This window comes from Ceratotherium simum, chromosome 11 (genome assembly GCF_057802395.1).
Source record: "Ceratotherium simum simum isolate JZ-2026a chromosome 11, ASM5780239v1, whole genome shotgun sequence".
In the NCBI taxonomy this organism is placed as follows: domain Eukaryota; kingdom Metazoa; phylum Chordata; class Mammalia; order Perissodactyla; family Rhinocerotidae; genus Ceratotherium; species Ceratotherium simum.
In genome coordinates this window covers 67,765,962-68,048,869 of record NC_141910.1, presented here as the reverse complement: position 1 = coordinate 68,048,869, position 282,908 = coordinate 67,765,962, and the positions used below count along the sequence as shown (strand labels likewise).

Sequence of the window (282,908 nt, the reverse complement as noted above, 5' to 3'; positions counted from 1 at the left end):
CCTAAGAGTGTTTACAGCTGCTGGAGCTTTCCCAAGTGAATCATTTCTTTCCTGGATCTTAACATTCCTTTCTCTTCATTCATTTCTGGCATTTTGTCCCTTGCAGGGCAAATGTCTACGGTAATCTGAAAAACCAAGTACAAAGTAAAATGATTGTCCTAAATTCGTGTCTCCACCCTCACTCCAAGGGAGGTTTTCAACTTCCTCTTCAGGCTATTTGAGGTCCAGTAAGCAGTAAATGAATTCCTAGTTCTTCAATCATTCTCTGAATTTTCTCTAAGGAATTTTTGCTTAGTTTGCAATTTTTAAAACAATGTTGATGTAGGGGACATCGCCCTAACAGCAGACACAAATTACGTGGGAAACTGCACCAAAGGCCCTCTCTGTCATTTAGTTAACTTGCAGGTTTACAAAGGGCTGCGAATTCTCATTTAATCCTCCCATTTTATTAATAATCCTGCAGGTTAGGTACGGCTACCAGTCTCATTTTACCAACAAGGGCACCGAATCTTTAAGTCAGGTGACACGTCCAAGTGACACAGCAACTGCACCGCGGGACTCAGCAGCCAGTGACCCTAACCGTTGGGCAGCACGGTCGTTGCCGACCACCCCACAAATTTGCCTGATCTCAGGGACCTTGCACCCCCACCCAGGTACACGTATCTAAACGGTCGCAAAAAAGCGTTTCCCTCGCAGCCAGGGGCGTTTTACAGGTATTTGCACCAACCTCATTTGCAAACCATTTGCCGGACCCGCGAAACGGGTTCAGAGAAGAGACGTTTTCGGGGAGGTGGGGCTGTGGGGGATGGGAGAAATCCTCTCCCGCTCGCCGGCGGGCTCCAATTGCGTTGCCTCATTCAATCTCAAACGGTTGCCGGACAAACGCCCGACACGGCCACCGAGACGTGAGGGGGCTGCAGCCTTTGTCTGGTGGGGCTCGCAGGGGCCCGGGCAGTGGTGCTCCCGGCTCGGCCCGGCCTGCTGCCCCCTGAGGTCCGAGGGGGGTGCCGGGAGGGTCCCGAGGATGCCCGGAAGGCGGGCGAAAAGTGCTCCCGCGCAGTGGCGCTGAGAATGAATGACCGGCGGCCGGGCGCATCCAATGGGAAGGCGGCGCCGGGCCACGCCCACCAGGCCACGCCCACCGCTCGCGCACCTCCGGGGTGCTTTAAAAGCCTGGCGCGGCGGTGCGGGGGCTCCCAGGATCCGTGCGCCACCTCACCTGCCCGTTTCTCGTCGCCGCCGCCGCCATGCTTTCTGTCCGCCACCCGCTCGCCACCATCGTGGACCCGCAGCAGCAGCAGCTCCAGCTCTCGCCCCTGAAGGGGCTCAGCCTGGCGGACAAGGAGAACACGGTGAGCACCCGTGGGCCTGGGAGGGCGGCGGGCGTCTGCGGGACGTGGGCATGCCCCTCACTGCACGTCTCCTTGCAGCCCCCGGCCCTCAGCGGGGCCCGCGTGCTGGCCAGCAAGACCGCGAGGAGGATCTTCCAGGACCCCGCCGAGCCGGTGAGTAGGGGGCTGGGTGCAGAGAGGGGCAGAGTGGGGGCTGAGGGCGCCCTGCGCGAGGGGCGCTGCAGGCAGGGGGCGCCAGGGGATTAGGCTCTTGGCGCCAAAGCCTCATTGTCTCCTCCGCTGTTTCAAACCCTAGCCCCTCCCCGGCCCGCGCTCCTTTCCCGCCAAAGTGTCCCTTCCTTATCATTTCCTACCTTACACATCTGTATATATCCTACTGCTTCTCTGTTACGTTCCTGTTATGTTATATATAGAATACATGTATGACAGATGACACTTAAAAACATTGAACCACATGAGATTGCCGATAATTGAACGTACTTGGCCTAAAAAAATGGCAATTTCATATGGTTCGCCCTATGCCTACCATTTTCATTCCTTTCTCCTCCGACAGAAAACTAAGGTACCTGCCCCCAGCGTGGAGGATGAACCACTGCTGAGAGAAAACCCCCGCCGCTTTGTGATCTTTCCTATCGAATACCATGATATCTGGCAGATGTATAAGAAAGCTGAGGCTTCCTTTTGGACAGCTGAGGAGGTAATCAGATTCAGGAACTAGGAGACTTAAAAAAAAGTTTAAGCCTTGTCCCTACCTCGAGAGGAAGACCTCTGCAGTAGTGGTTATAACTTGTTTGAAATATACTTTACTTTCCTCTTTCTTGTTCCTCTTGGGGATGGTTACCCCCTGAGGGTGTTAGATGTTCTCATTGGCAGAGAGAACTCTGTATGTGAGGGATATATTCATCAACTGGTGCTAAACTTGAAAGAAAGTTTAAGAATTATGTTATGTGTGAGGTCCTCATGCTTGAATCCCTTGTGAACTTCTGAACTTCAGGTGGATCTTTCCAAGGACATTCAGCACTGGGAAGCCCTGAAGCCTGAGGAGAGATATTTTATATCACATGTTCTGGCTTTCTTTGCAGCGAGTGATGGCATAGTAAATGAAAACTTGGTGAGTTTCCCAAAAAACATCTTCTTTTTTCACTTCAAGATTTAAGAGAGAACTAACTCTCCTTCCTCATCTTTTAAATTTTAGCATACTGAATGTATATATATTGGAGAGGCAGTATTTCTATTACATGGCATTTCCTGTTTTATACTATACTTTGCAGTTCCTTCTTATGGTATTTTTTCCCTGACTAGAGAAGCTCAAAGACAATGTTAAGTGGTGGTAAGAGGTTTGCTCCTGTGGCTGTCACATTGCTCTCCTTTTCGTGGCTTTACTGTTTTAAGGATTTGGTTGCATGTGTCTTATTGTGAGGGGATCCTTCTTGCAATGAATTGGGCAAGAATGAATCAATAACCAAGTGTTCACAGAAACCCTATAAAATAGGAGTTATCTATTTTCTGATCTGTATATTAGCATATGACATAAAATGTCCAGCTTTACCACAGAGTAGTGAGGAATTACATAAAGAAACAAACCTTAAAATGGTACAAAAGGAATGTGATACAACCAGCATCCATTGGCTAAGTTGCTGTCGGTAGTTTTTCCTCAAGCTGAACTTTTCTGTATTTTGCCATTAGGTGGAACGTTTTAGCCAAGAAGTTCAGGTTACAGAGGCCCGCTGTTTCTATGGCTTCCAAATTGCCATGGAAAACATACACTCTGAAATGTATAGTCTCCTCATTGACACTTACATTAAAGATTCCAAAGAAAGGTGAGTATTTGGGTGGTATGCCAACATGTTTAGGACTCATTAGTTGTTACTTTATTTCAAGTTTTTGAATTCATATAGGGATAGAAAAATGACTCAAATGACAAGTCAAAGAAATTCCTAGTACCCGTGGTCATGTCTGCTGAGGAAGAGGCCTAACTTCACTTTATTAGCCAATCACTTAAAAACAAAGTTATGAGGTTGCTCCATCTAATCTATATTGTTGATCTAATAATGTTCTTCTGAAAAAACATCCTAGAAGCTTTGTATGATGAACTAAAACCTAGGTGTGACAGTTTTTACTCCTGTGGCAAATCTGTTAACCTACAATGTGAGACGGAGCAGGGCGGAGGATGCAAAGTAGACGTCACTTGCTTCTTAGGGAGCTTGTAATACAGTACAGAAAATAAGACCTAGAAGTATTCCAAGTGAGAGGAGTTATAGAGTAATGCAGAGGCAGCAATGACCCGTGAGATTAATTTAGAATAGTTTGACTGAAATGATAGTTTATATTAGGGGATAGTAGAGGAGAAATAAAGGTGGCTTAGGGCCTGTTTTACATTTGGAAGATTGACTAAAGAGGCGGAGGAAATTAGAAATGGGCTGTTTGAGTAGTCTAGATACTAAGGTCAGCTTCAGGACAGGGGTCTTGTGTGCAACAGGTGGTGAGGCTGAGGGAGATGAGTAGTTTAGGCTATTGCAGATTACTTGGAAGAATGTGAAGAGGAAAAGTGAGTGGCGACTTGAAAGGCTGGAGCGAGGAAATTCTTTGGGGGTAAAAAGATTTGAACATGTTTGCAGACGGAAATGGGAAAAGAAGGTAAACGTGGGCATGACTGGGGTAAATTACCAGAAAGGGTAGGATCAGGAAGGTCTGGTGGTTAAGATTCAAAAGCGAGGGAGAGGCAGACCCAGGTCTCATAGAGGAGGATATTGACATGGAAAGAGAATGAAAGGAGCCCAATGGTCTGATGACCTTCGCTTCAGAAAAGGTCACCTGGGAAGGAATGTCTGGGAAATCAGTAGACTGCCAAGGAATAGGTTGGAGGCGGAGGAGGGTAATAAGGAAGACCCAGTTAAGTGTAGGGCCAGTTGATTTGCTTTCCTGACCTAGGATTAAAGTGTAGCATAGAATTAGGGTAGGAAGCAATCTGAGGTTGGTTAGTTTATTGGCTTTAATTATTTTATTATATACATATGGCATTTGGGGCCCAAATGATTGGCCCGATGATGACAGTCTGGGTGGTGGTGGTGGGGGCTGTTTATTGAGGGAGATAATGGTCAGCATAGCTTAAGCAGTCCCAGCAGTTAAGATTTTATGGTTCTTCAGATTTAAAGATAGGGCCTGTGAAACTTCGTCATCACCTGGGCTTCAGATAATTAAGCTAAAAATGCTCTTGGTGTAATGGACTAAGGGTTTTAGTATTAGCCAATCTTGGGCTCAATATGAACTAAAGAATACCTAAATTTGTATTGATATACACCAAATGAATGTTGAGATTTCAAAAACACTGGAGGAAAAAGCAAACCACTAAAAAGAAAACATCTCAGTTTGAGTCTCAATTTGGCGTCGATCCCAGTGCTCTTATCTAGAAGCTTGTGATGGGAGGTCTGTGCTGAAATCGAGGATGCTCTGTGTGCCTACCAGGGAGTTTCTCTTCAACGCCATTGAGACGATGCCTTGTGTAAAGAAGAAGGCAGACTGGGCCTTGCGTTGGATTGGGGACAAAGAGGCTACCTATGGTAAGGACGCCGTGGGCTTACTTACACCTGAGCTTCACTTTCTAAGTGATGCTACTGGTTTGCTGGTCCTTCCTATGAAGGCGAACAGTTCCTCACTAGAAATATCTTGGTGTTACCTCTTAAATAGGAGAGCGAGTTGTAGCCTTTGCTGCAGTGGAAGGAATCTTCTTTTCTGGCTCTTTTGCATCGATATTCTGGCTCAAGAAACGAGGACTGATGCCCGGCCTCACGTTTTCCAATGAGCTGATCAGCAGAGATGAGGTGAGTCTAATTTAAACAACAGGCTGATCCGCGCCCCAAACACCTACAACAGTGTTCACTAAAGGGACCCCAAGATGCCAGATTGCCTCCTATCCACACTGAACATGTGAATTCAACCATGTACATACTTGACAGAGGAGGAAATACTTTGACTAATTTACTGAAATTATTTTACTTGTATTCTCAATATATTATAATACAGTTACACATACGTATTTCCCTATAGGGATGTTTTATTTTTTTGCCTGGTATTCTATGTGATCCTCCTGTACTTCAAAGTTAGTTGGTAAGCATCCTAAGGAAATGAGAATCCGTTCTGGTCCAGTGTGTGTCTTTGAACACACTTGGATTAAACTGTGCAACGGAAGGTGAAGGTACACAGATATTTTTTTTTTTTTTTAATATTTTATTTATTTACTTATTTTCCCCCCAAAGCCCCAGTAGATAGTTGTATGTCATAGCCGCACATCCTTCTAGTTGCTGTATGTGGGACTCGGCCTCAGCATGGCCAGAGAAGCGGTGCCTCGGTGCGCGCCCAGGATCCGAACCCGGGCTGCCAGCAGCGGAGCGCGCGCACTTAACCGCTAAGCCACGGGGCTGGCCTACACAGATATTTTAGTTTAAACCACATCAGGGTTACTTGGGGTTTAATGCACTAAAACTTGCCAACTCGATTCCCTTGAAATTGTATTACTGATTTCCTGAGCATTAAGTTGTAAATCTAAAAACTAACCAGCCTAGTCACTGAGTTTTGCCTTTCCTGCTGGGAGTAGTGGCAAAATTAGAGCTCATGTCTGTAGAAAGAATGAATGCTTTGCGCACAAGTTCGGCCCCATCCTTTGCCACCACAAAGAGCAGCGAGTACCACACCTGGCCTGCGGTCGTCTCCTAGGTGGCAGCATTGAGAGCCTTGGGTGGGGCTGAGCCAACTCAGTTTCAGAGGCAGAGTAGACAGTAGTTGAAGTCATCTTCCCTTTGACGGTTTGAGTTCCTTTAAGATGGCCAAGCAAGATGTATAAGGAGAATGCAGAAAAGGCTAAAGCAGTTTTCTATTCCATGTTAATGACAGAGGTCTTCTGGCTTTATAGTGATCTTAAACTTTTTCTTCTAGGGTTTACACTGTGACTTTGCCTGCCTGATGTTCAAACACTTGGTCCACAAACCTTTGGAGCAGAGAGTAAAAGAAATAATTGTCAATGCTGTTAGGATAGAACAGGTGGGTCATGTGTAAGGGATTGTGCTTGCTGGGAGGCGTCTTTGCGCTTTCATTTTATTGAGAAGCTGTGTTTTGGGCCCTAGGAGTTCCTCACGGAGGCTTTGCCAGTGAAGCTCATTGGGATGAATTGCACTTTAATGAAGCAGTACATTGAATTTGTGGCAGACAGACTCATGCTGGAGCTGGGTTTTAACAAGGTACAGTATTGTTGATAGCCTTCTGGTTCTTTTGAAACTGGTGTTCTGTATTTATGTTTTGCTGTGAACCTTTTCAGGTTTTCAGAGTAGAAAATCCATTTGACTTTATGGAGAATATTTCACTGGAAGGGAAGACTAACTTCTTTGAGAAGAGAGTAGGCGAGTATCAGAGGATGGGAGTGATGTCGAGCCCGACAGAGAATTCTTTTACCTTGGATGCTGACTTCTAAATGAACTGAAGATGTGTTCTTATTCTGCTGATTTTTTTTTTTTCCCTTCTCATCCAAAGAAAAAAATCAGCTATTTGAAGTGTATCAACCAGCTACACCATGAATTATCCATAATGTTCATTAATGGCCTCTTTAAAACTGTGTAGCTACCTCAAAATCAGTTGTTTATTAAGAATGCTAGTGTGTTACCTAGAGCAAGAGCATAGACGGAGCTCGGGTTCTTAGGAAAGGTCTTGTCTGTGTTTGGCTTTGGCAAGCAGGCTAGCTGCGCATGGCTTCGTGGCTCCTAACAGCTCTTGGCCTCAGAGTGGGAACTCAAGTGATTGTGATCTGGTGGGATTAAGCCTTCAGTTACTTATGACAGGCCATTGGAAGACGTCAGCCTCATTGCTTCAAAGCAGATTTTAAAGTTTACTGATTTGTATATAAAACTGGCACTTTACACGCAAATAAGCATAGTTTGTACTGTTGAGGTAAAGGCCTGATTTAACCTAACTTTGTTGGTTTCACCAAATGCAAACATATTCTATTGACCACTAATGAGAGCCAATTCAAAATTTATTAGGTGACCAAAATAAGTTCACCTGTGTAAACTAAGCATGTTATTTCTATTGTTTATTTTCTTTAATGAATTGAAGTGCTTTTTAATCAACTTTAAAGTCAGTCCTGTGCATACCTGGGTATTAGCCAGTTGGTGCCACATACAAGAGGACAAGTTGTGTATTGTATTCTGTAGCCCAGGTTGAGTACCATGGGATACGAGATAAAGGGAAAAGGAGCTTCCACTTTCAATCGTTAGGAATTGTGTGAGCTGGGCTGACTGCTGGTAACCTGGGGGTGTGTAAGGGGCAGTATCATTTTATTTCTCAAACTGTATTTTTCCTAACTTCCAGTTAGTATGAAAGATCCTTGAAAAGTCTTCATACCTGGGACCTAAGATAGTATTGTAAATTGATTTTCAAATCATCCTTGAACAAAATGACCCAGCTAAGATCTTGCTCCTAGGACTGAAATGGGCTCTCCCAAAAGTTGTGTTCATTCCGATTTTGTTTCATTTGTGTGTGAGTAGGTACTGTTGACTTAATCCATTTATATTTACTACCTGTCTTTTTAATTAGAGAATGTTTTTTTTTACTATATATGTCCTTTTAGATATATCTGTAGTTCATACTTTGAAATAATTGCCCAGTATTATCTTGCAGTTCATAATTGAGTAGATATTGTTCAGTGCAATTACTTTTAGCATTTGCCTAAATCTGAGCATCAGCTGGTGGATTAGAAAACTAGTGTTGCGTGAGCTAATAATACATGTTCCATTCAAATATTAATTTCAGAAGGAAGTATAAACTAATAAGATATACTTAATAGGGCAGTTTGAATCAATATGCCTTTGTGTTCCAGTACGCCCCAAAAAAGCCAAGGTGTTACATGGAAGATGACGCATGATATACATCCATCTTTTGGCCACGTTTGTTAACACGTGTTGTGTGTTGGCTGATCACTGGCCTGTTTTATTGTCAGTTTTCTTCATCATTTATTGTATAAATGGTCAAATAGTCCATTTAAAAATTTCTGTAATATGTGCCCCTTTTCTATCTTTTAAGTTATTGTTACCTAAAGTTAATCCAGATTGTGTGCTCCTTACACTTGTGCAACAAAAATGAATAAACACTTTGCCTTGCTTTGTGAGGTGCAGGTGGAAGTTGGAAGCAGATTTTAGGATTCGACTTCCCATTAGTTGTGTAATGTGAGAATTCGCTTCTGCCAACTAGGATTCAGTTTCTGGAATCTGTTTAAGGGGAAACAGATTTTGTCTAAAGCATTTCAAAGTCTCTTAAAATTGAATACTGCACAAGTGTTAAATGACTAAAATAGAACTGTTCTTATGTCAGTTCCTTGATAAAATTAGCATTTCAATTCAGGAGGGAAAACCAGGGACTATGTCATGAGTGGGACTTTGCTAGTGCCTGTTCTGGCACAAGGTATATAGGAAAGAGGTACACTGGAAAGGTGAGGCCCAAAAGCATCCACTGCTACACTGCACGTGGGCAGTGTGAAGCCAGGATCCAGTGAGTTTACCTTCCTGATACCTTGGGGGAGCCACTTCTCTGGGCCTTGGTTTTCCCGTCTGTAAAGGAATGGGGGTGGGAACAGATGGGGCTGAAGCTTCCCAGTGGGGTTTTGCTTTGTTCTCCCATCAGATTGACCTATGTGGACTTCTATGTAGGCTGGGATCGGTCCCCCTGCCTCTAAATGCCCTTTCCTGACTCAGTCCCACTCACCTTCATAAAACTTTTTAGAAATCATGACACCTGTCCATTCCCAAATTATTGTGTGTCACACCAGTTTTGGTATGCGGTTATCCCTCTAACCAACAGCAGCTACCTTGCAGGCACTGTTCTCGGCGTTTGAGGTGTCGCAGAGGAAGAAACCGATGCATAAGTAAATCCGAGGTTTAGGTGGTGAGGCAGTTGGGGAGCCAGAACACGGAAGGAGCAGCAGAGAATTCTCAGTGGGTGGGAGCATTGGGAGAGCCGTGGAAAAGGTGGCATTGTTTCTCTGGAGTGGAGGTGCAGATTGGGGGCCGGTCTTACTGATGGTGCTGCTCCTGCCCTCTGCTTTGTTCGCAAGATTGCCACCGTGTTTCTCCCATGAGGGAGGATGCTCACTTAGAAGACACAGGTTTTATCCATCTCCCAATCTTAGCACAGCCTCCAGCGATCAGGCCTTTAATGAGTGGCTGGTGAAGGAGGAAATTAATTTCAGCTGAGTGTTTTGGGGTGGGTAATGTGTTGGGTAAAGGTGTGTTCGGGAGGAACCGGAGAGCTTTGCCTTTACATCCAAAGGCACTCAATGAATGTCATTTGATTTGTGATGTCAGGTTGGTGGCACCGTTGGGGATGTTCAGGGCAGCTGTGCTCTAAGCATCAGCTATTAGGACAGCCTCCCGGTGGGCAGCCCACAATTAGGTTTTCACTTGCTTTTCACCTATGCCAGCTGCTCACACTTTTTCTAGAACACACATCCCATGCTTCACTGGGAGGACCTGCTTCAGAGTTACTGTGATCAGACCAGAGTCAGCATTGCCTCTGGTATTTGATAGACTCATGGGCCTCATCCTAGACCTACTGAATCAATCCTAGGATGAAACCAGGGAGCCTGCAATTTTTTTTTTTTTTTTTTTTAAAGATTTATTTATTTATTTTCCCCCCAAAGCCCCAATAGATAGTTGTATGTCATAGTTGCACAGCCTTCTAGTTGCCGTATGTGGGATGCAGCCTCAGCGTGGCCGGAGAAGCGGTGCGCCGGTGTGCGCCCGGGATCCGAAGCCGGGCCGCCAGCATCAGAGAGCACGCACTTAACCGCTAAGCCACAGGGCCGGCCCTGCAATTTTAACAAGTTCACCTTGGGAGATTCTCAGGTGTTTGAGATCTGGATGGGATGAACCGTTAAACCCAGTGGTTTTCAAGTCTGGGTGTACATTATCATGGCCCATGGGCTTTTAAGAAATACCACTTCTGGGAAAGGTGGCCCTGCTTAGTTTTAACTGGATGTGCTTTCTGATTTCCAGAGGCACTGAACCCCCACACTTAGACCTAAGAGGCACATTTCATTGCATGTGAACACTGGGGGCCAAGCCTGGCTGCCGATAGCAGACCTGTGAGGGCCTTCCTCTGCCGGCCAGGCACTGCCGGGGCCTGTGATCCTATCTGAGGGCTGTCTTAGAAAGCTGGAACTAGGTGGGTATGTATGTGTTAATGCCATCTGGCCAGAGAGCTGACTGGCTTTCCTTTCGTGTTCCTGAGGATCAATAGCCCTGCCAATGTTGGTCTGGAGATCCTGACATAGCAAGATAGTCCCAGCCCCTCAGTGAGTGGCTGCAGCTTTGAGGCAACAGGATCGCATGGCTTGGCCCATTCAAACCAGAGAAGACTTTGATAGGACCCCCGCTCCATTGTGTAGAGGGGGCTACCCTCCTGCTGTACTCTGGGCACTCAAGAAAGAACATGATGAGTGGTGTCTCTATCATTCCCTAGAGGGGATTCCTCACATCAGGGCGTTTTGTGAGAATGGCTGAACCCGTTGTTGTATATGAGGTTCAGTAACCATGTCACCTTACCTTGGCTTTAAAGACTAGAGTGGCTCCAGCAAGATGGTGGACTAAGGTACCCTAAAAACTCTGCTGCTTCAAACAAATGCCAATGATGACTAATAAAAGTTAAATGAGTGATGAATTCCTAAGAAAGGGAAATTCCCAGATACTGGGGAAAAAGTGACCACGGACGCCTGTGCTTGTAGCAGCCCCCGGGAGTGGTTATTAGTCCTTTGGAAAAGTCCAAGGGTGAGGGACAAAACTCCCTTGGATTTGGAGGGAGGGGTTGACCTGCATCAGGGAAGGAGCTAGAACCAAGGCCTCCACATAAAGCCAGGACCCCCAGTGAAATGGGGGCCAAGAAATCCCACCAGCCCAGGGAGAGGATATGGGTGTTAATCTTTCTGGACTCAAAATCAAAACCCTAGGCCTGCACCTCTCAGATTGGTGCTCTAGAACTCATGGAAGATACATAACCCCAACCCGGCTGCATGTGATTCCCACAGGTGGAGCTCACAGTCATAGAAAACACGAGGAAACATGATTGTAGGAACAGTGGGTGTAAAAATCCCAAGAACTTCAGGTTAATAAAGCCATAGATAATATAACGTGGTCAGAGGAAAAAATGAATCAAAACCCTGTGGGAGGTGGTCCTGAACACGCTGATGTGGAGGCGTCAGGGCCCTCCTAGTTTGGGGCGGGCTGAGAGTTTAAAGGCTGGCTGAGGAGGCCTCTCTGCACCCCTCTGAATCGGGCAGAGACAGAGGGAGGGGAGCTGCTGTCCCTCTTGGCTTTGGCAGGATGGAATCCCCCTCAGGAGTGGGTGGGCCTTGGAAAGGTTCGCTTTTCCCCCAGAGGCCGCTGACTGTTTCCTGTTGCCCACAATCAGTCAAAAGTCCCCTGACCACAGCCCTGGGGTTCCAGACCACGCAACAACGGCCCGGTTCCTGCCAGCCAGAGCCAGGCCTAGGACTTGAGCGTTTGGTTTGGGGATGGGGGTGGCCCTGTTTTTCCCCTGGCCTTGGAGTTTAGGGAACAGAGGGTCTGGGGCTGCTGCAGCCACCTTGCAGCCGTGAAGGCAGGCCTGTTGAGAGTGGTGGCCACACATGGGAATGGAAAGCTGATCTACAGAGAAATGGGGTCCTCATGACTTTATTCATTTCTGGATCCAGCCATGCCTGAATTCCACACCCTAGACTTTTCACTTAAGTAAGCCAATAAATTCCCAGTAGAATCAGGGTGATGTTCCTGCCAGAGGCAACAGAGTTATACCTGAACAGAATCTACAGCTCTGAGTCCATTTGATCCACCATCACGGCGGTGGGCGGCGGCGGGGGGGGGGGGGGGGGTCAGGGATGATTAGTCCCGTTTTACAGATGTAGCCAAGAGGCTCGGGAAGGTCGGTACCTTGCTGAGGACCACACGTAGATAAACCAGGGCCCACCAGGACAAGAACACAGGTGTCCTGGCCACATGGCCACACTCCTGTCCCTTTACTACATACCTGCCTCCCAGGCCTCCATGCTGGTCCTGGGGAAACTGCTTCTGGAACTGCTCCTGCTGCCCAGTGAGCCTTGTCCAGGAGATTGTGTCCTCGCTCCCCTCATCCTGCTTTCCCTGTGTGGCTAGTGTGGTGGGGAGCCTGTGCTCTGCCTTGTCCCTGTCACCGTGGCCATGTGGCCTTGTCTGGGCAGGAGCCTCCCAGTTGTCTGTAAGTCAGAGAATGTCGTCACCAGCCCAGGGGTTGACCCCGAGACCCACCCCCGCCTTGCTTCTGCCTAGGACTCCCAAATAAAGTCGCAGGCCTGGGACGGGCCGTGTAGGGCACTCATAACTAATTGGAATCCCAGGCTTAGTATCGGGGGAGTGGGGAGTAACTGATCCTGGAGGTGGAAAACAGGAAGGTTCCAGCTGTTTCCAGAAAGCACCTGGAGAGCAGTACCTGCATGTGTGAGGTCTTGTGCTGGCCTCTCAGCCTCCCCTCCACATGGTGGGGGCGGGCAGCCTCTCCTCAGGGCCCCAGGCCACGCTCTGCCAGGCCCGAGCTGAGAAGCGATGAGCTTTGGGAGGCCTGCGTGTGAATAGGTGCCACGGGTGGTCCAGCCTCGGGCTAATCCCACTCCCAGGTGCTGAGCGGCATTTCCACACCACAGTGAGCCTGAGCCCGTTTGTTTCTGTCGGTGCAGGGACAGCTGCAAAAAGGCTGGCTTTAGAAATTGTCATGGTGAGAATTCAGTGACTATAGTGCCTGGCGTATTTTTTTATTATTATTATTTTTTATTTTTTTTGTGAGGAAGATCAGCCCTGAGCTAATATCTGCCAATCCTCCTCTTTCTTTTTTGCTGAGGGAGACTGGCCCTGAGCTAACATCCGTGCCCATCTTCCTCCACTTTATGTGGGACGCCGCCACAGCACGGCCTGACGAGCAGTGCGCTGGTGCGTGCCTGGGATCTGAACCTGGGCCGCCAGCAGCGGAGCGTGCGCACTTAACCGCTACGCCACTGGGCCGGCCCTGGCTGGTGTAGTTTTTAAACCACTTTATTGAGATAATAATTTACAGACCATCAGACAATTCAGACATTAAAGTGCAAAAGTCACTGGGTTTTAGTGTATTCACCGAGTCGTGTAACCATCACCACAGTCAACTTCAGAACATTTTCCTCTACTCGGTACCCATCAGTACCCCCCACCCCTGGCCCCTGGCAACCACTGGTCAGGAATTCTGTCTCTATAGGTTTGATTTGGCACATTTCTGAGACGCTCAGTAAGTAGACGTTAGTAATGGAAAAGGCCCTGGATTTTATTTCCAAGAGATCATTTAGAATGTTAGAGGCAGCAAAGAGGTGATGGGTCTGCCACGAAGAGAGAGATTTGATTTACATTTCAGAAAGCTTTTTCCCCTTAGCATATTATAAAAATATTTTGCATAAAAAAAGATTTGTGACATTGCCTGGAAGGGGACTTTGTCCACTGAATTAGAGAGCCTGTGAGCCGGCTGGTAGACATTCATTCCTTCACTCCCTGCATCATCAAACATTAACCAAGCCCTCCTCCCTCTGCCTGGCCCTTTGCTGCGGAGAAGGGCATACAGAAGGCTGGGGGTCAGAAAACCAGGCCCTGGGGCCAAATCTGGTCCACCGCCTGTTTCTGCAGACTCAAAGCTAAGAATGTTTAAGAATATATCAAAAGAATAATATTTCGTGACACATGAAAATTATATGAAATCTACATTTCAGTACCCGCAGATAGTTTCCTTGGCACACAGCCACACTCAGTTTGTATATTGTCTGTGGCTTTCATGCTACATGGCAGAGTCAAATCATTGCAACAGAGGCCGTGTTTTATGTAGAGCTAAAATATTTTCTATTTGGCCCTTTCCAGAAAGCTTTTGATGACCTCTGAGTGAGGCATGACCTTGCTCCTGAGGGGTCCACGGTCGAGTCAGGGAACGGGAAAGTGGTAGATGGTCAGTAACGGTGGGCTGGAGCCAACAGGAACCTGCTCAAGAGCAGACTACTGAATCTTCAGGAATTGTGTGAGTATATTAGTTTGCTAGGGCTGCCATCACACAAACTACTACAGACTGAGTGACTTACACAACAGACGTTTATTTCTCACAGTCCTGGAGGCTGGAAGTCCAAGATCAAGGTGTGGGCAGGGCTGGTTTCTCCTGAGGCCTCTCTCCTTGGTTTGCAGGCGGCCGTCTTCCCCCTGTCCTCACATGGTCGCCCCTCGGTCTGTGTGTCTATCCTGATCTCCTCTTCTTATTAGGCCACCAGTCCGATTGGATCAGGGCCCACCCGTATGACCTCATTTTACCTAGATCACCTCTTTAAAGACCCTGTTTCCAAATATAGTCACATTTTGAGGTATTGGGGGTTGGGACTTCAACGTACAGAAGTCTCGATTCAACTCATAACACTGAGCTAGTTAGATAAAGCCATTATTAAAATTAAATTACATAAACTTACAATTAAATTATATCAAAGAGAAATATAAATATTCAAAAGCCTGTCTTACCACGTGTTACTATTATCCGTGTTCCTGAGGCTCTTTGTGGCTGTTGTGTGTGTATGGTGGAAATAACTAAATAACAGAGTGTTACTGAGTGTCTCTCTCCAGTCCCATGATCAGTACGGTCACTTTGGTCGCTTAGAATCAGCTTTGGTGGGAGCATATGCACCATGGAAATTAATAAATGCTACAATTCAGGGTTCCCTCTGGGGGAGCCAGTTGTCAGACATTTACCAGCACACCCCTGATGCAGGGCCCTGAGCACTGAGACAGGCCAGCCTGGGCACCGTGGGGCACCGAGGAGGACGCCAGGCCTTGGGGAATCGGGAAAGGTTGCACAGACCAGGGCAGGCCAAGTGGAACCTTGGAGCGTGAGTAGGGGTTGTCCAGGCGTGGGGGTGGAAGGGGTGACATGGGTTTGCAAGGCCCTGGGGCAGGAGAGGGCACCCTGCGTCTGGGGATGGGGGGGTGATGGCAAGGTTGGCGCATGAGCCACCTGCTGGGAGAGGAAGAGAGGAGCTGGGAAGGGAGGTCGGGCAGGACCTGGAGCACCAGGCTGAGGAGATTCCACTTGATCTGGCGGTCATGGGGAGTCACGGAGGGCCTTGGAGCCAGAGGTGGAGGGGCCGGGTGGGGAGGGAAGCAGTGGCTGTCAGTGGGGTTGTGGTTGTGCCAGGCGCTGTGACTTGCTTTCTCTGTCCTCTGCAGGTGGAAGGTTCCCCGTGAATGCTCATTGAATGGCTGAAGCATCCCGTTCATTCTGAAATCTGTAAGAGGGGACTCAGCCCGCATCTCCAGTTAGAGTTGGAACTGGAGATAGTCAATATCAAGCAGAAGGAGAATGGTTAAATAAATTATGGAGTGTCTATACCACGGAATACTAACCAGTCATTATAAATGGTAAATATGAAGGGTATGTAGCAACATGGAAAGCTGCTTACGGAATAATGGTAGATGAAAAGAGCAGAACATAAAATTAGAGGTATACTGTCGTTACAATGCTATCAAAATATGTGTCCCTGTGGATAGAGACGGGAGGTATCCCAAATGGAGAAATGAACGCAGTTGTCTCGGGCGTGGGAGTGAAAGCAGTTTTTCTTTCTGCTCTGTTTTTCTGTTTTACTTTCCTGTAATAAATACTGGAGAGCAGCTGCAGCAGCTCAGGGCGGTACCTCCCCAGCAGGCGGCCGTCCGGGCCCAGGAGGAGAAGGCAGAGGGAGCCGCCCCGTGTCTGGAGGGCCGGCCCAGCCCTGGAGTTGGGGCCGGAAGCGCCCGGAGTGTGGAGGCGGCCAGGCTGGGCTGCAGCACGGGCACGTCCCGGCCACTCGCAGGGCCCAGTCAGTGATTCACGTGTGCGCCCTCTCCTCTGCAGTTCCTCTGGATGCTGCTCACGAGGCTCGGGGTCTTGCTGGGAACTGGGAGCCGGTCACTTCCGTCCCAGAGGGCTGGCCAGGGGACAGTTCTTCAGGGCGCTGAAGCCAGCTGTGTCCCGCCCGTGTGACCCTGCAGAGCTCCGTGCAGTGCTCCGGGCTCTGGGGTTAAGTCCGCAGGTGGCAGAGCCGAGACTTGGTCCAGGGGTGTTGGGCCCTCTGTCCCTCCCACCCCCACTGTGTCCCCCTCGGAGCTTCAGAGAGTTAGTGTCACCCAGCCACGCCCAATTACACGCGTCTTGGGCTATGCTAGGATGATGTCCCCATATTAACGTGACCTCCCCAGGGAGACTGTAGACTCCTTGTGGGCGGGACCCATCTTCCCCTCCTTTGGCATCCCTGGTGGCTGCAGCAGAGGCCTCAGCACACAGCGGATAGAGGATAAATACCCGTGACTGACAGAATGGAGGGAGCCTGGTGTCAGACACCTGGTCTTGGAGTCAAGGGAGCACGAGGTTAAAGGTCATCTGTTCCAAGGTCACACACAGGAGGGTGTGATTGGTGACACGTAGGAGGGAGTAGGGAGCAGGGAAGAGCCCCGACCTGTTCTTGTTGGAAAGGAAAGAGCAGGGCTGGGGGTGCTGTTCCAGGGCCAGAAGCAGGGAGCACAGGCGAGGTGGACATAGCGGTTGAGAGTGGGGGCGAGGTGTAGCGCTGGGAGGCCGTTAACTCGCACGTGTTTACTGAGAGCCCTGCTGTGTGTCTGCTCTGCTCAGGTGCTGGGAGACGGGGAAGCAAAGAGCAGATGAAGCCCAGGGCCCATGGAGACTGCGCACTGGTGGGGAGACAGAAAACCACCCAGCTAACTGGTGTGCGGTGAGTTGGGGGGTGACAGTGCAATGAAGGAAACGAAGGCAGGAGGAGGGGCGGGGCGATGGCGTGTGCTCTTTCACAAGGGTGGTCAAGGAAGGACTCTGGGGAGAGGAGGGAACTGGAGGAGGAAGTGGGGGACAGACAACGTAGCAGACAGAAGTGTGTTTCAGGCAGCGACAGGGCCTGTGCAAATGCCCTGAGGCAGGGATGTCTTTGTCCTTTGTGTGGTCAGAGCAGACTGAGGGGTGGGGGCCGGGGTTGGATCATTGTGTGTGTGTGTGTGTGTGTGTGTGTGTGTGTAGGGTCTCGTGGGGGCTTGTAGGCCCAGGTAAATAGTTTGGCTTTTGTTCCAGGTGAGATGAGAAGCATGGGAAGTGTTGGATCGGCCTCATGTTTGCAAAGGAGCACTCTTGTTTCTGTCTGTCAGGTGTCAGTCGGGATGTGCTGGTGGAAGCAGACTTGCTCAGAGGCTGTGGCGACTGTCCAGGTAAGAGGTGATGGCCACTTGCACGGCTCGGGGAGGGGCAGTGGTGGAGGCGGCAAGCAGGGCCACCGTCTGCCTGGATTTAAAAGGCAGCTGAGGGGATTAGCTCAGGGGTTGTGCGTGTGTGTGAGAGGGGCGTCAAGGAGGCTCCTAGGGTTCTGGCTGCGCCTCTGGAAGGACGAGCTCCAGTGAGTGAGACGAGGAAGCGTGCCAGGTTGGGGCACCGGGAGGGAGACACGAGAGGCCTGTCCTAGCTCTGCATCCAGCACATGAGGATGTGGGCCTGGAGTCCCGGGAAGAGGCCTGAGCTGGAGACTTCGTGTGGGGTCTTTGATCAGGAGGTGGTATTTGAAGTCAGGGCTGGGTGAATCCCGGGGGTGAGTACAGACAGGAGAGGAGAGGCCAAGGGGAGGGGCGGCATGGGGTCAGGAGTCATTCCCTGCAGCCAGCACTGCCTGAATACCAGGCAGGGTGGGGTGAGGGGTTGGCCCCTTGGAGGCGTCCAGACCCCAGCTCTGGGTTCCTTTATCCTTCCTGTGTTGTGTCTTTGGAAAGTGACATCCTTTCCATGGGGTCAGCCTGCCTCTCTCCTGCTCCGCCCAGCCAGCCCTCTTGAAAAGAGGCCTCTGCAGTTACTGCCACCTGCTCACGTCCCCTCACGCTCAGTTCCTGCTGTCTGGCTTCCTCCCCGACCTTGCCGCTGATGCCGTGTCCCCGAGACACCAGGACCTTTGCTTTCTTTTCCCCCAAATTTATATAGTGCTCACCATACACTTTTTTAAGTACTTTGCTTATACTAACTCCTTCACTCCTCACAATGTCCCTTTACAGGTGAGGAACCGGAGGCACAGAGAGGTTAAGTGATATTCCCAAGGTCACACAGCCAATGTGTAACGGGAGGAACCTGGGCAGCCTGCTTCCAGAGTCTCTCTGAACCTTTACATCTGTTGTGCTGTCCCCTTGTGGCCAGTGGCTCCGCTTTAGTTCTCACCACGTCAGCTTGGCTCCATGAGCCCACACCTGTCGCTCTGGCGCCTCCTTCTCAGTCTGCTTTGCCCTTTGCCATCCTCCCCCACCCCCACCCCCGCACCCCGCTCCTCTCTCTGCTTGTGCATGGTTTTTTCCTAGAGCCTCTTCACATCTGTCTGTGGAATCGCAACTCTCCTCAATGCAGGTTTTGAGGTCGAGACCTAACATTCACACCTCCACTTGGGTGACCCACCAGCACGGCCCCAAACTGAGCCCCAGGTGCGCACGTTGTCTGCTGTTTCCTCACTCTGCGAATGGCCCCCCCACCTCTGGGTGCCGGGTCAGAAACCTAGGCCGGGCCTCTGCCATTCCGCATGTGGCCAGGAGGGGGAGCCTCGCGCCCTCCCTTCTCCCTCACCCGCACCTGCCCGCGCGTCCTGCTGATCCGCTCCCGCGCGTACTCCGAGGCCGCCATTGCCCCATCCCAGCGGGAATCACAGCCATCTCACCCGGGTTATGGCGGCACTCGTGGTCAGGCTGCCCTTTCCCGCTTTGCCCTCCTCCAGTCCATTATCCACAGAGCATCCAGAATGATCGTGTAGAAAGCAAATCCGACGATGCCACTGTGTGGCTACAGCCCTCGGGGCCCGCGCGCCCCCAAGGTGAGGCCAACCCCTCCTCCTGCAGGAGCCCAGGTACCAACCCTGCCTGACCGGCACCGAGCTTCAGGGCTTCCAACACACGGCCTCTGCTTCCCCGCCTCTGCCTGGGCCGCACCTCTGTCCAGCTTCTGCACTTGCAGGGCTCAGCCTCGGGGCTCCTTTCCCCAGACACCTCCTCAGACCCCACGAGGCTGGAATCGGGGGCCCCTCTGCTCTTGTGGCCTCCAGCAGTACCAGCTCAGAGCGTTCATCATACAGAATCGTACCTGCCTGTCACTTTTCTGACCCCACCCCTGGGTTGTGAGTCCCCTGAGGGTGGGGACAGGGTCTGCTGCCCCCACTGTATCTTCAGCCAGCTCTGGCAAGGGGCATGGCACTCTGGATTCTCTCAATAAACGTTTATTGAATGAATGAGTGAGTGAGTGAATGAATGAGCCAGTGAGTGACTGACCTGGGGGAGGCTGCTGTCTATGATACAGTGGCAGGAGAGTCACCCTAGTGGGGACTAAGCGAGGTGCTGATCGTGGGGCCCAGGCCCCTGAGAGGGTGGTCAGTATCTGGGGCTCACTTCCTCTCCCCACTTTCTTCCGTCTCCTCTCCCCTGTCCCCTGCTGGCTAACCTGGGAGTGGCTGTGGATGCTAACTGAATGTTATGCCCGTCCTGAGGCCCTGCTCATCCACAGGGCCGTCTGGAGACCGTCCTGTAATCAGGAGCCTCAGGCCTTCGGGACTCGGAGGCTGAGCCAAAGTCAGAATCCTCAGGGCATGCTGGCTCCTCCTTCCGCAAGTGTGCCCAAGCTCCAGGCCGGGCTGTGCCCCCTTCTGAGGACTCAGAACAGAGGTGGCGGCCGGTGCCCGAGGTGTCTCCTTGGGTTCTTCTGAGGTCAGAGACCAGGCCTCACATCTACTTGCCAATGCACGATTTATTTCTTTTTCAATTTTCTTTGGAACCTGTGCTTGTCCAGATGTTCACATGATGTGGTGGGAAACGAGTTGTTTTTGTTTTTGGTGAGGAAGATGAGCCCTAAGCTCACATCTGTTGCCAGTCCTCCTCCTTTTGCTGAGGAAGATTGTCCTTGGGCTAACGTCTGTGCCAGTCTTCCTCTATTTTGTATGTGGGGTGCCTGCCACAGCACGGCTTGATGAGCGGTGCCTCAGTCCGCACCTGGGATTCGAACCTGCCAACCCCGGGCCGCCGAAGCAGAGCATGCGAACTTAACCACTACGCCACTGGGCTGGCCCTGGGAAATGAGTTTTATGAAGCTGTTGGCAGAGTACCATTTGGCATCCCTGTTGTTCTGGAGATTTCTAGGGCCTTAGGGCTGTGGCTCCAGCCGCAGACAGCTGCCTGCCTTCTCGCAGCGTTCTGCTTTTGAGCCCGGCAGCTTCCATGACCCCAAACATGCGAGTGACCTTATGATTCCGGCCCTTCAGTGATCCCCGACAAACTGTTCCTGCGTGGGGGTGGAATTCCTATTTTTAATAGCCAAGTTGTTGAGAAATTGTAGGGCTTCTACTTCCTTTTGAACGGAAGACTTCCAGAAGTATTTATATCTTTGCTTCTATAGATCCAGGAAGACATCTTAGCCCAGAGGAGGTCAGCAGTGGAGTGGGATCGCCTAGGAGACAGCGCCAGTGACATCATCACTGCGCACGCAGGTGTGCTCAAGTGCTGTGGGTACACTGACCGCCGAGGGGGCTCTGCCGGCCCCTCTAGTCAGGGGAGAAGGGGGAGACGAGGGTGGACAGGGGCCAGGTCTTGAGGGGCTTTCAATGCCATGCTGAGGGATCTGAACTCTATCCCCAAACCCTCACTGAGTTTTAGCTGAAAGTGATGTGATCATTTGTGCATTTCAGAAATGTCGGAGAGTGGGGGATCAGAGCGGCATGCTTTCAGTGTTTCATTCATTCTACAGAGACCTAGTGTACACCCTCACAGCCAGAGTGCCACGAAGCAGCAGTCACTCTTAGCATGTGCCATGTGTTCCACTGTTTTCTATTCTAATTCTGTTTCATTTTGTTTTTCTAAAAATGCTGTTTGCAACCCTTTCAATTGATTTTCTGTCTCCCTGAATGTTTTTGATCTGCAGTTTGAACAGCCCTGGATTGGTGAGGGAGACAGGAGACGAGAGCCTGGGCGGAGGCTGCTGTCACTATCCAGCCAGGAAGCGGCGGGGGCACGGGGCGCCGGGCCCTGGGGCAGACAGCGTGAAGTTTCCATCATGCGGGTGTTGGCCCCCAGGGCTGTGCTCAGCACCTCGAATCCGCGGCTCAGCATATTCTTCTCAGGAGACGTGGGGCAGCTCCCGAAGCAACGGGAGGGGGCCTGTTATTGTGTTGTGTTGGGGATCCAGAAGCTGTGGTTTCATAACTCAGACACGCTGCGTGGTGTCTGAAAGTCATTTCATTAAATGTTGCATGGAATCAAAATAGAAATTATATCTTTGGGACAAAGCCCACTGAGCCAGGAGCCAGGCATTCTGAATTGGAACTAGAATAGTCTCATGGAAGCTGGAGCTGTGGATCCAAGGCAGCCCTGTCTACACGGCCAGCTTCTCCCTCTCTGCTCACATCTGAATCCCCAGATGTGGCAGGTGGGCCTGGAGCCCAGTCCACTTGCAGGAATCAGAGGCAGCCGAGGAGGGGATGGTGACAACAGCCTCCCTTTGTCGCCCTCCTAGGTACTTGCACCGAGTCGAATAGTTAACATATTATCGCTGATCTTCACCCACCTTCTGGGAGGGACTTCTTGTATTGGAGGACACTGAGCTCAGGGAGGTCAAGGTGTTGGGCTGAGATCACACAGCTGGTGAGAGGCAGAAATGGGGTTTGAATTCCAGACTGGCCTCTACACCCATCTTCCTTTCTGCATTCTGGGCTGCCTCTCCCCCATTGTCCTGGTTTTTGCAACTAGGTGACCAAAGTCGAGAGACGCATACCACTTAAATCCCGGTGTCTGGGGAGGAGCATGGCCTCGGGGCACATTTAAAGCTCCCAGGCAATCCTATTGTGCAGCCAGGGCTGGGAACCACTGCTTTAGAAGGTTGGGAAGCGGTGTGAGTGGCCTTTGTGTCTGCCCTCCACTCCAGCCTTCCCTGGGTGGTCCATTCATTCAGCCAGTGCTTGAGAAGGCTCTCTTCTGGAGGCCTGGTAGCCCAGACCCTGCAGCCCTGTGAGCTCATCCCCCCCAACCCCTGCCCCCAGGTGTGTGCTCAACGCCCCCACCCCTGCCCCCAGGTGTATGCTCACTCCCCATCTCTGCCCCCAGGTGTATGCTCACTCCCCACCTCTGCCCCCAGGTGTGTGCTCAACTCCCCCACCCCTGCCCCCAGGTGTGTGCTCAACTTCCCCACCCCTGCCCCCAGGTATGTACTCACTCCCCACCCCTGCCCCTAGGTGTGTGCTCAACCCACCCCTGCCCCCAGGTGCCTGAGAGTTCTAGATGCTTCTCATCCTCCTGTGGCCAGTCTTTTTAATTTCAGCCATCCTAGTGGGTGTCAAGTATATCCCTCTGGGGCTCTAATTTGCATTTCACTAATGAGCATCTTCGCTTGTGCTTGTTTCCATACATAGATCTTTGGTTAGTTGTCTGTTCAAATCCTTTGTCTTATTAGGTTATAAGGGTTCTTCATATAGTCTAGATACAAGTGCTGTGTTAGACGTATGGTTTGTAAATGTTTTCTCCAGTCTGGGCCTTCCCTTTTCATTTTCTGAACAGTGTCTTGAAAATCAAAGGTTTTTAATTTTGATGAAGTCCAATTTACTCGGTTTTTTTCTTTTATAGTTTGTGTTTTTGTGTGTCCTGTTTAAAAAATTCTTTCCAACTCGTAGATCATGAGGATTTTCTCCTGTGTTTTCTTTTAAAAGCTTTGTAGTTTTAGCTCTTACATTTACGCTTATGATTCACTTTTTAGTTGATTTTTGTGTATGGTGTAAGGTAAGCGTTGTGGTTTATTTTTTTGCAGACGGCTTTGAGGTGGTTTCAGAAAGAAGTAGGATGTGCCAGCTCCTCTGCTGTGTTCAAGCTACAAGGCCCCACTGCACTGGGGTTTCTTTAATTGGCAAGTTTACATTCTCCAATGGGGTGGAGTCTTGTGAAAATGGTAAGATAAATTACAGAGAAGTAAATGAACTACATATTTTACATATCTGAGTGTCATGTGTTAAATTGCATCCTGGCCGCGTGAGACTTCCTGCGCTGAGTTTCTTCTCTCTGTGTCCTTGTTCCGCAGACGAAGGTCCTCAGGTCCTCCATCCCTCCAGCCAGTCAGCTACGAGGCCACCCAGAGGAGTGGAGTGGACGGGCTAGAATCAGAGCAAGCTGGGTGTGTCCCCACTCAGGCCCTTACTGCCAGGCCTCAGTTTCCTTACTGTAAGGGCCTGGCCTGGGTGATGCCAGCCCTCTTTCCAGTCCGCTCAGTGCACAGATTTCCTCCAGGACACTGCAAAGCATTCTCCCAGAGCTAGAATCCCCCAACTGGGGAAGTGATGCTGAGCCAGGGTTACATGACCCCCATTGTGTCCCCAGGGAGGTGTAATTGTGCCGTCAAATTCTCCCAACAATGTTGGCTCTGCTTTAAGGATAAGGAGGCTGTAGCCCAGAGAGGTTGTTCAACTTGTCCAAGGTCACACAGGCAATCTTCCAAATCAGGTCATCTGACTTGAAAGCCCCCACCCCACTCTGCTCTCCAAGGACTTGGTTCCTCTGGCTGGGGTCTGCTTGGGTCTATGAGAAGGCACCCCAAGGAGCCTGTCTAGACTTTGGAAATGTAACCACTCTCAAAGCTAAATTTGAAGTCAGTTCGTAATGGAGCAGAGACATGCACAGTCTTCTTAGAGGAAGAACAGCTCACAAGCCTGTGAGACCTAAAGGGAGCTGAGTGAATGCTGTGAGCAAAGAGGCAGGCTCAGTGGCAGGGTCCTCAGTGGGGGGGGCCCAGCTGTGTTTCCTCTGGGATGAAGCTCATCTGAGCCATCTGGAGAGGTGGGGACAGCCCCCCAGGGTCGGTGTGCCTCCTGGGGAAGTGCCCACTGCAGGAGAGAGCCACGGTGCAAGGGCAGGGCCAGTTCATTCATCCATTCTTCGGTAACCATGGAGCTTCTGCTGTGGGAGAGCCTCCTTTGGATTCTGGAATGCAACGATAAACAACATGTTGAAGGGAGGGGAGTTTCTGACTCAGACTTTGCCTCTACTGGGGTTTTCCCCAAAGCCCAGGGTGAGGGGCTGTGGTAGAAGTACAGCTCTGGGAGGTGGAGCCTGAGCTTCAGCAGAGAGGAGGGCCATGACCGCCCATACCATTGCAGTGAGCCGCGGAGGAGAGCCACGCAGAGGCCAGGCGAGGGCACTGTGCCAGGTGCCTCCCCACACCCGGGCCCTGTGATGGAGAGGGGTCGGGGGTGGCAGACGAAGGAAGACTGCATCTCTGGGAGAAAGTAGTCCAGTCTTCGTCGCAGCTCAGTTGCTCATTGTCAGTGAAAAACGTGGCTAATGTGAGTCTTCCCAGCAAGCTAGTCTGTGCTCTGGCTCTGGCACAGCAGTGAGGCTTCTGAGTTGGGTCAGCGAAGGGGTGAATGCTGCCTCAGGAGGCTCTTGGAGGACAATGGCCAGTTTCAGACACCAGCAGCATAGCTGGTCGTGTTTAATTCAAGCACAAAGATCGTGAAGCCCAGTGATGACAAGCCAGATGAATTCTAGTCACCCCATCATTTCACCAGCCTGTGCAGCCTGGGCTAGGGCTGGGGTCGTGGTGTGATATCTAGGCTGTCCCTCCTGGGTACCAGTGAAGTGCTGCCGGGCGCAGGCTGTTGCCCTGAGCTCTGCAAGGGACAGAGATGGATCCCACCCAGGTCTGGACCTTGAGGCCCTCAGGGTCTGGAGGCGGCTGAGAGGGCTGGAGAACTGACTCCCTGTGTGGGAGGGCAGGGTGGGGTGGGGTAGGGGGTGTTGGCCCTGCCCTGGACTCACCTGTCTGCACCTGCTGTTTCTGGTTTTTCTCACTGCAGAGGGTGGTCACTGCAGGCTGGATTTCCATCAATTCCATAAATTTGGTAATCAGTCTGTTCTGAAATGTGGTTCTGGGTTACATTGTTTTTGGAAGTTTTGACCGAATGCACAAGGAGCTAGATTAAGTTAAAACAAAAGTGCAATTGCTGAGTTAATGACTGTGACAGTACAAATAATTCACAACCAAATTAATGCAATATTAGGTCTCATCATTATACTGATAATCTTCACACAGCAATACAAGAACAATTGTTTAGGAGGAATGATTCATTACATGGGAGAGCAGAGTTTGGGGAAGGTTTCAGAACTTGCTTCTGTGATCTGAGAAGGGAGAGAGAGGAGCTAAGATTTCTGAAGTGCCTACAATGTGCCAGGATGCAGGGACAACAAGGAGACAGGCTCTGCTCCTGGGGAGCACCAGTTCACCTGGTGGGGACAGCCTCAAGTGACTGTCAAGTGAAGTGGCCTTGAGGGGAAGAGGACCATAGGGAAGGCGTCCCGGAGGTGGTGGCACTGAGCTGAGCCTGGAAAGATGAGTAGGATTCATTGGGTCTTGTCCGCTCTGCTTGCCTTGCTTTTCTCTGCAGCCGGCTACAATCTGGCTTTTGTCCCCTTTCCACTCCTGAAATGCTCTTATCACGTGACCTTCATGTTGCCAGATCCACAGGTGGGTCCTCAGTTCTCATCTTCCCTGACTCCTGGAAGCTTCCATGGCCTCTGGGGTTCCCACCGGCTTCGCCAGCCCCCCTTCTCTGTCTCCTCTGCTGGGTGCCCCCACAACCTGCGAAGGGGCGGGCCCCGGGGCTCAGCCCTCCCTCTCCCCCGACTCGCCAGCTCCCGCTGATGACCCGGACACCCCCAGTCCATTCCCGACCCTCCCCACTGCCGCACCCAGCTATCTCACTGTCTGCACGATGCCTCCCTGGGATGTCTAATAGACATTTTTTAAAACCAGCTTTTGTAATACAGAAAAATGCACACATCGTAAGAGCATAGCTGGTTGCTTGTCCATAAAGTGAGTGCACTTGGGGTGTCAGCGCCCAGATCAGGAAAGAGGAGGTTACGGCACAAGGATGCCCCCCTCCAGGGCCTCTGGGCCTCACCATGCAGTGTGGCCATGTCCCAACTCTGTCACCTGAGAGGGTCTCACCTGGTGCGGTACTGCATATAAACGGAATCGTGGGGACTCTGCTCTCGGATCCGCATCACATTTGTGGGACTCGTCCATGTTGCCGTGTAGCTGCGGTCCATCCTTGTTGCTGGAGAGGGCCTTCCGTTGTACGAATATAGCACAGTTTATTCCTTCTGCTCCTGATTGACGTTCGTGTTGTGTCCATTTTTAGAGTTATGAATAATCCTGGTAGAGGGGGCTAAGGGCTCAGTTTTACTTCTTTTCTGCAAACGACCCTGTCCTGCAGGGATGAGCTTGACGCGGCGAGGGGAGGTTGAAGGTGACATACGTGTTTTTTGTTTTTTTGGGGGGTGAGGAAGATTAGCTCTGGGCTAATATCCGTTGCCAATCCTCCTCTTTTTGCTGAGGAAGATTGGCCCTGGGCTAACATCTGCGCCCATCTTCCTCTACTTTTTATGTTGGATGCCTGCCACAGCATGGCTTGATAAGCCGTGTGTAAGTCCACGCCCGGGATCCAAACCCATGAAGGCCAGGCTGCTGAAGCGGAGCGCTCGAACTTAACCGCTATGCCACAGGGCCAGCCCCAACACACGTGTTTTAACGGGGACCTGCAAGGCCTTGGCCTAATAGAGAGCCTACTGTTTGACTTTCAGGCACCAGAGGTGGCCTTTTTATTTCAAATAAGAGTGCATGAATTAATGAAGGAATTCATAATAAATGAACGAAAGGAGTGACAAGTGAATGAATGAATGCATTCTGAAAAGAACATTATTGCATGTCACTTTGTGTCCAATACTGCGCTGGTCATTTTCATAAACGTTCCTATATTTAATCTGTGCCACAGGGGCCGGCCCGGTAGCATAGCCATTAAGTACGCGCGCTCCACTTTTGCGGACCGGTGTTCACAGGTTGGGATCCTGGGCACGCACCAATGCACCGCTTGCCAAGCCGTGCTGCAGTGGCGTTCCATATAAAGTAGAAGAAGATCGGCATGGATGTTAGCCCAGGGCCAATCTTCCTCAGCAAAAAGAGGAGGATTGGCATTGGATGTTAGCTCAGGGCTAATCTTCCTCAAAAAAAAAAAAAAAGAAAATCCGTGCCACAGTCTTTTGAGATGGGGATGATTACCTTGACTTTATGGATGAAAAAAACTCAAGGCTCAGAGGATCCAGGTCATTTAACTTCTCTGGGCTCAGTTTCCCCATCTGTAAATGGCAACAGTAGGTCTCAGCGGGTTGTTGGGAGAATAAGTGAGAGACCAAGTCATCTTTATGGTTCGAGGGCACGTGGCTTGTAAGTGGCGAAGCCAGGATTTGAACCCATGAACCTTAGGTCATCCCACTGCACAGTGTCCCCTACTCCACACTGCCTGCCTTCAGGGGATATGGGAGAGTGAAAGAGTCTCGGTGTCTTTCCTAGTACCTCCTCTCTCCAGCAGCGGGGTGTGAAGGGCTGTCCCCGAGCCACCTCTGTTCTCTCCTGCCTGTAGTCTGGGCAGTGATTACACAGATGGGTTTAGACTCAGCCCTGGGATCTGGCGCCCTCCCTCCTCTACCCTTCCTCATCCAGAGGATGAGATTAGCGTACAATTGCATGGTCTCTGCTCACTAATTTCATTTTCTGTGTCTGGAGTAATAGGTCCTCTTGAACTCATTATGCGAATTTAAATTCAAATAATAACCAGCTTAGCGTGTGACTCTGGAGTTGAGGCTGAGGCTCTGGCCTGAGCAAGGCCTGGCTGCTCCCAGCAGAGGGAATGGCTCCGTGGTTCCGAGGAGTGGCCTCTGCCTCCAGGAGCTCAGGGTCAGTCAGCCGGTCGGTTAGCTGAGACCAAGCTGAGGACACACTGACCCAACCCGGCAGGCCCAGGAGAGCCCCTCTCTGCACCTTCAGCTCCAGAGAACCAACTAGTAATTAAAACAGTGAGCCATAAAGCATGGTGCCCCTGGGGGCCTGGTGGGGGCCTTAGCCCTTTGGATGGGACAGTCTGTTGGCTTCTTCCATGAATTAGTCCTTTATATCATACTCTTGGGCCAAGAGATGGGTGTCAGTTTCGAATGGGGACTAAATCTGGCCTTACTTTTTACTTATATCTGGTCCTGAGAGGTGAGGTGGGGATGGGTGACATTTTCAAAGGGAACAGGAACCACTTCCCTAGTGAGTGGAGACATCCTTACTTCAAGCTTGAGTGGGTGAAGACCTGTGAACAGCAGTCACTATGTGCTCTGGGGGCCAAGACAACAAGCAAAGCTCCCTGGGCGTCTCTTAGGCTCCCAAGGGATCCCAGGAGGCCACTTCCACATTCACTCCTCATTGACCCCTGCCCTTCACTGAATTCCTTGTTTCTTCCAGGGACCATTCCCCTTGGCTGGCAGTGTTTGCCTAGGGTCTACTCCTGTACCTAATTCTCAGGAGGCTGAGGCCTACCCTCCTTGAGTCTTTCCTTCCACTCAGTTCCACAAACAGCCCTGGGCCGGCCTCTGTGCTGGTGATACTGAGATCAAACTCAGGATCTTTCCATGAGGACCTCGCCGAGAGGCAGGTCTCGGAGTGATGTTTTCCAAAGCAGGATTGTAATGGTGCAACCAGAAAAAACAGCTCCAGGAGGAACGAGGTTTAGGAATCACTGGACTGAAACAGTTCAACAGGCTTCCTTCCTGCAGGACTACTCAGAGCCTTTACAGCTGCCAGGAGGTGTAGAATGGGGCATTTCTCAAACACATGCCGGCGTGACCTTCACTGCACATGTGCCACGTGGCAGCCTGGACCAGACCCTTCCTTGGCCCTGTGAGGTGAGCAGCATCATCTCCATTTTACAGATGAGGGACAGAGGCGCCAAGATGTGAGGGACTTGCCTGGGTGCACAGAGCCCGGAGAGAATGTGCCGAATTACAGCCGGAACCCTCACTTGGGCTGGTCTCTCTCAAGCTTCGAGGCCCTGCAAAGTTGTTGGTGAGTGGAGTGGCCTGGGCCTGCCCCATCAGTCGTGTGAGCTCTCTGAGTGCATCGGGATGCTGTCTCGTTAGGGTTGCAGATGCAGCGTTTCGGGGGGTGGGGGATACTGATATCAGCCGTGACCTCTGGCCCAGGAGTCAGGGGATGTATGGTGAGCCTCAGCTCTGCCATTTATTGGCTGTGTGAGTTGGACTGCTTCCTTCGGGGCCTTGGTTTCTCCAGGTGGAGATAAAGGGCCCCTCTCTGTCCCCAGGAAAGCTACTGGCAACAATTTCCTTAGCCTGTCAACAATTTGATGTGTGCACCTGTTTAGTGGGGAAAAACAGTTTTCTTGATTTGGCTGGAAGCCCCTACTTTTTTCTGGCCAGCATGACTGTGCATCTTAAACTAGCTGTATGATCAGCACGAGGCCAAAGTACCTGCAGGAAGACTTGAGTTGGAGTTGGGGCTCTGCCTAACTTGCTGCGTGACCTTGTGCAGGGCATCTCGCCTCTCTGGCCTTGGGCGCTCTGCTCTGTCTTTACAATGTGGCAATTGGACTTGCTGCTCTCAAAGGGTCCACCACTCCAGCATTTCAAGACTGGGATTCTCTGGGCAGTGACTAATGTCCTGTGGTTGCAGCTGGCCAGGCCTGACCAGGGAGGGGACTGCAGGATGTCGCCACCAGCAGCATGTCCCAGGAGGCAGGTGCTCTTGGCTGGCTGCTCCTGAGAACAGCTGCCAATGGGGTGAGAGATGGGGTCTTGGCGGGGGTGGGCCAGCGGACCCGCTCTCCTGCAAGCAGGGCCCTGGGGTCCAGTGCTCATCAGCTAAGCAGGTAATTGTGTGTGCGCTTTGTTCCTGCACAAAGGAGCTCTCAGAGAACTTCCGAGAGGCTCCGCTTCCTCACTGATTTGATTTTTTCAGAACTGGAGTGTGAAAGCCAGGCTGAACCTGCCTAATTGTGCCTGCGAAGGCTATTCAGAGAGACCGTTCTTAGAAGGAAATCAGGACAATTAGCTCTTGGCTGCGGGTAGAGGGGGAAGCGAGCTAATCATGGTAAATGTCAGCCTGTTCCCCCGGGAACCAAAGGGCACAGAGTTGGGAGAAGAAATGGGAAAAAAGAGCGGCCTCTGCTGGGCCTGCCTCTCCAGGGCTGGGTTGGCAGCCACTAGCCAGGAGCCAAGCCAGGACACAGAGAGCTTGGGAGTGCTCACCTCAGGCTGCTGGGGTTGGCTGCGTGACCTTGGACAAGTCACCTAGCCCTGGGGCCTCAGTTTCCCTGCGTCTGCATAAGGACCACTGTACAAAGTGAGCAGATGGAGCCCATTCTTCACGAGAACGACAGGTGGGAGCTGTGGGTCCAGAGCAGATGTCGACGAAGGGCCTGGGGAGAGCGCTCCTGTGGCCAAGTGCAAACCGTGGTCCTCCGGCCACTTCTGTCGGCATCCCCCTTGCTCCCCCCCACCCCGTTTCCTGCTTGGAGCCAAGGAAAATTTCTAATTCTAATGTAATCACCTCGTGGGCTTCCGAGTCAGAGAGGTGGCAGTTCAAATCCCAGCTTGGCCTCTTCTTAGCTCCATGACGTTAGGGACGTTCCTCAGCGTCTCTGAGTCACAGTTTCCTGACTAAATATGTGATAGTGCTGAGTGGTCCGACACCCAGTGGGTGGTAAATGCTTGTCATCATTGCTGCCACATCAGGAAAGTAAGGTCCATATAAGTTCCTTCCCCCGTAACCAAAGCTTGTGTGTGTGTGTGTGGGTGGGTGGGTGGGTGGGTGTGTGGCTACTTGGACAGAAGTGTTTCTAAATGGAGAATGTGGTTTTTTTTACATTTTTTGACTGGAGCCCAGGGGGCACATTCCATTTTTTTTTCTTTTAAGGAAGCGCAGCAGGGTGTTACAACAGTCTCATCTGAGTCTGCATCTGGGCTCTACCCCTCACCAGGTGTGTGTGTGATGATCACTTCCATCTCTGCTTTCCTTATTTCTCAGTAGAGATCGTGATCACACCCACTTCATAGGTGTGTTATGGGGATTAAACTCATTAATACACTCAGAATGGGGACTGGCACTTAGTAAGTGCTCAATTAATTTTAGCATCATCATCATCATCATCATCATCATCATCATCCTTATTCGATGGCTCATGGTCACACTGTAAAGTCCACATGTGCCAGCAGGTGATGTGGGGATAAATCCATTCCCACGTGGCTGAAATGACATAATCAGGGCTCAGGTTCAGCCAAGCATTCACCGGCGGGGCCAGCAGGCTGGCATCCACTTGGTTTGGCCAAGGTTTGGACCATGGGCGTTGTTAAATATTTTGGATACTATCCCTGGAGAGAAGAGACAGAACTCTCAGGGCTACTTCCAGATGCAGGGACTTGGGAGACAGTCATGGGGATGGGTGTGGCCAGAGCTTCCGGCCCTAGAGATGACCAGTTCTGCTGGGGGAGCCCAGGGCTCTGCAGGGCCCCTCCTCTTTGAAGCTGGCCCCCGCAGCCACTCCCCTGGTCCCTGTCTGTCCCCCTGGGATGTGAAGCTGCTAAGCCAGCCTCAGATTTTTCAGCCAGGCACACAGGGACAGGCTGCTTTGGGCTGCCACGGCCACAAGAGGAAGCTTCCTCATTTTTTTCCTTATCCTTTGGCTGCTCCTCGAGTAAGAGGCTTTGCATTCTGCCTGCTCCGAGGCAGACCACTTTACTCCTCACTTATCTTCATCTCCGCACTTTGGAGGACGTTTTGGAGATCCGTCATCCACGTTTCCCGGTGAGCACCTTCACCGAATCCTGTGGGATGAAATTTCCGGCTGGGAGCAGGGCTGAGACCAAACGTGGGACCTCCCAATTAGTGGGCCTGTAGTGACTGTCCCAGGACTGTGCTCCGTGTGGGAAGGAGGGTGTGTGAAGCTAACTGGGGATGCAACACTCAGGACCAGCCCCTCATTCTGGGTACAAGGGAGGTAAATATTGTCATGCCTAAATGAAACAACGGTTTTAAACCAGCTCTGTAAACTGCACCGTGCCACCAGGTGCTCCTGGTTGTCATGACCAGTGTCTTCTCCTGGGCGGCAGGGTGGGGAAGGAGCAGAAAACACGACACATGATGAACGGTGAAGATATCAGGGAGAATTCTCCCCCAAAGAGACCAGCAAAGATGCATGCGACTTATTCCAGTGAGGGCGTGGTTGGAGGGCTGACGGCTCGCTGTGTGCTGTGTGCCGTGTGTGTTATGAGTCCATGCAGTTTCTCATTCCCATTTTGCTGGGCAAGGGGCCAGGGTGGGGCGCAGATTTGGGCTCCGTGTATAGAAGCCCTTTCCAGTAGTCAGCGGGAGCACGGCAGCTGGCGGCAGTTTGCCGGGTGGTCACGGCGGGTCTGGAGGTCCATCCACACGGGGTTCAGCTAAGCGTGGTGGGGGCTTCGTGGAGCAGATGGAGCCCTGCTCTGTGGAGTTCTCTCCAATCCCAGCCTCCCCCCACTGCCCTTCCTGCTGCCTACCTGCCAGGAACACACAATTTTATCTTAATGCCTTTTCAATAAAGCCTTAAAGACGACAAGCCCCATTTCTGAGCTGAGCAGAACAGTTATTTTACACTTCATCTAATTGATTAAAATTACTCCTCTAAATTAACCGGGCCTTGCAAAGCCCAGGGGGCAGTGAGACCTGGAGCCCGGGGCAGCCTGCCGAGGAGAGCTGCTGCAGGAGCTGGGCAGCAGGGGCCGGTCAGAGCCCCGCGGTGGGGGCGGTGGCCCTTCTCCTCAGCCCCGCTCTCTTCCTTCCCTTGGCCTGATTGCCCCCACCCCAGCCTCCTGACGACCTGCAACCTGTGCCAGCCAACTGGCTCCTAACAGGCTCTGTGCCCTCCCTGGATGCCAGGTGTAGCTAAACGGGGCCTCCCTCTTGGGGTCGGGGTGAGTCAGGGACACGACATCTGCTCATCGCTCACAGTGTGGCAAGTGGGTGTGGTATTTGGTTTCCAGAGTCTCCTTTAATCCTTTAAACTCCCCCAGGAGGTAGATAGTTGTGATTCCATTTTACAGCTGAAGAAACTTAGGCCCGCCAGGAGGCGCTGGGGACCAAGGCTCACCCTGTTGACTGTGGAGCCCCATCCTGTTCACTGACCCGCTCCTGCTGTGCAGAGGCCCTGGGGCTGGGAGGGCTGCCTTGCCCTTGTGTGCTTTCCACTGAACCCTGATGTAGTGTGTGCCACGGCCCCCCCGGCAATGTTCCAAGCGCCCCCCAGTGTGAACTTGGTTAGGAGGGCGCCGGTTTGCACACAGTCTCTCTCAGAGAAGCCTTTATGTCCTGTGAGGGCTGGGGGCATGGGAGAGGGCGACTCACCCTGTAGGGAAGGGGTGTGTCTGCACCAGGACTGCCCCTCACCATGCTGGGGCTGATGTCGGCATGGCGGCAAATTCCTCAAGAATAGGAAGGAGAGCTTAGGCCTTCCCGGGCTGGATTCTGTAAAATTCTGTGTGATGCACACGTATTGACACCATCAAAGAGGCCTGTCTCAGCCTCTTTCAAGAAGGGGCTCAGATGCCACCTCCTCTGGGAATTCCCCGGCTCCCGGCCTTGTATTGGCCTCTCCAGGATCCTCTCCCCTGCTTCGGACTTTGTTATGGGGAGGTCCCTCCCTGCACCCATCTCCACCTGGTTTCCTGGGTCTGGCACAGCGCCTGCCCCATAGTAAGCGCTCAGTAAATTATTGTTAGATAAAAGAATGGACAGATTAAGGAATGAATGAGCAAGTGAGGGAGAAATGAATGACTGGACGCACGTGGACCCTTCAGATGGTGTTGGGGAGAGCCTTCTCTGGGCACGCCCCCGCTCCTGGACTTTACTCCTCAGCTGAGACACCTTCTGGCCCTGCCGGCCGCAGGGGGCTGACAAACCCTTCCTCCCTACCCAGGCCCAGAGGTAAATGCCAGTGGTGCCCTTGAGCAGACCTGACACAGCTGGTGGCGAGATGGGGAAGGGCAGGGTCTGGAATTCCCCAGAAGACGGAGCACCCTCCTGGTCAGAGGGCAGTGGGCATGTGTCTATGTGGTTCTGTGTTTGGGGAGCAGTGGACGGGGTGCATCAGGGCACGAAGGCAGTGGTCCTGCCTTGCTAGTGTTCTACACCCATGGGCTGTGCATAGCCCGGGTGGGTGCTGACAGAAGACATAGCAACGGCGAAGGTCCTCTTCCCTTGGCTTTCCTGCCTCCTGGCTCTGCCCCCCTCTGCTGTTCCCCCTGGGCCAGGGGGAGGTGGAGGCAACACAGAAGCCAAGAGCCTGGGCAGGAGGCCCGGGGAGCGCAATAGGGTGGGCTGGTTCTTATGGGGGAAGTGGCTGCAGCCAAACTCCTCCCCGATGCAACTGAGTCCTGATTTCCAGACCACAGTGGGTCAGACCAGGTTGTGGGTTACAAGGGATGGGGAATGGCTGTGCTGGCCAGGACAAGAGAAGGCAGGTTGGCAGGCTATCGGGTGGGGCTGGACAGAGGTGGGAGAGGTGGGGTCAGGGCCAATGACCCTAGCCCCGGAGGCAGTGTACTCAGACCTCAGTTTCACAACTCGAGTTCTTCGTGGCAAGTGTTTATGGCCTGCCATTGCCATTTTCCAAATTGAGGACAATCGTGGCTGTTCCGATTTCTCTTCCCACACATGGCCACAGTGGACTGCTGCCTCTGCGCATTTAATAAGCTCTTTGGCCACAGGTCTGCATGCCCAGAGGAATTGTCTCCTCCAGGGCTTCTTGGAGACAGCTCTCAAAGCAACACAGCAAACTGTTGAGAGGAGAAATTTTTCCTCTATGGATTTGGGTTCAGTGGTTGAGACCGTGAATTTAACAGACACTAGACAGATTAACAGGAGCAAAGGTAAAGTACATTTATATGCATATGAAGCACACAAAGGAAATGGCTCCATAACTAGAGATAGGGGTTTACACACTTAACAGGGGACAGGGGAGGGGCAGAAGGAACAGATGGGTTTCTTTAGGAGGAAGAATAGGCTTTTAGGGGAAGAAAACCAGAGATAAGACAGTGGTGATGTTTGTTTATGCGGATGGTCCCCTCTTATTCCTGGTGGGAAATCTCCCGGGCAGAGGTCATGGCACTTTCCCTCCCGGGAGTAGCTGCCTTTAGCCCGATAAAGGAAGCTCCCAAAGGGCTTCTTTCGGTACCTGTTGAATCTCAAATGTCTTTAGTTTAAAATAATCTTCATACCAACTCTGGGGGTCTGAAAGGGTCCCCACACCACTCTCCCCTGCCTCCCTCGCCCCCCTTCAAACAGCTATAAAGGTTGTTGAGGGGGTGGCCCGGTGGCGTACCGGTGAAGTGCACGCACTCCACTTCGGCGGCCCGGGGTTCACAGGTTCAGATCCTAGGCAGGGACCGATGCACCGCTTGTCAGGCCATGCTGTGCCGGCGTCCCATATAAAGTAGAGGAAGATGGGCACAGATGTTAGCCCAGGGCCAATCTTCCTCAGCAAAAAGAGGAGGATTGGCATCAGATGTTAGCTCAGGGCTAATCTCCCTCACAAAAAAAAAAGGGTTGTTGACCTCTGAGCTGGCCCGGGGGTTCCACCTTCCAGCCCTTGTGCTGTTTATTCATTCCTTCCTTCTCTTCTCTCCTTCTTTGTTCCCATTCATCGTCCAGTCATTCTTCCTTCCTTCTACCCACCCACCCACCTGATCACCCACTTACTCTTCCATCCTACAATCCAACCTTTCCCCAGGAGCCAACACGTGCAACTTCACATGGGCTCCTCAGGCAAGAGCTCCCGATACTCGGCAGGCAGCAGGCGCTCAACACAGACCCCTATTTTATTCATTAGTCAGCAATCAGCAGTCAGCCTTCTAGGCCCCAGTCACTTGCTTCTCTTTATAAATTCTGGAGTTGAAGCACCCCTTTTAGGTATAGTTATAGGTATGCAACAAGAGGAAAGACGTGTTGGATTAACTACTGGGTCCAGAATTGCTCCTAAGAAGGTGACTGTTTTGTTCCAAAACGTGCCCTCGTGTGTGCTATGGAGGCCTACATGCCCCTGGACCAACTTGACAGAGAAGACGAAAAGTGCTCTGCAAGAGACGAGTTCTGGTTTTTGCAGCAGAGACAGTACAAGATGAAAAGCCCTGTGTGATGGGAGGTGGGCCGGGCTGGGGGCAGGTGGGGTGCCGGCCAAGGCACTCCCAGCAGAGGGCATTCTGAGACTGGCGGGCCTGCTGCTACTTGTAAGCTTGCTGGCATAGCCCCCGTGCCAACTCTCCTTTCATAGTCCCCTCGACGTCCACTGGCTCCTGAAGGCTCTGTGTGAATGGACTTGAAGTTCAAACTCTCTGAGCTTGAAGGACAGCTGAGTTTCACACCTGGATTCCTGAGAGGTGGCCGCAGGAGCCTGTAGGCTGAGGCCCCCCAGGAGGATGTGGCCCCTGGAATCTGAAGAAGTCTAGGAGAGGCTTTGAACTCAGGAGAAGAGGGAGATGAGAGTCAGTTTTTCCTAGCTCTCGAGTCCCAAGAGGGCTTGGCTAACACCCAGTTTACAGAGATTGAGTGGGCCCTACCTGCTGATTGCAATTCAAATGCTAGTGCCCAAGTGAGCAAGGCCAGGGCAGTGGCCCAGCCTTGCCCCGCAGGCTCCTGCCCAGCTCTCTCCTGCTCTGACACAGGGAGCTCGGCCCTGGCTCCTGCCACGGAGGCCAGCCCAGGACAGTGCCCCGAAAGCCAGGCTCAGGCAGACTTTCCGGAGGGAAGGGCTGGGGCTGCCTTTCTCTGCAGGCTTCCCAGCTCTAAGGAGCACCCAGGAAACCCCCAGACTCCTCAGCTTTGAGCTCCTGTGCCCACCAGGACCCCTTGTCAGTCTTTCCACCTTCCAGAATGACCTATTTGCAATTTTCCCAATTAACTGTCACATTTCCTCCTTGGTTGGAACCTGGAATTTGTTTTTTGAGGCTGAGCAGGTGGCTGGAGACACAGAACATAAATATATCGTGATGTGGGAATTGGCTTGCTTATCATGGAAACAAATGTCCTTGCTCCCGAGAAGGGGTCTCTTGGCCAGATTGTTGAATAATGCCTTGGCTGCCTTTGATCTCCACAGGTGGGGGAGCCAGACAGCCCCCCGCCCAGCCCGTGGGCACTGGAACCGGAGCGGGGTTTCGGCGTGAGTCACTGATGCTGGAAGGGGGAGCTGGATGGGCTGTGTTGTCAGTCTTGTTTTCCTGTCTGGTGTGTGCGTGCGTGCGTGTGTGTGTGTGTGTGTGTGTGTGACAGAGATAGGGAGAGGGAGAGAGAGAGAATGATGCCAAGCAGAGGTCTGGCTCGCTGATTAGCTCTGCTACCCTTTGCAGCTGCTGTCAGCTTGGACCTGTAATGGGGACAGACACAGGCCCCGGCTGCGAGGTGGGTCGTTTAAGGCCTGGGTCTCTCTCTGTCCCCTCCCTGCTCCTTCCCTCCAAACTGCCTTCCTGCTGGGAGAAATCGTGAGGCTCCCATCTGCCTCTGATCGGCAGAGAGAGGGAGACTCTGCTCCCTCCCAGCCACAACCTCTTGAAAGCACAGGAGATGAACGCCTGATTAGAAATCAGATGCCAGAAGGAAGGTTGTTCTAAAAAACCAGCGTGAGAGGCCAGGAGAGGTGGCATCTGTTAGAGTCCCCCTAGGCAGGGGCCAGCCCCTTAGGGCTGCAGGCGGCGTTGAGATCTGGGGGCCAGGCCACATCAGGAGAAAAGAGTTCATCTGGAGCACCCTCCGCCCTGAGCAGACGCAGTGGAACCTCTGAGGACAGGCTGTGGGGCCTGCGCAGACCCCAGGCAGTGACTCTGCGGCGGGGCCTGCCATGGACTTCCAACCCCTGCGGCTGCTTGTTTGCAGCTTGACCCAGCTCCCTCACAGGCAACCTCAGTCCTATGTCCCTCCAGGGCTGGTGAAGGGATTAAATGAGAGGATAGGGAATAGAGCTGGGCGGGGGGGGGGGGGGGGAGGAGGAGAAAATAACCCTCTGATAATGATCTTCACTCAGTAATGGGGAAGGTGCACCAAAGAGGGAAAAGGGGAGAGCCGCTAGGGCAACTCTGCCCTGAGAAGCCGTGATCTGTCTGCCTCTCCTGACTGCTGTCGGGCCCCCGGAGTCTTGCCTCCAGTCCGGCCCCTGGCCTCTCTTGCAGCCTTTTGGGGTTCCTGCAATTGCTCATAAATGGTGCTGCTGGTGAAATAAGCAGGGGCTGGCAGGGGGTTCTGTGCGGCAGACCCCAAGACTCTAAATGTGACCTGCAAAGTCGAAAGGGCCTGAGCGAAGGAACAACTCGGGAAGTCACAGAGCAGCTGTCCTGGGCGTTGGGACAGGACCAGGGACCCTCCATGTCCCTCGATGACATTCTCCTTGCACGGGGGATGGAGCAGGTCAGCCGGTCAGCTGTGCAGAGACAGGAACAGTCACAGACACTTTCCCAGGGCCAACATCACTCAAATAGCTTTTTGTTAAGAAATATTGAGTGTCAGCTGTGTGTCAGGCGCTGTCTGGACATGGGGTCTCGGTGGCAAATGAAACAGACAGGACCTGGTCCGGTGGAGTTAGTATGAAAGGCGAGCACAGGGAGCTGGCTGTGAGGGCGCCTGCAGCCCGGCCGGCCGGGATCTGGGAGGACTCGGGAGAAAGGTCCGCGATTTGGGAAGGAAACCTGGTGGAGAGCACAGGGGGCGCTGCTCCTGGCCAAGGTGCTCCCCCATTGGCCAAGGTCCAAAGGTACGAGGCAGCACGGCTCCTTTGAGGGATTTTAGCATGAATTTAGCTAAATATATTTTAGCATGAATATACCAAGAGAGAGGGGACATGGCGAGTCCACCGGGCACAGGTTTGGGAGTCAGACAAACCTGGGTTGGATCTTGACCCAACCACTCACTGGCCATGTGACCCTGGGCAAGTTACAGTTCCCCTAAACAGGGGTGCCGATCCCTCCCTCACACCGTTCTGGGGAGGGCCGAAGAGATGACGGAGGTGAGGGCAGCACTGCGCTGGCACGTGTGGCCCTCGTCCCTTCTGCTTCCCTCTTGCTTCCACCTCTCCAGCTGGAGGAGCCAGGGCAGGCGGCACGGACGAGGCTGAGCGAGGCTCTCCTTTCTCTACTTGTCAGAGATTTATGGGAATCCAGCTCGACTCAGAGCTTGGGGAAGACACAGTGAATGCCCTTTTGTTTTTAGTTCAATTTTGTGAGCAGAATGCTCCTGGGGCCGATAGATTTTTCCAGTAATGAAATTGTAAAAAGAATTGAGTTATGTCTCTCCAGCTTTAAAGGACAGTCCATGCCCTTCCCCAGTGCTCCCTGTGTCGCCAGCAGACACCTGCTTCCTGGGCTTGGGTCAGGCCCCTTCCCCTTTTTCTTCTGACACAGCCTCTAGACTGTGATCCCATGAAGGGGAGGGACTCGGGGTGTCTGCTTCGTTATTGCACTCAGCACTGGAGAAACAAATTGTGAAATAAAATGTGGGGACCCTTGTTCAAAATCTATTAAGAATTTCAACATGGCGACAGCAGAGTGTGAAACCAGGCATGGGCCCTGGCGACGGGCTACAGTAGTGCCTGGCAGGTAAGAGGCACTCAGGAAATACCTGTTGAGTGAAAGACTGCATCTCCTTACCGTTCTCCCTTGTCCACTCTTCTCGTCCCCCCATTCTGCTTTCTCTCTCCTCCTCGTGGTGCTCACTAGCGTGCACTCTGGCTGCCTGTGTTCAAATCCTGGTCTGCTACTTACTAGTGTTAAGCCCTGAGTCAAGTGACTGAAACGCTCTGTGCTCAGTTTCTTCATCTGCAAAACAGGAGAGCAGTAGACCTTCCCTCCAGGGGCAGGAGGGGGGCTCCCTGGACAGCATGGGTTACAGTGGCATCTAGAGGTCCTGGCTGATTCATACCCTTTTTCCTCTCTCTTCTCTCTCTCCTTCTGTCTCCTTCCTTTATTTCTTTCTCCTTTTCTCCATCCCCGTCCCCTTTCTCCCCCACCACTGCCCCCACCCCCAACGTGCACCATAGTGGCTAATGCAGAGCTGTTCTCACTGCTGAAAACCTAACACCTGGGTCAGCAAGTCACCTGGAAGCAGGCTGGGCCCTTTGGTCTGGTGCAAGGGGAGGCCCAGCTCCAGTCTCCACTCTGAAGCCCCCACCTGTCCCTCCTCCCTCGGGCAGAGGCCTCACCCAGGGCAGACCCCTCACTGGATGGGAGCAGCCCTCCCCTCCACCCCTGGGCCCAGGCCTCTGGGGTGCTTTGGAGCCACACCCAGAATTGGCTCTCATGCCTCAGGTAGAGAAAGAGGGCCAGGAGGGAGATGCTGGAGGCCCTCCCTGAGCGCCCCACTGTGGGAGGATGGAGGTGATGGAGGCCCCCCTGAGCGCCCCACTGTGGGAGGAGGGAGGTGATGGAGGCCCCCCTGAGCACCCCACTGTGGGAGGAGGGAGATGTGTGAGGACACAGAGAGAAGGTGGCCGACTGTCTGCAAGCCAGGAAGAGAGCTCTCACCAGAAACCAAACCCTATCAGAACCGTGATCTTGGACTTCCAGCCCCCAGAACTGTGAGAAATAAATGTCTGCTGTTTAAGCCACCCCGTCCGTGGTGTTTTGCTATGGCCATTGGGGCGGGCTAAGACTGTGGCACTTGGGGAAAGCGATGTTCGGGGATCCCCTCATGGGTCCTGCCTCAGCACTAACGTCAGCAGAGGGGCGTCGCGTGTCCACAGGCAGCCTCCCCGAAGACTCAGCCTTCCTTGAGCTCCTTGGCAGGTGGGGACCAAGGCTCGTCTAGCTCTGTGTCCCCAACCAAAGCATGTCCCACAAAGGCCTGGGGATGAAGGGAGGAAGAAACCCTTCCCAAAGAGTCACCCCTTCCAGAAGACCCCAATGACAGAGACTGCTGAATGCTTTCCTAAAAAAAATTACTGCTCTATAAACTTTCTCTTATGCAATGCATCCTCACTTTAGAGAAAATTTGAAAATAGAGACATAGAAACAAGAGGAAAATATGCCCATAACCCAAATATAAACAGAGAGCCCTGCTAACATGCTGTTGTGCTACCTTCTGTTCTTTAATTGAGGCATAAGTGCTTTTTCTCTTATTTAAAAATGTTTGTCGCGATACACACACAAAGCAGAGTGCACAAATCTTAAGTGTGTGGTTAGAATAAGTTTCACAAATATACTCCCCCGTGTACCCCACCTGGATCACAACATAGAACATCGCAGCACCCGAGGCTCCCGCAGGCCCCTTCCAGGCCATCAGACCTCTCACTCCGGGAACCACCATTCTGACCCATCACCATGGAGTTGCTTGCCTGCGCTTAAATTTCATGTAAATGAAGCTACAGTCTGTGGCCTTTGTGTCTGGCTTCTTTTGCTCATCATCATGTCAGGGAGATTCATCAGCGTGTGTAGCGAGCGCACTGGACTGTGCTTTTAATCGCCACGTTAAGGACTTCATTGGATGAACACAACACCGTCTATTAGTTCTGCCATTGAGGGATATTGGGATTGTTCCCGACTATTGGCTTTTATGAATAAAGCTGCTATCCACCTTGCACACATTTCTGTCCTCGCATGCCCCCATTTCTCTTGGGAATATATTTAGCAGTGGGAGTGCTGGGTCAAGGGGTAGGCCACTATTCAGCGTTAGTAGAGGGGTGTAAATTTTGGGGTCTTAAAAGAGCACTGATCGTAATGCACACTAACTTTTGTGGTCGGCCCTTTTCATTCAGCATTATATCATAACTATTTCTTAAGTGAAATCTTTTATTTTGAGATCCTTGGAGATTCACCTGCAGTTGTAAGAAATAAGCCAGAGAGATCCAGTGCACCCTTCACCCAGTTTTCCCCAACGGTAACATCTTGAAAATGTTGATCTAACGCGACAATCAGGATCTCGACATCCTTACAACCCACTCATCTCCCTCAGATGTCCCCGGTGTCATTTGTACTCTTTTCTGCGTGTTCTATGCACTTTTAGTGTAGGTTTGTGGATCCACCACCCCCGTCAAGACCCTGGACAGTTCCCGCATCTCCGGGATCCCTCCAGCTGTTCTGTAACCACACCCGCCTCCCTCCCACAATGCCCCGCCCCCAACCTCTGGCAACCACTAGTCTGTTCTCCATCTCCATACTTTTGTCATCACAAGAAGGTCATGTAAATATCCTCAAACAGTACGGAAGCTTTTGGGCTTGGCTTTTTGCACTCAGCATGGTTCTCTACGAATCCAGGTTGTTTCTCTGGTCAAGAGCTTGTTTCTTTATTGCTGGCAGGTGTCCCACGGCAGGGGTGGGCCAGTGTGTTTACAGTCACCCTTAAAGGACGTCTGGCCGACTCTAGTTTTTGCTGCAAATAAAGCTGCTGTGAACACTTGTGTACAGATGTTAGTGTGAACGTAAGTTCACACTAGAATACATTGCTGGGTCAGATGGATTGCCTCACAGCTATGTTTAGAGAAGCCCAAGGTCATGGGTTACACTGCCGATAACATATTCTGTGACCCTGAAGACTTTAGTATGACCCCTGCAGAGACCCCTCCATTTGGAGGATTAGAGCCTCCCTCTGTCTAGCCCAGGTCTACACACATTTCTTCAGGGGAGGGAGGCGCTTCACTCCGATCAGCCTCCCTCTGAAAAGGTCCCCACCGATAACCCTCCTGTGGCGTGGTGGAGCCCCAGGCAGAGGATACATTGGGTTGATTCCCTTTTCTCCCCAGGGGCAGGACCCGGGAGGTTCACAGGCTAACACCCCCAGCTCCAGAGGCATCCAGTTCTCTTTACCTGGGAAAATGTCGAGTGTGTGTCGCCCGTCGTGCAGACCGAGGCCTCAGAGACAGCGCACGGAGCCCACGAGAATGCCTGTCTTCTGGGAGAAGCTGACTCGGTCTGTGGAAAACTTGCTCACTTGTTCCCAGCAGAAAATAACATCTCCATTAGCCTGGAGATAATGGTAATTAAATCATTCTCTTAACTATAGAGACAGGCTGGGTAAGACCATTGGGTTTTCAATATCTTGGACAGAAATCGGTAACCAAATGGTTAAAAAAAAAAATTCCAAGTCATTCATTATTTACTCTTGCTGCATAATGCACGAAGCCCATGAGCCAGGCCCATTTGTATTTTCAACGTTGGCCTCAAATGTCAGCCCACTGCTTCCTGCTGCCATCCTTGGAAGGGGCTTGGCACTCCTGGTGGGCCCGTCCTCCCCTCAAGCTGTGTTTTATGGGGAAGGGACAGACCTTAGGCCCCAGACCCCCTGCGTCCTGCTCACTCTGCTCCCAGCCTGGATTATCCTCCCTCTTCTACTAAATCCACCTCATACTCCAAGGCTTGGCCTGGAAATTGCTCCTCCCTGACTCTTCCCAGGACAGGAAGTGGTCCTCCCTCCCCCAAGCCCCGTAGCACTTTGGGGCTCTGCTAGAACATTCACAACCACCGCTGCCACCACGGCAATAACTATTATGATTTCTTGAATTTCTACTGCCTGCCAGACACTTAGCACACATTATGACATTGAACCCTCATAATAGCTGATGAGGCAGATATGATATTTCTGAGTTTTAGGATGAAGGAGCAGGCTTAGTGAGGTTGATTAACTCACCCAAAGACACACAGCTAGTAAGAGGTGGAGATGCTGTTCCCTGCAGGAAATTAGTATCTTCATCTCTTTTCTTCCTGATCATTTGAACCAGAAGTTTGTTTGTTTATTCAGTCTTTTCAAGAAACCAACTTTAGGTTTTGTTGATTCTGTTTGTCTCTTAGTTCATTAATTTGTGTACTTATTTTTCTTCTAATTGTGTTCTTATTTTTATTCCTTCCTTCTACTTTATTTCGATTTATTTGCTGTTCCTTTGCAACTTCTTCAGATGGTTCTGAGTTTGTTACTTTTCAATCCTTCTTTCTTTCTGCATTTAAGGCTAGGAATTTCCCTCTAAGCACTGCTGTGTTTGCATCACACACATTTTGCTCTGTAGGAGTTTATTATTCCATTCAAAATATTTTCTAATTTTCCTTGTGATCTCAAACTGGGATTGTTCTCATGTTTGACAGACTTCACAGCTTGCTTTTTATTGTATAGATATTTGGCATTGAGCAATTCATCATCATGGCCATCCCTCCCTCAGGACCAATGGTCCAGGTTTTCCCCGGTCCCACAGCAGGGTGGCTCCCAGCCGCCTGGCCCCATCCCTGTAGGTTCAGCCAAGCTAGGGGCCAGACACGTTAGGTGGGCTCAGGTTACACGTCTCTGTGCCACCTGTAACTGCTTTTCCACTCAGAGGTCACGACCACAGCTCAGTGAGGACAGTGTTACTGCCGGCATAGAATGGAGTCTGTTCTAATTTACCAGAAAAATAAGCAATTCATAACTTTGGTGCTTTAGCCATCATTGGTCATACATTTTGACCAGAGGCCACTTAATTTGAGAAGATCAAGCAGCCCGCCGCCTGTGCATTCCCGTTTTCCAGGGGGAACAGGAAGGGGTGCTAACGAGGTAGAGGGGAACGGAATGAATTACCTGGTCTTTACTTTACAACAAGATACGCTTTATATCCCACTCAGACTCAGGCTCTTTCAAAAGGGGGAGGTCTGTGTTTTGAGTGTGGTGGGCAGAGATGGAGGTGGTACTAGCTACTCACCACCTTATCATTCCATGTCTGGGCCCAAGGATCAGGTCCTGGCAGGCGCCCTGGGGAGGTATGGGGCTGATGTGGCCTCTGACTGTGGCCTCTGGAAGCTGGAGGTGTGGAGGCAGTATCGATGGTCTCCTTGCCCCTGCCCCTCCTGGTTAAGTCACTTTTCTTGTTCCTCACGCTGAGCAGGGCTTTGATTCTCGTTGGCTGATTGACTCAAAGAAGCAGGATTCTTCATGTTGGCTCTGCTGACTTTTCTGGCTAAGAGAGACCAAGTTTAGTAACATCAGGAATGCAAACGTTCGTGCGACCAGGTCTCGCTGATTGGCACAGGCCTGGTGTTTTGCTATTTTAATCACAGGGCTTTCAGTTCATAAACAGCCTTTGCTTCCCTCATCTCCCAAAGCTGAATAAGCACAGCTAAGCTTAAACTTCCCTCCCTTCTAATATTCCTCTTTGCTAATAATAAACTAGGTTTGTGTAAGGACACTCTCTGATGTTTGCACAACGACGAAATCTCCCAACGATGCATTTCTCAGAATGTAAGCCCGTCATGAAGCAATGCACGACTGTATATTAAAAAAGAAAACATTCATTAAAAAATTCTGGAACAGATTATACTATATACTTAAAAAAAGCTTTTTTATAATGGGAAATTTCAAACATATACAAACAGAGAGAATAATATAAGGAGCCTCCCAAACCATGTGCTGTGTCAACAGAATCAATGCGTGACTAGTCGTGTCTCATCTTTGTCCCCATCCATTCTCTCCTCTCCCAAATCTGGATTATTTTGAAGTAATTCTAGCTATATGATTTCATCTGTAAATATGATTGACTATATTCTTGAGTATACTGAATACATTCTTGAAAATACCCTTGAATATATTCTTGAGAGTGAGGAATTCTCACAAATACACATTTTTACGTCCCTGAGTCTCCCCTTCCTTGCCTTTCTCTCTCTGTCCTTTTGTCTCCTTTCCCTAATCCCTCAACCTCCCTTGTCTGTCCTCCCCAGTCTTCCCTAACCTCCAGAGCTCCACCCTGACCCTCAGTCTCACCTTCTGGGGGACGGGCAGCTCAGCGTGTGCTGAGTGGACTATCCCCTCTACCCTCTCTCTCAGACTCAGTTTCCTCCAGCTGAAGCAGTAGGGAGCTGGACAGAGACAAGTGCAACATACCCTGAATGTTGTTATGAAGTGAAGTGGAGAAGAATTAGCCTAAACTTGGCAGAAATCTTCAAAATATTTTTAAAAATCCCATCTGTTATGAATCACTGTAAAGTCGGAAGTTGTCAGAATTGGTGACGTGTTGGCTGAATTGGCCTTTTAATGTATTGACCAGAGCTGTGTGATCTTGAACAGGTCACTTCGCCTCCCAGAGCCTCAGTTTCCTTTTCTGTAAAGTGGGGAGGTCGGACCATAACAGTGGTTTTCAAACTGTTTATGGAAGCAGAGTCTTTTTTCCCCAACCAAAGCCTTGGCGAACCCCACTGTGTACAATAAAGTGAGGCCACGGTCCACGAGAGGCCAGGCTCCACGGGAGGGAGAGGCACAGAGATCAGGTCGCCTGGCCTCAACCCCCCAATCCCTCTGTGCCTCAGTTGCACATCTGCCAAATGGGTCTGAGTTTTCCTGGGGTCAGACACATCTGAGGGGCTTAGCCCGGGGCCTGGCACATAGTCAGTGCTCAGCAAATCTCCGTCATCAAGATTATTTCTTGCGCCCTGTCTGGGGCAGGATAGGGGTAGGGGAGTGGCCGGGCTTTGGACACTACCCCCTCCTCATCTTGGGCCAGTCCCCGCCCTCCACAGGGCTCGGGGACACCAGTCTTCTGTGCTCCGTGTTCTCAGGTCCCAGTGAGCTGTGCTCTGAACCACCCACGTCAGGCGGGGTTAGGACAAGGACCAGGATCTCTGGTGCCCACGACTCTGCCCTGTGCTCCCAGACCCCCCAAGAAGGACTCAGAGGAGGTAAATGTGGTGCTGGGTGGCAGGGTGCCCACACAGCCAGCCTCTGGGGGGGTCTTTGCCCAGCCTGGTGGTGTCCCCCAACCTTGCACGGCATGTCCCTCTTGACTCCCACTCCCTGGAGGCTCCCAGACCAGGCGTGACCCAGGGGCTCAGATCATCAATCCTCTTCACTTTTTCACTGCTGTCGAGTGCTGCCTCCTCCTTTCCCAGCAGAAAGGTCCAGGAGAATGATCAGCTCTGAAGTTAATTATAATTACGGATAACTGCAGCCCGGGTTGTCATAGAAACCCGCGGCACACGGCTCTGTCTGTGGGACTGCAGCTTCTCCACCTGGCAGCCGCCGCCGGGGACTCGCACCTTCCTTCCTACCTAGCCTGCGTTTCGACAATCCTCAGGGAGAGTTTGGGAGGAGAGGATAAAACGCAACTGTAGATTCCTCTCATCCCGGCCATTTGAAATAGCAGGAAGCCCAGAACCCAGGCGATCAGACAGACAGGCTTCCTCTGCGGCTCCCCCTGTGTCTGCTCTCTGGTTTTTGGCAGCTGTGCCTGGGGAGATACAGTACTCTGAGGCCTGGGGCTGTCCCTGTGGGTCCCAGGTCACAGGGATGGAGGGTCACACAGAGAACGGGAAAGGCGGGGCCTTTGGTCCCATGCGTATCCGTGTGATCCCAGGCAAATCACTTCACCTCTCTGAGCTGGGTTCCTGTCCGTAAAATGGAGATGGTAATGCCTACCTCCTCAGTTTGTCCTGAAGGTTAAATGGGCTGATGCACGGGCCAGCCACATCACAGGGGCTTGACAAATGTCAGCCCTCTTCCCTCCTCATTGCTATCCTGGCTCCACAATGGCATTTGGGGATAGAAGAGGAGGAGGGGGGCCCTCTGCTCCCTGCTCTGACTTTGAACTTGGGACTCACACTCCCTGATGCAGTGATTCTCAAAAGGGGTCCCCAGAGCAGCAGCATTTCAGCACCTAGGAACTCGCTAGAAATGAAAATTCTCAGGCTCCACCCCAGACCCACTGAGTCAGGAACTCCCAGGTGGGCCCAGCAATCTGTTCTGAGGTGTCCACCGGGGATCCTGATGTCCCTCAGTGTGAGGACCGCTGCTGTGATGGTTTATGGATGCCCTCTCTGCCTCTTTTCCTGAGGAACAGCCTCCCCTTGCCTGCTCTCTCTTCCCATCCCACTTTGGGTTGTCGGGGGCATGACAGGCTGGGCCAGGGCCACCTGGTGGTCCTGCCTGGAGTCTGATGCTCCCTTGGTGACTCTGCTTGGGCTGCTGTATGGAACACACCACAGACACTCATCTCATCTCTCATCAACACACTCCAGAACATCTCCAGTTCTGGAGGCTGGAGTCCCAGACCACGGTGCTGGCAGGTTCAGTTTCTAGGGAGAGCTGCCTGCCTGGCTTGCAGACAGCAGCCTTCCCACTGTGTGCTCACGTGGTCTTTTCTCTTCCTCTTCTTCTACGGACTCTAGTCTTTCAGATTTGGGGCCCACCTTATGACCTCGTTTGACCTTAATCACCTCCTTAAGGGCCCCGTCTCCAAATACAGTCACACTGGGGGTTAGGGCTTCAACGTGTAAATTTTAGGGGGAACACAAACGTTCAGTCCACAACCCCGGCCTCCCCAGGCCCTGTCAGCTAGTGGCACCCTCCTGCTGAGGCGCCAAGGGGCTGCTGGTCTCACGGCCTGGGACCTTGGGGCAGGCCGTGGGTGTAGGGAGGGTGTTGTGGATCCTCTGCTGCCACCCTAAATCCCTGAGGAGAGAGGCGGGGGCTGGACCAGAAGATGGCAGGTGGGCTCCCAGGAGTGTAGCTGCCTGCCCCGGCAAGAAGGTCTCCCTAGAGGTGCCTCCGCCTAGAACCTTCTGTTTGAGGAGTCAGAAGGCAAAAGGTCCCAGTCCTGGCTGCGTTAGGAGGCTCTGTCCTAACATGGACACACTAGTCCCTGTGGACACCTGACGCCTGTTGAGCATGTACCGTCTGGGAGCTGTGCTGAGCGCGCTTCATGTCTCAGAGCTTCGGGGGACCACGGTTAACAACCCATCCCCCAGATGGGGAAACGGCGGCAGACCAGGGCCAGGCGGTGACCGAGGTGGCGGGGCTGGGACTCAAACCGGGGCACCGACTTGCTCCTCACTCCCCAGCCGCGCGTCCCCGCAGCCGGAAGGAGGGGAGCTGCTGGCGGGGTGTCCCCTGAGCCGGGTGCAGGTGGCTGGCCCCCCCATCCTGTGGCAGCGCCCCACTCTCGGGGGCGGCCAGACTGACGGCTGAAAAGGTCAGGCGGAAAAGCAGTCTGAGAGGGAAGAGGAGGTCGAGGAGCCGTCTTGGAGGAGAGAGGAATGACTCATCGCAATCAAACCAGAGCAAATGGGAGGCTGGGAGCTGAAGGCGACAATGACATGCAGGGCAAGAAGGGACAACAGCGCCCGCTCTGGATTTATGGTGTTCCAGGACTGGAGCGTCAGCTCCACCCTTGGCTGGGGACCGATGACCCCGGCTGGGGCCCGATGACCCCGGCTGGGGCAGGAGCCTGCAAGCAGATCCCTGGTGGCTGGTGACAGCCATCCTCGGGGGCTCAGGCCCAGGGGCTGGTGAGAGTCTCCAGCACAGCCCTGGAGGCAGCAGGGTGCGAAGAGCAGTTCCAGGCTGTGTGACCCTGGGCAGGGCACTTAACCTGTCAGCTTTCATTTTCTTATTTGTGTCAAGGGAATGCAGGTACCGACTTCACAAGGCGAGGTTTAAATGAGATGATGTGTTTAAAACATCTGGCTCAAGGCTTGGTAACACCAGACGGGCTGCCTGAAGGCAGGGCAGGTCTGATGCATCTCCACGCCCCCAGCCCTTGCCCAGAGCCTGGCACCTGGTGGGCACTCAGGAGGCATCTGTTCCCTTTCCTGTAGAGGGGCTTCAGTGGGAGCAGTGTCTCCACATCCTCACACAGAGCCTCAGCAGGGACAGCTTATGACGCTGGAGGGGTGAGGGGCCGGGTGAGCCAGGATGGTAACGGCAAGAAACAGTTGCGGGCAGAGTATTGTGACAGGGCTATGACGGCACCACTCACTCGAGGGGTCGCCCTGGTGCTTCCCCCAAACTCTCTGAGCCCAAGTGTCCTCATGTAAAACAGGACTGATACTTTGCAGGGCTGCTGTGAAGCTTATGTGAACTCATGCACGTGAGAGGGGCTTGGCACTAGCCCTGTATGTAGTTAGCCCCAGAAGTAGGACCAGTTGTCAGGGAAGGCAGGGGGAAGGACCAGGGCAGGTGAGGGGCAGAGGCTGGCTTTTCTCTCCCCCCTTGGGGGGCTCGTGGAGTTCTGTTGGTTGAGATCACAGGAAACCTGTGGCCGTGGAGGGCTGTGGGGTCAGAAGGACAAAAGGCCCTGGTTCTTCTGGAACTCTACCTCGATGTGGAGATCTAAGCTCCAAACATTCTCCTGGCTCTGGTCTTTTGTGAATGATGGTGCCAGAGGGATTCAGTGGATTCACAGTGATAGCTGAAGGCCAGTGGCAGAGGGAACTGCATTTTTGAGGAAATGTGGGGTGGTAGAAAGAGCCTGGGCTCAGGCCAGGAGACCTGGATTCTGCCCTTGCTCTGCCTTGACTCGGTGCAACATAATGATGGTGATGGTGATGGTGATGGTGATGGTGATGGTGATGGTGATGGTGATGAGGATGGTGATGGTGGTCACAGTGATGGTGGTGATGGCGATGGTGGTGATGTTGGTGATAATGACGATGATACAAATCTCCATGTACACTTCTCCTTCTCTGTAGGTCTCTCAGCTGCTTTTGCCAGAGCAACACTGTGGCCACCCACTCGTGACCATGAGGTCTGTTTCTAACTATAGAGGGAAAGTAATTCTGACATTTCCTCATGAAAAACAAACCACTGGGTTTCCCTGGTACACAAAGCCATTGTGAGAAGAGCACTTTGCTTCACAGGATTCTGGCATTGCCCTCTGAGCTCCTTCCCAGCTATGCTTGAGGGCAAAGAAGGCAGAGGCCCTTCTTCTGGAAGAGCTTAGGTGACCAGCCAGAGGTCTCAGGTGGTGGACGCACTAAGGCCTCGTTCTTCTTTAGCCAGCACCCCCCACCCTGTCCGTTCTCTGCTCTTCTCTACCCTGTCTGGGTCCCAGGGGCTGGCCTGTATGGACTTGTCAACAACTCACCTGTCCCCCAACACCCATTGGGTTTGGCCAGTGGGTCACTCTGGCTGGAGATGCAAGTGCAGGAGAGAGGCTGGAATGTTCCTTGTGCTCCTCCCTGCCTCAGAGCTGCCATGAGGCAGAGGCTTCTCCCTCCCTTTGGCCTGGGGGTGGTATCAGCTTCCCACGGGGCTGGACGCCGGGTGCCTCAACATCCTTCCTTGTTTCCTCCATTCTGCACTCCTCTCACCGCATGCTCTTCAAAATGCTGGCTGAGTGGACTCTGGGAGGACGCCGTTGGAGCCGTGTGGGCACCGCACTGAGACCATCCTTCCAGCAAACGCCACTGAGGGCCTCCTGGGCACTTGTGGGACCTTGTGAGTCGTGGACACAACAGGGCTTCTGATGTCTTCTTCTCCACACCCCACGTTCAGGTTACACAAGTCACAGGCCCTAACTGGGCAGTTCTGCCGGGGGCAACAACAGACCTGGGACTTCAGGATTTCTCATCAAAGTAGGCAACAGTCAGAAAGCAACCCCTTCCCACCCCCATCCCTGCCCCTCAAGGGACGGGGCTGGGTTTTATAAGAGCGAGCATGAGATTGCAACAACGAAACCAGAGTTATCAAAGAGATCAGGAAGAAAGACACGCGGGGACTTAGCAGGGAAGTGGGCACTAGTTTTGATGTCCCCAGACATTTACAACATGGCTGGTCCTGGGCTGGAGCGTGAAACCAAGAAGCATTTCACAAATTAAGATAAATCCTGTGAACCCTCAGCCCATTTCAATGCTTAATGCAAAACATAAACACATTAAAGTCATTTCAGAATCTGGAGGAGTTTGAATAATTCAGTCCCATCATCATTTACTCCAAATGCTTCATTTCATTTTATGAGTCATCTTTGAAAGGAAAAGAAGAGAGATGTGTGGTGGCAAATAACTCAGGATTGTAACCAAGAGGCTGGAAAAGCTACAAAGAGGAGGCTGCCAGCTCCCTGGATGGATGCGACCCCGGGCCAGTTTTGGACTCGGTCCTGGAGAAAGTCTGCCCGGGCAGCGTGCAGAGAGGTCTCGGAGGGAAGAGTGCACCTGAGTCCAACAGCTGAGATCTTGGGGCAAAGTCCTTGTCCCACCTGGGCCTCAGCTTGTTCATCTGTGCAACAGAAACAACGATTCCTGCTCCGGGTTGCTGTGAGGCTGGAACGGCACGGTGCGTGGATGAGGGCGGACACTGGCACACGCAGAGCAGCTGGTATCAGTGACGTCCAAGACGGCCACGTCCTCCTGCAGCTCCGGGAGCAAGCAGCGCGCGTCTGGGTGCTGCTTCATTGCTTTATAGTTTCTGATGCACGTGTCCATTGCCCCGACCAACCGCGGGCCCTGTGGGTGAGGACCCTGGCTTTATCCTGGGACCAGCATGGGCTCTGGCCCCAGTTAATACTTGTGGCCTGAACGCTTTCTCTCTTCTGATAATCTCCACCTGGAGCAGGGTCAGCAGGGGCTCCTGCTCAGGGGCTGGGCTGGTGTCCAGACTCTGGTCCTCATCCCCCCCAGGTCCTCATCCATCACCCTTCAGTTGCAAGTCACAGGTCACATCCATCATGCCTCCTCACTTTCCTCCCTGCCTCCCTGGTGTGGTGGGAAAAACCCTGGGTTTGGAGTCAGAAAAAAACCTGAGTTCAAGTTCTGGTTCTACCCTATGTGTGACTTTGGGCCAGTTCTTTATTTAACCTCTCGGCCTCTCAGTTTTCATCGGTGGAATGGGGATAACATGGTTCCTTGCACGATTGTCTGTGGGGAGGATTAGAGCTGATGTCTGAGGATGCGGCCCACCAGAAATCCTCACAGGGTGATGGTGATCCTGGTCATGGTTTCAGTCTGCAATCTCTTTCTAATCCTTCAGCCTCCGAAGGCTTGCCAAGGCCTGAGGTGGGACAGGCACTTGTGGCAATGGTGGGGACCACAGAGAAGAATGAGACCTGGTTTGAGCTTCCAGGGAGCTTGCCAAGTGTGGCAGGCATGTGCTGAAATAGCTTCAATATACAAGGGGGAGGAAGAGAGGAGGTGTAGGTGAGGGTCGAGGAAGTCTTCACCAAGGAGGGAGCGACACAGGGGGTCCCAGAAGGACGGGTGGGGTTTGGAGACAGAAGGTTGGCTATGAGGGGAGGAAGACAGCGAGCAGGGCTTCAAGGGGGACAGTGCAGGAGAAGCCCTGGGGAATGCCGGGTCCTGGCGATGACGGTGCCAGAAGCACAGGAGGCACGGCAGAGGCGAGTTGGGGAGATAACTTGACCCAGTCGAGTGGTCAAGGGCAGCAGAGACCCCTTAGGTAAGACCTGGAGGGGGAGCACCTTCAGCTGGGTGAACGGGGGTGGGAGGGAGGAGCATTCCAGGAGGAAGGAATGATATTTACCCCAAGATGGAGGATGGGAGGTGAGGGAGAAGCCGGGGCGTGTAGAGGCTTGGGTGGACCAGTACGGTGGACACATCAGCCACTCCCCAACAGCCATCTACCTTTCTCCCTGACTTGGTCCAGCAGCAATGTGCTCGGGTCCAGGGGATGAACTGTGATTGGTTTAAGGCCGTCATGGCAATCCTGTGCCAGGTGATTGGTTTAGAGATAAGTACGTGACCTGGTCTCACTCATGAGATATGAGGGAAAATCTGCTAAGGAGGTTCTGGGAAAGGATTTTCTTCCTTGATCAAAACAGAGAATCCTATAAGGAAAATCTCTTTGCTCCCACCCTCCCTTCCCGTTTTGACACAATCATGCTAGAAAATGATGCCTGGAGCTGCTGCAGCCATCTTACAACCATGAGGACAAGGCAGAGTTGTCAACCTGGTGACCTGAGGCTGTTGAGTGACTCAACCAGCCCTAGAACTGCAGACCTGTTATGTGCTGTTTTTAAATGGCTTTATCATCTAAGCAATTGGTTAGATATGCTGCTTCTCTTAGGCAAACATATTCCTAATTGATCCATCATGTTAAGGATTTTGATATTATCCTAGGAGCAATTGGAAAGTATTAAATGGTTTGAACACTTGAAGAGGTCCATGACATGATTATATTTGTGCTTTCTCAATATCACTCAGAAAATAAATCAATGTAATTTATCATATCAACAGACTAATAGAAGAAAACCATATGATCATCTCAATAGATGCAGAAGAAATATTTGGCAAAATTTAATACTAATTCATGATAAATACTCTCAGCAAATTAGGAATAGAAGGGAGCTTCCACCATCTGATAAAGAGCAGCTGCAGAACCCCCACAGCTAACATGATATTAGTGATGAAGGACTGACTGCTTCCCTCTAAGATCCAGAGCAAGCCCAGGATGTTTGCTCTCATCACTCCTGTTCAACATCAAACTGGAGGTCCTAGCTAATGCAATAAAGCAAGAAAAAAAGTCATCCAGACTGGAAAGGACAAAATAAAACTGTTTCTATCCATAGATGACATGATTGTCTATGTAAAAAATCCCAAGTAAACTACAAAGAAAAAACCCTGTTAGAACTAATGAGTTTAGCAAAGTTGCAGGATAGAAAGTCAGTGTACAAAAATCAAATTCTATATATTTCAGGTGATGGATACATGAATCTAGACATGTGATAAAATGACATAGAACTATACATACATGTTGCACCCATCAATGTCGGTTTTCTAGTTTTGATATTAGTTATTGCATAACTACAGTTATACAAAATGCAATTATTGGGGAAAACTGGGTGAAGGGTACATGGGACCTCTCTGTACTATCTTTGCAAATTTTTATGAATCTATAGTTATTTCAAAGTAAAAATATTTTAAATCGATTATATTTCTATGTAGCAGCAATGAATGATTAAAAATTGGTCAAAGCGCCATTTACAATAGCTTCCCAGAACATGAAATACTTAGGTATGAATCTAACAAAATTATGTTGGAAACTACAAAATACCCGTGAATGAGATTAAAGAAGACCCACATAAAGGGAGAATCGTACTGTGTTCATGAATTGGAAAACACAGACTTTTTAAGGTATCAATTCTCTCCAAAGTGATGTATAGATTCAACACAATCCCAGTCAATATTGCTGTAGCCAGAGCCTGGAGGACAGATTAGAAAGGGGCCGGAGAGAATGCGAGGAGTCCAGGAGAAGCCCGGCTGAGAGCTGAAGGGAAATGTGGAGCAGAATGGCTGTGATGGAGGTGGAGGTGGAGAGGAAAGGATGGACCTGAGAGACACTGGAGGGTCAGCAGGACCTGGCGGTGGGCTGGCCACGCAGAGCGAAGGGGAGGGAGCTGCCCAGGATGACGCACGCCTTGGTTCCTGCTTCCTCGATTGCATCACCAGAAGTGTCTTTCAGGAGATTGGGTCAGCAGGCATGGGACAGGTCAGAGGGCATCATCAGTGGCCACAGCTGTGTGCAGCCTGCACTGGTGACCAGTGGCTGGTGTGGACAGGGACAGGCTCAGGAAGGGGTGAGACAGAAAGAGCTGTGCTCTCAGAGGTGCTGGGGGCCCTGCTTCCCCCTCCTCCTTGGAATGTAACCTCTGGAGGTTAACTTCTTAGAATTTTAAGTTCTGTTCAATCTTCAAAATTCTCTTCCAAAACACAATTTCCTGGTAGGGGCAATACACTGAGGCTTTTCCTCTAACACCACACTGCCTTGGGCAAGACCCTGCCGCATCTGGACCCATGTCCTCATCTGACGCACAACCATAGGCCCCTGGACAGACCTGCGGGGAGACAGAAGGCTAGGGAAGGAAAGGCAGCCAAGCGGGGGCCTGGGGTGGGCCTCAGGCCCCACCCATGGCAAGCCCATGGCACTGGTAGTGAGATGGGGTCTCCAGAGCAGTCCCCTCCTTCTTTCCATGGTTCTCCTGGCTCCTTGGAAGAGCTGGGTTTATTCCCAGGAAGCAGCCATGTTAGTGATTGGCACAGACCGGCAGGAGCCCCAGGGCCCCACTGTGTGGCAGTTTCTGTGTCAACTGGGGACCGGGAGAGAGGGGCCTGGAGCTATTCCTGGGGATAGAAATTCAGGAACTTTGACCAGAGTAAGACTGCCAGCGCAGTGCACCCTGACACTGTACCCTGGCTGCCTGAGTGGAGCGTGAAGAATTCAGAACCAGCCAGATCCCACCCAGCAGAGCCCTCACCGTGCAGGGCCTTGTGTGGGTCCTGGAGTCCAAGGATGAACAGACCACAGCCCTGGCCTGAGGGCAAACGAGTGACCACAATGACCACACAGGGGGCTGGGCTGGTCCACCACAGGCAGATGCCGGGTCAGAGCCATGGGGCCGGGCGGACCAATGGCTGACGCCGGACAGGGAGTGAAAGATGCCAGGAGCAGGGAGGGCAGAGCGGGGCCGGGGCCTGAACGGGATCTGAGGCCAGGGTCCCACCAAGACCACGGATGACAGAGAGTAGACCTCCCCGCAGCTGGGGTCCCCTCCGTGACCACACTCCCCAGACCACGCCCCCCAGCACTCTCTAAAGCACTGATGCCAACACCATCAGCGTTTTGGCTGTCTGAGAAGAGGCTCTGGGATCCAGGAGACGCTTGGCATTATAGATGTGACTTCATCTCAAACGTAAAGGTTGAAAGGACTGGGAGCTGTTGGGCCAGCTGCTCAGCTGCAGGGGACCCAGCTCAGCTTGCCCCCGAAATGCAGAGAGGAGCGAGCGCTCCACTCGGGACATCTGCCGTCCACTCTGGCCCCACTCCAGGTCAGCTCTACCCGCACTCTGGACGCCATGTCTCTCCTCCAGGCCTCTGAGGTCCACATTCATGTAACCCAGCTCTGGACTCGTTCAGTGTCTGAGCCTCAACTCTCCCTTTTTCAAATGGGTTCAATACCCCTGCGTCATGATGTGACGTGGGTCGGGGAGGTCACGGCAGGAGATGCTCTGTGAGGGCTGACACGTGGTGCTTAGTTGCTACGACCATCTCTAGCTGGAAGGCGTGGGTCTGGGGCTGGAAGGGCTCCACTAACCAGCTCCCCCCACTTCTTCCTCCTGCCTTGCCTCTCCTGTGTTCTCCATTGTGTCATTCTCCTCCTGCCCAGACAATTTAGGGGGACACAGTGACTCCTGGGAACAGGGCTGCCCAAACCACCCTGGGAAGACACCTTGCAGCTGTGCTGGGCAGAAGGAGGGCCGAGCGACTCCAGTGAGGGAGGGGGATGGGGCAGAGCCTGGGGAGCACACGGGCACAGGTGAGGGGCCAAGGACACAGCCACCACCCCGAAGGAAGGGCCATCACAATAATCTAGCGTTTAATGGGGTCTTACTGAGCAGCCGGCCCAGCAGCTCCTGGTCCTTTCAACCTTTATGTCTGAGATGAAGTCACATCTATAGCACTAAAATTCGAGTTTTCACTCCCACGCAGGAATGAAGTGTCGGCTGCGCCTTCCCCGCTCCCCACTGTTCCACTCATCCTGTCCAGTCTGAGGGTCCCTGAGCATGGCAGAGGCTACAGAACCTTGGCCACACTCACTCGGAGGCCAGGGTTGTGGAGGGAGGAACGCTCGGAGGAGACCTGCGGCGGCTGCTGGTGGAGGTGCCACTCTGAAGGCTCCCCTGAGTCCTCCTGGCCTCCTGCCCTGTCCCATGTGTGGAAGCCGCCTACGGAGCAGGGTCCAGGCTCTCTCTCTGCCCCGCCCCATGCGCTCTAGCACATCTGCTCTGTCGTGGGGGTGGACCCGACAACCACAGGCCCCAGAGAAGGATGAAGCCCTCCTCCCTCCCAGGGTCCATTTCCTATCTCAGGACCTGCCTCTTTCCCATATGTGTCCCATATACTCCCACATGGGGGTACACAGACTCCAGGGAGAGCCCCCACCCACAGGGGTGCATCTGCAGCAGGACAATTGCCTCTGAATGTCATGGTCCAGGGTCGAGGCGCTTCTCAATTTCTGGTCCTCCTGTCTTAATTACCATCTTGTCCACAGTCAGTCCTGTGCGGTTACTTCCGCGTTCTGATCCAGAGAGAAACCTGGGTCAGCCCAGTGAGCTTTGCTCACGTGTTGCTGGGTCTGAGGAGGTGTGTAGTTGGTACCCTCTTAAAAGGAGCCTAAGCCTAGACGGTGGAGACGCAGCGACAAAGCTAGGTCTCACCATCTTTCTGGCCCATTTTCTGGGGCTGCAATCTCCCTTCCCTACCGTGCAAACAACACAGATTTTCCACCTCGTCTTGTTCTAAGCTTTCCTTTGGCTCTTGCTGCAAGTGCTGGAAAGAACACGGTGACCCTTCAGGGCTGCAGCTTGTCCAAAAGGCAGGCGAGGGAGAAGTAATTACCTCAGCAGTGACAGGTGTGCCGCCCTGTCTTTGCCCCAGGAAATATCACCCATCCATCAGGAAGGGCCCGACACCCGCCCACACCTGGCTGGGGAGGCAGAACACACCAGAGAGCAGGCTGGCTCCCGGGAGAAGCCATCTCGTGTGTGTTTGCTAGGGCATTTGCTCCCTCATTCAACACACATTCACTTATTACATAATCCGAGGGGCAGTGTGGCTTAGAGCGGGGTCTGGGGCCAGCCTGGCTGCTCTCATCTCCTGATGGCCACCCACTGGCTGTCAAGCAAGTTGCTTAACCTCCCCATGCCTCAGTTTCCCCAACTGTAAAATGGGGGATAAGTAACGGTATCTACTCACAGATCCTTTGTGAGGAATGGATGAATTAATACCTATGAGGGTCTGTCAAACATGGAGTCCTACTCAGCCTTGGTCAAGGGCATGGAGTATGTGGTCAGACCAATCAGGCAGGTTCTCCAGGAACACAAAGACTCAAAGAAGTGGATGCTCCTCCTCCCCAGGTATTGGTGTCTCCATCTGGACCCCTGAGGCAGTGCCTGGAGCACTCTGCTCCTGTTCTAAGGCCGTCCACTCTTCTGTAATTCTGAGTACCCCTTAGTCTTCCAATGTAGTCCTCGTTGCCCCTAAAATTAGCCAGAGTGGCTTTCTGTTGCTTGCGTCCCAAGAACTCTAGCTGATAGAACCCCCTGTGGTGGAGACAAGCCAGAGGCAGACGTCTTTCATCTGGGGTTTGTTCTCCTCATCTAGCCCAGCCCCTAGGGGAGACTGACCAGGGATGGTTGTGGGAGCCCAAGAGGGGCACTCATCTAGCCTGTGGGATCAGAGAAGACTTCCTGGAGGAGGTGATGCCTGGGCCGAGTGTTAAAGGATAAACAGGCATCAGCCCGGTGAAGAGAACAGTGAAGGAGATGCCAGGTAGAGGGAACACAGAAGAAATTAGGGCAGAATAAAATGAAATGATGGGTGGGCAGCTGTCGCTCTGCCCACCGGCAGGGTAACGAGCTAAGGCTCTGACAGAACACACTATAACCGCCTGCGGGGCTCCTCGCCAGCCCTGCTCAGCACCATTCCCAGCCCCGTCTGGGTGCCTGAATTTGCTCTCAGAGGAGCCACCGAGGCCATTAGGGATAGGATGCTAATGGATCGGCGCCCCATTGATTCTGCCTGGCTTTTGTGAACACGCCTGCAATAACTAATTTGTTTAATTACCCATTGCCGCACTGGTTCCCAGTTGTTCTATACAGATATTCAGTCTGTGGCTGGAAGCCAGACCGCAGGGTCCTCTTTCCTTCTCCAGGGCAGGCAGCACTGGAAATGGTGGCCACGGCCCCTCCTGATGAGCTCAGAGATGTCCCCAGGTTCCACTAACATTCACAGGCATTGGAGAGACCAACCAGGCGCAGACCTTGGGATGGCCCTGTGGGGTACTAGAGGAGACAAAGGCACGGTCCCTGGGGGAGGAGGCACAGCTAGAGGGGAGTGAGGAGGGAACATGCAGTAGGGGGCTGAGGCCTGAGCTGTGAGGAGGGGGCTCAGAACTGATGACTATGGAACAGTCAAAGCCAGAGGGAAGTAAGCATGAAATGGGGTTTATGATATCTCCAATCGCTGCCCTCAGTGTGTTCTGTTTAACCTTCCTTTCCTGGCTCTGAACAGCATTTTGGGCAAACCCAGAGTTTTCTCCCCACTTTCAGATACTGACGTCCAGCTCACTCTCCGAAGTTTGAGGCTTCAATCTCGCGTGGACTTGAGTGATTGTCTTTTCCTCTCCCTCCTGTGCCCACTGACTTGGTCTGGGGAGGTGAAGGTGAGGGGAGGGGTCTTCACGTTTTGCTAACCTACTGCAACCAGCCCCCCAGCACCCTAGGTCCGCCTCTGATTGTTCCCCACGCTGCAATTGGGTAATCTCTTTGCAAGACATAACTGATACTGTCTCCTCTCTGTTTAGAACACGAAATGGCCATTATTCTGTGGATAAAAACAAAACTTTTTAACAAGTAAGAGAAGATCCACGTAGTCCAGTGCCTGCTCGCGTCTCAGATTCACCTCTGCCTTCCTCTCCCGCCCTTGGCCCCTTTAGGCTCTCTGGGTCCCTCACATGTGCCATTTCTCTTGCCCGCACAAGCTGTTACTGGTGTGTTTCCACTACACAGAGAGCCCAACCCTTCCTTCTTTGCCTAGTTAATGACACTCATCCTTCAGATCTCAGTTGAATTGGCACTTCCTCCAGGAAGTTTACCTTGATCTCCCTGATGAGGTCAGCTCTCCCCCACTAAATGCGTTCATAGTACCACGGTATGACACTTGTCACAGGAGCAATTTCACATTTATTTGTGTAATTAGTTATGGTCTGGCTCCCCCACTGGACTTTAAGCTCCAATAGGTAAAAGCCTTTCCTTTCTTAGCCTGCCAATAGACCTCCAGGACTAGCACAACAGTGGAAACATTCATCAAATAATTGTTGAATCTATGCATTAGTGCACGGTGCCTTCCACCCTGGAAGTCCCCTTATGTGAAGCTCTAGAATATGCAGATTCACTTTTTTTTTACATCCATGAGAATGTTGGTTCTTGTATAAATGAATTGTGAGTCAGCGCTATAGGAAATAACTGGAAAAAGAGAGAATTGAGAATTGGGGGAAAAAATACGGAGAAAAATGTAGCAGAGCTAGAGTCATGGCTTTTTGCAGCAAAGCTTGGGGGAGATGAGGAGGTCAGGGGAGAGCCAGTGAGTGAGCGGATGGCAGGTGTTCGGGCTTTGAGGTTGTGGGAGCAGCGCTGAGACCACCAGCCCCTTTTATTTTTTTATTATTTTTAATTTTTTTTTGTGAGGAATATCAGCCCTGAACTAACATCCGTGCTAATCCTCCGCTTTTTGCTGAGGAAAACCAGCTCTGAGCTAACATCTATTGCCAATCCTCCTCCTTTTTTTTTTCCCCCAAAGCCCCAGTAGATAGTTGTGTGTCATAGCTGCACATCCTTCTAGTTGCTGTGTGTGGGACGCGGCCTCAGCATGGCCAGAGAAGCGGTGTGTCGGTTCGCGCCCGGGATGAGAACCTGGGCCACCAGTAGCGGAGCGCGAGCACCCAACCGCTAAGCCACGGGGCCGGCCCCACCAGCCCCTTATATTAACCAAGTAGGTTAAATGAAGATCAGCGGGGCCTCGCCCATTTTGAAAATGTACATTTCTCGATGTTGCTGGGACTGTAGTGAGACCCAGGAGGCAGGAATATAAAATTCTGAGTCATAAAATCATTAAGGCATTGAACATTTGGGTAGATGAATAGACACAGAAAAGATGCTTCCTGTACACATGTTACTTGGAACACCGCCTAATTCTCTGCAGGTATCTCACCAAACCTCTTGGGGAGAGGGATTCTGAAATGGATAGTCATTGTGCGGGACTCGTCTTTCTTACTTTAAGATGTACAAAGGGTTAGTGGTTCACTCTTTGTTTCATGAGCTGCTTTAATATTTAATTTTAGTGAACAAAAACACTTTTATAAGGGTTTTCATTTGTTCACTTGCATCCTTAACCTCCCCTGAGCTGCAGAGCTGTATATCCAATCCCTGCTGGATGTCTGTGTGCCAGTGCCCCACAGGCCCCTCAAACTCAACCTACCCCGGCCAACTGCTCCTCCTGCTGCATCCGCATCTCAAGATCTAGCCACCCAGTGCCAACCCAGAAACCTGGCCATCATTCTTGATGCCTCTGCACCCCGCCGCCACCCAACAGATGTCCCAATCCCGTGCAGTGGAACTCCCTAACGCCTCTCCAGCTGGAGACCTCCTCTCCCACCCACTGTATTCTGCCAGATCGGACCTGTCTCATCTCCTGCCTGGTTGCCAACCTGGTCTCCCCAACTCCAGTCTTGTCCCTCCAGTCCATCATCCACTGGGAGGAGGGCAGGGGATCAGAGACACAGGGAAGTCAGAGTGAGAGGTTAGTCTGGCAAGCCCTGGGGCAGCTTGGTCACCTTGACTGAGAGCAGGCCTGCTCTGAGCTGGCTTTATCCTTCAGTCCATGCCTGGGTGAACCTGCTCTGTTTCGTGGTATGGGGAAACCACAATGTTTATTCATTCAACAAATATTTATCGAGTTATATGAGCCAGGCCCTATTTTGGGCTCTGGGGACATAGAGACAAATGACTTAAATCCCAAGGAACCATGCTGACGGAGGGTGTCCATCACAACATTGGTGGTGGCCACCTGGTGCCCATCGCAGGGGTAGATGCCTAGGCGACACCTGGCAGATGCACACGGGGCTGGATATCCATCTGTCGCTCTCGGCCTTTATTCTCTTCTGCGCAGCCAGGCTGGACACCTGTCAACTGCATGTCCCGGGCTCCCTCGCCAGCTGGGTTCCACCTAGAGTCGGCCAACAGGAGGCCCGGCACCAGATTAGAAGGTGGTGTACTAGTTAGCTAGGGCTGCCATAACAAGGTACCACAGACTGGCTGGCTCAAATGATAGACATTTATTGTCTCACAGCTCTGGAGGCTGGAAGTCCGGGCAGAGCTGGTTCCTTCTGAGGATCATGAGAAGCTATTCTAGGCCTCTCCCTGAGGATCTGGTGGATTGCTGGCATCCTTGGCGGTCCTCGGCTTGTGGAGGCATCACCCGGATCTCTGCTCCATCTTCACACGGCGCTCTCCCTGTGTGTGTGCCCGTGTCCAAGTTTCTGCTCTTTATAAGGACTCAGTCATGTTGGATTAGGGCCCACCCTGCTCCAGTATGACCTCACCTTAACTAATCACGTCTGCAATGACCCCATCTCCAAATGATGTCACCTTCTCAGGCACTGGGGGTTAGGATTTCAACATACTAATTTTGAGGGGACACAATTCAACCATACAAGGGGCAAAGGTGGAAGCCCTTCTGCTCCTGGCAGCGACTCTAGGGCAGCAGCGGCCCTGGGTCAGCAGCATCAGCCGAGCTCGGGCTCGTGGCCCCAGGCCAGGATGCCGACAGCTTCCTTATCTCTGCATAGCACCCCCTGCCCCCTTTGCACCTCCAGCCTGGAAGTGACAGTGGCATCTTGATCTCTAGGTCACACCCCCTCCTCTTTGTTCCCTCCCACACTTTTGTCACAAGCTCCTTGCATTACATTCCTCTTGGTTGAGATATTTAGAGGGGTTTCCATTTCCTGACTGGCCAGTGACTGACACACATGTTATGCAGCCATCAGAAGTTACAGACGCAAAAGACATTCACAAAGCAACATGAATAACTCTAGACAGCAGCCCTGAGGAGGGGTGTGTGTGTGTGCGCGTGTGTGTGTGTAAAAATGGACAAGTTGATTCTAAAATTTGTGTGGAAATGCAATAGAAATGCAGGAAAATAGGATGACTGTGAGGAGGGAACACAGGACTGGAGGGTTTACACTACCCGATTCTAGGATGTATGATCACGCTGCTGCAATTAAGACGGAGCAGTAATTGCCAAGGATAGACAAAGAGATCACTGGAGCAGAGCAGAGAATCCAGAAAGAAACCCGCATGTATAGTGTCATGTGATTTTTAGCAAAGGTGAAAGTCTAGTGTGGTGGGGGAAAGGATGATCTTTTCAATAAAAAGTGTAGGGTTAATTGGATATCAATACGGAAAAAAAGTGAATTTTGATCGCTGCTTCATGCCATTCACAAATGCCAATTCCAGAGGGATTGTAGGTATAAATTTTCAAAGCAAAACAATAAAATTTCTAGAAAGAAACATATGAGAATATCTTCATGACCTTGGGGGAGGCAAATATTTCTTAAGCCAGACACAAAAAGCGCTAACCATAAAAGCGGGGCTGGCCTGGTAGCATAGTGGTTAAGTTCACATACTCTGCTTTGGTGACCCAGGGTTAACAGGTTCGGATCCTGGGCACAGACCTATGCACCACTCATCAAGCCATGCTGTGGTGGTGTTCCACATACAAAATAGAGGAAGATGGGCACAGATGTTAGCTCAGGGCCAGTTTTCCTCAGCAAAAAGAATAATATTGGCAACAGATTTTAACTCAGGGCCAATCTTCCTCACCAAAAAAAAAAAAAAAAAGCATTAACCATAAAAGAAACAGTGATAAACCGGACTACATTAAAATTATGTCTGTTCAACAAAAGACATCAAGAGAGTGAAAAGGAAAACCACAGAGTGGGAGAAGAAATTCGCGACATGTACATTTGATCTAAGACTTGAAATCAGAACATATGAAGAACTCCTTCAAATCAATAAGACAATCCAACAGAAAGATTTGCACAGACTCTTGACAAAAGAGCATATCCATATGGCTAATAAACTGAGGAGAGTACTCAACTAGCCACTGGGAAATATAAATGAAAGCCACAATGAGGTACCACTACACACCCACAAGAACAGCTAAAGTTAAAAAGTTGACAATTCCAAGTGCATGAAGGATGTGGAACAACTGCCGCTCTCCTGCTGGTGGGAGTTTCTGGCAGTGTGACTGACGCTATGACAAGCACCCCTGTGACACAGCAAGACTACTCCTGGGCACACACTCAACAAAAATGCATATCTCAGTTTACCAAAACTCACGTGCAGGGATGTTCACAGCAGCAGTGTTCATGATAGCCCAGAACTGGAAGTGATCCAAACGTTCACCAACAGAGCGGATTAGTGCATCGTGGTGTATTCATATCACGGAAAATTCCACAGCAGTGAGAACGAGCCAACTACAGCCACAGTGTGGACGATTCCATCCGCGTTCAACAACGGGCAACACTGATCTGTCGAATTAGAAATGAGGATAGTGTATACCCTTGGACACGAGGACACGAGGGAGCTTGTACAGGTTCCCACAACATTTTGTTTCTTGATCTGTCAAGCAGTTCTCAAGTGTGCTCACTTTGTGAAAGTTCATGGAGCTGAACTAAATTTTCTACTTTTCGAACAAAAACATTACACTCTGCAGTTTGTGCTCTGTTAAAGTCTTTTACATTTTATACACAAAATAAAACTCCAAGTGATTGCATGAGTGACAGAATTGAAGTGACTCTCAAATGCATTTCTTTGAAAATCGTCCTGGTCCACCTCACACCAGGAGCCTCACCACACATGTGGCCCCCCAGCCAGCACATCCGAGCTCTGTCCCACCCCCTCCTGCACGGCCCTGTCTGGGCAGGGAATGCCCATGCCCTGGGTACCCAGGGGTGGTCCGGAAGGGGGTGGGGGGCTCAGGCTCTGAATGGGTAGTCCCCTCATCCCCGCTCAGCTGGAGGAGGCCCAGAGCAGGAGGGTCCCTGGCTGCCGGGGTCTAGGGGCAGGAGTGAGGGCCACCAAGGCTGGTGGCCTGGGATTGCCCCCTGGAAACAGCACAGGCACCAATTCCTGTTTCCTAGAGGGCGGGGCCCCCAAAGGAGGGCGTACAAGAGGGAGGCATCACTCCCTTAAGGAATTCTGGCTGTGAGTTTGGTATTGTAGGGGAAGGGCTGTGCGTTTAAATGCAGCTGTGCTGGCCAGGCACGTCCTGGCTCCTCCAGTCTTAGAAGCTGGTGACACCCTTAGCCAGCGCAGCCAAAGGGATCCTTCTGGTCCAGTCCAGGCCTTCTGCACTGGTCTCCACGGCCCTTTGCCTCTCATCATATGGTCCATTCCAGGACACTCACCTTATCTTCGGGTTCTTATCACTTGTCACAGAAGGTTCTTAGTCCTTGCTGACCTGTGTGGTCCAACCCAGAGTGCCTGGGACAGGGCTGGGTTCCCGTGAGCCCTCTTTGCTGCGGGGCCCAGGAAATGCAATTCCTCGTGGCAGGAAGATGCACTTCCCACTTGGGATCCGAGCGGAAAGAGACCCCTCACTGTGCGGGAACAGGCCAGGGCCCTGCCGGTGAACTTGGATATTATCCCCTAGAGACACCACAAGTCTGGGAGAGAAGGAGCCACATAGGGGATGGGAGGAGAGAAGACGACAGAGACCGACTGGCCAACGGGCAGACCATTCCACACAGTCGTCTGAGCCAGAGAACAATTTTGTGCTGGACAATCAATGTTGCATGCAATCTAAAACTCTGTTAAATCTCTAAGAAATCATCTATTTCTGTGTGACCTGGGAGAAGATTCTTACTTTCTTTAAGCTTCAATTTCCTCATCTGTTAGAGGCGCTAAGGCCTTGCTGCCTCCCTCTAGTGTAACTGGAAAAGTCCTCTGAAAATAAAACAAACCAGCCCACACCAAGACACACGACTTTTCTTATCTATATACGAGCACTTCCAAGTGTGTTCTGTGAATGGGATTGTCTCTTGATATTGATAGATCTTAATAATTTTAAAAAAAGATTCCTTGGTTAATCAGGTTTATGAAACACTAGGTTAAACAAAGTTAAGCAGGTTTCCTCATTGCAGGACTTCTCAGGACCTTTAAAATGTTAATGTGCATTGTAAATTGCCATGAGAGGGTTATTCTATGTGGCATATCTCAAGCATATTTATCCAGAGAGGGATGTGTGTGTGTGTGCATATGTGTGCACATGTGTGGGTGTTACATCTCGTGGGATTAGTTCAGAGAAATCCTGTGGCGAATTCCAACAGAAAGCGAAGAATGCTGTTCTTAGGTGAATATCAGTATTTCCTTCCCAATGCAGATTTCACAGAGCAAACTGAATGTAGCAAGATCCATTGGTTAGGAACATGCACTGGGCTACTCTGACAGGTCCTGCATCTGCTGCGGGGTGGTGGGGGGACTGCTGTGGCTGCAAAGCCTCCAGACACAGGGCTGACTTGAGAATTCTTTCGCTCAAAGGACTTGGGGCGGGGGAGGGTGCTTCTTTGCTTCGATGGCTTCGAGCAAAATTGCAACATGGAGGCCAAAGTGACAGAGGCTGCTCAGCGTGTGGCTTGAAAAGTGCAAATGAGAAACAGGTCTGCTTTGGTGAGTTTTTTGGTTTGTTTTGGATAAGTTTCATACTTTTTCTAGAATGCAACTTAAAAATGCTTTTATAGAAAACATTTTAATTATTTAAATTCCTGCAGGGAAAAGAGTGTGTTATTGCAAATCTGAAACACTTGAGCTCTTAACTCCTTACTTCCCAGAGAAACAGCTGTTTTCCTAACAGGCATTTAGATGATGAGAGGTTTCTTGAGCATACCTTGTATGACACCTTGTATCGCAGCAAGCAGACGGGGACGGCCACCTCCTGGGGCTGTCTGGGAAACACAAGTTTTCATTTAGTGTCGAGGTGGGTCCCTGTGCTCTCTCTCGGCACCATTCTGTCTGCTTCTTTCATCCGAAGGAGTGAAGCCTTTCATCTAATTTTGTCACCAATACTAAATGGCCTTTCTATATTTTGACACACTGAATCACCACGTCCGAATTTATTCCATTATTTATGATGGCTCATGTTTGGGATGGTGAATCATGGCATTTTTTCAAGCCCCTGCCTCCCAGGAGGGGCCCTCCCTCCTCTCCTGCTCACCACTCTTTGAAGCTGGACCCCTGGGCGTGGGATTGCACTGGGAGGTGGGACTGCCCACCAGGAGCTCTGCAAGGGGTGGAAATGCAGATAAAAGGGAAGTTCTGGAATCTCACAGGCCTTCGAGCAGGCAAGTCTCTACTCGGAAGACAAATGGCTGAATGGCAACATGATTCTACAGGAGAACAGAGCATCCCTCTGCTCGGGTCTCCATGGCAGCTGGGACGAAGAGAAAATAAGCCTGCTCTGCTTCGAGCCCCGTGATGCCAAGAGAACCAGGTGTGCCAGAGAGCAGAGACCAGCTAGCTTCTCCTCCCACCATGCGTCTGGCTTGTGACCACCCAGTTCCCATCCAGAGCCCAGAGCCGAGAGGCGATTCTCCTGGGAAGATGTGACCTTCACACAACTCAACGCCAGTCTCCTCAACTTCCGTCCCCGCTGCGCTGGGGCAGCTTCCCGGGGATCCTGGACTTCCTTATGCTTCTGCAGGCTCAGTCTGGTCTGGTGACCCGGCCTGGGGGTGGTGTGCCCAGTAGTCTCTGGACCTCTCTGAGCCTTGGCTGGACACTGACTGGGTTTGAGGAAAGCTCATCACATACTGGGCCCTGACCAGCCTGTGAGCTGCCCCTCACTGTCCCGCCTCTCCGGTGACTTGTAAGTGGCTGCTTTACTTTTACTGCCTTCCACGTCCTCCCCCAGGAAGCCTCCCGGGATCGCTAGGCTGCGGCAGGGCCCTGCCTGTCCCCTCTGCTCCCCTGTCCCGTCAGACACTGAATTATCCTTTACTGTCGCCATCAGTCCGGGTCAGCCTCCCCTGTTAGCCTGGGAGCTCGCCGAGTGGGGACCATATGTTACTTTCACACATCGTGTGCCTCAGAGCATCTAATAAGTCAGTTCAGCGTCTTCCAGGCCTGAAGCCAGGCGTGCAAGTCAGTGCAATTCTTCCAGATCAGGCTTCCCACCCCAGGGAGTGCCCATCCTGCGAGGCTTGCCCAGGGCCGCCTGCCACTCCACACCATCTCCAGCCAGACTGAAGGGACAGGGCCTGGCAGTGCAGAAGAAGGCCATCCTGATGGAAAGGGTGGCCCTGGCTGTCTGACCTGGAGCCAGCAGCACCTGCCGTGCCGGCCCTTCTGTGCAGGAGTCCGGGTTCCTGCCTGCCGAGGACCAGGCAGCTTCTCCTCCAGCGAGCGCCTCTCTGAGGGCCCTGCCTTGCAGCGATTTGCAGGACTGTCACGATGAGGGGCACAGGCGCTGGGCACGGCCGTGGACACTCGGCCCTGGACCTGACCCCAAGTGCCCCTCAGATCACGGTGCCCACCGCGCCAGATGGCCCTCCTGGGTGTGCGGCCTCTCACTCCCAGGAGCTCCTATTTAGGTCTGAGCTTTGCTGAGCACTGACTGCCTCCTCTGGAAGTGTGAGGGGCGCAGGGGCATCTCCCAGAGCCACCCACCGTTTAGGACCCCTTAGGCTACCATTTGTTTAGGTCTTCAAATGGGTCATCTTGTGTAATCCTTTCAAAAATGCAGCACAATGGGTGATGTATTCCTGTTTCCAGAGGAGGAAACTGAGGCACAGAGAAGCTTGGGGCCCAGCATCCCAGATGTAGCGAGTGCAGGACTTGGATTCAGTCCCATATACTCTGTCTCCTGATCGAGTGCACGTGTCAGACTCCAGCAGAAGCTTTGTGTGGATTCTCTCTGATGAGACCTCGCAAAACGCTAGGAGAGAGGTACTATTACTGTCTCTGTCTCACAGGTGAGGAAATTGAATCTCAGAGAGGTCAAGTAACTCATTCAAGGTCACACAGCGAGGAAGTAGCAGGGGTAGGACTCCATCTCGGTCTGCCTGGCTGGAACTCTGACCACTCTCCCTGCTGCCTCCTGCTAGGCGAGCAGCCGAGAGGCATCATCCTCAGGATGCCAGCCTTTAGGTGGGCCTCGCCTCTGTCCTTGGGCGGCCTTGGCACCACATGATGAGCTGCATTTTCCTTCAGAAGGAAACCCTGTCCTCCTCAGGAAGGGGCCAACGCTCTTCTTGGTAAATCTTGAGCACAGCTTCCCCCTCCCCACAGCAGGGCCGAGGCCAGGCTGCGTCAGGTCAGGCGTGGGCCTCAACAGAGAAGCATGATTAGGCCTCTGAGCCGTTGGTGCTGATTTTCTATTAAGCCGTTGTTGACATCAGGGTGAGGCGGCCAAGCTCAGGATAATTACTGGTTTTGCAGATCAGCAGAGTGCGAAGGAGATTCTGCTGTTGGTAAACAGTTTGGCCATTTGAAGAGCAAATTGTGGCTTACAGGAGCCAGGAGAATGCCAGGCTATTCCCCTGGAGACAGTGGGGAAGTAAGTGGTTGTCTGGAGTTGGGGGGGCACTGGCGGGAAAGAGGTGGTGGCGGCAGACAGAGGTGGACTCAGCGTGGACAGACCCTCACCGCCACAACATCCAGCCCTGTGGCGGGCGCCCTGCTGGGTGTGGAGGGGTCTTGTCCCTGGGATTTTGTTCTAACAGGAGACAGGCATGTGAGCAGGTCCTTAAAACACAGCAGCACAACCACAATGAGATACCACCTCACACCGTGTAGGGCGGCTATTGTCAAAAAACGGAAAATAGCAAGTATTGGCCAGGATATGGAGAAACTGGAACCCTTGTGCTGGTGGGAAGGTAAACTGGTATAGATGCTGTGGAAAACAGGATGGCGGGTCCTCAAAAAGTTAAAAGTAGAGTTCCCATATGACCCAGCAATTCCGCTTCTGGGTACATACCCCACAGAATCGAAAGCTGGGACTTGAAGAGATATTTGTACAGCCCTGTTCATAGCAGCATCTTCACAATAGCCAAAAGATGGGAGTAACCCAAGGTTCCATCGATGACTGTATGGATAGACAAAATGTGGTCTATTTATACAGTGGAATATTATTCAGCCATAAAAAGGATGGAAATTCTGACATATGCAACAACATGGATGAACCTTGAGGACATTGTGCTAAGTGAAATAAGCCAGTCACAAAAAGACATATACTATACGATTCCACTTAGATGAGGTACCTAGAGGTCAGATTCATAGAGACAGAAAGTAGACTGGTGGTTGTCAGGGTCAGGGTGAGGGGCGAATGGGGAGTTGTTGTTTAATGGGTGCAGAGTTTCAGTTTGGGAACATGAAAAAGTTCTGGAAATGGATGGTGGTGATGGTTGCACAACAACGTGAATGCACTTAATGCCAAAGAACTGTGCACTTAAAAGTGATTAAAATGGTCATTTTTATGTTGGATATATTTTACCACAATAAAACAAAACACAGCAGTGCTTGGGTGGGGGTCCTGGAGCACAGAACCTGCTGGGGAAGCACAGCAACTAGGCAGCAGCCAGTCCCCCCCGGGGGGGAAGAAGCGGACAACAGGGTACTGGTGACAAATATCTGTGGTGAGGGCTGGTTAGTTCATTCATAATCCAGCAGGCATGACCACACCTCACCAAGCACCTGCTGTCTGTGGGACCCCGGGGCACAGCCCCCTGAGGGCACCCCCAGACCCTGGAGACGGTGGCACAGGCAGGGATGGAGGGCTCAGGGAGGGAGGGGCCGGCGGGCCCTGCCTGCCTTCAGGGCTCCCTGCAGGGGATTTGTGCCCTTCCCATCAGGCCCCCATCAGTAGCGCAAGTAATTTCTGGTTTGGCTGGAAGAACGCGCTCAATCAGCCCGCGTCTGTCGCGTCTGTCGTTTCCAGTAATGACTGTGTTCTGCTCGCGCTGCGGGTGCCCTGGGCACTTACTTTCCTGACCTCCGGAACCGCTGTGGCGGCTGCGTGAGCGCCTGCTCCAGGGCTGCGGCTCAGGCCTCTCTTCCTCCTGCGGGAATTTAGCTGTCAGTGCTGGGCGAATGGGACCTGGGACGGGCTGTCTCCTGAGTCATCTGCTCACTCTGTGAGGACGGAGGCTGGTTGTCACCTGTGGCCTCCCTCTGAGGAGAGGCCGTTAATCAGACTGATGACGATGAAGATGGTGATGATCCTTTCGAGGTGCACAGCTCTTTACAGTTTATGCCGCACATTCCCAATCGATATCTCATTTCGTCTTCACAGCCACCCTGGGGGTTCAAAGATTATCCTTATTTTCCAGGTGAGGCTCAAGAGAGGGTCAAGAAATGTGTCATCCAATTGGTCACCAGTACAGACGACCCTCCAACCCAGATGTGACTGATTCCAGCACAGAGCTCACCCCCCCACAGTGGGGCTTTGTGGCTCTATGATGTGCCTTTTGTCCTCCATAATATGGTGTGACAAAGCTGTCCCTGCCCACCTCACAGGCATGAGGAGAGGTGGAAATATGGTGGACGGGACAGGAGGGTGCAAACTGTGAAGGGCTGTGAGTGTCAGAGAAAGGGCAGGTGGGCGTGGTTAGGGCTTGCCTCTTGGACACACTCCACCTCTGCCTCAGGCCAAACTCGGATGCCATGAGGTACCCTCACATGGCAACATGGGCTGAGGACCCAGGATTACATCAGTGACGGGTCCATTTGCATTAGCTATAAAGGGATGGAGACGAGTGACTCCTTCTGAGTTACAATCAGGCAAGTTTCAAGCAGAAGCCGGTGTCCCCACGGGGGGCGAGCGGAGTTAATGATGGGGACACTGATTGAGATTCCGGGGGAAGAGGCCGGATGAAGCGTGTTAACAAGTGCCCGCTGGGGGCCGGCCCGGTGGTGCAGCAGTTAAATGCGCGCGCTCCGCTGCAGCGGCCCGGGGTTCACCGGTTTGGATCCCGGGCGTGCACCAACGCACTGCTTGTCAAGCCATTCTGTGGTGGCATCCCATATAAAGTAGAGGAAGATGGGCGTGGATGTTAGCCCAGGGCCAGTCTTCCTCAGCAAAAAGAGGAGGACTGGCAGATGTTAGCTCAGGGCTAATCTTCCTCACACACACGAAAAAAGAAATGCCCGCTGGCTGAGGGTTGATTACCGTGGGGCCTGGCCTGCGCCATCCGCCAGGGCAGGGGGTCAGCAGAGCTGAGGACTTCATTTGCACAGGCCATAGTGACCGGGAGTCGTTTCCCAAGTTCCTTTGGCTTCCAGGAATTCGGTTGAGTGTGACTAAGCTGTTGTACTTGACTCAGGCCCGAGAGGAATCCAGGGTCGGGGTGAGCAGTGAAGGAGGGTTGCTGAAGGCTCCTGAATCAAGGGCCCAGAGGATGGGCTCTTCCTAGCTTGACCATACCAGAGCCCCCTCCCTATTTTGGGGACCAGTCCTTCCCCCACTCGCAGTCCTGATGATAAAGTGGACCCCAAGTCCTCTTGCCCTGAGGTGTTCCAGAGGTGGGCATGGAACCAGGCCTGACCAATCAGAGCCCCCGTTCCCCGGGTCAGGATGAGAGGGACCCAAGCCAGAGAGATGTCTCCTGGGCTGGGGCTAGTGGGGACAAGTCATGTCTCTGCCCTGGGTTGTTGGGGTGGTGAGTGAAAGGCTGGAGGTGCTGGTGGGTGCCTTTGTCATCATAAAGAATGAGCCCCCCATCCAGCTGTGTCTGAATCTGTCGCCCCCTGGACTTAGCGCCATGAACGAATAAATTCCCTTTTCTGCTTTAACTGGATGGAGCTGGGTTCCTGTTGTTAGCAACTGAAAGTGTTCCAACTAAAAATACACTAGGTATTTTAACTTCTTTAAACCTTGCTCTAAATTATGTATTGCTCTTTTAAATATAATCATTAGTGGCTGGTAATAATTTATCTTCAGGTCTTTTAATAAAATGTTGTTTCATAGAAAACCCTAATTGAGTGAAGAAACATTTAATAAGGCAGCCTTCCTCCTACTCGCCCCGGGGAGGCGGCTGTGGAGAAGAAGGCTTCGGCCAGCCCCCAGTAGCCATCGCAGCTCTAATGCCCGCCCCGTGGGGAAATAAACCGCCTTTGGGGTGGCCGATCTTGCAGGCCGGTGATGGCGAATGAAGTATCCGGAATGATGGAAGGTTTCGAGGCTTCTTGGGGTGGACGGCCCCAATCGGGGAGGAGGGAAAAGAATGCCTACAGCTCCGTGTCTCCAGCATCCCATGGGTCAGGGGCTGTGCTGGGCCCCTTAGAGTTGTCGGGTCCTTTTGTGCTCAAAAGCTAGGCTGCAGGTAGGTGTCATTGTCTCCGACTTGTAGAGAACTGAACGCTCAGATCCTGCTGATATCTTCAGCTAGTCATTGGCAAAGTAGGGACTCAAGCCCCGTCTCTCTGCCCCCTTTCATGTCCCGCTGTGGGTTAAAGGGACATCTGAGGCAGTGGGAGAGGGACTGCTGTCCTCAGCCTACAGATGGGCAAACTGAGGACTCGAGGGTTAGGTGCCTTTGAATTGGGAGAAGATGTGTCCCAGCTGCAGAGCTGGGGAGCCAGGAGCACAAGCATGCTTTTGGAGGTGGGAGGTTGCTCATTAAGCAGAGGTCCAAGCACCTAGGCTGCCAGGTGGGGTCACCGCCTCCCAGGAGCGGCCAGGCAGAAAGGACCACATTCAAGGCTAGTTTGCACCCCAAGCAAACGCACCAAGGGGCACAGGGCACTTGCCAGGAAGACAGAGGTTGCCTCCCCGGCAAAGTGGGGCTGAGATGAACTCTCTCTACAGCTTTGCACTCAAAGAGCGGTCTCAGTGTCACTGGGCGCTGTGAGAAACACAGCATCTCGGGCCCCACCCTGGACCTGCTGAACCAGAGTCTGCATTTTAACCAGTTCTACACATTTGAGAGGCCACAGCCTAGAGACCTGGTGAGGATCAGTGAGGGCCCCGGCGTACACTGTATCATCAACTTTGGATGTCCTCGTAACGGGAGGGGCAATTAGTAGTGACCTTTGAAGGAACCCTCTGAGGTAGTTGTGGGCAGGGCATGCTCTCTTCAGTTTATAGATGAGCAAACTGAGGCTCAGAGAGGTTAAGTGACACGCCCGAGGTCCTACTGCCAGGAGGTGGTGACACAGAGGCTTTGGCTCCCAGGCCCAGGCTCTTCACACTGTCCCCTCAGTGGGAAGTGGGGCTCAGTACTACCATGATGAGCTATGGCTGCACCCGGGTCCTCTGCAGAGGAGGCTATGCCCACCGGCTCACACACTGGAGGCAGACCCAATCAGCAATCCCACCACCCAGATGAGAAGATGGGTCAGGGAGCTCCATGAGCTGGCCAGCTGGTAGGTGACCGAGTGAGATGCAGACCCAGCTGGGCCTGAGAGGGGCTGCGCTGGGCTTTGAAAATGGATTGGACCAGACACAGCTTCTCAGGCCTCCGGGCATTGGCTAGCAGCATCCTGGGGTGAAGGCAGCCAGGTTGAAGGGAAACCCCGGAGGCTGGCAGGCGAAGGAGGAAGCCATGGTTCAGGCGCCCTCAGCTCTGTCCTTCCTCCTCCTGTCTTCCCCCTTCTCCTCTTCTCCTTTCTCCTCACCTCTCCCCTTCCTTCTATGAACACTTTCTTTGTATCCCTGTGTGCCCAGCTCTGCGCAGGGTACTCTGGGCACAGCGATGACGTCTGCTCTCGGATCCCTCGGGATGCTGTGGAGGGACAGATGGTTGGGTAACCGTCGCAGGTTCTAGGCTGGGGGACAAAGAGGGGTTGTGGTCCAGGGGGAGCTCTGACTCCAGACTAGGTGAGGAGTGGGCACATCGGAGCAGGCCACCCAAGTCACATGACAAGTTGGACCTCGGCTCTGTCCGACCCACCAAAGAGGGAGAACACTCAGAACGATGGGACAAATGTGTCTAAAATCCAGATTATGGTGTGAATTAAACAATAGTTTTCCTTAGCCTTAAATGTGCAAAGTGGACACCCCCTAAGCAGTGAGGCCTTCAACGTGCCAGAGGATGTGGCCAGCACTCACCCAAACAGGACCCACTCAGTTCTCATGACTCAGGGTAGGTGTTACCGCCCCCTAACAAATGAGGAAATTGGACCCAGAGAGGTTAAGTAACTTGGGCAAGATTAACAGTGTTCAACGATGGACTCCAGGCCTGTCTGACCCCAAAGCTCAGTGTGAACCCCCGCCCCTCCCTCGTGTCCCTATCCCCTTCCCCCGGGCCCTCAGGCAGCGTTGGGGTGCCAGCAGTCCTCTCACAGTGACTGCCCTTGATCAAAGGAGCAGGAGTGAAGGAGGACGCTGGAATCTTCCATCATCGCCTCCCGCGATGCCCTGGGGGCCTGTCCAATTTGATTTCATTGAGTCCTATTCTCTTCCTCTCTCAATGCCACATTAAGAAAGATTTTTAAAAGTCCATTTTGCTGTTCTTGAACTGTGAGTGTTTGAACACAGCACGGTCTGGGAGGGCCCGTTTTCCTGAAGACGCATCTAGCCCTGGGCCCCAGGAACCGGGCCGCCTCTCCTGCTCCCCTCGCCTCCCCCTGCGGTGGCCGGTTGTTGCTTTGTTCCAAGGCCCTTGTCCCCAGCCCTGCTCCTGCCGTCTTGCTGGGAAGCCCCGGGCTGTGGCTGCAGTCCCCCTGCATCTGGAGGCCCCTCCCAACACCCTGGCTGACGTGGGTCCTGTTTTTTTGCTCCCGGTGGGTGTCCCCTGCTCCGAGGCCTCCCTGAACCACCGCTCCACCCTGTGCGAGGACAGCCAGGATTGGCAGTGCCACGACCCGACCAGGTTTGCCTGAACTTGTGTCACCCCCAAGCCATCCCCAACGTGTGAAGTTCAGGGGGTGGCTGGAGGCCTGGGCGGGCTGCTCCCAAGCCTGACCCCATGGCCTCATCTGTGCCTCTGGAATGTACGGCTGGGTGACATTAGGTAAGGCCCTGAACTTTGCAAGCCTCTGAAACACCATTTCAGCAGACACCCAGAAGCTTCTGAAATATTAAAATCTTGTTAGCTCCCTGAGCTTCTCCAGGGCCCTGGAGTCCCGTGACTTCCTTCTGGTTTCACAAGTCGATTTCGGACCATGGCTGTTCACCTCCCTTTGCAGGGTGAGACTGGGCTGCGAGCGGGTGCCCTCCTCATCTCCATCACCTGCCCTCAGCCCCTGACTACTGTCCCATCCCTGCTGCCCAGTGAGGACTCGCCAGTTCCTCTCCCGAGCATCCCTCGCTGCTCACTCGGCCCCAGCACCCTGACCAGCAATTCTGGAGCAGCAGTGATGCCCACATGGGCTGCAGCTCTGATCCCCCCAGACCTGCATCAGTGGGATCAGCCCTGGTAGGCTTCGCCCACCAGGGGTCTCTTTTGCCCAAAACCCTCTGACTGCAGATTTCTGCCTGCATTCCACAGTCTTTCAAACAGGGTGTTCCCGTCATCCCGGTCTCACAGCTATGTGAGAAATCACCCCAAAACATAGTGGCCTAAAACACCACCAAATCCTTTATCTCTTGTGGTTTCTGCGGGGTCAGGAATTTGGGAAGGGTCCAGCTGAAAAGTTCTAACCGGGGATCTCATGTGGCTACAGTCTGACGTGCCTAGAGCCAGAGCAGCAGGGGCTGACCAGGCTTTCCTCTCTTTTCTTGAGGTCTCTGGGCCTCTCCATGTAGTCTCTCCTCATAGGCTAGCTTGGGCTTCCTTACAACATGGTACCCTCACAACAGTCCAACTACTTATATGGTGGCTGAGGGCTTCAAGAGTAGATATTCCAATGAGAAAAGTGAAGCCAGTGAAGAAGGTGATGGAGGGATTTGGGATAAGATCGGCATACTCTGTGTAAGGCAAGCTTGGGCAGAAGATGACCCTCCTGGACAGGCCACTTAGGCTCCGACCTCTCAGTGCCCTCCTAGGACTGCCATCACTGGCTCCTCTGTGGGGAAACAATGGTGTGTGTCTTGTCCTGGCCCTATGTATCTCTCTCTCCTGACTTCCTACTCTGCAACACTCTCTAAGCTCTCTTACCATGGGGTTGGTTTTCTTTTTTTAAATAAACTTTTTGTTGAAGTATAAAATATTTACAGAAAAGTACACAAATCCTAAGTGCAGGAGTAACCACTAGCCTAGCTTCTAATGCATTAGCTTAGTTTTGCCTGTTTTTTAAACTTAAACGGAATCGCACAGTGTGTGTTCTTTCTGTGTATGTCTCTCCTGTCTGGCTCCTTTCACCAACATCATGTTTGTGGGATTCCTCCGTATTGTTGTGCGTGGCTGCAGTTCACTCATTCTCAATTCTGTATGGTATTCCGCTGCATGACTGTACTACTGCTTACTTATCCATGCTACTGTTCCATTGTTGACGGGCAATTGGGTCATCTTAGTTTTTGGCTAATACAAATAGTGCTGCTAAGAACATTCCAGTACATACCTTTGGTACACAAATATACACATTTCTGTTGGGCACAAACACAGGAGCTTGCTGGGGCATAAAGTAGGCATGTATTTTAGAAGGCTCTCGCTAGACCCCTAAAGATGAATCCTGTGGTCCTGGGGCTGTGGTGGAAGCCCCAGCAGTTGTGAGAGAGCAGGCAGAGCAGCCTGCTGGGCCACAGCCCAAGACCACCCCTTACCTTGACCCTGAGAAGCTTCGGAGAAACACCAGCTATGTGGCTCCGGGGCTGCCTGCTGTCCCAGGGCGCTGGGCACTCACAGCTCAGGTGGATGAACCGATTCTCTGAGGTGACAGAGGAGTGGAGATTTTGTTTGGAGATTAACAGCTCAGAGTTGTCGTGATGAAAACAGAACCTGCAGGAGAGCAGGCCCAAGACGCCAGAGGCCAACCCCGTGACCTTTCAGTGAGGGGCGGAGTCCTTCCTTCCTGGGCTCAACCCAACCTTGTCTGCACACAGAATCACCTGTGGAGCCTCAAACATCCTGATGGCAGGTTCCCACCCCCAGAGATTGGGATTTGATTAGTCTGGCATGTGGCCTGGACTTGGAATGTTTAAAAGATCCCCAGCTTATCAGTTAGGGTCGATGGAGGAGCAGAACCACACACGCATGTAGTAAGCATGCATGCATGTAGGTAGGGGAGTAGTGTGTGTGTGTGTAGTAGACATGCAGTGTGTGTGCGTGTGGGGGTGCAGGTAGTTGTAGTATGTATGCATGTTGTATGTGGTGTGCGTGTATGCAGTGTGCACATGTATGTGTATGTATATTAAGAGATTTGTTGTAGGGATTTGACTTTACGTTAAGCAGTCTCTGTAAGGCTGTTATCTTCACGGCCGATGCTGGAGCTTCAAGCCCCCAGGAGAGGCAGGTGAGAGGGAAGTTGGGTGTCAGGGAGGGAGGGCAAGAATAAGCTGGAACCCTCGAGCAGGAGCTGGAGCCCATGAGGACGGACTGAAACGCATGTCACTCCTTGTTGCCTCTTACCTTGAGGTGTGGGTGTCCCCTAGAAGCTGGGCCCTTGTCACAGGGTAGAGCATACACACTTGTTTTCTTAATTTCCTTTTTGGATTGTTCATTGTTAGTGTATAGAAACAACTGTTTTTATGTGTTGATTTTGTATCCTGTTATTCTGCTGAATTTGTTTATTAGTTCTAGCAGTTTTTTTGTGAAATCTTTAGAGTTTTCTACATATAAGATCATATCCAGGCCAACCCGGTGGTGTAGCGGTTGAGTTCACACTTTCCGCTTCAGCGGCCCGGGGTTCGCTGGTGTGGATCCTGGGCACAGACCTACTCACCACTCATCGAGCCATGCTGGGGCGGGGTCCCACATAGAGGAACTAGAAGGACCTACAGCTAGGATATACAACTCTGTACCAGGGCTTTGTGGAGGAAACAAAAAAAAGAGGAAGATTGGCAACAGATGTTACCTCAGGGCCAATCTTCCTCACAAAAAAAAACAGATCACATCATCTGCAAACAGAGATAATTTTACTTCTTCCTTTCCAATTTGGATGCCTTTCACTTCTTTTTCTTGCCTAATTTCTCTGGATAGAACTTCCAGTACCATGTTGAATGGAAGTGGTGAAAGCAGGCATCCTTGCCTTGTTCTTTCGATCTTTCACCGTTGCCTATGATGTTTGCTGTGGTTTTCCATGTGTGGCTTTTATTACGTTGAGGTAGTTTCCTTCTCTTCCTAGTTTATTGAGTGTTTTTATCATGAAAGTGCGTTGAATTTTGTCAAATGCTTTTCCTGCTTCGATTGAGATGGTCATATGGGGTTTTCTTCCTTCATTCTGTTAATGTGATGTATCACGTGGATTGGTTTTTGTATGTTGAACTGGCCTTGCCTTCCAAGAATAAACCCCACTTGGTAATGGTGTATAATCCTTTTAATATGCTGCTTAATTTGATTTTCTAGTTTTTTTTTTTTTTTAGGATTTTTGCATCAATATTCGTAAGGGATATTGATCTGCAATTTTCTTTTCTTGTAGTATCTTTTTCTGGCTTTGGTATCAGGGCAATCCTGGCCTCATAGAATGAGTTAGGAAGTGTTCTCTTCAATTTTTTGGAAAAGTGAGAAGGATTGGTGTTAAGTTTTCTCTAAATGTTTGGTAGAATTCATCAGTGAAACCATCAGGTCCAAGGCTTTTCTTTGTTGGGAGATTTTTGATTTTTGATTCAGTCTCATTACTAGTTATAGGTCTGTCCAGATTTTCTATTTCTTCGTGATTCAGTCTTGGTAGGTTTTGCGTTTCTAGGAATTTGTCCATTTTGTCTAGGTTATCCTATTTGTTGGTGTACAATTGTTCTTAGTATTCTCTTATAATGCTTTTTATTTCTGTAGAGTCAGTAGTAAGGCCCCTGCTTTTGTTATGATTTTAGTAATCTGAATCTTCTCTCTCTTTTTTCAGTCAGTCTAGCTAAAGGTTTGTCAATTTTGTTGATATTTTCAAAGAACCAACTTTTGATTTCATTGATTCTATTATTTTTTCTATTCTCTATTTCACTTATCTCTGCTCTGGTCTTTATTATTTCTTCCTTCTGCCAGCTTTAAGTTTAGTTTGTTCTTCTTTTTCTAGTTCCTTAAGTTGTAACGTTAGGTTGTTGGTTTGTGATCTTTCTTCTTTTTTAACGTAAGCATTTATAGCTATAAATTTCCCTCTTAACACTGCTTTTGCTGTATTTTCTAATTACCCTGTGATTTCTTCTTTGTCATATTGGTTGTTTAAGAGTTTGTTATTTAATTCCCACAAATTTGTGAATTTTCCAGTTTTCCTTCTGTTATTGATTCCTAACTTCATCCTATTGTGGTCAAAGAAGATATTTTGTATGATATTTATCTTTTAAAATCTATTGAGATTTAATTTGTTACCTAATGTGTGGTCTATCCTGGAGAATGTCACATGGGTGCTTGAGAAGAATGTGTATTCTGTCGTTGTTGGGCAGAGCCTCCAGAAGGAACCAGTCCTGCTGACTCATTTCAGACTTCTGCCTTCCAGAACTCTAAGAGAATAAATTTATGTTGTTTTAAGCCACTAAATTTGCTGTAATTTGTCACAGCGGCCTCTGGAAACTGATACAATGTCCGTGGCACCAAGGACCTCTTCAATCTGGAGGAGCCAGAGCCTGGAGGAGGCCCTATGTTCTTGAACTCCTATTCCAGACTGTGAGGAGTTCTCCATGTGACCTTGGATAAGCTGCTCCCTCTTCTCTGCTCCTCAGTCATCCCGTCTGTAAATGAGGGAGTCGAACCACATTCATCATTCCCAGGTTCTGGAAATTCCCAGACCAGAACATCCCCTCTCCCAGCCAGACAGGACCCACAGAGAGTTGCCAATTTCCCATTATACCAAGGGAGGACATTAAAAAAAAAATCAGCAAACACCATCCATTCTCCCACCGTTTCATAACGAGGGGACGTGGTTATGCATCTCAGCACAAAGGCCGGTCCTTCACACTGGACACACACTGCTGTAGGGAAAACCTCACCCCACAAACACTCTTCTCATTTTGTTGCAGGCCACCACAAACTCCTCTTTCACAGGACGGGAGCAGCTTCCTGACGGCATCACCCAGCCACAACCAGCCCCTGACTGGTCTTCTTCTGCCACCAGGACAGAGACGTCTACCTTTATGTCCCCTCACCCTCAGGTTCAGTCATGCCCTCCCAACTGAAATCCAGTCAAGGCCACCAATTTTAACAGAAGGAAGCCACCAAGAACTGTTACCCCGACTACGAGGAGGAAAGGGAGCTGAAGACACAGGGCCTGTGTGCTGGAAATTTGCTCCCTCGACCTCTGCTGGCCCGAGAGTCTGCAGGCATTGCCGGTATCTTCCAGAATGTAGCTGTTTGGTCTCCCGAGACTCTTTCCTTAGACTTGACTTCTTGCCTGGCCTCCTGCTCTCAGAGTCACTACCTGGCCCGTCCCTGGCTGTGCTAAGCCTTCCTTCTGCTTCTCAGCTGAGCACTTTTTGCACCTGCACTAAATGACCCCTGACTGTGGTTTGTCCTCTCATCCTCCATTGTCAGGAAAGCTTTTATTTTCTGTCTCCCTTTCCAAAAGTCATTTTTGTGACTTTTAGTTTTCATAGCCTGGAAGCTTCCTTTTTGTGTTATGTGCCAACCAGAAGAGGTCATCCTACCAGTGCCCTCTGGGTGATGAGATTGTGTGGTGAGACCCAGTATGAAAATGGAGGAAACGTGTGAGCTGGTTGCTCCAATGTGGCAGCCTGGTGGGAGTGTTTGGCTGGTGAAATTGGAGCGCACTAAACACTGGTGTCTGGCCCCGTTTATGGTGATGAGGCTCCGTCACTCTGGGCCTTCCTAATTTAGCTCGGTGGGTTTTGGCCCTGGCTCACATTGGAGTCCCCTGGGGACTTTTAAATGGATTGGCTGGGCCCCACCACAAACCAAAGAAATCAATGTCTCCAGCACTGGGGCCCGAGCAAAGGTATTTTTAATTCCCTGGTGATTTTAACGTGCAGTCAACGTTGAGGAGAAGATTGGAACTTCCTCTTCAGAGATGCTCATTCCCGGTAGACTATATGGATAGGCCGACCCGACTCAGCCCCGCTGCTGGCTGCCCAGAGCAGGTCTGGGGTCTGTCTAGGGAGCAGGAAGAGGCTGCTCCTTAAATGAAGAAAGTGTCTTTGTGCCACAGACCAGCCTCTGATTCCAAGCCCGGATATTTACCCAAGACTTAACTGGCTCTTTATCTCCCTGTCAATAGAAAGCACCATGGAAACTCTGCCATCAGTAGGGTGGCTCGGCACACCTTTCCTGGGGAACACAAACACACTTGTTTGTTGACCTGTCTGGTGACCTTGGGCGAGTCCTGCCCCTCCCTGGGCCTCCACCCTTGGGTGTGAATCAGGGCTCAGGCTGGGAGATGGGAAGACCCCTCCAAATTTACCCCTGCAGACTGCTCAGGCTGGAATCACACTGTCTTTTTTCTTCTCAACAGATGCACTCAGAAAGGGGAAGAGATCTCTGGGATCCCAGACAGTGAGAAGCAGGGCTAGGCCTGCAGCCAGGCCTCCTCTGGACACCATGCTGCTCCGATGTGTGGGTCCAGCGACCCTGTCTCAGACGGGCTCTGCAAGGAAGCCCCACGGCTGTGACTGCAGACACTGAGGGGAAGGATGGACAGGAAGGAAGGGTGGGGGACTTTGGGGGGCTGGAGGATTGGGGAGAGCAATCCAGAAGCCCACTGTTTAGGATGTTTTCACTCCTTTCTTTGGCAGAGCCGCAAAGGTTTTAGTGGGGCCAGCTCCATCTTCCTCTTTAAAATGGCCTGATTGAGGCAGGAGACCTTGCTGGGGAAACTGAGCCCCAACCACCAGCAGGCAATCATTCCCCCCAGTTTGCTCCCACACTAATATCAAGGCCAACTCTCATTCCTGCTTCCTACTTCCAGAACCATCCAAAGCTATATGACCGAGGTTATCGCTGGATCCAGCTAGGGCACATCTAGGTGCTTACGGCATGCCCACCTGAGCTCCGTGCAGCACCGACTGGCCAGCCCAGCCACAGCCTCACCCCCAGACGTCTCTCAGCCCTCACTGTCTGGCCCTTCCCCTTCAGTTACATTCCATTTTGAATCGTTCTCCCGGTGTGTAGGGTTTTCCCTATGGGACTGTTAGCCCCACAGGAAGAAAGGCCACTCAGTGTCCTCCCAGTCACCCACTCAGGCAGCGTGGAGAAGGGGCGTGAGTGGGACGTGGGCTCAGACAGACTTGAGTCCAAATCCTGATTCAGTCCCTCACCAGCCACGTGAGCCTCCCTTATTCGTTTCAGAGCAGCTGACACCCCGATGCAGGAGACACTGCACGCTGTGCCCCAGATCCCTTTCCTCGTCTTACCGGGTACACTTCCCGGCCTCCTTGCAGTTCGGTGTGGCCACGTGAGTTCTAGCCAATGGAACGTGAGTGGACGTGATGCGTGCAATTCCTGTGTCAAGGATCTTGAGAAGTAGGTATGCCCCTCCAAGCTCTGTCCTCCTTCTGCCAGCTGAACGCAGATGACGTCAAGGTCCTCGTGGCAGGTGGAGCCCCGAGATGGAAGGAACCGGGGTCTCTGAACGTTCACAGCGAGCGGGTGTGAGTGAGAAGTGAGCCTCTGTTGTTGTCAAGCCTTATACATTTGGATCTATCTGCTATAGCAGCGGGACCGGAGAGCAAGTATGGGGAGGTGGTCACAGCCTGAGCCGTACAGGCAGCTGTTACAGCAGCTGGAGCTATCCTGAGTCGTACACCGCCTCGCAGCCTTGCTAGGAAGATGGAAGAAAGTACGTGAAAGGGCTGAGCACAGTGCCTGGAGAACAGCAAGTGGGGGTACTGACTACATGTAGCTTATTTCTTTCCTAATTAGTATTAATTGTTCCCAAGCACATGGATAGACATGGCCCCAGACCTTTCTTATGACTCTGGATGGATGCCTTAGCTTACTTTATAATTATATTATTAACTAATGTGAATTGTAATATACATACTTATAATTATTTTATAATAACTATAAGCTTAGGTTTTGTTAGGAACCCAGTCTTTAAGGTGCCACTATTGGACACTTTGTGCTCTCAAAGCTGTATCAGTCACAGAACTTTGGATTGCAAGTGACAGAAAATCACTTTAAACTGACAAGCAAAATAAATAGTTGAACAACAAGTAAATACAACAATAGTAATTTATAGGCTCACGATGTGCATGCAGGTATGGCTGTATCCAGGCACTCAGATGATGCCTCAGAGCTCTCTCCCTACCTCTCAGCTCACCTTCCTTCTGTTGCAGGTTACTCTGCAAAAAGTTTCTCACATGAGGCTGGCAAGAAGGTCCTGAGCAGTCCACAACCACACCCTCCCAATTTAGCTCCCAGCTGGAAAGAAAACCTCTGTCTGGGCCAGCCCTGGTGGCCTTGTGGTTAGGTTCACTACGCTCTGCTTCAGCAGCCTGAGTTTGGTTCCCAGGCATGGACCTACACCACTCCTCTGTCAGTGGCCGTGCTGTGATGGCAGCTCATATACAAAAAAAGAAAGATTGGCAACAGACGTTAGCTCAGGGCAAATCTTCCTAAGCAATAAAATAAAAAAAAAACAAAGAAAGAAAACCTCTGTTTCCCGAAGATTGCAGTTTAGGGGTGGATATTTAAATTTTGAGTATCACACTTTTGGCTGCAGAGACTGAGTCTCTGACATTACTGTCATGAGGCAGTGTTACTGAAGTCTCCAGGCCCCTTCCTAAAATCCCAGACCAGAAGCATCCTCTTATTCCTGTCCCTCAGGCTGGCCAGAGAGGAAACCAGGTCACAAGGGAGGAAGCTGAACGAAGTGGGAAAGTTGTTGGCCAGAGCAGGGATGCTGGAGGAGGTCATGGGAGCTGTCTTCAGTCTCTGGAGAAACAGCCCATTTCTGTGTGCCATGCGGTTCTAGAAGGGAGCAGCAGGACCGGACACAAGGAAGGTGTTTTTTGCTCAAACCGAGGAAGCACTGTTTGCAAGTCAGGACACCGGGTGCTGGAAGGGCTGCCCCGGCGTGATGAGGGCTGGCAGAGCTGTGACAGTGAGCAGCTGGGAGAGACACTGCGGCGGGATCAGGAACCTCGGGGTGGAGTCCGATCATGGCTCTGCTGTTGACCTCCCGAGCCCAGAGGTTTCATCTGCCCGGAGTGGGAAATAACACCTTCCTCTCGGGGAGATGGAATGCGGGTAACTGGAACGGTGCTGGGCAAACAGTAACGCGCTAAATAAATGTGACGGTGCTCAGCCCAGGAGGCTGCAGGGGCAAAGGGCAACAGAAGCTTCAGGGTCAAGGTGTGAGTGGGGGGAGGGGAAGTACACACTAGGGGTGGGATCAAGGCCCACGAGGCCAAGAAGGGGCCTGCTCATGGGGTGCCAGTGGCTGGAGCTCTGCGGAGGCCTCGGATGAGTGTCTTTAGGTTCCTACAAAACGCCACGGCTGGCTTCCTGCCCTTTAGGAGCTCGCAATGTCGTGGAGTGGGGGACGGAGACTGAACAGCGGACATAATAAACGAGGAAGCTGTGTTGCTGAACGAAGGTGACCGGCGCTATGGGAAAAAGTGGGACAGAGAAAGGAGATTATGAGTGTGCGCATAGGGGGCTTGCAGTGTGAAACACTCACGGGCCTCAAGGAGAAGCTGGGGTTTCTGCAAGAACATGAGGATGTGGAAGGGAGAATCAAAATGGAAGCTTCTAACTGGAGCTGGTACCGCCGCCCTGGCAGCGTGGCAGCCCCTGCTCCCAGCTGTGGGCCCCCGCTCTAATGCAGCTGAGCTCAGGAGCCGCTTGGAAGAGCGGAGACGGGGGTGGGAGTGGGGGCTCTTACTACATGAGGGTCAAGCCCGAAGCTGTGTCAGGAGGAGAGACGTCTTTCCCGTGATAGATCCGGCCGAGCCACACCCTCGCAGGCAGGAGCCGGGTCACCCCAGGTCACCCCGGCAGGGGTGGATTCTCGGACCCCGCCAGCAGGGCCTGCAGACTTCATTTTATCGAAGGTCCAGGAAATACAGATCCGTGTAGGCGTCCCTCCAGCTGCATCCGGTCAGCTGGGCTCCAGGCCAGACCCTGTCTGCTTTCCTGGGAACGTCCTAGAGGGAGGCTGTGGGCTGGAGAGGCAGGCAGAAGAGGGTTCCAATCTCCACTTGACCCTGGAGCCGAGGATTCAACTTTAGGGGCCTTCAATCCCTTCTCTGAAAATGGGGAACGTGATACCCCCTCTTAGGGTCAAATGGAACCATAACTAGGGCATTTAGCCAGTGCCCGGCTTGTGGGAATTCTCAGTAATTCCCAGCGTCTGGGGACGCGGGTTGCAGGGAGCAGGGCTTGAGGTGGCTCTGGAGGTCTAGATTCCAGCTCCGTCACTGCAGGCGAGCCCTGTAATCTCTCTGGGCCTGAGTTTCCTCCTCTGCGATGGGGAGGTGCCATCCCAGTTCCACCCAGCAGGGCTGTTGGGAATGTCCGGGGAGATGAAGATGGGACGGGGTTTCTCAGGGAAACAAGAGGCATTACTGAGTGTCCCTCTTCTGGGCCGCCAGTTGGAATTTTCCAAGGGGCTCCTCACTAGCTCACTGTCCTTAGAAATGCCCTCCCCTTTCATCCCAGGACAGCTCCTGACAGGGTAGGTCACCTTCCTATCCTTCCCATCCGGGTGCACCTGGTCACGAGGACTTGGCAGTGACTTGTGACTTCCGATTAGTGCTGTAATGTTTACAAGTAGAGCCACATCTGTTCTCTCATCTTGCCCTCAGATGCCCCATGAGTTATGTCTTACTGTACCATTTCACACACGAGAGCATTGAGGTCCAGAGAGACCAGGTACCGTGCTCAGGGGTACACAGCCCCCTGAGCCAGTGCCAGACCAGGTCTTCTAGAACAGGGCAGGCATACCCAGCATCTCGGACGTTCTGCTGTATGTCTGTCATTCAGGACAACAATTAAGAGCACCCTCTTTTGTTGTCAAAAGCTCCCTGTTTGGATGCTAAATTACTTGGTCTAAAACGAAGGTCATGATGGTTTCTCCTATATCTCAGCTGATTTGAAGGTATTCAGCCAAAATGGGGATCACAGTCTACTCTGTAGAATTGGGGGGTGGAAAGGGGAAGAGGGGCCTGTTCCCAGATAGTCAACCACCCCCTGCCCTCTGCTTCAGGCAGATTGTTCTATTCTGGCCTTTTCCAGCACTGATGGGCACTTCCCTTCCCGCCATCCTCCCCTCTGCTCCTCCCTCTTCTCCTCCATTCTCCCCAAGGCTCCCAGAAGCTCTGGCCACCTGCTTCCCACAGCTACCCGGGAGTCCACAGGCAGGCACCTCAGTAGACGCCCCCCACTGGGCATTCTCCAAGGACAGCTCTGTCTAAACATATCAGTATGGGGGCGGCCCCGGTGGTGCAAGCAGTTGAGTGCGCATGCTCTGCTTCGGTGGCCTGGGGTTCTCACAGGTTTGGATCCCCAGTGCGCACCGGCCCACTGCTTGTCAAGCCATGCTGTAGCGGCGTCCCACATAAAGTGGAGGAAGATGGGCATGGATGTTAGCTCAGGGCTGATGCTCCTCACAAAAAAAATAAATAAATAAAAATAAAGATATCAGTATAGTCCATCTGGTCCTGACCTGCCTCTATCCCTTACCACTGGGGATCTGTCTTCATCCATCCCCCAGCCCTCACCTCTGGGGGCCCCAGCTTTTTTCATCCCTATCCATCACCATTGTGGGGTCTGTCTTCACTCCCTATTCCTTACCACTGGGACCCGTCTTTATCCACCCTCCATCCCTCAGCACTGGGGGACCCATCTTTATCCACCCCCATCCCTCACCATTGGGACCCATACTTACTCCCCATCCCTCACCAGTGGGGACCCACCTTCATCCAGATGCAGAGCTCCAGGACCCCCAACCAAGTCAGTCAGACATCCCCAGATGCTGCTCCCCTCCCTCCTTTCCAGCCATGTCAAACTAACCCATGGTCCCCTAGCACTGATGGACCATCAGATGGAGGTTCTAGATCCAGGGGTGGCTGGAGAAAGGAGTAAGGGAGCCGCACAGGTTGCAGCCCAAGCCTGTTGGGGGTGCACTGGAGCCCGGGACCTCATCTGTCGTGGAAGGTCCGTCCCAAACCCAAAGAGAAGAACGTTCACAAACGTCGGGAGGGTCTCGTGGAACGCATGGCTCCCGGCTGAGCTCAGGTAACGGGTGGATGTGGGTGCTGGGAGTCATGGTTGGCTCTGGGATGGATCCCCAGGAGCATCCTGGAGAAGTACAGGGCCATTATTTACAGGGCAGCGTGACGTCGGCTCTTTGATGTCGCCGCTTGTTGGGTTGCTGCTGCTGCATACATTTCTGAAAATGCCTCCAGTGGGTGACATTTATTAAATCAAGTGCTTTCTAGTTTTATTTCCCAAGTACATAGACAATTCTCTTTGTAGATAACGTTGCTGGCCCTCCCGGGCCTGTGCAGCTGAGTGATCTGACTGGAGAATGTGCTGTATCTCCTGCCCGCAGAGGGAAGGAAGCAGCGAAGGCGCTGGGGACTTTGCGTGATGTCAAAGCAGGTCTAGTCTGTCCTTCTCACCCTCTCTTTTCTAAAGGTGGCGGTGTCGGTGGTGATGGGGGGATTGGAGGGTCCTATCCCTGTTGGCGTTGCGCACAGATCTATGAAAACACACAGCCGCCGTGCACCTTCCTGCATCCGTCCCGTGCACTGCGCCCCACGTTGGGAGGAGCTGGGATGTCTGGGCTGCAGCTGCCCCAGGAGAAAGTGCTGTCCCGCCTCCTCAGCTGAAGGGGCTCTACCTGTCCACAGCAGAATGAGAAGGGGTCAGCCCTGGGAGCCCACTCCGAGCTCACCTTCCCTGGCCGAAGGGAATGTGCAGGAACAAGCTTACTGCCCTCCCAGCTCTGGGTACCCTCCCCAAACAAACAACACAATAGGAGTATTTGCTACGTTCTTTCTACGTCCCAGGCCCTGTACCATTTACCCTGATGGGGTAGATTTTGGTCTCCTCCCCTCTTATAGGCAAGAGTGTTTCCTTGCCCAGGGTCACTCGTCTGGTGTTGGGCAGAGCTGGGGCTGCATTCCTCCTCTGGCCCCCTGCTCCGAGCACTTGACCTCGACGTTGTTATGCCTGTTCTTCCTCCGTGCACACAGAGGCCGCCCTGCTGACTGCCCCCTGGGCTGCATCTCAGGACATGCTGAGGGGCCCTTGGCAGAATCTTGGGCTGGAGGAAACCAGCCTATATGAGGCTTGGCTTTCAGACACCTTGCCATTGACCTTTGGGAAGGCACCCCTTTCTCTGGGCCACTCTCTAGGAGGGGCATGGAGAGGTCAAGATGGTCTCTGTGTCCTTCTGGCTTCCACTCTCGCAGCTGTAGGGTCTCTCGATGTTCTAGAAAAGATAGGAGGCCAGTCCTTAAAAGGAGGATGGTCTTTCAGAGCAGCCTCCAACACCACCAACGGCAAAGCCCTCCATCCCTCTGGACAGCACCGCAGGGTTGCCAAAGCATGGCCGCACACCCTCTCATTCACTGGCTGCTCCTGCCCTGCATCCTCTGAGGCTGCCAGGAGGTACAGTTGTACCTGAGTGCCAGGTAAGGCAGCGAAGGCCAGGCGTGAGAGCCATGCCCACTGCCCATCCCTGGAAACGAGAGATCCTCTCTCCTGCCTCTGTGTGAGCATACAGTGGACTAGAGCTGTGGCACCTCAGATGTCTGAGGTCATCTAATTCCACCTCCTCTCTCTGCTGGTGAGAGAACTGAGGCTCAGGCGGGTGGTGACTTGCCCAGGGTCTCCCAGAACCGATGGCAGAGCCATCCAGAAGTTCTGCCATCTTGGACAGGTCCCTCCTATTTCTCACGTATGTCTGTGGCTGGGTCGGTAACAGCCATGTGCCCTGGTTGGTGTCGATGGCCCTGTCCACCCTGGCATCCTCTCACCATGGACTGCATCGTTGGCCTTGGTCTTCCTAAGGCTGCACTTGGCCCCTCTCCCTCATTGGTCCTGAGTGTCTGGGCTTTCTCAGGGCTCTGTGCCAGCCCCTTACATCACTCGCCTCGCAGAGGAAGGTCAAAGGGCCAGGTGCTGTGGACCACGTGGAGGCCTGGTGCTAGGCGAGGCAGGAAGGAGCACCGGCTACCATGGGAACTGCCACCCAGGCCTCGGGGCCAGGTCTTTCTACAGCCCCCCACTGGGGGATAATTTGCTGGACCACAGAGCTGCTTGACGAGACATCTTGGTCCCCAAAATGAGCTGTCCTTCTTGGTCGGTTCCCATAAAGCCCCCTTCCTCCACAGCCCAGCTCTATGCAGGGTGTCCAGGTGACCCAGGCAGCCTTCCCCAGGTCACTTCATAGGTGGGCCAAGCTGGGTGTGGAGGCACCTGCAGGCTTCCACCCCACCCCCACCCCAAGGTCCTCAGGTTGCATTTTCCACACCTACTTAATTCTCTTTCAAGTGGAAGGGAAAAAATAGCAAAGGAAAGGTCCCAGAAGCTCTAAAAGGCTTTCACAGGCTCTGAGCAATTAGGTGGCTGAGCTGTGGAAAGTAGCCGGAGTGCTGGAGGAGGTCAGTCAGGGAGGTAAAGTCACAGGCAGAATTTTCCATCATACCCGCCCTCCTGCCCACAATGATGTGTGTCCATGTGAGGGGTCCCTTGGGGCAGGGCTTCACGCTGACCCCTCTGAAGGTGCCCAGGGCGTGAAGGCCGTAGCAAAGGCTCCGCCAGAAGGGAGAAGCACTGTCTTTGGGAGTCCTTTGGAGCCTCCTTCCATTTTCTTCAGAATCCCCAACCACCTACTGTGTGCCCTGCCCCCTGCCCAGGGAAAAAGGGAGCCCCAACACCGGGGGGGGGGGGTGAGTCAGAGGTAGGCCCAGCTCACAGTGCTGGGGGGAGGGCAGGCACCCTCGTGCCTAGACTCACCCAGAGCTCGAGGGCCTACTGTGTGCCAGCCGCAGGCAGCATGGGGGGTTGGAGGCAGCATGCCCTGCCCTGAGGCTCCTTGTTTTCTTGGGAGGGAAATGGTTAAATGAGGCAGAGAGCCCAGCCTTGAGGCGTAGCCCCCTGGGTGCCCCTCCACTCACAGCAGGCCAGGTTTCACCGCCCACAGACAGCTGCAGGGCCCCGGGCAGCGCTGGGCCTGGCTGAGAACAGCACACACCCACACGACACACTCACTACCCCACGGCGAGATGTGCCCACGGCAGCAGGAGGGGGACGAGGCCCGGGGCCTACAGCAGGTTCCTAATTCCCTGAGCCTCAATGTGCTCACGTCAAGTAAGGCTGCTCACACCACCTCCCTGGGAAGTCCATCGGCCCACGTGAGTCGGCAGCCAGGGGGTGCCTGGTTGGAAGGAGCTAGAAAGGGCAACTATTGCTATCACACATGCACAGCACACACACATATCTACACCCATGCACGTGCGCGCGCACACACACACACACACACACACACTGAAAAATCTGTCAGGGAAGTAGAGGGCTGAGCAGAGGTTTTGCAGGGAATAGTGAACTGAGCAGACACGTGGAGACCCAGGTCAGCAACTCCGGGTGGGAGGGAGCATGGGGCCAAGAGGTGGGGAGGGGGCCAGGGATCCTGGAAAGAGAGGCTTGGGGCTCCTGCCCTCCCTGGGGAGGAGCCGCCCTGGACAAGCTGGAGCTGGGCAGCCGCAGGCCTCCCTCTGAGCCCCTTCTCCCCTTGTGTGTCCCTGTCCCCTGAGCTACCCTGGAGCACCTGCTCTCCCGCCGTGTCCAAGTGATGAGGATCAGATCTGCAGGGAGCAGTAAACAAGCTGGCCCCGGCGCCAGGCCCTCCTCACCTCCCCGCCCCCTGGCTCAGACGGGGTTCAGGTGAGGCATGCAAGCCTAGCGGGGGGCGGCACACGGACGAGCCTGTAGATGCTAGTCCCTTCCTGGGGAACTGGGCCTTCCTTCCTGCCCTTTGGTCCCCTAGGTCTCTAAATGCTGTGCCCGGGAGTGTCCTGCCCCCATAGACCCCAGGGCCACCCCTACACACCCAGCACGGGGTGAGGGGGACGACAAGTCTCTCTGGGGGGTGGGGCTCCCGAGCCCAGAGTGTTTCCCCGGAATGGCTGCCTCCTGCCTCTTAAATGTCTCCAATAATTAAAAGCCCCAGCCCGGCGGCTGAAGTTTTCATTTTCCAGAGCCCTGGCCTTGGAGATTAATCATTATTTGCAAACATTTTCTGCTCACGCTCATGGTGGGCAGAGGGAAAGAGGAGGCAGGAGCGCTGGGCTGTGGGCCTCTAACGGTGCTGGCACAGGCTGGGGGGAGGGCGAGGAAAGCCTGGGGAACCGGTGAGCCTGGAGCTCTGGTGCTGTGACTTGTTAGTCCTCACGGCCACTCGGGGGTGGGGCTCACAGAGGGACTGGGGGGTCTGGATTGTATGTGAGCAAATCCACGTTCGAGCCTAGTTGGCCACTTGATGAAACCAGTGCCCTCAAAACTCTCCCCCATGACCAGCCCACCAACCCCCCCCCCAGCGCCTCTGCACCCATTCAGGTGGCCTCCTCTTTGGGTGCAGGGACTCTGTAAACCGGGTCAACCAGGGGCACTTCTGGCTCAACCTTGTGTTTCTAAGAAATACTCAAGTCCATGTGCAACATCGCCAGCAACAGATTGGACCCATGCCTGTGCTCTGAACCCATTGCCATTGACTGCCGTCCAGCTCCACGCCCAGCCCAGCTCCAGGCAGCCACAGTCTGAAGAAAATAAGGGGGGTGCTACATCTCCCAATTGTTAAATGGGGTGTTTGGTTTGCTGTGGATGTTGCGTGTGCTCGATGCCACGATGTGTATACAGGGAGTGACCTCACTGCCCTTTCATTATTCTTGACACCAAACCGCAGGATTGAGGAGATTTTAGCTGAATCTTGTCCTGGTTAGACAAGCCCCTCTCTGTGCCTCAGTTTCCCCCACTACAAGTGAGAAGGTTGAAGCAGAGACCACTCAGGCCTCCCACAGCTCTGGGCTTTCTGAAGGACCCCGAGGCCAGCGTTCACAGCCAGGACTCAAGGTTTTGGCCAGCTGAGCAACTCCTAGCCAGGTAGAGAGCCCCCCACCAGCCCCTGCCCTAAGCCCAGATGCCCCCGCCGCAGAGCCAGGCGACAGAAGCAGCCTGAAGCATCTGGCACTGCCCTGCTCTGCGAAGGCGGGTGTCGAGAAAGGGGGTGGCCCTGAGAAACTGCATTTGACCTTCTCTAAAATTAGGTCCCAAGTCCCAGGGGGCAATTGAAATGAGGATGAAAATGAGAAAACAAATTGAGGGCATTGGAGGATGTTAAAAATACGTGTATGTATTAATGGAAGCGATGAAAATGAGGGCTCCAATATGCAAGCGAAGTGCTCGTGTGACTGTCATTATTTTAGCAGCAGAATCAGAGGGGGTGGGGCGAGAGGGTCCCAAGGAGCACCTGCTTCCCCACATCCCTCGTCCCACAGACAGAACTGCCCACAGAGGGCGGCGACACGTCCCATGCCATGCACGAAGTAATCCCAGAGCCAGGCAACCACCCTGGGCAACCACCCTCCAGGGAGTCGGCCAGCAGGAAGGACCCTCAGGGCCCCGGCCCACCCTTCCTGCCCCTGAGGGGACAGCCCGGTGGGGGATGGGGCGTTGTCTCCTCGGTCCCTCAGGGCTACGCAGTGCTTATCACAGTGCCTGGCATATGATAGGCACCTGATAGACCTCGGGTATTGCTCTCGTTATGAATATCGATCAGGAGTGGAGGGAGGTGAGAACCGTGTTTGCAGGAAACGATTTCTGGAAATGAGTAGGGAGAGAAAAGCGGGGCTGGCCCAGCCAGGGGAGGCCAAGTGTTGGGCCAGCAGGGACGGGGTGGGGGGCGCCGTGAAGGAGGAACAGGAGGGAGGATGTGGAGGGGCCGAATGTGGGCAAGGGAGCCAGGGAGCCGCTGTGAGGGCAGGTCATAGACACCCCAGCAGCCACAGCAGTGACAGTGACCTCTGCACTGGGCTGGGCTCTCACTCTCCTGTCCCCTTCAGTCCTCACAGCCACCCAGTCACCATCCCACTTCACAGCCAGGAGCGGGTTCCGGGGTCTCTGGTTCAAGCCACTCTTGGGGTCCGCAGCCCCTCCACATTCCTGAGCTCCCCTGAAGGCCCCCTGACTCCCCCAGTCCACCTCTCAGCCCATCCCTGATCTTGCTGCCCTCTGACCTGTGCCGAGGGTGCCCTCCCAAGGCCTCGCCCCTCTGGCAGAGGCTCCATCTTTGGTCTTTCTCCTCCAGCTCGTCCACAAAGCCTCCCGGGAGCCAACCCCTCTCCTAGGAGCCCACGTGGGGCAGGAGCCAGGCAGGTGGTACCCTTGCTGGTTCACCCGCCTCAGAGCGGGGCTGGGGGTCGGGCCCCCTCTGGGCCTCAGTTTCCTTATCTGTGAAATCAGCTGGTTGAATAGTCCCTAAATGCCTGCAGCTGTAGACAAGCCCAGGACTCTCTCCCGGCAGATTCCCCAGGTCTAGGGCAGGCTCTGATGCCCGGTAATGTCCTCCTCTACCTGCTGGGGCCCTGCAGGATGGAAAAGGGAAAACTTTATCCTGCCCCCCAATAATTCAATGCGGGGAGAGACCAGAAGGGGAGTGGAGTGGAGTGGAGAGGACCCCAGTCGGCCCAAAGTGCCCGCCCAGCGCCGGGAGAGCACCCAGGACCACAGCCACTGTGGGCTCAGGCCCACCTGGAGAGCCCGGACCCAGGGCTCTGGGGAGGGGCAGGGAGGTGGAGAGCAGAAGAGAAAAGGGGAGAAGAACCGAGGGTGGGGACTCTCTTTCCCCCTCGGGGCTCCAGCTGACTTGTCTGTACCATCTGGAGATGTACTAGGGTGATTTTCACAGCGAGTAACAGAACTCAGTGCAAACTGATTTCCACGATAAAGTCAGTTTGCTTATTAGTCTCTGTGAAATATTTCATAACGCAAATACAGACACAAAAGCGAATGCTAAAGGGGAGACCACTTCTTAGAACAATCAAGGAGGCGCAGTGGCCCACACACCGAAAGCCCAGCCGTAGCCATTTCCAGGCCTGGTTGGAGGGGTTCTAGCTGTTTCTTCCAGGTCTCTGGGTTCTGCTCTCCCCGTGTGCTGGCACAAGAGGGCTGCTCTCAGCTGTTGGGGTGAATGTGCTCTCGTTCTCTATAGGGACAGAGGGGCTTTCCCACAACCCCAATTTGGGGCAGAGCCCTTGTGAGAGGTGTCACATGGACAGCCCCCCAGACATGAACAGGCTGATCAAAGTGGGCTGGGCTCCAGCCCAGGGTTTGCCCCCTTGGCTCCCAGAAGGCACAGGAAGCACTGGTCCTGCTGCTCCCTGGGGGGAAGACGGTCATCACTGGTGATACATGAGCTTGGCCACTCCTGGGCGTCCGAAGCCGTTCTCCCAGCTGGGACCTGGGGAGAGTGACAGACAAGTACTGGCAAGCTGGCGAATATTTGAGCCATTTGTCCATCCCATAAGCATAGATGGAGCCTCTGCCGAGTATCTGACGCCATGCTGGTGCCATGGAGAGGCAGGAGCTAAATAGACCTGGGCCAGGAGGTCACAGTCTGGTGGAGAAAGATAAGCTGACCAAGAGCCATGACCCAAGAAAGGGTCATGGAGGGAGAGGCACCGAGGGCTCTGGTGACCAGAAGAGGAAAGTCACCCCAGGGAAGGGCTTGGAGGGCTTCTCAGGGGAGGTGGCCTTGGCCTTGGGCATGCTATCCGTATGTGACCCTCTGCGCAGGCAGGACAGAGATTAGAACCCACTAGGTTCAGATCGGTTGTGTGACTTTCACAAGACCACACAGGCAGTAGGAAGGCAGCAGAGCGACAGTCTGAGCCCCGCCCACAGAAACACGGGCGTCATACACCATCCTTCCCTCTATTTCACGGCCCCCACCCCCACTGCAATCAGTCACCGAGTTGTGCCAGGTCCTAAAACTCCTAAAACTCAAAATGGTGCACCCCCCTCCCTCCCTCACTCTCCCTAGCCCAGACCCTGTCCCCCTCACCTGGATTATTGCCAGATGCTCCCAAATGGCCTCCCTGCATCTAACTCCTGCCTCTCTACCATCCTTTATTCCCGCAGCCGCCAGTGTGCTACTTCAAAATCCTAAAGTAAATCATGTCTCTGAGTAAAACTCTCCAGTGGCTTCAATCAGAGCGAAAACCCAGACTCCTCATCACATCCTGAAGAGTCGGTCCGGGCTGGCTCTCCTCCCTCTGCAGATTCCTCTTCTGCCACCGTCCTGTCTTCTTCCCTGAAAACCCAAAGGTGCCCCTTCCTCAGGGCCTTTGCACTAGCAGGTCCCTCTGACCAGATGGCTCTTTCCTCCGACCTTCGAAAGCCGGCTTGTCCCGACACTCAGGTCTCGATGTCACCTCCGTGAGAGGCCCTCCCTGACGGGAGTCACAGACCTGGCATGTATGGAAAGTTTGGGGTGATGGAGAGGAATTGCAGAAAGTGTGGCTATTGAAAGAAGTGCACAAGGAAGTCCCATGAACTCTGCCCCTACATTCGCCCAGGGCTAACATCTTACACAACCATAGCGCAATATCAAGGTTAAGAGATTGGCATTGGCACATTCCGTGGAGCTTATTCCGATTTTACCAATTACGTACACACTCATTTGCGAGTGCGTGACTGTGCGTGTGTGTGTAGGTCTATGCAATTCTGTCTCATTTGTAGCCTTGCATAACTACCGCCACAATCAAGATACTCAACTGTACCATGCCACAAGGATCCCGTGTGTTAGCCCCTTATAGACACATGCACCCCTCCTCCCGGATTCCTAACCCCCAGTGAACACTAATCTGTTCTCCATCTCGATAATTATGTTATTTCACGATTGCTACATGAAATCATGCAGTATGTATCCTTTAGAGATTGGCTTTTTTCACTCAGCATAATTTCCTTGAGTTGTGTGTGTTGATAATTCATTTCTATTTATTTCTGAGTGGTATTCCATGGTGTGGCTATAGCACAGTTTGTTTAACCATTAACCTGTTGAAGAACATGGAGTTGTTTCCAGTTTGAGGCTACCGTAAATAAAAGAAGGTTTTTTTGAAAAATCATATAGGTTCCTAGGTGGAGAATTGATTGGAATGGAGCAAAAACAGACGCAAAGAGAACAGGGCACGTTTGCCGTGGTCCAGGGAAAAGATGATGGTGGACTGACCTGGGCTGGCAGTGGGAGAGCTGGGAAAATGGTCTGATCCGGGTTATGCTTTGAGGTGGAATCAGGGAGATTTGGTGAGGTGGTGCGCGAAGAACAGAGAGAAATCCTGTATTTTTGGCTCAAGAAATAGGGTAGATGTTGGTGCCCAGGAATTTTCCATTTATTTGAGCTCCCGGAAGGCAGGACAGAGCACCATTTTTGCACACGAGGGTGCTCAGTACGTTTGCTGACCGCGCAGAGCTGGAAGGCGCTGAGAGGTCGGGGCCTACGCTTGCGGCTGGTGGAGACTGCTGGTCCTAGAGGTCATCCACTCGGGTCACATCACCTCCAGCTGCTATTCCCGCTGTGAAGATTCTCAAACTCAAGTGTGCGTGACAGTTGCCTGGGACATGCTAGGCCCCGGCCGCAGGAATTCTGACTCAGAAAGTCTGCCTGGGGCTCAGGACTCTGCAGGCTTAACTGGCTCACAAGGCGAGTCCGGTGCAGGTGGGCCTGAGTTTGGTGCGTCTTCCTGAGTCTTCCTACGCAGTCTCGGCTGGCCACGGGGACCTGTGGGAGAGTGTGGGGGGCGCGGCGGCCGGAGCATTAGAGCCCTGAGGCACACACAGGGGCAGCCCCAGGCACAGACAAGCCCCCATGGGGGTGGCTCTTGGAGGGAGTGAGGTCCAGCTGTCCATCCTTAGTGGAGAAGCACGTCACCTTAATGGTCTGGAGACCTCAGCCCCTGGTGAGGGTATGAGTAGGGAGGGAGTGGGGTGTTGGGGACATTCCCCAAAAGGAACTTGGCGCCAGCACGGCCACCGTGTTCTGCTTGCCTGGGAAGGAGGGCTGAGGGGTCAAATGCCAACTTCCAGGATTTTCCTACCAATGGCTTCATCAGACTCCGATCTCACAGCCTCTAACTGAGTACATCTTGTGTTCCACATTTCAAGCAGGCTGACAATGCTGGGGACAGCCGCAGGGCTGGCTGTGGGACAAAAACCTTCTGGGGAACGGGGCAGAATGCTGTGATGGACCCCAGGTTGCAGAGAGAGCTGGCCCCACACGGCGAATCCCCAGCACCTCCTCGGGAGCCCTGCTCTTCTTGCCAGGTTGCCCCAGGTGGGGAAATTTAGATCTTCCCAGCGCTGGATGGCTAGCACGGCGGGTCAGGGGACAAGGAGGGAAAGGCAAGGAGGCAGAGGTCAGAGCAGGCGGCTATACGGGTAGGGTGGCCAGACGAAAGGGAGGATGCCCAGTTAAATTTGAATTTCAGATAAACACCAAGTAATTTTCTTATATATGTCTCAAATAATGCATGGACGTCCTGCATTTTTATTTGCTAAATCTGGCAACGCGATGTGCAGGACACCAGCCAGGGCGTCTACTGAGCGTCTTTTATATGCCAAGTACTCTGCTGAGTAGACACTTTCAACCACACTCTTTGTTCCCTGAATGAATGTTGATGGGGCACCGATTACATGACAGGACCGTTCTAGGGGAGATAGGGATTCAGCAGTGAGAAAAACAGACATAAACCCCACCCTTTAGCACTCACATTTGAGGGAAGGGGCAGGAAGTAAATAGACAAATAAAAATATAATATCTCAGGTGGTAAAAGAGCGAAGTAGAAAATATAGCAGGCCAATAAGGGGAAGTGGGGGGGCTCTGTTGCTAACCTATGTAGGGCAGAAGCAGGTTCTCTCTGAGCAGAGACAGGCAGGAAGTGAGCACGCCTGGGGGAGGCAGTGCAGGAAGGAGGAACAGCACGTGCAAAGGCCCTGAGGAGGCCGTGCTGGGAGAAGCCAAGGCACAGAGAGGCTGGAGCAGAGTGAGCAGCGGGTGGGTGCTAGGGAACGAGGTCCAAGCTGGGGCCAGATCATGTCAGACCCAGTCACCTCTGCAGGGAGTTTGGCTGTGAGCAAGATGGGAGACACTAGAGGATTTTAGGCAAAGGAGCAACAGGACCTGCCATACAGTTAGAAAGCTCACTCCAGCTTCTGATATTTGATCTCATTCAATCCCCACAGCAGCCCTCTGCGCATTTTCCAGGTGGCCAGATGAAGGTCAGGCCCTCCAAGGACCTTGCCTGCCCTCCCTCCTCACTGAGATCCAGAAGCCAGTAAAGGACGGGGACCTCGGGCAGCACCTTGGCAGCGGGAAGAAAAGGCTTCTCTGAAAGCTGCTTGCTCAGAGTGAGAACTGTTGCTGTCCTCCATACCGAGTAACAGAGGCACCCTCAGCCGGGCCCAGGCTCACCTCCATTAGAGGACCAACCGCAGGGCCCTGTGCGTCACCAGCTCCCCGCTGAGAGCAGCCTGGGGCTCCTGAAGGACAACCAGTGGGGTCAGCTCACGGTGGCCAGCAAAGCCCAGACCTGCCGGGCCGCGTGCCCCCACCCCGTGCCTGCCACTCTTTCTGTCCCCAGCTGCAGCCCCCTGTTTCCCGTCTTGCCTGGCTGGACTGTGACCCCGGCGCCCCTCACCACCCTCAGGTGACAACCCTGGCCTGAAGGGCATGCTCCTCCTCCCACCCTGGTGCCAGCCCCACAGTTTGAACCGATCCTCAAGCCTCAGCAGGGCGTTCATGGAGCCCCTGGAGCCTGACGAGTACTTGGCCAGCCCTGCCCAGTGTCACCTCCCTGGGCAGGGGTGCTGGCCCTGCAGGGCAGGGGTGGGGACTCAGAGCGGCCTCTCGACACCCCTGCCCCCCAGTCTTGGCCAAGCTGACTCTTTGGCCTCCAGGATGGCTTTCCTCTCCCTTAATTGGCGGAGCTGCTGCCAACTGCAACGAGATGAGTCACGGCCCGGCGGGTGGGGAGCCCTGCATCCTCCAGCGGCCTGCTGGCAGCCCTGACAGCGGCCGGGCGGGGCCCTGAGCAGACCCAGGGAGGAGATGTGGGGAAGTGCTCGGTCTCCCTCGAAAAATTCTCCAGGTTGGAGCCATTTGCTGGGCTATGTGTATGTGTGCGCACGTGTGTGTTGTGTATGGTGTGCTGGTGTGCGTATGTATGGTGTGGGCATCTGTGGTGTGTGTATGTGGTATGTGCATGTATGTGTGGTATGTGTGGTGTGGTGTGTGTGCAGTGTGTGTGTGGTGCATGTGTGTGGTGTGTATATGTGTGTGTGTGGTATGTGCATCTGTGGTGTATGTGGTATGTGCATGTGTAGTGTGTATGGTATGTGTGTGGTATGTGCATCTGTGGTGTGTGTATGTGGTATGTGCATGTATGTGTGGAATGTGTGGTGTAGTGTGTGTGTGGTGTGCGTGCAGTGTGTGTGGTGCATGTGTGCGGTGTGTATGGTATGTGTGTGGTGCGTGCATCTGTGGTATGTGTATGTGATGTATGCATGTGGTACGTGTGTGGTGTATGTGTCTGTGTGTGTGTCTACCTGCTGGTGGGCACTTTGCCTGTGTGGCCCATATACATGGAAAACACCATCCCTGAGCTGCCGTACTGTGGATCCCAGGGGTGGAGGGAGGGGCCGTGCTGGTGGGAGAGGCTGGGACTCCCTCTAGGGTCTGCAGGTTCCGTGCCCCTGCTCCAACCTTCCCTCCGTCACGCTGCAGAATCTAGATTCCTATTTACTAATAACACCTGCTATGCGCCCAGCACTGGGGGTAGGCTTTCCCCAGTGAGGCCTCATGACCATCAGCCCATCTTGCTGCTGAGAAAACAGAGGTTGAGGAAGTTAAGTGGGGACGCAGGCTGGCTGGGGCTCCAGAGATGGCCGCAGGTGTCTGCCGTAGCCTCGTGGTTTGGGGGGCAGCCTGGGCAGGCACATGGGGCCTGGCGTAGATGCAGAGGTGGACGCTTCCTGCCCCTTGTCCCCAACCCTACCCCGGGCATCCCATCCTGGGGGCATCTGCTGTCTTCACCCCTGCAGCGTGTGCCCCAGCGTTCCATGCCATGACTGGGACCACGGGGCACCTCCTAGATGTGGGGGGCGAAGCCACCACGGAGACTGGCGGCCATGAGGGCCAGCATTCTGAGTCACGCAGACCAACTTGCCTGCTGGTGCCTCTTCTCACAGAAACATGTTTTGTGGCAGCTTAGCACCCAGCCTACTCTCCCCAAACGTGGCTCTCCAGGGGGTGAACATGCTCTGCATTCCAAGGCAAGGAGTCCCCGGGGGCACCCACAGCCTGCTGGATGAGCCATTAGCAGAGGTGAAGGCAAGGAAGCTGTTCAGATACGCAACATCTCCCAGGGGCAAGCTGTGCACGCGGCCAGGCGCTCTCTCCTCCGTGCCCACGCTCTGCCGACTGGCCCCGGCCTCAACAAGCACCTGAAGCTAGTCTCTCCTCTCTGTCATTCCAAAGCCCCAAGCAGAAACGAGTTCTTCCTAGAGTTTTGCTTTTATTATCATGTAATAGCATTTGACAGGGATGGACCGAGCCAGGCTGTGGGGTGGAGAGTGGCTGTGATCCCGTAGCTGGGGTGCATAAATGTGCTCGAGTCTGCGATGGACTTGTCATCGTAGCCCAGACCTGCAAAACCTAGAGCAGACCTGCCTGACTCCACTGCAGGCTGAGAGCTAGAACTCCCCACACAGGGAGCGTTATTGTCACTGCCCCACCATCTCCTCCATCCCTCCCCACACTCACCACCCCACTGTCGTCACCAATATCTCTGCCGTCATCTGCTTGTTATGTCCTGGATTTGGTGGGCGCAGCTCTGCACCCTCCCAGCACCATATCTTGTGGGGCGTGGTCCCCCCTAAAAAGCACAAACAGCAGTGACAAGATACACAGCGACACAATACAACTGGAGCCTTACTGGATGCACATCTCATGAGGACATCGTGGGGGGACTGTGCAGAGAGGGAAAGACGGAGCAAAATGATCCTGGCTGCCCAAGGCCTGAGGGAGGCTGGGGGGAGGGTGCAGAACAGAAGGCAAATTCTGCCACGCACCCTTCCAGTGACCACCTGTTCTCACCTCCTCTGGGTCCACGCTCTGCTTGTTTTTGAACCCCATGCAGAAACAGCCCAGAGTCCCACACCGTGTTTCTGTGCTGAGCCGGGGCCCCCGGGTACTCAGCAAATGTAGCTTCTTAGAAGCTTGTGTCAGGCACATGTTGGCGTGATGGACTCATCGATCCTGACAGCCCACTGAGGGTATCCAGAATATTCTCCCCAGAGTTCAGAGAGGGATCTTACCCGCCTCTGTGCCAGGAAGATGACGACCTTCTTGCTACCTGGGGCTGACTTCTCTGTGGACAGGAAGGACCGCCCTGCAGCTGGGACGGGGACTCTGCTCTTCTAGAAGAGAGTGAGACTCTGACGGGATTGCTGCAGTTACTGCCCTGATGGTTTCATAGTCACAAGTGAGTTCACAGTTTGGCTTGGGGTGGGGCGGGGATGCGGGGGTGCGGCGGTGCAGTTTAGAGCAGTTTAATGTCTGCTGAAAGCTGAGTTGGCCGTGCAGTACTTAGAACTCGCTCGGTGTCCAAACCAGAACTGACTGTTCCCCAGTGCAGGAGTCCGCCTGGCTGGTGAAATGTGTCCATGCTCGTTCTTGTTAGGTGCGCGTTCCACCCTACCTCCTTGGTCATCTTTGAACTGCCTGTGGGCTCCCCTCCTGCATGCAGGGCTGCATTTTTTCTGAGGCCCATTCCCAACCCCTCCTCTGCCAAAAGGCTCTCATTAAATGTCTGGGGGAAATGTAAGTGACATGCCTTCTTATTACAAAGGACACCCAACTCCAGAGCAGGCCCTGGAAGGAGCGGCTCCACATGAGGAGAGGAGAGGAAGACCACAGACCATCAGACTCGCATATCCCTCAAGGCCTTGCCCTCATCCTGGGGCCGCTACCGCCAGGCTGGCCTCAGGGATTTGCAGTCAGTGGTGGGGTGGGGAAGGCTCTGGTCCAGGAGCATGCCTTAGCCTTTAGCTTCTCTGAGCTAGGAGGTAGGGATCAATGACCTTGGCTTCCTGATGAGCAACACCTATCTCTCCATCCCACCAACCACATTCCAGGAGTGGGAGGATCAGGTCAAGGTGGTTTACACAAGGAGCTTTGCAAAATGCAACTCAGACAAGAAACAGGCTGCATTGTTATGTATTTGTCCAATACGAGTCTGTTAAATCAGATGGTATTTAATTGAACTAAACGCAAGTTATTTATTCATGCAACAAGTATTTGTTTAGTGTCTACTATATGTGTGTCCTGGGCTGACCAAAGTAGCCACCATCCTGGTCTGCCTGGGACTGAGGGATTTTGCGGGACTCAAGACTTTTAATGCTAACATGGGGTAGTCCCAGGCAAACTGGGCTGGTTGGTCTCCCTGGACAAGGCAGATACCTCTATCCTAATGGAGTTTCCATGAGAGGGGAAAGGTGGGCAGGAAGAAAGTAACCCTGGCCACCACCGGGCCCCTCCATCAGCACCCCAGATCCTCTCCTTTAAATGTGACTGATGAGAGGAAGGTGTCCCCAGTTATCCTTCTGGAATTCTCCAGCCCTGTGGCCAGGTGGGAAGGGTCGTAATACCACCACACACTGTATTAGCACAGAAAAAAACAGGACTTTAACTGCCAAATTGGTCAGTAATTCCTGTTTCTTAAACCACCACCACAAGCAAGCCTGGTCAGACTTTGAACCAGGCGTGCCCTCCAAGGTCACACATCGCTAAGCCCAAAGCAAGCCCACGGGTGAATCTGTTCCCAGCTCAACTGCTTGAAGAAACTGCCTAGTGAGGTCAGAGCTCCTGCCAAATGACCCACACGTTGTACTGAGTGAGGTGAGGGAGTTTGCTGGAACACTAGAGCCTTCCTGACCCAGGAGAGGCTAAGCCATCTTTAGTCTGGGTCTGGATGCAGGGCCAGACCTTGGGGAGCCCAGCGTGGATCCAGTCACCACCTCCCTCTACCCCGTGGCCTCAAGGACAGGCCCCAGGAATCCCACGGAAGCCCCAGCCTCAGTCTCCTTTGCAGTCCATGAACTCGACTTCGCTTCCTGGGTTCGCACTTTGAGCCCTGAAAGAGGCAGCCGGTGGGAAGTCCAGAAGTGAGAGGGTGGCTAAGGATGGCCTCTCCTGGGCTCAGACACCTGCACACGGAAGTCTCGGGGACCTTGAGGCCTGTGCTGGGGCCGCTGTGTCCCAGGTGTGGGGGAGGGCTGGCGAGGTGCCTTATAGGACTGTCTCCCTGACCCTCACAGCAGCACCCACGAAGGAGGAGTGGTCAGTACCATTTTGTAGAGGAAACAGTGTCAGTGTGACATTTGTCCAAGGTGACACAGCTAGTAATGAGAGCCAGGATTTAAACTAGTTCTTTCTGAGTCCAAAGGGCCTTCACGCCTGAGGCTGTCGTTAAATCCTGGAGCCTGGGCAGGGCTGGAGAGATCCCAAGTGGCATCTGAGGGCGACAGAGGAGCCAGGACCTCCCAGAATTCCCACCTCCCCCTAAGTACAGTGGACGCTCCCTGCCTCAGTTTACCCAACCCAGGGACATCACCTCTGAAGATGTATAGGAAAAATGAAAGAGAGCCTTCTGAGCTCAGGGCACAGCCACTCTCTAGAAGGATGATTAATGGCCCTTTTTTAGGGCACACGACCATCTGGCACCCAGGGGTGGGGCGAACAGTATTGGGAGGGGTGTCATTAAAACTGTTATTGCTCTATTAAATTTTTCTAGGAGCACAAAGAGCTTCCATCAGCTGGAGAGACCTGCAATTACAGCTGAACAAATTATCGCCTTTTAAACAATCCTCATTTCTGCAAAGGCCCGCACAGTGCTTTCCCTGCCTGCCGGTAAATCACACCACGCGCGGCCTCCCCGTGTCCCAGCTCTCAGGCTCCTCACTTCTGCCATTTTTCACTGCGCCCCAATTGCCTTTGGACATTTTTGTGGATTTTGTAATCAAGCTTCGATGAACTGCACTATGCTGAGAATGCAGGCTTCAGGTTTATTGATCAAAAACGGTAGTACAGTAGAAAGCAAACTGGACTGGAATGAGAATCAGGAGACTGGGGCCTGAGGCCTCCACCCACCTATTGTGGCCTGGAGTTTTTCCAGAAAAATGCTGTTCCACCATCAGTCGTAGGATCCTGTGACTTTTCTGGTTAAATCAGACAACACGGGACAATTCCTCCTGACTGAACACTTATCGTGGGAGGTTTACAAATGTTGATTGAGCACGAGCTCTGTGGCGGCACCGTGCTATGCTTTGGAGATGCTCGGATAGGGTAAGCTAAGTCATTGCCCTTGAGAAGCTCAGGATGAGGGAGAAGAGAAACGTCTTAAGAGCCAGGAGCCTTTCAGTTGCCTATGGGAGAAATCCAGACCAAAGAGGAATTGTCTTTGGCTCCCATGACTGGGGAGTCTGGAGGCTGGATGCAGGCCTTCAGTGGTCTTGTCTGGGCTCCCTCCGCCTCCTCCATTCTCAGCTCTGCTTGTCTCTGCTGTGCTTCGTGTGCCAGCTTCACTCTCTCCTGCTTCAGACTTAGAGGAAAAGATGGATGCTCCCAGCCCTAAGCCAAACCCAAAAGAAAAAAGAAATTATCATACCAGTTAGCTGTTGCTCCTAGGCAAACCTCCACAAAATTCAGTGGCTGAAGGATTGGCTGGGGGTCAGCTGATCCAGGCTGGGCTCAGCTGGGCATCTCTTCGATCTTTGCATTCAGCTCCCTTCTGAGGTTTGGGTTCAGGCCTGCTCCCCGTGTGGGTACTCAGAGGGCCCGGCTGAGGGGGCAGTGGCCACCTGGGGAAGCCTTTTCATGCTGATGGGGGCGTGGTACAAGAGCTTGAATGGAAACACGCAAGGCCTCTCAAGCCAAGGCTCAGAATGGGCAACGTCTTTCTCCCACCCAATTCCATGGGCTAAAGCAAGTCACATGGTGCTATAGTCAGCGTGTGTCCCCTCCAAGTTCACGTTGAAATCCCAGCCCTCAAGGTGATGTTATTTGGAGGGGGGCTTTTGGGGGGTGCTTAGGTCATGAGGGTGGAACCCTCATGAATGGGATTAGAGTCCTTACAAAAGAGACCCCAGAGAGCTCCCTCCCGCCATGTGAGGTTGCAGAGAAAAGACGGCCATCTATGAACCAGGAAGCAGGTCCTCACCAGACACCAAATCTGCTGGCTCTTTGATCTTGGACTTCCTAGCCTTCAGAACCATGAGAAATAAATTTTTGTTGTATATAAGCCACTCAGTCTATGGTATTTCTCTTATGGCAGCCTGAACAGACTAAGACACATGGCCACCCAAAGAGCTAACGTGATACTGTGATGGGAGAAACTGCAAAGTCTCATGGCAAAAGTGTAAATATAAGGAGAAGTGAAGGGTTGGGGCCAATCACGCATTGACCATGGTCATGATAGGCCCCGATGAACACAAGACATCCCACTGTGATGCATCAGGTCTGGGTCACAAATCTGCCCTAAGGCCAGGGGGATGGCCCCCCAGAACCACGTGGAATATAGGGAGGGGGACAGCTCCCCAGCTGGAAAAAGGTGCTGTGCAGTCAGAACCCCACAAACATCCTCTACCCTACAGACATCCTCTATAGACAGGAAGACAAGTAATGGCTTCCATGGGACAAAAGCCACCAAGGAGTATGAACTTGGGGCTATGGAAACTCACAGGAGACAAAGCTACCCGGAGTGGCCTGGAAGGCCTTTCTGGAGTGGGGCCCTCAAACTGAGCCTTGAGTGTGGGAGGAGAGGGTGTTTCAGGCAGAGGGAACCAAGCATTCCCAAGCATGAAGGAGACCCCCGTTCAGGGAAAGTGAGTGCCCGAAGCCGAGGTGCGCAGTGAGGGAGGGCACAGCCGGGAGAGGCAGCAGCAGGCAGATCAGAGAGGACCCATGTGCCAGGGGAAGGGAGTTTGTCACAAAGGCAACAGAAATCCCCAAAGGGTTCTAAGGAGGGGCATGACCCTCCTTAGTGACATGACTTCCCTGGCATGTAGGCAGATGACCCTGGCAGCAACATGGGGGATAGACTGGGGTCGGGTGCCAGGGTGAAGCCTGGAGACCAGTCAGGAGCCTGGAGGTGCTGAGGCCAGAACTGGTAAAGAGGGGATGTAGACAGGGAGTAAATCAAGGGACATGTAGCGCTTAAAATGGACAAGAACTGGCTTCTCTCTGACGGGCGATGAGGGAGAGGGAGAGTGCAGAGCGATGCCAGAGTGCTAGATAAGCAAAGTTACCTGCTGTCACAGATGATCTCACGCACCTCAGTGGCTCAACACAAAGAAGCTTTCTTCTTGCTCATGCAGGAGGTCGATTTGGGTGTCCCTGGGAGGCAGCTCTCCCTGGCAGCTAGCTGCGAGCAGGGACTCAGGGACCGGAGCTTCTTCCACCTCGAAGAGCTACACTTCTCAACACCTGGCTCCCCAAGGTCACCCTGCAGGTTGCCTCCCCTCCAGCTTATTAGAAGGAAAAGGAGCCTGGAGGACCAGGAGGAGGAGGCTTTTATGGGCGAGGCCTAGAAGGACCCTAAATCACTTCTGCCCAGATTCCTCTGGCTCCATCTCCTTCGCATGCCCACGCCTAACTGCAAAGGAGCCTGGGAAATGCAGCCTCAACTGTGAGTCCAGGAAGGAGAGGAAATGCACCCAGTGGTCAGCTCGAAGTGTGTGCCGCACCAGGTGTTTGGCTTGGAAGAATCAAAGCAGGGAAGACTGAAGAAGGAGGAAGCGTGGGGAGGGATGAATCTGAGCGGCCTGAGGGACATCTGAGTGCGTATCCAATGAGTGCATTGGTGGGAGCTGAGGCCACGTGGGTGCAAGAAGCAGAAGTGAAACACCTGGGGGCAGAAGACTTCTGGGGGCTCTGCACAGAGGAAGGAGCTCAGCCAGGAGCTTGAGAATTCAAGGCCAGGGAACGTGACCTTTATTCTGGGGACAATGGGGACCATCGCAGATCTTTGAGCAGAGGAGTGACCTACACAGAGCCCTTTGAAGGGAAGACCACCCCTGGGGCTCTGTGGGGAATGGAAGGAAGAGGGTCTGGAGGCATGGGCGGGTCACATGAGTGACCTCTGAGCCCACGACAGAGGGAGGGGCTTGGTTCTTGTTAACCTTGCATGGAAGTTTATTCCTTTTCTTGAAGCTATTTTTGCTTCTTGGTTGAAGCCAAATCCACTGAAAGGATCCTTGTTAAGAGAAAGCTGGGGTGAGAGAAGGTTGGTTAATGGAGGTTTTACTGTTTCAGATTTCTTTACCTTTTCTGTAAAATCTGTGACTGCTGATGTTTTAGCTTTCGGTGATAGCAGAGAAGAAGGGATGAAAAAATCAGGAAATTGATCTTTTTGTCTAATTGACACCTAACCTATTTTTCCTTTCATTTTCTTCCCTCATTTGCATTTAGCTCCTCTCTCCTATTTTAGGATTTTCTTGTTCATCCTTTACAAACCTTTTCCAAAGCCAGGCTCCCATTCCTACATTTGTGTTTCATATTCTCCCTCATTTGGCCTTGTCTGGTCCTCCCAAGATCCCCAAAGGATCCGCTAGATGTGGACGGGAAAAGGTCGGCTTTTAGAAAGTCAGACTCAAAACCAGCCAAGGGCCAGGCCTACCGCGACCCTCTGAGGAAGTTTGGAGCCCGGTTAGCCTGTGGGCGGCTATAGTCAGAGGAGTTTGTGAGATCATGGGACCCATAAATCAGTAAAGCTATGCTGGCCTGTTTTAAAGGAGTCTGGGGGAAGAAAAGACTAGAGTTCCAAAAGTCGTGGGATTTCTTTGGTCAGCTGGGAAGGGATTCACATGCCCTGATCTGCCCTGTGCCGAGGGTCTCTCTGGTTGGGTGCCTTTGCTCTTCATTGTGACCTGATTCCAAAGCCTGACAGTTGTCACATGCTTTCCAGGGTGCAAGGGGGAGGTCACAGCCTTGGAAGGAACGAGGTCCCTGCCCTTCTCAATCCCACCAGCACCACCAGCTCCAAAGGCATGTAGACCCCCTCACGTTTGTTGGGGAGCCCTTGGCATTGTCCTCACCTGATCCTTGCTTCATCATGCCTTCTGCCCGTCACATTGGCCCATACGTTCCTGAATTCAGCAAAGTGTCCTGAGTGGGGACACCTGAGCCCTGGTTAATCATGGCTTCTCAGACTCGAGGACTATTTCTCCATGGCTAGTGTACTCGTTTCCTATAGCTGCAGTAACAAATTACCATAAACTTAGTGGCTTAAAACAACACACATTAAAAAGAACAAGAAGACAAGCCACAGACTGGGAGAAAATATTTGCAAGAGACATCTCTGATAAAGGACTGTTATCCAAAATACACAAAAACTCTTAAAATTCAACAATAAAAAAAAACAACCTGATTAAAAAATGGGTCAAAGACCTGAACAGACACTTCACCAAAGAAGATATGCAGATGCCAAATAAGCATATGAAAAGATGCTCCCCATCACGTCATTAGTGCATTGCAAATTAAAGCCGCAGTGACACACCACTATACACCTATTAGAATGGCTAAAATCCAAAACACTGACAACACCAAATTGGTGAGGATGTGGAGCAACAGGAACTCTCGTACATCACTGGTGGGAACGCAAATGGTACAGCGACTTTGGAAGACAGTTTGGCAATTTCTTACAAAACTAAACACACTGTTACCATACAATTCAGCAATCATGCTCCTTGATATTTACTCAAAGGACTTGAAACTTAGGTCCCCACAAAAATCTGCGCACGGATATTTGTAGCAGCTTTATTCATAATTGCCAAAATTTGGAAGCAACCAAGATGTCTTTCAGTGGGTGAATGGATAAACCAACTGTGGTGCATCCAGATAGTGGAATATTATTCAGTGTTAAAAAGAAATGAGCTATAAATACATATTAAATACATATTCCTAAATGAAAGAAGCCAATTGAAAAAGGCCACACCCTGTATGATTCCAACTACATGACATTCTGGAAAAGGCAAAACTATGGAGACAATAAGAAGATCAGGGCTGGCCCTGTGGCTTGGTGGTTAAGTGCGCGCGCTGCAATGCTGGCGGCCCGGGTTCCGATCCCAGGTGCGCATCGAGGCACCACTTCTCCGTCCATCCTGAGGCCGAGTCCCACATGCAGCAACTAGAAGGATGTGCAGCTATGACATGCAACTATCTGCTGGGGCTTTGGGGGGAAAAAATAAAATAAATAAAATCTTTAAAAAAAAAAAAAAAAGATCAGTGTTTGCTAGGGGTTGAGGGGAAGGAGGAGGGTTGAATAGGCGGAGCATGGAGGATTTTTAGGGCAGTGAAAATACTCTGTATAATATCATAGTGGTGGATACTTGTCATTACACATTTGTTCAAACCCATAGGATGTGCAACACCAAGAGCAAACCTCAACGTAAACTATGGACTTTGGGTGATAATGATAATGATGTAGGTTTATCACTTGTAACAAATGGCCCCTCTGGTGGGGGATGTTGATAGTGGGAGTGGCTGCGCACGTATGGGGGCAAGGGGTTTATGTGAAATTTCTTCCCTCAATTTTGCTGTGAACCTAAAACTTCTCTAAAAAATAAAGTTTATCACAAATCAAAAACACCCCACCATTATTCTCTTATACTTCTGGAGGTCAGAAGTCTGAAATCGGTTTCACAGGGCTACAGCCGGGTGTGGGCGGGGCTCTCGGCAGAGTCCGTTCCCTTGCCTTTTCCGTTTCCTAGGGCTGCATTCCTTGGCTCATGGCTCGTTCCTCCATCTTCAAGGGCAGCAACAGAGCATCTTCCAATCTCTACCTGTTCTGTCTTCACCCCGCCTTGTCCCCTCTGGTAAAAGCTCCCTCAGCCTCCCTCTTACAAGGATACTTGTGGTTGTGTTTAGGGCCCCCCCAGTAACCCAGGATAATCTCCCCATCTCAAGATCCTTAACTTAACCCCACCTGCAAAGACCGTTTTCTCCTATCAGGTAACGTTCACAGGTTCCAGGGATCAGGACGTGGATACCTTTGGGGGCTGTTACGTAGCTGACCACAGAGCTAGGGTTCTGAGTATTTTCTGCTGCGAGCAGTTTCTCTGCAAAAGTTTTCACTGCACAACTAATTGGCCTTAAAGCAATTTTACTGTGAAAGATAAAATCATGAAACATAAAAACAGGGGCATTAAAAAGGACATAATGAAACATGAAAAATTAATAACAAAATTAAAAAGACTTGACTGAGAAAAATGGAAACAAAATATTTGAATACAATAAATGTGTGTAGATTCATGGCAAAGTGGTGCAAAGAACTGATTTCTTTGTGGATTGTTACCTAAGCACTTTGTCTTCCAGGTCTTTCGTTGACAGTACCATGCAGTTTTTGGGTTTTTTTTGCTTTTGATTCGTCTCCTCGTTGGGCATCACACTTTTTTCTTTTTTTTTGCTAAAATGTCTTCCTTCATTAAGAGAGGAACCAGTTTCATCCAAATACTAGGATGCGTATTTGTCACCAAATGAAACCATATGAACCAAATGATACAAAACTGTCCATCAACCGGTTATTTTATCTTTTATGGCAAAATTGCCTTTACAGCCAATGAGCTGTGCAGCAGAAACGTCTGTGGCGGAGCTTCCTGCGGCAAAGATGTTAATGGCGAGAATACCAGACATGCACAGGTAGACAGGGGCCCTGGGCCGCACAAAAGCCTGATGGCAGGCCAGGCAGTCCAGAGTCCCTCCCTGTGGCAAGAACAGCCCTGCCCCTGGCCCCCACCCAACGCAGTTACTCCCTGGGGTCGGCTTAAGGCTGATCACCTCCAGGACCTGGCTCTGCCCTTCCCAGTCCTGGCAGGTCTGAGTCTGGAGCCCAGACTCCCAGGGCTGGGAGGGAACTTGGAATGATTCCCCTTCTGCCCACAGGGGATGCTGTGAGGCTACGACGGGTAGGACTTGCTCAAGGCCTTCAGCTGAGCAGCGGCAGGGCAGACGTGACCCCAGGACCCAAGCACCCAGTCTGAGGCTCCCCACTCGTACCTGCAACTCCCAGTCCAAACGCAGGCAGGGCTTCCCCCAGGAAGGTTCAGACAGGGGCTCTCTCATCCCTAGCTCCCTGCGGGAGGCTGCCCTAGAGACTCCTGGCCTTCTGGAGTCCCCCAGGATGGGGGTAGGGTCCGGCTCTTCCACACCAGTGGCAGTCTGTCCTGGTAGCCAGGTCGGGACCTCGCTCCCCTTTCCAACAGTCCAGGGAAAGGGTCCAGGGTGGAATCAGCTGACTCAGGGCCGAGCTCCGTTCCCTCGGGCAGGTGGCCGTGTCTCCCAGGGCCCAGGGTCCTCTCAGGGCAGGGGGTTGAGCTCTGAGACCCTACCAGTGCCAGCCTCTGAGGCCCCACAACTGGCCAGCTCTAAAGTTGATCCAGCACTGGGCACTGACACGTTCTTGGCTTTTAATGACTTAATAAAGTGTGCTCTCAGACTTTCCACTCTAGACCCCTTGAGGGCAGAATTTTGGGAATGAGAGTGCCTGGAGGTGAGAGTGTTTTAGTGTATCCCAGGGGCTCTGCCTGCAAGCTAGAAATGCCCTTGGAGATTTCTGGTTCTAAACTGAAACACGCGTTTTTTGTTTTTTTTTTGCATTCACTTCTGTAAAATACACGTATTTGTTTTAACATAAAAGTCATGCTTTCCCTCCCAGTCTGTGAGCAAATGACGCCCCAGGAAGACACAACACCTAGCAGGAGCCTTTGTATCCTCCCTGGCACCCCATAGCCCTCCTCTACGGCACTCACACCCCAATTTGAAAAGCCCGGATTTCTCAGATACAGTGTTCTTTGTAAAACAAACAAACAAAAAACCAAACAGATCTTCACTGACTTAGCCCAAAAAAGTGAGTCATTGATATGGGGCTTTTAGAAACTATTCCAGGATTGTGTTGAAAAATATGTGTGTATTGGGGTTTTTTCTGTGCCCCTCACATCACCTCCCTTCTCCACCCTCCAGACCCTGAGCCCTGCTGGGGAGGATGAAGACCAAGACCCCCTTTCTTTGCCGGGTTCCAAGCAGTTTAGAATGACCAAGGAGGCTGCCCTGGTCTCTGGATTGTTCCCTTTCATTTTTCTTGAAGGCCTCTGAGCTGTCTTGAACTTTCCTACTCACAGCTGGCATCTCCATGAGGAAACTCCCTAGGGGTGGCCCCAAGCCCTCCCACACCAGAGGTGCTGGCCTCTCGAGGTGCTTTGCCCTGGGGCTTGTCCCTGTGGGGTCCCAGGGCCTTCTGCATGTGGTCACCTTCTCTGGAAGAAGAATCCAGCTCACCTCCTCTGAAGACATCCTGCCCAGACTTGCTGAGAATTTCTGAACATGCCAGCTGCCTTAGCTTAGGAGTACCCAGTAGGCTCCATTTTAAGAAAACCTAACATAGAAAAACCCATATGAGTCAGTGAGGGCACCACTACTCAGTCCAGATTAAAACCTCACGTGGCAGCTAAATCACCCTGCAATTCCTTTCAATGCACGTTTCCCGGTGCATTTAAAATATTCAATTCCACAAACTCTTTTTAGGTGCCAAGCACTGTGACAGGTACTGTGCTGGGGGCCCCGGAGACAATGAGCACAAGAAAAATTCCCCGTAACTATGAGAAGGCGGGGAGCTGTGTCCAGGGCAGAAACAGGCTAGTTCAGCACGAACTGAGGGGCTCTTGTGTGCTTCCTGGTGGCCATAATCTTCCCAGATTGACTTTCCTCACGAGGATTTCCAAACAACTCTTCTGCGTGGAGCGAGGCTCCCTGCCTGCTGGCACCACGCGGCTTAGTTTTAGAGGATGTGGAGGAGCTGCCAACACAGAACTTCCGTCTGTGCAGAGTTACACCTGGCTTTGCCGCACAACAGCTGCCCTGCATGGACCGCCCCCCTCCTTGCTCTGCCCTCCATCTGCTCCCAGGAATGGGTCTTTGGGACTAAGGTTTCCTCAACTGACAGGGCAGAACCTGCCAGACTTCTTTCTCCAACAGCTGAGAGTTGGCTCTGTGCCAGGTCCTGGGCTTGGGGACGGAGCTATAAGGATGGAAAACATACTCTCTCTCCATCCGGATGCCCAGAGCCAGGTAGGGAGGCAGACCGGTACACAAATAGTACAATAGCTTGTCCCCGGACAGGTCACATGCACTAGAAGGAGGGGGGTGGGGGCTTCCCAGGGAGCTTCCCAGGGAGATGGTGTACCAAGGCTGTAGGTCCTCAGGCTGGCCTCGTCGGGGCTCGGCTGCTCCCCAGCCATGGCTCCATTCACATTCTAGTTAACACAGGCTGGCCCTCGTGCTGAGGGCAGTCTGCAGAGTCTCCCGTCAATGATTGTTATATTACAGTGTCCCTGATTCTAAGAGGCCACTTACTAAAAGATGCAATTGCAAAAGAGTTTGGGAAGAGGGGCCAAGCTGAATGCAATTGCATTAGGATTAGGATTTCACACAAATATTATTGTGTGTGAGTGTGTGTGTGTGTGGGGGGGGTGCAGCTTAGAATCAAGGAGATGTGGTAAATGAAGATGAGGCAGGAAGCAAACCAGACCTCAGAGAGTGTAGTGCAGTGGTTCTCAAAGTTTGGTCCAAGGGCACCCCTGGGGAGCTCTGAGACTCTTTCAAAGAGTCTGCAGACTGAGACTATTTCCATGATAATAGTAAGACATTATTTGTTTTTATTATGCTCGTTCTCTCATGGCAGATGGGCCATGGGGTGTTAGCCGGGGCCCCCCCAGCGTGCCAGCCGACCCCATCTGGAGCCAATCCCTTTCCTCAGGCCGGCACAGAAGTCTTATAAGGCCAGCCCTGCCAAAGACACCCCAATCCAGATCTTGCAAACCCGGCATCTCAGACACAGTGGGAAGTATGTGCGTGTGTGTGTGCGCGCGCCTGCTCAGGTACCGTCTCTGTTTACACCAGAAGAGTTTATCTAATTGGCTCCTCCTTGACCTCAGGAAGGGGGCAGAGCCAGACGCCTCCCAACGGCTCATCAGCTCCTGCCCCAGGGGGAGGCTCGTCCCTGAGACCACAGCTTCCGTCTGATGGGGAGAAGGAGCAGCTTCCTCAGAGCCCTGAATGCCAGGCGCAGGGTGGGGGGGGCGGCGGACCAGGCCCCAAGGCTGTGGGCTCTGGGTGGTGACCATGCTCCCTGAAGATGAAGAGATTTTGAGTGTGAACCCACCGGGCACGTGTCTCTTTACTTACATATCACACACAAGTTTTCCTGTACTAATATGTTGTGTAAATTATGAAACATTCTCCAAACAGAAATTTTTAAAGGATAAATCAAATCATACAGAGGAGCTATATTTTCTAACAGTGGGTTGTCTCCCGACTCCCCCACCTCCGGCAGGTCCACATTCAGGAGACTGGTGCTCTTTTGAGGGCCCCGTCTTTTTAGGACCGGAGCCCAGTCTATTTGCTGACTCAGGCTCTGCCTGCCCACTGGCAGCATGCATCCTTAGCTGGTCCATATCCTGGCTGCCCGCTGAGGTCAGCATGCTGCCAGGAACTCCCCTCCCCTGCAGGAGCCCCCGACACATGGGGTCTGCCTTGCAGAGAGGGAGGGGAGATGCGGCTAGCGAGATTCACAGTGGGCACGCAGGCAGCGCCTTGTGGGCCATATTCCTGAGAACAACGGGAGGCTCTGAGGGATTTTAAGCAGGGGAGGGACATGATCTATTCGTAATCTAAGAGCTGATTTGTTCTGCAAGGTGGTGATAAAAGAAAGTGGACATCAGAACCAGAGAGAAGCTCTTCCTGAAGGCCAAGTGTGAGATGTAGGCAGTGGTCATGGAGACAGAGAGAAGCAGATAGATATGAGGAATATTCTGGAAGCTAGACCTTGGGGACTTGGTGGCGGATTGGACGGAGGAGGCGAGAGAGAGGGACACTCCCAGATGGAGGTCAATGCCAGCTCGGAGCAGGAGCAGATGGAAGGTGCGCAAGTGGAGACTATGAGTCCTTTCAGATTATGAGACATTTGAGAAAGAAATGGAAAAAAAAAGACAGGGCAGTAAATGGAAAGCAGCATGGAATTCTGGGAAGGATCTGTTGTTATGGTTTTTTCAGATGGGGGATAATAAAGGATGAGTATCCATTACAATTGGGTTTGGCTATGAGCCTGTTATGGACTGAATGTTTGTGTCCCCCCAAAATTCGTATGTTGAAACCTTAACTCCCAATGTGATAGGTTTGGAGGCAGGGCCTTTGGGAGGTGATTAGGACAGGAGAGTGGAGCCCTCATGAAGGGGATTAGCACCCTCATAAGAGGAGGAAGAGAGATTAGAGTTCCCCCCCTTCTCTCTCCCTCCACCATGTGAGGACACAGTGAGAAGGTGGCCATCTGCAAGCCAGGAAGAGGGTTCTCACCAAGAACCAAATCTGCTATTGTCTAAGTCACCGAGTCTGGTATTTTGTTATAGCAGTCAGAGCTGACTACTTCAGAGACGACCACAGGGTCTCAAATTCACAAGGGGTTGTTCTGTCAGGAAAGAAGTTTAGAGGTTGGCCCTCCAGGGCGGGAATGGTAGCATCTCCCTCATCAGGCACCCAAGCTCCTTCGTTTCTGTCCACCATCTTAGCAACTTCTGCTCACATCTCACTGGCCGGATCTTAGTCACACGGCCTCATCCAGCTGCCCGGGTTTCTGTTGCTAAGGGGGAGAAGGGAATGGGAATTGGTGGGCCACTGGCAGCCCCTGTCAGGTTATGCTTCAATATTCATGAGAAATGCCCTAGTTAGAGAGGAAGGAGGATAGTTTTCGGTTTCAGATTCCTGAGAAGGTGTGGGTGGGGGTGGGGGAGGGGGCTGCCCAAAGCACAGGTGGAAGACCAGCTTTAGTGAAAGGACAGAGAGCTTCCAGGTCCTCTCCTGCAGCAGGGGAGGGAGATGAAGGGTCCAGGGGTGTAGATATGGCAGCAGGAGGTCAAAGGGCTTTTTGTCTAATGGCTTCTGTTTTTATGAAGAGATTCAGAAGTTCATCTGCCAAGAATGTAAGATATACAAGGCAGCCTGTGAGAAGAGAGGGGGGCTCAGGCAGCGGGGCGTCTGAACTGATATTTGGGAGGAGGAACACTTAGAGGTGGTGCCCAGGGCAGTACCCGACCACTGGAGGAGGGGTAGTGGAGAAGGATGGAGGAGACGTGGTTGAGAAGAGGGGTAGACAACCTGAGAAGCCGAGGCCCTGAGTGCGTCATCCTCATGGACATTCGATTGTCCAGGATGGGGCAGGACTCGGTGGAGAGGAAGGGGGTAGGCCAGGAATAAAGCAATAACTTCACAGCTTTGCCCACCTCAGGGGTTGTTAGGAAGAATAGCCATGAATTTGCAGTGCAACTCCCAGGTCTTGTTCTGTGTGGGGTCCCAGACTGTCTCTTTGGCCCCATCTCTCCCCTCGCTGGTCCAGCAGGCCCAGAACTTCCAGTTCACCTACCCATCATCTCTCCCCCTGCCTAGAGCCTCCGACTCTCTGTCCTTGGCAAGATAAACCCTCGCCTGCAGCGAGGTCCCCACAACTCGTCGAGTTGAGTAGAGTGGGGTGGTGAAGGCTCCTGGATCAGACTCCTGGGCTCAACTCTTGGGCCTGCCACTGAGTTGATGTGTGCCCTTGGGCAAGTTAATTAACCTCTTTGTGTCTCAGTTTCCTCCTCTGTAAAATGGGGCTAATAACAGCATGAACCTCACAGGATTGGGGAAAGGATTAAATGAGCTGACTCATATAAAGTTCTTACGTAGGTCATCTGCCGGGCACAGAGGAAGCATTTCTGTGAGTGTTAGCGTTTATCATCATTCCCGAGTCCTCCCTGCCCCCTGTGCGGACCTCCCCACTCATTCCGGAGCCCGACCTCCCTCCCAGTGCCTACCTCTGGTGCATCTTTATCTCCCACTCAGTACCAGGGCCACCCTGTCAACCAGCTCTGTTAACGCTAGCTCCACATGTCTGTCCTTTGTCCTCCCATGGCCCTGCCTCAGTTCAGCCCAGCCTTGCCTTACAGCTGGACTCTCACGGACCAGACTAGCTAATCCATGTTCCGCGGCTCACCCCAAGTTAGTCCATGCCCCCGAAGAGCAGCTGTGGCCCCTAGCCCTCTAGAGGTCCCCCATTTCCTTCAGGAAGACGTTTCTACTCCTCCATGTGCGTCCAATGTCCCTGACAAGTATTCCAGTCGGGCCACACTTTCAAAGCCCCTGCCAGCGCCTTCCACACATCCTACCTCTTCCTGCCCCCTCCCTTGGCTCTCACTGCACCCTGGAGGCGGGGATGGGGAGGTGGGTGTGGGGGGGGTGCCTTCCACTAACTTTGTGTGAGAGATTTCGTGGCTTTGGCCCCAGCGTCCTTGCCTGCCAGATGAAGGAGTGGTCTGTCTCTCAGGGCCTTCCCGCTCCGATGCCCGACTATTTCCCCATATTACTCTCCTTGTTTCGTTTCCCCAAACTCCCCAGACAAATCTTGTCTTCCAAACGAACACGCTTTTTCCCGGCCACTCAATTTTCTCATGTTCTTCCACCCCTGGAATGTCTGAGCCCTCTCCAAGCCTCCAGGCCTGGCACCAGCCCATCCAATCTTCTCCGCTGGTTGAAACTCCAGCCTTCGTGGAGCCGTGCGTCCCTCCTGCCTGGGCACACCGCCCTCCATGTCTCTCCCTGCGTCGGCAAGTCTCCTGGAGCACTTATGTGCGTCTCTCACACTCACAGCGCGGTATTTTCACTGCCCGCTGATTCCCTCCCTCCACTGCACTGCACCCGGACAGCGCATGTCTCAGCCACAGCCCTCTAGAGATCAGGGCACCAGCAAAGATTAAAGAGCTGCCCCTTTGTTTGGGAAGTGAAAGCCCAGGGCCGTGAGGGCGAGGCAGCACCAGAAGTAGGCAAGGAGACAGGAGTGCTGTGCAGTTTTGCGCGAGTGCGCGGCCTGCTGCTCCCCAAGGAGCAGCCAGGAGACCAACAGGCCACTAGGCATGCACCCTGCCTGGCCCGGAGAGGAAGGAGGGAAATGCATCTGCACACACCCTCCAGTCTTCGTTGGTCCAGTCCACCCCACAGGGAGCTCCCCTGATCTGGGGTGCATCCTCTGGTCTCTGGGGAGACCTGATGGCATGTCTTGCAGAGTGGTATTTCAGCCAAGTCCTAAGTGCAGGTGGATCCAGCATGGCTAGGCACCAAGTGAGAGAGAGAGAAGTGCAGGTGGCCAGGGACTCTCAGAGTGCGGGGTGTTATGGACCGAATGTTTGTGTCTCCTCTAAATTCATTTGTGGAAGTCCTACCCCCCAGGGTGACTGTTTTTGGAGACAGGGCCATTATGGAGGTAATTAGGGTTAAATGAGGTCATAAGGGTGAGGCCCTTATCCTATAGGACTGATGTCCTTACAAGAAACATGAGAGCTTTCTCTCCCACCCTCCCTCCCAGGTGAGGACACAGCAGGAAGGCAGCCTCTGCAAGCCTGGGAGAGCTTCCCCACCAGAACCGAATCTGCCAGCACCCTGATCTCAGACTTCCAGCCCCCAGAACTGTGAGAAATAAACGTCTGTTGTTTAAGTCACTTAGGCTGTGGTATTTTGTTATGGCAACCTGTGATATTGTGATTTTTAATAAGAAATATATTTTGGTCTTTGTTTCCTCCACCCACCCCCCACTTCCTGGCACAGAGCTCCTAAAACCCTTGGAATTTCCTAAGAGATAAGAGAGATAAAGGTATCTTTTATTATTCATAACAATCCCTTTTCAACCACACCTGTTTTTATGTTAATGAGGTGACTTTTGGAAAGCCCCTAACGATGGGAGCTTGTTGCCAGGGAAACCAACCAAGTGATTTGGGGATTGGAACTTTCAGTCCCACTGCCCTGACCTCCACTGAATGGGGCAGGGCTGGAGATTGAGCTCGAACACCAATGGCCAGTGATCTAATCAATCAAAGGGTTCAGAGAGCTTCCAGGTTGGTGGAGGTGCTGGGAGGGTGATGACAGGGAATCTAGAGACAACAAGGAAGTTCCACACCCCTTCCTCATACCTTGCCCTGAGCATCTCTTCCGTCTTGCTGCCTCTGAGTTGTATCCTTTTATAATGAACTAGTGATCTAGTCGGTAAAATGTTTTCCAGAGTTTCCTGTGAGCCGCTCTAGCAAAGTAATCAAACCTGAGGAGGGGGTGATGGGAGCCTCTGATCTATAACCAGTAGAGAAGAAGCACGGGTGACAACCTGGACTTGTGACTGGTGTCTGAAGTGGGTAAGGGGCAGTCTGGTGGGACTGAGCCCTTAACTTGTGGGATCTGCTATCTGCAGGTAGATACTGTCAGAATTGAGTTAAATCGTAGGACCCCTAGCTGGTGGCATAGAATTGCTTGATGTGGGGAAAACCAACACATTTGGGATACAGAGTATTCTGTGAGTAAGTGGAACGCAGGAGGAGTTTTTCCTAGACACAGCCCAAACAGACTGACATAGGTTTGTGCCCAATACCAGGAGCAACCGTGAGTCAAATTCCCCTCTGCTTCCTGCACAACCCCTGACTAGGTGCCTGGCCCTAAAGCCCACAGTGTAAGCGTCCCAAGGAGGGGATGAGTCCTGGCCTTGGTTGACTCCCACAGGGATGGAGCAGTGGGAAGAGGGAGGTCGTCCTTGTGCAGTGAGGGCCTGGGCCTCTGTGAGAGATCAGAATTGGCCACCTCAAAATATGTCTTTTTACCTTGGTTATTTTATCAATAGACTGGGAGGGTCCTTGCTAAGAACAAACATTTACATTTATAAGAGAAATCTCCATTTGTAAAGGTATCTCCCTTTCTGTACTAGGAAGGAGGGAGGATGACCTTATCTCTAGAAATGCTTATCAGTGCAGAAGGCAAGGACTTAAATTTGTATACTCTTGTTTACTGTGTTTTCTGGTAATCTCCCATAGCTGACTCCCTCCACCCCCAAAGACAAAGGAGGATTCCTTTTTCTACCTGAGTATGCTATTTAAGGTGAAAAACCTCCACCATTTGTTGAGATACTCAGTTTCCCCAGGTCTCTCCCACGTATACACATTATAAATCTGTGTTTGATTTTCTCCTGCTATTCAGTTTCATGTCAATTTAACTTGTAGCCCAGCCAGAAAGGACCCAGAGTGGGTAGAGGATAGTCTTCCTCCCCTTCACCTCCTTTCTCTGGATTCTCAACCAGCACACCTGGGTGGAAGAGGTCCATGGGCCCAGAAATGGGTCTGGCAGAGGAGCTAGGAAAAGGAGAGAAAAGGCAGGGGTGTCAGCCGTGGCCTTGAAGCAAACGGAGCTGCGGGCTGTCCTGAGAGGGCCACCACCACGTCCCTCTCCATGCCACCCCTCCCCACTGCCCCAGTTATCGTGGGGAGTCATCAAGCACTGCCACTTCAGGCTTCTTCCCACCATTGGCCCACTCCTGCTGGACAAATAGACCCCCACTTTGGCTGCTGGTATCCCAGGCATTGCAGGGAGGCATCCATAAGTGCCGGCCTGTGGGGAGGGGTTTGCTCAGCAAGGGTCAACTCCATGGTGAGCTGCTGGACCCCTAGTTTTGCCCCCGAGTGGTCCTTCTCAAGGCCCACTCACAGCACTCCTCCCCTCCAGCAGCTCCTCATCCCCACTCTCCCCTCCAAAATGGAGACCCCGACAGGATCAGTTCCCAGGCTGGGGAGCTGGAGGCGTGGCACCTGTCTCCTCTTTCACCCTCATCCTATTTATTTCTCTACCCAAAGCCCTATTCTCTCCTTTTTCTTTCACATTAGATCCTGAGGGCCTAGGTTTCCTTTCTGCAAAGGCTGGGACAGCTTATATCGAGACACTTCCTGGATATAAGGGAAAATATTTGCATTTTCTCCTGGGAACTGCGTTCAACCCTGGAATGGGTTGCATCCTTCTCAAGCAACAAAGAAAATGAAGAGGAAAAGAAAATATTTCCATATCAAACCAGGTTGTACATTTATTTCCTGTCTCACGTCATTCAGACATTTGTTGTCTGGGCCCCAACAATAAGCCAGGGTACAGAGGGGAATAAGACCAGCTCCTGCCCTCAGCTCTACTTGGACAGATTCTGGACAAAGACCAGTGTCACAGAACAGAGGTAGTGCCGGCTACAAGGTTGCTCAGGGCCCCAGTAACTCCAGGACTGGGGCGGCTAGCCCAGCATGGAAGGAGGAGGGCTTCCCAGGCTGTACTTCATGACCTAGGCCTGGAGGCATGGAAGCAGGGGGCTGCTTCAGCATTCAGGGAGAAGGGAGAGCTTGGAGACACAACATGCCACCTATGCCTCCCCTTCAGGAAGGCCCGGGGCTCCTACACCACTGGGGCTCTGAGACATGGGGGCTGAATGGAGACCCCTCTAGCCCCATGCTCCAGGCCCTGCTACCATTAGGGTGCAGGGAGCTGAGGCCTTTGTCAGAGCCTGGCGCAGATGTGAGGCCAAGTACAAAGCCACATGTGTCCCCTGGCAGGCACTAATGGACTCCGTGCAGCCAGCCGAGAACAAGTACAGCCCTGAAGGGACCTGGCACCAGTGGATGGATGCCCCCCGCAGGCTCCATTAGGGCTGTGCAGCCTCCCCTCCCCGCGAGATCTGAGCTCCCCTCTGCGCCTGCATGCCTGGCAGACACCCCCGTGGCAGCCATGGGACCCGGATTCTCCAAGAGGAGTATCCTTCCTGCCATCAGCCCGAGTGTCCTAAGTTTTGGTTTGGAAAATATGATGGCAGACCCTATGTCAGCTTGTACCCAAGATATCTGCAGGGAGCAGATTGCTGTGACCTTCATGACCCATCCCAACGGCACTAACCTTCCAAAGCTTCCATCTTACAGAGCACTTCCCACCAGCGGACTCATTCCTTCCCCACAACACTTGCGTGAGTGAAGCCCACTCAGCTAACCCATCTTCTGGAGCTGGAGCCAGAGCGGAGCGTGCTCCAGTGAGGGATCTGCCTCAGGGCACACAGTCGGTGACCCGGCCATTGCTTCTCCTTCGCTGCTACGGTACCTCTCCTCTTGTAAGAAGAAAACCCCACTGAGCGCCTCCCTTGCGCCCTCCACTGGGACCCTGCAAGGACCTCACAGGACAGTGATGGGACACACACACACAGAGCCACCGTGCAGTGTGTTGAGTGCTGTCGCTGAGACATGCGCAAAGTGCCACAGGGCAAGGCTTCCTCCTGCAGATGCGGAGAAAGGCTGTCCGTGGACTCCTGACTGTGGAGGAGGCACCCTGTGTCCTCTGGGAAAGGAGAGGGAGGGCCCAGAGAGGTCACAGCAGAAGCAACTCTACAGAGGTCTGGGAGAGTGGGGCCTGCAGACAACGGACGAGACGACCAGGGAGGGAGGTCACTTCATTTAATTCTCAAATCAACTTCAGGAGGAATGCTGTCCCAATCCCTACTTCTCTGAGATGAGGAAACCCAGACTCAGAAGAGGTTGTGCAACACGCCCAAGGCTACCCAGCTGCGAATGGTTTGTCAGAAGCTCGAGTCTGCAGGTCTGACCCCTGGTCCAGGGTGGCATCTCAGAAACTCAAGATCCAGGTCCTAGGAGGCACACGAGCTCCCTGCTGGCCACGGAAGTGGCAGCGCTCTCAGCAGGAAGCCTGTCTCCAGCGCTGAGTCACTCTGGTCCCCGCTGGCATGGAGCAGGAGGAAGGTGGCTGCCCAGGCTGCAGTGACCCCTCCGTCCATTGCTCCCTAGGGCTCCCAGTAGCCCCATGGGTCCTGTCCAGCTGTGTACAGGCCAACCCCCGACTACTGCAGGGCCTGTCGAGGTCCCGTCCCTCCTCTCCCACTGCGTGCTTGCTGGGCTGGGGCTACCCCATGGCGATGATGGAGCACCCCCAGCGTGCTCTCAGGATGAGGGTGGGGGTGTAGGCAGGTAACCGGCTGTCGCAAAGCCCGGCCGTGGTGCTGTGAGGAAGGGATACAGGAACCAGGGGCACAGGGCCCGAGGATTTGCGGGTAGCTGGTGCTGGTTTTCAGAGCGCTGCTCAGGGGAGGCGACATTTGAGCTTTGAGATGAATTCTGAAGGGTGAACGGTGCGTGATAAGTGGAGGAAGGTGGGAAAGGTCCTCCCAGCACGAGGAAGCATGGGTAAGGCCAGCACACGCAGTTGCAGAAGGAATTCCAGGGTCTGCCGCTGCAGACTGGCCTGCGGTGGGGGCGAGGGAGAGGAGAGGCCGACTTTCCGGCTTTTAGGGGCCTGCCAGCTTGGGGTGGGCCCTGATTTCTCAGCAGACTCCACTTGGATCAGGTTCTGGGTGAGCTCTTGCGCAGGGAAGGCTGGGGATCTGGGGGAGGGGTCCCGCCTCAAGAGCAGCCAGGGGTGTAGACACCTGCAAGGCTGCCATGTCTTAGTGTCTTAACTGAGGTCAGAAGACAGGTCTCAGGCGCAAACCCTGTGGGAAGGTTCCTGCCTCCACAATTCTTACCCGACGGTAAATCTCTGATTGCTGACTGGCAGTCCCTCCCCTGAGAGCGAGTGCAGGCCTGCATGGGAAAGGGGCTGGCCTTACCTGACTCTCCACGGGGAGGCCCTGGCCTCCATGAGGGCCCTCACTTACCTCGGCCCTCACCCAGGACAGCCAGGCCCAGGGCTGCAGAGGGTCCGTGGGCACAGTGCCCCACTCCCTCTGAGCTGACGCTTCCCTGGCAAACCAGGACAGTTGGGGCCTCCCAGGAAGGTGGTAGAAATGGGAACAGCCCCTGAACCCAAACCAGCAAATCACCTCACCCCAAAGCAGAGCCCGAGGCCCCTCCGGTCGACCCTGCGCACTTGCTGGCTGCAGCCCTGAAAAGAGAAACAAGCAAGTGTTTACGGTCTGCAAAACCCTTTCAAGTTCCTTTTCTTGGTGGTGTCCTGCCCACCCCCACCTGAACACAGTGATGGGGAGAGCTCTGTCCCAGCGGCTTTGGGGCGGGGCAAAGGCAGGAGGGGGCGGTGCAGTGTGGGTGGGGCCAGCAGTGCGTTGGGCGGAGCAGGAGACGGGGGTGTGGGGGGTGCTGGGCTGGAGCTGCCACTGGCTGGCAGAGTGGCCCTGGGACACTCTCGCGTCCCTCCTCCACCCGTAACTGACACAAGTGGGATATCTCAGACCCCCACCCCCCGGAAAAGTGGGATATCTCAGACCCGGACCCCCAGAGCCTCCTCTGAGCCTTTAGACCGCTGTGCACAGCACCTGAGAGGCTGGGGATAAAACCTCAAAGCTGGAGCATCTGTTGGCCGCAGGTCTGAACTCCGGGGACAGCAGGCACAGAAGGGACCATCTTCTCTCTGAGGCAGGACGTGTGCTGTCCAGAGAGCCCAGGTTAGCCCTGAGGATAATCCCAGGCCCGCCAAGCCTCAGACCCCATCAGCTTTCCCTGGCAGATAAAATGAACTGAGGTTACTTCTCTGTTCTGCTGTCCAGGAGGCCGGAGGGAGAAAGGAGGGAGACTAGGTTCTCTGGGCTCTGTTTTTGTGTGTGTGTGTGTGAGGAAGATCAGCCCTGAGATAACATCTATGCCAATCCTCCTCTTTTTGCTGAAGAAGACCGGCTCTGAGCTAACATCTATTGCCAATCCTCCTCCTTTTTTCCCCCTTTTTCTCCCCAAAGCCCCAGTAGATAGTTGTATGTCATAGTTGCACTCTGGGCTCTGTTTTTAGTGCAGGAGGGAGAAGCTGCAAATCAGAATGGGCGGGACCAGTTCATTAATTCAGCAGGTCAGCGTGACAATATGCCCTCTGTCGCAGCCTGTCCAGGCTTTGAGTATAGAGATGAATACAGAAGACAAGTTTCTGCCCCCAGGGAGCTCAATTTCCCAACAGCATGGGACCAGACTCCTCAAGAGGCACGGACAAGTACAGTGGGGGCTTCAGCGGGGTAGGAGAGAGAGGTGCTCACCGCACCCACAAAATGTAAAGGGGTGCCCAAAGCTCGGTCATCAAGACAAATTCTATTTTAATGAAATGTTTTTAAAACTCAAAATTAATGTAAAAAATCCATGATCAGAATATCAAAAATTTAAATAGAGACAGGCTGTTTGTTGTGCGATCCTGCGTTATTGTGCAATGGGGACAACTATGTCCAATCTGCCTGTGGTCACGGCCATGTGGCCTTTGAGTCCCCTGGACAGGTTTGACAGTGGTACAGAGGGTTGACAATGGCCTGGAACAGACTGGGGGACTCAGGGCTTTCTGTATAGTCCTGGCTTCTGATTGTAGAACTTCTAGTCACCTCTGCGCTTGGTTCAAATACGGGAGGTGTTTTGATAGTGTACAGAGGGACGGACTCTTTCCTCCAGCCTGAGGCTCCAGTGTGGCTCCGGGCTTCCCAGGAGGATCTGAAGGCTGAATGGGTTTCCAGGTGGAGGAGGAGGGGTGTCTCAGGCAGTGCGCACAGTGTGTGCAGAGGCCAGGGGCAGAAATGATGCTCAGCTGACCCAGCAAAAGATATAGGAAAATGAAATCTTTTTGGGGGGGGTGGGGTAACAGCTTTATGAGATATAATTCACATACTATACAATTCACCCATTTAAAGCGCATAATTCAGTGGTCTTTAGTATATTCACAGAGTTGTGCAACCATCAGCACGATCATTTTTAGGACAATTACACCCCAAAAAGAAACCTCGTACCCTTTAGCGGACACCCTCCATTTCCCTCCAATCACCACCCCCAGCCCTGGGAAACCATGAATGTAAGAAAATGGAGTGATTTTTGCATTGAATGTTAGATCTTTGCAGACCCGACCTCTGTCTCCACGTCATGTGCCCTCACTGGGAAAGCCCTAAGACCTCCACGTGGTCCGTTTTCCAGCTTGATGCTTCCTTTTTAAGCATACAAAGTACATTTTACTTCAACCACTTTTTCATGGAAATCTTTCTAAGGTATCGTGTGCTTCTCCCCAACAGTCAATCTCCTCCTGTTCCTTAACAACAGCATTTGGAACTGCAAAGATCCCATTTAAGGACTACACATTTTCCAGCCTTTCTTATCGGAAGGTGTAGCCGTATGACTAAGTTCTGGCCATTTGTTTAGAAGAAAGGGGATGACCCTTTCTCTTTTCTTTGTCCTTCTGCCTAGAAAAAGGATGTAAATGCTGCAGCTTTTGCAGCCATTCTGGGCCATGAGGTGATTTTGGGACTAAAGATCATGCAAGGAGGAGAAACATAAGAGAAGACTGGGTCCTTGTCACCTGGGATCATTTTAATCCCTGACTTCCTGTCTCTGAGCTACTTTAAAAAAAAAGAAATTTTGTCAACTTTATTGAGTTATAATTTACATAAAATAAAATGTACCCACTTTAAGTGTACAGTTCAGTGAGGTTTGACAGATGTACACACCCATGCAAGTTATAGAATCTTCCCAATCAAGATGTAGAATCTTCCCATTACCCCCAAAAGTGTCCTTGTACCCCTTTGTAGTCAATCTCCACTCCTTCACTCAACACACACACCTGCCCCAGGTAACCACCTATCTGCTTTCTGTCCTATGGATTAGTTTTGCCCTGGACTAACTTTTGTTGTTGTTGTTGTTGAGGCAGATTTGCTCTGAGCTAACATCTGTGCCAGTCTTCCTCTATTTTGTATGTGGGTAGCCACCACAGCATGGCTGAAGAATGATGTAGGTCCATGCCCTGGATCCGAACCCATGAACCTGGGCCACTGAAGCAGAGCTCGCCGAACTTAACCACCATGCCATGAGGTCAGCCCCTGCCCTGGACTACTTTTATATGAGAAAGATAGACTAAATGTCTGTCTTTCTGAAGCCAATATTTTTGGGGCCCTTATTATTTGCCGTTGATTTTAGTGTAGAACTGAATATAGATACATTGCACATAGCCTCAAATAGAGGCTCCTAAACACATTGTAATATTTTCATGATAACTTCAGACCATTGTTAGATACCCCATGTCTTGGATTGGTTCCCTGGGAAACAGATTTGGAGATGAGATTTGAGGACAGGAGGTTTATTAATGAGTGCTCTTGGAGACATACCTCTGCAGTAAATAAGAGACACAGGATGAGGCAGCCATCACAGAGCCTCAGCCCTCCCCACAGGGAGCTCTGAGGCTGCGGTAGACCTTCAGAGATGTCTTGGGCTGGGTCCCCAGGTTACCAGTTACTGAGTGTGGCTGTACATGGGAAGGGGTGAACCTTAGGCTGGGCAGCTCTTTTCACTCAAAGGCAATTCCCAGGCAGGGATCAGCCAAGAGCCATCAGCAGCCAATACTCCCAGCAGCCGAGGGGTGCGTGTCTTGGCTCTGATGGGGAATCTGGGAGGCGCATCACAGCAGCGATGAGACCACAACCTCTGGGTGGTGTCCTCAGGGACTACTTAGCTGTGTGGGAGCTGCTTGCACCTGCCTGGCAAGACCTCATGCCCCTGATGGGGCAGATGCCTGGCTTTGTGTGTCCTGAAGCTCTAAGAGTAGCAGAGGCCTGCTGTTGGCGGCAGGGCCATGAACTGTCGAAAGAAGCTGCAGTCCTCCAAAGCTGTCTGCTCAGCTTCACTGGACCGTCCCTGAGCTCCTGGTTCCCTCCTAACACGGCCCCCTCACACCTGGGAGGCTATGGTGTCAGATGCTTTCTCTCCCTGTCTCTCAAGCTGACCCTTGGAGCTGAGCATCTCTGGCTGTCTCTGGCAACTCCTCCCCAGGTCCTGACTCTGCCTTATTTTGAGCTTCATGGTGACTTCACTGCCCTGCTTGAAAGACATGAAATTTAACGTCCTTCTGAGCTACTTGCATTTCTCTGCCCTAAGAAGGATTATTCATGTTACTTTTTTTTTTTTTTTTTGTGAGGAGGACCAGCCCTGAGCTAACATCCAATGCCAATCCTCCTCTTTTTTGCTGAGGAAGACTGGCCCTGGGCTAACATCCATGCCCATCTTCCTCCACTTTATATGGGACGCCGCCACAGCATGGCTTAACAAGCGGTGCATCGGTGCGCACCTGGGATCCGAACCGGTGAACCCCGGGCCGCCGCAGCGGAACGTGCGCACTCAACCACTTGCGCCACCGGGCTGGCCCTCATGTTACTTTTTTATGAGAAATATTTTAAAATATAGATAAGCACAGAGAAGAATTTATCAGTCACATATGTATCCGCAACAGAGTTGCTATTGCGACATATCGGCTTCACAGTTGCAGAAAAATGCAGGTCAGGTACAGCTGAAGCCCCTTTCATCATCCAGTCTCTACCCCCCTGCCCTGTCCCGGAAGCAATCATTAACATGAATTTCTCCTTCAGTCCATTGTGATACTTTTGCTACATTTATATGTATTTACGCAAATATACATTGTATTGTATGTTTTAAATGAACATAAACAGTAACACACCATACAGTTTCCATTCCTTGACTTCTTTTTATTCGATGCTGTTTTGGAGATCTATTTATATTGATTCAGATATATCTAGTTAATTGATTTTTTGTGTGTGTGAGGAAGATCAGCCCTGAGCTAACATCTGTGCTAATCCTCCTCTTTTTGCTGAGGAAGACCGGCTCTGAGCTAACATCTATTGCCAATCCTTCTCCTTTTTTTTCCCCCCAAAGCCCCAAGTAGATAGCTGTATGTCCTAGTTGCACATCCTTCTAGTTGCTGTATGTGGGATGCCGCCTCAGCATGGCCAGAGAAGCGGTGCGTCGGTGTGCGCCTGGGATCCGAACCCGGGCCGCCAGTAGCGGAGCTCACGCACTTAACCACTAAGCCACGGGGTCGGCCCCTAGTTAATTGATTTTAACTGTTGTCTATAGTAGTCCATCGTACGAATATAATGCGCTTTATTTACTCCTCCCCCTAATGTGGGACATTGAGGCTGCTTTCAGTGTTCACTCCTCTGATGTTGCAATGATGTTCGTGCACATGGCTTTTCGGCTTATGAACAGGAGTTTTCTTGGGGTGTATAACTAGAGGGGGCAATTGCCGGGTTGAAGGGTATTCGCCTCTTCAACTGTACTAGATATTGTAGATATTGCCAAATTGCTCTCCAGAGTGATTGTCGTAATTTACCATCTTCCCCTCAGTGTATGCGGGTCCCCTCTCCCTGAATCCTCTTTGTTACTTGGTCCTGGTGAGTGGGAAATGCTGTCTTGCTGTTGCCATATTTTGCCTTCTTAGCTCCTGGCGAGGTTGAACATCATTCATGTTTATTAGCCACTTGGATTGTTTCTTCTGTGAACTTCCTTTTTCATTTTATAAAAGGATTTTGCCCTTCAAGTTTCTTCTAATGTCATGTTTTTGCAGTACTGAAGAAAGTGCAGCCCCACAGGTCAGGTGAGGCTGTGGGGGAAAATAAGTCTTGCTCAGGAGTCTAGTCCAGGGTCTAGCTCCCACTCTGACATTTATTATCTATATGATTTGGAGTAAATATCTTCCTCTCTGATTTTGTAAATTTTATTTAAGTGTACAATTCAGTGGCTTTTAGTATAGTCACAAAGCTGTGCAACCATCACCACTATCTAATTCCAAAAAGAACACCCCCTCCAACCCAACTAGTCATCACTCTCTACTGTCCTCTTGCTCCAGCCCTGGGAAACCACTAATCTACTGTCAATATCTACAGAATTGCATATTCTGGACATTTCATATAGATGGAATCACATAATACGTGGCCTTCTGTGACTGGCTTCTTTCACTTAGCACAATGTTTTCAAAGTTCAACATGTTATAGCATGTATCAGTACTTCATCTCTTTTTAGGGCTGAATAATAGTCTATTGGATGGATAGACCACATTTTGTTTATCCATTATTCAGTTGATGGACTTTTGGGTTGTTTCTACTTTGTAACTATTATGAATAGTGTTAATATCAACATTCAGGCACAAGTTTTTGGGTGGACCCGTGTTTTCAATTCTCTTGGGTATATATGAGAGCGGAGTTGCTGGGTCATGTGGTAACTCTATGTTTAACTTTTTTTTTTTTTTTTTTTGCAGAAGATTGGCCCTGAGATAACATCTGTTGCCAATCTTCCTCTTTTTCTCTTTTTCTCCCCAAAGCCCCCAGGACATAGTTGTATATTCTAGTTGTACGTCCTTCTAGTTCTTCTATGTGGGATGCCGCCTCAGCATGGCTTGATGAGCCGTGAGTAGGTCTGTACCCAGGATCCAAACTGGCGAACCCTGGGCCACCGGAGCAGAACACGCAAACTTAACAGCTACGCCACCAGGCCGGTCCCCTATGTTTAACTTTTTGAAGAACTGCCAAACTGTTCTCCACAGTCAACGCACCAATCTATATTTCCACTAGTAATGCATGTGGGTCCCAGTTTCTCTGCATCCTCACCAATACTTTTCATTGTCCATCTTTTCAATTATAGCAACCTTAGTGGATGTGAAGTAATCTCACTGAAGTTTTGATTTGTATTTCTCTGATGACTAATGACACTGAGCATTTTTTCATGTGCTTATTGGCTCCTGTGTATACCTTCGTTGGAGAAATGTCTACTCAAGTCCTTTTCCATTTTAAAATTGAGTTATCTTTTTAAGGTTCACTTGTAAGAGTTCTCTATATATTCTAAATAGAAGTTCCTTATCAGGTATATAAATCGCAAGTATTTTCTCCCACTCTGTGGGGTGCCTTTTCACTTTCTTTGAATCACAAAAGTTTTTAATTTTGAAGTCTTTTTTTTTTTTTTTTTGTGAGGAAGATCAGCCCTGAGCTAACATCCATGCCAATCCTCCTCTTTTTGCTGAGGAAGAGCGGCTCTGGGCTAACATCTGTGCCCATCTTCCTCTACTTTATATGGGACGCTGCCATAGCATGGCCTGACAAGCAGTGCATTGGTGCGCGCCAAGGGTCCGAACCTGGGCCACCAGCAGTAGAGCGTACGCACTTAGCCACTACGCCACAGCGCCGGCCCCTAATTTTGAAGTCTTACTTGTCATCTTTTTCTTTGGTTGTTTGTGCTTTGGCGTCATATTTATGATGCCATTGTCTAACTGAAAGTCACAAAGATTTATGTTTTCTTCTAGGAGTTTTGTAATTTTAGCTCTTAAATTTAGGTCTTTAATCCATTTTGAGTTAAATTTTTGTAAATGGTAGGAGCCCAACTTCATCCTTTTACAAGTGGCCATCCCATTGTTCTAGCACCACTCGTTGAAAGACTATTCTTTCTCCCATTGAATTGTCTTGGCACCCTTGTCAAAAACCAGTTGACCACAAACGCGAGGGTTTATTTCTGGACTTTCAGTTTTGTTCCATTCATCTATATGTCTATCCTCATGCCAGTACCACACTGTTGTTTTGCAGTAATGATATGGTTTTCCCAGATGTCAATTAGAAAGCACACTTCTTGTTTGCCCGAGAGGACTGTCTAGGCCAGTGATTCTCAGAGCGTGGCCCCCTGACCAGCATTGCCTGGAAGCTTGTTAGAAATGCAGACTCTCAGGCAACTCTCCAGACTCTATGAATCAGAAACTCCGGAGTGGGGCCCAGCAGTCTGTGTTTTTACAAGCCCCTCGGGGATTCTGATGTGCAGTAAAGTTTGGGATCCACTGGTCTGTATCCGCATGGTCCAAATGATAGCCACTGGCCAGACGGCTGTTAAACCCTTGAATTGCGGCTAGTCCAGATTAAGACGTGCTGCCAGTAGAGAACAGGCACTGAATTTCAAAGACTTAGCATGAAAAAAGAATGCAAATATTCATAATTTTTAGATCAATTATATGCTGAAGTAATATTTTCTATATACTGGATTAAATAAAATATATTATTAAACTTAATTTCACCTGTGTCTTTTTGCCTTGAAGAATGTGCCTCCTAGAAAATTTTAAATCACATATGTGAGCCGCATTTTCCTTCTGTAGGAATTTGGACAGCACCGGGCTGGAGGATGAAATGAGAGATATGCAGGGCTGCAGGGGTGGTCCTTCCACCCCACGTGAGTCGTGGAACTGTTTCAGGCAGACACTCACCTATTGCCCTGCTCAGGGCATGGACTGATTTCTCAGGCACCAGGAGCTCTATTTCTCAGAAGAGAAGCCATGGGAGCAGAGCTGGAAAGGCGACCAGCCTTTTCCGGTTTGAGCTGGTTTGAAACAGCGGTCACAGCCGCTGTTTGTGTTTGGCTTTGGGTTTTGTGCTTTTGTATGAGCTTTATGCAGCCAAACAGACTCTGGGCTTCTCCCCTCGTGGTTCCCCGACATGGAAGAGATGTCAGGGCTGCCGTGCAGAGCCGTGGGCTGTGGGCTTCGGTCTCACATATGGGGCCCTAGCAGGCTGCTGCCAGTGCCCCCCTCCTGCACCGGGTAACTGTGTTATCCATGGATCTTGTAGTGCGTGGACACATGCCCTCCTCCATCCAGCTGTGCAAACCAGCAAAGTACAGCTGCCCTGGGGGCTCTAGTGCAACCCACCCCGACTGCTCCTTGTGGAGTGGCTACTTTAAAATCGACACTCGCAGTCCCTGGTGTGCACGTCTACGAAGCCATTTCCCATTCCTTGATGCATCTGACCCCTCTCCCTGCCCCCGTCACCTGAGGGCAGAGCACCCATGAGGAATGGAGCTAAGAGAGGTAGGTGTGTTGTTCAGGTGACACAGCTAAAATGTGTTGGAGCTGAGACCAGAACCCAGGTCTCCCGACAGAGATTCACTGGGGTGGTTTTCTCTACACATTCGTACTGAGTGAGTCAGCTTTTGATGATGACGATGGCGAGGATGATGAAGGTAATGATTTATTGAGTATCTATTGTGCCATAGGCCCTTTACGTACGTTGCCTCTTTTAGTCCGAGGGAGACATTAATATCCACATTTTACAGATTAGGAAATCGGAACCCTGCATTAGAGCCTGATCAGGGTTGCTGAAGAGAATGTTGTAGGTTTGCTCAAGGAGAGAGAGTGAAGAGGGAGGGAATTTTTTTTTTGAGATCATCCAGTGTTGCCCATTTCAGCCTGTCAGCCATCCCATGAGGCAGGTCAAGGGGCTTGGTGAGTGTAAGGGACTCTCCAGAGCCCTGACGCGAGTGACTGCGGAGCTGGCACTGGCCTCCTGGTCCGCCGACCTGCAGTCCTGCTCACTCTCCTCTGCACCTCGGAGGCTGCCTTTGGTGATGATGAGGGATGGGCCCAGCTCCTGAGCCCTCACCAACAAGCCAGGCTCCCTTCTACACTCTCACCCTGCTCCCTAGAAGCGAAGGTCGGGGAGAGAGTCAGGGAGCAGAGGCAAGAGGAACGAAACAAGATCCTGAAGGCCCTGCTCCTGGGGACAGGGTCCCAGGGACCCCAGCCTTGGGATTAGACAGCGGCAGCAGCGCAGATGGGTGGGAAGTGGCAGATGAGAAGATACATAGGGCATGTCTTAGTCAGCTTGGGCTGCTGAAACAAAATACCTTAGACTGGGGGCTTAACAGACATTTATTTCTCACAGCTCTGGAGGCTGGAAGTCTGAGATCCAGGTGTCAGCTGACTCAGAATCTAGTGAGGACTCTGTTCCTGGCTTGCAGATGGCTGCCCTCCTGCTGTGTCCCTGCATGGTCTTTGTGGAGAGATGGGGAGATTTTATTCTCTCTTCCTCTTCTCATAAGGCCACCAATCCTATTGGATTAGGATCCTACCCTATGACCTCATTTAACCTCAATTACCTCCTAAAAGTCCTATCTCCAAATACAGGCACATTGGAGGTGTTAGGGCTTCAATGTATGAATTGTGGGGGGACACAATTCAGTCCACAGCAGGGCAGCCACTCTAGGAGAAGGAGACTCTAGTTCATCTTGACCCCCTGGAGCTGGCAGGAATGAATGGGAAGGAGGACCCATCAGAATGTGCCTCTGAGTCACACTCCCTGGGTGACCCATGGCCAGAGCATCTGCCTCAGGGACCGCCACGGACACAGGTGGACTTCAGGGATAAACAAGATGCCCAACGATCCTTTTTCCCCACCTCTGAAGCATCTACTGACAGAAGGCAGGACCCGGCGATTCTTGCCATTGGTGCTGCCAGCAAGTTCTCTGGCTATTTCCTCTGCTTTGAGCTTCTGGGGTCAGGGGAAGGGCATGCAGCCCGAGGTGCCACGTCTACCAGAGGAGCATCACCCACTCTATTCCCGGCAGCCACACTTCTCCCCTCTGTAATTACAAATGAAACCAAGTGACAGAATCAAAAGAGGACCTGGAAATAAGCTGGCCTCCACTTCCCCAAATAGTCGGGACCGGGCTTTGAGCTAAAACCACATTTATTTTAAAGAACTTCCCTAGTGGGGTAAACATTCAAGTTCATCCACGTACTACAGATGATTTTTTAAAATAGTATTTTTTCCAAAGCCCGTGTGGGCCCAGCTCAGTGATATTGAGTCTGGCTTTCATACCTGGCTGTCATTGATTCTAATGTGTGACCTTGGACATTTCATTTCTCCAAGAGTAGATGTCCTCATCTGTAAAATGTGGGAATAATCTCAAGAATGTTGGAGACAGCATATGTAAAAGTGCCTTGAAAACAGTAACGTCATAAAACTAAGTCAGATATTATGAAGAATAATCAGAGTTATTTCTGTCCTTAAGTGTTTACAGTCATCATATGGAAGACAAATTGTATATATAGCATGACACCTGTCATTTGTTGAACTGTTCCCCGATAAAGATGTTGAAGTCCTAACCCCTGGTACCTGTGAATACGACCTTATTTGGAATTGGGTCTTTGCAGATTATCAAGTTAAGATGAGGTTATGAGGGTGGACTCTAATCCAATATGACTGGTGTCCTTATAAAAAGGGGAAATTTGGACACAGAGACAGACGCACAGAGAGGGAAGATGATGTGAAGACACAAGGAGAAAATGGCCATCTACGAGCCAAGAAATCCCCAGAAGCTAGGAGAGAGCCTGAAACAGTCTCCCTCACCGCCTTCAGAAGGAACACCCTGCTGACACTTTAATCTCTGACTTCCAGCCTCCAGAACTCTGAGACAATACATGTCTGTCGTTTAAGCCACTCAGTTTGTGGTACTCTGTTACAGCAGCCCCAGGAAACTACAGACAGTCCCCAACTTACCATGATTCTTTGACTTAACAATTTTTCAACTATGCAATGGTTTGAAAGTGATATTCACTCAGTAGAAATCGTACTTTGAATTTTGAATGTTGATCTTTTCCCAGGCTGGTGATATGCGGTGTGATCCTCTCTCATGATGCTGGGCAGCGGCAGTGAACTGCAGCTCCCAGTCAGCCCCGCGGTCACGAGGTTGAACAACCGATACACTTATGATGATTCTGCACCACACGACAATTCTGTTTTTCACTTTCAGTACAGTGTTCAATAAATTACATGAGATATTCAACACTTTATTATAAAATAGTCTTTGTGTTAGATGATTTTGCCCAACTGTGGGCTAAGGTTAAGTGTTCTGAGCATGTTTAAGGTCAGCCAGGCTAAGCTACGATGTTCGGCAGGTTAGATGTATTAAATGCATTTTCAACTTACGATATTTTCAATTTACAATGGATTTATGGGGAGGTAACCTCGTCGTAAGTCGAGGAAGATCTGTAATATAAGACCCTACATCCCGAATTTGCTTTCTTAGTTGCTTTAGTTTATTAAATCCAAAAGTACTTGCTGAATAACTCCTCACGCTCTCCCTCCACTAAGCTCCGCGAGGGGTATTGAAGGAGCAGTAGACACAAAGGGAAGAGACCAGGTTGTATCTCTCCTGAGGGAGACACGCACCTTCTTAGACGTTCAGAGAAGGGAGTACACATGAGCCGAGAGGGTGGAGGGCTAGGGGGGAGCTGAACTGAGCTGGAGGGACAGGTAGGTTTCAGATCTATGGGGAGGAGGAGTCATGCTGGGTGAGGTCCACGTGAGAGGCGGGTCCACGAACTGCCTCAGTATTCTTTTTCGATTTCTTGAGCTTTCTCATCCTCTCCCCTGCCTCTCGCCTGTGTCCACCAATAGCTCAGGCCTTGACAACCATGATGAGGGTGCTTTGTGCGGACATCTGTGGCCCTGTGACTGAGCTTGGGAGAAGAGTGCTCTGATTCTGTGGGAGAGACCCTGCGATGCACTCACAAAAGCGACTGTTTCCTCCTGGGCACACAGGAAGACGTAATTCCCAGACCCCTTGCTTCCAGGTGGGACCTTGCCACTAATTCTGGGCAGTGAATGCAGGTGGATGTGATGTGTGCCTCTTCCAGGCCTGGCTCCTAAAGACCCGGGGACCCCAGGCTAGTGTTCTCTCCTCTCTTGTTGCTGGCTAGAAGTGGAGGGGCCAGTGGAGGCCTCGGAAGCACTGAAGGAGGGTAGGAGAATTTCTAGATGGAACAGGCTGGGGTTCCTGAATGCCTGTGTGACTCCTCCCCATGGCCTCCCATTTGCAGTGAACTGCATGCAACCCAAGTGAAAAGTGGGGTCGGATGTGTGACCATAGCAGAACATAACCTACCCCCACTAATCCAGTCTCTGCAGTCACCAGCTAATGCGCCTGGGCTGGGCATCTGACTGAAGGTTCCCCAGCTGTAACCCTACCCTCTGTGTGGATGTGCTGCAGGAAGCCTGCGCAATGACCTTGGCCACTGGTCTCTGCTGAGAAGGAAAGATGGCGCCCCTAGGTACCCAAGTGGCTCTGTATGACATCACCACAGCCTGGTACTGCTGATGCTGACAGTCATTATTGCATTTAATCCTCGCAGCAGGGCCACCAGGAGACTAACTCCCTCTGGGTTTGCTTTTGCCATTTGCCTGCAGAGGGAGGGGTCTGGGCTCAGATCACCTTGCCTGCCAGCCCCCAGCCAACTCCCCCCAGGGTCGCGCACTCCCATTTCTTCCCCAGCCTTCAGTGGAGTGGGAGTTCACTCACCGAGTTTTTGTGGAGGAGGATTTGAGCTTTCCCCTAGAGACGCTGGAAAGACAGTTTGTCTCAGCCTAACACTATCCCCCAGCTCCACATTTATGGCTGTTTCTGTGGTTACCTTTCTTTGGGGATGTTTAGGGTGGGTGGTGGCGGTAGTGGTGGGGGTGTGTATATATTGCGTATCTAGGGCCCAGATTTTCAGGAGCTGCCAAATCGAGGGGCCTGGGAAGCACAGTCCCTGATTCCTGCCCTCTGATGCAAGTGCCATCGCAGAGGGATGGAGGAAGTCCGCAGGGAGCACTTCTGCCTCTCCCTGAGACCCAGGCCACCTGACCCGGGACTGAGAAGTCAACCAGCGAGTAGAGACTGAAGACCCACAGCACGTTAGGGAGGGAAGGGCCTGAAGGAGCCTGCTCCTCCTTCTGTCCATTTTAGAGGTGGGGAAACCGAGACCGAGGGAGTCTAAGGGACTTGTCCAAATGGCCTAGAGTTAGCAAAGGCAGCCAGAACTGGAACTCGGGTCTCCCTCCTCCCGACCCCGGGCTCCTTCCCTGAACCAGGGCGGGAAGGTTGTTGGTATCTTCTCACCGGACAGGGGGTGGGAGTGCCAGAGGGGCCAAGCAGGCGGCCCGGGGAGACTCTGGCCTCTTCCCCTTCTGGGCCACCCGGGCCGCACTTCCTGCAGAGGACAGGAGGCGGGGGAGCGGGACCCCGGGCACCGCCTCCGGGCCTCTCCCACACCCGCGGGCCAGAGGCCAAGGGTTAGGGAGGCGGAACCAGTGCTCGGCTCCGCTCTGCCCCGAAATCCGCGCGGGGCGGGATCGGGTCAGCGCTTCGACTGGGCCGAGACTGCATAAAGAGGAGCGCGGCGCCAGCGTGGAAAGGGCAGACGCCCGGCGCCAACAGGCCAGCAGGGGGCGTGGCCAGGGACGGAGGCTTGACCGCAGCGGCGCTCGGGGGGCGGGGCTAAGACTGGGGGCGTGGTCGAGGCGGGGGCGGTCCGCAGGGGCCCCGAGTGCCCGCCCCGGCCGCGCGCCCCGCCCCCGGCCCCCGCCTCCGGGTCCCGCCCTCGCGTCCCTTCCTTCTCCCGGCTGGCAGGCGGGCCGCGGCGGCTGCGGGCGGCGGACGGACCGGCTCCTCCTCATCGCTCCTTCCCTCGCTGCCGGCTTCCTTTTGTCTTTCTGGGGGGCGATGAGCGCAGGGCCGGCGTGGCGGCTGCGGACGCACGGAGGCCCGCGCTCCTAGCCACCCTTTCTGGCCTTGGCGCGCTCGTCCCGGGCAGCGGCCCGCGCCCGCCTCAGCGCCGGCGGCGCCGAACTTGAGCTCGGGAAGCCGGCGGACAGCGTCCTGCGCCGGAGCAGGTAGGGAAAGGGCGGGCTGCGGGGCTACAGGGAGTGAGGGCGTGTGCACTGGGGTGCGCTGCGATCAGGCTCTCTGCGTGTGTGTGTGTGCGCGCGCGCGCGCGTGTGTTGGGGGGTGCCTATGTTTCTCTGCGCGGTGGAGTTGTGGGTGACCGAGGACAGTGGTGTGTCCCTGGAATGGCGCGTCCTCGTAGGCATCCGTGTGTGCAGTTGGGTGTGCACATTTTGGGCTGCGTTTGTGGAATTGGGTGTTGGGGCGCAGTTGCTGGTGGGGACCGGTGCGGGGCAGGTGTCGTGTGTGAGCGGCTGTGCGTGGGGCGCGGGCGGCGGGGTGGGCGTGGGCGGTCCAGTCCTACGCGCGGAGCCTCCGGTCCCCGCCGGCCAGCGCAGTGCGGAGCTCCAGAGCCCCGGGGGACAGCTGGGATCCGAGGGGGCTGGCGCGAGCTTCGGGAGCAGGGGGCCAGGGCCGCGAGGCCCACGTGGGTCGCCTGTGTACCCTGGCCAGGGCAGGGGACCCGCGCGGCGGCCATCCACTCCCTCCTTCCCATGCCGAGGAGCGATGGACAGAGCCCAGCTCCGGAGTTAGGAGCCCTGGCATCGCCGTGACCCGCACTGCGACCTGGGGCAGACACACCACCTTCCCGGGTTGCAGTTTGCTTCTGTATCGAATGGGGACAGTTCCTCCCTCGCGGGCTGTCGTGACAGTTAAAATGAGAACGCACTCCAGATAGCTCTTGGCCAGTGCCTGGCACGTAGTAGTGCTACGTTAATTAATTAGCGTCTCTCTTTTTAAAAAATCTTTGTTTTCTTTATCGTGGGTGGGGATCTTATAATCCCCCCACTCCGCGCGTGGTTTGTGCCTTTCTCAGGGCCCTAACTTAACGGCTAAGCACCGAGATTCGAGAAAGTTTAGGCTGCCGGGTGAGCCGCTTCCTCGCCGCGCGTCCCCGGCGGCGCCGCCTCGGGTGTGTGGGAGCGCGCAGCGCCGGGCGCCGGCCATTCTCCAGCCGCGAAGGCTCCGGCGCCCGAGCGGGTCCCTCTCCTGGCCGAAGGCAGTGGCTGCGGGAGTCGGGATCCCTTTTGTTCAACAAGTGCGAGACCCCGGGGCATGCAGCTCGAGGAATCCGGGAGCCAAGGTGTGAAAGTGGCGCTCGCCGCAGAGACGGATCTCGGGCTCCCAGGGCATCCCCCACCCCGGGCCTGGTCACGCTGAAGGCCACCCCTTTTCCTCTGGGCCAACACGGATTCCTCCTAGAGGAGGGTGTTTGTCAGGACGGCGAGTCCTGCCTTGGGCATCGGCATTGGACACCCTCCAACTCTCCCCGCCCATCCCCCCCTTAGATCAGCCTTATGCAGGAGGCCGAGATCCGCGTGGGACCCTTTATTCTAGTCCCCCACCGTAATTTTTAAAATATTTAGTTTGAAACCTAGTACTCATAACATTGAACCGCAGTGAATGCACACAGCTCTAACCACGATTCATACTCAGGAGTCCTGCCAGCCACGCCGCAGTGCTTGCTCACACCCAGCTGGGCCAGCTGGCTTGGGCTGCCCTGCCGCCTCCTGCCAGAGCCAGTGATTCCTTCCCTCCGTGTCTGTGGTTTGTTCCTCTCAGGACCCTTTCCCGTCGGAAAAACAAATAACCTTTCACCAAGGGAGCAGCCAGCCTCATGGTGCAGGAGGCTCTCAAAATGGAGCGCTGGCTGGGAATGGGCAGGGGCATGGGGACATGGGCAGGCTACATGTGGGTATGAGACGCGCTCCAAGTATCAGGTGCATCCGTTGCTGTTTTCAGGGAAACTGGAATCCTTTGCAGGCTTTTATGACACAGGAGTAGAAACCTCTGGCTTGGTCCTTCAGTGTGTCTTCTGCCAGGACCGGAGCCCTGAGATATCAGCAGTGATGGCAGGCGGGGGCAGCTGAAAAAGCTAATTTTTCATCCTGATTTGGTGTCACGGGCACACTTAGAAGGCAACCTGTTTTTTCTGTTTCGTAAAATGATTTTATGTCCTAGAGGAGAAAAGGGCTTTTGATCTGAATCCTACTCTCTTCCCCATAATCAGATTCGGTAATAGTATTAAAAAAAAAAATCAGTCTGGCTTTCTCAGCTCAGTAGACAGACCAAAAGCTAGTGGTTTTTTTTCCCCCTAGTTAAAACCGGCCCTTTGTCTCAAGCAAACCAATGTTTTGGCCCTAGATCTATTTCTGTTTCACTTTTGAAAGTGCCTGTAATTACTGAGCTCTTGAGGTTTTATTGAATAATGTGCCGGAGGGAAGGCCCAGGGGCCCTGCCTTTCCCTTGCAGGGGACGTGGGATGTGGTACCTCGTTCTAGCCTTGCCTGCTTCCTTTGAGTTCCACTGTTACGCTTTCTGTAAGGTGGAAAATAGATGTCAATGGGCAATAATAATTTGGGAGACTTGGCATTGGGTCTCAGATGCCCGGAAGGTCACTCGACTTGTGGAGAAACAAGACTAAGTCAAAACCCGGGAAGAACAGAGATTTGCCCAATCTCTAGCCAAGGATCCATTCATTTCCAACAAGCCCTCCTAGAGAGACACTCTGAGAGAAATAAAAGAGCTTGGACAAATTCCTTCAGAATTTATCCTAATGCCCCTTTCTGGCCACGGGGCTGTGCAGAATTAGAAATACAAGCTATTGAAGGACAAGGAGTGGACTCCCCTTGGCGCACACTCCCCAGCCGGGGCCTCGTACTCACCGAGCTCCATTTCTCCCTGGAGCTGCTGTGGGGTTTCATCCTGGTGAAGTGCTAGTGCTGGCTTCTGGGGCCCGCACTCACTGCCTGCAGGGCTCCGTGTGCACAATTCCAAGGGCTGCCGTTCACATAAAACATCATGTTGAGTGTTTGTGCACCAGGGCTGTCTCCCCCTTACTCCTACAGTCCCTCCCCCCGACTTATTCCAAGACCCTGTCTTGCCACTCCTAAGTGGTAAAGTGCCAAGGTCACTTAGGAACTGCTGATAATCCAGGATACTAATAAGGACCCCCAGAGTTTACTTGGCAGCAAAGAGTAAGCTTCTTGACAGCTGAAATTTTATCTAGATTGGGATCAGGTTTGTATTAGAACTTAGCATTCCAGCAAGCCCTAAACTGTGCTTGTTTGTTGTGGGATAATACTTCCAGTTTCTGAGTTGCCAGCCCAGACTTGATAGGGATTATGTGTATTTTGCTAGTTTGTCAGCCCTTCATGTCATTGTGCCTGGGGAAGGAAGGCACTTGTAGACTTTACTCAGGCTCTGCTTTGGGACTCACCATTCTCCCACAGTCTTGCTGGGTTTCTTCAGGGTTTTCCTGCCCAGTTGTAAGGCCGTGCATCTGGGCATCTCACCTGGCTCTTGGCCTCTTCCCTTTGGATTGAGTTTCTCATCAGCATATGACAGAGAGTAATTGTCCATGGAGATAGCGGAGCAGGCTTGGGGGGTCTCTTGGTGCCACCTGCCTCATGGAAAAAATGTTTCTTTCAAATCACTTTCTACTAAAAAAAAAAAAGATTGGAATCTAGTGGCATGGGTTTTTGTGTGTGTGTGTGTGTGAGGGAGATCAGCCCTGAGCTAACATCTGATGCCAATCCTCCTCTCTCTCTCTCTCTCTCTTTTTTTTTTTTTGCTGAGGAAGATTGGCTCTGAGCTAACATCCATGCCCATCTTTCTCTACTTTATATGGGATGCCGCCACAGCATGGCTTGACAAGCAGTGCATCGGGGCGTATGGGATGCCGCCACAGCATAGCTTGACAAGCAGTGCGTCGGTGCGCGCCCGGGATCCGAACCTGCGAACCCCAGGCCGCCGAAGCGGAGTATGTGCACTTAACTGCTTGCGCCACCGGGCCGGCCCTTAGTGGCATGGGTTTTAATGTAACTTCAGGTAATCAATACAGTTTGACAAGTGGAACATTTCTTAGGTGCCGATGAGCAAGGTGCAAGTCTAAAGAATTTTTTTTTTAATCATCTGAAAAGCACAGTAAATCCTTTAAGAAAGCCCTATCTTGGCTCTGTCGTTTCAAGTATAATTGAATTTCAGAGGCAAAGCTTCATATCTGCATTTATGAGGCATGACTAACTAAAGACACCTTCCGAGAGCTCTCAGCTCCCTTCCTATTGCAGCCCTCCCCTGCCTGCACCGGAGCAGCAGATGCCTTCTTCGGGCTCTTCTCATTTACCTTTGCCGGCCAAGTGCTAATCCAGCCGCTGTGTTTTCTGGGTATTTGTTTCTTTTCAGTGCTTGAGGTGCAACCCCGGTTGGCAGGAAGCCAGGAGACTGGGGTTGGGGAGACAAGAAGTCTCTGAGGAGCTAGTGATGGCTCTCTGGCCCTTGGCTAAGAAACACTCGGGATTGTTAAATTCTTACTCCATGGATCAAGCTGCCCTGATCTTGAAGACAGGAAAAAGTCTTTCAGGGTGCGTGGTTCCCCTCTCAGAAGCCTTCCCTGATTGCCTCAATACCCTGTTGCCCTCGCAGAAATCTTCCCTTGCTCTGTGTCCCCTCAGTCAGGCCCTGTAGTGAGTACTCTCCCGCCACCTGCGCTCATGGCTGTGCACTGGCAGGTGAGCAGACCTGAGCTCTCCCAGGGCTCAGACCCAACACTGTCATGTGGGCTCCGCGCTCCTGCACATCAAAGCAGAGCCCAGAACCCCACACCGAACCTGATTTCTCACTGTTAGGGTGCATGACTCTTGCCTACTTGTTTGTTACAGCTAGAAATCTCAGGCGTGTTTCCTTCTTTCTCTACCCATCGAATCCCTCAGTCCTCTGTTGCCCTGACTCCTCCTCCCCATCCCCTTGCCGCCTCTTCTTCCTGCAGAGCAAAGCCTTCTCATCCCTTAGCTGGAGCCCAGCTTCCAGTTCCTTTGCTGCGGTCATGCTATCATCAGGTCAACATTTAAAACAGATTTCATCATCTCACTCTCCACCCCCGCCACCCTCAGGGTCATTCTCTTCCTCGGTAAATGTTCTTGAACACTCCCTGTGTGCCTTGCTCCAAGCTGGGCTCTGAAAGCTGGACACAGGCTTCTTCCCTGCCTGAGCCAAGCTTGGTCTTGGGCTGGGGGTGGGGAGACTATCAAACAAGCCTGTGGAGCCTTGGAGGGGAGCACCTACCCCGTGCGAAGGCCAGGGGGCCTCCGGGAGAAGCATCATCTAAGCTGACACGCGGGATGGGGTGCAGGTGTCTGGGAGGGAGATGGGGGAGTGGAGTGGCTGGAGGTGGTACTGCCAGGGCGAGGCGAGGCCGGCTTGTTCCAGCGCCCGCCTTTCTTCTCTTCCACCCAGACTTCTTCATCGACTAAACTCCTACTCATCCTTAAAAAATTTTTTTAACTAACAGCTTTATGGAGTTATTATAATATATATACCATGAAGTGTACGCACTTTAAGTGTACAATTCATTACTTTTCAGTAAATTTACTGGGTTGTGCAACCGTCACCACAGTCCAGTTTTAGAACATTTCCATCACCTGGAAGGCTCCCTCGTGCCTATTTGCTGTCACTCGCTGTTCCCACCCCCAGCCCCAGGCAACCACCAATCGGCTTTCTGTCTGTCTAGATTTGCCTTTTCTTCCTGTCTCTTCTGTAATAGATTTGGCTCAAGGGCCTCCTCTGTGCGGCCTTCCTGGAATCTTCCAGTTAGAATTGATTGCTGCCTCAACGCCTATGAGATAGCTGCGTCTTGTCTCCCTGCAGGATAGTGAGCTCTTTGGCACAGTGAGCAGGCCATGCTGGCCCCTCATCCCTGCACCTGGCTCAGCACTGGGCTCTGTGCTACACCCAGGCATGCTGGTGGACCGACTGAGGTTGCTTTCCTCACGTTTCTTTTGTGAATGCCTGAGTATCCAGCAGAGCATTGGAATTTTAAGTACAGAGTGTGTAATTGTGATGTGGAGCCCTGCTACAGACATTCTCTTGTTTCAGCAAGAACATGTGAGGCAAATGGGATCAAACCCATTTTTTAAATGAAAAAATCGAGGATGCTCAGAGCAAAATAAGTTGCCCAAAGCCATTGGCAGAAAGTAGAAGAACCAAGAATTAAACGAGGTCACTTTCTTTTCTGCCCCCATTTGGTAGTAAGGTTAGTCCCTTCTGGGGCTTTTCCTGGGCCATTGTTCAGTTTTTCTTCTCATCACTTCCCAATCAATGTAAACTCCTTTTAGGGCGTGAGTGGTTCATGACACATCTTCAGTTGCCCCAGGACCTGGCTCACAGCTGGCCAGGTAGGAGTGACTCAGTGTAAGTGTGTGTGCGTGTAGAGAGGTCTCCTGGTAAATAGGGAGAGAGGAAGGCCCTTGGGGAGCCAGGGGGTGAGTGCACTTCCATGCCTTGTGCCTTTCGGAAGACTTTCTCTTCCTGCATCCTTTTTGTTCTTGAAGGGAGTAGCAGAGGAGGAGACCCCATTTACAGATGCTCAGTCTGAGACACAGAAATTGTATACTCAGTGTATACAGGTTGATCTGGGTCTGCTGTATAGACCACCAGATCACAGGTGATCTCTCTCTCCCACTGATGTAGAGAACTTTCACAGTGGACCTTAAGAGTGTCTTGTTTTTCTCCGATCAGGGTTGTTAGACCCTATTTTGCAAAATATCCCAGGGGAGAGATCAGGGCTGTTGGGGTCAGGCAGACCTGTGTTCAAGTCAGTCTCTGCTGTGTTGTTTATTGGCTGGGTGATGCTTTCTGTGCCTGCGTTTGCTCAGGTCCAGAGGGGTTCTAGGCCCACCTCAGATAGTCACATGAGACCTGGGTGCACGGTGTTCTGGCTGCTCACATGTCTGTGGTAAATGGTGGTGGTGCTGTTGCTATTTAAATGTTCTTGGGTGGCAATGCCTCCTCTGCCACTAAGTATTTCTTTTCAAATTCAGGTTTCTTAGCCATGTTTTGACCCAGACTGTAGTAACAAGGCATTCGATGTGTGAACCTGTGAACATGTGTGTGAAGGCTCCTGGAAGGGAGCCGGTGAGGGCCATGATTTGGAGTTTGGAGAGCTGCCATTTTAGATTGTCCCAGCTTGTGTCCTCTGAGGAGCATCTCTCAGGGTCCCTGATGCAGCCACGGTGACCCTGAACATGGGGGGCTGCACAAAGAGATCTGCAGGTTATTCCTCAGACATAAGGAGGCTTGGACCTCTTGATCCCTTCCCTGCTTGAGCGCTTGGAAAGCATTTATTGAGTTTGCGTGCGTTCGCGCTGGTGTGCCAGCGGGCTGAAGGGGGACTCCTGGGATCACTGTCGGAATTACGATTCTGTGCAGTGGTGTGTATGGATCACGGCGCTTTTTTCCCTCCAGCAGCAAAATGCTCAGGTCTCTGCTTCCTCTATACATTTAACAGATGTTTCCAGAAAATGGAATTGACGACAGCTCCCCACCCTTCCCTCTCACTCCCATCCTTTCTTTTTGCTGCGCTGTGATTCATTTTGGAGGGAAATGAGAACCTCTCAAAATCAATCACCTGGGTTTAAAAAAAAGTCATTTCCAACATCATGCAGTGATCTATATCTGCATGTGTGATTGGAGAGTCACTCCTGGCAGAGTGAGCGTGGGATGTCCAGGGAAGCCTGCCGCCGGCTGTGGGGCGAGGCAGGGCTGTGGGCAGGCAGGACTGGTAGTGCACTCTCTCTCTCTCTCAGCCCTCGCCGGAGCGTGGGGTGGCAGTGGCAGGAATGAGGCTTCATTAAAAATCCTGCAGTTGTGTGGTGCCCATCCCGTGCTTGGTGGCGCAGCCTGGACAGCGTGGCCTGGCTTCCAGGGGCGGAGAGAAAACGTGGGGGCCGCTTTGGCCTCTTTGGGTGTCTTTCTTCCCAGTAAGTGAAGGTGGAAACAGGCCTCAGACAGATGCTCGGGCCTGGCTTTGCTTCACGCCAGACCTTTGGCACATGGATCTGTTCTTATTCTCTGGGGAGGGCTTGTCCCTCTCCTTTCTCTCTGAAGATGGCATAACGAATTGCTGCTTTTATTAGCATCTGTTCTTGGTGATTGCTCTTACCTGACCTAGAAACAATATGGCCTGGCTGATTGTTCTCAGAGCTAGCTGTAAGGTGAAAGCTTATGCATTTGGGAATTATTTTCACCATTGTTGGTGGGAGTGGGAGGAGGGGAGGTGTAGCACAGATAAGGAATTCCAAGTTCTCTCGGCCAGAGACCCCTGGCAGTGCAAAGTCTCACTGTGACCCATAGCTCCTTCCCCTGTGTCTTGTCCTGGGCCAGTTGCTGGCTTCCCAGTACAACCACATCCTCATCCTCAACATCACCATCACCACCATCACCATTGTCACCACCATCACCATCACTGTCACCACCATCACCATCACTGTCATCACCATCACCACCATCATCACCATCCCCGTCACCACCAACACCACCATCACCATCACCATCATCACCACCATCACCACCATCACCTTCACCATCACCACCATCCCCATCACCACCAACACCATCATCACCATCACCATCATCACCACCATCACCATCATCACCTTCACCATCACCATCACCATCACTACTATCATCATCATCAAGTCTCAGTATTGCTTCCCAACATTTGAGCCACTGCATCACATAACCCATTGCGGGTGAATTAGCTGCTCTTTCCGTGGGGGTGGGGGTGGGCCCTACTGTTAGGGAGGTAATGGGAGGAGTTAGGACAGGATGATGTTAGGCATAGAGATCCCAAATGGGTGGATGATGGAATGTTACTCTGAAAGCGGCCTCATGAGAATCACTGATCTGGAAGATTCTTGGAAAATCCCACCTGCGATGGTTAATTTTATGTGTCAGTTTGACTGGGCTAAGGGATGCCCAGAGAGATGGTAAAACATTATTTGTGTGTGTGTCTGTGAGGTTGTCTCGGGGAGAAATTAGCATTTGAATCAGTAGACCGAGTGAAGAAGATCTTCTCACTGATGTGGGTGGACCTCATCCAATCCACTGAGGCCCGAATAGAACAAAAAGGCAGAGGAAGTAGGAATTCTCTCTCTCCCTTGAGCTGGGACATCTCCACTGAAGGGGCTTGCTTTGCAGGCCTGAATGTGTGACTGGGCAGGTTGGTGCACTAGTGCCGTTTTCCATGCTCCTTGCTGATAGACGAGTGTTTCACACATGCATTAAAATTGCAGGACAGGGGTCTGGAAGCCGTCAGGCTTTATGGGTTGGTGGAGTGACCCCTATCCCATTATTAATGTCTGGCTTTCACTGGGCGTGGGTGGCTTTTCCTCTCCAGATCTCAGTTTACTCATTTGTCCAGTGGGGCTCACAGCTAGATAACATCTAAATTTTCGGTCAGCTCTACAATTCAGGAAAAATGTTTAAAAATGTACTTGACTTGTAGGGCACATCCAACATAAATATAGTGAGAATTTTCATAGCTAAACTGACTACGAAAAAAATGAACCTCTTAGAAAACACAGATACCTTAGCAACTGCCGTCTTAAGAGCTGGCATCATAATTCAGAAGAAACTGATAATGTTGAACCAACTGGTGGAGCACAGTTTAGAAGGAAGGGGTAGGGCCAGAGGGTACTGAAGTTAGGGAGATGAACTCTGTGTGTTTCATCCAGCCCTCCATCCATTCAACACTTTCTCATGACTCTCTGTGCCAGGAACGGGGCTTCATGTTAAAGAATCTGAGCTTAAGAAGATGGGCTCCTGGTACGAGGTGAGTGATTTCAGTGGGGTGTTCGCTGTGGGAGCACAGAGGAAGCTTGGCGGTCGAGCTCCGTTCTTAGGCTCTGAATTCTGTGCCGTATTCGGAAGCTGTTTTACTCTTCCTTTGAGAGAACACTCTCCAAGAAAAACCAGTGCAGAGGATGTTGCCCTCCTCATTGTAATGGTGCCTTTCTGTTCTTTCTCGGTGGTCATACTCATACCCTGATTATATAAGACACTGGTGGCCTGAACTTGTTTTGACTAATTGTAAATAAGAGAAAAGTCAAAATTAGGGAGTACTGTAGCAGACAAGTAATTGTGTTATTTCAGACAAAAGTGTATGTATTAATGCGAACTCCTGACCAGATTTCACCTCAAATTGGTCTTTTTAATGAATTACTAAGAATTCTTTGAAATGAGCACATTTGTGGTAGTAGGCTAGTAGGTACTAGGTACTTTTGCTAAAGGGGTTCAAAATAAGCAATTTAAATATTTCTCCTAAATACTAGACTGGGAAGCAAGATGTGCAACTGTACAGACAGTTTTATTTCAATTATGTTTGGGAAGGAAAAAAAGTCAGAGAAAATAGATGGGAAGGAAGTTGACCAAACTGCTAACAGTGGTTGAGTCTGGTGGAATCGTGAGTGATTTCTCTTTCCTGCTTTTTCGTGTTTCTCTACACTCTAAATTTTCACCAATGGACATGTATTACTCTTACAATTTGAAAAAAAAAAGGTTTTAAAAGGAACCCCAAGAATGCTTTCTTCTGGTAACATTGTTTCCCCCCTTAATTTGCTTAGCAAACTTTCTTTTTATAGTCAGACTGGCTGGCTGGAACCCACAAATTCCATACTTGTGATAATTTGAATTAATGGAAATTTATCATAATACATCATTAGAATGTATTAATCTCATCCAAATTCAAAACCGAGTAACTCTATTAACTGGGATATAAAGAAAAACGTTGCGAGCCTTCCGAGAAATTCACCATTTCAACATGGCGGAGGGTCGAGTTTGTTTATGATCTAGAATGTGTTTCTTCTATTTTGCTTGCTTGAATTTGGGCGTGCACTGTGTTTCTTGACCTGGAGGGAGGCTGCATGGCTCCTGCCGTGTTGACCTTGGTTTGATGAGGTGGTTTGATGTCCAGGCCACCTGTCCCTGCCTTCATTTTCCATTGCTCCTCTTTTCCTTCTCTTCTCATCACCAGGTGTTTGTGCGTGGCCCTCTTCCAGGAATAATCTTCTTACTGTTTGTCTACAGGCTAATGTTTTTCAGTTCCCTTTTTGAACATAACCTCTCTGTTCCCCATCTCTGCCCTTCCTTCATGACCCCCCAAGAGTGAAACTGCTGGTCTTTAGCTCCTGTGAGTTGGAGGTCTCCTGGGATTGATCCTTACTGCCTCCCTGTGCTACTCCTGCCTCCAACCTTGGGTTGAAATTGGCTTGATGTTGGGTTGGTGTTAGGTTAACCTTGGGTTGATGTTGAGTTGGTGTTACGTTGACCTTGGGTTGATCTTGGGTTGACTGTCTTTACTGGCTAGTAAGCAGGGCCTTCTTAGACTTTTTAAGGCCATGTCTGACTTTCGGTGGCATTCTTCCAAAGGCTTCTTAGGCTGTTATTCCCATCATTTTTCAGAGGTTTAATCTGAGTCCAGGATATTGAGTCAGCAGTGGAAAGTTATGAAGATGAGGCCAACCATCAGAAACATTGGCTAATATGAAAGTTTGATTTCAGGGTGAATGAAGGAGAGAGATTCTGGGGGCTGGGCCGTGTCTCCAGGCAAATAATACTGCTATAAAATGTAAGAAACCAGAAGTTGCCTTTGCTACTAGTTCAGTGTCTGCTTATAGTTTCTTGGATTAGAAATTTTAAAAAGTCACATTTTTATAGTTTGCTGTCCGTATTTATGATCTTGAGAAAGAAAATATAATTGTCAGCAAAATTCCATACACATCTGCTAAATTATTTCAGGATCTTCATCATAAGGAAACCATATTTAAAAAGAAATTAGTATGGTTCCAGTGTTTAGAAATTATTTTTGAAAGCTGGGTCCTCAGTTTATTGCAAGATTCCACACAGAGGCAGGAAGGAAGCTCTCCTGTCACTGGAAACAGGTCGGTTACCATGGAGACCGGGTGTGTCCCTGTGGTTTCCTGGGTATCCCAGTTGTCTTAGAAAAGGAATAAGCCTCATTTTATATGATATTTCTGAAATTGTGTATGTGATTAAACTTTTCTAAATAAAGGTCATATGTTTCATTGTCTTACATAGTGATTTCTGACATAATTTTGCCCTCCATTCTGTTTGCTTAATTATTAATGCTGCGTAACCCTACCTTTCCTGCCAAAACACTTAAATGCATCGAGGGAACACCTATCCTGAAACAGCAACCAGAACAGAATCTTTTAATAAAGCTAGGAATGCTCTTCTTAGTGTGAATGATGATTACCATGTAAGATTCAACCAGTTAGTTCAACAATTACATGTTGTATGCCAAGCCTGGCTCTCGGCCCTGGGGATGCAACGGTGAACAAGACGTTGGGGCCCTGCCCTTGTGAAGCTTATATTATGGTTGTGACCCAAGACAGCGGAAGCCAAGGAGGGGCCCTGGGCTTATGCGGCAGCCACTGCCACACTGTGGGCCCAGAACCCCTCTCCCTGTCCCATGGGGTGAGTGGGCCTGGGCTTGTTGGAGGGCTGGTACAGCAACTGCTTCATTTGATCTGTTCTTGTTCATAGGCATTTTCCAGAATGTAGAACAGTGCTTTATCAGTCTGCTTCTCATAGTTTTATACACTAAAAAAAATTCCCATTCATGCCTATTCTGGGGTCCCTCTGCATCTAATCATTTCTAAAGGCAATCACTTGACAGTTAACTGTGTAGAAAGCTCTTTGCACTTCTGGGTATTGTCAAATACCTGGCAGTTTCCTTTCTCCTTTCGTGCAGTTTGGCTTCAGCATCCTCAGACCCCACGGAAACAGAGCTCCCACAGCATCAGCAGCTGGTGGCCCACAGTGCGCATCGCTGCCTCTCTCTCTCCCACCGTGTGTTTCTTTGCAGTCGCTTCATTAGCAGAAGGCACGTCCCCTCGTTTTCCTCCCTTCTGTGGGTTTGTAGTAAGCAAGGCCGACTGCATCCCCACACTGGATGGCCTGTTACGCACAAGCTTGTTAACTGGTGGGGGCCTTGAGTGGGCTCGTCACGGACTCAAGAGGCTGCACACGGGCGTGGAACAGAGTTGGTGGCTGTGCTGGACATCAGCGTCTGTTAAGAAAGTGGTAGACTCCAGCCTCTGTGGGCGCAGTGACTGGATGGGCGAGCTTCGTCCTCCAGCCACAGAGGATGCTGCGATCTGAGCAAGAAAACAAGCCTCGGGCCCCAGATGCCCTGGGCGGAGAGATGTCTGCCTCATTGAACTCCAGTGGATGGTGACCGCAGACTCGAGATGCCTCTTCTTGACGCTGGACTGACTTCCTTACAATCTGATGTGAACAGACTGTTCTTTTTAAAGGAAAAAAGCGCCTTTGTGGACTCTGTTCCTATCCTGCTCCCCTCCCCGAGGCTCAAACAGCACCCACTCAAACAGCACCCACCATGGCCTCCTCCTGGCAGGTCCCTTGGGTCTGCCGGGGCACTGCCCTGGAGCATCTGTTTCCTCGCCTGTGAAATGGGAATTAGAAAACCTCCCTCCCAGGATTGTTGTGAAAGTAGCCATTAGACCTCTTGTAAACTCTAAAGTGCTGTGTAAATGTAAGGATTGTCACCATCACCAGCACCATCACCACCACCAGCACCACCACCACCACCAGCACCACCACCATCACCAGCACCAGCACCACCACCAGCACCACCACCACCACCACCACCACCACAACCACCACTACCACCACCACCACCACAACCACCACCAGCACCAGCACCAGCACCAGCACCATCATCAATCTTTGTATTCACATCCTGCCACCCCTGACACACGATTGTTTAAAACAGCAGGTTTCTTTGCTGGGTCTTTGTGGCTCCCCTTGTGGAAATTGAGTTTCAAGTCTTCTGCCCTTTTCCTTTTCCCAGTCTGGGGTCAACCTGTGGTTTTCATTTTCCTCCTGCAAGATGTCAGCCCACAGAAGGGGCCAGGAAAATGTATTGTCCGAGCCTTACAAAGGACGTGGAAATTTGTGTCTGCTCACCTGTCCTCCTGGAGCATCAGATCTGCTCCATCTCCCCGTCTGCCAGGCAGGGGAGTGACTGGCTGTTTGTGTGCTGGGCAGCCTGGGAACTTACTGCTCGGATTAAAAACACGTATTCAGATATGGACAGCTTGGCTCATATCAGAGCATATATTTAGCAAGTAGCTCGCCTTAAGCCTCCTCCCCCTACAGCCGGCTCGGTGGTCACCTTTGTCGGGGACCAGAGGGACAGAGGGGCAGGGGGGTGGGGACTTGTGGTGTGAGAGTCCTGGGACTTTTTCACTTCTGACTTTTCCTTGCTGAGGGAGCTGGTCCTGGGCTGCGGGGGACTCCCCATCGTGGGCTTGGGTTTTGGGTTGTGGGGGAAAGGGAGCTTACCTTGATTCTCAGTGCCATCGTTTGAGGAGAGGAGCGTTTGCTTCACACTGACCTCCTGCCTAGGATACTCTCTGGTCCTTGCACCCTCCCAAACCGCCCTCATGGCTCCCAGCCTTGCTCAGCCTCTTCCAGGAAGCCCCCTGGGCCAGCTCAGGTGCCCTGCTTTTCCTGGGGCACCGCTTCTCTGGCTCCCATGGCCCCGCCATCTGCAAGGCTCTAGTCCTGCCCAGTCGCCTCTCGGATGTGGGTCTCATCTGTCTTCCCGTCTGGGGGCTCCCGGGGCAGGGCTCATGTATTGAGGAGTCTCCTCTCAAGCAGAGCCTGGGCATGGTGGAAAGAGAATCCCTAGGTAGGGAAAGGTGCTCTCCTATTAGCTGGCCCCGTGTCGGAGCTCTTCATTCATTCATTCATTCATTCACTCGTTCACATAGTTCTTGCTGTGTGCCAGACTCTGTGCTAGGAGAATGATCCAGACAGAAATCCTGCTCTCTGAGGGCTTATGTTTCTAGCTGGGAGCAACAGACAGTAAACTAAATAAGCTGATTATGGAGTATAATGTAGTAATACTTAGAAGGTGATAAGACTGTGGAAAAAATAAACTAGTGAAGGGGTGGGGGTATTGGACAATGGGTGGGTGAGAATGAAATAGGGTGGTCAGAGAAGGCCTGGGAAGGTGACGTTTGAGCAAAGACTGGAAAGAAGTGAGGGGCCGGCCATGTGGAAGCTGGGCGGGAGGATGGCAGGCACAGGGAACAGCAAGTGCGAGGGCCCCTCCTCTCAGAGGTTGGGCAACTATGGCTTCACCTTCCAGCCACCTTCCAGCCAGGAGAACCCAGTGAGTTGGGGTCAGTGAGATATCAGTTCAGGGCCGCTGGCACGCTCTCCTATCCCAGTTCCCTTCCTGAATACAAAGCCAAAGTCCCAGGACAGAAGGATTTTGGCCCATCCATCTTCCTCCTGCCTGGAAAGCAGATGTAATGGAAGTAGGGCAGACATGCTATGACCACGAGGCTGAAATCCATGAGCTAAGGATAATAGAGCAGGAAAAGACGCTGGGTACTTGATGGCATTCTTGAACCACTGCCCGAGCCCTGGACACAAAGCAAAGCCTTTTTTGTCTAAGCCACTGCTTGTGGGGTTTTATGTTGTATGATGGAATGTCCAAGACACAATATACTATTCCCAGGTCTCCTAGAGAGACCACTGCCTGCTCAGAGACACAGGCAAGCCTGGGAGACAGTCTAGTGCCTCTCAGCTTTCCTTTCCCTCCATCCTATCACATTGGTCTCTAGGTTAGCCATCAAGATCAAGACCCCACCTCCCCCCCCACCATGCCCCCATGGATCCCAGTCCCTCCAACGTCACCGGTCCTGTGCTGCACTCACCGTCACCTGCCTGCATTATTGTCAGTTTCCAGCCCGTCTCCTGACCCAGCCTCCCCCCCCATCTCCCCCCCCCACCCATTCCCCACACAGCCCCAGTGAGAGTGGGCCACATTGCTCCACAGTCTCACAGCCTTGCTCACAGAGCACGGTCCCCACTGGAAGCATGGCCTGAGAAGCCCTGCGTGTGACCTTGCCTTACCTCTCCTCCAGCCCTGCATCCCCCATGCCCACATCTTGAACTCCATTGATTGGCAGTTCCTTGTCACACTCTCACCTCCGGCCCTTGGCACATGCTGTTCCCTCTGCTGGGAATCCTTGACCCCCACCTGGCGAGCACCCATGCATGCTTCAAGAAGCAAGCAGGGCTTCTCATGCTGGGTGATCCCTTTTCCTGTGCACCTGTGCTCTACTGTTGGTGTTAGAGCCCCTCTGGGGGGAATGGCATTTAAAAAATGTGTCTTTCTTCCCAGTAGACAGAATCCCTGGAGAACAGAGACCAAACGTGTCTCGTTCACCTCTCTAGTCCTTGCTGGGCTTTGCATCAGGCCTGGAACTGGCGCTTGCGGGAGATGGATGTTCAGTGGAATTGTTGGGGCGGTGGTGACCTGGGCAGTTATAGGTGTTGGCCTCCAGGTGAGGTCCCTCCCCTCTCCCCTGCACCCCTTATCCTTACAGGCCCAGAAGTGCACCACCTTCTCCAGGCACGAACTGCCCCTCACTTATGATGAAAACAGTCAACTCAAGTAACGGGCACTGTCCTCCGTGCTCTGTACACTTGATCTCAGGTGATGAGAATTAGCCCATGTTCATTCATTCAACTAAGAGTTATTGGATGCCTACTGTATGCCAGGGATTATTCTAGGCATGAGGGCACATCAATGGGAAAAACCCCGAAAACCTCAGTCCTCCTGGAGCTCAGACGCTCTTCCTTTGTTGCTGCTTCACACACCCTGAACTAACGCACCAAGAGCATCCTCCTCTTTAATTTATTTTTTTTTAATTTTTTCCCCCCAAAGCCCCAGTGGATAGTTGTGTGTCGTAGCTGCACATCCTTCTAGTTGCTGTATGTGGGACTCGGCCTCAGGATGAACGGAGAAGTGGTGCCTCGATGCGCACCCGGGATCCGAACCCGGGCCACCAGCATCGCAGCGCGCGCACTTAACCACCAAGCCACAGGGCCGGCCCCTCCTCTTTAATTTTTTTTTTTTTTTTTAAAGATTTTATTTATTTTATTTTTTCCCCCCAAAGCCCCAGTGGATAGTTGTATGTCGTAGCTGCACATCCTTCTAGTTGCTGTATGCGGGACTCGGCCTCAGGATGAATGGAGAAGTGGTGCCTCGATGCGCACCCGGGATCCGAACCCGGGCCACCAGCATCGCAGCGCGCGCACTTAACCACCAAGCCACAGGGCCGGCCCTCTTCTTTAATTTTTAAACGTGATGCAAGAACAGTCTAAAGGATGAACTTCAGCATGCAAAAGGTCCTGCTGTCTTCTCAGAAAAAAAAGAATTAAGCAAAATGTACTTCTAGAGTCTGAAGAATTTTTCCAAACACAAAAATTTAAAATTATTAGCTTTCATCTCGCTGTTTTAAGGGTCCCACTATTAAAAACTCACCCTGTTGTTATTAAGGGTGAAACTGAGACGTTTAGTTATGTAAAAGCCAATTAAAATAAATTAAATGCAAATACTGTTTCATTGTAATGTTAATTTTGAGAGCTGGATCAATCAAAGGTTGTGGAAATGCCAAAGTTGTTAAGACTTCGGTTGCCATGACTACAGTACTATGGTGCGAGTGGTCTGTCCTTCAGAAATTCCTCCGGGGCCTGGCTCTTGTAGCGCCCGCATTGGTCAGGCAGGGCTGGAGCTCTCTGGGGTCAGGTCCCGGTTCAGCTGGGCTACCTGTTTTGTGACTTTGGGAAGAAAGTCACCTCCCCTCTGCCTCAGTTTCCTCACTTTAAGCACAGCCACTCCAGGGCCGTAAGTGTAACGTAGCCATTCAGCGCTTCTCAGAAATCGCGCATTAAGTTTTGGGATTTCTGATGGGCCTGCTGGTTTTCAGCCTGTGTTTTGGGGAAGTGTGAATAATGTGAATAATAGAGACAAGGGAAGGTGAAGACACTGCCCTGGTCCTGCTTTACCTGTCTTTACTGAGCTTTGGTGAAAATGGAGGTCTTTATCGTCTTGGCGAATGGCCAGTGAATAACCGCCCGGTTGTGGTTTGGGGTGAGTGTGTGTGTGTGTGTGTGTGTGTGTGTGTGTGTGTGTGTTGGGGGGGTTGTTGGGTGAACGCTGAGTGCTCTTCACCCATTAGCTGCCATAATCACATTTTCTCAGAGTTTTTTCTCTGGGGCCATAATTGTTTTACGGATGAGGACACTGGGATTCAGAGGGCCACTTGTCCGAGGTCTCAGGGCTCTAAGGCAGCCATGCCAGGATTGGTGCAGGCTCTCGAGTGCCGGGCTGGGATGGGCTGTCTCCCATGGAGTCCTGGGGGCCACACTTCTCGGTCTTTCCTGCACCCACTTCCGCAGAGGGCTGCCCAGAGCGGGTGCCAGCAGCCCTCCCTCGCCAGCGTCCGGCTGACCAAGCCTCAGCTCCCAAGGACGGGCCCAGAGTTGCCGTGGCGTCTCTTTTGAGGCGCCCCTGCAGAGAAGCTTCCGAACACAGTGCGGGGTTTAGATCGTCCGTCACAAGCTGGAACCGCGAGTGCGTGTTAAACATCTGCTCCCCTGCTGGGAGGAGGGCCCAGGAGTGGATGCTCAGGTGCCACCTGGCTGACTCACCATCCCTGCCCTGGGGTTCTTGGGGCTCATTAGTGCCTGTGCAGGGCTGCAGTCCAGCGCCTTGCTGAATGAGATCCCACTGGCCTTTTCTCGCTCTATGGGGGGCGGGTTTTGGGAAAGGATGCAGCAGTTGGGGATGTTTAAACTCTGTGTAGGAAATAGGTTGTGCTCTGACACTTCACCCGCTACGGAGCAGCCTGTGTCTGCCCAAAAGTGAGGCCCTGGAGAATGCAGAGGGCCTGAGGCTGAGGGCTGGAGCTTTGCCACAGGCCTGTCGTTAGTCCTCTCTGCGGTGGCCGGACTCCGTCTCAGTACCGGCCGCTTGCTAGGTGCTCACTGAATGCATCCTGGGTGGAGTAAACCCAGGAGGCAGCGGGTGGCCCTGGAGGACAGGTTTGCTTCCAGTCTTGCTGGGTGGAGAGGATGTAAAGGTTAATTAACTTAGCCATATTCTCTTGGGATTTCTTCTCAAAGTAAGTGCGGAGGGGGTTCCCCTGCCTCATGGGGCCGCTGGCCAAGAGGCTGAGAGCGAATGCTGCCAGGTCAGCCCCAGCACGGCCTGGGAAGGTGGGAGGTTGGTTTCAGTGTCTTGAAGGAAGCCGACATGTCATCCTTCTCATCCTCGGGCTCTTAAAGCAGATGGTGGGAACCCTGTGGTTGATCCTGCTTTCCAAATCTTGACTGGCCACTCTTTGGGGGTGGGAATTGGGCTCAGGTAGTGTTGGCTGGACATTTGGGCTGGGAATTAGCAAATTGGGTGTGTGCTGGCCTGCCTTCTGCCTCTGTGTCCTCACCCATGAAGTTAGGAAAGGCCACTCACGGTGGCTAGCTCACTGGGTTAGAGTGAGGATCAAGAGGAGAATGAGTGACAGGCTGGCTTGAAGCCCGTTGAGCCCAGAGATGGGGGACTCACTGTCCTCCTCGGCAGCAGCGCTGATAAATCTATGAGACGTGTGGTTTCTCCCTTTGGGGAGAATTGGGGCAGTGTCGCTTGACACATATTCTGTCCTCCGTAGAGCACCTGCCCCCTCCCCTGTGCCCATGCACTCTGGAATTGGCTGGTGCTTGCTGACAGATGCTCCAGGCTCCCAGCCTGGGCTGCTGGCCACCGTGGCCTCTCGCCCCATATCCACCCTGTGTTCCAGCTAGGTTGGACTGTCGCCATCCCAATGTATCAGCGCAGCCTTCCGGCCTCCAGCTCTTTGTCTTTGCTGTCCCTTCGGCTCAGCCCCCCCTGTTGGCTCCTCTGGGAGTCGTCCTTCGCCAAGCTAGAGCGAGCTCCTCCTCCAGGTGGCAGGAGCACATGGGGCTGACCCCCTACTTTAACCTGTGGACCCCATATCTTAGAGGGAGATGATACCAGAGGCTTTCTGCTGCGGCATCCCCCAGGAGATGAGCCCGTCCAGGGCATGAGCTGGGGCTCATCTTCCCCGTTGCCCCAGCAGCTTGTCTAGCCTGTGGAAGGGCTTCTGTCTCCTGGAACAGGTCTGCCTGGGGTCTCCCAGGAATTCAGCTTCACCTTCGCCACGTCTCCTTTGATTTGCAGCCATGGCTAAGAGTTGGAGAGATACTTTGTGTTGTTCCAGAGCATGTTAGACAATTTCAAAACCTGCATTTCATGGGTAGTAGTTCTGTTCCCCCAAGATGTGTACAGCAGCTCCCCAGGCAGCTGTCGTGGGCGAGTTACAGGAGGGACTGTGGCGGGTGCTTCTCTTGAGTCCCTCACAATGGCTAGTGGGAGGTTAGACCCTGGCTCTTTGCCTCTTGGCCCTGTGAGCCCCACGCAAGTCACTTAACTGCTCTGAGCCTCAGTTTCCTCCTGTAAATTATACTGACCTGGTACGACTGTCATGCAGATTATCTGAGCTCGTGTATATTAAAGTGCTATATTCATGTTAGTTATTTTATTAATGTCAGGGCTCAATTGTTTTTTTTTCTGATTTATTTTTATTTTAAGACTGGACAGGAACTAATTTACGAGAGTCATCTGTGGGTGTAACTAGTGTCACCTTGAGCCAGGACCTGATTTTGGCCAATAGCCGTGTCTTCTTCCGGTAGAGAATGGTGTCATTCAGAGCTGAACTGCACGGGACTTGATTCTCGGGGTCACGTTCTCTGCAGATGGTGTTAGGGCTAATGACTTACTATATATATATTCACAAGTGGGTGCTTTATGGTTAACACCAGATCCGTAACTTTTCATTTCCTGACTGATGTATCAGAAGCTTCATTTGTAATGGCCTATTAGATTTAGTAAGTGTAAAAAGACGTCAGTTGAGGCCATTTCTGTCCATGAGCTGGCTGTACCTGTGGTTCTAGAGCAGCGTGGTGTGACGTGGGGGGACAGGCAAGGGGCAGCACCATGCTCGTGCGCTGTGTGTGTTCTCCTTTGTCTCCCCGGGCACTCTCTGTGGTAGGCAGGTGGTGGCGAGGATCCCACTTTACAGAGAAGGACACTGAGGCCCAGAGAGATTAAGTGACTTCTCTGAGTGTTCACAGCTCCAAAGTGACAGTCTGCACTGGAACTCAGGTGTGTTTCATTCCAGCCTGGAACAGTGCCTAGCACGGAGCAGGTGCTCAGGAGGATTTGTTGACCAAGTTCCAGGTTATTCCCCCGCCTGAACACTCTCTGCCCCAGGTGTTTGGGCCTGTGGGGAGTTGTTCAGGGAGATTATTGAAAATGCAGCTTCCTGGCCCCAGCCCACCTATCCTGCATTAGGGACACTGGTGATGAGCCTCAGAATGCCTGTGAGCTGCCCTGGGGGTTTTTATGCACCCAGAAGTTAGAAACCCACTGCTCCAGCTTTGTCAAATCCATCTCCTCGACAGTCTTGTGGCAGGTAGGATAATGGGCCCTGAAAGGGGTCCCCGTCCTAATCCCTGGAGCCTGTGAGTGTGTTACCTTACATGGCAAAGGGCTATGCTGTGTGGTTAAGATCGAGGACCTTGACATGGGGAGAGTATCCTGGATTATCCAGGTAGACCCAGTGCCATCATGTGAGTCCTTAAAATGCAGGATGTAGTCAGTCTGATGGCGATGTGATTTAAGAATGGGCAGAGAGGTGCAATGCAGTGCTGCTGTTAGCTTTGCAGATGGAGGGAGGGGCATGAGCCAAGAGAGGTAGGTAGCCGGTAGACGCTGGAAAAGGCAAGGAAACAGATTCTCCCTGAGAGCCTCCAGAACAGAGCAGCCGTGTGACACCTTCATCCAGTGAGACCAGTCTCTTCCTCATCACTTGATTCTTTCTCTCCAGCATATTCCCCTTCCCACCATCCTGGCCCATTGGTCCCACTCCAGCCCAGGCCCAGGCCCAGATTCCTGGGCTCCAGGTGGGTCCTTGGCTGCCATGGTTCTCAGCTGCAGGAAGTCTGAGTTAAAGATCCTGCTAACAAAATGCGTTTGAAGTGATGTTGGTCCCGTCAACTTGGCCTCAGGTTTACCGCATTTTTTCTAAACAAAGTGGCAGCCACAGGCGCTGTCTAACTGGTGTGCGTGGGGCGCAGGCTATGGCCGCATGGAGCAGTGCCAGGTTCCAGCGTCTGGCTTTAGCATTAGCCGAGCTATACAGAAGGAGCTCGTGTTCTCCTTCCGCCTGCACACGTGGGCTTCAACGTTGCCTCACAACATTTCCTGTTGTTTAAATCTTGGTCCTTTTGATTTTTTTCCTTTTAAACTAGAGACTTGACTTTGTGCAGTTTCTGTGGTGAGCTGGAAGTGTTTCCTTTTCCAGAGTGGCCTGGCGATTTCCGAGTGTGTTGAGGGTCTTGTGTGGGGATGGGGGTCAGTGAGGCCTGCCTGTGGTCCCAGTCTAGATACTTCTGATGAGGAGGAAAGATGACAAATCCTGAACTTTTGTCTGGATATTTACCATTTACAGACTGGTTTCACAGGAATATTCTCATTAAATCCTTTGAGGATAGTGGTTCAGAGCATTAGTGTTGGAGCGGGTGGGGAACTTGGATCTGTCCCTCCTCACCTCTTGCTGGGTAAGTTACTTAACCACACACTTTCAGTTTCTCCTCTGACCAGGTGTCTGAGTCATCTCAGGCTGCCATGACTTAAGTACCACAGACAGGGTGGCTCAAACAACAGAAATTTATTCTCTCATGGTCCTGGAGGCTGGAATTCCAAGATCAAGGTGTCTGCAGGGTTGGTTCCTTCTGAGGCCTCTCTCCTTGGGTTGTAGATGGCCACCTCCTTACTGTGTCCTCACAGGGTCTTCTCTCTGTCTGTGTCTGTGTCCTGATCTCTTCATAAAAGGACACCAGTCATATTGGATGAGGGCACACCCTAATGACTTCATTTTAACTTCATTATCTCTTTAAAGAGCCTTTCTCCAAATGCAGCCACATTCTGGGGTCCTGGGGATTAGGACATCAACATATGAAGTTGTAGGGGCACACAACTCAGCTCTTAACACATGGGAATGGTAGTGCTTGCCTAATAAAGTTAGTAAGGGATTAATTTAAGTGATGATGTATTTAAGTGCTTAGCACACTCAGAGATGGTAGCCAGCGCTAACTATGGAAAAGGGAAAGGAGAAGGAAGAGGAAAAGGAATTTTTCTTGAGTGCCTCTTATTTGCCAGGTCTAGGTTCTTGCTAGACGTTAATGCACTGAATGCCCACAGCGGTCGCCCACTAAGCCGTGTTTCTCAAAGTGTGGACCTTGATCATCATGTGAGAATGCAGATTTCTGGGCCCCACACCAGGCCTTTGGAGTCAACAGCAGCTGGGTTGGGGCCTGGGAATTTGCATTTTAATTAAATATTCCAAAACACACTAACTGCAGTCTGAGAACCACTGCTCAAAGCCTTATTGATTCCTTACACACTCCCCTCCATGCCGCTCTTGTCTGCTCTCTTGTTATCTAGGCCCATTCCCCACCCCTCTCCTGTGGACTGGCCTGCCCCACTTCCCTGCTCAGCTCCACTTCCGTCTCATTACCTCCCATCTCCTTCTCTCCAAGGAGTGACTTCTCTAAGCCACGCACGACTGCACTGCCCTCCTGCTATACACTTCGGGACTCGTCAATAGTCTGCAGAGGGCAGCTCGAGCTTTGGGGACTGCCTGGCGTCCAGGTTTGTCCTGCCTGGGCCCCTGCCCACCTCTCTGTCATTCTCCAGGTGCCCCGGCCCCAGCCTTTGAGAGCTGTCTGCCGTGTGCTGAACACACAGTCTCTCCTGCCTTTTCAGGTTTGCACATGCCCTTCCTGCTGCCCCAGGACCCAGCCCGGCACCGCTCCTCCTGCCTAAGTTCTCCAGCACAGGGCTGGGCTCTCCTTCATGTCCTCTAGGGCACCGAGCACCATTTCTGAACCCAGGAGACACTCAGGAAATCTTTCTTGGCCGAATGGATACAAGAAGTTATTTTCCAGGATGGGCAACGAACTCCCAGTAACTCTTCCAAGGCTGCATCACGGCCAGTGGCAAAGCTGAGATGGACATCCTGCCTTTTTAGGTATGTTCTTTTGGCCAGGCCGTGCTTGGGCTGGAGACCGTTTGCCCCTCACTGGACGTCCCCCGACTGTGTGAGTTCACGTTTTGTACCGTTTTCGGTCTCCTCCCTCCTTTGTTCAAGGCTCTGCATTATCTCTGGCTCCTCCTTCCTCCTCGCTGATGTGGTGGTTATCATCTGCTGTGGACTTGGAAATAAATAAGCTGCCATAGAGTGCTCGGCCACATCAGTCACACCGTGGTGGCCCCTGGCTGAGCTTACGGCCCATGCTGTTGAAGTGCTCTTGGCAGGGCTTGGTGAGGGAGCCCCGTGTCACCTGTTGTCATTTCACAACGGAGGCCTGTGTCACCTGTTGTCATTTCACTAGGAAGGCCTGTGTCACCTGTTGTCATTTCACAAGGGAGGCTTGCGTCACCTGTTGTCATTTCAGGAGGAAGGCCTGTGTCACCTGTTGTCATTATGTGCCCTTAGACTTCTGGCTGTCCTGTAACCCGCTGCACAGTGGAGCCGCCGGCCCCAAGCGTCCACGTGCGCTCTGCTCCAGAGCTGGAGCTGCTCATGGTGCTGGGCTGGGCTGTGCTCTTTAATTGCCCTGCAGTGGAACCACTGGGGATACAGAGGAACGGGAGTAACTGAGTGGGTGAGCCGCCCGGCCTGCCCTGTCACAGCCCCCCTGGCCCCATGTCTGCATTTTATTGAGGTTCTGGGTAAGGTTTCATTTTAAAATCCCTAGCCAAAATGTTTGAAAACGCTAACCTAGACAACCTCTCAGGTTCTTCCAGTGCTAACCTTCTTTGGCCCGTAAAACAAATCCCTTCATCACTGTAGGTGTGTTCACTAGAGGTCACTAAGGTCAAGTGGGCCTGTCCCGGCTGTCCCTGAGAGCTGTCGTGGCCGCCCAGAAAGGAGGGGTGAGCATGGCCGAGAGGAAAGGCAGCTAGGGGTGTGGTGGGCGGGACTCCCTGGGTGTGATGGGAGGACTGCATTTGTCCTGGCCTTGAGCGTCCATTGCATTTCCCTGCCTGTCACTTCGTAGAGTGAGGTGGCGGGCAGAGAGCTTCCAGACTTGCTCCACGACACACGGCTGAGCCTGGGGCTGCAACTGCCCCCTCCCTGCAGCCCAGCGGGTACGGCCTACACTTTAGGAGGATGGCCGTGGCTTTGGGGAGCAGGGGGACATGTGGGGTCCACTCCTGAGCTGACGGGGAGTGGGAGGTGCTGGGGGCTGAGGCGCTGCGGGGTTCCGTAGTCAGCAAGGGCACCCGGTGGGAGAGAAGGACGCTGCTGTCATCCCCTGGACAAAACCTGAGAGAGGACTCGCAGCCTGCTGATTGGCTGTGATGGGCTTTTAAGTCTAAAAAAGGCTTGTTGCACTCAGAGTTTAGTTCTGAGTCTCGATTTGCCCCGCGGTGCCTGGAGACAGGCGATGGCAGGTGCATTTTCCTTGTCATGCGATTAGCATCAAACCAGAGTGTGTCCCACCTCCGAGGGCAGATGGCGGCGCCTCTCCCTGGACGGGGGAGCAGAATTGCTTGTTTTGTGGGCTGCAGGGATGTGGTTTTGCTTATCTCATCTCCCCTCCCTTCCTGCTTATGTGGAAGATGACAGAGGGCGGTTCTGAGGGGAAGTGACTTGCCGAGGTCACCCAGAGTTAGGGCAGCACTGGGACCAGACTTCTCCCCGTGCATCATCCAGCTGACCTCCTTTTTCCTTCTCTTTTCTTCTGATTCCTAAGCATTTACCACCTCCTTCCATTTAAGACTTCATTATAGTAGCACGAAGTTCATCGTATTCTCTGACCTTTTCGTGTGTGTGTGTGAGGAAGATTAGCCCTGACATAACATCGTTGCCAGTCCTCCTCTTTTTGCTGAGGAGGATTGGCCCGAGGCTAACATCTGTGCCCGTCTCCCTCTACTTTATATGGGACGCCGCCACAGCATGGCCTGACAGACGGTGTGCGTAGGTCCGTGCCCGAGATCCGAACCTGCGAACCCTGGGCCGCCAAAGCGGAGCACGTGGACTTAACCGCTATGCCACCAGGCCGCCCCCTCTAACCCCTTTCTTTTTTTTAACTCGTGTTTAAGTCCCATCTACCCAACAGGTTTCTATTTTCTCTGGACCTGCCCTCTTCCCCTTCAGCCCACCCCCATCACCCAGCGGTTCTCGGAAGACCCTTTTTGATCCCACCACCCCTCTTTGGGTAGCTTATTTACAGGGTGGGTGGGTAGGGGTTCAAGGTGCCGTGAGTGGTCCCTGTACTCCTAGCTGGGCTGCGGGCTGTTAAAGAAAAATTATCCTGACACTTGTTAATTGGTGGGGAGACTTGATTCAGCACTTTGAAGTAGGGATGGACTCTGTTACAGCAGGGGAGAGAATACAGCAAGGACAAGGAGGGATTCATAGCCCAGGAGCAGAAGGAGGGGTCAGCGGATGGAAGAGTACTAAGAGTGGACATTGAGGGTTGCGGATTCTTGCTGACTTGATCTAAAGGATTGTTGCTAAAGGCAGATCAAGGCCTTAGACATCAAAGATGGGGGATGAGGAACATGATCAGGTATCGAGGGTGATCAGAGATGAAGGGTGGGGGGACTGGGCCAGGCAGGCCGGAGCCAGGAGGGGGGCCAAGGTTGAGGCCTAGTGGAGAGGAGGGCTCTGAGGGAGGGCTGAGCAGTCACTGGACGTGTGGGGCGTGGGGGTCCCTGTATGAGCCGAGTCACACTGGGCTTGGTTTGTAACCAGCCTCTTGGGCATTGTGGATGTAGACAAAGATACTTCTGTTTTTAAAGTTTATTTGTTCCCCCATGATAAAAGCAATGTGTTTTCACTGCAAACACGTGGAAAGTAGAGAGGAGCATTAATCAGGTGGTCATAATTAGTTGTAGCCACTTGGGCCTGTGCTCGGGGAATTGGTTTGGCAGTTCTCCTTCTGACCCCTGCCCTCTGTGAACCCTCTGGGGGAAGTTTGGCCTGTGTCGAGGTCAAGGGAGGCAGCAGGTTGGTCTCAGCCGCCTCCTACCTTCAGCACTGGCAGCGGGAAGCTGTGCCCTCCAGGAATGCTCCCAGGGTCCAGAGATCAGGTGCGCCTCCATGGCCACACACAGGGCCAGGGCACCACCTGAGATGAGCTCCAGTGTCTTGTCTTCTCAAGTAGGCAGTGTTTTCCTCCCTCTACCCCAAGCCTTCCCTGTAAACTGGAATTCCTTTGTGCTCTCAAAGCGGATGTGTTTCGGTATTCAACTGTGGCCATTTTGCTTGTGAGCTTGAATTAATTTTTGAAGAAATTAGTTATTATTTTTTACACAAAAATTATGCGTCACTTTGGTAAGATTGGAAGACATAGAAAAGCAAAGAAAAAGCCACAAATCCCCATAGCCACCCCGCCCCCCATATAACTCTTGCCGGCATGCTGTTGTATTGCTGTCTACGTAATGGTGTCCACGAAGTCTGGAAACTGGGGCAGATAGACACAGCGGCATCAAGAGCATCTTCAGTCTGTAAAGGAATAAAAGAATGTCCTCTTTATCCAGACTTTTTAGGTCCCCTATGGATACATGTAGTAGAAATATGTATATTTAGCAAAAATAAGACCGTATTTTTAATTTTTATTTATTTTTATTTTTTCCCCCCAAAGCCCCAGTAGATAGTTGTATGTCATAGCTGCACATCCTTCTAGTTGCTGTATGTGGGACGCGGCCTCAGCACGGCCAGACAAGCGGTGCATCGGTGCACGCCCAGGATCCGAACCCGGGTCACCAGCAGCGGAGTGCGCGCACTTAACCGCTAAGCCATGGGGCCGGCCCTATTTTATTTTTATTGATTGTGCTGTAAAGACCTGTAAACATGACAACCCAGCCAAAGCCCCGCCTCTCCTCCTCCCTGCTCTCCCCTTCCCCAGGGAGACCCTCTGCCAAGGGAGTGGGGATTCTGTGCATGCATGTTCTGTTCTCTTACCACACGTGTGCCTAGCTTTAAACAGAACATTAGATTTATGTGTTAGAAATACTCATAATTTGTAACTATACTTACTGTTCATATCATTTTGTGTTTTGCCTTTGACAACTTGTTCAACACTGTTTTTAAGCTTAATCATGTTGATATATAGATATGGTTCACGGTCTTCTTTTCCCTCTCTTTTGATAACTGCTGTATAGAATTCCATTGTGTCAGTAAGCCACCATTTCCTGAGTTATATACAGTGAGGTTGTTTCCATTTTTCCACCATGACGAAGAATGCTGTCACAAACATTGGATTCTGCTTGAGCACGTGGAAGGCAGCCTTGGAGATGGCACCCAGTGATCCCTGCACCCTGGTATTTACACCCTTGTGTCATCCCCACCCCGGGTGTGGTCTGGGCTTATTGACTTCATTCTAACAAATAGAAACCAGCAGAAGGTTGGGATATCGAGTCTGATGTTAGGTTATGAAAGGACTGTGGCTTCTGTCTTGGATGTTCCCTCTTGCTCTTTCCTGGGTCACTTGCCTTGGAGGAAGCCAGCTGCCATGTCGTGAGGCAGCCCTGTGGGGAGGCTGCCAACAACCCCGTGAGAGAGCTTGTAAGCAGATCTGCACACCCCATCCTAGCTGAGCCTTCCCATGAGACTGCAGCCCTGGACAGCAGCCTGACTGGAACCTCATGAGCGATCTTGAGCCAGAGGCACCCAGCTAAGCTGCACCCAGATTCCTGGCCCAAAGAAACTGTGAGATGGTAATGCTTGTTGTTTTATGCTGCTAAGCTTTTGAGGCAATTTGTTACGCAGCAGCAGATAACTAACACAAGCACACCTTGAGAATTCCTGTAGCTGTCTAGACTATCTAGCAGTAGAATTGCTGGATCCTATGGTTTGCTGATGTTCATTGTTACTGTGTGTCACTACATTGGTCTCCAGGGTCTTTGTGGCCATTTATCCTCTCTACAAGGATAAGCGAGTTCCTTTTCCCCACGTCTCTCCAGCACTTGTATTATCAGATGTTAGCATTTTAACCCATTACCTGATGGGTGTAAAGTATTATTTCATGGTTGTACTTTCCTGAGTTCTAGTGAGGCTGAACACCTTTTCAATACGTTTATTGTCCTTTCTGGTTTCTTCTGCTGTGAATTGCGTGTTTGTTTCCTGTGCCAAATTTTTTGGCAGATTATTTTTTCTTATTGATTTATGGATATTTTTATATTCTGGTGACTAACCCGTTGTCAGTAATACTGTTTTATACTCTGCTTTTTTAAGTTAAATGGAGAATGTTTTTCTATGCCAATGTATACATCATTTTATTGGCATTCCTTTGTGGAGCTAGATAGGTGGGTAGATAGATAGATATAGATAGATACAATTTATTTCGCTGGCCATTTAGGTTGTTTGCAGTTTTGTATTCGTAGGCACACAGCTGTGTGTCAGTCAGCTAAGTTACGTTCTGGTAACAAATGACCCCCAAATCTCCATAGTTTGAACGACACAGGTTTCTTTCTCACTCAACTTACATGACCACTGACTGTTGGCTGTGGCTCTGCTCTATGCCCTCGTCCCTCAGGGACTCAGGCTGACAGAGCAGCCCCATTGAAACATTGCTGGTCTCATGGCAGAGAGAAAAAAGATGGTGGAACAACATGATGGTTCTTAGAGCTTCTGCTCAGAAGTGGGAATTGACATGTACCACTTGTCAATTCCCCTCACATGTCATTGGCTAAAGCAAACCATATGGCCAGGCCTGATGTCTGTGGAGTGGGGTGTATAATCTGCCCGTGGGGAGGGACAGTGAATATTTTGAGCAGTACAGTTTACCACATGCTGTGATGAACATTCCTATAGCCCCTGCCCCCCAATTTCTGTGATTATGCCTCAGGATAGATTCTTAGAAGCAGAATTGTTAGGTTAGCAATATGCACATTTGTAAAGCTTTTGTTATTTATGTTAGCTAGATTTTAACTGTTACGGCATGTCTGCTGTGAAATTATAAGTAATTATTAGTCCTGATGACCATTTTTAAAGGAAAAAAATACTATTACATGGAAATACTCCACTGCACACCCCCCCATTACTATAACAAATTGCCTAGCTTGATAGTTTTCAAATTGCTTTCATATTTTATTTACCTCTCACAGCCGCCTGATAAGGTTTAGTATTGCAAATCTTTCCTCACTGTATTGCAGATGAAATGCCTGAGGCTCAGAGAGGTTGAGAAATTTGCTCAGGGCTGCACAGCTGGTAATGAGAGACCCTGACTACTGCCCAGCCCTGGGCTCTGTCTCTGCCATTCTGGCCTTTGGAAGCTAGACTAAAGTCTCCCTCCCTCCCCCGCCTTGTTTCCCCCACCCCCGTCACGCTCCATTTCCAGTGGCGCCTAGTGGCTGGCTGTGCACTCCTCTGAGAAGCCCTGGGCCCGGGCCCAGTGCTTAGGAAGGCCCTGTCGGTGTCCCTGGCGACGCTGCAGAGCCTGCCCTCTGAGGACGAGCCGGCTGCGGCTGCCTTGGCTTAATCGCTATTAAGGTATCGCTGACCATCTTTGGACTTGGGGAGGGGATTTACTATCTTTAGGAAAAGTTAAGGGAGCATTATAAATCCTGTTAGTGGGCAGTACTGAAGAGATGTGATTCTTATTGTGGAGGGTGACTTTTTCTTAGGAGTGGTGCATTTTAGACCAAGCAGACGGGTTCGAGTGATGTTTAAGTGCTGTAATCTGTGTAAACCTCAGTGGGGTCAAATTAAATGACAGGGGCCGGCCCCGTGGCTTAGCGGTTAAGTGCGCGTGCTCCGCTACTGGCGGCCGGGGTTAGGACCCCGGGTGCACCGACGCACCGCTTCTCCGGCCATGCCGAGGCGGCGTCCCACATACAGCAACTAGAAGGATGTGCAGCTATGACGTAGAACTATCTACTGGGGCTTTGGGGAGGAAAAAAAAAAAAAAGGAGGAGGATTGGCAATAGATGTTAGCTCAGGGCCGGTCTTCCTCAGCAAAAAGAGGAGGATTAGCATGGATGTTAGCTCAGGGCTGATCTTCCTCACACACATACAAAAAATTAAATGACAGCCTTCCTTCCTCTGTCCCTCGTAGAGCTTCAAGGGTCTGGTCGGTCTCTAGAGCAAGGAGAAACTGAGCTAAGAACTTGTGCTTTTTATTTCTTTGAGATTGAAGTGGCAGTCTTTCATCTTTCAGTCAGGTTTTTCATGTTCTCTGAGCCTGCAGTTTACGTGTCTGTAAAATGTGAACTTCTTCCCTGCCTACTTATGTGGTTGCTGTGAGGAGCCCGTGAAATTTCACAGACGTGCAGTGCAAACTATACATGCATATAATATAGATGGACACCCCCACTGGGATGGCTAGAGTGAAAAAGCTGGACAATAACAAGTGTTGGTGAAGATGTGGGGAAAGAGAACTCTCGTGCATTGCTTGTGGGAATAAAAAATGGTGTAGCTGCTTTGGAAAAACAATTGGCAGTTCCTCGAACAATTAAGCATAGAATTCCCACATGACCCAGCAGTTTCATTCCCGGGTATATACCCAAGAGAATTAAAAACACACGCTCACACAAAAACTTGTACATGAATGTTCACAACAGCATTATTCATAATAGCCAAAAAAGTGGGAACAACTCAAATGTCTGTCAACTGAGGAATGGGTAAACAAAATGTGGTATATCCATGCTATGGAATAGTATTCAGCCATAAAAAGGAACGAGGTACTGGTGCATACTTCAACGTGGATGAACCTTGAAAATATTATGCTGAGTGGAAGAAGCCAGTCACAAAAGGCCACCTATTAGATCATTCCATTTATATGAAATGGCCAGAATAGGCAAATCTAAAGAGATGGAAAATAAATTAGTGGTTGTTAGGGATGGAGGTGAGGAGGGCTGGGGAGTGACTGCTAAAGGGTGTGGGGTTTCCTTTAGAGGAAAGAAAATGTTCTGAATTGGATAGTGGTGATGGGTGGACAACCTTGTGGATCTACTAGAAACCACTGAATTGTATACTTTGAAAACAAAACAAAGCAAATATTAATGGACAGTATTTTGACAAATTATTGGGAGGCAACATAAGGGAAGGGAGTGTGAACTTTGGAATCAGACAGGCCTGGATATTAGTTGTGTGATTTTTTTTAATAGATTGCTTAATCTTTTTGAGCCTCAGTCTCTCCTTCTGTAAAGTGGGGATAATTGCCACTTTGCAGGGTTGGAGTGCAGTCTCAGTGAGGTGATGTTTGCCTCGCTCAGCACTAGCAGGTGCTCACAGAGTGGTAGCTATGATTGTTCCATCACCTTCTCTGTGCCCAACTCAGTGTGGACCCCAGGTGTATGAAGACATAAGGCACAGTCTTGACCTGTGGGGCAAACCCAGGCACTCAGTCGACTTGGCAAGACCCCTTGAGACTGCGTGCATGGAGGGTACCATTCGAGTGCCCACCTGATGGATTCCTTAGAGCTTTGAAGCATACTCACAAAGTGGCTAAGGCAAGTGGCGCTGTCTCCACCCAATGGAGAAAACAGCAATGTGTAGTAATAGTGCAGAGGCTGCCTTCAGTGTGGCTGCAGTGGTTAAGTGGTCATGTTGGCTCATTTATTTAATAATAGCAAGGAATACGAGCTAATGTTTATTGAGTAGTTACTACATGCCAGCTACTGGTGCCTAAGTGCTTTACCTGTACCATCTCTTTAATTCTCAAAGCAACCCTATGGCATACTGAAATAGCTAGTGATGGCTGAGGGTGTATTTACCAGGAAGCACCGGGGTGGGGGGGCAGTGGGTGCGGCACAGAGGGAACAAGATGTGTCACCAGTCGGGCATCTGAAGCTGGGTGATGGGTACCCAACATTCATTATACTAGTCTCTGTTTTGTATATGTTGGAAATTTTTTATAATAAAAAGTTGAAAAACCAACACCACTATGAGGTAGGTGCTATCATTATCCGTGCTTTACAGATGGGGAAATCAAGGTACAGAGCGTGCAAGGTTACCCGCAAGACTCAGAGACTGCTCGGATGGTGGGGCTTAGCAACCAGGCTGGCGAAACAGGTCCCCAGCCAGTGGGCCTCTCGGGGTTACTTGAGACGAGTTCTTTCTCCTGCTAGAACAGTTGAGGGCTCGGGGCTCCTGTGTCACCAACCGTGGCTGATATTCTCCCGTCTTTCCCTATCCCAAGAGAGCTAGGCCTCATGGGTGGGAGGAGGGGCTGGAGATGAAAGAGGGAAGACACTTTCCTTCTGTCCCTAAATGCAGGGGATTCTTGGATAACCTGGGCTTTGTGACGGTGGAGGAAGTTCTTTCCCTCGATTATGTTGATCTGGTAAAATCTGGGGGCATGTGACATCACTTTGTTTCTCATACTGGGACCTTTCAAAACTTTGGGAATCAAATGCGAAGGTGAGGGAGGTGTGCATCTGCACTGCTTTCTCCCCCCACGTTCCATTCCCCCCAGAGCAGAAGTAAGAAGCAGACCTGAGTGTGAAATTTAGCCCCCTAACCAGCTGGTGGCTGCCCCTCTGGGCCCAGTGTCCTCACTTGAACGGGAAGGATATTAATGCTTCCTTTGCTGGTTACTGGAGCTCCTTCCTGTGGGTCTCTGATCACTCGAGGCGTAGCTAGTATATTATAGGGGCTGTTGCTAAAAACTGCACCGCCATCTTGATGAGGATAATGTTTTCCAGGGACTGACAGAGAATGTTCTAGCTATTAATGTGCCTTTGATGTTGGATAGCTCAGAATTTCACTTACAGTCGTGGAGGAGGTGGCTTTCAGAGGCGGTCCGTAAGTGGGCACAGGAACGCCCCTGGGAGGGTGGCCCCCTTGGTCCCACGGAGATGCAGGCTCAGAGGGGACTGAACTTGTGGGGCCACGAAGTCTGCAAGAGGCAGAGCTGGGCTCCAAGCCCAAGCTGGTCGCTCCCAGAGCTTTACTGTTGTGCCTTCACTTCACACGCTGGGGGAGGCGCCTTTGGGACTTAGTTTGGTCTCTGAGGACCATTTGAGAAGAAACTCCGCAGCCTGCAGGGCCCTGCAGGTTTTCGAGGCCCTTCTCTCTAGCCGGCTCCGATGCCTGGAGCCCTTCTCCTCCCCTGGTCCTGCGTCCCTGGACTGTTTGCTCTCCTTTGGGTAAGAAAGCTCTTATAATCATGACGTTTCGTTAAATTAACCCACACTTCTCTTCTCTGGGCTAAATAACCCTCCTCCCCCCCAAATATCTGTTATAAATTCTAGATGCTATATTGGATATGTAATAAATTCTGAATAAATGACATGTGACAGCCCACTAAACTAAACTCCATATAATGCATCTAGAGGCAGGTTTTCAGTGGAGTTATGCTTTAAACTGGCTGTCCTGGGCACTTTTTCTTAAAGCCTAGGGTTGACTACCCAAGAGTCCAGATTTGTAATGGAAATTGTGGCAGAAACTTAACTACACGGTGCTTCTCCATCAGGCTCGGCTGTGACCACAGGGTGGGGGCTGGGGTCTTGAAGCAAAACTCTCTCCTAGACGCATGGAAGCTGCCAAAAGACTTCAGAAATCTAAATGAGAGCTGTTGGCTTCTATGAAATAGGGATGTGATTCCATGGCTCTTTAGATTCTGTTGTAAGACCGCCTAAGGGGGGTGGGAGAGGGCAGGCAGAGCACAGGTTGGCATGGGCCTTGTGCTCCCTGAAGGATGTGACTGTCTTAAAGGCAACACCTTCCTGAATACTCTGGGGAAAATTCATATATTTTGAAAAGATCCCGAAGTTTGGAGTTTAAAGGGTCCTTCATTTCAAAGTTGCACTGTCTGTTCATTTAGATAGGGATTTTGTAAGATTTAAGACAGATTTTTCACTGCTGGTGAGTAATCATTGACTGGTCATTGCCTGAGCTGGGCATGGGGGCCCTGGCTGCTCCTCTCCAGAGGGGCACTGCATTCTCTGTGAAGGCGCCCCTGGAAGCCACGCCCTGCCTCCTGTATGCAAGATCAGGCTGCTCTGGGTCCTGGGATACGGGGATAAAAAGCTGCCGTTCCTGGCCTCTTGCCTGATGGGGGAGGACGAACATAAATAATACAGCCCACGGGGACAAGTGCCCAGAGGGCTCCAGGAGGGACTAATTAACCCGGCCTGGGGGAGGGGTGGGGAGAGACCTCCCAGGGAGGTGTGTTTGCGGGGTCTTTTAAGGATGCTGGACTTCCGGCATGGAAAGAATCCGGCGAGTGCATTCCAGGCAGACGGAACAGCATGTGCTAAGGCGTCTGGGCCGTAAAGAGCCAGATGTGTTTAAGCTGCATGTTAAGCTCCTTTCTGTGGCTCTCATTCTCTCTCTAGTTGGGTTTTGTTTTGTCACTGGGCAAGGAGAGGCACAATCTGTTCCTGGGCTGGGCCGGCCGCCCTCCTGAGGATGGCCAGAACGTTCTGGCCCGGCCTCTGAGGATTCTCTCAGTCTTTCTGTCCCATGGCCTGAATCCAAGGCTGTGGCGTGTAAGTGGCCGTTTGCCTCTCTCCCCTCTTCTTCCCCCGCCCCCCCACTGGGCAGGCCTGATGTTCAAGCCGAGGCGTGGCTGAGCGGTGCTGTGGAAACTCTGTGGTGGGCTTTGGAGCCCACCAGCTCTCTATCAGGGCCCCACGTGGGACGGGAGGGAGGAGGAGGACCGATTTTCTTCTCCCTAAGGTCGGGTCGAGAGTGGCAGAGTTTTAGGACAAAGGAAACATTTGCTCTTTTTCATTCCTCTTTGCACTCCCCCTCCTAGTGTGTCCATCCTGCGAAAGACCTTTATTCCCTAAGACGCCCTCTCCAGCACCCCATGGAGGCCTGTTCTATCCCCCGAAAACACACCATGCTCATTACTTATCCCCTTGTCTCCTGCCCCTCAGCTAAGAAGACCCATCCTCAGAGGAGTGGCTCTCTTCTGGGGCAAGATGAATGTAACCTGGTGGTAATTCGCACTAGTGTGTGAAGGGCTGATGGCACCATATCGCCCCCAGGACTCCTGGGTGGGGGCTGGGGCTGTGGATGGTGGGCCACCAGGTGTAGACTTCCACATAAGCTATTCCTGCTGTTCCCAGGGTCGCCCTTTTGCTTCTGAATTTGGAGGCTTCTTGAAGTCTGTGGCATTTTCAGGGTGAGGACTGGCTCTGGGTGAAGCCTCTGGTGAATGGTTTGTGAGCTGCAGCTGCCTTTGACCGCAGACCCTGGATTAAGTTTGGCCAACGCCGGGTCAGAGTGATCTGCCTGGAACCGACTAAAACTAAGTTTGAAGACCAGAAACAAAGCACGTCCTTGCGAAGGCGCTTTTAGATTGGCCGCTGATGGCAAATACAGTCTTTCTGTTGTTCTCTTGTTGAGGGGTGGCTAAGGGGTAGGAGGAGAGAGTGACCAGAGAAGAAAGAGAAGAGGGGTCAGTGTGCAGTCTCTCTGTGTCCAGTGTGGGACTGACCATCCTCTTCCTAAACAAGTAGTTCCAGGCAAGCGTCCTGCAGGTCCGCGCCTCCAGGAGGCCCCCGGCTCCTCCGGGCTGCTGAGAACAGGAGTGCACCCGTCCTTTGAAGTGCAGACCTGCAGAACTCAGAGCGCTGTGCCGGCTGAGCAGTGCGTCCCACGGAGCCCTGGCCTGTTGCTTTTTAAGTAGGTTATGGAGCTGTTGAAGGACCAGGGGTGAAGAGTCCCTTATTAAAAACTAAACAAAAAACAAAAAAGGCAGAACAAGCCAAGCAGAGACCGAGTGCTGCGGGGCACTCATCAGCCCTGCGGCTTTGATCTTGGAGGAGAGGGAGACGTGGTCTTTGATGTCCTCTCTCTCCTCTCTCCTGGCCATCAGTGCGACAGGCGGCTGTGCAGGGAGGGCCGTGCCTCGGAGCCAAGGATTATTACGTAACAGCGCCCAGAGCCCTGGGCGGGAGCCCTGGAAGGCTGCTGCCCAGGTGTCCCCAGGTGCCTTAGGATTAGCCTCAGGCCCGTTCGTCTGGGAGGCACCGAGGAACGCACATCTGTTAAATGGATGCACTGAATGGTGTTTCTTCAGTCGCACAGTTACTGTCTTTATGGGACTCCAGAATAGCTTCTTGGATGTCACTCTTCGGGTCTCTGAAATGGAGCCTGTGCAAGGACGTTAAGAAGAGCTATCGGGGCATCTGCAGCCGCTATTATACCATCTGGTGGCTCAGAAATATTTTATAATCAAATGAGTAAGATGGGCTTCTAGCCTGCCAGCATACACGGCTCCCGCCTCCCTCCTCCCAGTGCGCTCTCTGTCTCTCTCTCTGTCTCTCTCTCTCTCTCTCTCTCTCTCTCTCTGCTGTCTTTGGGAAGCACCAGAGCAGCTCTTCCCGGGAGTGAAGACTCTGTATTCTCGGTTTTGGCCGCAGGCTAACTGGGTGACCTTGGGCAGCTCCATGGGTTCTCTCATCCTTGGTTTGTTCCTTTGTGACATGGAGGAAGCACCAGTGCTCAGGGCAGGCGCGTGAATCAGAGTGAGATGAATATGAGTGGGGCCTCATATGATACTATGAGGTACTTACTACTTGTCTTAGAAAGACTTTAAAATTGTATGCTTGAACTTTTTCTGAATATAAATATGATACATGCATGTTCACTGTAGAATATTTAGAAAATATAAAGAAACTGGAAAATAAACTAATAATGTGTAATACTCCCTCCCCGCAAAGGGGCGACCACTGAGAACATTTGGCCACATTTGGGAAGATTTCCTGCGTAGCTTGAGCACCCAGATGGTCCGTATACCCAAACCACGAGGAGTAATCGTGGATGTAAATGGAAGTGGGAGTCTGTGGGTGTGTCTGAGTGTGCGCTTCGGAGGGGGCATGGATGTGTCTGTGTGTGAGTGTGTACACATGTGTATGCAATGCCTTGGGGTCCTCAGACCTCCTGTGGTCAGAGCAGGGGCCCACAGGTCCCATGCAGGGCACCGGCATGGTTGCATTGTGCCTTGTGCATTGTGAGGAAGTGGGGATGCTGGTGGCACAGGAGGACATGGGGATACAGCTGGCCGCCCCTGGTGATCTTTCTCAGCAGTGCCGCAGACGAGGTGGTCAGGCCCAGCAGAGGCCAGTCCAGGAAGTCCTGGGACAAGGTGAGGAATCCTCGTCCTGGGATCGCCAAGGGGACAGAGCCAACTTGTCATCGACCCCATAACAGCCCACATGCCTCGTTCAGGCCTTTGGAGTCTCAGAGGCGGTGTTCGTTCCCTCATCCCCAAATGCTAACTTTGTCTGCCTGGCCTCCCACCCCACTCCACCCCTTGTGGCTTTTTTCCTCTTTGAATTGGGAGGCAGTTCTATCTTCTAGAGATAGTTCAACAAAACAAGTCTCCAGATACCCTTGAGGGTGTTTCTGTCTTAAGTCCTGATCCAGTCGGTGTAAATATCAGTGAAGAATGTTCCCCGTTGGGCTAACTGGGCAACTGTGCTGAGGATCACAACCCCCCCAGACGGGTGTTGGTTTACGTTGATTAGGTGTGGGGAGAGGGTTCAGTGTCATTATCATCAAGCAGAACTAGACGTACTGTATTTTCTACATAATAGCATAAGAATGAGAACGGGGCAGTGTATCCCTTTCTCTCCCCCTCCCCTTTTGTTTTCCATACTTATGAAAGCCCCCAACTCCCCTCCAACACATACACAGACACTGGCCCTCCCCCTCCCTCCACCTTCTCTCTCCCTCCCATTGGGGTCAGGACATTCGATTTTAAACATTTGTTCCTCGCCCCCCACCACCACCCCGCCCACCCACCCAGACTAGTTTCTAAGGGATTTATATTTGCTTGCAGAGTGGTGCAAACTGTTTTCATCCTCAGAGGAACAGAGTGCTCATAGATAAGCCTGAGTATTGCGTTACTGGAATTCACTTGCAGAAGTCTCTAGAACCCCCACTCAGGTGCTGGCTGGTGGTGGAAGCTGTTTACATGAGTTCAGTCTGAAGTGTAGGCCAACCTCAGGGAGAGGGAATGTGTCTGACCACCTGGGCTCTGGGGTCCGAGCGGTGGGCCCTGATCTTTATGACGACTTGCTCACGAGTTCATTGGTTTGGTCTTTCAGCTACCAGCCCACCCCTCTGAGCACCTCCTCCGTACCAGGGGCCAGGCTTAGCTGTGTCAGAACCGGAACCGCAACCATGTGGAGGTGGGGCATTCAGGGACACCCCCCCACCCCCACCCCTCAGCTGGTGGCTGACTCGGATCACTTGATTTCATGTTAGCTATAAACTGTGCCTCCCAACGCCTGGTAATGTTCGTTGTTACCTCTAAGCTCCAGCCCCAGGTGTGGATTAAGTGGGGCAGAGGTGAGGGAGGAAAACACTTTTCAAATGGCCACACCTACCACCCCTCATTGGGAAGTGCCTCCTGCTGCTCTGGGGTTCCAGGATCTGGTTTGGGGGTGTCAGTCCCAGACAACCACACCCTTCTCTTCCTTCAAGCCCAGCTCAGACTCTCGGGGTCCTTCTGCCGGCCCCTGTTCCCTGATAGGTTTATTTATTTATTTATTTTTTTTTTTTAAAGATTTTATTTATTTTATTTTTTCCCCCCAAAGCCCCAGTGGATAGTTGTGTGTCGTAGCTGCACATCCTTCTAGTTGCTGTATGTGGGACTCGGCCTCAGGATGAACGGAGAAGTGGTGCCTCGATGCGCACCCGGGATCCGAACCCGGGCCGCCAGCATCGCAGCGCGCGCACTTAACCACCAAGCCACAGGGCCGGCCCATCCCTGATAGGTTTAAACAAACCTTGATTATCGCCTCTTTTCGTGGCACTGTGGCCGTTTATTCGTGTCCAGGGGAGGCTGGGCCAAATAGACTTGCGTTCAGCTCCCCAGTCCTTTAGTTTCTGTGTCCTCGTTGATTCAGACAGGGTCCCGGCTTGGCAAACTGTACTTCAAACGTAAGAAAACGTTCACTATGAGAGTGGGGGGAGGGGTGCAACAGAAGGACCTGACACACGTCAGTAGCTTCTGGCATCTCAGAAGCCCTGGTTTCCGAGAGAAGGACCAGTGTCCTGGTAAGCCACTCTTAGGTGCATCTTTCATTCTTTCATTCCATTATTAGATGCCTACTGTAAACCCAGCATGGCGCTGGGACGTAGAAGCAAGATCAGCAGTGGAGGTTTAGGTACAGTGAAACAGATCTCTTAACACACTTATTTTGCATATGTCAAAGCAGAAACATTGTGGTGCTTTAAAAATACTCTGAATTAGGGGCCGGCCCTGTGGCTTGGTGGTTAAGTGCGCGCGCTGCAATGCTGGTGGCCCGGGTTCGGATCCCGGGTGCACATCGAGGCACCACTTCTCCGTCCATCCTGAGGCCGAGTCCCACATACAGCAACTAGAAGGATGTGCAGCTATGACATACAACTATCTACTGGGGCTTTGGGGGGAAAAAATTAAATAAATAAAATCTTTTAAAAAAAAAAAAAATACTCTGAATTCAAGTTTTCTCCCAGGAAATTCAGTGGCTGAACCAAGGAGCTCAGGGAAGGGGCCTATCTATCTTAGCTTCAACCAAATCAAGGAATCTATTTCAGCTTTTATTCCTCTCAGTGAAAGCAGCCACACCTTTGAGTCAGGGGGTCCTGATTCGTTTGTTTTATGGTGTCCTTTGCCTATTTTCTGCTTATTGACCTCTGTAGTATTGGGACACTTCATCTGCTCCAGGGACAGTGCTGGCCAGGGTGGTGCGGCATTTCTGGATTTCTTCCCGTTGTTAGCAGGAGGTAATGGAATCTGAATCTTAGAAAGGAAGAAATTTTATCACACATTTTCTCTATTACAAAAGCAAGACATACTCATTAGAATGTCTTGAAAATACTAAACGGTAAAAATGAGATAGAAAAAAGTGACTTCTTGTTGCACCTGCCCAGGTAACCACTGCTACCTTGTGTCTAGAGAGAGCCCTCTTCTAGTACATCAGCCCTGGCAGTGAGTCGCTTAATTGAAAAAGATTATTAGCGAAGGGATCATAAAAATGATACAGACATACCTTGAGCATTTCATTTTAACACAAAACATTTCATTTTAACGTAAAACATGCATTCATTCCCCCGTCTCCTGGTTTAAGGTCGAGGCGTTTCTTGGGTTAGGGGTCCACCGGTTGATGTCCCCATTATCTTTTTTGTATTATCCTTCAATGCATTTTCTGTGATTCTCAGTTTCTGTTTTTATCAAGTGAAGTAGGAACTGAGTGCCCAATACTTGCAGATTTTCATATGCCCCTAATATTATCCAGTTATTTTGTCCATGCCTAATTTAACAGCAATCTTCCCTAAATATTCAACTCTTGTTTCATAAAGACAATTCCTTTTTAATTCCTATTCCAATGGTTTACATAAAATTTAGTTAAGTTATGTAATTACATAAGTACAACTGGAATAAGCAGGTTTGAGGGCAAACACAGCTGAGCCTTGGTGAGCTCAGAGAGCAGCCTGCCCTGAGGGTCTGGCAGGCCCTGTGCCTCACAGAGGGGACTGAGCATGTCCCACAGTCCAGTGGCAGTTTAGGAGACACAGTTAAGGAGGCTCTGTTTCTTTCTGGTCTTTTTTCTATCTTTGCTCATTTTTAACACAGAACATTTTGCATGATTTCTCTCTCAACTACATGGAGAAGTCTCATAATGTTATCAATTCCAGGTTGACTTTTTTTAACTTAAACACACAATAGCTAACATCATACTTAATGGTGAAAATCGGAAAGCCTTCTCTCTGAGATCAGGACCGAGACAGGCTGTCCACCATTGCCTTTTCGACATCGGATCGGAGGTTCTAGCCACAGCAGTTAGGCAAGAAAAAGAAATAAGCATCTCGGGCCGGCCCTGTGGCTTAGCGGTTAAGTGCGTGCGCTCTGATGCAGGCGGCCTGGGTTCAGATCCCGGGCGCGCACAGATGCACTGCTTCTCTGGCCATGCTGAGGCCGCGTCCCACATACAGCAACTAGAAGAATGTGCAACTATGACTTACAACTATCGCCTGGGGCTTTAGGGGGAAAAAAAAAAAAAAGCATCTAGATTGGGAAGTAAGAAGTAAAACTATTTGCAGATGGCATGATTTTGTATATAGAAAATGCTAAGGAATTCACTAAGAAAACTATCAGAGGTTGTGGGCTATAAGACCAGTATAGAAAAATGAATTGCATTTCTGTACACTTGCAATGAACAATCAGAAAGTTGAATTAAGAAAATAATTCTGTTTACAATAGCATCAAAAAGAATAGAATGCTTAGAAATAAATTTAACAAAAGAAGGGCAAGACATACTTGAAAACAACAAAATATTTGGAAAGAAATTGAAGACCTAAGTAAATGGAAAGCCGTCCCATGTAATGTTGTTAAGATGACATTGCTCCAAAATTAATCTACAGTTTCAGCACAACTCCCTGTGAAAATTCCAGCTGGATTCTTTGCAGAAATTGACAAGCTGATTCTAAAATTCATATGGAAACTCAAGGGACCCAGAATAGCCAAAAGGACCTTGAAAAAGAGGAACTAAGTAGCAGGGCTCACACTTCCTGATTTCAAAACTTATTACAAAGCAATGGTGATCAAGATGATGTGGTACCGGCACAAGGACAGACATGTAGACCAATGGAATAGAATTGCAAATCCAGAAATAAACCCTCACATTTACAGTCAATTGGTTTTCAAAGGTAGCAAATAATTCAATAGGGAAGGAATTGTCTTTTCAACAGATGGTGCTGGAATAACTGGATAACTACCTGCAAAAGAATGAAGTTGGACCTCTACCTCACACCATTTATAAATATTAACTCTTTGAATGGATCAAAGACCTAAATATAAGAGCTAACACTATAACACTCTTAGAAGAAAAATAGGTGTAAATCTTCTTGACCTTGAATTAGGCAATTGTTTCTTAAATATAATACCAAAAGCATAAGAGACCAAAGAAAAAAATAGATAAATTGGACTTCATCAAAATGAAGAAATGGGAGTGACTGCTGATAGGTATGGGTTTCTTTTGGGGGAGATGAAAATGTTTTAAAATTGATTATGGTGATGGTGACCCAACTCTGTGCAACTGTTGAGTTATATACCCTTTAGATTTGTGAATTGTGTGGTGTATGAATTATGTGTTAGTAAAGCTGTTATTTTAAAAACAAAATACCTGGAGTCCTGCTACCTGTCCACACCCCCCTCCTTGACCCCTTTCCCTTTCCACATCTCAGGTTTCCAGTAGAGAGGGGTTCCTCTGCATCAGTTCCTCTTGAAGTGTTTGGGACCCTCCTTAATCTCTTTAAGCCCCTTCTTAGGAAGTAGGATATGCCTTGATCCCCAGCCACATATTGCTAGAATTTTTCCATTCTAGTCTTGAATCTCTTTCTCTTCCTTTTTTTTAATGGGCTGATTTCCCAGTAGGTTTGTACCTGTATCTGAATTAATTATCCTGGAAGCAATTGACTTCATCCCCCATCATCTGGTCCTGTTGGCACAGGTCATGCATGCTGGGGCAAGGCTGAGGCCTGTGCCTTCCTCTGTAGCCCTTGAGGACGTCTGGGATCCGGTCTCAATGCCGAGGGGTCAGGAGAGCCCGTAGCATCCAGCTCAGGCCTCCACGGAGAGATGGGGCAGGAGCTCAGGGCTTGACGCTCCCAGTGGGAGGCACCTTTGGAGTCTCAGTTCTGCCCAGGCCTTCTGCCCAGACGTGGAACATTCTAGCCATCTGCACTTTGTAGCGCAATGAAAAGAACCTTCTAGTCTTTCTGATCAACTAGTAAGCTCTTTAAAGGTGGGTACCATTCTTGACTTTAAAAAAAAAATTCCTAGCTGGTTAGACACTTAATACTTTTTGATTTGAATTGGTCACTGAAAACAAAGACTCTTCATGAAAATGTTGCTTTGTCAGTTCTGCAGGGAAAGGGTGGTTGGATTTGGTTGACCAGGTTAAGGTAAGGGCAGGAATAATCCCCACTGGCTTGCCACTAATTTGCTGGGGGACCTTGGAAAGGCTACTTTGCCTTTCTGCACCTGTTTCCTCATCTGTCAAATGGGGACAGTTTCTGCCCTGCTCACCTCAAAGGTTTGTTTGAGAACTAACAAAGGCCTGTGCACATGTGTTGGGCATGGGACCGTGAGGTCAGGGTGGCATCCCACGCAGAGGCAGGTCCCTGCACCCCCTTACCTCCACCATGGCCCTCCTGAGGCTGTAGCCACCTCAGCCTCACTCTCAGGGCTAGCCAGGGCTTGGGGGCATCACACAGGTGCCTCACGTGGGAGATTGGGTCTTGGCGGGGTGAGGCTGCGGGTGAAGAGAAGCCTGAGGGAAAGTCAGGTTTTAGGAGGACGCAGTGGCTCCCAGACTTTAGCATTCTGTGAACCAGTTATTATTATTATTCTTTTGTAACAGAAGGGACATTTTAATAGCAACAATTACTAGGAAAAGTATAATCTCAGAAGAAAAGACAGTCCTCTGAATGGATACCTTTTATTGTAGAGAAAGTCCTGACATTGTCATTATTCTTCTCTGCTGTGTGTGGTCCCAGCGCTGGTGTGTGGGGACCCTGGTGAGGACACGCTGGTTTGGGGCCCTGTGGCTCATGGCAGTTTAGAGAAGGCAGGATTTAGATGATCAGCTTTCCAAGTAGGTCCAGATTCTGGGTGGATTTCTTTTTATTTTAACTTTTTATTGTAGAAAATTTCAAACATAGACAAATACGGTGAGAATAGTAAAATAAATGATGGTGCCTGGGGTGGTTTAAATTGGGTCTGCAGGCAAAGACATGTATTCCTCACCTGCTAGACACTCAGGATGGATGGTTGGTCCAACGCTCGCAATTACCTACAGTTTCACTCAGTGAGACCACCACTCTAGAACTAGAGGTCCATGGGCCAAATCTGGCCTCCTGCTTGTTTTTACAAATAAAATTTTATTGGAATAGCCATATTCATTCATCATGTATGCCATTGTCTTTGGCTGCTCTTGCTTGGCAGGCAGAGTTGAGGAGTTGGGACAGAGACCATATGGCCTGCAAAGCCCAAAATATTTACTCTCTGGCCCTTTATAGAAGTTTGCTGACCCCTGGCCTAGGGTGTGGAATGCTGGAACCCAGGTGGAAAGGGACTTTTGAAGCGAGTTTTTATTCTAAGTGCCTATCAAATGCTTGGATCCTTTTTGCTATAGTTTTGTGAAGTAATCTCTCATCTGCTCTGGGCTTACTTTCCTCCAGCAACAGGATGCTCACTCTCCCAGCGGCAGTGTGGTCCAGCATTGTGCAATTCTATTGCTTATTCATTCCTTGGCTTGCTCTCCCTGAAGCTCCAATTCACAGATCTTCATTTTCAGCCCCTTCAGGCCCAGCAGAAGTCTGCTGCCTCCTCCCCATGCACAGACCTTCAGCCATGTGTTCATCTCGTCCCTCTTGCTTCATTCCACAGTGATTTCTGAGTGCTTCCTACCTGTCAGGCAGTTAAAGGGCCTCTTGGGAGCCTCCCAGGGCCTTCGTTCTCCCCTTCACTGTAAGTGGCCACTTCACTCCACTGCTGCTTGAACAGAACTTTTCCTCTATTCTCGGAAATTCTGGGCTGAAACTGAGGCCAACCTCGCCAAGCTAAGGCCAGGGTTGGGGTCAGCCACCTTCTAGTTCACTTGCCAAGGGTCCTGGAGGCACTGTTGTCCTCCAGGTACGAGGAGTAACCTGAGGTCCCGGGGCTCATCGCACAGCCAGAGACTGAGGCGTCTGGACTCACAGTCAGGTCTCTCGGCTACAAATCTCACATGTTTTCCATTGTCCCACACTGTCTGGCAGGGACAGGGCTTCTAACTACTCAGAGCTCCTTTCTGCTGCTTCCTGCGTTCTTGCATAGGCTCCAGGGGTGAGAATATGGATGGAAGCTTATGGTACAGGTGCCCCAGATTTTCCAAGAGCATCTGATCCTAAATATGCAGCCCCATGGTGGGCCTAATGTGAGAGCCTGTGATGCAAACTGTAGTCGCCTCCTCACAAGCCCTTCAGTTGACAAGGCCACTGAGCCTCCTCCACGTCCCAGGTGCTGCGTTAGCTGCTGGGGAGACGAAGACGAGGAAGACAGTGTTCTTGTGCCCTGGGAGCTCATAGACTAGTGGACGGTCTGTGAGGAGGCAAAGTGTGCACCCAGCCTTCTGAACCCCCAAGGGCACAACGGGTGGGACCTTTCTAGGGTAGGCGGTGGTGGCAAAGAGAGAGGACATTTGAATTGGGCTTTGAAGGCTGCGTGAGAGTTTACCAGGACAGCCGCACAATTAACTGATTGCTAAAAGGTAAATGAGGAGGAACAATGGGTGTTTAGTCCTGACAACTTTCCCTAGAGATTGTCTGCAGCTTTGTTAGTTTATGCAGTGACACCCTAGGAATGGCTGGGAAAATCCATAACTCCTTTGTTATAACTTCCTTGGTTATCTGCTTACTGCCCGGGGCTCAGGGAGACTGAGAAGCTAGTTTTGCAAAGGCGTTGGAAGATTAAACACGTAGACCTACACATTTTTTCTAAACAGATAAGAATGACCTTACTAAGATTTCTTTTGGCTCCGTGTAGGGGCCCTGCAGGGCACTGCTATGAGGGTCTCAGAAATTGGTACCTATTTTCTCTTATTTGGAGACGGGAGGCCCCGGCTGAGGTGCTGGGCTCAGTCTCGGAGAGTGCGCTCTCTTCCCTGGGAACAGTAGTCATGAAACAGTTGATTTACCGCAGGAATTGCACAGAGTGGGGTGGTATTGATTTGTGGGCCTTTTGGCAAAACATACTTGTTCATAACTGGCAGGAGAACCGGCCTGAAGACATTCCATGTGAAGCTGACTCCATGGTCACAGTTGGGGTCCTGCCCTGCTCTCCAAATATGGTGGGGAGAGAGAGGATGGTGAGGGGTGGGGGAGATGCAGAGAGAGAGACAAGCAGGGAGAGACAGAGAGAGGGAAGGTGGGGAGAGACGCAGAGAGAGGGAGAGAAAGAGAGACACAGAGAAAGCGAGATCTGCAGAGAAGGGGGAGGGAGACAGAGAGAGAGTAGGGGAGAGATGGAGAGAGAGAGAGACACACGTGCACACACGCACACAGAATGAGAGACAGAGAGAGATGTACAGTGGGAGAGAGACACAGGAAGAGAGAGACATTTGGAGAGAGAAGAGGGGAGAGAGACAGAGAGGGAGGCAGACAAGAAGAGAAGAGGGGGCAGACTGAGGCAGGGAGACAGAGAAGCACATGGAGAGAGAGGGAGAGAGACACAGACAGGGAAAGAGAGGCACGGGGGCACAGAGACACATACACACAGACAGAGAGAGAGATGTACAGAGAGAGGGAGGCAGAGCCGCAGGGAGGGAGAAGGGAGGGGATAGAGAGAGAGACCAGGGCCGTTGAGTGCGCTGGCACACTTGCCTTTTCCTCTCCTTGGGAAGTATCTGTTTGGGCATTGGGCCCCTGGGCTGGGATCCTGAGGGCTCTGGGCAGTTTTCTTAGCCTGCTATGCCCCTGCCTCGCGTCTGTGAAGGGGACAGCACCCTCCTGAGGGGAGGCAATGGCTGCCTCTCCCTCTGTCTGAGGAGGGGCCGTGGCCATGGCTGTGGCCATGGAGGCCCCCTCGGCCTACCTCTCTGCTCAGAGGCGGAAGTCCAGGTGGGCCTCTATGGGCCAGACGGGGTTGCCGGGGTCTGAGAAGTGAGGGGCCTGGGACAGAAAGACCTGCGGTGACTCTCAGCCTGATGTTCAGGGTTCTGTGGGACTCGGGAGCCTGCTTGCTACTCTGCAGGATGTGTTAAATCCTGTGAGAGGAGAGTTCCCTCCCCCGTTACTAAGGATTTATTCTGCACCGAACCCGTGATGATGCCGTGGAGGCAAACACACGCTCTGCTCCCACTGCGTCCACATGGCCGTCCATGTGCTGGCCGGCGGGTGAGAGGGTCAGTACCGAGAGCGGCTCCCCCTTGAACGTGCTCTCCCTGGGCCAGGCCCTTCTGTTTACTGTACTTGTTTGTTCATTCATTCACTCGATTCCAGCAATGACCCTGTGAGACAGGTGTTATTATTGCCTCTGTTTTATGTGTAAATTGTTGCCCAGCAAGTTTAGGTAGCTTGCCTAAGGACACACAGCTCGTTAAGTCCATGGTGGGAGACCCCTTCTAGCCTGAGGGGTCTGGGGGGTGCCTTTGAGCTAGGCCTTGAAGGACAGGCTGAGGAAAGCCTGAGGCAGGACCGGTGTGCTCCGGGACAGTGGGAGGCGGAGGGAGGGCTGCTCTGTACCGGGCACCCAGATGGCGTGTCATACACACTGTCCCTTCATCCTGCAGCCGCTCAGAAAGGCTAAGTGACTGGTCCAAGGTGCGAAGGTAGGATGGGGCCCCTGGTCTGTCTGGCTCCACAGCAAGTCTGTGCCCCGTGTGCCACGCCACCCTGGGGCTTGGCCAGCAGTAAAGAGCACCCGGCGTTGGTGGCACAAAGCGAGGGGCCGATGGATGTACTGAGAAACCCTCACCTTTGTTCTCCAGGTATCTCCCATGGGATCCTGGGCCTCCCCCAGGTCCTGTCCTGCCCTGTACTCCTGTGGTCTTCTCCCTGCACACTCCTCCAGCCTGACCACGTTCTGGGGTTTGCACCTTCACTGGTACCCATCCCGCAAATCCTAGCTGTATATCCTCGTCTGTAAAGCTGCTTAAAACAGTGATGCTCTCGATCTGTGGGAGAGGCGCCTTCTACTCCTACTAAGTGCCCACGCTGTCCATTGTCGGGCATGGGATGGAGGAGATATGCTGGGTACACCTGAGGCTAGGCCGCCAGCGGAGAGGGGAGGGGAGGGAGAGCCTTGGCAGGTGACCACCACATGATGAAATTCACACACTGAATTTCCCTGGCCTGGCCCAGGGCCATGGACTATCTTAGGTTTTGTTCCTTCTCATATGTGCATTTTCCTTGTTATTTGCAGTGTTTCTTTATCTTACTTCTTCATCTATAGTGTGAGCTGTGTGATGTGAGGCCTGTCTCCTACCTTCTGTGGTGCTGATGTGGCTGGAGGCCGACATAGGTGCTGATAAACCACCCTAGGTGGATGCAGGAGGCAGCGAACTCGTGGGGCTCAGCACTGGCAGGATTGTGCCCTGATTGGTTTCACACCATCGCCTGTGATGCGTTTCCTCCAAGGAGTGTATTAGAAAGAGCAGAAATGCCTCTTGCATCTTTATTAGATCACTGTAAAATTGAGCTCCAGCATAGAGCCAGGATGTTCTTTTAAACATCACCACCCTCCCGCCCCACGAGGTGTTTGCAGAACAATGTTATTTACTCCTGTTATTTTCCCTGCCTGCACTTTAGAGAAGAAAATCAAGAAATCATATTTTTCTCCCCCACACAATCCCATCCCTAGCAGTGATAACAACAAAACTGTCTTCCTGTTACGAAATTGCAGCAACTTCTTTAGGCAGAAAACGTGTGTTGTTGTGCCTGCCAGGAAAGAGAAAGCGTAAGGAGCAGCTGGCCGCTGGAAGTGGCCACATCGTCCCAGGTCTGCATCCCCCAGGGCTTCTGCCCCTGTGGGAAGACCCAGCTATGACCTCGAGCTGCAGCACTTGCCCGTCGTCTCCCCCAACCCTGCTTCCTTTCGTGTTTCAAACACCCTCTCAGTGGCTTGCTGTGTCCAGCCTTGATTAAAGGCGCCTTTCTCCTAGGCCACAGGAATTGCTGGAGGAAAGAAGAGTATTTGGCTCCAGTTTCTGGCTAAAGGTGGCCCTGATTGCAATGACTCTGGTCCCACTTTGTAAATGGAGGGCAGGTGTCGAGTTGTCGGGATAGTGGGGTCAAGCCCTCTTCTTTTAATGGAAACATTGCGGAGAGAAACAGGAATATATCAGTAGTGTAACCATCTGAAGAGCCTTCTCCTGCCGACTTCAGAATTCCAGGTGACCGCAGTAGTGGCCAGGCGGTTGGCGGAGGTGCGGGCAGACCAGCGAGGGGCTCAAGGCAGCTGGCAGGAGGGAGTTGAGCCTCCAGGGTGATCTGGGTGCCCCCAGCCTGGTGCTTTCATAGGAGTTGGTGCGGCTGCCATTTACCTGGGCTCTTGCACATCTGGGTTCCTCTGTGGTCCCTGCAGGCAAAAGATGGCAGACCAGCAGCTAAGAAGCTGAAAGGAGGCGCCTCTGTTCCCAGACGTCCCCATTCCCGCGCCGTCCTCACGGCCTGCATGGCAGCAGCGAGGTCAGAGAGTTGGCGCCTGGGAACCTTTCTCGTGCCCTCTGCCCCTCAGGGAGCCACTGAGCCATGGCGAGTGGGGTCATGTCTCTGGCCCTCTCCCCAGATGGAGCCTCCCAGTAGAGCCCTGGGCATCAGAGGGAAGCCTCTCATCATGAGCTCGCCCCGGCCTTCCAGGCTTGCTGGGTGGCTGGGGTCCTCACCCTGCAAACCCAGACAAACCACAGCCCCCACTTCTGGTCCTCCTCTCACCCTGACCTTAGTCACGTCGTTGCCCTGGTGGGCGGCAGCGGTCAGGCCAGCTCCTCTCCACTCTGAGTTAGGTGCCCGGAGTCCAGTGCTCTCAGCAGTAGTGGATGGTTTTATTTCCATGTTTATGGTGCGTTAATGCACACGGGGACACCCCTTCTCACAGAAGGCTGGGTTACTCTGCCCTCTTCCCACAGCTTGGGAGACCCTGAGTTTGCTTTTTAACTCTTTCTTCACCGCCCACTCGTCTGGTCTGTGGCTGAGCAGCACCGTCATTCACTCATTCATTTGTTCATTCATTCGTTCATTCTTTATCTGACATTCCACCAGGTCTCGTGTCAGGGGTAGTGGCACTAGGAAAGGCTCCTAGTCTTGTGAGGGTAGTCAGACCCCTGAAGAGCACATTGATGGAGGAAGCAGGGCCCGAGGGGAGAGGCTCTGACTCCCCGCCACAGGGTGGAGGGTGTCAGGAGGTGTTCCTAGAAGGGGCTACACTGAGCGGCACTAGGAGCCCGCCGCCAGGGGAGAGCGTGCTGCAGGGAGGGGACTCCAGGCCCATGGGGCCTCATCCAGGGGACAGAGAGGTCCCATAGATCCAGGATAGCCGAGCTCAGGGCTTTGGAGATTGTCTGAAGGCCCTGCTTTACGAGAGACTTGCACAAAGTTAGTGAGTGGTCAGCTATGCAAGACTGAGAAATGGAAAGCAAAACCAAAAATAAAACGGAATCTTATCAAACTTCCCTTTGGAAAACAAATCCCGAGTGACAGGAAACCAGCCATCTTCCTAGTACAAGGGCCGAGCCCTGTGCACATTCCGGAATGGTTCCTCGGGATTCTCCCTTCTTCCTTCCCTTCCCTCCCCTCCCCTCCCCTCCCTTCCTCCTCCTTTCTTTCTTTCTCTTCCTTCTTTGCTTCCTTCCTCTCTCTCTCTCTTCATACCCTTGAACTTTCTTGATTGCACTTTCCTTACTTGTCCATCAGCATTCTGTCAGTAGATATCTCCTGGACCCTGGTGCGTGCCGTGCGTTTGCTGGGTGCTGGGGGTAGATGGGGACTCTGCTCTCATGGAGCGCTCTCACGGCCAGCCGTGGGCCCTGCTCTCACTGAGTGTGTTGTCCAGCCTGTTGGCCGGCAGCTCTATTTCTATAATACTGAGTCAGGACGAGTGAGACTGCCCAGTGTGTATGGCCACCCCGGGGCACTGTCGAGTCTCTGAAATTTGAATCGTTATCTTAATTGCCTTCAAATTATTGGAAGGGAGAACTGCCAGCAAAGGATCTTGACCAGTCCCAGCTGTCTGGTCTTGGTCCCCTCTCCTCGTTGGCATGGAACCAGTCATGTTTGGGGACTTGAGATGATCAATTCACCAATTATTTTAAACTAATTTCCTAAGCGCTGTACCTAATGCTTAACATGCTTAGAGCCCTTTTCACGTGATCACTATTACTCTATTACATCAGAAGGTTACGATTTCTCTTATGGTGACTATTATCTTTTGATAATAACATTAATAACATTTCTGTAGCTCTTGAAAGCTTGCCAGATGCCTTCATATACATTAGCCAATTTGATTCTCACAATAACCCTATGAACTGGGGTATCATCTCTCTTTCATAACCAGGAAGCTGAGAGGTTAAGTAATGTGCTCCAGGTTGCGCAGCGAGTAAGTGGGAGAGCAGGGCCTCAGTGCTGGTTCAGCTTGACTCTGCTGTCATTGAATTTGGGTTGCTCAACGGCGAGTCTTTATTGAGCACTTGCTGTATGCTAGCATTAAGAAGAGTGGGAACTCATGCATGAGGAGGCAGTAGCAGTCAGTGCTCCAGCGGTGGCATGGAGGGAGGGCGGCAGCCCAGGGTTGGCGGGCGGAGCTGGGGGCCGGTGTGTGGGTGGGCCGTCAGGTGGCGACAGCAGCTGCGGGAGGTAGTGTGACAGCAGGCCGAGCTTGGAATGCCTCTGGCCCTGAGAGGTCAGGCTGGAGGTCAGGGTTTACTTCTGCAGAGAGCCACCCCGGGCATGTGAAGGGCCAGGCTCCTGGGGAGAGAGCAGGGAAGGAGGGCTTCTGTTCTTCCCTCTGCTCCCTTATTTAGATGAGCCTTCCTTCCTTCAGGAAAGAAAGGTGAGCCACAGGGCTGGAAGGAGGCCGAGGCCTTCACAATGTTCTGTTGTAACGTTCTGCCGCCTGGCAGCCTGACGAGGGACGTACCAGTCTCCGCGCTTATCTGCAGATAAGGGATCCCATTTCTGCTGCTGAGGGAGAGAAGGGAGGGCCGGCCCTGAGGGTGTGTGCAGTGCACGCTTGTGTGTAGAGGGACTTGCATGGCCTTGCCCTGGCCAGGTCTCAAGGAGGACGCTGCCTTCTCTCGTGGTCCTTTGTCAGACAGAAGTGCCCAATAATGGGACTGGTTTGAACGACGGCCTTTACAACCATGGCCTGTATTAGAAAGGATGAGGTCCTGAGCAGAGAAGGATCTTAGAGGACAGTGTGGCTGGGGAATCTCAGGCCCAGAGAGGGAAAGTGATTTGTCCAGAGTCACATAGCCTCGGAGTGCCATTCTCACCCCAGCCCCTGCTGTGTCTGGTTTTTTTTCCTGCAGTAGACTTGGACTTGAGAGGATTATTATTGTTTGTAAATGCAGTGAAGTGCAGAGCAGCGGAGGAGCAGATTCTCCTGTAGCTGTTCTTCTGAGGTCACTGTGACACCACGGTGAGGAAAGTATTTCTGGCTCTGGAGAGCTCAGCAGTGTGACGTGGGCACACACCCCCCAGTCTGGGTGGTGGAGGCTCAGCCTCCAGCACTCCCGTTTCTGCTGCCCCAGAACTTGGGTGGTGCTGGAGAGCCTTGGGACTTTTTTGGCTGTTTGTAGGACCTTCTGGAATCCACCTTTTAGGATATGCCGACACATATTCATACCTGTAACCTCTCTGTGTAGCATTTCAGTTCTAAGAGAACCACCAGGGAGCTGGCATGTAAGGTGCTGACTCCTGGGTCCTCTCAGACCTACTGATCAGAATCTCCAGGGTCGGGGCCAGGAATCTACATTTTAAATGAGCTCCATAGGCGGCACTTAGATCAGCCATCAGCTGACGTGTGAGCGCCCCTGGCCCGGAACCAGGATATGGTTCAGATCTCGAGCTGGCCTCTGTGGGCTGCCTGACCCTGAGTGTGCTGTTTCCCATCCCTGAGCCCTGGGTTCTGGTCTGTAAGGTGGAGACATCACAGCTACCATTTTAGGTCATGATCGCCTAAGTGTAGAAATGTTCAGTGCCCAGGGAGTGGTGGCCTTTATTGGCCCTGCTAAGCGGTGGGCAGGGCAGGGTAGAGTGTGACTTGGCGCAGAGGGAGATGTGAGTGCCTGGACGTCCCCCCTGGGAAGGGGCCTCCTGGGGGAGGGTGGGCCTTTGGGAGTGGGGAAGAGGCTGTATTTAGGGCCCCGGGGCCACAGTTTGGGGAAGAGCCTATAGTGACCCTTGGAGATGGTGTCCTCCTTCCCTTTGCTGGGTGCACAGGCTCCCAGAATTCGGGGCCCTAGAGGGGGTGTCCTGCTTGGGGTAGTGGAGCTGGGCCCGGTGCCCACATGCTCGCCGTTCAGCCAGGTCTCCCCTGACATACACATGGGCGACTGAGTGTCCACGCCACACTTGGCCCCCGGAGGCCGTCATGGGCAGGGCTGTCCCATGTTCCAGAACTTACTCAGCCACCTGGTTTACAGGCGAGGAAGCTGAGGTCTTTGGAAGTAGAACTCAGGTCTCCGACCCTACTCCTGCCCTCTCAGATGATGATATTCTAGGGCACTAGGAGCCTGGTTATCTCAGTGGGCACCCTCGCTGTGCACCGGTCTCCAGGCCCTTCTGTGTGTGTGTCCAGGGTACTCGTGAGAGCCTGAGCCCCAACTCTGGGCCTGTTCTTGGAACCAAGTGTACCTTCCAGCGCCAAGCTGCATGGGTGGGGGCGTCTGCTGTATGAACAGACACCTGGGGTCCACAAGGGAGATGGAGTCGAGCTGACGCTGGCCTGGGAAGGGGCAGGCCAGTCTTTCAGGGACAGGTGTTCTGGAGGGGCAACCAAGAGCCGTTGCTTCTCTTCCCCCTGACCTGGGATGGTTCTCCTTCCTCCCTCCTCATCATGATGTGCCCACCCAACCCATACTTCACCTCCCTCCCCCTGAGCTGCTGCAGAGCGTAGGTCATAACAGTAGCTAGCAGGTGCCCAGGCCTTGCAGTGCACACCCAGCCTCACCCAGGCCCCCCACTCATCTGAGTGGCCTTTCGGTCCTGACCTCACAGACAAGGCTGCAGGAAGATGGAGTGTGAGGGGAACACCAGGCGTCAGTCTGGACCAGACCTGGGTCTTCTGTCTTCTGGAGTCTTCACCTCTCACCATCTCTCTGTGGAGGTGCCTCACCTGTGGATGCAAGTCTCCACCTTCTGTGTCCTGCGGGCCCTCCCACGGAGCTCAGGTCAGCCTGGAATGTCGACCACGGAGGGATGCTTCATGGACCAGGGAGGAGCTCACAGCTGGGTTCCCATAAATAGCAAAATCTCACAATTCACTTAAAATGAAGATCTGGTTTTCCAGGAGCACATCTGTCTGGCACCAGGAGAACCACCCATGCCAAGCTCACGGTATCTGGCCCCCCTGATCCACTCCCCCACCTTCCCAGCCCATCTGTAGCCCCAGCCTCTTACCTCAGCGGCTCAAGCATCAACTCTGGAAGCCTTTGATGCCCGCCCTGTCTGTCCCCAGCTCCCACAGCCCTGGGCTCCCTGCACCGTGGGCTGTCCTGGTTTCTGCTCCTTGGTGGGGACAGTCTGCTGTCTGCAACTCTGAGCCTCCAGCAACGGGCACAGGGAGCCCTCAGCACTTGGTGAAAGCACTGGTGGTTTGGCTGTTAGATAGAGGATGCTGGAGCTGTGGGAGCCCCGAGGTTATCTCATACAGCACCCTCCTTTTAGGGGAGCTGCATCAGCCCACGACTTTCCTGGGGGGGCAGTCATCTCAGGGCAGGTGCCGGGTCCCTCAGTGTGTGAGGATGGGGACATTCAGCCAGGCGAGGGGTACCTGGAGCCACACAGAGTGGTTCTGGCCCTGGCTCTGCTGAGAGGATGATCCCACTGGCATCCTGGATGTGGCCCCTGAATCGCAGTGGGGAGTCCGAAGGAGATGTTTCTGTCTAGCTATTTCCAGTTGTTTCTGCAGTTTATTGTCATCCGCCTGCAACTTGAGAACTTCATCCCTGCACATGCTGGCACTTATTACAGGAGATATTTAATCCACGGAGGGCAGGCAGATGGTGGTGGTATTCTCAGGGGGCACTTTGTTGCCATTATTTAAAATGAAATCTTCAATATCCCTATTGTGGAAAATTCATAAACTTTAGAAAGAAACCAGTAAAGAAAAATAATAGTAATAACAATCAGCATAATCCTACATGTTGGTTTAGATGTAAATTTTAGCCTTTGTAGCATAAACTTGTCAAAGTGCCAGAAAAGCCCTTGTCCCATTCCACAGTCCCCTGATGGAAGCTCCCACAGAAACCATGGAACTGTTGTCACAGTGAGCCTCGTGCTGGAGGGGGAGGGGGCATTGATGGAGCTTCACTAGAGCCGAGCAGCCCCCTGCCACGTGCCCTGGACCCCCGTGCTGCGTGGGGTCCTCATGCCTCGTGTGGTCCTTACCCTGGCTGCCCTGGGACTCTGTGTGTGCATGCATGTGTGTGTGCACATGTGTATATGCGCTTGTGCGTGTGTATATGTTTCTGCACATGTGCATGCGTGTGCACCCATGTATGTGTTTATGTGCATGCTTGTGTGTGTTGCATGTGTGCGCTGGTGTACGTGTCTGCATGTGCACGCTTGCACGTGTGTGTGCCCACAGGCGTGCACTTGCATTCACTAGACTGGAGTCCCCGAGGGCAGTGAGGGTCCCTCTCCTCTCTGTCTCCAGCGCACACTTGGCATGTAATCAGGTGGTCAGTGAGCTTTGGTGATGGCTGTGGCCCCCTCAGGAGCCTCTACCTGCCCCAGACGCCGTGAGCTCTTTTTCCTCGCGCCCAGTGCCCTCGTCTCCATTTCTCTAGCAGCACACTGCCCGCCGTCTTGTCAATATTTACTTGTGGTCAGCCGCGGTTCCCGGGCCCGGCCGGCCGTGGCGTCCTCGGGCGTGGCCCGCAGCGCAGCGTCAGGGGCCGGGGCTCCAGGTCGGCAGGGTGTGTTTGGGTTTGACGATGGTGTGTTTACTGAGCTTCTCTGCCGCCTGCGCCAGCAGCTCCAGATCACGTTTCAGGAATTGAATTACCCCGTTTCAGTCCTTGCAGGATGCGGGAAGAGAGAATCTGATTATATCTGTTGGAAATCGTTGCCACAGCTGGCTTCGTTTCCTTAGCCAGCATCTATCCTGAGTGGGGAGAGACGGCAGAGGAATGCCGAAATGGCTGGATTTTCCCAAAAGTGTGTCTGCCAGGCTGGCGGCAGCCCACACCTTCTTCCCTGGAGTGGGGAAAGCCCGGGCACTGGAGGCTGCCTCCAGGCAGGGCCCACACCGTGCTGCTTGCCGCGCGGCGCTTGGTCGCCCCGCCTGTGCCACGTGGGGGAACCTGCCCGGCACACCTGAACACTCTTGCTGGAGATGCCGCTTTGGGGTGGTGGCTGCAGCAGAGGCATCGCCCCTCCAGTTCTGTGGGGCGAGGGAGAGAGAGCCGTCTCGTCTGCCTTGGAAAGTCATGGACTCCCCGTGCCTGAGTTCTGTGCCTCATCTTGCCTTTTCAGGGTTGTTTCCTCGGGGACTCACACTTTGCCCGGGCCTCAGCAGCCATCATGGCCAGCTGCTCTTTCCTTGAACCCTTGGGAAATTCACTCTGGGTTCTTCCAGCCTCATGGTATCAGGAGAATCTACAGAGGTCTCAGGATGCCCTTCTCGGCCCTGCAGGGGCATCTACCTTCCTGCCTTCCAAGTCCATAGCAGTTGCAGGGCCTCCCAGTAGCTTTATAGTTCAGTTCCCCGCCTGGTGCCAGGAGTGAGTTCGAGAACCGCAGGGCCCGCCCCTGCTCCCGGGGCTCGCTGGGCAGAGGGAGGTGTTCTCACAGCGGCCCTGCCTGTGATCTGGGAGCACTGAGAGGGGATCCCTGAGGCCTTCTTAGAGGAGGTGGCGGTTAAGCCAGCCAACTTTGTTGGAAACTGTCACCAATTCCCTATTAGTCAACTAATAATGAATGTGTTGTGTTTGGATCCAGCAGGGAGAGCTGAAAGTGAGCTAAAAGGAAGCATGAATTCAAAGGAGCAGAATTAGTTATCCTTTAAGAAGTTCAACTTAGGGTTTTGAAAGAGGAGAAGGCTCTGCCCTCATTAGGCCATTCCCAGTGTGTCCTTGAAACCTTTTTACTGCTTGAAATGTGCTTCTTAACGTTTGGAACAAACAACTTTCTCCTTCTATACATAGCCCTTATCTCCATGTGCAGGCGCGTCCCTGGTCCACTTATCGTCAAGAAACTACTGGGTTAGGCCCCAGGGGTGGTGGGGACTCGGGTACTGTGTCTGGCGTTCTGCCCACGTGGAGCCTACACACTCGTCCTTCGGGGCCCAGTGGAGGTGGCCATATCCATTTCAGATCCCTTTTCTACTCACATGCCTGAATTGCTCCCTCCCCTTGGAAGTGACTACTTGCCCATTCCAAAAAGGCCTCTAGTTTTACTTTCTTCCAGTCCAGTTCCCAGCAGTCCCAGAGCGGGGCAGGGCATGTGGTGGGGACGGAGAAGAAACCAGTGTGCACCTGTGTGTGCCCACGTGTGCCCACCGGTGAATGCATGGAACTTGGCGGAAGTCGGGGGGACCTTGGGGTTAGGATTTTGGCCTGGCTCAGCTCTGGGCTGCTTTGTGAATCTGTCGCCGTCTGCAGAGCTGGACTGTCTCTCTGAGGAACAGTTAGTTCGATGCTGGCAGGAAGAGGCTCCAAGGAGCAGGGGACGTGCTGGCTTCAGGGCGAGTTGCATTGTGTGTGACCCTTGGCAGGTCCTGCATGTTGGACTGAGTAGCAACAGTGGGCAGGCCCTCGGACAGACTGCCCTGTGACGCCTGGACACTCAGGTCAGGCTCCGGACGATGAGATGACCACTAGCACTGGCCTTTTGCAGGCCACAGGAGCCTGCCAGGGGGTGAGATTCCGGGCACCCAAAAAGGTGCCCCAGAACCCCTCGGCTGTTGAAAGATCCCAAGGGTGCCTCGCTCTGTCATGTGGTGCCCTGCTCCTGGGCGTGTTGAGGGCTCGCAGGCAGCTGCCGTGTCATGAGAGGATTGGGGTTCCAATTCCCAGCTTGCCACTAGCTTCTGCCTTCATCCCAGTGGGCCTCGGTTTCCTCATCTGTAAGGCAAGGAGGCCCACCTGGGGCCGTCACTGAATGGATGTGTTATGGGGCTGCCCCCTTTGCTTGTGGGGACCTGAGGCAGAGCTGGCATCTGCAGGATGTCGGGCCTGGATGCAGTTGTGAGCCGACAAGCAGGGGACACCGAGCGGCTGGTGGGAGGCCAGTTCCCGGGGTCCTGGAATGGCCAAGGTGGCCGAGGTAATGGGTGAGGCAATGGCATGTGGTGTGTGTGGCCCTGCTGTTTGCAGTTTTGGGGTTTGTGAGTCCGACTGGCTGCTGGGTTGGAAGGGAAAGCCAGTCTAAGTATCCATGGGCCCCTGGAGCTGGGCACACAGGCAGAGCTGACATCCATGTCTGCCACGTATCTGACCCGTTTATGGTTCTCCTCTGGGAAGAGCTTCTCTTAGCAAATCGTTCACCATATTCACCCTGTGGCTCTTTGTGTCCTCTGACTGCAGAGTCTCATCTGGCCTTTGAGAACTCAGTAGCTCCTTTGGTTCTGGTGCAGGCGAGAGGTGGTCTCTGGGCTGGATGGCAGGTGAGGAGGCAGTCCCAGGGCCCCAGCCCACCCACTGCGCTCAGCCCCACCCAGGGGGCCTATTTAGGTGGAGAGAGGGGTCAGTGGGGAGAGGGGCCATGCAAAGACCACATCCTTCCTCCCACAGTTGGTGGACACTGGCCTTGGTCTCCTGGGGCAGCTTCCCCTCGGCCTCTTCATTCCCAAATCCTCGCTTTCCCTCTAAGCTTTCTCTGTTCGTCTCCTAGAAACCAACTGGGCAGACGGGTGAGACAACTGGCCTGGCCCTGCCTAAGAAGCCCTCACAGCGGCCCTGGGTGACCTTCTCCTCTGGCTCTCCTGTGACGTTCCTTTGTGGCCCTTCTGGCTCCTGGTCCGGGTTTGGTCCTGTACCTGTTTAGGAAACCACTGTGGGCGACACGGAGACTCGAGTCCACTGGCCCAGCTGCCCCCTCCTCGGGTTGCGCCTGGTCATCCTCAGCAGTCTGTTTCAGGTCCCTCGTTTCCTCTGCCCTGATGAGTGTGAGGATGAAGGGATGAACCGCGATGCTCGTCTTTGTCTTACGTAGAAGCGTCAGAACCTTGCTGCTTTACGTCTAGTTGGTGAAGTGAGTGGAGATCTGCCTGGTCTTCACCAGCCGGTTCTATCTTACTTTTGCTTTCCCTGTGTTCTGATCGTTCTTCGGCTGGGGCTAACGATCAGAAACATCACATTTCCGTGGCGTGTGCTGCGTATGGGAGCCATGTGACACCGTGGATGCACTGGCTGAGTGGGGGAGGAGAAATCTCATGAGAGGTGCCTCTCTGGGGCACAGTTTGATTCCACCTGAGTGTGTTGAGCACTCACTGCATGCTGTTCATCAATTATTAAGCACCCGTTGTGTTCCAGACACTGTGTTCAATATGGAGGTTACACATTGGTAAGGCTTGATGCCTGGGGAGCCCCCAGTTGGGTGGGGGCGGCAGACACGTGAGCATATGGGTGTGACACAGTGTCCTGAGCCCTGTTTCCGGGCAGCAGGGGCCCCACAACTCCTTGGCCCAGAAGCGAAGGCCGATACTGGAGACGGCAGCCAGCTTCAGGGTCCCAAGGCTACTGCCTTCCCTCCATTGCCTCTGGAAGCCCCCCTCTCCCGGCCCCCATCCCTTCAGTGCCCTCCCAAGTGAGTGGATCAGGGATGAGGGGGACCCCCAGAAAGAGACCTTACATTCCAGGTAAGAAGGTCTTAAACAGGTGTGACATCAGGCCGCTCAGAGCAACAGGGCAGGTGCCAGGCCAGCAAGGACAACAGGCCTGAGCGGCCGAGGATGCTCTGGGAAGGAGAATGGTCTGTGGGCCAGCAGCGCCTGGTGGGCAAGACCCCCTGACTGGAATGAGAGGTGAGGAAACTGAGTCTGGAGCAGAGGGCTTGTCCGGGAAGGGGCAGAATCAGGCTCCCAGCAGGTTCTCCATTCACGACACCATGCCGCTTCTCCATGAATAAGACATGAGGTGGTTGGAGGCCTCGAAGTATCATCATCATCTTATTTGATAATAGAAAAATTAAAATTTAAAGTGACCTAAAGTGACGAGTGACAGGAATGTTCCTAGAAACCGGAGATTGGGTGCCAGAGCAGATTTCAGTATAGATGATATCAGGCACACAGTCCCCTGGAGTTGGTGGGTTTTTAATGCTTCAGAATTCTGAAGGACAGAGGTTCCTTTATTCCAGGCATGCTGGGGGGTCTCTCAGTCTTCACTGCCCTGTGTCCCGGGCTCAGGGCTGAGTCACACACCAGGGACAGGCTGCTTCCCCTGCTGGGGACCAGAGCTGGACACCCTGGGGCCTGAGGCCCCTTCTCTCTCAGATTCCCCACCAGCCTTGAGAAGCAGACTCTCCTCCCGCCTGGCCCTTAGCCTTCTGGAACCAGGAAGGCCTCCCGGGCCCTTGGGTGACCTGAGAGCCCTGGCCTGGCCCAGCAGCACCACCCCACACGTTTGCCATGTCCTCACTCTGGGGAAGCCCAGCCCCTGCACTTGGGACTTCTTTATTTTGTCTGTTTGTTGGCATTTTAGCCTCAAGGTCTGTGTTTCCTTCTTGGGCCTCCAGGAAAGTCCAGCCTGGATAGGTCCTCAAGTCCCCAAGTCTCCTGACTGGGTGTCCCAGGAGCTCAGGGTGACCTGGCTGGGTAGCTAGCACCCTGGGTCTGCACGGTTCCACACCCTCCTTCCCTCAGGTGTCCTAGATCTTTCCCCTGAGCCATGTCCTCCAGGTCAGTGGGGCGGAACACCGTAGCCCAGGGGACAATAGACTGCATAAAACACTTAATTAGAAGAGTTACATAACAATATATCAGAAAGTTGGCAAAATACAGAGAAAGAAAAAAAATCCTTGATTGTGGCCTTCTGAGACCGGCATCTCACCTGTGTGTCCCTTCTGATCTTTTGCTGGTTTTCATTGCAGTGTTGGCACCCACATTACATGTTGCATGTTGACCCCTCACCGGACAGTTCTTGCAGTCTTTAAGGATCATAGTGAGGAACGGTTTCTCCTCACGTTTTGATGGAGCTCAGGAAGCAGAGATGGAAGCCCGTCCTGCCCTCAGGCAGCTGGCCGTCAAGAAGGGAGGCAAGCCTTGAATCGAGCAGCCTTTGTGGGGCCCGCTGCCTGCCAGCCGTGCTGGGTACCAGTGAGGTGTGGCTTTCAACCGGACCTGCCCTTTAGGAGCGTGCACGGAGAGACACAGGTGTATTTAATTGAAAGACAAAACGTGTGACAAGGGTTCAGGTGGAGGCAGGAGCGGGGTGTTGGGTGGGATGGGGGGAATACTTTTGACTGTGTGGTTGAGAAGGCTTCCTGGGAAGGCCTCTTGGAAGGGCCTGGGCACTGAGCTGGGGGTCAGCACGGAGGATTTGGACAGAGAGAGGAGGCGCGCAGCATTTCTCACCGACAGCATGAGGTGGTGTCCTAACCTTGTCCTCCCTGGCATGGTCCACCGTCTGCAGTGACCTAGCTCATTCGTGTGTGATTGACGGTCTCTCCTGCGCTCTTGTGGAAGACGTCCATGGGACAGAGACTTTGTTGGCCTTATTCACCACACAGAATAGGTGCCGTAAAGTATCGAATGGAAGGATGGAGGAGGAGGAGGAATAGGCAGGTGTCTGTATGATGGAAGAATTCCATGGGCTGGCCGCAGAAGGGTGGTCTTTGTGGAGGGATCTGAGCCCACGGGGAAATCTGAGGTCTCTTCCCTAGTTAGCTGTCTTTTGGGAAGAAGAAGTAGAAAATCATACAAGAGGAAAGAGATGGGGGGAGCGGGGAGAAGAACCCTACCCGTAATCCCAGCACAAGAGGTAACACTTTGGTGCCTGTCCTACCACAGGATGCCCTGCACAGATGCATATTCCTGTAGAGGTGAGTTCACACGTGGGATCACTCCTCGTCTACCATAGGAAAGCCTGTGTTTTCACTGAGTGACACTTTGTTCTTCCAAAGAATTCACCAGGCAGGGCTGTACTGATGAGGCATCTCTCTCCCTGGACACTCTGCTGCTTGTCCTGGGCGGGGGTTTCGGGGGCTTTTCTTAGGCCTGGAGTTGGTGTCAGAGCCATCCAGGTGAAGAACACTAAAGCCAGAGGGGCAAAGGGAATGAGAACTAGCGCACTCCTGTTTCACGTTGATTAGGAGACTCCAGGCAAAGCTGTCAGATGAGACGCAGAAGTGAGCACCCGAGTTACAACTGTGTCGTTACTCATGGTTAGTACGTTAACTGCGTCGTTATTGTTTGGGACGAATGTGAATTCTGAGGTCAGGATTAAGCCCCAGATCTTCCTCCTAGCGGCTGTGTGACCTTGGACGAGTTAGCTCACCTCTGGACTGCCCTTTCTTCCGTGGATGGCGGGGATGAGACCTCCGTGGAGAGGTGAAAGGGCGAGTACATGACTGCGCCTTCCACGGAGTAGGCGCCCCCAGATGTAGGCTCCCTTCCTGCCCTTCTTTTGTATCTGGAAAAAAACGAAGGAATCAATTGAAAAACTATCAATTAATAACATAATCAGGAGAGTAGTTGGAGAGAAGATAAATATTCGTACTAGCCATGATCACTTATTAAGATATAATTTTCAAAGATCCCATTCTTGTGCCGAAAATGTCGTGTTAGTAGTTTTACACAACCACATACATTTGTCAGAGCTCACTGACCTGTAGATCTAAAATGAGTGAAATTTATTGTTTGTAAATCATACCTTAAAGAACTTGACTTTACAGAAAAAAAATGCCAACAAAACATGAAAATCCTCTGGTCTAGCATTAAAGAGAAATATGCCTGACTGAGATGAAGAAAAAGAACGACATTTAAATATTTTGTTGTTAGTTTTTCTTTATTGCAAAAGTTACATGTGCTACTTCTTCATTCAGCAGGTGTTTATTGAGTGCGTACTACATGCAGGCATGGTTTCAAGCTCTGGGGATACGTCTGAAAAATAAAATAACAAACCTCCTGTCTCAAGGGGCACACATTTAGTGGGGGGGCCAATAATAGACGTGATAAACGAGCAAATTATATCACATGTTCGGTGCTACCTGCCCTGGGAAGGAATTGAGCGGGGTAATGGGTAGTGGGGGGTGTAGAGGGAGGGAGGATTGTGCAGTGTTAGATAAGTCAGTGGTGGCAGACTCATTAAGAAGGTGATATTTGAGCCAAGCCTGGGGACGGGCCAGGGAGGGTGGTGCAGGCAGAGCCTTGTGTGTCTGGGTGGGAGTGGGCCTGGCGGGCTCGATGAGCAACAGGGGAGTGCTTGTTGAGAGTCAAAGTCTGGATGAGGACATCAACCCTCCTGGCCGGGCAGGGCAGCCCCAGATCACATTGTCTTGTCTTTCCTGGTCTCGTGAATGTCACAAAATACATATTTTATTTAAGTTTACCGTAATGAGACTCTATTTTTTACATACTGTGTTGTAACCTGTTTAACATAATAACAATTGATATGTTTTTCTTTTCTTTTCTTTTCTTTTTGGTGAGGAAAATTAGCCCTGAGCTAACATCGGTTGCCAGTCCTCCTCTATTTGCTGAGGAAGATTGGCCCTGGGCTAACATCCATGCCCATCTTCCTCTACTTTATATGTGGGACGCCTGTCACAGCATGGCTTGATAAGCGATGTGTAGGTCTGTGCCCAGGATCTGAACCTGCAAACCCTGGGCCGCTGAAGCTGAGTGTGTGAACTTAACCACTACGCCACCAGGCCGGCCCCTGTTTTTCCATTTTTTAAAAATCATCCTTTGTGGCCTGATTTTTCAGGCTTTGGCACTACTTCATTCCCGGGCATGCACTATAATTTATCTAATTAACACCCACTGTTCAGCACTTCATCTTTCTAGAAGGCACCGTGGAGAGGTGCCAGGCGAGCTGAACGGCGGGGGCCATGCCCACCGCCCTGAATGTCCAGATGGGAGGTGGCTGAGCTGAGCCACAGCTAAAGCACAGTACCTTATGTGTCCAGCCTTGCCGGACACTCTGGATTCATTCTCTTTTTTCCATTGCTTTAGGTTAGAGGGCTTCACCTGCAGAGGTGTGTGAATAGTATTTGAAAATGTCACAGCCATGCTGCCTGCAGATAAGTTGGTTTCCCAACCTTGTAGTTAAGCGGCCTGACCTGCTGTGGCCACCTGGCTGGCACCCGAGTGCCCGGCCACACTGGACCTCCCCTCCCACCTGGGCAGGTCTCTCCCCTGTCCTGTTACGTGCTCTTCACTCACACTTAATGCCTTCCACTCCTCCTGGTCAAGCTCCACGCCCACCTGCGTTTTCTCCCTGGAAACTTCCCTTCCTTCTGCTCCCATCATCCTCCCTCCTACCTGTGCGTTCTACTTAGAGAGTCTCCCCGACAGATTAGCAACTCCCAGGGCAGGGCCCAGAGCCCAGGGTACTCACCAGCACATGGGAACCAGGCCTGCCTGCCTGTGTGTTTCCCTTCTTCCCTTCAACCCAGGTGCTGGGTTTGGCACCGAGATACAAAACGGTTATTAGGAAGTTCTGTTCTGAAGAACTGTCAGCCTAGTGTGGAAAGTAAACTGGTAAACATAAATGAACATCCAGCGTCATCCCGGGAGCCGCGAGCTGCCAAGGGCAGGGAAGGCACCTGGGAAGAGGGCATTTGAGCAGTGTTCAGAGAAGGGAGGGCTGTGGGGCTAGAAGACGCGGGGCCAGGGCGGCCTCCTCACTTTGAGCCGAAGGCCTTAACTGAACAAGGCGGTAATTTCCAGGCCTTTGTCCTCCAGTGAGCCTGGATGTTGGAGGGCAGGACGACACTGGCCCTTTTGGGGTAAGTTGTTTGGATTTAGGGCTCTCGATGGGATTTGTGACAAAGCAGGATCCTGAGGATGGATTCAGCTGCCTGAATTCTCTGGCATTTTCCAGCTTCAAGACTCCGCAGCTGCCCTGCCCAAGGCACAGTGGAGGAAGGTAGAGTTTCATGTTTGGGTTTTTTCTAAGGCTGCTTTGAAGGGAAGTGTGGGACTCATTTGTGTGGACTGTTAACATTCCCCAGACACATGGGGCCAGAGAGATGTGGCTGGAGCTATCAGTTCTACCTCCCGTGCCCAGAGGAGGGTGCCGCATGGTCCGGGACGCAGGGGCTGGGGTGAGGGTGCGTCCAGTGGGCACCTGTGGTGGAGAAGCACATCCTTTGAAATATTTTTGGTCTGGTTATGTATGTTGAATGCTTATTCTAAAAAGGGTGGAGGGCCGGCCCTGTGGCTTGGTGGTTAAGTGCGCGCGCTGCAATGCTGGTGGCCCGGGTTCGGATCCCGGGTGTGCATCGAGGCACCACTTCTCCATCCATCCTGAGGCCGAGTCCCACATACAGCAACTAGAAGGATGTGGAGCTATGACATACAACTATCTACTGGGGCTTTGGGGGGAAAAAATAAAAAATAAATAAAATCTTTAAAAAAAAAAATAAAAAAAAAAATAAATAAAAAGGGTGGAAAACGCAGAAAAGAAGCAAGCAGATAGAATCCACAGTCCCACAATTCAGAGAAGTCGCAGCTACCGTCTGGGGCTGTTTCTCCTCGTCAGGATTTATTTACAGAGAGATGAAGAGACAGAGGTGTGTTGTAATTGACGTCATCCTGCATGTTCATTTCATGTCTCACCTTTTCTGTTCGGTATCGTATCACCCCATTTTCCTCTGTCATTAAGAAGTATTTGTAAACGTAACTTTTAGTGGCCAGTCATGAAAGGTCTTGGATTCAGTCCAGCTTTCTCGTTCCATGGAAGGTGATCCTTGTGCCCTCAGCACCCTTCTGGGGGGCCGTCAGGGCAGAGCCGGGAGTTGGGACCGGACGCCACCCTTGTGTCCAGCCCACCCGACCACTCTATGCCTCCCCTGGCTGGAAGCAAGTCCGAGTCCCCAGGGCACAGGCCTCTGTTTGTCCACGTGAGCCGATAAGTGGTTCCAGAGCCCGGATTTCAAGTCCAGCACTGCTGCTGCCCCAAAACCCCGCCTCCCTCTTTCTGTTTGTAAAATGCCTTTCACTGTGTGTTTCTCAGAAAAATTGTGACAATGAGCGAGGTGTTACTTGTGGGAGTTACTCTGAAGGGGAGGTGTTGGTGGCGCTGTGTGCCGGGAGGCATGTCTGACAGTGGCCACACGCCAGAGCACGCAAACCCGGCCTCCCTCCTTGGCGGGCCGGGCTGTGGGAGGAGAGCCGTGGACCTGGCCCTTCAAATTCAGCAGGGCGTGGCCGGGCCTCTGGCGATGGGAGCTGAGCAGTGGTAGTGAGATGGCCTCATGGACATCGAATGACCCGACCGTAAGGGCCTTGAGTGAGGGGATGGCGGTTGCCCTGGCCGTCTCTCCACAGGTGCCGTGTGTGTGGCTTTTCCCTGACGTGGCATGCATATCAGATTGCCTGGGGATAAAAGACCAGAGAGCTGTTAAATTCCAGAAGCTCTGGTGGGTTGAAAGGATGAGCTGAAAATAAGATGAAATTTAACAGGGTTAAGGCAAGCTTTGCACTCTGGTTTAAGTATAGATTTGTTCATTCATGAGTGTACAAGTATGAGAAAAAATAAAAAGACGTGGGAGGCTTGCGTGCGCTCTCGAACCGGCAGCTCTCGCTCAGCTGCTCCATGCGGGCTGCGCTGCGGGCCCTGAGCTGGAGTCAGGAGTGGGCCTGGCTGTAGGTCCTTCGGGCAAAGCTTCGGGAGTCAGATGTGCCCCGCGTCCACCTGGAGGTCCAGACAGGCTTGTAATCACCTCAGGAAAGCTCTGCACAGTTTTCACTGCACAGGTGCCCTTAGTGCTGAAGAGCTGCATGAGGAGCTGGTTGTGCAACTTGGGGCAGCCTTTCCCTTTGCCACGGTAAATTTGCGATTGAAAAGGAAATCTAGCTCTCAGTCAGGAAATGCAGGAGGTTTGCTTGGTCTGGAGACCCCGGGCTCCTGTGAACTGGCGATGGTGAGAAGGTGTGGGCAGTCGGCGGAAGAGCCTCGGTTTCAGCCTGCCCTCTCAGTGGGCACACGGGCTTGAGAACTGAGGGTGTTGACGCAGGGCGCTGCTGTGGCGGGGCGGGGGTGGACTGGTGTTTGCAGTGTGCGTCTTTAGCATGACCAGCCCCTGGGCTTTTTCCGGCCAGGCCAGCCCTGCTGGAGCGAGCCTGCCAGCACCCTGCTGAAGGCCTCCCTGGCTGTGATCCACTCAGGCTCGTTTCACGTGAGAGCTGGGGGTCCTGCCTGCAGCTGCCCACTGACCTCTGGGGTGTGTCACTGTCGTGCCTGGCCCCCCAGGGGCTGAGGTGCCCCTGTTTGGGTGAGGGAGCTTCTTAGGAAGTCCCCAGCAAGGCCACTCCCTACACCCCACCCGTTGGCATTGCCCCCTGCACCACCCCCACATGGCTAACTCTTATTCATCCTTCAGGTCTCTGTGTAGATGTCACCTCCTCCTAGAAGCCTTCCCAGATCCTTAGGTAGGGCTGTAGGCCTCTCAGTGGCCCCCCCAGCATCCTGCACTCATCCTCCTCTTGGCACGTGTCACTTTGCCCTTTAATCTCCTGGGCACTTGTGTGAGCTCCTTGAAAGCAGGAATTTTCCTGTTTGTTGTTGCATCTGTAACACCTAGGATAGTGCCCGGCACCTTCTAAGAGTTCAGTTGAATGCATTTGGAATAACTGAAAGATGCATAAATGAGACTTCAGTTCCAGCTCACAGACCAGCCCATCACCCCGACAAGCAGGGTCAAATATGGGAACCACTGGGTGTCTGGGTTGGCCTGGGTCACCCGGGTCACTGCTTGTGCAGTACAGAGGCAGCCCCAAGTCCTCGCTGGGGCTCATGAGCAGAACAAGAGGGCCAGGCAGAGGGCCTGCTGCCCTCTGTCCGAGGTGTCCAGGTACCCCTGAGGTGGGCCCCACCTGGGAGGTGTATGTCACTGTGGTGTATCAGGTAGGCCCTTGACTCAAGCAAGGAGCCGCCTAAGGGCTCCTGAAAGGGTTCGTTGAGGATTTAATGTTGTGCTTTGAACAGCAACACAGGCACGAGTGAGCTGAGCCCCAGCAGAAGTCTTGCCCAGGGACCTCGAATCTCCCTCCCCACGTGGTGACTTCTGCAAGCCTCCCACCTTCTTGGGCCTGTGTTTCCATGCAGGGAGGATTAAGTGACAAAGTGGCTGTGACGCTCTCTCTAGATTGTAACACACACTGTGTGGAGTGGATTATTCCTCCCCCTCATGGTTCGGCATCGGATGTGGACTCTGATATGTGGGGCAGGACTAAGGGACTGCATTTGTCAGGCTGTTTTTCCCTTGAACAACTTGGGGTGTCCTGACACCTTTTGTGTAAACTGCTGCCGAGGTTCCCTCTGCCACCAAAACTGAATGTCCGTAGAGCTCTCTGATAGAACGTTCGAGACTTTGGTCTGCAGAAAAGACCCCGTCCTGTGTGATCTTGGAGAAAATAGGGCTCAGAAGTAAACGGGCACATGCAGAATGCTACCCTGAGGCTGGGCTTCCTAAAACATCGTCCCCTGCTGCTGTGTGCGACGAGTGTGAACGCCTTGTGCCTGCTGTCACTGCTGAGTGTGGTCTCCACAACAAACCAGCCACAAAGGCTGCACATCTTCCGGTTTCTGCCCGGCCACAGCAGGCCCCTCGACACTCTTCCTGAGCGCTTGATCATCGGTTTCCTGGAACCCCTCCCTGTGTCAGAGAAGTGTGGGAGTGTGCGATTGGCTTGTGCAAGACTTTCCAGAGCACTGGGTGTGCGGGTGGCTCTGTGCCCTGAAGGACCTTTGACCCTTTATTTGGAAATGAGGGGTGGGGTTCCATCAGCGTACCCCTTGCCACTAGATTCTGTCACCAGGTGGGAGGTAAACCCAAGAGATGACCGCCAGGGGAATGTATATACGTCAGGGTCTCACCCTCAGCACTGAGGACATTTTGGGCTGCATGGTCCATTGTGGGGGAGGGAGTCCTGTGCACTGGAAAATGTTTAGCAGCATCCTTGGTCACCACCCACTAGGTGCCAGTAGACGGCCTCCACGCCCCAGTTGTAATAACCAAAAATGTCACCAGACATTGCCAAATGTCCCAAGGGGGCAACGGCCCCAGGGAGGCAAAATCGGCCTCAGTTGAGAACTACTAAATTATATGTGTATGTGCACGCATGTGTGTGTACACACACACGCACACACGCATGTACACCTTTTTGCTGGTATTTCTAGATTGGCAAGCTTGCTCTATGGCCAGAATCCACTTCCTGCTACTTACCCATGCCCTTAAAAATAAATTTCCCAATCACAGGCAGACAGCTGAGCAACTGCCGACCTCCGTTGTCAGGGGGCAGGGTAGGGGAGATGGGGACACACAGGCTGGAAGGTCATTTCTTTCTTCAGTCAGATCAGAAAGCAACTTCCACCCCCAAGGAGCAGGGTAAGAGGCTGGAAGCCAGCAAGTGGTGTTCATCAGAAGGCTCCTTGTGGAAGGACAGGGGCAGAGGGACAAAGCCCACCTCCTCACATCACAGAGGACAACTCTACAGAGAGAAGGCTTTCAGTTAAACACCCAGCAGCACAAGTTACGTTGAGTCACGCACTCACTATTTCACCCCCATGCCGACTGTGTGGCTCTGTGCCAGGTGGTGTGCTGGGCCCCGGGGCAAGTCCGTGTCCCCTCCCACGGTCCTTCCCCCTGTGGGGCCGCAGACACTAAGAAGCAGATCCCAGGAAAGTGCGATGCAGGGGAGCCGCACAGTGCTATAAAAGTGAGCAGCCGGGAGTCTGGGGGCACCCAGAGGGAGGGACGGTGATCTGGGATCTGAAGGGAGAGTGGTTCTCTGGGCATTTGGGGGCTTTCTAGGCAGAGGGACTAGCCCTTTGGTGGGCCAGAGCTTGGCATTCTTAAAAAAACCTCGCAGACTTTTCTTCCCAGTTGTGAAGTGAACGGAGCAGACTGGAATCAAAGATATAAAAGTGGAGATGAGAGGCTGTGCACGGATCAGCTGTGAGTGGCCTCTGCTGAGCGCTAGTGCGTGAAAGTAGCTTTGCAAACATTCTTTCTTGTCATCCTCCCAACAGCCCATTGGAGCACCTCGGGCGCCAGAGGCCGAGAACCTGACCTAGGGCTGCCCAGCGGTGCGAGGCCAGCAGAGCTGTGATTGATCCAGGGCGTGGCCCCAGGATCCGAGCACTTCCTGGTGGCCTCAGCTCCAGGTGCTTGTCAGAAATGCAGTGTCCTGGGCCAAGCCCTGGACGTTGTGTGGGCCCAGGAATCTGCATTCTAGAAAGCACCGACTCCAGGCTTGTGTCCCTGACGGGGAGGATGACTCGATCCCTGGAGGGGAGCACTCCAGCAGCGGCTCCCTGGAACCGAGTCCTTCGGTGCAAACGCGCTCTGCACAAGAGCCCTGGGTCTCCCAGGCCAGGCCGGGCTGGGCCGTGACTGTCCATTTGATGCTAGGCTGATTCACTCGTGGGCAGATCACAGGCAGGAGCTGTCTGCACGGAGCGACAGCGGAATCCGGTGTCTGCTCTGCTCGGCTGAGCGCTGTCGCTAATAGGATTCGCTGAGCCTTTTGGGTGTTTGTGGCACGGTGGCTGTTGCAGGAACCCAGCGGCTGCTCATTTGTGGGGAATGAATAATTTATTTGTGTTTTCAAATGACTTATTCCTCCATCGCAGATACGGCAGCCGCGCTCTGCATGCTCTGTCGGCTGCTTCCGCGGGAGAACTCGCTTTAATCCTCTGCGGCCCTGGACGCCTGTTTCCAGGATGTTGGTTTGCAGGCTACATTTCAGGGGAGTCCAGATCCTTCCACCCTGGGCGCTTTCCTTTCTGTCTATTTGTGGGGAAAGTATGCTTTCCCTCCTGGTCGCCTGCTTCAGGAAGCACGACCCCAGAGCACTAGCTGGCCCTGGGGTTTTTAGGGCCGTCTGGCAACTAGGACATTAATACCAACAATGCAGTAAGAGTTCTGTCTCCGGGGGCCTTTGTTTCCGTTTCTGTGTGTGACCAGCTGAAAGCTGCACATGGTTACAATCACCCTTGAAAATCTTTGATTTTCAGAAATGCCAGTGCCCAGGTTGCCCCCCACCCCCACCCCAGCCCAGGTGCTTCCCCACCTCTGGCTTCCACACTGCCGGCCTTCCTGCTCAGGCTGCCTGCTGATCTTCCTCCAAGTCCATCACTCAAGAGTCCACCATGGCTCCCTGTTGCCGAAAGCGACCTGAACCCCAGTGTCAAAGCCCTCCATGATCTGGCTCTGTCACTCTTCTGCAGCATCCTCTCCCATCTCTTCCTCCTCTGAGCTGCCTGCTCACTGATTCATTTATTGAATGTTGATTGAGAGTCTGCCATACTCCAGGCTCCCAGCAGGGGCTGGGAGACGCAGGAGCAAGACCCTGCCCTCTGAGCATTGAGTCTAGAGGGGCCAGGAACCCCGCAGATGGGTTATAGGCAGACTTCACAGACCCTCTAGGGCCCGGAAATGGGGGGAGGCCGAGTGGGAGAGAGTTCCAGAATTTCCAGCATCTTTAACCTGCCATCTTGGTGGGATTGAGGCCCCAGCAGGTGCCTGGATGGGGCCCTGATTGTCAGGGGCCTCGAATGCTAAACCATAGGGACCACCTGGGGCTTCAGTTGGGGTGAGAGGTGGGTACCAGGAGCCTGGCCTGAGGAGATCACTCGGTAAGCAGCCTGGCCCGGAGGCCTCTGCCCACCCGCCCAGCCTTCCTGCTCTGCACAGACCCCACCTCAGGCCCTGCCCTCTGCACTGCCTTGCACTTCTAGCTTAATTACACTTAGATATTTAATTACTGTCCCTTTCCTTGCTCCTTTATCCCTCCTGGAGGGCAAGGTTTAGTCTCTGGCATCCCCACTGGGCAGGTCGTGTGTGCTGGGGGAAGCATGGCCTGTGGGGCCAGGTACTGCCTGGCTGTGTGACCTTGGGAAAGTGGCTTAACTCTCCGAGCCTCTGTTTCCCCATCTGTAGGTGGGATTAACGATCCTGAGAGGGGGATGGTATGTGAAGGTGCCCAGTGGTCCAGGTAGAGCCTTAACGGCTCCATTCAGACTCCTGAGTTTAGGCCTAGGAGCTGAAAGAGCTTCCAGGTGAATCTGTCGCCTCCTGTCAGAGTCTGATCCGACATGCTTTGGGCCTCTTCCACGTGAGGAGGTACTTGGTGCCCCTCCCCCGCCCCGACACCATTCCTGACTCTCCCAGTACCTGCTGTGCAGGAGGCATCCGGGGCGGGCCCAGGGATGACCTCCTCAGGGAGCAGCTTCCCGTTCGCAGCTGCCCGGCCGTGGCCACACTGGTTGTGAAGGGAGGGGATGTGGGCGGCAGGTGCAGTAAGGGCACCTTTACACCCCTCTCCCCGCGGTTACTTACTTGAGACGTCTAAGGTGAGGGGGCTCCACCTGGGCCTACAGCAGAGAGCAGGGAGCCAAGGGGCGCCGTTCCACATGGCTTGACCCGCTGTCACCTGGTGACGCCCTCCTTGGGTCCTATTTAGAATTACACGCCCCCTTCCCCTCACCACGCAGCACTTACAATGTGTGGTATGAACCAACCGTAAGCCCCACGAGGGCAGGGCCCCGGCCGTTGGGTGAGTGGTGGAGGATCGCAGGGTGGAGAGGCAGGTGGACTGGCCAGAGCTGGCTTCCGCCACAACCTGGACCGGCCCGGGTGCACCCTGGGCCAGCAGGGAGCCTCCTTCCTCGAAGGAGCAGCTGCTCTGAGTGGGAAGCGCTGGTCGGACACCAAGAAGCCTCCTTTGGGAGCTGTGACACCTCACCTGAGTGACCCACGTTGGCGTCAGAAGCCCATGGTCTCCTCCCCTTTCTGGCCCTGTGGCTCTGGGCAGGACCCTGCACTTTTCTGGGCCTGTGTCCTCATCCGTGAAGTGGGGGTAGGACTGACTCCTGTGTGCCCACCCCACGGGCTGTCATGAAGGTGGGCTGGGGTCGTGGATGTGGACCCTTACACCATTGTGGGGATGCCTAATTCCTGTGCTCTCCCGTCCCATGGGCTTTGGAGGAAAAGAGCAATGTTGACAGCTCATTCCCAACCCTTCCTCTGTCTCCTCCATCATTATTAATAAAACTCTCAGAACAAGAGAGGCCTGTGGCCCAGCTCAGGTGACAAGTGACCAGCAGGTGACAGGTGACACGCAGCCTGAGCACAGGAGGCACACTTGTTCAGGTGCCCGAATCTTTGCATCTCTGCCCGGCAAACAAAAGCGCCTGCATCGCTCCAGGAGTGTGGCCTGGCCATACCTGGCTCCGTGTTCTTGGCTGAGAGCCTTCGCTCAGGGCCTCTGCTCAACTGCAAAATGAAAGGATCGGACAAGATGGGTGGTTTTTCCTTTTCTTTGTTTTTCTTCCTTGAAGCTGCAACTTTTCCTCCCAAGTGGAATCATGGGTAGAGGTCAGTGTATCTGGCAGGCGAGGTGGCCCTGCAGGAGTGGGGAGAGGCCTGGCTGCTTCCCTGCCCTTGCAGCACCCCCATGGGCCCCAGGCTCCCAGATATGGTTGGAGGCTTCCAGCCTCTGGTTTCTAGAGTCCCCTTAGCCGCAAAAGTGTGAGGCTTGTTCCCCAGCCAAGACAGACAGCTGACAGTGGGCTGAATGTGGACTAAATGCACCCCCAGACAGAAATTGCTGGATCAGGTTTGGATTTCTTGCTCTCTGCCTCTCTGGGGTCATCCATGTTTCCCTTGTGGCTGCCTCATTGTTCTGATGTTGGCAAAGGTTTGCTTTCTCTTCCTCTTTCTGGAACAGGAGGTGCCTCAGACACCGTCTGAGAAGAAGGCCAGAGCAGGGTTTTTATGGCCCCTGGTCCGGGGGTCGGCGGCTATCGGGAGCCGTGGTGGGGGCGGCAGTGCCCGGGGCTCCAGAGGTTCCAAGAATTCTGCTAATGGCAACGAGCCATTTATAGTCTTCCCTGCCCATGGAGAGTCAACAGTGAACAAACTTGAATTTTATGTCTCAAGAAAATGCAGCCACGTTAGAAGTGACCTGCCTCTCTCAAAACCACGGTGAGATATCACTTCTCATCCGTCTGATGGCTGTCGTCAGAAAGGCAACACATGACACATGCTGGTCAGGGTGTGGGGAGAAGGGAAGCCTTGTGCACTGTTGGTGGGGATGTAATTTGGTGCAGCCACTATGTTAAATGGTATGGAGGTTTCTCAAAAAATTAAAAATAGAACTACCATATGTTCCAGCAATCCCACTTCTGGGTATTTATCTGAAGAAAATAAAAACACTAATTCGAAATGATACATGCACCTCCTATGTTTGTTGCAGCATTATTTACAATAGCCAAGATATAGAAGCAACCTAAGGGTCCATCAGTAGATGAATGTATAAAGAAGTGGTGTATATACACAATGGAATACTACTCAGCCATAGAAAAGAATGAAATCCTCCCATTTGTGACAGCATGGATGGACCTAGAGGGTATTATGCTAAGTGAAGTAAGTCAGACAGAGACAGAGGAATACAGTCTGAGTTCCCTTATATGTGGAACCAAAAAAGAACCCCAAAATAAAAAAAAAATGAACAAAGAAAACAAAACAGAAAAAGACTCATAGATACAGAGAACAAAGTGGTGGTTGCCAGAGGGGAGGTGGGAAGGGGAAGGGTGAAAGGAGTGAAGGGGATTAAGAGGTACAAAACTTCCAGTCATAAAATAAATCAGTCACAGGGATGTGATATACAGCGTAGGGAACATGGTCAACAATATTGTAGTGACTTTGTATGATGATAGACGGTTACTAGTCTTATCAGAGTGATCCTTTTGTAATGTAGATAAATGTCTAATCACTGTGTTGTACACCTGAAAACAATACAGTATTATATGTCAACTATATTTCAACTAAAAAAAAGTGACCTGCCTCCCACCTCCCACAGGGAGAGGGCTGGAGGGTTGTAAGGAGGTGCCACTTCTCTGATTCGCCTAGGTCTGGGGATTTTGTAATCCCTTTCCCCAGTGCCTGGCATTTTTGTAGCATTCTCTGATTTTCAAAGTTCTTCTACAACAATTGTGCTTAAAATAAAATGTGAACTCCTTGCCCTGGCCTCTGAGCCCCTGCTCATCTCTTAGCACCCCTGGCCTCGTTTGCCATGCTTTGGCCTCACTCACCTTCTTGTGGCTCCTTGATGATGCCAGGCACATTCCTACCTCAGGGTCTTTGCACATGCTGCTCCCTCTGCCTAGAGCCCTCATCGTAAGTCTGTCCCTTCCTCCTCAGATGTGTCCCTGACTCAGAACTTTCCTGAGTGTTAAAGCTAGAGTCTCACCCTATCCCCTTGCCCACTGGTAATTCCATCAAATCACTTCATTTTATTCTTTTCCTAGCAGTTATCACAATCTTTGCTTACTCTCTCCATCTGTGTCTTTTTTTTTCTCCAATGATCAAAAGGCCCAGGTGGGAGAGTCAAAAGACCCCTAAATGCTGAGCAGTTTAAAATAGAACAAAGTCTGGAATTCTAGCTGGAGCCCCATTTTCTGAAATATGTTTCATGTAATCTTGTCCTGTAGTTACCCTGTGAAAATAAGATTTCCACAGCTGCACACAGGGGGGAGTTAGGCCACTATTATTACTCTCCCTGGGAGACTTTGCACATAAATCTTTAGTCATAAGGATTTAAGTTAAATAAGTCAGTCATATGGTAAAAGACTCTGAGAAGTCCTGCACGAAAGAAACCAGTTTAACTTTGTGGAAGGGAGTAATGTCCACAGTTATGTGACCATGGAGCGTCTCCTGCCTTTTATGTTTTGCATGGCACAACACTCTAAACTAGTTTTCCTTGGACCACATTTTTGGGAATGCTGTGTACAAATGAAAGAAGGAAGATGAAGACATTTAAAGTTCCTTCAGCAAAAGTGTGAAGCCTGGAGAAAGATGAGATTCTAGTCATATTTACTTTCTGAAAAATATAAGGCACCTTATGTCAGTTAGGGCTCTCTGTTGAAAGGGATAGAAAAACTGTCTCAAAATGGCTTAAAGCCAAAAAGGGAATTTAATATTTCACAATGCTGAAAAATCCAGGGGAGACTTGGCTCCAGACACTGCTAAATTCAGGCATTGGGCAACGTCTTACTCCACCTCCAACGCTCCTGCTGTTCTCACAGTCTCTGCATCGTCTCTGGAAGCCCATCCTCTCTATCTGTGGCCACCTAATGGCAGCAGAATCTCCAGCCGTTCACGTTTTCAGGATAGAGTGCAGTGGGAGAGAGACCCCCTCTTTGGTGGAACCAGTGATGGACCCTTTCAGGTCAAATGAATTGAGAATGGAGGCAGTGTGGGCCCTTAAGAGGAAAGTGAGGATTGTTGCTGTAAGAAGAGGGAACAGATGCTGGGGGATGCACACAGTCAGAATGTCAGAACAATAATCTAGTGCATCTGCCTGGTCTATTTTTCTATTGTGCTAATAGGAAAAAAAACCCCACAAAGAAAACCCACAGTGCTTAGAACGTGCTCTAGAGGTGTGTGTGCTGCCTTGAGTGACAGAAGGGGAGAAGCTTGGAGTGTCCACTGGATGCCTGTACTGCACTGGAGCAAACTGGACAGAGATCCTGGTTGGAAGTAATTATTGGTGGAGTGGAAAGGAAAGGAAAGCAGAAGCTCTTAGAAGAAAAGAACGTGTGTGACTGTTGAAGTCCCCTAGACTGGAAATGTGGCCCGAGCAGTGTGCACCAGCAGCAGGCCCATGGGCCACGGACAGAAGTGGCTGAAGACAGAGGACAAGGGAGGCCCACAATTGGCCCTTATTGAATCTCATTGCTCTGGTCTCTGCGATTTCTCTTCATCCCAGTGTCTGTTTCCTTAGAATTTTCCTCCCTTAGAGATTAGCCCAGCTCTTCACTGTGCCTGCCCTTCCTTCCTTTCCAGATCCCCAAGAATCTCTGTACAAGTGATCACACAGCCCCTGACCTCCGTGTCTGGTTCCAGGATTCTCCTTATTTCTGGTGCCTGGTGCGAGGTGGGATGTTAAGTTATTATTTATTGTGAAGAGGGCAGACACTTTCCTATTTCCATTCTTGCACATGTCTTTTGGTGGACATATGTCCATCTTTCTGTTGGGAATCTAGGGAGGAGTTGAATTCCTGGTTCGAGGTGGGGATGGTCACCTTTAGTAAATACGCCAAACATTTTTTTAAAGTGGTCGGAGATGGTACGTTCCTTTTGTTTTGTGACGAGAACTCAAATACTCTGGTAACGGGAGTGGAGGTGGGCGCTGGAATGAGACATTGTGGGCACTCCTTGGAAGCTGGGAATGCGGTCGGCTGGCACCCAGTGCCCCGGGTGACCAGAGGGCTGCTGGTGCTGGGCGCTGCTCATGGCCACGCAGGCTCAGGGTTTAGTTCATTGTCATGTTGGGGGTCCTTTCCAGCCCTGCCCCCTTTTGTGAAGCTTGCAGCCCAGGTGGTCTCACCTGCCATAGTATGTTCTGTGGCTGTTCCCAGACTGGGCCCCAGCCCCGGTGACATCTGCAGGACACACAGCCCCTCTAACTCAGTTCTTGACTTGAGCAGTGGAAGAGAATGCCTCTACGAAGAGCAGTCATTGTGCAAAACGTCTGTGTGAAAGTATTCTGCGAGCAACTGCCCTTATTACCACCTGGGGACTGTGTGGAATTAGTCATCCTAAAACCACAATCACCTCAAATAGTCATAATCCAAAAGCCATCCATCTTTGACTCCAGACCCCACTGTATTTTTCTCCCTTGGGGACTTTGCTTCCTCATTAAGTTGGATTTCAGGATATATTAAAATGATTCGTCATCTCTGGAGCACACATCTGCCCCTGTGTGAGAAGTCAGGAGGGGCCATTCGGTTTCACGCAGATCAGAGTTAGTGCAGGAAGCCCGTGCCTGGAGGCAAGGAGGTGCCAGGCACTGGAAGGTAGACACTTTTCCAGCTGCCTTTCCCAAGGATTGGCCAGCAAAGAGGATGGGCACTGAGCCCCTCCTGGCCCAGGCCACCAGAGAAGGTACTGGCCCCAGAAATGGCCCTAGAACCATCACTTCTTAGGTGGGGACCGCAGTGCCCGGGGTGGGGGTGGGGGGCTGCCTGTGCCACGTCAGGAGCTGAGCTGAGAGTTGAATAGAACCTCCTTACCAACTGGACCGAGTATATATCCTGAGGGACTGGGCCCCCCACCCCCAGTGGATTGGATCAGCCCTTTAAATGCAGAGAGATCCTGAGAGCTCGTGTCCGACTGCCCACCCGCCCCTCACATCTGGCACACACCTGAGTGTACCCCACTGGGCTGTGGGCTCCTCAGAAGTGGGGCCGGTGACCTGCACCTAGCACACCCAGCATGTCAGGCACTCAGCGTGTGTGTGGAGCCCATGCCGGGGCAGGGCTGGGGGTGTCCCCAAGGCAGTTTTGCAGCACGTTCCTGGGGGCCATGCTCCCGGATTTGAGGCTGCCAGGTTCTCTTGGTCGGTCAGGGTGACAACAGCTGAGGCCCATATGTTCCCTGGGTGCAGTACTGGGAAGCCCTGCAGTTTGCCTCGTGCCCCTGTGAGCCTGCTCTTTGCTCTCTGTCCTCTGAGGTAGAGAAGTACAGGGGCTGTGGCTTAGATTCCAGTTTTTTTCAACAGCTTTATTGAGATGTAATTCACATACCATTACAACCCACCCATTTAAAGTATACAATGCAATGGTTTTTAGTACGTTCAACATATGTGCAACCATCACAGTCAGTTTTAGAATATTTCCATGACCCCAAAGGGAAACCCATACCGTTTAGCTACCACCTCCTACTCGCCTATCCTGCTATTCTCCAGCCCTAAGAACCACTCATCTACTTTCTGTCTCTATAGATTTCCCATTCTGGACATTTAGTATAATGGAATCATACAATATTTGTTCTTTTGTGTCTGGATTCTTCACTTAGCACAATGTTTTCAAGGTACCTCTATGTTGTAGCATGTGTTAGTACTTCATTTCTTTTTATGGCTGAATAGTATTCCATTGGATGAGGATACCACATTTTGTTTATCCATTCACCTATTGATGGACATTTGGCTTGTTTCCACCTTTGATTATTATGAATCATGCTGCTATGAACATTGTGTACAAGTTTTTGTGTGGACATATGTTTTCATTTCTCTTGGGTATGTACCTGGGAGTGGAGTTTCTGGGTTATGTGATAACTGTATGTTTAATCATTTGAGGAACTGCCAGACTGTTTTGCAAAGTGTCTGCACCATTTGTATTCCCAACAGCAGTGTATGAGGGTTCTGATTTCTCCAAATCCTTGCTAACACTTGTATTCATCTGATTTTTTGATTCTAGAAATCTTAGTGGGTATGAAGTGGTATCTCATTGTGCTTCTGATTTGCATTTCTTATGGTGTTGAGCATCTTTTCATGTGATTAGTGACCTTTTGTATATCTTTTTTGGAGAAATGGCTCTTCAAGTCCTTTGGCTATTTTTTAATTGAGTTATTTGTCTTTTGAATTGTATGAGTTCTTTATAGTATTCTAGATACAAGTCCTTTGTCAGATCTATATGCAAATATTTTCAAATATTTTCACCCATTTCGTGGGTTGTCTTTTCATTTTCTTGATTGTGTCCTTTGAAGCACAAGTTTTAAATTTTGATGAAGTCCAATTTATCTATCTTTTCTTTGGTTTTTTGGGCTTCTGGTGTCCTATCTAAGAATCCTTTGCCAAATCCAAGATCATGAAGATTTACCCCTGTCTTTTGTTCTATGAGTTTTATAGTTTTAGCTCTTACATTTAGGTCTCTGATCCATTTCAAGTTAATTTTTTGTATATGGTGTGAGGTGAGGGTCCAACTTCACTTTTTTGCACGTGGTTATCCAGTTGTCCCAGGACCATGTTGAGAAGATACTCTTTCTCCATTGGATAGTGTTGGCACACTTGTTGAATATTAGGTGACCATAGATGTGAGAGTTTATTTCTGGATAATCAATTCTGTTTCATTGATCTGTATGTCTTTCCCTGTGCCAATACCACATTGTCTTGATAATTATTGCTGTGTAGTAAGTTTTGAAATTGAGAGTGTGAGTCCTATTTTGTTCGTCTTTTTCAGGATTGTTTTGGCTATTTTGGTTCCTTTGCAATTACGTATGAATTTTAGAGTCAGTTTGTCAATTTCTACAAAGGAGTCAGCTGGGATTCTGATGGAGAATGCATTGAATCTATAGATTATTTTGGGGAGTATTGCCATCTTAACAATGTTGAGTCTTCTGATCCATGAACGTGGGATATTTTCCCAATTACTTAGATCTTCTTTAATTTTTTTCAACAATGTTTTGTAGTTTTCAGAGTATAACTTTGCACTTCTTTTGTTAAATTTATTCCTAAGTATTTTATTCTTTTTGATGCTGCTTCTAATGGAATTGTTTTCTTAATTTCATTTTTGGATTTTTCATTGCAAGTGTATAGAAATACAATTGATTTTGTATATTGATCTTGTATCCAGCAACCTTGCTGAACTTGTTTATTAGTTCTATTAGTTTTTTTAGTGGATTCCTTAGGTTTTTCTATGTATAAGATCATGTCATCTGTAAATAGAGATAGTTTTACTTCATCTTTTCCAATCTAGATCCCTTGAATTTCTTTTTCTTGCTTAATTGCCCTGGTTAGAACCTGCAGTATAATGTTGACTAGAAGTGGTGCAAGTGGACATCCTTGTCTCATTGTTGATCTTAAGCAGAAAGCATCCAGTCTTTCACCATCAAGTATGGTCTTAGCTGTGAGTTTTTCACAGATACCCATTGTCAGTTTGAAGAAGTTCTCTTCTATTCATAGCTTGTTAAGTGCTTTTATCATGAAAGGGTGTTGGATTTTGTCAAATGCTTTTTCTGCATCTATTGAGATGAGCATGTGATTTTTGCTTTTTATTTTGTTAATATGATGTATACATTAATTGATTTTCAGATGGTAAACCAACCTTGCATTCCTGAGATAAATCTCGCTTGGTCATGGTATATAATTCTTTTTATTCTTTATGTTGCTGGATTCGGTATGCTAGTATTTTATTGAGGTTTTTTTTTTTTTTTGCATTCATGTCCGTTAGGGACATTGGTCTGTAGCTTTCTTCTCTTGTGAAGACTTTGTCTGGTTTTGGTAACAGGGTAGTACTGGCCTCATAGAATGAGTTGGGAAATGTTCCCTCCTGTTCTGGTTTCTGGAAGAGTTTGTGAAGAATTGGTATTAATTCTTTAAATGTTTGTAGTCTTCAGAAGTGAAGCCATCTGGGCCTGGGCTTTTCTTTGTGAGTAATTTTTTGATTACTAATTCAATCTCTGGCTTTGTCATAGATATTTCAGATTGCCTCTTTATTTCAGATTGTCTGTTTCTTCTTGAGTCAGTTTCAGTAGTTTGTGTCTTTCTGGTTGGCTTACACTCTTATGAGCATGTTTTTCAGGGCTCTCTCTGCTCTTTCAGCCACTGTTGACATTAATTGAACTCTTCCTATGTGCCAGGCATTTTTTTGTGCATTAGCTCATTTAATCTTTACAAGAACTTGATGAACTATTTAGGATTATGATCATCTCCATTTTACATGCTGGCAAACTGAGGCAGAGAGAAGTTAAATACTGGGTCATGGTCACACAGCTAGGAAATAGTAGAGCTAGGATTTGAGCCTGGGCTGTCCAGTCACACGGCCCTCCATGCTGTCCCCTCCTTGCTGTCCTGAGACCCTCCTACTTGCTAGGAGCTGGGAGTATAGGAATAGGTCAGACCTGTCATGGCCTGAGTCACTCCCCAGAGACCGCAAACCTGAGAGAGGTGCCTTGGGCCTGGGTGAACAAAGGGCTTGGGAGGTCGAGGTATCAAGAAGAGCCCCATGGAGAAGGTGAAGTGGGCCTTAAAGGAGGGTCCAGTGCAGGGGTGCATGTGGGTGAGTTTGTGCATGTGCCCAAGTGCTTGGTGGAAGGGTGTCACAGGGAACCTTTCCCTAGGATGCTGATGCCCACCTGGCAGGAGGAGTTTGGAGCAGTAGAATCATGCCCAGTAGGTCTGTTTGAATCACCCAGGCCTCTGCAGTTTGCTCTCCTGGAGAGGAAGAGGCATGACCATTTCTAAAACAATCACTAGACAGAAATCAGGAGCAACCAGACATAACTCAACATAATTATTTCTGCATAATGACTTCTGCTGCTTGATTCCATCTCAAGCAATGACTGTAATCTTTCTCTGTCATGGGAAAGCTGGTGGCCGGGGATCCCTGTGGCTTAGTGATAGAGCCAGGAGGAAATCTGTAATTTGAGTTAATGGAGTGTTTCCAAGCAGCCGGGTGCTGGAGCCTTCTAGGCCTCTGGCATGATGGACCCTCCTCCTGCTAGGAAGCCTGGTGTCACAGCTAGCCCAGCCTCCATGGGGATGCAGCCCACCCGCTCTGTCACAGATGGAGAAACTGATAATGGCAGAGATCACAGGCTATGCCTGAGTCACGGGGCTGCTCAGCAGCAGAGGCGCATCCGGGACCAGACCTTCTCCTCTGTCTCCCTGCCAGCCAGTACTTTCCCATAAGAGCTGGTATGTGTCTGTCTCAGTGAGGCAGGGAGGGCTGTGGTAGAAGGTGTCCATGTGGACTAGAAATGCTTTCATTTGTCCCTGAGCTGGTCTCTGAGCATGCAGGGCTGCCCCCAGGAGGCTGCAAACGGGGGGCCTTTGTAGCTGGACAGCCAACTGACCTGTAATCAGGCGAGGCCCCGTGGCATTAATCCTGCAGGTAGTGGGAGAGTGTGTCCTGGAGGGCAGGGTCCCGCCGAGAAGGCTGCAGGCTGGGGGCACACCTGCTCCAGCTCCAGGAAAGCAGAAGCCCACCCCCACAACCCTGGACCCGAGGAGGTGCTTGCTCACTACATTCCCACAGCCTCCTATAAGTCCGTAATTAACGAGGGCATCTGGAAAGAGCGAAGCAGGGTTTAGGGATTTGCATTTTGGCCATCCCGCTTAGCCGCGTGTGACCTTGGCAAGTGTCCCTGAGTCTGTTTGCTCCTCTGTAAACTGGGGATTAGAGTGGGCTCTCCCTGCCAGGGCCGATAGGAGAGTGGGATGATAAAATGCCGACCCACACAATGCTTCTAGTGCATTCTGCAGCTGGCTCTGTTACTTTTGGCAAAGGTGACCTCGGGGAGGGCCCTTGACCCTGTCTGGGCCTTGATTTCCCTGTCAAAGCAGGGCTCACAGAGCTGTGAGGTCACTTAGTGAGATCATTGTCTTACTGAAAGCGCCTTTAAAAAATCAGGGGCGAGGCGAGTACAGAGGATTTTTAGGGCAGTGAAACTCTGTACGATACCATAATGGTGGATACATGTCATTATACATTTGTTCAAACCCACAGAATGTATGACACCAAGAGCGAACCCCAATGTGAGCTATGGATTTGGATGTTGATGTGTCTCAGTGTAGGCTCATCGATCGTAACGAATGTCCCACTGTCTGTGGTGGGAATGTTGACGGTGGGGGAGGCTGTGCGTGTGGAGGTCAGGGAGTACGTGGCAACTCTCTGTACTGTCTTCTCAGTTTTGCTGTGAACATAAAATTGCTCTAAAAAAATTGCTCTAAAAATTGCTGTTTAAAAAGTCTGTATATGTAGTGCTGTCTGCAAGCACAGTAACCTTCGAGAGAATTTCTGGTGGGAAGATGTGTGGCCTTTCTGCTCCAGGTCGTGAATCCTAGCAGTGAGTTTAAATAACATAATTGACATGTGAAGTTCTATGTTGGTGAAACAGGGTAGAATTTTAACTCTGAGCAAAGTGCACTCTGCTTGCAATAATGTCCATGTGATGTACTTTGGGGCATTCATTTGTCAAACATCGATTATTTATTGAGCGCCTGCTGCATACAGGCTCTGGGCCGGGACCAACAGCACAGAGGTGAGGACACCGCCCCCTCCGTGTGGAACTCACAGCCAGTTGGGGGGAGATGCAGCCGCTTGTTCTGCAGGAGCGAGGGGACCCCCATTGGCACCTGAACCCTGCAGGGGCTGGGTTTTCCGGGGTGGATGAACTACTTGGCTCCTGTCCTCAGGACCACTCCATGAATGCATATAAACCGTGATCATGGCTGTGGAGGGAGAGAACTGTGTATTAGGAGAAAATAACTGGGAAATGTGTCTAGATTAGGAAGAAAAATGGGCTCTCAGGTGAAGAGCTGCACTTACGGTAGACGAGAGGTCAAGAAGGAGCCAGCCAGCGGGGGGAAGGCAGTATAACCTGGGCCTGAGAGCCCAGGGCTGTCTGGGTTCCATCCCGGCTCTGCCACTTGGAAGATCCATGACCTTGAGCAAGTAGTTAGCTTCTCTGCACGTCCGTTTCCCCATCTGTAAAATGGGGTTAATAATTATGCCTACCTCATAGGGCTGTTGGGAGGTTTAAATTGGATAATGCAAATAAATGCATGGAAAGCTTTTAGCAGGGCACCCAACAGTGCAGGGACAGTGGCCACGAGAATAGTATAATTACGTTTCAGGTCCAGGGTGCTGCCAGTCCACAGAAAGGGGTGGAGGGGGAGGTCGGCCCGTCTGTTACCATGCACACAGGGCGTCTGGAGTGCTTGTGCCAGAAGCCAGTGGTGATGGTTGCAGGTGGGGAGGGATCGGGGCGCCCAGGATGCCCACGGTGCGTGGGTTTCTCTTCTCAGAGTGACTGTGTGACTCTGAGTCGTTGGCTGGAGGTCAGTGATGCCTTCTGACCTTCCGCTGTGTGCAGAGTGCAGAGCTTGGCTGTGGGAGCTCCTGTGAGCCCGCCCTGTGCCAGGTCTTGGTGCACACAACCCACTGGGCCCTACAGTGACCCTAAGGTCAGAGTGTCAGGTGTGGCCACAGGCGGCATAGTGATGGGCCGCAATGACTCAGTGTTGCTGCCAGCTCTTGAACCTGGGTTTGCAGACCATGGAGGCTACGGGCCACGCCTAGCTTTGTGATAGCTGGTGACTCCACCCAAGGGGTGGCCAGCATCTGAGTGGGAGGCTCCTGTCAGTATGTGGTGGGCGCACGGGAGGTGCACGTGCTCATGGCCCCTGCCCTAGACTGCGGGACGGGGGCCAGGAGCCAGGGTTTTCCTGTGCTTGATGTGGGGCTTGAAAAAGCTGTGGACCACCCCACTGGCACACGGAAGCAACCGGAGAGAAAGGCAGCAGGCTCTGGGCCAGGGTGCCCACACCCGTGTGACCTGGCCGTCCTCTCTTCCAGGGCATGGTCTAGCAGCCCGCACAAGGACGTGGAAGCGGCCCCCAGAGGTTCTGATCCCTGCTCCATCTGCCCCTCCACTCGGCCTTGGGTAAGTCGCTCCGGGAGGCCAGATGGACTGGGGGCTGGGGGGCCTCTACCCTCTGTGGGGTCCTGCCCGCATGCCGGCCTGCGGGGACTGACCCAGCTCGGCAGAGAGAGCAGGGAAGACCGGGAGTGGGGGACGGCCTGCCCTGTACCCCCATGAGACGGGCCAGGAGACTGAGGCTCAGAGACAAAAAGAGCCCACCCAGGCCCCACCGTCATCTCGGTTCTCGCCCTAAACTGACCGGTCGTTCTGGGTAAATCCTTCGGCCTTGGGTGCTTTGGTTTGGGGATGTGTCCAGTGAGGCGACTGAGGGCCTCAGAGTGTGAGGGGTCGACTTTGAAGAGAACATGTGGGAGGAGGGCTGGGGGCGGGCTTCTGTCTTTGTGTTTTTCTTCCGTTCCCCTCGCAGCCCCTGCACCTGAAAGCCCCCATCTCCTGGGCCCACCCCTCACCTCCCACCCCACCCCCATAAAATAGAAGGACCTGCCGTCATGGGGGGTGGGTGAGTGGGTTGGGGCCCCCAGTGCTCCCCAGCCCTCATCCCCATGGCCCTGGGTTCCTCCCACAGGACGCTTGGGGCCCCCCTCCCGGGTGAACGGCTCGCCTTCCTCCCCAAACCTGGGTCTGCAAGAACGCAGAGCCCTGCTCTGGCTCTGCTTGTAACCCCGGACTACAGGGTGGGAAGTGGGTGGGCCTCCGCCTCTGCAAGGGACCCCTGGTCACTGAGGCTCTTGCCCCCACTGAGCCATTCCCCCTGCCACCCGCATCTCCTGTCATCCTCCCCTCTGCCCTCTCCACCCAGACCACGCACCCTCCTAAAGATGACGGGGTCCCAGGACTGAGCCTCCCTACCCCGGCCTCTCCCGGCCGCCCCTTCCTTCCCTTCTCACCCTCTCAGCCCAGCCCTCCCCCATGGCCCCACTGGGGACCTCGGCCGCAGCTGTCTGCTCTGAAAGCTTGGGTTCAAACGCCCCCTTCTACTGCACCCCCTCTCCTTCTGGTCTTCTCTCGGCCTCTTGTGGAAGTCTCTCTCACTTTGCTGTCCTTCCTACCTCCCCAAAGACTGCCCACAGGAGCCTCTTTCTCGCCCACAGCCCCATCACCCTCACGCCCTCCACCTGGCAAGGGCCCAACCAGGCCGGAGCCCCAAACCTGGAGCCCTGCCGCCCGGCTGCTCTCCTTGGACGAGGGGAGAGTCCAAAGTGATTACACGAGCGGGAGCCCTTGATCTGTTTGAGTCCCCCACCATCCCGGCCCATCTCGGCCACTGCCTGCGCCAGGTTCGAGGGAGGCTCTAGTGAAAGCAACGTGCCCCTACATCTGAATGTGCCGTCCAGCCCCTGTGCCTTTGCTCCACCGGGGCCCTCTGCCCAGACCACCTTTCCCCTTCGTTAGCCTGGTCGATTCTTGTCCGTCTCACATGACCGAGCTCGGGGGTTTCATCCCTTCTCAGTCTCCCTGACCTGGGGCTGAGCCGACTCCCTGTCCTCTGCCCTCTAGGGGGCTCCCTGGGCTCCTCTGTGACCCTTATTGCCCTGCTGGCTGCACTGAGCAAACCAACCTCGGGGCTGAGACCTGGCTGGCCCTGCTGTGGTGTCTGTCCATCCTCTGGAGCCACGTGTTCGGTTCTGTTCCCAAGTGAGGCACCAGGTGGTGGGTGGGAGAAAGGCCTCTGACCTTGGACTTGCACACTCCGGATCCCAGGGGGCCACTTAACGCCTCCCCCAGTTCCCATCTATAAGAGGGTTAGTCACACCTCCCTCTCTGGGGTGGTTGCAAGATTAGAGCTAAGAATAGTGTCCGGTCTGGGGAAGCCTCAGTTGCCCCTCAGCTCCTCTCCTCCTCCTCACGGTCCAGTAATTATTACAGTGACTGTTATTAGTCATCAGCCTGCCCTGCCTACCCCCAGTACTGTGGGCGTCCATTGAGGCCAGGGGTGCGGGGTCCGTTGCCAAAGGCGGGAGGAGGCAGCCATGGGAGAGGGACCACTGGGGGCTCAGCCCTGCTGGCCATGCCCAGCCCAGGAGAATCCACCTCTGAGCCCTGGAATTCTAGACCCCAGAAGCAGAGGATACCTCTTTGTAATTCTCATCTTCCCAGCTGGAAGGAATCACCTTTGAGCGCTCAGCCATGAGGCTAAGATTTGGACCGAAAGCCTGTTGAAGCATCACCACGTTAATTTCGGAGGTTGCTGGGCGCCCAGCATGACCGCTGGTGTGTCTGAGGGATGACAAGGGGCCGAGGGCAGGTGCCAAGTTGCCAGTTCCATTTGGGGACCCCCAGCAAATCCCGAGCGTAGCTGCTCTCGTGCCGGCACAGACGCCACAGCACGACTTCCAGGGCCAAGCCCGGCTCTGCTCCCTGCTGACTGTCACGGCGGAAGGTCGTGTCCCTGGGTGGTTTTCCTGCCTCTCTTGTTTGGACGTGGAGGCTGTGCGCCTGCCTTGGTCCTCCTGAGGGAGCGGTGTTTCTCCCACCGCCTTGTCCTTCCCCCTCTCACCTCTCCTGTGGACCCTTGTGAAAGGTCTCGCTGGGTTGGGACAAAAGACCCAGGCGGGGTCTCTGGGTTAGCGAGTGGGTCTCTGGGCTTTTCTCCCCAAAGAAAACAGACAGAACTTCATGTGGCAGGTGCTGCTTTCACTAGTTCAGTCTCCTTCCACCAGCCCTCCTGGAGCTGGGAAAGGGGAGGGAGAAAATCTGGCTCTGCGTTACCTGGGCATCGCCTGCAAACAGATATTCCAGCTGGAGGCTCATGGGTTGGCACAGGTACGGCGGGCGGGGGACAGGGGGAAGGGGGGCGTGCCTGGCCAAGTCAGTCCTGCTGAGGCTGGTAGCCAGGTATCAGGATGCTGGAGCAAGCGAAGGGGTCACAAGGGGGCAGAGGAGGTGGTCCATGGTGTCTCTTCCCGCCCTGAGAACCCCTAGGTATTTCAGTGCACACACAGCAAATACTCAGTAACCCCACCCCCACCACCAAGAGATGAGGAACTCTGGGAGTCAGATGGTACTTCTCACACATGAACATCCTTGGCCGTGGACATCCTGGGTCAAGTGACGGTAAATAGGAGGGCTCCTTCTCTCTGTCCCTCCCCGCTTGGTGATGGACAGCATCCTCCATCTCTGCCCACCCTGCCTCCAGGCACTGGAGCAGAGGCACCTGTGTGCTAAGACCATGAGTCCCAGCCTCCCTGCAGCAATCATACATTCATTCACTCAACGTGTATTTTCTGATCACGCACTGTGCTAGGAAGGTTCCAGGCTCTGGGCTTCCAATGGAGAACCCCCCAGAACAAAGCCTGGCCCCACGGACTGTGCATTCCAGTTGGGAGGAGAAAGACAATGAACTCAGTAAAATATAGAGAAAAAATGAAGAAGGGAAGGGAGTAAAGACCATGTCAGGGCTTCAGTTTTGGAGACCGTACTTGGGGGAGGCCTCGCTGAGAGGTGCGTTGGGCGAAGACTGCAGGAGGCGAGGGAGCAGTGTTGTATCTGAGGAACCCAGTGCACAGGGCTGCAGGAGAGTGTGCCTGAGTGTTCAGGAGCAGCAGGAAGGTCAGTGCCACTGGAGGGGTGAGCAGGTGGGGGGACAGGAGACGGGCCAGACAGATGGGGGGTGCAGATCATCCCTGAGGGGCAGGACGCTCAAAACACTGACCAGAGAGGAAACATGCATTAACTGAGCACCTACTAAGTGAAAATCGCCACCTAAGTGAGATGCGCCACCTACTAAGTGGCGCATCTCAGTGCAGCCAGGATCGCACTGTACGATGGACCTCCTGGGTCCTTTAAATAGTGACCCTCCCGACACATCTCAAAGGTGATTGCCGCTCACAGTTCTTAACCACAGTTCTTCCGGAAGATGTGAGATTACCATGGAGATTTGGGGTTCTGCGGGAGAAGGGGCCAGGAGAGCGCAACCCCGGGTAACCTCCCCTCTGGGGGTTGGGCTTTCGGCCCCTGGAGTGTGGACTAGTCTGCAGATCCCAGGGGGGCCTCTCAGAGAGCCATCCACCTGGCTTCCTGAAGTGCCTGCTACATGGAAACTGCGGTGGTTTTGAGGCAGGGCACCAGGAAAGGGAAACCCTTCCTGCGTTGTGAGGGAGGGTTATTTTTAGAGTGACTTGGGATGACTTTGCAATGTCACTTCCTGGGGGCGTCCCCTCCAACCCTCAACCGCAGGGGCAGATCCTGCATGACAAGCGTTGTGGGCAAACGCGTGCATGCGTGGGCGCATGTGCGCACACACACGCACACACACACGTACTGTAGGTACGCATGACTTGGCTTGGCATTCTCACCCGCTGTGGAATCAATGGAGGGCCGGGGACTGGGAGTCCTAGCCTGTCTGCAGGACTGCCAGCACCGGACAAGGGAATCGGTGCCCTTGGGCATCCCTGAGCTTCTGCTCCGGGGACGTTTCCACATGACGTGCTGTGTGTGGGTCCTGAGTGAGTGAGACCCAGCCCGGCTCACCACCTGGCTAGGGGGTTGATAAGTCAGAGGAAGGACGCCTTCACTGTCAGTCTTCACTCAGTGCCCAGTGGGTGGGCCAGAGAGGGAGGCTCATGTTGAGAGACTGCTCAAGTGATGTCCCCGAGATCTCGCTGCCTGTTGCCGCCTGGGCCGGGCCCCTGCCCAAACCAGGTCTGAGCGCCCTCGGGCTCTGCCCGTCCATGTCACCAGCCCACACTGACCCTCCTCACCTCACTTCCCAAGGCACCCAGCACGGTCCCAGGCATAGGGCCCAGATTTCACATTTTGTGTCCTGCTGGCTGCTTGAATATTCTTGGACTGGTCAGACCCCGTGTGCAGATTTTTAGCTTAGAAGTACTCCCTGGAACACGCTTAACAAGCGTTTGCTCTCTTGGCTGTTCCCAGGACGTCGGAGGGGCTCCGGGAAACTGGCTCTTCCGCTAGAGTTAGACTCTCTGGGTCAGCAAGTCTCTGATGGAAGATTCAGAGACCTGGGTGGGTGAGGAAGGGGGCTCTCAAGGGCACGCTGGACCGTGCTCATCCGGCCGCAGGTCCACTGGGAAGCTGCTGGAGTGCTGGAGGAGTTGGGATTTGTTGGGAGGGAGCACCCACCTCAGTTGGACCTTTCGCTCCCTACCTGACTGCCATTCTTGCTCCAGTTCCCGAGCACTTCCTGTGTTTCAGGTGCTGTGCTAATTGGTTATGGGATTGTTCCTAGCAGCGCCCTGGGTAAATGGAATTCAGCTTTGCGTCCTTGGGGAAAAGGGTCAGGAAAGGACCTGGCCCCCAGCCTGAAAGCTGGAGTCTGTCGCTTCATCTTGGAATGCTGCCTTCCTTCGCTCCCCCTCCTGCCACCCAGCACCCACGCATGGTGCCTGGCTCAGAGTAGGAAGTAACTGGTGTAGAGAAGGCAAGAGGGGATCCATGCCTTCCTTCCCAACTAGACTGCAGGCACTTTGAGAGCACCCTATACTTTGTGTATCCCAAACACTTAGCACCGTGATTTTCACTTAGTAGGTGCTCAGTTAATGCATGTTGACTAACACTTTCTGTGTGTGAGTCTGTGCATTGGCCCCAACTCTCTCTGAAGAGTCTATGGCTTCTGGTGTCATGATTTAAAGAATAAAAATGGCAAAGGGCATGGGGCTGGCCCGGTGGCATAGTGGTTAAGTTCGCAGGCTCCTGCAGCCCGGGGTTCACAGGTTCAGATCCCGGGTGTGGACCTACGCACCGCTTATCAAGCCATGCTGTGGCAGGCGTCCCACATATAAAGTAGAGATGGGCACAGATGTTGGCCCAGGGCCAATCTTCCTCAGCAAAAAGAGGAGGATTGGCAACGGATGTTAGCTCAGAGCTAATCTTCCTCACCAAAGAAAAAAAAATGGCAAAGGGCAGCTTTTATGAGCTGTCTTCACTCCGTTTTATAAACACACTGTCTAATGACAACTCAAGACTGTCGCTGCTGGGGCCGCCAAGGGGCAGCTGGCACATCACCATCTCTGAGCCTAGAGTTTTAGCCCGGCTGATGCCATTTTTATGGAGAATGACTTACTGTTTTTATTTCTTCCCAAAGACATTAAACATGAATCAAATAGCATATGAGATGATTCACTGGAAGTTTTCTTCCAAGTTTAAAAAAAACACACACGTACATTTTTGGATTGGTGTGCTGAACCGTACATAAGTGGTGCCAGGCCAGCCTTTGGCTGGAACCCTCCCTCGGGGCTCTGCCGTGGGAGCTCCTCACGGAGTGAACCTCGCCCCAAGGACAGAGCCGTTCATCAATGTGCACAAAACCCCAGGGGGCCACCGTGTCTTGAAAACACCTCTCAGGTCTAACATTTATAATGACATTTCTTCTCACAGTTTCTACCCAAGACATCTTAGAATGTGGCGAAGCCTCATTCATCTGGGGCACATGAATTCAAAATTTGGAAATGGTTCATTTGGGCTCATGAGTTGAGAATTTAGTCATCACTCAAGCAAGAACCTGGCAGAAATTTAGCTTTCTCTCATCTCCTGGGAAGAGAGCTAAATGAACGGATCTGCCAGCCGAGGTCCTGGGGAGAGGCCGTAAATTCCAGCTAGGCGAGTGAACTTCTCAGGTCTGGGGAAGCCCCCCCTCGCGATAGACTCAAAGACATTTTTCAGGGCTGGAATGTGCCTCGGGGGCCACATTGTCCAGCCTCATGTCTTACAGATGTGGCTTACCCAAGGCCTCTGACTCCATCCTCAAGGTGGGATGACAGATGAAATAATAACAACTAATTCTTGTCTGCTCCTTGCAACACTCACTCATCTACCCACAGGGCTGCCGTTCCAGTCCTTACCCTTTGCCTGAAAAAGAATTCAGAGGTACTTTTTCAGATGTTTTTTGACTCACCTTTCAAATTTGAGCTGCCCTTTGAGTAATTAGTCTGAATTCCCAAGATTTGGTGGTGTCTTCTTTCCCCTAGCTGCCCCTCCTCCTCATACCCTACATTTGTTAATCTATCCACTTGTTCCATATTGTCCTGTTCTATACTGTTTCATACTATTCTGTACCATTAAGTACTGTTGTATTGTTAGGCCAGTCATTGCCCATGAAGGTGCCTAGAGAGGTAACAGGCCCAGAGCCGTGCAGCAGGGACTAGGTACTTGCGGGTGGGGGTCTCCCCAGAACTTGGGCCCGTGAGTCATTGAACCTGAGATGCTGTGGGAGCTCCTTGCACCCGCAGGATAAAGTACCCAGGCTGGCCCTGCCCACCTCCCCAGCCGTGTCCCCCCAACCCAGCCCCTCTCCAACCATTGAGTGCATTTTCACACCTCGCAGACTGTGACTCCTTGGGGAATGCCACGTTTGCCCTTTCTCCACTGGGCAGATGTTTTCCCAGATGGCAGCTCTGGAGGCCTGCCCCACCCCCGCCCCCGCTGAGCCTGGGCCCAGGCACGCCTTTCTTCATGTCAGGCCCACAGTGGGCCTTTTTACATCTTCTGGTACATAGTAGATCTGTGCAAGCTTAGGAAGTTATAAAGTGGCTGTGCTCGGGGCCCGGCCCCGTGGCTTAGCGATTAAGTGCATGCGCTCCACTACTGGTGGCCCAGGTTCAGATCTTGGGCGCGCACCGATGCACCGCTTGTCTGGCCATGCTGAGGCGGCATCCCACATACAGCAGCTAGAAGGATGTGCAGCTATGACATACAACTATCTACTGAGGCTTTGGGGAGGAAAAGGGAAAAAAAAGGAGGAGGATTGGCAATAGATGTTAGCTCAGGGCCAGTCTTCCTCAGCAAAAAGAGGAGGATTGGCATGGATGTTAGCTCAGGGCTGATCTTCCTCACACAAAAAAAAATAAATAAAAAAAAATAAAATGGCTATGGAATGAATGAATGAATGAATGGTAAACATGCCCCGTACGATTTTCTCCAAGGTAAGAAAATTCCCAGGAGTCAAATCCTAGTCATTCCGTATACTGACGTGTTGGAAAGGCCTTCACCCTGAGAACACCCCCACCCAGGCCTGGGTTCCTTCCCACTGGGAGCAGGAGAGCGGATTGAAGCTTCCAGTCAGTCAATGGTGGGGGACCACACCAGTATGGAGGAAGGGGGTATGGTGAGTGTATGTGTGGTGTGTGGGTGGTATGTGGTGTGTGTGGTATGTTTGTATATGTATGTGTATGGTGTGTGTGTATGGTGTGGTGTGGTATGTCGTGTGTGTGGTGTATGCGTGTATGTGTGGTATGTGTGTGTACATGTGTCACAGGCCCACCAGGAGCTGCCCTGTCCCCCATCTGAGCAGCCCAGTTCCTCGGACCTTGGGGGCTGCTCTGGGCGAGTCCGGACCTGTCCTTCAGTGTCTGTGAAGTGCCCTGTCCTTCAGGGAACCTGCCTTGTGCACACAGGATCCTACATATCTGTTTAAATGAACCAGTTAGAAGCCACAGACTCCCAGGAGACATCCTGCCATTAGAGAAGAACCTTCTTCTCCCTCAGGGGTACCCCCTCCCTCCCCCCACCGGGAGGTTCATGGTGTCCTGTGACCAGCAAGTGTGACCAGCAAGCAAGGCACAGCACCCTCTGATCCTCAGGTCACATGCCAGACTTGCGCCTCGGCGGGTGAGCTGGCTGGGGGCTCCACCCTGCCGTTGTAGGACGGGTTTCTTCCGTCCTTTTCTCTCATTTTCTCTTTGAAGTACAGGAGTTGGAGTTGCACGGACCCTGTCCTGTACCGGATGTGTCTGGGCCTCCAGGATCCCAGGCTCTCTCGCCACCCACTGTGCTGGGCATGCAAGCCAGAGGGTCTGCAAGGAAGTGAGGAACCCCACCCCCACGCTCCGGGTACAGCCTCTAGCCTCCCAGCCTGGCTCTGTTTGATACTGTGATTAAGCTCATTAAGTGTGTCCCGAGTTTCTTTTATCACAAAAGCTGTGACATTACCTCCGTATATTTGTCTGATGCTTTAAATTTGTCAAAGTCCTTTTACGCCTTCATTTCCCCTTATCCTCACGGCTACGCTGTAAAATCAACAGGTAGGGACCATTATTTCCATTTACAGTCAAGGAAACTGAGGCCCAGAGAAGTTGAGAGACAGCCAGACTGTAAGGCGGGGGTGTGGGGGGCTGGGAGGAGCCCGGGGCTGGCCATCTGTGTGCGCCTGCTGCCCAGGGCAAGTCCCTTATGTACACGGCCACCATCCTGACCGCAGCCCCCAAAGCTGGCGTTTGGTTCCATTTTACAGAGGAGCAAACAGAGGCTTGGTCTGGAGCGTTGAGACTGGGAACTGCCTGACTCTGGGGCCCAGCCCAGTGCCCCCTGACTGTTGCCTTTCTGCCATGTCCCCTCCAGGGTGTGTTGGGCACTGGCCTGTAGGCTCGGTTTCCCTCCAGCTGGGGAGGACATCGTCCTATGGGGAAGGACTGGGGGTCACATCCCAGCCAGGAACATCAGAGTGGAATCGCAGACTCGCTCTGCCGTCTGCCCTGTGAGTCTTTCCCAGTCTTGGCTAGTTCTTGAGTCATTCTGCAGCTGGCACAGTAGCCTGGATGACTTTACTCTGAGATGCACAGGGGCTGCTGTCCCAAATCTCCACACGGGATCAAGGCAGCTGAGCCAGGTGGGGGCCCCGAGGGCTGACCACAGGGGGGTCAGTTCTGTGGAGGGGCTAGTGAGGGGTGTCTGAAATCTCAGCCCAGCTCCTGCCTTTGGTCAGCGATGTCCAGACTGCTGGGGCCTCTTAGATTTCCTTCAAAAGAGCAGTTGGCTTGTGGTCGGCTCCGGGTCCCTGAGAGGGAAAAGTTGGGTGATTCAGATGTTTATTGGTTTCAACTTTGGAGTTTTTGTGGCACGATCAGACAGTGATGGAATCCCTGTGCCCTCAGCTAGTCACTTCATTCTGAGTGTTTGCGTCAGGCTTGGGCGTTTGGTGGGGAGGGTAGGGGGACATTAAGGCCCCGCCTTCCAGTGCCCTCCTGTTTCTCTCCTTGACTGTCGCCTCCTGCAGTCAGCATTGCATTCTTGACGTTCTTCTACAATCCGTGCTTGAAGCTAATGTTCCAGCCTCTGTGGAGGCTAGGTGGGTCCTCTCCTGGCCTCCTCACCCTGGCACATGCTGTGCCCTTTGTCCGCCCACCTGGAGAACTCCTGGAGTCTTTAAGCTGGCTGGGCTTACCTGTCAGAGCTCCCACCTGTAGCACGAGGGACAGGCCGGCTCCGCCTCGGCTCCCTGGGCCCTGGTAAGTGAGCGTCATTATGGGCATCCCCCCCTTGTCTCATGGGTATGCTGGGGGTGGCACTCCGGGCACCTGGGAAGGGTCTCTGTGTCTCCACACCTGGCACAGAGCAGGCCTTGGAAACATTTGCGGACATAAGGGGACAAATTTCAGAGGCTTCACTCCCCACGCCACCTGGCGTTTGGGGGGCTGCCCCTGTAAGCCCCAAATTTGCCTTTAAAGCAAGGCCCGAAGGCCCTGGGTGGGCAGAGGAAGCCCCCGGCTCTGCGGCCAGGACTCCACGCCTGGATTCCCACCGGCCCTCTCAGGCCCGCCCCTGCCCTGTGCCGCATGGCCCTGCTCCTCGCTGGGCATCAGCACCTTCTGTAGAAGGTGCTTCGTGTGGAGCTTACGTGTGGGTGGACGTACATGGAGGTTTCAGCCTGATGAGCATCACGTGGTCTTGGTTTTGGTCCTGCCTAGAGTCCCTTTCCTGTTGTGTCAGCAGGTACTGGGAGGGAGAGGATTATTCTCGTGGGCATTTCCTCTTCCTCTCCCTTCACGTCCTTTCCCCAGAGGCTCATTTGTGTCTGTTCCACTAACCTGCCTTCCTCCTCTGGGGAAGCATCTCAAAGCTCCTCCCAGGAGACTCCAGCCGTGGCAACGCTGGCTCTAGGCTGAGGCCGCAACTCAAGTAAGAGATCCCTGCAGCAGGGCCGCAGTACGCCCCTCGGCTGGGGGGTGTTCACTGGGGGAGAGGGGAGATGGCATCTCCGACTCTGACATGCCCCAGGCCCTCTCCTCTGCTGCAGCTGTTCTTGTGCTGGTAGCTGGGGCTTTCCAGAATATCAAGCCCAAATTACAGAAGATCCCTTCTTGGAGCTTCAAACACGAGCAGGAGAGCACTTTACATCCTAATCCGTGATGTTTCTTCCAGGCCTAATCCTGGAAGAGTCACAAATGTTAGAGTAGGAAGGTCCTAGAAGAAACCCATTCACTGATTCATCTGTTCATTCATTCAGGCCCTGTGCTGGGCCCTCGGAACACAGCCGTTATTTCAGATATATTTACTGAGCACTGACCGTGTGCCGGGCCCTGTTCTCCGGGAATGCAGTGGTGAACAAAAGGAGGCAGACAGGCAGTAAATACATCAACATAGTGCCGAGCAGTAAGAAATGCTGTGAAAAGCGGCAGGGCGAGGGTCTAGGGCCTGAGGGCGGATAGCTTGCGATGGTTCGTCAGAGGAGGCCCCCAAGGAGACTCCAGCAAAGACAGGAAGGGTGAGGGCAGGTACTGAGGGGAAGAAAGAGCAGGCAGGTGGGAGAACTGCACATGCAAAGGCCTTGGGGTAGAACACGCTTAGCAGGTTCTCCTACTGGCAGGAATGAGGTATTCTTTCCTCAAGGAGCTCACAGTCTACTGAGAGAAAAACACAAGTAAATGATTTAATAAAAGTTGAGGTCATAACAGAAATAGGTAAAAAAAAAAAAACGCTATTGGAATGCAAAGGGAAGGGCAATTGTAGGGAGGCTGGCAAATGCATCCCTGAGGAGGTGACATTTGAGTTGGGCTTCGGTAGATGAGTAGGAGTTTGCTGGGCGGCTGAGGCGAGCAGCCACATGGCCGAGCCAGTGTTTGCAGAGACACAAGGTGTGCAGGGAGAGCCACCCACAGTTCCTCTTGCTGTTGCATTAGCAGTTTCTGCAAAGGAAAGAACATTCTCTTGGGGATTTTCCTTTCCTTTTCTCCACCTCTTCTTTCCCCCCAACCTCAGTGAGGGCATTTCAACCTTGGGAGAGTGGACAGGGAGGATGGCTCGAGATAGGGAGGGGGTTTCTGTGTCTTGCTTGGCCTGCCTTCCTCCCTCCCCACCTCCTTTCTTTCTTTCTTTTATTTTTTTAAAGCCTTGGGGAGTCGGGGGTTTTAAGCTGCTGGGCTGGGTGCAGAAGTCAGGAGGGTTTCAGTTGGATTTCTCAACCACAGGTGACTGGCCTGGAGCCAGTAAAACTGTGGTACAACAGGTTTTCAGGAAGCCCTCCAGAAACGGGCTCCTGGAGGTCAGTGGGCTGAATTTGGATCAGGCACAGCCTGTAACTGTCGCTCCAGAGGTGTCACTAACCTCCTCTTTCCCCAGCTCTCACTCAGGGGCTTTGGCTGTTCCCCTCAGAAGAGGAGGAGGACACCCCGTTTCTGCAGCCCCTCCCCCTCAGCCTTGCACCTTAGCTGGGACCAGACCTGGGTCTGCATTGCAGCTGGCCTCTAGCAAATTTCTCAAAGCTGCTGGAAATAGAAATTGTGGGACTCGCATGTAATTATGAAACGCAAACACAGGTATCTTTCACTCAAGGGCACCAAGGAGTGAAATAAACCAAGGACATCTCTCCCAGACAGGTTACAGTTAGCAATGGGCCTGCAAACAGGTCTGATGAACTTGAAGAGTCCCTGTTTGGTGGTCCCAGATCCAGTGTCCCAAGGGTCTACCCAGCGTGCTGAGCCACATACATATGTAATTTTAACTTTTCTAGTAGCCACATTAAAAAAGTAAAAAGAAACAGATGAGATTAATGTTACCAACATGATTAATTTAACTCATTATATCTCAAATGGTATCATTTTATCATTTCACGTGTAATCAGGATAGAAAAATTATTGGGATATTTTACATTATTTTTTCTGTATTAAGTTGTCAAAATCCAATGTGTATTTTACTCTTAGGGTTCACGTACGAATTCAGACCGGCCACATTTTAACTGCTCAATAGCCACATGGGGCTGGTGGCTACCGTATTGGACAAATCTAGCTTATAGAGAAACTGAGTGGGTGGAGGAGGCATGGCAGGGGGCGGATCAGGGAGGCGGGGTCTCAGAGTTAGGCTTGGGGAGCCTGCCCGACTGCGCCCTCTAGCGTCCGCGCAGCCACGCTGCAGCCTGCGCCGCCCCAAGCGTGGGTGCCTCCTGCACTGGGTCCTGGCAGCTGTCACAGATCCCCTGGGACAGGACTGGCCCCTCCGAGCAGCTGCACTGGAAGCCAAGGCTTGCAGGCGGCTTGCCTCTCACATCCTTACTTGGAGGAAAGAAGGACACAGATGCGGTCAGCCCCTTCTCTCCGTAGGACAAGGGTCAGCCCAGGAGGGGCACTTGTCGGGTCACCCAGAAAAAGAATCCGGTCTGGTGCTGCATGAGAAACAGCGCAAACCGGCTGTTTCCACCTGACCCTTCTGCCCCACATCCTGTTCTACCCCGGACAGGACGAGCGCTCATCTCAAACCGACCCTCTGGTCCCTTGAAGTTCACATTCACGGCAGATGCCCCTCCGGCCTCAGCCTGCGCTTTGGCCTTTTATGAAGAATTGGTTCCCCCCCCCATCATCTTCCCTCCGTGTGTTTCTAAGTCTAGTTGGCCCAGTGCGCTTCGGAGCTCTGACGATGAAAGCATTTGAGAGCAATAGGATGAAACGCCGACCATCAGCATGTGCTGAGCTGTGAGTAGTGGGACATTCGCGCTCTTGGTTGCCAGGAGCCTCATCCAGCAGCTGATAGAACTACGCCATTAAGAAGGCTTTAACTTGCAGGCAATACCGACTTTGGGTTAAATATTTTTATAGGGCTCCCCAGCTTCATGTTTACTTTTTTTTTTAATACAATTTAGCACATTAAGAACAATAACAGAGTAACGGAGAACCAGAGAGATGGATATAAGCGCTACATTAACTCCCCCATTTTTCCATTACCGAGAATTACAATGTCGTCTCTGATGCTCTCAGAGGCTGTTACTTGTCTGATCCGAGCCCTGCTTGGTTGTAAAGCTTTTTAAGCCCAGTAAGAGACGGCTCCGGCCCTGAATCGATCGCCCTCTCCTGGCACGCCCAGTCTTCACTCTGTCTTTCACTGGAGATGAGAGAAAGATTTTCTAGTAAATGAAGGCTGCGGTGTTTGCCTAATGACCAGGGCCAGGGGGCCATTTCTGCTGGGAAATGGGAGTGGTGCTTTTTGTTTTTGCAGAAAGGCTTGCTTTTTGTCAGCCATCTCCCCAGCCAGCAAGTCATCAATAAGATTGGTTTGTTAGCTTAATTAATAACAGAGTGGTCACGGTGCATGCAGCGTCCCGCTGTCCCGTTCCCTGCGAAGCTGCGTGCTTCGGGCTGAGAGCCTCCAGGAGAGAGCTGAAATGAGGTTCTTCTTATTAAATATTTCCTCTGGGGCTTTGCTAAGCACATGCAGGTGAGTACTGGGCGTGAGTATCTGAGGCTTTATTTGGCGTTCACGGGCTCCCCTTCACAGCTTCATGAAAGTCACAGTGGGACGGCCATCTCGTGAAACTGCCCTGGTGAGCGAGTTTAATGGTGAGGGAGCAGCGATGGACACCAGCTGGGAGCACCTCGGTGGCCTCCATCACTGTCCACAGACCTTGACACTGAAAGGGCCCGGGGAAGGTCATAGCCCTGGCTGCTGCAGACAAGCACACACCCCACAGAAGCCTCAGTTCTTTGTCTCTAAGACAGAGATGACAGAGACGACATTGCCTCCTCCCAACCTGGCCAAGTGTGACCCCAACCTTCCCAGCGCCTGGAATCTGCCGTGTGCTCCGTAAAGGTGGCCTGTGGGGGTCGAGCCTTCAGCAGCCTCTAAAGTCCTTGTCATTTGGTTTTGATTCCACATGCTGTCTTCCTAGGCAAACTGCCTGGTCTCCCCGTGGGAATGAATGCTTCCTCCTTGGAGACCCCACTTTGTGTCACTTTGTATGCCCCATCCATATGCACCTGTGCTGTAAGCAGCCTGGAGCCCTGACAACAGGGACCTGCCTCCCTAGGCGTCCAGAGGGCCCAGTGGGGTGGAATATGCTGCACACCCACTGTGCCCCCAGCCTGGTGGCAGGCCCTGAGGACATGCTGAGGGCGAGTGAGGCCTGCACTCCTGGGCTCAGGCTTTTGAGGAACAGAGCACCAGCTAGAGGATGCTTGTGCACAAACATTCACACAATTAAGTGGCTCAGGACACGGTACAGGGTGTGGGGAGGCACACGGGATCTGCAGACAGCCAGTTTCTAGATTCTTCCAGGAAATGCAGTACCACCTTCCTGGACTCCATGCCCTTTCTCAGAGAGGTCACCCCTTGGGATGAGCGGCTCCCCCACCTCGAATAGGGACACAAGAATCTTCCACCTGGGACCTCTAGACCCGAGGATCCCAGACTTATCAGACCGGGAGGGGCTATGGACACTGTGGTCCTGGAGGGAGGCCCTCTTATGCCGCTCGGCCCTTTCAGGAATACCCCCCCATTTTTTTTAAATTGTGGTAAAATATACTTAACATACCATTTATTATCTTAGCCATTTTTAGGTATACAGTTCGGTAGTGTTAAGTACATTTACACTGTTGTAGAACCAACCTCCAGAGCTCTTTTCATCTAAGTTCAGCTTGAGCTCTTAGGGAAGTTCTGCAGACACAGGCCGCCCAACTCTGGATTTTTACCTGGTCCACTAGGTTGACTTCAGATTGTCTTGAACTTTCTACAACAAAATTAACATTTTATGTTTTAATTCAGCTGACTGAGTGTGGTTCAGAAATGAAACAAGCAGAGGCAGGTGCCCCACACAGAGGGTGGGGTCGCCGTAAATCAACGGTGTGTTCCTACAACGTCATTCTCAAAAATGCAGTCTCTCCTCAGCCATGATTTTGACAACCTCTGTTTTTACTAATTCGACCTTCAAGATAGTGGAAGAAAGCATGTTTTTCTATCCATGATTTCCCCTAAAGTAAAGTTTATCTTTTTGTTTCCTGGGCACATCCCTCAATTTCTCCCCGTCTTGCTTTCCTTCTCTGTCCGGCCGGTGTGCCAGGCCTGCCCTGCCCACCTCCCAGGGTTCAGGGTCGACTGTAGAGCTCTGTGATCAAGCTCAAGACAGACTAGCATTCACATCCCAGCTCCACTGGCTGTGGACCCTGGGCAAGTTACTTAACATCCCCAGGCCTCAGTTTCACCATTTGTAAAACGGTCTGCGCAGTGCCTGGCACGGCATGAGTGCTCGGTGACCTGTGGCTGTCGTCAGGACTATTGCTGTTGGTTTATTTGCTGCTAAGATGGACCCGTGTGAGTGACTTGCCTTCATTCCATGTGCTTGGGCCTTGAGAAACTCTCTGAAGGTGGACCCATGCCCAGTACCCCTGCCCCTCTGAAGCAGCCAGGATGGTGGTAGATACATGATGTGCTCTTATTAAATACTTGTTCAGAGTTAATTCTAAGATTTCCAAAGATGATCGACATTGGATTATATTCGTTCTCTCTGACTATACCTTATTTTTTTAATAATAAAAACAGCAGCAGCTGATAGAGTGGCCACCTTTTTGTTGAGGACTCCCAAAATGTTAGTGTTTTTAGGTTTTTCCTTGTTGGGGGAGGAAGGGTGGTTCAATTTCTCTGGAGAAAGATCCTCTGGTTTTGTGGGTTGAACCTGGGGGCCCTATGCTGGTAAGGGGCGGGGGGGCTGGCGAGGGGCAGGGGGCAGGTGAGGGGCTCTCTCTGTTTGGTGTGAGACTTTCCCTTCACTTCTCCTGACACGTAGCTTGTGTCTTGGTGCCTCACCCCACTTCCTCAGGGCCTATTATCCCCTGCCCAGAGTCTCTCCAGAGGCCCCCCTGTGTGGAGATGGAGGGGGGTAGTCACCTGACTGTGCCACGTTGAGGGGCGGGACCCGAGGCTGGTCAGGGTTGGCTGACTGCTGGAGCAGACAGCCCCCACATCTCAGTGCTTAGCATGAGAAAGATGCGTTTCCTGATCACGTTACAATGTGATGTGACTTTGGTGGGGGGAGAGCTCTGCTCGATGCAGCCGTTCAGGGAGGTAGGCTTCTTCCTTTTAGCAGGTCTGCCATCCCCCCGCCTGTCTTTGCTGGGGTTCCAGGAAAGAATAAATCCTAATGCCCGGAAGTATCTGCTATGTTCAGTGCATGCTTTCTCTCCTGTGCACCTGGAGTGATGCTAACTGTGCGCCGTCACTAGGAGGAGGGAGAAGGGCCCTCCAGTCATCTGCTGTGGGTGTGGTCCATGAGGAACCTGGCTGAGAAAGGCGATGGGGTCTGGCCCTCTGGGCCTCCGAGTCCTCCCTGGATATTCTGTGTCCAGTGGGCAGGAAAGCGAGTTGCTGAGGGCCCGGCCCGGAAGTGGTGGACGTCACTCGGTCCACATTGCGTTGACCAGCATGCAGTCCAGGCCCACTGGACTGCCAGGGGCTCTGGGAAGTGTCGTCTGGCCATGTGCCCAGGAGGGAAAGGGATGGGGTGGGATGGACGAGGCTCTGTTTCTTACACGTACTTTCAAGCAATTCGTCCCGCACCCGTTCTCAGCTTGTCACCTACTCTCACCTTCCTGGCACCGGCGAGCCTGCTTCTCCTCCCTCTCCGCTCTCTGCAGGCCCTGAGGTTCCACTTCGCTCTGCCCTGCTCCGTCGTTTGCCGTCTTTCCACTGGTGTGTGTTGGGGTCATAGACGTGGTCAAGGTCACAGACAAGGTCAGAGATGTGGCGTTTGTCCTTGTTGGGGTGGCAGTTAAGAGAAAGGGGCAGAAACATTCTTCCATCTTGGGATCCTGATACACTTCTGCCTCCCTGTTCTTCTCTCGTGTCTGTGCTCTTAGACCCGGGAGTTAAGATCGGCAGGTCTTGATGTCAGGCTTGTCTGTGTCAACAGAGGCGCTTCTCTGAAGGAGGCCAGACGCAGAAGCAGATCCAAGGGTGCTGCTCTGGGCAGTGCTAGGCCGGAGCCCAGTCTTCCTTCTCCCCTCTCCCCATCCCCTGGGCCCCCAAAGCCCTCAGGAAGGACTCCTCCACTGCCTCCCCCAAAGGGGGTCGCCCAGGCTGTCTTCTGGAATGTCAGCTTTGCCAAAAACCTCCCTGCCTCCAAAGTTAGCACGCCCTGGAAGCAGGTGTTTGTATGTATGTGTCCCCAACGGCAAGGACGCCCATTCGACCAGAGACGCCTGCTCTGTGCCAGGCCCCGTGAGACGGGAAGCACTTTGAGAAGGAGGTGCTGGGAGGCGGGTTTTGCAGTCACCGTGTCTGCCCCCTGGGACGCCCGTGGGGAGGAGCTGAGACGGCAGGAAGCCTCTCCCCAGGCAGACGGCGGAGCGGGCCTGTCACCTTCTTGCGGCTGTGTTGGCTGCACTTGTCCCTCTCCCTAATCCGGTCGCTTCCTTTCCATAAACATCCGTTATTTCAGCATAGGAGGTGCTAGCAGTTTGCATTTCTGTGGCGTCTGAAAGGACATAAATCACAGATACATTCCGAGGCAAGCTGATACTGTCGTTCTGGGCGGGAATTTGGTTTTCAGTGAGGTGAGGGGATTCTGAAAGGACCGATCCTGAGCTCTCAGGGCCTAGAACTCCGCCGAACATGGCTTGTTTCCATGATGCAGGAATGCTAAGTGGGAAAGGACATGCCGTTAACTATTGAAGGGCTGGAGAAGGTGATGTTCGTGACGGCGTTGCTCTCTCCTGGACCAGCCTCCCCTGGCTGCCCGCAGCAAGATGTGGGACAGGGGGCCGACAGACCTGGTCCAAGTGCTGGCTCTGCCTCGAGAGCCTCTGCGGCTGTTTCCTCGTTGGTTAAGTGGGACTGATATATGCAAAGTGTCTGACAAAACAGAGCCCACTGTCCATGAACCTTCTCCTGATGTTCCCCATGCGGGCGGGTCAGGGGATAAGGCTGCGGGACCCTCACGGTGCCTGGCATGGGGTTCGGCCCCACAGACACTGGCGGCACGGGTTGATCAGGTCATTTCCCGTGGGCGGCTGTCTTAGTGTCCCAGGGCTGCTGTAACAAAGTACCAGACTGGGCAGCTTCAAAAACAGAAACCTATTATTTCATAATTCTGGAAGCTAGAAGTCTGAGATCAAGGTGTCGGCAGGCTTGGTTTCGTCTGAGGCCTTTCTCGTCAGTTTGTAGACGGCCGTCTTCTCCCTGTGTCTTCCCATGGTTGTCCCTCTGTGCGTGTCTGCGTCCTAATCCTCTCTACTTATAAGGACCCCAGTCATATTGGATTAGGGCCCACCCGGTGACCTCATTTTAACTTAATCACCTCTTTAAAGGCCCTGTCTCCAAATAGTCACATTCTGGGGTACAGTCACTTTCTGGGGTACCGGGGCTAGGACGTCAACATATGAATCTTGTGGGGACATAGTTCAGCCCCTAATAGCAGCTGTCCCATTCTACTTGTGCCTGGTCCTTTCTGTCCACATACTGCAAAGTTCGATGCTGCCCCGTTTAAGAACATGTGGACACCCACTGCTGGTAGGAACAGCGTCAGTTCTCAGTTGAACAAAGTGAATGAGGATGAGCAAATGCAGAATGAGACCATGTAAAGTTCGGGCCCACTTTGCGCTTGGGGTCACTGTTTTTATAAAGTGTTAGATGGAAGGTTGAACTCAAGACAAACCATTCGTATTCTCCACCCTCCACACGCTGGCTAGAAGACCATCAGAGTTTAAGAGGAGTGTGGAGGGGCCGGCCCGGTGGTGTAGTGGTGAAGTTCGCGTGTTCCGCTTTGGCAGCCTGGGGTTCACAGGTTTGGATCCCGGGCACGGACCTACACACTGCTCATCAAGCCATGCTGTGGCAGGTGTCCCACATATGAAAAAATAGAGGAAGATGGGCACAGATGTTAGCTCAAGGCCAATCTTCCTCAGCAAAAAAAAAAAAGAAAGAAAGAAAGAAAAAAGAGGAGTGTGGAAAATACAAAGCCTTGAGAGCAGCTGAACTGATGAAAGGACTGGAAAATTAGCCTTTATTTTAAGCACAGGAATTACAAAGATGGAAATAAGCCAAGTCTGCATGCTGTCTTAAGTCGAGTCTGGGAGCCCCCGGGAGGGTGCTGCTCAGAGAGGACGGCTCTATGGGCCATCACCCACCTCCTTGTTCTACAGACACAGAGAGGTGGTGCCACCGGCCCAAAGCCACACCGAGAGTCTAGTCTCCAAGTTTTGCAGTCCAAAAGTCCTCTAAGTTACGGGAGCTAGAGGAGGCCAAGAGGCTGTTTAAATAAGAACGAACGGACAGAAGCAGAGGTGGGATTAAAAGGTTCATAAGGGATCCTAACGAGGGGACGTTAACCAGAGCAGGGAGAGCACTGGAAATTTGGTGGGAGGAGAGAGTTCAGCCGGGGAGGTCACAGTTGAAGAGGCATTCATTTTAGGCGTAGAGATGTGTATCTGTACGTTGCCCGCCGTCCACAGTCCTGCTCTCTGAGGCTGGTCCCTCACACACTCCTGCCCTCGGGGGCTCTGTCCTCAGCTGAGACTCCCCTACAATCCACTCTCCAAACTGCACCTGGTGATTCTTCACAGCTGGGGACCTGATCTCGTCCCCGCTCCACTCCCAGGCCTCTCAGGACTTGTCACCATGAGCTGTGACTCAGGCGGGAACTCCAGCCCCCCAGCTGGCCCAGCAGCCCCCTGCCCCCACTCTGGCCCCCTCCCCTCCTGTGTTTCGCACATGTCCTGTCTCCAGACTGTTGGCCCCACTGGGCGCCCTCGCTGTCCCCCGGCCAGATGCCCATCCACCCCGCAGGGCTCGGCTCCAGTGTCCTCCCTGAGATCTTCCAGCTGTGCCCACCTTACCCTTCTTGGAGAGCGACTTGCTCCTTGTCCTCCTTCCTGAAGCGCCCTGGACACAACTCTTAGGACAGTTGTCGTGTCCTATCAGTTGGGGGTTCTCTGGCCCACCACCCCCAGCCTGTGTGCAGCACGCGGCTTCCCCCCAGAGGGCAGGGGCCAGCTGGATTTTGCTCATTGCTTTGGGCTCGCTTCTGTGCACAGCACACAGTAGGTGCTCGGTAAACCTTTGCACTATGAATGAGCCCATGTGTCTGGGTCCTGGGTGCTCAGGGGCTGCCTCTTTGTCTTCACAACCAGCTGCAGTCCCCATTGTTCAGAGCGGGGACCAGAGCTCTGACAAGTGCCCAGAGGGGACGGTGGAGCTGGGCTCTGAGCCCCGCCTGCACCAGTTACCTTTCCCCTCATCCCCAGTGCCCATCGGTGCCCGTACTAGATGCGTTTGTTGACAGGACACGTGTGTATTCCCAAGCTCCATGGGCTCTGCGTGTGTTCCTCTCTGCCTGCTGTCTGCCTTGCCCGCTCAGTGGCTGTTGAAGCTTCTGGAGAGTCACCCTCAGGAGCCCCACCCAGTGCCAGGGGCCTTCTGGACTCTGAGTTTTCTATGTGTGTGAGGACACGCACTCAGGAGGCTGGGAGGGCAGGAGAGCGAGTGGGAGGGGCTGCGAGGAGGGGACAGGCCTTGGGGTCATGCCCAGGGAGACCCTCAAAGAGCAGCTGCTGGCTGGATCTGGCCCCGCCTTGGAGTGCCTGTGGGAGAGCCCAGGACAGATGAACGGACAGGAGGACAGCCACCGGCCTGAGGCCCCAGCAGCACCCAGCTGGCTGCCCCCTGTGCTCATTGCACTGGCCCTTCTCTCAGGTCCTTGGGTTTGGGGGCGAGGGGCTTCAGCCTCAGGGCTGAGAGGTGCCTGACAGCAGAGCCGTGCGTCTCCCTGGGTGTCTATCACTCAGCTGCTCTAAAAAGGTACCTTGAGGGTGACTTAAACACAGGAATTTATTCCCTTACCGCTCTGAAGGCTGGAAGTCAGAAATCAAGGTGTGGGTGGGGTCATGCCCACTGAAGGCTGTGGGGAAGCATCTTTTCTAGCTTCTGGTGGCCTCAGTGTTCCTCGGTTTGTACATGGCTGTGTCTTCTCCGTGTTTCTTCACACGTCTTCCTTCTGTTGTCCAAATTTCCTCTTTTTATAAGGACACCACTGTATTGGATTAGGACCCACCCTAATAACCTCATCCTAACTAGATCATCTGCAGAGTCCCCATTTCTGCATAAGGTCACATTCACACGTACCGAGGTTAGGACTTCAACATCTTCTGGGGGGTCACAATTCAGCCATAACCTGGGTGTACCTGAGGAGACAGACCTGCCACAGCGGGGCGCCCTGGGAACCCTGCACCACGCAGTCCTGGGGCACACGGCCCCGCCTGCGGGGGGGCTCTCTGGGCAGGGAGCCACCCTGGTGCCATCATCCGGTCCTCTGAGGTGACACCCGGAAGGACCCGAGGGCTCATCTGGGTGAGGCCCCAAGAGCAATTGCAGAAAATGCAGATCGAGTGGGAGCCCACATCTCCAAACCTGGCCTGGAGCTCTTGCAACAGGATAAAGATCTTAGCGGCGTCTTAGTTGTTTCTCCTAGTCCATCAGACATTCTGTTTTGATGTTTATGTTCACCTTTGTTTTTTACATAGAAATCACAGTGGCCATTTTTTACAATCTTGTTAGTTAACAGATTTTCCAAAGGGACCAAAGCTGAATCAGCTACCTGTTAAAATGAGGACTTGTTGGGGCCTCCCAGAGCGTGCTTGCAGGCCCGTGCCACCCCAAGTCCCAGGGCGGGTCAGAGAGCTGGGTGGTGGAGGCCGTGGGGGCCCCGTCTGTACATAGTGGCCTAGATCTCACGTGGTCCCTCAACTCCTCCGGAAATAGGGGTCGCATTGTCCTCATTCTAGGACAAACTGCAGTTGGAGAAGGGGCCTCCCATGGCTGCACGTTCAGAGCTGGACTGGGCGGGGTTGGGGCACGTCCCCCTGTGCTGGCCCCACCCTTGATTTGCCTCTTCACTCATGCTGCTCCCTCCCTGGGAAACGGAGGGCCAAGTTACGCAGAGATTTGCTGGTTTCCACTTTTTAGGATCAAACTACAGGTAGAGCAAAAAATAGAGATTGTAAACCCTGACAGTGTAAAAATAGTGGTTCCCACGACAGAAGCTGATGTGGAAGGAAGCAGAGGTGAAGGGGGAGGGGAATGAATAGCGTGATCTTACAGAGAGAATCAAGTTGCTAGATCAAGACATAGAGGTCTGGTTATTCTTATTTTTTTGGATTTATTTTTTAAATAGAAAATAACATACACAGAGTTCAACATTTCAAAATTGCAAAAGGATTTATGGTAAAAACTCCCCGTTTGACCCTTGTCCATCAGCCATCTCTCTCTCGCCAATGCTATCATTTCCTAATAAGTCCTTCCAGACACGTGAACACACACACACATATTGTTTTCTCTTTTTTCACAAATAGTAGCAAACTCTGTGTGCTGTTCTGTACCTTCTCTTTTCACTGGAAAATACATCTGGAAGATTATTTCATATCAGTGTGTAATGTTAGACGTCAGGGTTGTTTGTTATCACAGACAGCAGGTGGCCGTGCACGGCTTATTTGCACAGGTGGGAGTATCTTTAGATATGTTCCTAGAAGTGGGATTGCTGGGTCAAAGCGAATGTGTGTTTGTAATTTTGAAAGATATTGCCAACCTACCCTACACAGAGGTCAGAAAAAGAACTTTAAGTATATAATTTAAAGTCATAAAGATAACAAGTAAAAACAATGGTATGTGTGTATAAAACTAATAAAACCCGGGAAGGGGGCAAAGAAAGGGGAAGTGCCGGGGAGAAGAGGTGACCTGCGTTTGTTATCTTTCATAACAGGGATTCAGTGCATGCTGATTAGAATTCATAAATGTAGAAGCAGTTCAAATTGTTGCCTCTGGGACTAGGGAGGGAGACATTTTACCGTCTAGTCTTCTGTGTGCTTCAACATGCAGTGGTGAGGCAAATGCTGTAAATGTCGGCTGGTCATATCACCCAGGATCCGTCTCGTATCCAGGCCTTGTGGGCAGCGCTGTGGGGAGCACGCTCCTGCACGCTCACAGGGGCCTGATACTTGCTGTTTACACTCGAGACCTCGCATACTTTTATTGCTAATTCTAGATCCACACGCCCCTCCCCCCCCAGAGGAGTTTCCCAGAGCGAAAATGGAGAGTAAGAGTTTCTGGGCACCTGTTGTAAAGATAAAAACAGAACGTGGTGCCTGAAGGAGAAAAGAACTGCTCAGACACGGGGTCTGGGGTGCATCGGCGTGGCACCTTTGCATGGAGCTGAGGAGGGTGGTGAATGAGGATTTAATCCTCAAATCTTGTGCACCCCCCGGTGGGCACCTGATAAACACCTCACTCACTGATTTTAAGTTGCATGTTTTTTTCTCATTTCCACATTCTCGAAGTCAGAATGTGTCCTGCAGTGCGAAGGTAGAGCACCTCGCTTTCCTAGCGGTCGTAGGCTAATGGCCCGCCTTCCCGCAGGGGGTCCGGGTGAGCTGCGACTTCTCATGCACAGTGACCGCCCTCTCTGGGCCTCTCCAGCCCTTGGTGTGGGACACGCGTGGGGACGTTTCTCAGTCCTGCTCAGTGGCTGTAGGGTGTGGGGAGCCAGGCCTTGGCCACCCCTGCGTCCCTAGCTGACCCCTGTCTCGCAGGTGTAGCCGCCGGCTGCCATGGGCAAGCAGAACAGCAAGCTGCGCCCCGAGGTGCTGCAGGACCTGCGGGAGAACACGGAGTTCACGGACCACGAGCTGCAGGAGTGGTACAAGGGCTTCCTCAAGGACTGCCCCACCGGCCACCTGACCGTGGACGAGTTCAAGAAGATCTACGCCAACTTCTTCCCCTACGGCGACGCCTCCAAGTTCGCCGAGCACGTCTTCCGCACCTTCGACACCAACGGCGACGGCACCATCGACTTCCGGGAGTTCATCATCGCGCTGAGCGTGACCTCGCGGGGCAAGCTGGAGCAGAAGCTCAAGTGGGCCTTCAGCATGTACGACCTGGACGGCAACGGCTACATCAGCCGCAGCGAGATGCTGGAGATCGTGCAGGTACGGCTCTCGGCGGGCTGGCCGGCACGGGGGGCTGGAGGCCTGCGGGTCCCACCGCATGCCAGGGTCCCCCCAAGGTGGGCCACCCCCAGACAGTGCTCTTTGTGTTCACTGCGGCCGCTGGTCATTCTCGGCCAGGCCGCTACCTTCCCTTCTCCCGTGCACTTTTGAAAGCAAGCAGTTGTCACCTGACCCTGGGTCCTTGCATATAGTAATGATCAGAGCCTGGGTTTATCCCTCACTTGCTATCCATCAGGCCTGGGCTAAGCATTTTGATCAGTTTTCACCTTCACAGCCCTATGAGGGAGGGTCATCCTCTGCACTTCACAAAATCTGAAGCTCAGGGAGGTGGTTTCCTAAGAATGAACAGAGCGAGAATTAGAATAATTGAGTGGACCCTTGACCCTCGCAGAAGGCACCTGCCAAGCCCTTTGCGAGTCCCCATATTTGAGAATGCACCAAACAGCTTGTAATATCCCCAGGAACGTGCAATTGTAAAGTAAAACAGAAGCATTAGTGCTCACAGAACAAGCACAGAAAGAACACCACTTTTTGAGACCTCTTCACCTTCGTGCTGTTGACAGCTCTGGCAGGTGAGGCTGTTTTCCAGAAAGAAACTAAGTTTTCTCCACTTCACCAGGTGCCTAGGTGTGTGATAGAGAGCAGAGAGCCACAGGGTTGTGCTCCCTGGCACCCCCCACGTCCCCACTCTTGGAGACGGGAGATTCAGTTCTAGAACTCCTCAGAAGAGGTGTTCTCTACATGTAAGAACTTCAGGGCTAAGTCTCGAGCAAGTGGTGTCAGACCCACGTGAACTCCTAGACAAGCAGCAAATGGCCTGCAGAGTGACCAACCCCTTTCCCAAATAGGCGGTTTTCATGCAGTGAGAACAAATCAATGCAGGTTTGGGGACCCTGCGGGCCAGTTGTCACTCCTGGCTCTTTGCTATAAGCGGTGGTGGAGGTCAGAATTCTGCTTCCTGGGAATCGCTTCTCCTAGCCCCGGGTTAGTCCTCACCCATTTGCAGACGGGCATGCCTGTCCCTGGCTGAGCAGACTGACCTGGCCAAAACCAAGGGACACGGGTAGGGTCGTTCAGAGCAGTGAGGGGTGGCTGCCTATCCAAATGGAATCTGGCCACATGGCCCCCAAACCAAGTTCCCCACCCCTGAGAGCCCCGGCCCCTTTAGATGGCTCTTCGGCTTGCTGGGTGGGACACTGGCTGCTACACCTTCCTCAAAACAGATGGATGTTTCAAGTCCTTCAGAGCCTTGGAGGGTCTTCACTCTGGCTTTGGCTCTGCACACGGGCAGGCTGCCTGGCCCAGTCCCAGCAGGATGTCCTGTCCCAGGAGGATGCACACCCTGGGCAGACAGGCTGCGAAGTACACGCTGCCTGTGGTGTGGGGGTGATGGAAGACTGTGCCAGGCCTGGCCAGCCCCCACCCCGCAGCTGGAGATGTGGCGAGGGGGTATGTGTGCTAGAGATTGGCAACCTCCCTCGGGATCATTCTCTTTTGGTTTTGGTTGGTCGTTTTTTGTTTTTTAATGCCCTGCTTTTAAGATATAACAACTTCCGGGCTTTTGCTGTTCTTGGTCTGTTGTTTCAGGAATGAGAATATCAGTTAAGCCATTTCCGAACAGAATCCCACAGTGGCGCTGCCCCTTCCCCCTCGCCTGTTACTCTGATGAGCTGCCAGTCACTGGCCTCATCACAGCCCCTCGACACACACGTACACCCAGCACCGCACGGGGCCACCTGCCCGGGCGGGCCCCTCTAACAGACACACAGAGACGGCTGGCAGTGGTGCTGAGCCCTCAGATGGCAGGGCCCTAAAGGGAAGGTTACCCGTCCTGCTGGAGACACTGGGCCACCCGGGGGCCTGTCCTGTCTGGGGTTCTCATGTGGTTTTCCCTGTGGGTTTCAGGGGCTAAGTCTGTTTTGTTTTCAATTGAGGTGTAACAATTGCATAGTCAAATGGTCACAGCTGAGTGTGCAGCGTGATGGACTGTGCACAGTTATGCCTGTGTCACCACCACCCTCCGTGAGTTTCAGAGCATTCCCAGCCCTCCTTCCGGGCACTGTCCCACCTCCCACCTCCACACGGCCCCAGTCTTACGACCAGCACAGTGGAGTCGTTTTGCCTGCTTTTGAACTTCACCCAATGTGGACGTATGATACTCATCCATGTTACTGGGAGTAGCAGGGAACATTCTTCTGGCTGGGGAAGGGTCCTGAAGGCTGGTGAGCATCCCGACCTCTCCACACCTTGCTGTGGGCTGGGCGGAAGGTCACACCTGCCCCGTCCACCCAGGAACATCCCAGAATCTCTGAGCACACGCTTCCATGTGCCCCTTTGCAGGCTATATACAAAATGGTGTCCTCTGTGATGAAGATGCCCGAGGACGAGTCCACTCCGGAGAAACGAACGGACAAGATCTTCAGGCAGATGGATACGAACAATGATGGTAGGGGGCGGGGTCAGGGGTTGCTGGGTGTCTGTGCGATGCTGCTGGGAGCAAAGAAGCGTTTGGGACACTTCCCTCCCCTCTGCAGCTTCTCAGACCTCCCCTAGTCCACCCCTGGCCTTGCCCTGCTGGTGCGGCTGGGCTGAGGAAAGAGCCAGGATTCAGAGTCAGGGAGACCTGGGCCTGCGTCCTGGTTCTGTCCTCATGGCATGTCAATGCCCCCTGAGCCATAGTCCCCTCGGTTCTACAGTGGGGGAGACCATCAGCACTGTGGGCATGTCTGGGGGGGCAGGTGGGGGTGCTGATGACCCAGACCCTGGAGGGTAAGGATCGAGTGTCCCAGGTGGTGGGAACCGGGGAAGTGGTTGTGCTTTGCTGGCCACCGTCATCCTGAGATGGGAGGCTCCCCAGTGCTGCAGTGGCCTGTGGGGGCCCTCTGAGGGTGTCCCGGCCTGCAACAGCTGTGCCGGGGTCTGTGGGGTGCTGCCAGAGCAGAGATGGTGAGTCCTAGGAGGGCGGCGGTGGCGGCAGTACCGTGAGGACGTGCCCCAAGCCCCCCACTCCGCATTAGCTGTGAGCTTCTGTGGGATCCACGCGAGGGGCAGTAGCAGTGAAACTGGACGGACCCGCGCCTCTCGCGGGCTTTGTGAAGTGCCGTCCAGAGCAGGCCTGATTTGCTTTTGAACTATAAAGAAATGTGATGTTTAGAAAAGACAAGAGGGCCGGCCCTGTGGCTTGGCGGTTGGGTGCGCGCGCTCCGCTGCTGGCGGCCCAGGTTCGGATCCCGGGCGCGCACCGACGCACCGCTTCTCCGGCCGTGCTGAGGCCGCGTCCCACATACACCAACTCGAAGGATGTGCAGCTATGACATACGGCTATCTGCTGGGGCTTTGGGGGGAAATAAAATAAATAAATAAAATCTTTAAAAAAAAAAAAAAGACAAGACAAGAAAATACTCCCTGGGTTGTACTGGAGATGAAAGATAAGCTAATGCACAGAAGGTGCCTTGTAAACTCTGAAGTGCTGTCCCCAGGTGAGAGAAAGGGCTCAGCCAGCGGGGCCGAGGTTTGCGATGTGACCCAGGCAGCAGAAAGCACATCAGACACGGCAGATGGTGAGGTAACAGTTTTCAGAACACGTTCACACGCACGAGACAGCCGTGTGCCTGGCGGGGCCTTTGGGCTGATTTGAAACGTGTCTTCCGCCCTCCAGGGTAGTGAGGCACAGGCTGTGGATTCCGAGAGACCTGCACTGAGTCTTGGCTCCCCCGGGCCTCAGTTTCCTCTTCTGTGGAATGGGGGTAATAGGTTCTGTCTCGTGAGGTTGTGAGGATTCAGTGAGATGATGCCAGCACTCAGCACTCCACCCACGGCGCCTCTGCCCTGACCTGCTCCCTGCCGGAGCCCACCACCCCTGCCAGGTGAGGGCCAGTGGGCCCCCACCGTGCACCCTGCACCGTGCACCCTCCCGGGTTGTATGCGAACTTAAGTCAGCGCCCTCCAGGACAGAGCGCTTCTCCTGTGAGCCCCTGGGTACATCCGCCTGGAGCTCTGGGAGGGGATGGAAGAGGGGATACTGGAGAAGAGAAGAGTCGAGGGAGGGGGTGTCAAGGGCGCAGCCCTTGTTCTTCTCAGGGGACTGCTCAGGAGGGGACAGGGCCCCACACTTTGTCCCACCTTCCCTGCCCGGGAAAACACAGCACCCTGCCCCTGGTGTCGGGTGCCCAGCGGGTTTTCTCCAGGCCACAGGTGTCATGGAAGCAACCCTCTTCTATTAACTTTCACCCTGGCCGCACATGTGGCCTGAGCCTGGCGGAGCACCAGGAACACCCTGACCGCTGCCGGACAGACTGTGCTCAGGGACCCTGCAAGCCCCCAGAGCCCCTCACCCACCCTGCGCTCTGCCAGGAGGTGGGGGCAGTGCTTGCAGAAGCTCCTTACCCAACATGGTCAGAGGCCAGAGGGTGGGGGAGTGGCCAGTAAAAGTTCCACCACCGCAAGGAGAGTGACAAAGCCCAGGAGCCCCTCTGCATCAGCGGAGGGTCCCGGAACTTTTCCCCTGCTGAGGGGGTGGCTGTCCTCTCCCTTCCCAGTCCATCCCTTAGCCTGGGCGTTCTTTAGTCTCCTGGGGGGCCAGCCTGCCTGCCCCCTGCTGGTGACGCACAGGCGGGGTGTCCCTCTCTGGCAGTGGGCAGGTGGAGGTGCCTGCTCCTGGCTTCCTGGCAGCCGCTCACTGAGTGCCTCCTCCGAGCCAGGCCTGGGCTGAACCCCTCAAACTCATCCTTTGATTAATCCTCCCAGTGGCCCGTGGAGATGGGTGCTCCCAGCACCCCACTGGACAGATGAAGCCCCCGAGACAGGGAAAGGGTGGGTGCTTGCCCAGGGCGGCAGAGCTGTGGCTCTTCATGCGCTTCAAGGCTGCTCCTTCAGGGGCCACGAGTCCTGTCCTGCGGGGTCAACATCACTGTTCCACTTACGGCTGCAGAGCCTCAAACGCAGACGTGAGAAGTAGGCTCCCCAAGGTATAAGGCAACAGAACACAGAGTCTGCTTCAGACCTAGTCCTTCCCCACGTCTGCGTCCCGGGAGAGGGGCCGCCGGGGCAGAGGGGGCACGTGTGTGTCAACAGCGTTGGTTCCTGTGGAACTCACCTTTCTAAAGCACTTTCAGTTTAAAAATCGCTTTCCTGTCTCCTGATCCTAGAAGTAACACTGTCCATGGTGAAGGAGGGACCAAGGGAGGCACCAGCTGGACCCTCAGTGTGGCCAGTCACTCTTTCTAGTCCCTCCTATCCTGAGGGGCGGATAGCACAGAAGCAGAAAGCGATTCCCGGCCCGAGCGGCAGGCCTGTACCGCCCCAGTGGACTGCTGAGCCGACCCGGCAGGAAACCGTGCCCTGGCAGTGACTCTGGGGGTCCTGGGCTGCCCACCCACCCAGCCGTGACCCCCTCAGCCCTGGCTTTGTTATGAGGCCATGTTCTCTCTGGACGAGTCACATCTTTCTTAAGTAAAGCGTGGCGTGATTTCTAAAAGGACTTACGTTGGGCCGGCCCCGTGGCTTAGCGGTTGGGTGCGCGCGCTCCACTGCTGGCGGCCCGGGTTCGGGTCCCGGGTGCACATGGCACCGCTTCTCCGGCCATGCTGAGGCTGCATCCCACATACAGCAACTGGAATGATGTGCGACTATGACATACAACTATCTACTGGGTCTTTGGGGGGAAAAATAAAAAATTTGAAAAAAAAAAAAAAAGGACTTAACGTTGCCCCAGCAGCCACAGCGTGCTGTCGCACTGGGTGTGTCCTGCCCGATGCTTTGCAGTGAGCAGTGAAAGCAGAAAGGCTTTTCCAGAAATGCCTGCCAAGTGAGTGGAGCCTGGACAGCACCCAGTTAAGGAAGGCTCCAGACTTGGACCAAAGGCGGCATTCCTGACGGGGCAGCTGCCGCCGTGCTCTCTGGAAGGGTCAAGAACACTGAGCATGGGCTAACTCTCCTTTCTCCCGTCCTCCACAGGCAAACTGTCCCTGGAAGAGTTCATTAAAGGTGCCAAGAGCGACCCCTCCATCGTGCGGTTGTTGCAGTGCGACCCCAGCAGCGCGAGTCAGTTCTGAGGGACCTGGCGTCTGGACAGCTACGGAGAAACACAGGCTCGTCTCGCCGTCTCAGCTTTGCTTGCAGAAGTGGATGCCTCCTCAGTCATTCCCGCTCTCCCGGCCCGGGCCCGCGACACCTGCACCTGCCCGGCTGGCGCTGCGCCTCCCGCCTCCGCCTGGCCTCCCCCCGCCCCGTCCCCGGTCCCTTCCAGGGCGACTCCTGGGGATGTGTTTACACGCAGGGCTCACGGCGTCCTCGCTTCCGGGGCACCTCCCCGTCCGCAGGGAGCCCAGAAGACACTGCTGAGGATCCTGGTGGCACCTTCTAAGATCGCGCCAAGGCCGGCTAATTTATTTCGTGATGGCAGGTGACTGTGGGAAAGTTGAGGACAAGAACAGAGGGTGAGGAGACGGCAAGCCCTCCCCGTGCATGGCTGCACCTAGCTCGTTCGTTTTCTCTGACCAAAGCCGCTTGCTCGTATATATACTGTGGTCCCCTTTCTTTTCACATATAAATTATACGTATGGTGAAGTGAATTGTAATGTGTAGGTCCCATATTTAATGCCTCGATTGCCTTTGAAGCGTGGTTCCCTCGTGGCCTGTGACCCCTCCAAGCCTGGTTATTTTGTGGTATTTATGCCTTCTCCACCTGCCTGTTTCTAAAGGAAATGCATGCGTGCCCAGTGCCGTGGAGCCCCTTACATCCACATAGTGAACGCAGGCATCTGTGTAAGGTCTGTCCTTCCTGTTGATTGGTCTGGCCTTTCCTGTTTTAAAATGATCAAATAAACGGAATTCCCTGAGTTTTGTATTGGCCTGTGAGACCCCCCATTCTGCTGCCCGTGGCCCTCAGTGCTCTCGGGTTAAGGGGGATTCAGCGGGTCCAGCTGCTGTTTGTAAACTCAGCGCCCTGTATCCCTGCATCCGTCACTGTGTCTATAAATCTTGTGCAGACTGTTCTTCAATATCTGCCTAATGCCAAGAAATATTCGTGGAAATAAAAGATGACTGCTCTTGGCAGGTTTGAGTGTCACAGTGCTGCCCGCCTCCCTCCCTCCTCCTTCCCTTCTCTCCACTCCACCCTGTGGTTAATCAGCAAGGCAGCAGGACAGCACACACCAAGCGAGGACAGAGCAGGGACCAGGGACACCACCATGGGCTGTGAGGGCAGACCTGGTTTCTCAGCCTGAGGCCATCAGGATACTTCTGGTCCCAGCAGCAAAAGACCCAGCAGAAGGTGCTTCCACCACAGGGATGTTTGTGCTGAGAAGTCCAAGCCACGCATCATAGGCGTGGCCAATTCAGCAGCTGGAGGGGATCACTGAGGACCCCCAGGTTCCTCCCACCGCCCCGCCCCCAGCCTCACAGTCAGTTTTGTCCTCACACTTGTCTTCTTGCGGTCCCCACAGGGCTGTTGCTGTTCCGGTCAGGACAGCTGACATGGGAGCATTCCATGGGCAGGAAGAGAAGCAGCCCTGTCCTCTGTTCTTCCTGGAGAGGGAGGAGAACTTTCCAGAATTCTCCCCGCCACCCCCTTCCCCACCAGCCTCACTTCTCATTGGCCAAAACCCTCCCACCAGTGGGAGGCCAGTGCCTTGGCCAGGAGTGTGAGGTGACCATGATTGGCCAGTCAAGATGTACCCTTTGCTGAGGAGGGTCCACCTCCCCCAGAGGGCATGGCCCCGGGAAGGGGGAACAGGATTGGGGGTCCCTTTCCAAGATGATGGGCACCAACAGGGTCTGTTACACCTGCCCCTGGGCCACGGACCTCTCTGAGCCTCACCTGTAGAAGGGGCATGATGGGAGACAGTGATCAAGGTAAGTGGGCGGAGATGTAGCTCGGAGCCTGACTTCCGGCAGGCTATCGGGCACGGTGGCTGTTTTGTTAATTTTAGTAATTTTAATATCTTTTAAGACCCCATATCTCAGAATAGAAACAACAAGCCCATCTGCAAGTGCCTTCGGAGCCAGTGGCGCTGCCAGAGGCTGGTTCCTGGTGAAGCCCCCGACCACCCACAGCCACAGGCCTGATGGGCCATCGGATGGGGTGGGAGGTGAGGCTGGGTGACCTGGGGGTGGCTCCAGCCTGCTACGAAGAGGCAAGATGGTGCCCTTGATGGTACCTTTGATGTCTAAGGCAGGGCTTCAGGAAAATGGCTCTGGTCTGGTTTGCATTTCTTACGACTCTGCCCAGGACCCCTGTGTGCCCAGAAAACACAAGATCCGAATGTGCCCCTGGAGGCTGCTCGAGGAGTGTGGCTCAGCCCTTCTTCCTTCATGTGGACTGAGTCCCCTGCCCTGGGAGGGTGGCCCCATGGACCCTTCCAGCAGTTCTGACACCCCAGCTCAGTGTACTATACTCACTGGGAAAACAGCAACGGAAACAACTTCCGAAACAGGAAAATACGTAGACTCTAAGGAAGGAAGCCCTGGGGAGGAGAGAGTGGGAGTGTGAAGTGTTATGTCCGAGACTGTGCATCTTGGCAGGCTATGATCAACTCCTATGAGGGCAGGACTGTCACCTTCATTACTCTGAACCCTGGGCCTTCATTAATGCAACCACAGGCATTTTATGCTTGGGTAGGCTGGCCTCCCCTGTGGGAACCGGCATTTAGCTAGCATGACAGCACCCATTTGTTGAGGGCTTCCTAGGACAGACATTGCTGAACACCTGAAATGTGTTGTCTAATTTAAACCTGTCATCAGCCCTACAATTACTACCCAGATGGTACAGATGGATGAACTGGGGTTTAGAGAAGTAACTGGCCACAATCCTTAGAAACGGGTGGCCGAATCAGGATTTGAACCCAGGATAAGCTCCCAAGGCCCCAGATTGCATGTGCTCCCAATTACAGAATGGTCTTCAGCTAGCTGACCCTGGATCATCTGGGATTCATGCTTCCTTGCCAGCCCTCTGCAGCCGCCCTCAGGGCCCCGAGTGTCTCGGGAAATGAAGGAGCTTGTCCCTGGGTCCCCGAGCAAGTCTTAGAGGGGGCTGCATTTGTGGCACCCGGGCCTGATCCCCCCAACCGGTCTCTCCCATAGTGAAGGGGTCACGCCTCCCCACCACTGCCCGTGGTGCGTCCTCCCGAGGGGCAGGCCTGTTCTCAGGGCCAGGCACTGGACGCTGCCTGGACGGGGCATGCGGGGCCATCAGCTTTGCTCCTCCCCTCCCCCTCCTCCTGCGATTGGGGCGGGCCTGAGTGGGACTGCCAACCCTGGGCTCCCCATCAGGATCACAGCCCCCTGAAGAGGGGACAGGAGCCACCAGGGGCTTCAGACTTCTGAGAGGGAGACGGCGGGCCCAGGAGAAGTATTCAGGGAACAGGAGCATTTGTCCAGGTGTTCGGCCGTATCCCTTTCCCAAGCCACCCTGCCCTGGGCTAGGGGCCAGCTGCGAACAAAAATCTCTGCCCCTCCAAGGGACCTCACTGCCTGGAGGGAAGACTTAGGCAGTCAGGAAGAGAGGTGCCAGCTCAGGACTGGGCCTGACTGCCCTTAAGGGGAAACGGGGGAGCTGTGTGGGGCAGTGCGCAGGGCTCAGCCTATGAGACAAATGGCCTCATCCTAGTCCCAGCTTGGCCTCTCAGCAGCCACCAGCCTCGGGCTGTCCTGACTCCGCCACAGACAGCCCTGTGGCCTTATCACACTGGCTCTGGGCTCTGGGCAGAGCAGGGCCTGCCTGGGGCCTCCGCTAGTTTCCCTCGCTGGGTGCACTGGGGGGCCGGCAGGGAGTCGGAGTCCTGTTGCCAGCCCCTCTCCTTGGCCTGAGGGACGTCCAGAGGCTCCTCAGAGAAGGGGTGAAGACAGAGCAGATATTGGAGAGGCAGTGGTGAGGGAACTGGGAGCCCGGGTGTGGAGGGAGGGCTGTTCATCGAGCAGACATTCCCGAGGGCAAGCTTGGGGCACCACCCGGGGCCCAGGGGCCAGGGGAGCCATGGGGGTGACTGCGGGGCCAGTGGGAGCACAGTCTGACCCACCCGTCATGTCCTGGGGAGGACAGGCAGCTGCCCTGGGAGGGCAAAGAGTGGGGCTCTCCCCCTCCATCACCTGTGGGCTCTTTCCAGCAGCTTCCAAGACTGCGCTGGGAGTGGGCCTTCCAGGGCCCAGACCCGAAGGGGGGCCATCTAGGGCCCGCCAGGCCATCTGCCCTCCTGCAGTTCACGAAAGGGCACACTGGGGCCCGTCCCGGCCGGTCCGGGCAGGAGGCCGTTCTCTCCGGCCTGTGAGCTGGGTGTGCCCATGGCTTGCACACACACTCCGTGTGTGCACACGTGCCCTCACTGCCCGTCGCACACATTCCCCAGCATCACCTCCTGTTCTCAGTACTCTACAGTTTACGAGGGGCTTCACGGTGCGCCCGCTCCACCTGCAGGCGAAGAGGACACAGCAGCAGGGAAGGAAGGGACTGGCCCCGCAGACTCGTCACCGGCTCCTGGGGCTCCAGCAGCAACCAGCCTGGCCCCTCGGGCTGACCCGGGTTCCGGGAAGTCAGTGGCAGAATCAGGACTAGTCAGATCATGACCCCTGGACACGGCCCCTTTCACTGTGTGTGTACATTGTGTGTCTGCCTGTGAGTGCGTGGTGTGTGTGTGTGGTCAGGTGTGTGCTGTGTCTCTCTGTGGGTGTGTTGGGGTGTGTGTGTGTGGTCAGGTGTGTGTTTCTGTGGGTGTGCTGAGGTGTGTGTTGTGTGTCTCTGTGGGTGTGGTCAGGTGTGCGTTGTGTGTCTCTCTGTGTGTGGTCGGGGTGTGTTTGGGTGGTGTAGTCGGTGCCTGACTGCAGACAGGGCCCTGTGGGACTTGCGGTCCAGTTTGGAGCCTGTCTGTCGAATGTGGAGGTGGCGTGGATGCACACTCGGGCGCGGCCCCTGCGGAGACTGGGCGTCCCGGGTCGGACGCCTCTGGCCAGGGCCTGTGTCAGCAGAGGGTGTCTCCTGGAGACACTCGTGAGGCTGTGTCGAGGGGCATCCCTGGCAGTGCAGTGCAGGTGGGCGGGGTGGAGGGAGCCCAGCCCCGCCCCGGCCCCGGCTGTCGCCCAGCTCTGCTCCTGCTGCAGTGCGCCCCCCTTTCTCCTGTCCCCGACTTGACCCGACAGTGGCCTCCTTGAACTTCATGCTCATCACACACCAGGCCCCTCCTAAGATGCCGTACAAATGTCCCTTCCTCCAGAAAGCTGTCCCCACCCTTCCTCAGACGCTCCCCGCTTCTCCCCATGCCGCCCTCCCTCACAGCGCACTTCCCTCGTACTGACCTGTCAATTCACGTCTCTCCGGTCGCCTGCCCCCCGGAGCCGGGGCCACAGCTTAGAATCAGCTGCTACGAATAAAGGAGTGAACGAATGAATGAGGGTCAGCACGCGGCCCAGCCCTGCAGCCCAGAACGGCACCCACACGGGCTCTGGACACAGAGGCAGAGGTGCAATTCCCAGCTTGGCCACCAATGAGCCCCGTGGCCCTGGACAAGGCTGTCCCCGTCCTCACCCCTGAGACGGGCCCAGAGCACCAGGGGCGCTGATCCGGACCTCGCACGTCAGCTGGCAGGGCCTGGGGGAGGGCGAGGCTGCCTCCCAGGCCAGGATCTGCCCCTCCGACTCTCCAGCTCAGAGCGAGGGCTGCAAGTGGCCCCTGGCTCCTCCAGATGTGGGGGCCAGAGCTGCGGCTGGACCGGGTGCCCAGTGGGGGCAGCCCCAGTGCAGGAAGAGCATGGACCCAGGACCGTGCAAAGATGAGGAGGGGGCGACATTGGTCTGCCTCAGGTACCCAGGCACAGATGCCTGGAGACAAGCCGGACATCCACCTGGCCTCAAGGACTGCCCCGTGGTGGGGGGATCAATGAGGGCAGTGCCCCCTGCTTCCCGCAGCACCCACACTTAAGTGGGGAGGCTGAGCCAGCCCGCACAGCCAGGGCAAGTGGGATGGTAGGGGGTCACCAGGCACGGTGTGGACACCTCAGGAGGTGGCTGGGGGGTGTTAGGCAGGGGGCAGCAAGAACACAGGCTGCAGGGACCCACCAGCTGTTCACCGGGCAGGAGGCGGGAGGGGCAAGGGCTGGGCTACAGGGTGGGCTTCACCTGTGGGGACTCAGGAAGAGTTTCAGGGGGAGCAGCCCAGTGCGGGACAAGGCTGCCTGGAGCCCCTTCCTCAAAGCCCTGGATACCCTGATCTCCCTCCGAGCCAGATCGTGCTCCTGTTCCCACAGCTCTCCAGTCACAGTCGGCTCTGTCAGCGTTTGCTGAGTGACTGAGTGACCTGACAACTTGTTCTCAGTGCAGAACCACCAGAGGAGCGTCCAGCATGAGGTGCTGCTGCCCCCTGGTGGCTGCGGCCAGGAGGGCCGTCCTGTAAGGCCTCCCAGAGCCTGGTTTTGGAGCCGCTTGGGCCTGCTTTGTATAGGAGCTTTCTGTCCCTGTCATTTGACAGATGAGGAGACTGAGGCCAGGAGGAGCCCCTCATTTTCTGTGAGCCACACAGCACCCAGAAGCTGAGGCCAGTCTCCTGGCACCCAAGACTCGGAGGCCTTTTTCAGTTAAATTTGAATTTCAGATAAACAAGAAATAATCTTTCAGTATACACATGTCCCACGCAATATCTTCTATTTTTATTTGCTATATCTGGCAACCCTCCTTGTCAAGCCCTGGAGCTGGGCCTGCACAGCCCCCGGGGCAGGTCAGAAGCTGGAGGAACCAGGCTACCTCACAGGCCACCCCCAGGGCAGGGCACATGGCCCTCCTGGTGGAGCCGCCCCCTATGCCCGAAGCCTCTGACCCTCGGCCAGCCCCGGCCGCCCTCGGCCCTCCCTGCTCCCAGCCCTCACCCCCAAACACCACAGCCCCGGAAGGTCGCCCGCCTAAGGCTCCTCCTCAGTGACCCCTCTGGCCAAAGGCAGAGCATGTCCCGTCATGAGCCTCCGCATTCTAGAGCCAGCAGTAAGGATGGAAGCAACCCTCCTACTCCCCAAAACAGCAGCAAGGATTTCCCAGGTGTCTTCACTCAGAGCACTAGGTTCTGACCTTCACCGATCCTCCCTCCTAACAACCCTGCCAGGTAGGCATGCACAAGCTTTCCTCTGAGGCGGCGGCGGCCACGGGGGCCTGGTCGCCGGTAGTGCCGGGTCCGGCTGGGTCAGTGGGGGCTCCGGGCTTGTGCATGACCGCAGCTCCAGGTGCAACCTCTGCGGGGCTCCGGAGCCGTGGGGGCTCGGGGCCGCCCCCTCGGCTGCTGCCCTGGGCAGGGGTGAGGCTGGGAGACAGCAAGGACCAGGGGCCGAGGCCCAGCCCTCGGTGGGACAGAGAGGGAGGTTCATTCCAGTCCTGGTTCTTGTTCTTCAGGAAGCGGCCAGGAGCACAGGCCGGCCAGGGAAGCAGGAGGCCTGTTTCCTCTCGAGTCCTCCTCTTAACTGGCTGGCTTACTTTGCACAAGTCACTTGGCCTCTACAGGCGTCATTCCATCTGTGAAAAAGGAGTCTGGGAGACTCAGCAAAGCCTTTCTTCAAATGATATCCTACCTTGAAATCCGATGCGTTCAACTGGGTGAAGCAGCAAGGGCAGAGCCCCCACCTGCCCTCCGCCCATCACCCCGGGTGCCAAGGCTCCTCTGGGCCCTTGGTTTGGAAACGGTAGATCTCACCTCCAGGGGGCAGTCCTCCAGTGGGTCCAGAGATGGCTCAAAGCCAGCCCCCCAGACCCAGTACAAGGGAGGGCCCATGCTGAAGAAAGAGTGGGGGATGCCCAGAAAAGCCCCCTAACAGAGGAGGAGACCAGCCAGGAGGTGGAAGAACCTAAGAAAACCTAATAAGTCAGGATGGAAGCTGCATAGAGAAGCAAGGTCTCCGTCACAGGGGTCCCTGGTGGGGCATGGGGAGCACATGACTACAGAAGACAAACTGAATGAGGCTTGGGCAGGCCAGTGGGTCCCACCCACAAGGTGGCACAAAGGATGGTCAGCCAGGGAGCTAGAGAGAGGGCTGCAGAAGGTGCGGACAGTGCTCTGTCCATAGGCGTCTGGCCCGCCCCTTGGTGCCCACTGGTCCATGAGGGGCGGCGCCCCAGCCAGGAACTCCGGCACTCAGGGTCTGACCCCGACCCCAGGCGACCCCTGACAGGGCAGCCAGCCCCGGCTCTGGGGAAGGTAGGGGTTGCCCTGCTAACGTTCCAGAATGCATGTACATTCTCAGCCAGCGTTCTCGTCCTCAGCTCCAGCGGGTCTGCGCCTCCGTCAGCCTCACGAACTGCAGGCCCTGCAGAGTTGGAGAGCAGGCCCTGGCCAACCCCACCCAGGTTCCCTGCCCCAGCCTGCCGGCCGATGTCCAGCAGCACGTTTGTGGGCTAGGAACATACTCAGGAGTCTCGTGACTTGAGGACTTTCTCTCCGAGCCTCTCTTTCCTTCCCTGGGAGCTTATTTCATAACTCCTTTAAAACCAGCAATATCAACACACGTTAAAGCGCACGTGAGGTCAGTCTCCACTCCCCTCCTCTGGCCTCCATTCTCCTGCTACCAGTTTCTGGTCAGTCCTTCCAGAAACGTTCTGCATGTGCAAGTATGTGTGTACACACCCACAAAGTTTGGTTTGCTTTTCACACAAATAGTAGCACACCACTCACAGCGCCCCCTACCCTGCTCCTCCTCTCACCGTGGCTTGGACGTGGTCCCGCCCGTTCCCACAGGTCCACGCGCTCTGGAAGCAGCCAGGTGTCTGTTCCGATGATCAGCACCCTCTGGACGTGCATACGGGTTGTTTCTAACACGTGCTGTTTGTTTCAAACAATGCCACAAGGAAAAGCCTTATGAGCGGATTTCTGTCAGAGAATTCTTAGCAGTCGAGTTGCTGGGTCAAAGATAATGTGGATTACTTGTGCTGGTGGTGAATTCCCTCCAGAGAGATTATTCTGACAACTCTCCTTCACACTGCTGTGTGAGCAGCCCTGCCTACCCTGCAAGATGGGACCCTTTTCCCCCTTTGCCTGACAGGCAAAAAACAGATGCTTGTCTTTTTAACATGCATTTCTGTGGAGTTTGAAAATTTCTTCATGGTCCAAGCTTTCCTTTTCTGTGAATGCGTGTTCATGTCTTGCCCACCTTCTATTGTATCCTTTTTCACTGATTTGTTGGAGCTCTTTTAATATGGAGACTCGCCCCTTTCACATGTGTTAGTTTCCCCATCCGTCCCTGGGCTTTTTGACTTCATTTTCTTCTAAGTTTTGTGGTCTAATCTGTTACATTGGAAACTCTCACCCGGAACTTACTGTGGTGTAAGGAGTGAGTTGGTAGACTTTTACTTTTTCCAGGTGGTTACCCAGGGCCCCGCAGCCCCCATCCTGAGTTGGGGGACCCCAGCAATCTGCACTTTAAAACACCCCCCTAGTAACTCAAATGCGGAGCCTGTCAGGCTTGGAGACCACGGCCTTCACCCTGGACCAACAGCTTGAGTCCCCTGGGTCCCCTCCCACGGGGGCGTGTGGAGTCCAGCAGCCTCAGGAGGAAAAGTTCACCCACTGCCTTGTTGGAGGCCCAGAGCTGTATTCACTGCAAATCACAGGTCTAGAAATGTCCAATTTCTGCTAATGACTGGACAACACCATCTTCAATAATGATGTGGAGACATGTAACTACATACTGCTAACTAGGACTGAAGGGGGTCCCAGGCGAGTGTTGACACACAGCCAGCTGTCTGAGATCCCCAGCCTCTCCAGCCAAACTCACTCGCGCACTCTCAGGTATAAGGGCCACAGAACGTCATTTGGCCTAGGCCAGGCCACATCACCCTGCAGCCTCAAGCCCAGCCTTGGCAAAGCCCAGAAACTGAGGCACGCAAGTGGCTTCGCCAAGCTGTCAGGAGACAGGTCCAGAGGCTGTGGTATGGGTGGCATGAGACTACCTAGCGCTATTTCTGTCCCCACTGGCAGTGGCCAGTTGGTTGGATTGCCCTTTAACTGGCTGGGAGCAGTTACTAAGCCCCCCAAGATACTGTGTGAGCAGATACCTCTCTCTCCCTTCCTCTCAACCCAAGCTCAGTGCTGCCACTAAGGGATCTTGCTCATTCCTTCCCTCCTAAAGCGACAAGCCTAATTTATCAAGATTTTAGGCTTGGTGTTGAGCTGACATTTCTTAGTGCATACTCAATGCCAATCCCTTTATTCTGAACATTCGCAGTGGGCATCAGATCCTGAGGAACCAGACGAGGACGTGCTCACAGGAAACGAGTCAGACTGTGACGAAAGTGTTCTTTCCTGCCCTCTGCCCCAACTAGTCAGACCTTATTTTGTGACTCCTGAGAAGTCTTATTATTCATATTCTGGCAACTAAAGCCACCTTCTTGGATCCAGCAAGGGCGACCAGAGCTGGTGACAAGCCAAGCCCTAGTTTGGTTGAGCAGCCAAGGAAGAGGTGACTTTAGCAATCACAGCAACGTGGCTCTTCTTAGGAACATAAGAAGTCACCCCCTCAACTCCTTTAGCAAAGGTACCAACAGCATCAGCTGAAGGGCTGAATTTACTGAGCTGAAAGGAGCCACGGCATTCCCACCTGTATCGTTTGTTGTCTTCCCATGCCCCTCTAATGAAACTGGCATGATACTCAATGCCAGTGACTGGTGGCGACTAGTGGCTTACCAGAGTGACATCTGGCTTTTACACAGCCTTCCTTCCTCCTCACTGGGCAGCAACAGCAGGGATTCAAAATTCCCACTTTGGGGGTCTAGTATGAGACCCTGCCATCGTTTTTTAGAGTGGGGGTACAAGCTGACTAAGAGAACATAAAAACCAGTGGTCAAGGTCAGAGAAGGCACAGATCTACAACACATAAGACTTGTTGTCGAATTTATTAAAATAGGTTGACTGCCAAATGCTGTGCTACATCCTTGTCTGTAACTACACGACTTGTCCTGGGAATGAAGCCAAGCTGGGAACGGAAGGTCTCTGGTCTCTGCAGGCAGGGCTCAGAGGGCCTCATGTGCCTTCCTCTCTGGGCACTGGCCATGACAGAGCAGGTCAGTCAACCAGGCACTCCAAGTTCACAGCCATCTCTGAGACATTCACAGTAGGGCTGAGCCACTAACAGCAAATGTTGGCCCCTGTTGGCAGCAGAGGGTATGGCTGCTGTCTCATCCATTCTTTGCCTTCTACCTGCATGTGGGCTAGAGCCACTATTTGTGAGAATCCACAGCAAACTTTACGGGACTCATATACTTGAATTAAAAATGCCAAAGAGGAAGAAGGCATTTCCATGGATTTTCAAAATATTGAAAATCATCAACTCCTAAGTCCTCTGGGACAATTTCCTCAGCCTGTAGGAAGAAAGATCAATTCCTATGTGTAAAACATTCAAGGTGAGCCATTTGGAATGGACACTAAAAATTTCCCAATGCCCAATTATTTCAAGATACTTTATTTTTAAAACAGGTCACAACACTAAGCTTTTGGCCCATTCTGCCAGTGTACAAGCTACAAACGCTTGCTTGGCAGCTGAGGGGCACTCTTTAGTAGCGTGTTTGAAAAGTGAATAAAAATCCATATAAAACAAATATTCAAATAGTTTCCATAGGAACACAGATAAGTGTGACCCCATCTCCTAGTCTTCCGTATTGCTGCATCTGTGCCAACCCTACTTACAAAGACATTTCAAAACTAGAGTAATTAAGTTAAATGGTCCCCCCGAATCCCTAATTCAAGCTAAACTCGCAGTTAACAGCTACAAGAATGGTATCTACACATTAATGCTGGCTGAAGCACAGGATGCTGGGTGCCGTTTCATCCCACTCTCCCAGGCACAAGACACAGGCAGAGTACTGACATCCTGCTCCTCTACTTCAGGTGGGAAGTCGTGGCTCTGGATTTGCTTCATCAGTTGCCTGAGAGAGATAGAAGAGACAGATTCAGAAACCCTGAGTCACCCACAAGAATAACTTATTCACAAGCCTATTTACTTCCTTGGTTACTATGTCATCAGGAAGTAATTCAATGTATTTCCAAAGCAAGCATTTCTTCAGAACCATCTTTTTGGTAATAAAGAAACCACAAATCACACGTTAATTAAAATATTCTCCTTACATAGGAATATCCTAATCGGTCTTTTCTAAAATGGTCTTTTCTTGAGGAAAAATCTGAAGAGACATACAGATCAGTATTATTCAAGGGATGTTCCTTCCATTTGCCTGGATTTTCCAAAGTTTATAGAGCATATATTCTTAATATGGGAAGAAAATAAGCTATTCTAAGAAACATTGTTAGTATTAACCCTAAGCAAAATAATTTCTTATTCAACTAGACAAGAGCAAGTATAAATCCAAGAAGGTATCTGTTCTTATCAGAAGCAGGAACAGGCACTGCTGTCACTAACCATGTTGGCCCTGACATCACATAGTAGATAGTTGGCCTCTGGAACCCGTTGAAAGTAGAAGCAGCAGCAACAGTGTAAGCACCCATGTTTTCAAAGAGCATCCAATCGCCCACATGCATCTCGGGCAAGTTACAGCGCTCAACAATGCGGTCGAGGCCATCACACGTCGGCCCCCATATGCTGGAGGAATAATACTTCTCATCCGGTTTGGGTCTCTACATTTGAGGAAGAGAAACATCCATAGTCATCATGACCCTGCCATCACTTATCACCACCAATCATCTTAACTGTTATATACAGCATGTCTGGAAAGATACCTTCTGCAGAAGAGGCTTCACATGCGCATGATCATAAAGGATGCAATTAAACGATCCATATACTCCATCATTCACATAATACATAAAGGTTTGTTCACTCGACTCATCTTCATCTAAAAAGGCAGATTAATCTCAATTACCACTTTCCGTACCAACTTTCAGTTATACAAGCAATGATTCGTCCTTTACACATACCATCAGATCCTGTCTGTTCCTTCAATACGAGTTTTTTCGCAATGATATTAACTGCGAGTGTGAAAGCTGATGCAACGTAATATCTGCCTGGCTCAGCTATGATTCTCACTCCCGAGTCTGACGGAAAATACTTGTCCAGAGCTGGGTTGATTACACTGGTGATCTACGAGTGAGACAGACAAGAGCAGTCAGTCATTAAGGGAACTCACACGGAGGAGAAAGAGCACAGTGCTCTGTGACGTGACACGATACAGGCCTCTGAGAACAGCCATCAGCAGAGCGGTTACCATTAAGCAACAGCAAAAAAACAAACGTCTTCCCAAACACCAGACTGCACATCTCTCTGGTTTCATTTTGATTCCCCTCTGGACACCTTTTCTATCCTTTTAAAGAAGTTATGGGTATGATTTCATCAAACAATAGTACAAAACAAATTCCTTACCACTGACTGAGGTATCAGGGTGCCTAAATATTTTTATATAGCAAATATGCCAACAGGACAAAACTCTTTCTGTTCTGCTTACCTCAAGTGGATCTATTTCATAAACTCGAGCACCATATAATGGCTTCTTAACTTTTTAAGTGACTAAACCCTTAAAATGTTTTACGGAGAGGAAGTACAAATTCCAGCAAAGCACGTTTCAGGTTCTTACATACTACAGCCAGCATGCTACTTCCACATTTCTTGACGTAATCAATTGTTTCCCAAAACTTCGGGGAAAACTGACTCATTGTTTAGTTTAGAAAACCAAAGGATATTAGAGATACAATTTTAAATAGCACAGAAGACACTCAAAACATCACACCAAGATATTAATTTTCATATTTATACTGTCCCTTTTAGTATTAACTAAAACACTTAAATTTTGAAATATTCCAAAAAGGAACTTACTAAATTAGCTATAGTATAGTGTAGTTTTGTTATAAATTACCTCTTCAAATTTAAGCTTTACATCCTCAGATCCAGGAAAGCCACCACCAATATCAAGCAAATACATGTTGAAACCAATCTCAGCCTAGAGTCAAGAAAATCAAGTTAATCGAACAGGCAGATTCATACTAAAAAATGTACGCAGCAAATGGGTTTAAGCCTCTGTAATTTGGGATGACTTCTACAAAAGGTTATTTCTAGAACTGAGACTCGCTACTGTCAGCCCCGTCCCCATCGTGCACTTGAGGTTTACATATACTCACCCCCATGTCAAAGACACAGCGGGCATCAGAGATGGCCTGCACGAAGGTCTCTGGGTCACTACAGCCACTTCCCACATGGAAGCTAGGGCAACAAGAAAGGAGAACACGCTATTTCTTTTTCTTATTTATTTATCAGTTACTGAGGTAACTTTGGTTTATAACATTACATAAATTTCAGGTGTACATCATATTTTGATTTCTGTGTAGACTACATTGTGTTCACCACAAGTCTAATTGCCATCCATTTCAGTACACATGTGCCCCTTGACCCCTTTCGCCCTCCCCACTTCTATTTCTGAAAATAACTATTTACAGCAGGAGAAAACCTGTAAAACTTGCATTGCCTAATATGAATCTTAGCCTATAACTATGCCACCACCAAGATCTCACCTGACACCAACGACATCAATATTTAGCTCTTTCGCCCGTTCCAAAAGAAGCCTGCTGGTTTTGAGTGTGGCTCCAAATTTAACACTGAGGCGACAGACTGCTTTGGAATCATCAGTGGCAATCCGCAAAACCAACCTAGAAGCAACAAAAGTGCGCCAAATTTCCCACGACAGAAAATCACTCATGGGCAGGGTTAAAATAAAAACAGAATCCTTGGCTGATACTCTGTGGTTTGCGTCTAATAAGGTTTTATTAATCACGAGGGTTTAAGCTATTTTCTACTTTGACCCAGCACAAAGATAATTTACTAAAGCACAGAAGTCCCACACCTGGACGTTTGAGTCCGTGTGACACTACACAGACCCCACACCCGACGTGCCCTCAGTGGAGGAGTCACTCACTTTGCCTTTGGATGTGCCCTGGCCACCTTCATCAACTCGACTTCACTATCAAAAGTCATCATTTGGACGCCATTATTGGCAGCGTACTTAATCTGGGACACTTGTTTACAAGGATTTGCATAGATAATCCTCTCTGGAGGCACCCCGAGACTCTGCACCAGTTGTATTTCAGTCTGAAAAAGAAGAGGTGTTACACTATACAGATGCAGCTAACGGATGGAAGAAACAGAAAAAACACGGGAAGTTGCCATGGTCCCCAACTCTTTCATTAGCATCTATTGCCCCGGAAACACAACTTTGATCTGTCCAGTTGGGAAGACCAGGGCCACTTTATATTATCATTTTGAAGTCCTGCTATGTTGCTTACCTTGCTGGCACAGTCAAATCCTGTCCCAATGGCAGCTAGGGTCTTCACGACGGTTCTGCTATCATTGCATTTGACTGCATAGAAAGGGGTGACCCGAGGAAGAGCTTTTAACCACCTCAGATGTTTCTTTAGAATGTCTCCCAGGTCCGCAACATAGAAGGCATCCTTATCATCCTACAGCGAGAGTGGTTATAGGGAGCTCATTAGCAATAAGTCTAACATGCAGCCTCCCTTTTCCTTCCCGTCGTTCTCAGTGAATCCTACTCTTTTTAGTCCAGTCACTGATATGAACATCACTATTATCACTGGACAATTCACAGCCAATTACATTCTCAATTCCCTAACAAGACATCTAAGTTTCATTACATTTCCTTAAGACCCCACTGAAGTTTCCCACTCATCTGCCCAGCATTCTCAACGCTGCACTGCCAGCGTGGACTTAATATACTTACAGAAGAAGAAACTTCATTAATTTTTTGGTCCAGAATGTCCTTGGCAGTAAAGCCTTCATCGAGAAAATGGTAGTCAGACTCTTCATTACTAAAGTTGTTCATGGTTTCTTGATGTTCCTCTGAAACACAACAAACCGCAAACAGGGTGGAGAAATTTACTCAGAAGCCTCAGCAATACTTAGTAAATCTTAACAAGACTAGCCTGCAACAACCATGAATACTTACATGGAAAACTAAGGGATGGAATTTAAAGGAAGTATTGCCAGCTTTTCACAAAGGTGATTCTCCAGAAATTCCCAAGTCCTACTGAAGATGCCCTCGGCGCAGCAGGGGAAATGTTCTGATAAACAAACAGAATTTGCTGTCCACCTTCTTAGGAACACATCAAATTGAAAGATCAGGCACTGCTCTCTCGAGCACACAGAGCACACAGAGCGACTCAAGCACCCTCCAGACAGCTCCCTCACCGGGTCTGGGAATCCCAGTATTCCTAGTGTAAGTCACAGGACTCCATAAACCTCTACAGTATCTGAGGACACCACAGAGTCAACACTTCAGATTTTTTCAAAGCAGCACACTACAATTCCATATACCGTGCTGTGAATCTCAAAATAAGCATTTCAAATATTCACACTAAAAAACACAGAATGCAGGTTTCAGAAGCTTTTCTGCATTTAGTTCACTGATACGGAAAAAAGCCTTATGAGGGTCAGCTTACTTTTATTTCAGAGCTGTTTCAGCTCTTCAGAAGCTTAAAATAGCATTACAGGAACTACTGAGTGTTGCCATATAAACATCCTGCTATTTCCTACTTTCACTAAGTCTTACACAAAATAATTTTTAGTGTCTAATAGGCATCATGGAAATGCCTAGTGCTCTCAACTTACTGATTGCTCTTAAGTTTCCTGAGAATTTTATGAGCTAATTTTCATGCTGAGCATGTATTTTTAAAAATTGCCATCTTCAGATCAACATAATGTATTGCCAGTTGCGGAATCTGATCAGAAATCAGCATTCTTGAACCAGTGTTGCCTACTAAATTAGCAATTCTGGGAACCCCAACTGTCCTTACAGGCACTCTAACATTCGCTTAGCTAAGAATGATAATCATACGGGAATAATTTTTGGCTAACTTAATGAATAACAAAATAAGCAAGCATAAATGAACTAAGAATAGGCAAAAATAAAGCTTGAAGCAATCAGAGCCACTGTCCTTACTTAGCCTTCATGAAACGTGACACGGTGAATAGCTTAAAATTACTGACTTTAACCTATTTAATTCCTGCCAGGTAGGGCTTTCTTCTTTTCCACTGTGCAACCCGCTTCAGTGCCTGCAGCCTACTGGCACAGAGGCCAGGCAATGGTTCAGGGCCAGTTTGCTCTGGCATGGGGCACTATGAGAGGCCCAGGGGGACGGGCCTGCCATAAATCCAAACCCATGCACGTTGAAACTTGTTTTAAGACTTGATTTAATGTGACTTTCTGGCACTGTCAACCTCCTACGTTGTCTAAATCACCCCTAGCGGAAGGCAAGAGACTAATGCCAGCAAACCCATCCTGACTATTTAAATAACATTTGAACAGGCTCAGGCGGTGACAGATTAGGTGGTTTAGGGTTTTGTTAAACATCTTTAAGACAGTGTACAGGCTTAAACGTGGTAAGTTTTTATTTCTTTCAAATATACCACTATCAAATATTTTGCTTTCCCATATCTTTTAAAAGCTTTAACAACCTGCAATATAGAGAAATTTCACCCAACACCCCCTTTTGGTGTTCTCTATAGCTGTATAACTTAAAATGATGAATCGAATCAATCGATCAGCACAAAACAGCACTTTTCTGGTATGAAATTCTTTACTGCCAACTGGGTAATGTTAGAAGAGATCGGGATTAATTTAAATAGAAACTGAAAAAATTTCACAACTAAATTATGCCCAATTTTAGGTGTGAATAAAGTCAACACATTCTTTGTCCTCCCTAGACACTTCTAAAACGTTCTGCTCCCCACACTTTCATCAATCATTTAGGATTCTCAAACACCACAATTAGCCTTTTTTGAAACCCTTGGGGCTGGCTCCTACTTGTAAGTCCGTTCGCCTGAACTGGGATCTTAATATTCTAGGCTTTTCTAAAACCACTAAGTCATTCAAAGATTCCTTAAATAGACAATTTTAAGCCACGGCTGGCCGAGTATTTATTATCATCGCTACTACAAGGCTATCTTAGCTCTAAGAATTCCGGCGGGTTTCTATATCGGGTCATTTGCTCTGTACATAGAGCAAAACTAAAAACTAAAAAAAAAAGACAAAACAAAACAAAACAGAAAAAGAAACTCTACGGCAACAAGGCAGAATGATACGTCTCATCCTTATAAAACTGAGATGAGCGATGGGAACCCCGGGACCTGCACGGGCCTGCTTCTTCATTCCTCTCCTGCACCTGCTACCGCGCTTGCCACATGGCTAAAAAAGAATAGCGGTTGCAGGGACGACCGGGCCTTCCCGACAGCTTCCGGCTGCGAAGCCGTCCCGGCGTGCTTCGGAGGAGGGCAAACGCGGCCCCTGCGGCCGGGCTGCCCCGAGCCGGCGCAGGCAGGGGCAGGCCGGGCCCCGCTTCTCGGGGGAACCGGGGCCGGAAGGCAGCGGCTCTCCAAGGTTAGGGCCGGCGGCCGGCTCTGCGACCACGTGTCCCTCGCGGCTCCGGGTCTGTATCCGGCCCGGTCCCGTCCCGACGCGAGGGGACACGTGGCCGTTCCCCTGCAGCCCCCCAACCGCCCGGATGCCCCTCTTACCTAGAGCGCGCGGGCGCCGCGGGCCGGCCCCATGGAGACGCCGCGAGCGCGCAGCACCGCCGGCCGCCCCGCCGCCCCCGTCGGCCGCCTACCCGCCCGCCGCTCGCTCCCTCCCGCGGAGGACCGCCGGCCCGAGGTGGCGCCGGAGCGCTGGCAGACGGGCGGCGGCGGCGGAGTCTGAGCTGACTGACAAAGCCGCCGCGCCGCCGCGCCGCCGCGCCGCTACTTATAGCGCCGCGCGTGTCGTCATGGAGACGCACCAGCTCAAACCAGCCGCGATCGGTTCCGTCCGGGCGTCCTCCGAGGGGGGGCGGGGCGCGGCGGCCAACCCGGGGCCGGACGCAGGGGCGGGGGGCGAGGGCGCCTCGACGTCAGCGCCTCCGAGCGCCGTGCCCCTCCCGGCCCTGCGGCAGGTCCGCGCACGCGCACCACGCCGCAGCCCCGGGCCGTCTCGCGCCGCTCCCTGCCCGCGGCAGGCCAGCGCACGCGCACCACGCCGCAGACTCTGGGCCCCGCGGGCGATGCATCTGGCGCCGGCACTCGCCCTCAGACTTGGGCCAAGAGCTGCCGCCGCAGAATTGCAAAACCCGCCGCTGACCGCGGCCGAATTTCAGCTTCCGCGACACGCACAACTGTTCTTGCACTTGGCATTAAGTGCCTCGTGCCCTCGGGCAGAAAAAGGAAATCGCCGGCGCGAGCGGGCCACGTGGAGCCGGCCGGGCCGACTCTGGCCCCTTCTGCCCGGCGCCTGCATCCCTGTGGAAGGAACCTGGAAGTGATTCTGGCGCCGCTCCACCAAGAAGTGGGCAGAGACATTGACTCTGGGGAAGGGGCGTGCGGAAGGGCACCTGGCAAGTTAGCGGCGCCGGTAAACCGTGTCTGACATTTCCAGCTAGGTGGCAGACAGCAGTGGACCCGCGGAGATCCATGTTGAAAAACGTCCCGCTTTTCAAGCCAGAGACTCGTCTAAGGGCGTTAGGGGAAGGGGTGGGAGGTAAGGGGTCTCCACTGCCCTTTACCATATGGGATGGCGCTCATCAATGACTAGCATCTTTAAGGGCAACCGCAGTTGGCACGCTTTCAAAGTTATGTAAGTCCTACACACCAGCAGTGTCTACGCAATTGAATACATATGGTAAAAGTCGCCTAGGAATTTGGTTGTCCCTAAGAGAGCGCAGCCAAGGCCTCTGGTGGAGGACTGTGCCTCTCTGGGGGTGCGGGCCACCCCCAGCTGCCAGCCCCAGGGAGGGGCTGAAGGCATTGAGGGCAGAGTTTTTTCTTTTATTCTTACCATTCGTTCCCTTGAAGACAAAATCCAACAATTACGTCCCACCCTATCATGTGGGTTGTGACCGACCTGAGGGCTGCCGGTAGGAGTTACAGAACGTGTGACATTAGCCCTGGCCACGCAGTGGGTGCAGGGGACGCTGGAGGAGCTCAGCACTGTAGCCTGGCCCTGGCCCCAACTTGCTGCGTGATATTGGGTAAATTACCTCCCTTCTCTGGGCCTCAGAGGAGACTGGACTAGATGACCCGAGGAGTACAACACCCTGTGAGGTTTTGAAAAACCTTGTACTGGCCCCCAGGCCTGGGGCATAGTCAGTGAATACTTGTCTAATGAATGCTGAATGAGTGAATGATCTGACTCTCCCTGGAGCGCGCCTGGCTGCGGCAGAGTCGAACAGGGAGAACAGCAGTGCGTCTTCCTATGTGGAGGGACATGGTGGGCAGAGCTCCCTTTCCTCTTGAGCACCCTGATCCACATTGTATACGTCGTCCTTGAGCCGCCCTTGGGTGCTAGAGAGGGGAGTTATCTCCGTCCTGACAAACTCAATCCCTATGGAAGGATGAGATTAACAATCCCATCAGGAGTATTATAGCCCCAGGCGCCAAATGAGACAGCTTTGATTCCATGGTGAGCACGGAGGTATTTGTCCCCCTCTGTGAAGGAACAGTTTGTTCCAATGACACACACAGTTTTCCTTTTTCCTCACTCTCCGGAAGTCTCCCGTGTCCAGTGGCAAGGCCAAGAGAGGAGCACTGTCTGCACTGCCCGACTTTCGGTGGCACATCAATCAACTAGTCGTTGTGAGGTGAACAGTGTCCCCGCTCTGCAGCCTCCTTCTGGCAGAGGGGACTGGATGTCTTAGCATGTGGGATTCTGGTAGCAGCCGGGCATGCAGGGAAGGACAGCCAGCCCCCATCCTGCCAGCAGCTTGCCGCTATGTGACCTCAGCCGCCTCCCTGACTCTCTGTGAGCCTCTGTTTCTCCCACAATCAAAGGAAGGGTGTGGGCCAGATCTATACCTCAGTTCTGTGATTGTGTTTTAGATTTAGAAGTATTAGCTGAACGTAGGGGCAAGTTCTTGATTCAGGAAGCCAGATGGTGTGTCCCTCTGCTGCACATGTGCCACTTACACCCCGGTCACCCACACACACTGCCTCTCCTGCTAGCCCACCCCAAGCACGCGAACTCCTGTGCACACATTTCACTTTCTTCTGGGGAGGCCAGGCCTTGCCCAGGTGAGCCGTCTGACCCAGATGGGGCAACAGAAGCAAGGGCAGGGGGCGGTGCTGCTTCCTGGAGGTCTCGATGTGCCAGCTGCAGGCACACTCTTGGAGAGGCCCTTGGCCTTGGGTCTGGGAGTCAGCAGGGCCTGAGTCATTAAGCCGGCTACTCACCTGGATTCCAGAAGATAAACCGGCGGTGACTAAACCTGGCCTTATTCAAATGCTTGGCCTTGATGTCTTTCTGCATATTTTCTATATACTTTGTCTTCTCCCTTCCTATTTTTTTCCTTAGAGAAAAGCAACAGATGCTTGTAAACTATGTGATATCCAACACCAAGAAGTTACCCTTATGTGGAGATGAGGTTTTTGTCTTTGGTGCAGAAGCAGAAAGGAAGTGAACAAAAACATCAAGAACTGCGTTGGACATGCCAACAAGACCCGTGTCCTTAGTCATCACTCCTGAGTCCCAGGACCAACTCCAATTTTTTTAGCTTCCTTCAGTACCTAGCTCACTGTGAAGTCCTGGGCATCACATCCCCTCTCTGGCTCTCAGGCTTTTTCTGTAAAATACTCCCTGGCTAGATTGGACTGGATGAAAACTCAGGCTCATGCACTCTGATGTTCTAGGAATCTCTGACTTCTTTTACAAAGAGAGCTCCGTATACATCTGCTGACCACGTTTTCTGAGACGAAAATGAGAACACATCTGATGAAAGAGGTGTTTTTTCTTAATTATTTACACGAAAGGGCTTATAAAGGTATACGGTGATTACAAATTTAAGGAGTCACCTTTACTGGAAAGAATTAAATAACATAAAAGGCAGTAGTCAGCAAGCATTTATGTGTCCATGAACTCAATATTGGAATATTCAACATTGAGAACTTTCTGGAAAATGGGTTTGTGTTCTGTCCACATGTCCGTGGTCATATTCTGCACCGAATTTCTTCCCAGAAGCGTGGTAGGACTTGACTATGGAATGAGGCTCACGACATACATCCAGCCATATGAGGACTCTGGGAGGTGAGGATCTGTCCTGCAAGGAGGACTTCGCTCTGGACACCGGGGTAATGGGAACCAGTCATAGGACACTCTAGTTAAATGTGGATGTTTGACCAAAAATAGTTCTTCCGAGGCTCAGTCACTCACCAACACTCTAGCCTTGCCCTTGAATTGTTTTAGGTGTTTCCAAAAATCTAATCCACCCCCCAATGCGGAAAGTGTGCCATCTTCACGAATATCCAAATGATGTGCCCCAGGCACAGAGAGCTTCCGGGGAGGCCATCCTTGCTCTGAGCAACACAGGTGTCATCGGAGAAGTGGAACTCCTCCAAAAGTATGTTGGAAGCCAAAGACACTCATGTGTAAGTGGAAGTCCCAGGATGTTTGTTTTATAAAGTCTTGTTGCATCACCGCCCCACCCTGCCCCAGCCCTGGTGTGGCTCCCTCGGAAGTTGCTGGGACAGGGGCCATCTGGCAGGAACTGGGCCATGGCCTCCTAGAGCCCAGTGGACCCTGCAGCAGGTTGGTGGTCACACAGTACATTGCAGAGAAGAGGTAGCCTCTGTCCAGAGGTTGAGAAGCAGGAATTCATTTGACTTTAGCAATGCTTGGCTTCCCACAGACTGCCTTTCTGGTGGACCGAAGAGAGAGTCCCAGTAAGCAGGTGCTGAGCCAGCGTTCAGACATGCCGCCTTCCTAACACGTGGGCTGACAGAAGGCCAGATGGTTTCAGATCTCACCACTTCACTCATTCATTTAAAACCCTTTACTGGTGGCCCTTGGTCCACAAGATAAAGTCCAAACGCCTTAGCCTGGCACCCAGGACCCTCTGAGGTCTGCCTTGATCACCTGCCCAGCCTCATCTCCTGCCACTCCGGCGCTCCTAAGCCACTTTGTTCTGCAAACCCTGCCACCTGCTCTCACAGCATGGATCACACAGTATGGGCACCTTGGGTCTCGTCCCTCCCCTCGCCTCCTGCTCCCTTTGAAGTCAGGACCACAATTTATCTGTCTTCAGACATCCGATTTCTATCCCAGTACCTGGCACGTAAAAGTCACTCAATATCGTTAAATTGAAGCCAAGGCTGTCCTAGAAAATCTGTGATTTGTGGCTGCTACACGACTCATTCGCTCATGGGAATCTCTCCCCATATGCTGTCTAAAATTAGAGGGACAAAAAATTCTGAATGTTCTTCCTTTGGTAATTTATTCATTTATTCATTCAATACATGTTTATACTGAGTGCTGCCTACGTTCGAGTGATGTGCTGGGTGAGGGAGGACCCTCTCTGGCTGCGGCTGTGGGCTGGGTTCTTGGGCACCAACAGGGAACTGATGAGGGCCAAAAGAAGCCTACCAGTGCTTCTACCCAACGCTTAGAGAAAACTGCCTCTTTTGTTTTATTTTCTCCTAAGCTCCTGGCGACTGCCTCTGACCCAACATGTCGCAGCACCTCTGCTAGGTTTTCCACTGCCACGTTTTTGCTGGAGCCCCACCCAGTGGGGCCCCACCTCTGGGAAGCCCCAGACCTGCAAGCGTTCCTCCTCTGGTGGCAGGGATCAGCAGTGGAGGCCCTTGCACAACCGAGGCTGTCTGGAAGGTGTGTGCTCTGCTGGGGCCCGTGAGAGCCCCATGTTCCCGCCAAGTCAGAACCAAGGGCCTGCAGCATCACGCTGGACCGAGCCACACGGGCCCTAGCACAAGGCAGACTTGTGTCTGAGCTCCCAAGGAGAGGCTGCGGGAGCATCTGAAGGGGGTGCTCGTTGTCTCCCTTCAAACAGCCTGTGAGCCCTTATTCTAGGCCCGAGCCCCTCCAGCTACCAAGGAGAAGGAGGTGAGCCAAGGAGGTCTCTGCCCTTAAGGAGCTTACAGTCCTGAGGAGAGGTCAACCCCCAGGCTTGTGCTCTGATGTGTTCTGGTCACCAGGACAGTGGTCACACAGGGTACCACCACGGGGGCCCAATTGCAAAGGCATGAGCTCCACTCTGGGTATTAGAAACAGCTCATGGAGAAGCCTGGGCTTGGAAAGGCTTGTCTAGGGCTGCAGTGAGTTGGGGAGGGGCCCAGGGCACCCAGGGCAAGAACAAGACTGGTGAGTGCTTAGAGAGGTAACCATCCTTGTGTCCAGCTCCACTGTGAGAGTGGTCACTCTGGGGGCAGTGCCCCACCCCCAGGGGCTACGCCTTTGTTGTGCAGACAATTCAGCTCTGCCTCAACCTGCATTTCCCATTAGCCCAGCCAAATCCTTGCTGACAACAGGACCTTAGAAGGCAGGGTAGCCACGATACAGAGATACCAAATGTTCCCCTTTGGCGTGTCATGCCATGTGTCACTCAGAGCAGGCAGTTCAGTAGAGGGAATTTGACATGCAAACTAGTTACAGAGATAACAGAATATCTAACAGCTGCAAGAAGCTGCTACCACGCATAGGGCTGGGCCTAATACAGAGCAAGAGCCACCAGCAAAGCACCTGGAGGCTATCCAGTGGGAACTGGAACCACAGAGAGGGGTGCTGACCGGAGGGGCTGGAACCACTGAGGGGAAGCCGTCAATGCTAAAGACACTGCTCAAAGCAGAGAGACAGGAGGAACAGGATCCAGCTTCTCCCGTCCTCCAATCTCCTACCAGGGCCTCCCAGTCTGAACCTGTTGGCAAGAGAGCTGGCAAGTGTGATTTTCGGGTTCAGCCCCCATCTCCACCCTCCCCCGAGAAACAGAGCAGGGCCCTGGTGGGGTGGGGAATGGGTGTGAGATCAAGCAGGGCCATGACAGACACAGCTCCCTTTCCAAAGACTTGTCAAAATCTTCTTCCTGCTGGTTTGTCGGATACTTCCTAAGGAGAGTTCTAGTAAGCACAATGTTACATTCCATATTGGCTTAAGCAATAGGGAAAGTTAATCATCCCACATAATGAGAAGTCTCAAGGAAGGGAGGCTCCAACTTCATTCATTAAGAACCTCAAGAACAACACCAAAGACCCAGGTCTTTTCATCTTTCTCACTTCCACGCCCAGCTGGGGGTGGGCCCAGCTCCTCTCACGATTCCAAGATGGCCCCATTTCTAGGCATCAGCTACAGGCAAAATGAAGGCCCGTGGAAAGAGGGAAAGGGCATTTCTTCTTCTAGGTCTCTTTTTATCCAAGAAAGAACTTTTCCCAGCAGACTTCCTTTCCTGTCTCATTGGGCAGAATGTATCACGTCCCCCTGCGTTCTCCATCCCTAGAAAGGAGAGTGGGACCTCCACGGTTGACCTAAACTGATCATGATTTGCCCCTCAGCGCCAGCAATGAACTCAGTCCTCCCATGAAAAGCATGGCTACTTGGAAGATGCTATCTGTTGTGGGTTGAATTGTGTCCCTCCCAAACTCATATGTTGAACTCCTGGCCTCCAGTACCTCAGAATGTGATCTTATTTGGAGAGAGGGTCTTTACAGAGGGAATAAAGTTAAACGAAGTCATTATCCAACACGACTGATGTCCTTATGAAAAGGGGAAATTTGGGCACAGAGACAGACACACGCAGAGGGAAGATGATGTGGAGCGACGGGGGAAGGCCATGTGAGGATGAAAACAGAGGTTAAGATGATGCTTCCACCTTCCAAGGACCACCCAAGATTGCCAGAAAACCACCGGCAGCCAGGGGAGAGGCAGGAAGAGATTCTCCTCACAGACTCAGAGGGAGCCAACCCTGATGACCCTCGATCTCAGGCTTCCAGCCTCCAGAACAGTGAGAGAATATTTCTGTTGTTTAAGCCGCCTAGTCTGTGGTACTTTGTTACGGAAGCCCGAGTTGACTAAAACAGTGTCTGAACAAAATCAGCGTTGCACTGCCAGAGGAGAGAAGAGGAGAATGGCGTGGTGTAAGCGACCTGGAAACCTCCGATTTCTCCAGGACTGCCAAGGTTGTTGTGAAGGGTAGAGATTGTGTGGGTGCTAGGGCTCATTGTGGAAGCTCGATACAACTTAACGTAATGCTTATAAGGCTGGGCTCCCCAGGGCTCAGCCCTTGAGTAGAGTTGTATTTAAAGACAGTCTGAACAGAATCCCACCTTCCCTTGCTTCTTCTCAAACATTGAAGGAGGGGTCCAGTGCATCATTAAAAACCCTTTCCTCTGTCTCCAGCCTGCGAAACTCCTGGGAGCCACTCACTCTCATCCCTGGAAGGTCTTTCTCTCCTTCCTTAGCAAACTGTCCTCTCTGTGTTCTCGTGATGACCTCTGCCCACCGGGCACGTGGCCCCACAGCACGTGCTTCCCACCCATCTTCCTGCCCTCAGTACACAGCCTCTTGGGGCAGCCGGTCTTCCCCACTGTGCCTGCCTTCTTTGCACCAGAGCACGGGATGGGGAGAGGGAGGAGCACGGCAGGCAGGCCCTTCACGGAGGAAGGGCAAAGTGTGGATACTGGGATGAGACAAAACTGTTCAAAAATTATTCAGTGAATCAGTTAGATAGGGGCTT

The 282,908-nt window shown here is 52.3% G+C and overlaps 3 protein-coding genes, 1 long non-coding RNA gene and 1 other non-coding gene across 6 annotated transcripts; 3 read left to right on the top strand and 2 right to left on the bottom strand.

The window, feature by feature from the left end:
- Window positions 1-1,200: 1,200 nt before the first annotated feature.
- On the top strand, window positions 1,201-8,498 carry RRM2 (ribonucleotide reductase regulatory subunit M2). Its single transcript, XM_004436462.3, has 10 exons — window positions 1,201-1,352; window positions 1,431-1,505; window positions 1,906-2,049; window positions 2,347-2,463; window positions 3,039-3,172; window positions 4,818-4,912; window positions 5,040-5,173; window positions 6,285-6,389; window positions 6,473-6,586; window positions 6,664-8,498. The coding sequence occupies exons 1-10, from the start codon at window positions 1,248-1,250 to the stop codon at window positions 6,814-6,816; spliced, it is 1,176 nt and encodes a 391-aa protein (XP_004436519.1). The 5' UTR covers window positions 1,201-1,247; the 3' UTR covers window positions 6,817-8,498.
- A 7,133-nt stretch (window positions 8,499-15,631) lies between these two features.
- Window positions 15,632-23,423, top strand: LOC147916032 (uncharacterized). The gene is made up of 6 exons (XR_015553689.1): window positions 15,632-15,823; window positions 17,070-17,169; window positions 17,594-17,653; window positions 20,850-20,940; window positions 21,372-21,962; window positions 23,247-23,423. It is a non-coding gene; the product is annotated as an uncharacterized LOC147916032 (long non-coding RNA).
- A 116,019-nt stretch (window positions 23,424-139,442) lies between these two features.
- Window positions 139,443-257,519, top strand: HPCAL1 (hippocalcin like 1). 2 transcript variants are annotated; one of them, XM_004436464.3, is made up of 5 exons: window positions 139,444-139,721; window positions 225,455-225,542; window positions 250,049-250,444; window positions 252,806-252,911; window positions 256,421-257,519. In XM_004436464.3, exons 3-5 carry the CDS (start codon window positions 250,067-250,069, stop codon window positions 256,516-256,518), a joined length of 582 nt encoding a protein of 193 aa, XP_004436521.1. In that variant the 5' UTR covers window positions 139,444-139,721; window positions 225,455-225,542; window positions 250,049-250,066; the 3' UTR covers window positions 256,519-257,519. The 2 variants fall into 2 exon arrangements, with proteins under 2 accessions (XP_087293290.1, XP_004436521.1); XM_087437164.1 differs by lacking the exon at window positions 225,455-225,542 and having other exon boundaries at window positions 139,443-139,721.
- Window positions 257,520-267,297: 9,778 nt separating this feature from the next.
- On the bottom strand, window positions 267,298-275,094 carry ODC1 (ornithine decarboxylase 1). Its single transcript, XM_087437162.1, has 12 exons — window positions 274,942-275,094; window positions 272,375-272,489; window positions 272,150-272,268; window positions 271,698-271,871; window positions 271,331-271,503; window positions 270,930-271,064; window positions 270,540-270,621; window positions 270,278-270,361; window positions 269,346-269,508; window positions 269,151-269,263; window positions 268,834-269,048; window positions 267,298-268,345 (listed from the first exon to the last, which is right to left on the bottom strand). Exons 3-12 carry the CDS (start codon window positions 272,249-272,251, stop codon window positions 268,201-268,203), a joined length of 1,386 nt encoding a protein of 461 aa, XP_087293288.1. The 5' UTR covers window positions 272,252-272,268; window positions 272,375-272,489; window positions 274,942-275,094; the 3' UTR covers window positions 267,298-268,200.
- LOC147916031 (small nucleolar RNA SNORA42/SNORA80 family) lies at window positions 273,458-273,591 on the bottom strand. The gene has a single exon (XR_015553718.1). It is a non-coding gene; the product is annotated as a small nucleolar RNA SNORA42/SNORA80 family (small nucleolar RNA).
- Window positions 275,095-282,908: the final 7,814 nt, after the last annotated feature.

Excerpts from the sequence above, each read along its gene's own strand:
- RRM2 (XM_004436462.3), top strand. The coding sequence starts at position 1,248 with ATGCTTTCTGTCCGCCACCCGCTCGCCACCATCGTGGACCCGCAGCAG. Across the intron at positions 3,173-4,817 it reads ATTAAAGATTCCAAAGAAAG|GGAGTTTCTCTTCAACGCCA; the intron begins GTGAGTATTTGG and ends TGTGCCTACCAG. Across the intron at positions 6,587-6,663 it reads TGGAGCTGGGTTTTAACAAG|GTTTTCAGAGTAGAAAATCC; the intron begins GTACAGTATTGT and ends GAACCTTTTCAG.
- HPCAL1 (XM_087437164.1), top strand. The coding sequence starts at position 250,067 with ATGGGCAAGCAGAACAGCAAGCTGCGCCCCGAGGTGCTGCAGGACCTG. Across the intron at positions 250,445-252,805 it reads AGATGCTGGAGATCGTGCAG|GCTATATACAAAATGGTGTC; the intron begins GTACGGCTCTCG and ends GCCCCTTTGCAG. Across the intron at positions 252,912-256,420 it reads GATGGATACGAACAATGATG|GCAAACTGTCCCTGGAAGAG; the intron begins GTAGGGGGCGGG and ends CGTCCTCCACAG.
- ODC1 (XM_087437162.1), bottom strand. The coding sequence starts at position 272,251 with ATGAACAACTTTAGTAATGAAGAGTCTGACTACCATTTTCTCGATGAA. Across the intron at positions 271,065-271,330 it reads AGGGCACATCCAAAGGCAAA|GTTGGTTTTGCGGATTGCCA; the intron begins GTGAGTGACTCC and ends TGTTGCTTCTAG. Across the intron at positions 268,346-268,833 it reads GTGATGTCAGGGCCAACATG|GCAACTGATGAAGCAAATCC; the intron begins GTTAGTGACAGC and ends TATCTCTCTCAG.